The 220,238-nt window shown below is 54.1% G+C and overlaps 15 protein-coding genes across 30 annotated transcripts; 5 read left to right on the top strand and 10 right to left on the bottom strand.

Annotated features, from left to right (window-relative positions):
• Positions 1-832: 832 nt before the first annotated feature.
• On the bottom strand, positions 833-8,128 carry LOC121072362 (motor neuron and pancreas homeobox protein 1-like). The gene is made up of 3 exons (XM_040561884.1): positions 7,529-8,128; positions 2,250-2,410; positions 833-1,961 (listed from the first exon to the last, which is right to left on the bottom strand). Exons 1-3 carry the CDS (start codon positions 7,953-7,955, stop codon positions 1,644-1,646), a joined length of 906 nt encoding a protein of 301 aa, XP_040417818.1. The 5' UTR covers positions 7,956-8,128; the 3' UTR covers positions 833-1,643.
• Positions 8,129-16,694: 8,566 nt separating this feature from the next.
• Positions 16,695-25,156, bottom strand: IHH (Indian hedgehog signaling molecule). The gene is made up of 3 exons (XM_040561883.1): positions 24,854-25,156; positions 20,367-20,628; positions 16,695-17,406 (listed from the first exon to the last, which is right to left on the bottom strand). Exons 1-3 carry the CDS (start codon positions 25,154-25,156, stop codon positions 16,745-16,747), a joined length of 1,227 nt encoding a protein of 408 aa, XP_040417817.1. The 3' UTR covers positions 16,695-16,744.
• Positions 25,157-29,824: 4,668 nt separating this feature from the next.
• NHEJ1 (non-homologous end joining factor 1) lies at positions 29,825-63,624 on the bottom strand. 2 transcript variants are annotated; one of them, XM_040561155.1, is made up of 8 exons: positions 63,520-63,624; positions 63,040-63,225; positions 62,391-62,600; positions 61,523-61,661; positions 60,598-60,656; positions 30,938-31,055; positions 30,609-30,712; positions 29,825-30,259 (listed from the first exon to the last, which is right to left on the bottom strand). In XM_040561155.1, the coding sequence occupies exons 2-8, from the start codon at positions 63,223-63,225 to the stop codon at positions 30,179-30,181; spliced, it is 897 nt and encodes a 298-aa protein (XP_040417089.1). In that variant the 5' UTR covers positions 63,520-63,624; the 3' UTR covers positions 29,825-30,178. The 2 variants fall into 2 exon arrangements, with proteins under 2 accessions (XP_040417089.1, XP_040417090.1); XM_040561156.1 differs by lacking the exons at positions 29,825-30,259; positions 30,609-30,712; positions 30,938-31,055 and adding an exon at positions 52,058-52,376.
• A 41-nt stretch (positions 63,625-63,665) lies between these two features.
• Positions 63,666-67,653, bottom strand: SLC23A3 (solute carrier family 23 member 3; the record flags this gene model as incomplete). Its single annotated transcript, XM_040561580.1, has 10 exons — positions 63,666-64,771; positions 64,924-65,019; positions 65,167-65,334; positions 65,418-65,523; positions 65,659-65,906; positions 65,980-66,127; positions 66,461-66,584; positions 66,729-66,910; positions 67,158-67,231; positions 67,566-67,653. Coding segments are annotated over 10 exons (1,572 nt in total), but the record flags the coding sequence as incomplete, so codon positions are not given.
• A 1,745-nt stretch (positions 67,654-69,398) lies between these two features.
• Positions 69,399-74,440, bottom strand: CNPPD1 (cyclin Pas1/PHO80 domain containing 1). Its single transcript, XM_040561154.1, has 8 exons — positions 74,297-74,440; positions 73,978-74,080; positions 71,872-71,953; positions 71,441-71,561; positions 71,227-71,355; positions 70,992-71,053; positions 70,705-70,822; positions 69,399-70,566 (listed from the first exon to the last, which is right to left on the bottom strand). The coding sequence occupies exons 1-8, from the start codon at positions 74,363-74,365 to the stop codon at positions 69,910-69,912; spliced, it is 1,341 nt and encodes a 446-aa protein (XP_040417088.1). The 5' UTR covers positions 74,366-74,440; the 3' UTR covers positions 69,399-69,909.
• A 172-nt stretch (positions 74,441-74,612) lies between these two features.
• Positions 74,613-87,998, top strand: RETREG2 (reticulophagy regulator family member 2). The gene is made up of 9 exons (XM_040561153.1): positions 74,613-74,851; positions 77,000-77,106; positions 81,370-81,400; positions 82,140-82,275; positions 83,631-83,715; positions 84,497-84,634; positions 84,973-85,067; positions 85,986-86,121; positions 86,539-87,998. Exons 1-9 carry the CDS (start codon positions 74,628-74,630, stop codon positions 87,273-87,275), a joined length of 1,689 nt encoding a protein of 562 aa, XP_040417087.1. The 5' UTR covers positions 74,613-74,627; the 3' UTR covers positions 87,276-87,998.
• A 543-nt stretch (positions 87,999-88,541) lies between these two features.
• On the top strand, positions 88,542-91,825 carry ZFAND2B (zinc finger AN1-type containing 2B). 2 transcript variants are annotated; one of them, XM_040561157.1, is made up of 9 exons: positions 88,542-88,688; positions 88,814-88,908; positions 89,131-89,262; positions 89,662-89,813; positions 90,073-90,168; positions 90,294-90,360; positions 90,458-90,534; positions 90,843-90,921; positions 91,081-91,825. In XM_040561157.1, the coding sequence occupies exons 1-9, from the start codon at positions 88,634-88,636 to the stop codon at positions 91,117-91,119; spliced, it is 792 nt and encodes a 263-aa protein (XP_040417091.1). In that variant the 5' UTR covers positions 88,542-88,633; the 3' UTR covers positions 91,120-91,825. The 2 variants fall into 2 exon arrangements, with proteins under 2 accessions (XP_040417091.1, XP_040417092.1); XM_040561158.1 differs by having other exon boundaries at positions 90,300-90,360.
• A 349-nt stretch (positions 91,826-92,174) lies between these two features.
• Positions 92,175-98,044, bottom strand: ABCB6 (ATP binding cassette subfamily B member 6 (Langereis blood group)). Its single transcript, XM_040561152.1, has 20 exons — positions 97,987-98,044; positions 97,127-97,658; positions 96,717-96,854; positions 96,320-96,509; positions 95,702-95,794; positions 95,391-95,583; positions 95,192-95,313; positions 95,002-95,111; positions 94,852-94,917; positions 94,616-94,741; positions 94,460-94,536; positions 94,314-94,377; positions 94,142-94,227; positions 93,986-94,043; positions 93,715-93,819; positions 93,428-93,602; positions 93,161-93,273; positions 92,962-93,056; positions 92,588-92,656; positions 92,175-92,488 (listed from the first exon to the last, which is right to left on the bottom strand). The coding sequence occupies exons 2-20, from the start codon at positions 97,640-97,642 to the stop codon at positions 92,359-92,361; spliced, it is 2,526 nt and encodes an 841-aa protein (XP_040417086.1). The 5' UTR covers positions 97,643-97,658; positions 97,987-98,044; the 3' UTR covers positions 92,175-92,358.
• Positions 98,045-98,666: 622 nt separating this feature from the next.
• On the bottom strand, positions 98,667-108,320 carry ATG9A (autophagy related 9A). The gene is made up of 14 exons (XM_040561151.1): positions 108,142-108,320; positions 107,863-107,906; positions 107,312-107,376; positions 106,837-106,998; positions 106,592-106,733; positions 104,894-105,642; positions 104,353-104,506; positions 103,994-104,173; positions 102,931-103,176; positions 102,408-102,628; positions 101,740-101,857; positions 101,344-101,566; positions 101,058-101,200; positions 98,667-100,948 (listed from the first exon to the last, which is right to left on the bottom strand). Exons 1-14 carry the CDS (start codon positions 108,242-108,244, stop codon positions 100,943-100,945), a joined length of 2,556 nt encoding a protein of 851 aa, XP_040417085.1. The 5' UTR covers positions 108,245-108,320; the 3' UTR covers positions 98,667-100,942.
• A 124-nt stretch (positions 108,321-108,444) lies between these two features.
• Positions 108,445-114,842, top strand: ANKZF1 (ankyrin repeat and zinc finger peptidyl tRNA hydrolase 1). The gene is given in 16 exon segments (XM_040561160.1): positions 108,445-108,610; positions 108,721-108,839; positions 108,952-109,054; positions 109,443-109,627; positions 109,899-110,014; positions 110,321-110,474; positions 110,701-110,872; positions 110,875-110,922; positions 111,104-111,205; positions 111,385-111,564; positions 111,639-111,752; positions 112,332-112,605; positions 112,965-113,076; positions 113,198-113,365; positions 113,475-113,545; positions 114,248-114,842. Coding segments are annotated over 16 exon segments (2,139 nt in total). The 5' UTR covers positions 108,445-108,510; the 3' UTR covers positions 114,369-114,842.
• A 1,997-nt stretch (positions 114,843-116,839) lies between these two features.
• On the bottom strand, positions 116,840-136,659 carry LOC121072046 (protein mono-ADP-ribosyltransferase PARP14-like). Its single transcript, XM_040561159.1, is given in 20 exon segments — positions 116,840-117,597; positions 117,791-117,965; positions 119,217-119,362; positions 120,598-121,191; positions 121,291-121,497; positions 122,416-122,583; positions 123,500-123,562; positions 124,078-124,227; positions 125,139-125,217; positions 126,235-126,456; positions 126,729-126,965; positions 128,443-129,180; positions 129,182-130,698; positions 131,583-131,819; positions 133,353-133,640; positions 134,576-134,770; positions 135,516-135,590; positions 136,074-136,122; positions 136,213-136,319; positions 136,412-136,659. Coding segments are annotated over 20 exon segments (5,724 nt in total). The 5' UTR covers positions 136,599-136,659; the 3' UTR covers positions 116,840-117,307.
• Positions 136,660-143,402: 6,743 nt separating this feature from the next.
• Positions 143,403-159,195, top strand: PARP9 (poly(ADP-ribose) polymerase family member 9). 8 transcript variants are annotated; one of them, XM_040561165.1, is made up of 12 exons: positions 143,403-144,952; positions 146,044-146,273; positions 146,401-146,425; positions 147,218-147,255; positions 149,285-150,111; positions 151,349-151,576; positions 151,659-151,877; positions 152,543-152,618; positions 154,518-154,892; positions 155,716-155,864; positions 156,892-157,066; positions 158,297-159,195. In XM_040561165.1, exons 2-12 carry the CDS (start codon positions 146,126-146,128, stop codon positions 158,584-158,586), a joined length of 2,550 nt encoding a protein of 849 aa, XP_040417099.1. In that variant the 5' UTR covers positions 143,403-144,952; positions 146,044-146,125; the 3' UTR covers positions 158,587-159,195. The 8 variants fall into 8 exon arrangements, with proteins under 8 accessions (XP_040417099.1, XP_040417106.1, XP_040417101.1 ...); XM_040561170.1 differs by lacking the exons at positions 143,403-144,952; positions 146,044-146,273; positions 146,401-146,425 and adding exons at positions 146,785-147,022; positions 148,824-148,909; XM_040561172.1 differs by lacking the exons at positions 143,403-144,952; positions 146,044-146,273 and having other exon boundaries at positions 146,420-146,425; positions 147,231-147,255.
• Positions 159,196-160,400: 1,205 nt separating this feature from the next.
• Positions 160,401-166,618, bottom strand: FAIM (Fas apoptotic inhibitory molecule). Of its 3 annotated transcripts, none has more exons than XM_040561177.1 (5): positions 166,504-166,618; positions 163,997-164,132; positions 163,398-163,626; positions 162,042-162,091; positions 160,401-161,153 (listed from the first exon to the last, which is right to left on the bottom strand). In XM_040561177.1, the coding sequence occupies exons 2-5, from the start codon at positions 164,105-164,107 to the stop codon at positions 161,004-161,006; spliced, it is 540 nt and encodes a 179-aa protein (XP_040417111.1). In that variant the 5' UTR covers positions 164,108-164,132; positions 166,504-166,618; the 3' UTR covers positions 160,401-161,003. The 3 variants fall into 3 exon arrangements, with proteins under 3 accessions (XP_040417111.1, XP_040417110.1, XP_040417109.1); XM_040561176.1 differs by lacking the exon at positions 166,504-166,618 and adding an exon at positions 166,377-166,462; XM_040561175.1 differs by lacking the exon at positions 166,504-166,618 and adding an exon at positions 164,763-164,785.
• Positions 166,619-166,629: 11 nt separating this feature from the next.
• On the top strand, positions 166,630-178,343 carry CEP70 (centrosomal protein 70). Of its 3 annotated transcripts, XM_040561173.1 has the most exons (16): positions 166,630-166,768; positions 167,254-167,353; positions 167,510-167,633; positions 167,958-168,138; positions 168,459-168,628; positions 169,818-169,877; positions 170,555-170,654; positions 171,049-171,137; positions 171,758-171,832; positions 172,950-173,052; positions 173,702-173,872; positions 174,516-174,662; positions 175,198-175,366; positions 176,697-176,811; positions 177,669-177,748; positions 178,136-178,343. In XM_040561173.1, exons 1-16 carry the CDS (start codon positions 166,760-166,762, stop codon positions 178,195-178,197), a joined length of 1,755 nt encoding a protein of 584 aa, XP_040417107.1. In that variant the 5' UTR covers positions 166,630-166,759; the 3' UTR covers positions 178,198-178,343. The 3 variants fall into 3 exon arrangements, 2 of the variants coding, with proteins under 2 accessions (XP_040417107.1, XP_040417108.1); XM_040561174.1 differs by lacking the exon at positions 167,254-167,353 and having other exon boundaries at positions 166,671-166,768; XR_005820953.1 differs by lacking the exons at positions 177,669-177,748; positions 178,136-178,343 and having other exon boundaries at positions 166,662-166,768; positions 175,115-175,366.
• Positions 178,344-179,494: 1,151 nt separating this feature from the next.
• ESYT3 (extended synaptotagmin 3) lies at positions 179,495-214,900 on the bottom strand. 3 transcript variants are annotated; one of them, XM_040561164.1, is made up of 23 exons: positions 214,688-214,900; positions 205,249-205,290; positions 204,264-204,398; positions 203,641-203,717; positions 197,476-197,542; positions 196,760-196,849; positions 195,622-195,677; positions 193,433-193,553; positions 192,202-192,375; positions 191,550-191,632; positions 190,532-190,580; positions 189,806-189,895; positions 189,103-189,165; positions 188,937-189,005; positions 187,657-187,722; positions 186,794-186,880; positions 185,805-185,954; positions 184,818-185,260; positions 183,548-183,637; positions 182,827-182,958; positions 181,216-181,321; positions 180,579-180,628; positions 179,495-179,724 (listed from the first exon to the last, which is right to left on the bottom strand). In XM_040561164.1, exons 3-23 carry the CDS (start codon positions 204,360-204,362, stop codon positions 179,688-179,690), a joined length of 2,199 nt encoding a protein of 732 aa, XP_040417098.1. In that variant the 5' UTR covers positions 204,363-204,398; positions 205,249-205,290; positions 214,688-214,900; the 3' UTR covers positions 179,495-179,687. The 3 variants fall into 3 exon arrangements, with proteins under 3 accessions (XP_040417098.1, XP_040417095.1, XP_040417097.1); XM_040561161.1 differs by lacking the exon at positions 214,688-214,900 and adding an exon at positions 210,716-211,094; XM_040561163.1 differs by lacking the exons at positions 179,495-179,724; positions 214,688-214,900 and adding exons at positions 179,806-179,999; positions 210,716-211,095.
• Between the last annotated feature and the right edge of the window lie 5,338 nt (positions 214,901-220,238).

The raw sequence follows: 220,238 nt of genomic DNA on the forward strand, positions 1-220,238 counted from the left end.
ACCAGTCCCGTGGGGCAGCACCACCACCGTGGTGGGTCACCCCTACATCCTCTCACAATGTCCCTCGAGGTGCGGGAGACCCTCGCGTCCCCGGTGGGGACACCCAGACAGCCCCCCGGGGGCGTTAGCGGCAGCGTGGCGCAGAGCAGGGCTGGCAGGAGGAGATGCAGCTTTAATGGCATTTGTCTGCCTTTACAACGTGAGTCATCCGGCTAAGCAGCCGTAAATCAGCACCCCAACTCCTCCGGCATCCATCGCGTCCCCTCCTCCGTCCCCCCCAGCGCTGGACGAGTGCCTGGCTCCTGCAGAAAGAGCCCCATAAATAACAGCCACAAAACAAACCCTCCTGCGGCCACAGAGGGCCTGCGCGCGGCAGGCGCGAGACGAACGCCTCCCATCCATCACTTTAATGGTTGTACTCTGGAAATTAAACCTGTCAGGGCCCGTCAAGGTGAACGGTTTCAAGTCTGTGACATCCCCTCAGCTCCCCTCCTCCTCCCTGATTTTCCCTTTCCCTCGCTGCCCCTGCCACCCTTGCGGCCCCCAGCTCGCCCCCTCCCCACGGTGCCCACCTCCACCCACGTCCCTCCGTGCTCCCCTGGGCAGTTTTGGGGTCCAGACACCCCCCAAGGGGTCCCGCCATGCCCGGGGCTGTGCTGCCTGGGGACAGGGGACCCGAGCATCAGGGATGCCTGGCACCCAGGTCAGGCACCCAGGGGAAGATGCTAAGCTGCCAGCAGCCGCTGCGGGTCACTGTCCCCCTGTGTAGGACTTATCCAACACCCACCTGCCTGTCCGGTCCCACGCTCCCCTCTCCCTTCATCTCCTTCCCTGCCCATCCCTCTGTCCCAGCCGTGCCTCTCCACACGCATCCCCGTCCCCTCTGTCCCCAAGCCCATGGTGTTCTGGCACAGCCCTGAGGGGTGACAGTAGGACATGGGGTAGGGGCAGCCCAGCCCAGCCTGCCCCGCTCCTGCAGCCCCGTAATGGGATGGGGTGGCACAGCAAACTGGTCCCTGTGCCTGCACTGCCATCACAGCATCCCCAGGGGAAGCCCGGAAAGGGTGCAGAAACCTTGGGAAATTTGCATATATAGATAGAGGGAAGTATATATATATATACACATGCACACACACACATATATAATATATAGGGTCTCTCAGGACCCTCCAGCATCCTAAGGACCAGGGGAGCCTGCTCACTTTTGGGTCACGGCCTAAGCCCAGAGCTGCTGGGGAGGCGGCAGGGGGTGGCTGTTGTCACCCCACTACTAGGGGCTGATCTGAGCCCGGCACAGCCCCCCCAGGGAAGCTATAGCCACAGGAGGGGGCACACATCCTGAGCACCCCCCTTCTCCCCCCTGGTGCCCCAGGTAGGGCAGCATGGGGGCACTGGTAGGGCAGAGCCCCTGTCCCCTAAGGAAGAGCACAGGCATCCGGATAACAGCTTTATAGGGGCAGGGTGTGGGGACTCCCCCAGATACACACAGAGGAATAATTACGAGTTAAATAGGATCCAAACACATATAAGTTAAAGTGGGGGGCAGGCTCCCCGCGGCCCCCCTGCCCCTCACGGGCACAGTCTGTGGCTGCCAGCAAAGAGGCCCCCGATGCCTCAGCCCGGCCCCTCTCCCCGGACGCGGTTCACAAGACGGAGCCCATCTTCCTCTCCGTGGTGCCCAGCTCGTCATCCTCCTCTTCCTCATCCTCCTCGCCCCCCGAGCAGGAGGAGTCGGGGCCGTAGCCCAGCTCGGCGGTGCTGCGGTGCAGGAAGCCCGAGCCGGGGCTGCGCCCCACAAACTCGGGGCCCTCGCCCACCTGTCCCTGGGGCTCGCTGGGCAGCAGCTTCTCGCAGGCTTTGCCGAGCCCCCGCAGCTTCTCAGCCTCCGCCGTGGCCCCCTGCTCCTTGGCTTTGCGGCTCCGCTTCCACTTCATCCGGCGGTTCTGGAACCAGATCTTCACCTGCCCACGAAGAGAGAACCCGTGACACCGGGGCCACGGGCACCCAGCCCCATGCAGTTGTGCCCCCAGTGCCCCATCCAGTCCCCACTCCCCCCGCTGCCTTCCCTGCAGCACAGACCTGCCCCCCCCAGGCTCCCATTTTTGCAGGCATCCTGTGGTCATCCCTGCCAGGAGGCTGGGGAAGGACTCACAGCTCCAAGCGAGGGGCAACAGCATCACCCCAAATTCCCACCCCCATATCCCCAGGAGCTGCCGGTGCCCCCCTCCGCGCCCCCAGGACCAAGGTACCTGTGTTTCGGTGAGCATCAGCGACGTGGCCACCTCGAAGCGCTTGGGCCTGGACAGGTACTTGTTGAGCTTGAACTGGTTCTCCAGCTCCAGGAGCTGCTGGCTGGTGAAGGCCGTGCGGGGCCGGCGGCACTTCCCCATCAAGCCGGCCTGCGGGGTGGCTGCGGGACAGACAGCGGGATGGGGTCGGGGAGCAGCGGGGCCAGGGGCACCCCCTCGGCGAGCCCGGCGTGAGGAGGAAGGCGAGCGCCTCTTCCATCGCCTCCCGCCCCAATAATGGCTTTATTGCCCGGCTGATACCGACCGGCGAGATACGTTATCAGGCCTCGGTGTGCAACTGGGATCAGTCCTGTGACTGGAATTAAAGCTCCTTTTATTGCCGGGACACGCAGGTGTCTGCCCAACTGCCGAGGGCTGCGGCGCAGGGCTCCGCGCGCCCCGCGCAGGGCTGATAGCTCGCCCTCGGCCCCGAGCAGGAGGCTGGGGAACAAAGGGGCCTTTGAGAGGCCGGCTGGGGTGGCTCCTGCGCCGTGTTTGATCCCTGCTTATCTCCTCTCCGCTCGCTTTATTGTACCCCCCCGCCAGGGTTCGGCTTTTACTGCTTCTCCCAGCACCGCAGCGGCAATCAAACCCAGAGGTTCGCAGCTGGGAGGAAAGGGCCGGAGCGGTGCAGGGGGGCATTAACGGGAAAGGTCCTTGGCACATCACCCCTGCCACAAAGTCCTCGCCATGTCCCACGGCACTGCTGCAGAGCCCTGATTCTCCCTCCAGCTCGTCGGCAACCCAGGCACCAGCTCAGAAAATTCCTGCCCGGCTGGACACAGGGACAGAGACACACGTGGGACAGAGCGAGACAGAGCCCCACAGCCCCACGTGGGTTCGGGACGGGGCAGAGCTGTCAGAGGGGGATCCATCTCCAAAATGCCTCTGCTTCCTCAGCAGGTGGCCAGCAGCACCCGGCCGAGCGTGGCACATGAGGGTCACCGCGGCTCGTCCTCCTTGTGGGGCACGGGGCCACGTTATCTCCTCAGATTCCAGCTTTGATCCCGACCTGCCCATCTCCCGAGGTGTCCACCGAGCCCTTCACAAACACAGCGGTGACGCACGGCGCAGGAATTTATGAAGGGGGCATTAACTGAGCGCCATCCAGGTTTGATCCCGGGTACCTGGATGCTGGGTGGGACAGGTCAAACAGGCAGAGGTGGGGCTGGGCTGGGGCTCTGCAAACTCCTTGTGTGATGAGCAGGGGTGGACACGACCCCTCCTGCATCCACACCCACGGTACCAGATCCACCTCGCAGCCTCTGGCCATTTAAACAAGGGACTGATTAGAGGGATGCTGTGCCGATGGCTCTGACATGCACCCAGGGCAATATTTTCATCTAAAAAGTGTTAGATGAAAGACAGCTCAGCTCTGCAGCGGTCTGGGCTGTGGATGGTCTGTGCAAACCAGCAGAGACACGGGATGGAACAGATCCAAGCAGGGCCCCTTCTGCTAAGGAAAGGGGGACTGGCTTCTCCCACCTCAACATGGAGAGCCTTGAGCTCAACCCCGAGCCTGTGCCATGGGGCAGCGGATCCTGGCTCTGGGGAAAACAGAAATCCTCCAGACGAAAGGCTCCTCTGTGCTGCCTCCTGCAAGGCCAGATGTGGGGAGGGCGGAGGCACAGAAATGAGCCCTGACCCCGAAAGCAGGGGGAGTTCTGTCTGCTCGGGTTCAGGGGATGCTGACAGGCAGCTTGCTTTAGCAGCACCCCCAAAAAGGGACTCGCTCTCCACAAGACACTGAGGACAGGTTGGTCAGGCAAGAAAAGGAAGAGCAGAAATTTTGCCCAAATCCAGACAAATCTAAATGGGATGTAGACCAAACGACTACCAACACAGGTGACTGGCCACTGGAGCACAATCCCTCTGGCCAGGTTGTCCACCTCAGTGTCTCCAATTCGGGCTCGGCACAACGGTGCCCGTCACAGACCGTGACCTTCTAGAAGCCCCCAACTCCTCCTGCCCCAGTCCCGGCCAAACCAAAAGCCACCACCACCAGCACGGGGATTCTGAGGGTAGGAGGTATGTTCCAGCTTGCCGTGCAGAGGGGAAATGCCTGTCCTAACCGTGTGCCTGGTGGAACCTTCCCCTGCCCTGTGGCACGGACAGCACCCCCCCAGGGCTCACCTCTCTCAGTTCCCTGTCAGCCGAGCTGTGAACACTTCTCCATCACCGCCACCACCCCACAAAAAGAGCAACCCGTCAGGAAGGCTCTCCCCCTTACCCAGCTCCTGCCTCAGCACCATGCCTTTGCTTGACAAAGGGTTTCCTACCTACCCGTACATCTCCTGCGGGATCACAGCTCATCTCGGTATCCCTTCAGCCTGGCCATGCCCCTCTGATGGGTTCCTGGCATTTGGCTGCAAAAATCAGTGAATATATTGGCTGGCCTGGAGCTGAGAAAGCCCCCGACTCTGTGGCCAGGAGCTGTACAGGACAGCTGCCTCCCGGATAATTAGGTAAAGCTTATAAAGAATTATTAGCTTATTCGATACAGTTCTGTCTACTTGATAACGAACCTAATCCAAGGTTGATATTAACCCACTTGGTTTTAATTCGGTTTGTTTAGCTATAGCTCACTTGGCTTTGTGGGCTAGCAGATAAAGGAGAGGAAATTAGCACCCCGCCCCCACTGGAGGTGTTTCTGCAGATGTCAGGGCTGGCAGGAGGAGAGGTGGTCCACGGCCAGGGGTCTGCCAGCAGCCCTGACTGCTCTCCATGGGACAGTGTGTGTAAGGGACCTTCCTAAATCTTCCACCCCCTGGTTTCCTCCATCAGCAGGCTCCTGCCTGCTCTTTGCCAGCTGTTTCCCAGCCCGTGCTTCCTGCCGATGCCAGACCACTGCACACACGGGAGCCTCGGAAGGCACCAGCCAGGAGCAGTCCCTGCAGCCCCTAGAAAGGTCCCCAGAAAGGAACCACGTGTTCCTCCCGAGAGCCTTGCCATGTCTCCCAACCCGCAGCTGTGCATCACCACGCTCTGCTCCTACAAATGTCTGCCAGGCAGGTCTCTGCTCTCAGCTCCCAGCACCCTGCTGCATTTCCACGCCGCCAGCCAGGGCAAATAAATCACAGCTCCCATCAATACCGATGCGCGCAGCACCCCGGTGCCAAACGCTCTCCCCGAGCAGTTCAGGAGGGCAGCCACCTGCTCACAGCGAGTCCGAGCCCCCAGGACAAGGACCCGGGCTGGGAGCAGAGGAGCCCAGGTGGCTGCGGCGAGGACATGCCTGCTCCTTGGACCTTCCCCGCCTGCCCTCTCACTCTGCATTGCAGCAGAGGCACACGGGTGGTGGCTGCGGCTCCGCAGAGGCAGATGGCGAGGAAGGCACCCGTGTATACGGCAGTGGGAGCGCTTTTCGGAGCAGAACCAGCACCCAGCCCCAGCCCTGCTCCGTGCAGGTGCCCACTGTCTCAAGCCACCCCCCAGCACCCTGCCTTCCCCTACAACAAGGGCAGGTGAGAGCAGAGCAACTGTGTGCCGTGCCTCCCCGCAGATCCTGCTGCTTCGCTTCAGGGGCTGTCCCTCTCCTTCCAACACCCTGACCATTCCCCAGAGACCAGACCACGCCGTGCCTGCAAAACATCTCTACACTTGAAGCCAGAGAAGGAATTCATGATTTGGCTCTAGAATCTCCCACGAATACATCGCAAGGGTGACCTCCCTCTGGGGTGCTCCAGAACAAGCACTGGGAGGCTTTCAGATGTGTCTCCCCCAGGTATCTGCCCAGTGCTACCCGAGAGCTAAACATGAGCAGCACCAGCAGCACAGAAACTTGTGCTCACACACTCTGGAAACCTCATCCAGGCAAGTCTGTCTGTCCATCCAACTGGGCTGGGTGATGGGACGGGGAAACACAGACCACAGGCAGCCCAAGAACCCTGTGCCAACAGCGGGAGGCTCCTGCCCAGCTCACCATCCTCTTCACGGGGGTGAGGAAGGGCTGTGCAGGCAGCATGCCCTAGGCAGGACGCAGATGTCCCCTCCTGTCCCTGCATACCCTCACCACAGTCCCCATCCCCACACAACAGCCAGCACGTTGGGGCAAAATCTAGCAAGTGGCAGTGGTGACTACAAGGAGAAGTCAACCTGCTTTTGAATCTTGCAGCAAGCCCACAAGAGGAAGAGCTGGAGACACCCTCGAGAACCCAAACGATCCCAAGGGACTGGAACAAGAGCCTGGAGATGAATGAGCTGGTGCAGAACGAGGGCCAGGGCCTGATGGCAGAGCCTACACAGCAGCGAGAACAAGAGGACACAAGGACCGAGGGAGCAGGATCCCCTGCAAAGGGCTCCCCAGAACTGGGACCAAGCACCTTTTGACCAGGATATGGACTGGGGCAGTGGTCACTGTGCTTGAAAAATCTACAGCCCTGGCAGTTCTTGCCACATCCTCGTTACACCTCCTTGCGTCTGCCTTGGCTCTCCCAGCTCTCTAGGTCCCAACCCACCAACACTTGGGTCAGCAGCCGCTTTTCCTCCCCTGAGCTACCCCCGTTGGGACACAAACCTGTCCACGTTACCCCAGCCAGAAGCCAAGCCTGGAGGAATACTCTGCACCCTGAGGTGCCATCACCACTTTGCAGCTGGACCCAAAACCCACAGCCCCGGGGAGAGCCGGGGAAAAAGGAGAGCAGCCGAGGGAGGGGGACAGCCCCTTTCCCTTTCCCTTCAGCCTGTCCAGGTGTAACTTAACGAGGGAGCAAAGAAGGGGCTGATTTATGTTAATTCTCCATTTGTGCGTTATTATTCGTTTCCAGCGGCCCGGGGCGCTTCTGATTCGTTTCCCGGTGCCGGTCCCGCTCCCCGTTTCTTTCTTTTCGTTTCCTTCCCGCGGCGGCGGCGCGCAACGAGCCCGCGGCGGCCGTGCGGTGCCGGCGGCTGGGGGGGGGGGTGCGGGCAGAGACCCCCCCGGGAGCACCTCTGCCCTACCGGCCCCGGGGCCGGCACCCCCCCTCCGTGCCGCCCTACAGCCCCGGGCCGGGGGAGGGCAGGCGGCGGGGCCAGATCTCCCCCCCCCGCACCCCGGGACTCCGCTCAGGGGTCTCAGCGCTGGGGGCGTGACCCCGCAAAGGGCCCCCCGCAATGGGGAGCGGGGCCGGGCAACAGCAAAAACCCCGCAATAGGGCCGGCCCCGAGGGCTCCCGACCTCCGACGGGGCGGCCCCGGCGAGCCTCAGCCCCCCAGCCCCAGCCCCGAGGTGTGTGTGGGGGGGGCGGTCCCGGATCCCTTACCGTGGAAGTCGGAGAGCCTCGGCACCAGCATCCCGGCTCGGATCCAGTGCTCCAGCGGCAAGGAGCCGGCCACGGCCGCCTTCAGGTGCTCCGCGCCGGGCGGCGGCAGGTGGGGGAAGCCGGTGTAGGCGAAAGCGGGGTGCTGGCCCCCCAGGGCCGGGAGCGGGTACACGGCGGGGGGGTAGAGGGCCGGCAGGGCGCCGAGCCCGGGGCCGGGGAGATGCAGCAAGCCGGGCTTGGGGACGAAGCCGGCCGGGCCGAGGGGCGCAGAGACCTGGGGAGCCCTCGGCGAGGGGGTGTCGGTGCGCCCGGGGGGGCCGGGGCTCCCCGCGGGGCTGAGCCCCGGCGGAGATGCGCTCCTCGGCGGCTCTTCAGCCAGGAGCGCCTCGATGCTGAAGTTTTGGGATTTCTCCATGGGTTTGTGCATGGCGGGCCCCCCACCCCCGGCACGGCACGGCACGGCTCGCCTGCCAGGGCAGCGCCCGGCCGGGCAGCCCCGGGCCAGCCCCGGTACCGGCGGGCATCCACCCGCGGGGCCCCGCTCCGCTCCGCGGGGCTGCCCTCGGGGGCAGCCCTCCTCTCCTCTCCGCTCCTCCTCCTCCCGGGCACTCGCTCTCCCGTCGCCACCGGGGGGGCTTTTTTAACCCCCCCTCCACCTGCCCCAGCTCCCCATTGGCTCCGAGCGGGCCCCCCGCCCCGCCGGCCCGGCCTCCCTCCCCGCGGGCCTCCAGCCTCCGGTGTCCTCAGCCTCCGGCACGGCGCTGCGGGACCCCGTGGGGCCCGATCCGGAGGCTTCTGCGCCTCCCCGGCCTCGTAACCCGGCCCAGCTCCGTGCCCAGGGGGTCCCCAGGCCGCAGGGCTCGCAGCGCTGACCCACAGCCGGGCCCGGTTTCCTCGGTGGGGAAACAGAGGCTGCAGAGGACATGGATCTGCTCAGATAGGGCGAGACCGGACAGGCTTCAGTGGCATGAACCCCCAGCCCTGAGGGGCTCTGCCCTGGGCACCTCAGGGCTGGGAAGGCAGGAGAAGTGCTCCATGTCCCCCTGCCATTTCCCATTGCACCCCTCTGGGACACGGAGATCCGTGGACCTGAGCTGGCTCCACAGAGCGTCCACCTCCCTGCATCACCGACACCCATCCAAGATGCCAACAGGGCAGGCAGGGAGATTTTTACTCATTTGCCCAGGCTTTGCTTATCCAGGCAAGCCACAGCTTGAAAAGCACCACCAGGAACAGAGAGGAGAGCCTCAGCTGTTCTGCGAGATGTGGGTGAGCTGGAGCAGAGCTACCGTAGCTCCACTGCCAGCGGCCTTTGGGAAGAAGCAGAGCATCTGGGAGCAGGTCTGTACCTGTCTGTGTCAGGGTCCCACCTTTTGTCATGCTGATGCAACGAGACAAGCCTCTGGTTGTGCCCAGCAATGGGTCCTGCTCTTTGGAAGGCAAGTGAGGCAGCTGCTACAGCTCTGCTTAAGGATTATCAGAGCTAGAGAGAGCTCCCATCCCTGTATTTCCTTCCCCTTCACCATTTCTATCCTTGCTGGATTCCCTGAGATTTTAGGGCAAGAGTCCCCAGTATCCTGCCTCCCACAAAGGCTCCGAGCAGACGCTCAGGGAAGAGAAAGGCAGGAGCACACACGGGACTTTCCCCAGCCTCCTCTGCCCGGCAGCCCCAGGGGCTTCTCTTCCGCAAGCCCATCCAGCCTGGCCTGGAGCCCACTGAGCTCCCTGCACCCGCAGCACCGAGGTCCAAAGGTCCCCCGTGGGAGATAACTTCCTCCTTCCTTTGCCTGAGCTTACTGGGGCCTGAGCCCCAAATCTTTGTATGGGAACAGACACACAACAGCCCTTCTCCAGCTGCCTCCCCAGGAGGACAGGAATCAGCCCCACGGCCAGCCCAGGGCTAGATTGCACAGAAGGGAATTTGGGGTGGGAACGGAGCAGCCTGGCTGCCGGGCAGAGGGGAGAGCTGCAACAGGTATCCCGGGAACCAAGGGCGCAAGAGAGGTAGGACGACTCTTCTGTAGGTCAACAGCAAGCAAGGCCATTCACTTCCCAATAACAAGAGAAATCTGGGATGAAAATAGGGGGAGATCCCTCCTCCAGGCGAGCCAAACCCAGAAGCTGGGGCCCTGCAAGAGACGTGCCTGGGGCAGGAGCACCCAGCGGGCAGGGACAGGAGCAGAGCCCAGGAGAGCCGCCCCGGGAGGTGGCCAGCAGAAGGGGCGGGATGCGGGCGGTGATAGATGCCAGGGTGCTGATGAGTTCACAGTCTTCGGGGTCATTAATCAGATCAGAGCTGGATTAAGGTGTCCGAGGTCTGATTAGCTTCATTTCCCGCCTCAGGAAGGAGGGAACTTGCTTTCCCATCCATCAGGGTCCTCCGCTGACAGCTCACCTGGTTGCTAACTAGATCTGAGGATTGCAATAAGCGAGCGTGGCTGTGGCCTGGTCCCTTACCTCTGCCCATTGCAGAAGGGTCTGCACACAAGAGATACACAACCCCGAGCATCAGCCGAAGGCCACGGCCCCCGGGATATCAGCCAGAGAGAGCCTGACCCCATGGCCCAGGCATGCAAGGGCACTGCAGGCTCGCATCCTTCCCCAGCCACCTGCCAGCGGTGCCTCAGCTCTCAGACATGAGCCGTGGAGGGGGACAGGTAGCATTTGGGAGCACAGTTCAGTTTTACAGCCCTGCCGTTTCCTCGCTGTCACCTTGGGCAGCAACGTAACACCCCTCAGCAAACCCGACTGCCCCAAGATCAAAGCCCAGGGTGCCGAGGAAAACACACACCCCGATAAAAAACCGCCGACTGGAAGCAGACTCTCGCTTTCCCAGGATCAGGTCCTTATCCCAGGCTTCAGACAAAGACAAGACCCGTGCTGAGGCTGTTTTAATCTCCAATTAACCCATAATTTTGGCCAGTCATAGACCGTGGTTTAACACCAAGCCGTTACGGTGGGTTTGGGCGGCGGCAGGCACGGATTTCTACCATCTTGCTCCCACCAAGGCTTGAGCTTCTAAGTCTTGCAGGAGCTTCCCTGTCCCCAGGAGGCTTGCTAAGGATTAACTGCTCCTCCAGCCAGGGCTTTCTGCCTTTGGAAATGACTTCCCCAGATTTTTGGAGCCCTAACCATCACCCGCAGCGCTGCAGCCCTTCCCCTGCCCCTCGCAGGCCACCCCTATCTCCGGGCTCTGGGAAGCCGCAGGAGGCTGGTGGGGAAGGTAAATAAACTGCCAGCCCTGGGGTGATTTGTGGCAAAATGAACAGCCCCGAAGTCACCTGCGGGTGGCCCGGTGAGATAATGGCTCCTAATCAGCCCCACAGCGGTGGGAGCCGGGCTTTGCGGGGTCAGACCTGGCACGGCCAGCCCGGTGTCCCAGGCTGCTTGGTGGCCATCCTCTCCGCAGAAGGCACCGATGCGGCTGTCCGCACAGCCCAGCGCTCCCCAAACCCCTTGAGGTGTCTCCCAGCGATGGCAGGAACAAGTGCCAGGAGTGCCACCAAAGCCACCTGCACGCCAGCTCCCAGGCTGGGCCGTGTGCCTCTGTCCCTGCCTGCACCCCCTTCTGCTTGGGGTCTGCCTGCTCCTGCCCATCCCGGGGGGCTCCGAGCCAGCTGCAGGCTGCCCGGGGCTTCTCCAGGCCGTGCCATCAGCAGGCAGAGCTCTGCCCTAAGGGACAGGGAGATCCCCACGTCTCCATCCCCCAGCACTGCACGGGCTCGGTGGGGAGCTCCGCAGCCCCCTGCTCACCGCATCCAGCCTCCACGATCCCCCCACGGCGCTGAGCCCAGGTACCTGCCCCAAGCGAAGGGGTTAACAGGGAGAGCAAACACTGCGGCAGTCCCTCCCAGACAGGCCTCCTGCAGGGATTTCTGAGCTGCTGTTTATTTAGGCAAGCGATTCCTCAAATAAGCAGCCCCATCTCTGATGGGACGTGGCAAGGCTGAGCAGAAAAACGTGTTAGCAGCTCCCCTCCTGGAGCAGGGGGATGGCAAACGGGTGCAGGAAGGGCTGCTCGGAGCAGAACGAGCCAGAGGAAGCAATAGGATCCCAAAACCCACAGCAGCCACCCAGAGATCCCCTCCTTCTGGTGCGCCAAACAAGCTCTAGCAGGACCTGGGCTCTGCCTCGTTGCCCATCCTTACCCCAGGCTTTGGCTTTTTGGAGAAAAGGCTAAACAGGTGTCGTATCCGGCAGCCTGGCATCACTTAAAGAGGGATGGGATGCACAGCCCATTGGGAACACCCTCCTGGTACACCCCTGTGTCCTCGCTCCCAGCACCGTGCCCCAGCACATCACACCCCGTGCCCACAGCCCTACTCTCCCCCCCTACCACCCCCAGCAAAGGGCACTGGGGCACCCCACACCCCTGATTTGTCCCATCAGCTCCAGGACATTCAGCTCCCATTTGGCTTCGCAGGGTCCTGAGCTGCTCCCCCAGAGGGGAGGGAAGTCGAGGCTGGGCCCTGGGTGCGGGGTGACCCCCGGCACAGCCTCACCTCCTGCTAATGGGCTTTCCATGGAGTCAGCTCCCAGCCTGCTCCCAGGGTGACTGGATAAATCAGCTGCTCCTCCCAGGACCTTGGGCTCTAATTAATGTCAGCTCATTAACGAGATAACGGCCATTTATTACCCTGTCTCCCTGGCTGCTGATTAACCCTTTCCCAAGGCAGGGGGTGGCGATGGCATGGGATGGCAGGAGCTGGGGACGTCCCTGCAGTGACACCCAGGGGTGCCTCGGGAGGACGGGGGGACAGGCGGAAGGACAGGCAGGGCTTCTAGGGCTGAGCGAGGAAAGGATGGGACAGGGTTTGTGCGGGTGGGTGTGTGGCAGAGTTTTCCTCCCTTTGGCACAGAAAAGGGGTCCATGGATTACAGCCAAGACCCTCGTGTCCTCACCTCTAGATGCAAAAGCAGCCCCGGCTCCGTCTCCCCTGGCACTGCCGCCCCACCGGCCCTACAGAGCAGTGGGGCAGGGTGATCTGCCCTGGGGAAGGGGGTGCCAAGGGGGCTGGGGAGGGCATGGTACCCCCTCCCAGGGGGCTCATGCTCTCGTTACATCAATCACGGTGCGCTGTGGCTCCCTATTAGCGGGAGCAGCGGCTGGTTAATCAGGCTGAGGGCTTCGGCTCGTTAAGCTGACACCTCCGCTGCGAGAGTGAGACATGGGGGCACGCGAGGTGCCACTTATTTATTTTCTTCCTTTCCCAGGGAATATATTAAACAAATTAAATTCCTGGAGTGTTGGGTCAGCACCGATCGCTCTGCGCCTGTGCCCGGCACAGCCACGGGGAGGGTCTGCCGCAGAGCCCGGCCCCCCCCAGCCCCTCGCGATGAGGCACAGCCCCCATTTCCCTCCCCATTCCCCTTCCCTGGGTGCTGGGAGGAGATCTTGAAGGGAATGCAGACCGTGGCTTGGTACAGAAGCTCCTCGGTGCTGCTGTCAGCTGTAGCCCTGGCACTTATTTGTGGGGGCTGGTGGCAGGGTGGCACCGCGAGGCCACTCCGTGGCTCAGCCCGCTGGAAGGCAGTGAGCGTCTTCTCCGTAGCAGCTGAGAGTCTCCATCCCAGGACACTAAGTACGGGGGATTTAGGAGAACACCGTGCACCCCCAAAAGTGCTTTCATGCCTTAACAGCGCTGGCGTTGACCTCAACCTGTGTGGAGCCATGAGAACAAGGCTCTTTACCGAAACAGCCCCCGCTTCAGGACCAGCCACCCCTTCAAAACCGAATGTTGGCCCTGCTCAGATGCCCCAAGGGTTCGTGAGCCATTTCCTCGCCGCTGGCTGCCGCACCCCACCCTGGGGCTGGCCGTGCTTCAGCCCTGCTCCAGGTCTCTTTGGGACGACAACCGTGGGTGGGGGACTTGCCCCAGGTGAACCATTTGTTGATTTATTGGCCGTTCGCAGCTCTTTCCTCTGCCACCACCACTTCCCTCCCCATCCTCGCAGCAAAGCTGGCGGCAGCCTGTCCCGCTCTGCTGTCCCGTCCCACCCCCGGCCCTTTTCGGCAGCCTCTTCCCCTCACAGATCCCAGTCCCTTCCGCTTAACCGCAGTCCTCCCAGCACCTCCTCGGTTCAGGAGCAGACCCACCTTCCGCTGGTGGAAGGGTGACTCCCTGGAGGTTAGCGACGAATTAGAAATAATTTAATTTACCTCCCCGTTCGGGCGCTTTGATGAGCTGAAAGGCCCCTTGTCAGGCGGCGAATCCATCTTCCTCCAGCCTTACATCAAATTTCATTCCCTAATTAGAAACTCCTGCCCCGGAGCGTGCTGCCCCCCGCCCCGGCCGCCCCGTCTCCCCACCAGCACCATTAGGAAAATAAATCGTTCCATTAGCCGCATTGTTGTGGCTGGGGGGCCCCCGCCGCCGGGAGTTATTGGAGCAGGAGGGAGGGCGGGGGATGCAGAGGGATGATTTATTAAGGAAAAGGGCCCTGATTAGATCCTTCCTCGTCCCTCGTGAGCACATACTCGCACACCCCGTCCCCGGGCACCCCGCAGCCTCTGGCAGGAGGTGACTGAGGGATGGCAGCGGGGTTCCCGGGGCCGTATCCTGCAACTGTCCGGCCCCCCAGGCAGCGCTGGGACCCTGCACGAGGTAACGTCAGTGCCTGCTGCCCTGGGGGACCGCCAGCATCACCCCCTGGTGCTGCCACCCCATAGCCGGGGTTGTGCGGGCGCTGCGACGGCAGAAGGCCGGGGGGCGAGGGACAGACGGGAGAGGCGGGGACGGGGCTGGGGTCCCCCCTTGTTAACAAGGCCGGGCCCTGTAACCTTTACAAGGCGCTGAATGGGAGGTGGGAACCTCTCCTCCCCTGATTTGGGGCCGGGCGGGGGTCTAGGCTTGGATTTTAGGGAGGGGGGACGCCCGCTGCCCCAGATGGGAGCATGTGTGGGGCTTCTCCCGCCGCCACATGCCCTCCCTCTCCCTCCCGCCCACCATTCACATGGTAATGGGGACAAATTGATGGAGGGACATCCATTGTGGTACCCCCTCGTCAGCCCGGCCCTTCTGCCGGCCACCCACCAGCATCCCTATCCATCACCACCTCGGGGTGGGACAGGACGGGACGGGATGGGGGCCCCGGTGGGACCCCCGCCAGGATCACTGTGCTTTCCATGGAGCTCTATGGGGGAGCTGACAGGGCTTCAGGAGGGCAAAGAGCCCAAAATCTTATTTACGGGTCCTTCCTCTTCATGCCCTGGGGGCAGCCCAGAGCCAGCACCCCACACTTCACCCGCTTCCACCCCAAAGCAGGCCGCAGTGCCCTGCAGCAGCCTCCTAACGGGGCAGAGATCGTTTCCCCCATGCCCACAGATACCCTAAAACCCTGAGCCTGGGGACGACCCCAACACCACGGGACATCCCCGAAGGGCACAACCGGTGCTGCTGGGGGGGTGCCTGCCCCCGTCAGCTGGGCTGGTGCTGAGCTGCGAGGGGGCACGGCCGGAGCATCCCCTCTGGAGCGGAGCCCCCGCCTCGGGCTCCCCCCGGCCGCGGCACCGCTGGCAGCCCGATGGAAATTTCACTCCATAAAGCGGCTCTCCAAGGCCTGACCCCGCGGGCCCCCCCCCCCCGCCCACCCCCCCCCGGGACCAATTTGTCCTTCTCTGTAATAAGAACCTAATTAAATTAGCCCAGCCGCCTCGCCGAGCCCTTAAATTAGCCGCGGTGAGGAGGGCCCTCGCTGACAGCCCGCGGCCGGATTGCTCCGCGCTCGCCGTGCTTTGGGGTCTGGGGAAAGACCCCGGTGGGACCCCGCTCCCAGCCCCGCTGTGGGACAGGGACGGGGAGGCTTGGGGATGGGGCAGGGGTGCACGGGGAGGCTGCGTGGGGCACAGGGGTGTGGGGTGGGCTGGAGGGGGGACGGGGCTGGCTCGGGGTGGGGGGGCAGAGCTGGAGGTTGTTAGCACCAAGCCGATGTGGAGAACCCCATGTGCCACTTGGAGGGGGGGGGGGGTCCATCCCCAGGGGAGCACTGGGGTAACGGGCGCTGCGGTGACGGGGAGCCACCCGGGACTGGCTCTCAGCTTGCTCTGCCCTAAGCTGGGGGCTGCAGGTTGAAGGCGATGCCCACCCCCCCCACACCCCCCCCCCGAGGCTGGGTCCCCCCACAGCAGAGCTCGGAGCACCCTCCTGGGAGATGACAGATTTATTGGGCCGTGTCCCCGACCAGGAAAGGTACATCCAGTGAAGAGACAAAAATACACTTGCCGACTCGTGCTCTCTCGCTTTGCCCTGGACAGCAATCACCATAAAAACTGTGCTTTAAAATAATCTTTAAATAATTTCTGCTTTTCATTAAAATAATAATTAAAAAAAAAATAATAAATCCCCACCCCCCCACCCCCAAACAAAGAGCTCGCCCGCCCCTCCCGTTCCCACCTTCCCCCGCACGCGCCCGCGATGCCTCCCGGCTATGGTACATACAAAGAGCAGATAAATAAATAAAGGCGCGTGATGCTGCGGGGGGGGGGGGGAGGGGGGCGCCGGTCACAGCCCCCCGGCCCCCTCACCACCTCCACTGCCGGGGAGGCCGAGGCTCTAACTGGGATTTTGGGGGATTTTTTGGGGCGCTGGCCAGACCCCCAGCCCGGGTGAGCAGCAATGAGATACCCTGAGGGTTTGGGGTGCCGGGGGGGGGGGCGGGAGGTCAGGCCAGGCAGGGCTCTGCTCCAGCATCTGGGGGGGTTTCTGAGCTTTGGGGTGCAAACGGTGTGGATTTGGGATGGGGCAGCTTGGGTCACGCTGCCCAGCCTTCTGCACCGGCAGCACCCGTGCCACCGAGTCCCGGGTCTCGTGCCAGAGCTGTGCCAGCCCCAGGGGGAATGGCACGCCCCCCCCCCCCCCCCCCAGCACCCCAGGACCCCCTTCCCAAATCCTCCCCGCGGGGTCCAGCCGGGCTGTAGCTGCCAGGAGCTCCCTCCTTTGCCCCCTAGCCCCTCCGGGCCCTGCTCCCCCTCGTCTGCCAGACCTCCGCCGTTAGCTAACCCTGCACACGCACACGCACGTCACACGCACACACACACATAGCAGCATGTGGATCCCGCCGGGGGCGCCCCCCACCAGCAAGGGGGCGAGGAGGGGGTCGCGGAGGAGGCGTGCGGGGGAGCCCCCCCTCTGCCCCCCTCCGCCGGGGGCACGTCCCCGTGCCGCCCCCCCCCCCCCCGAGAGCCGCCCCGCGGCCACCTCCTCCGCCAGCACACCCTCAGCTCTCCACCCGGGGCACCCCCAGCGGGTGGAAGCTGTCGGGGGGCAGCAGCAGCCTGCCCAGGCGGTAGAGCAGCCCCGAGTACCAGTGCACGCCGTCCCCCTGCGCCCCCGGCCACCCCACCAGGCCGTGGTAGAGCCGGAGCGGCCAGAAAGCCAGCTGGGCCAGCTGGTGCTCCTGCACCAGGGCGAAGCACGAGGCCACCACGTCGTCCACCACCAGCGTCCCGTGGCTCGTCAGCGGGGCGTAAGCCCCCACGTCCGTCCGGCCCCGCACCCCCACCACCTCGGCGGGCTGCAAGCCCCCCGAGCCCGACGCCACCAGCACGAAGTGTCCGGGGCGCACGCGGCTGGCAAAGGTGGGGCGGAAGCGGGCGGCGGGCGCCGAGGCGTTCTCGGCCACGAAGAGCAGGTGGGTGGGCGTCAGGGCCAGGCGCCGGGGGGGCTCCCGCGTCTCGATGACGTGGAAGGCGGTGAGGGCGCGGGGTTCCTTGTCCAGGAAGGCCAGGAAGTCACTGTAGGTGGGACGGCCAGCCCCGTCCATCGCCAGCACCCGCTGGCCTGGCCGCAGCGCCCACAGCGGCGTCCGGGCGCCGTTCTCCAGCGTCGCCAGCGCCCGGCCGGGGAAGCAGCCGCCCGTCTTCGCAGCAGCCGAGTGCTCTGCGCAGGGAGAGAGAGGAGAGGAGGGTTACCCGTCTGCGAGACCCCCAGCATCTCCCCTGTGACATGCAGAGACCCCGTGCTGCCCGGCTTTGCCCTCTGCGCGGGCATCGCCACCCTGCGTGGCTCCCCTGCGCACAATCCTGGGGTCCCCCCCCCCCGTGCCATTTGGGGGGGGTTGCTGTGTGTGCCAGCACCCGCTTCTCACTGTGGTGCCAGGGCACTGTGACCGCTCTGCAAAGCACGGTCCCCAAACCTGCCTGGCCCAGGGAGCAGCCAGTGCAAAGTGCAGCCCCGGTGCAAAGCGCAGGGTGAACACCCCTTGGGCGCGGGGGCACCCGAAGTTTGAAGAGCGGGTGCAGAGCCCCGTGCTGGTGGCAGGCAGAGAAGCAGAGTGCGTGGCCGCTCCCTGGGTGCCAGGGCGCTCCCTGCCTGCCCGTGCCCTGCAGTGCAGCACCCACGGCACCACCAGGGAGAATACAACACGGAACGGCGGCAGGGTGCAGCGCCCAGCACCGCAGCTCGCCCCCACCCCTTGCTGCAGCCTCCTCCTCCCCCTGCCTGCCCGCTCGCCCCGCGCTCCCTGCACCAAAGCCCTCTCTCAGCAGCAGGGACGTGTCAAAACCCCCGGCCAGCATCAGGGAAAAGCCACCAGGCTGCTGGGCAGGGCTGCGCCGGCAGCAATCACAAGGTAAAGCACCCGAACACCTGGGGACATGTCCCCTGGGGCGGTGGCACAGGGGGACTGCCCCTCTCCAGGTGAAACAAGTCACCGGGTGTCCCCAGCGCCCAGGGTACATCCAGCCAGGTGCTGGCACTGGCAGGGGATCCCCGGCTTCCCAAGGAGCGATGCTCAGCCCCCCAGCAGCCCCGGCTCCCCCAAGGCACAGCCAGCCCTGTCCTAGGGTCTGTTTGATGCCCTCCCACTGCCTGCCAGGGACATCTCGCTTAGGCTCCAGCTCCTGGCCCTGCACGGTCCCAGCCTCGAGCTCCCAGCCCCTGGGGCCCTCTCCCAGGTCCCCACCTAACCCCTCAGCCTCCCCCCCAGGTCGCACTGCCCCCCCATCCCTCCCCAGCCTCGGGCAGAGCCAGATCCCAGCCCCCAGGCCCATGAAGAGAGGCATCCATCTCTGGGACAGAATCCTTTTATTGCTCAGACGAGGTGCAGCGTCCGCCCCGTGCCTGCTCCCCAGCAAGGGACAGGTCCCAAATCCTGCACCCCACGTCCCCAGGCAGGCGTCAGAGCCACGGGGTTCGGGCTGGCAGGAGGGCAAGGGGGCACCTGGCAGAAGCAGGGGCACAGGCACCGGGCATGGAGGGGTGTGCGGGTGCAGGGGGGACCCGACGAGACGCAATACATACAACAGGCCACGAGGCCATCCGTACAAAAATAAAAGCCATTTACTAAGAGGCAGGGGCAGCCCGGCTGCCCTCTGTACACAGCTCTGGAGGGGGCCAGGATGGGCACCCCACAGGCTCCACCACACACCCCACGGCTTTGGGGATAAATCTGGGGGACCCGGAGCCCCGGGGAGCCGCTGTGAGCCACGAGGCTCTGGCCAGCCTCCAGAAGCCCTCCAGGGTCTCAGGGCCCCGCTCGGCTGCCTGGGCCGTGGCGTTTGTCTTCGGTCAGTCCAGGGGAGCATCCTGGCCTTCAAGAGCCTTGGTCCTTCTCCGGGGGCACAGCCCCACTCCTCCGGCCAGCCCCAAGGCACTGGGGTCACGGTCCTCGCTTCGGAGCCCGGCCCCGTTTCTCCGGCCAGCCCCGCCGGGCACCGGGAGCCCTGGTCCTTGGCCCACGCTTTGTCCCTCTTCTCCGGGGGTGCGTCGCTCCCTCTCTGCGCCGCGGTCGCCCCACGTCCATCGCGGGCCGGAGATGCGCCCGTCCTGGCATCGGCACGGGGGAGCGGGTCAGCGCGGGGGGCCAGCCTGGCGTCTGGGGGTGTCGGGCCGCTGGCTGCGGGCTAGGGCAGCAGGACAGGCAGAGTGCGGTGGGAGCCGAGCGTGGGGACCCCCCGCAGCGCCCGGGCGAAGCGCGGGGACGAGGGGCACCGAGCGGCACCGCTGCGGCAGCCCCCGGCCACCGCGGCTCCTCGGGCGTGGGTGTGCGCGCGGCCGGGGGGGGGGGGGGGGGGGGGGGCCCACCGTGACCGTGGGCAGGCCGGGCTTGTGTGGCACCGCCGAGGCTCTTTCCACGCGTGGGCCCGGCCCTTTTGCGCCAAGGCCCCAAGGCGTGGGGTTGGCCGCGCGTCCCCGCCGTGCGTGTGCCGCTGCTGCCCTCTGCCGCACGCCCGCAGCGCCGCCGGCACCGGGCTTGCAGCCGGGAAGGGACCCGGGGGGGACTCTGGGGGCCTCGGGCACAGCTTCCCCATCACCACCCCCCTCAGCCGGGGGGGGGGCCCTTGCACCCCATAAAATCCACCTCGGAAACCCCTTTCGGCACCGTACGGGAGAAGCGAGCGACAGCAGCGACCGCAGCACCCGGCCCCGGCCGGCTTCCCGCAGCTCCCGCTGCCCCCAGCACCCCCCCGGCCCTGCTCCCCGGCACGGAGCTGACCCCAGAGCACCCTGCCCTGTCCCTGCCTCGGTGTCCCTGTCCCTGCCTGGGTGTCCCTGTCCCTGCTGCACGATGCCCTGGTGGCCGCAGGAGACCCCGGATGGGGGCTAAGGGACTGCAAGGGCAGGGGGGACAGGAAAAGGGGGCGCGGGGTGGGAAAAGGAGGCGGGTGGAGATGGGGGGGTCAGCAGACAGCTCTGATGGCGAATTTGCCCCACGGCACTGCTCCCACAGGGGTGTGACTCGCTCCCTGCCCCGCTGCCTGCCCCAGATAGGGAAATCGGGCTGCGGGAGCCAGCACCCCCCCCAGGAGCCCCCCCCTCAGCCAGCAGCCAGGCTCCCACGGCACGTTGCAACAGGGGGGCCGTCCCCCAGCCCCGCTCACCGTCCCCCCCAGCCTTACCTGACTTGACGGAGCAGTGGATGTGCGCCTTGGACTCGTAGTAGACCCAGTCGAAGCCGGCCTCCACGGCCAGGCGAGCCAGCATGCCGTACTTGTTGCGGTCCCTGTCCGAGGTGGTGATGTCCACGGCTCGGCCCTCGTAATGCAGCGACTCCTCCGAGTGGTGGCCGTCCTCGTCCCAGCCCTCCGTCACCCGCAGCTTCACCCCCGGCCACTGGTTCATGACGGAGATGGCCAGGGAGTTCAGGCGGTCCTTGCAGCGCTGCGGGGCAGAGGGGCAGAGTCAGGAAAAGCTTTTGGGATGGGGGATTTGCCCTCCTGGTTCGCAGGTTGCGCCCCACCGTGCTTCCGCGAAGCCAAGGGACAGAGAAAAGCAGCTGACAAGGAAAGCCCGGGGGACCACAGCAGGTCCCAAAGCCCCAGGGCTGCCACAGAGGTCACACGAGCGAGCTGAGTCCTGCCTCGTCCTGCCCTGCCAGGGTTTCTCACCCCAAAGCACAACCCAAGGATGCCAGCCCTGGATGCCTGGGCGCCCCGGCCACTTCCCCCAGAACAACATCTCCATCCACAGCTGCAGCTCCAGACCTGCTCCGGCCTTGCATCAGCCCCTTGTGCACCTGACTCGCAAGTCCAGCCCGCACTGCTGGCCCCTTCCCTGGCTGCAAAGGGGATGGAGGACAGAAAAGGTGGAAAGAAAGTGATATTCATGGCGTTGAGGAGCTCCTTGACAGCACTGGGTGAGCAAGGCTGGGACTGCCCGGCCAGGAAGAGCTGATGGGGGGAACAGGAGAGCCTGCTCCTGAAACCAGAGAGGGGGACGGAGCCGTTAAGGTCCCATACGGGGCAAGTCCTGGGAAACATTAAACGAAAGAACCGGGCAGCAGGCTAAAAGCAGACACCGCGGGGGATGTTTTCGTGCTGTCACTGCTGAGCTGGAACTCCGTGCCGCAGGACGTCACGGTGGCAGCGACACAAGCGGGTCATGAGACAGAGAGCATGAACCAAGGCTATAAAACCTGGTGCTGGGTCCAACCCCTGGCTCAGAAAGGCCCTAGCACCGCTCCTGCGGGGAGCTGCCCACAACACGTGGGCCCTCACCCTGTCCCCCATCACCAGCTCCTGCCCCGGGGGAGGTGGGTGCTGCTGCTCCTGGGGAACCCCGCTTGCTCTTGGCATGGTCCAGGCCCCAGGAAGGGCAGTGCCAGGCAGGTCTTTGCCCCACATGGGGCGGAGGAGCGCCTCTGCCCTCGTCTCATGGCTCCTTGGGTGTGGGGAGATAAGCCGGGAAGGTGTTGGACAAACAGTGCCCAGGAGAGGGGAGGAGGAGGGAGGGGAGCGACTTTTGTCCTCACCAAACACCACCGTGGTGCCACTCTGCGCATGGCACAAGGAGCTCCCAAGGCTCCTTCCTGCTGGCAGAGAGGGGGCTTGGGGCTGGGGGCTCCCCTGCGGAGGCAGGCAGCGAGCCCCCAGCACCCCACTGCATCCCCTGCACGGTCTCCGCTCCAGGTGTCCCCTCGCCACCCCGCTCCGGTTCCCCCTTGCGCCCTCACCGCCGACCCCCCCTTCCTCCGGGTGCTCCCTGCGGGGCAAAGCCCCCGCACGCCCCCCGAGACCCTCCAACCTCTGCCCCCTGGTGGGGCACACCGCCTGCCACCAGCCCCTGGGGACAGGCCAGCCTGTCCTAGCGGGAGACAGCTGTGCCACCCTTGTCCCCAGAAGTGCCACCTCCAGCGGGACCCCTGTTCCCCGGGCTGTCAGGGTCCCCGCAGCACCCAGCACCGGCCGTGCCTGTGCCTTTGGCGGCCAGCAGGTGTCAGGGCACGGGCAGGGACCGGCAGCGAGCAGGTACGGAGGGCAGGGACCGGGCGGGGATGAGCAGTGACAAGCAGCGGTGGGCGAGGGCGGGCAGGTGGCGATGCGCAGGGAGCGGGCAGCGACGGGGGGCGGCGCAAGAAGCCTCCGGTCTCCTCTCCGGCCTCATCCAGGAGGCTGCGGTCCCCAGCGCGCAGCCTAGGGGGGCTAAAACATCCCTGGGGACCAGGGAAGGGCCGGGATGTCCAAGCTGAAAACCCGAGAGACAGGCAGACAGCGGGGTTTGGGGGGAAGGTGCGTGGTGGCAGCGTGTGAGGGAGGGCACAGCCCGTCGCTGTCGTGTCACGGGTGGCCGGACACCTCCATGCCACACCTAAAGGCTCTGCACTGTCCCACGGCAGGGGGTGTCACCCTTTTGGGAAGGCAGCAGGTCTGGAGGAAGGGCACAGCGCCAAGAGGACACGGCCGCCGGGGACCCTGGGACACTCAGGTGGGACCACAGCCTCACACCGGGGCTGTGGGTGGGATGCGATTGCTCGCAGCCGCGACCCCATGCCCAAAGCGTGGCCAGGAGAAGAAGAAGGATCGCACTACACCTGTCCCCAGGTGGAGTTTCTCCCAGAGGGAGCCAAGATCCTCTCCTGAGGTCCCCAAGAGCGATTTGTCACCGCCGTGAGGACGGTCGCCGCACCGGTGTCTGCAAGGGGTGATGGCTGGGGTAGGGACACCGTGGGGGCAGGGGGCCTGGGACATTCCTGGGCCAGGCTGCCGCGGAGAGGTGAGGCAGGCTCTGCCTCCAGCCTTATCTCAGCACCTCCGAGTGGGACCAGCGAGAGCAAACACACTGGAATTCTTGAGGAAGATGAAACGATAAAGGGAAGGCGGGCAGAGAGCAGCACTACCCACCCCCCCAAGCAGGCGGCATCGTCAGGCTGCCTGGGACACCCAGACCCTTGGACTTGGGGAAAGAAAACAGGTTTGAAGTGAGTCAACAGCAGTAAAAGCCAAGGCACTGGGGGAAGGGACAAGGAGCCGGGTCAATGGCCTTTCCCAGCCCATAGCTACGCGGGGCACGGTGCCAAAGCTCCCATGCCTGGGGGCATCTCCCACAGCCAGGGGCCAAGGGACGAGCCCGGAGGGCTGTGGGATGAAAGCGAGCTGCCAGAAGTCGTGCCAGGCAGCGGGGACAGTCCTCTGCCCGGCTGCCCCAGGCACCACGGTGCCCGTCCGTGCACGGACGTGCAGTGGCAGGGACCATGCAGGGCTGAGAGCCCTCACTTGGGCAGCGCACGTAACCTTCGAGAAGACCCAGGGAGTTCCAGGTGCCCTGCCAGCAAGGCAGCAGGGAGGAGGGGGCTGGCAGGTGGGACACGGAGCCTGGGACATGGTCCTGGGGGGGGGGGGGGGCAGGGGCACTGCCTGGGGCAGGACAGGCGGTGGGAGCAGTCTCATAGGCAAACACAGTCAGAGGTGCTCTCCTGCCTCTAATCCAAGCCATGCGATGTCACTCGTTCAGCATAGCTCACTCTTCCTCAGCATCCCAGGAGCCGTTCTGCATCAGGAGACGCAGGCTCCCGTGACCAGCAGTCACGACTTGTGCAGCTCACGGGGGGCTGGATTCAGCCCCTCTGCTGCAGCCCCCGGTCTGAAAACCGCCCCGTGCCACAGCGTCTGCCCTCAGGGACCTGCCCCTTGGGGCACATGAGGTTACAGAGCTGCCAAGCCGGCACCCAAGCCACTTCTCTCCTTGTTACCAACACCTCGGGCAGAGTCCACGGCCAGAGCCCCGCTTGGCTCCTGCCACCAGGAGCTCACCCACCCGCCTGCCAGCCCCCGACCAGGGGGTGCAGTGGGCAGCGGGCAGCCCCGGCTCCCCCCCGCCTCCCCCAGGAGCTCGCTCGGGCTGTAACCCGGTGCTGAAGCTGGTGGCCGGGTTTCTTAGCAAGGCCGTGCGGCTCCTTATCTGCATTCCTGAAACCCTCAGGCATTCTCCTGGCAATATTAAAACACAGAGTAACCTTCGTCCAGCATCACCCCCGCCACCCGCTGCCGTCCTCTGTCCCCCGTGCCCCTCCTTCCCCTGGCCCAGGACACTTGCAGGCTGTCTTCAGCAGGGCGTTTGCACCGACAGCTTCTCCCCTTCCCCAGACACTGCCAGCCGGGGGCTGCCCCCTGCCAGGCTCCCCGCACCATCCCACCCGGGGGGCGCGGGAGAAGCGGGGGCACCGCCGCACGGGGGCTCGGCACCGGCGCGGGACGAGGCCAGCAAGGTGCTCCTGGAGCTCCTCCGCGTGCCCCCTTCCTCCTGCGGGCTCAGCTCTGCCCTCCGCTACGCGGAGCAGAAGGGCAAGGGCAGGCAGGGCGCAGCGGGGCAGGGTTGCTGCCCCACCGGGGAGCGCCGCGTCCCGGCGCCGCCGGCCGGAGGCACGGCGCGGCAGCGTGCTGCGACCGCGGGGACGGCGGGACGCGGGCTGGGGCCAGCCGGGCAGGGCGCTGCCACCTCGGGGGACGGACGGGGTGCCCGGCGAGCCGAGGCGGGGTGCTGCTCCCGAGCTCCCCGTCCCGTCCGTGCCGCACCGGGGCACCCGGCCGGGCACCGGCGGCGGCGGAGCGGGGCCGCAGGTGCCCGGCGCAGGGGAGGGGGGGAGAAGGGAGCGGCGGCGGGGCCGTACCTGGGTCATGAGCCGGTCGGCGCCGGTGTTCTCCTCGTCCTTGAAGATGATGTCGGGGTTGTAGTTGGGCGTGAGCTCCTTGAAGCGCTCCGAGTTGCGCGCGATCTTGCCCTCGTAGCGGCCGCTGGCCCCCAGCGTCTTCTCGGGCACGTTGGGGCTGAACTGCTTGTAGGCGAGGGGGATCAGCTTGCGGGGCGGCCGGCGGCGGCTGCCCACCACCCTGCCCGGCCCGCAGCCGCGCACGGCCGGCGCCAGCAGCAGCGCGCACCCGCTCAGCAGCAGCAGCAGCCGCGCCGGCTTCATGGCGCGCCCGGCGGCCCCGGGGCGGCCCGGGGGACCGGCGGCTCCGGGGGCTCCGGGGGCCCCGTTAGGCTCGCCCGCCGCTCCCTCCGCCCGCCCCGGGGCTCCCCATGCGGGGCGCAGCCGGCGGGCAGGTGCCGGTGCCGGTGGCGGGGCCGGTGGCGGGGCCGGTGGCGGTGGCGGCGGCGGTGGCGGTGCCTTGCGGTGGCGAGGAGCGGGTGCCCGGCGCGGGTGCGCTCCGGCTGCCCGGTGTCGGTGTCGGCCCGCTCTGAGCTGCCGTGGCCCGGCGGCGGCAATAAATAGCGAAGGGCCGTTTGTTTTGGCAGGAGAGCGGCCGCTTGCGGGGCGCGGGGCTCGGCGCTGCCCGGAGCCCCCCGCGGTTTGCGCCCTGGCGGTCAGCGCGGCGGGGCTGGAGCAGGAGAGCGGAGCCGCCGCTGCCTCCGCTCCCCGGGCAGGAGTGAGAGGGGAAATTGAAGAGATCCGGGACCGGGAACCGCCAGGACCGCACCCTGCCCGTGTCCCAGCCTCCCTGCGCCCTCCCTCCCTCTCCTCCTCCCCGCGGAACCTGCCCCGGGCCGCCCGCAGCCTCCTCCCCCCGGCCGAGCCCCGGGGCCCGCAGCCCACCCCGCCGGGCCGCCCGCCGCCACCTGCCCCCCGGGGCCGCCCCGGGACGCTCCCGGCCCGCCAAGCCCCCCCCCCCCCCCCCCACCTCGCACCCCCTTTTTTTCCCCGGCCGCCCCCCCCGGGTGCTCCCCCGGCGCGGCGTGGGCACGGGGTGGCACCCCCGGGGCTCCGGCCCCCGCCGCGCCGCCTGCTCGCCAGGGGCCCGGGCCTGCGGGCGGGGATCAAACAGAGCAGGGAGGCAGCTGGTTGAAATTTAACCACAATATTCTCGCTCCCCATTGTTTCCAGGGAGGCCCGATATTTCCACAACAGGATTATGGCATCTGATTAACTCGCTGAGACAACAATGAGGGGCTGGGATGGGCTTCCCCTTCTAGCTGCCAAAAGGGGAAAGTAAATACAACACCCTGATTTCAGGAGCGAGGCTTCGCGGGGCCCCCCCCCGGTTCTCCCCCAGCTGTGCGCTGGGGAGGGGTCCGGCAGGGCTCTGCGCGCACCCCGCTGGTTCCCCGGGACCTCCCCAGGTGAGGCGGTGACCTCGGGACACCCCTGCACACGCAGCCCTCGGGGGGATGCCCCCTCACCACGGTGCCCTTTGGTGGGCACGGGGCATGGGGAGCTCCAAGGGGTACCCGGGAAGGCCAGGCTGGAGCGGCCCGGCCAGCAGCCCGGCTCTGCCCGCAGGTCTGCGCTGGCCTCATCGGCACCGAGAGATCCGGGTAAGAGGGATGCAGCCGGCAGCACCCATGTGCTTGGGATGCTGCTGCCCAACGGCCCCAAAGGACCATTTCCCTTGTGGGAGCAAAGCTGGCCGGAGGTTTCTCCATCTGGGTTTTGTACTCGGTAGCCACGCAGCCAGAAGCTGTGCCCAGAGCTCTGCGAAGCCCTGCCACTGCGTGGGACGGCGTGGCTGTCCTGCTGCTGCACCCGCACGTGACGGAGCGAGAGGGGCTGGCCAGCAGCCCCCAGCCACAACACTTGCACATCTCAGCCGACTCTTCCAGCAGAGCATCCTAAGGCAGCCAACAGGCAGAGCAGAGACCTGTCCCAGCACCACTCCCCAGCCCCGCCTCTGCCTTCCCTGGGGCTGCAGCAAGGGCACAGCCCTCGGTGCATCGCAGGCACGGGAGAAGCAGAGCCTGGCTTAAGTCTGCAAGGTCCCCTGGGCTGCTTTGCACTCCCACGAGGAGCGAGCCCAGCTCCCCGCCGTGCTCATCGCTGCCACGAGGAGCGGGGAACGGGAGTGTTTGGGGCAGCGCTGAGGGTGCAGCACATCACCAGGGAGAAGTGTCCTACGGCTCCCAGCGACCCGAACCCAGACCCGAAGGAGCGCTGCAGCCTGCGACACACAGCGTGCATGTCACACGTGCCTGTCCCCCCCCCCCCGCAGCCCCAGGGTGACAGCAGCCTGGCTCTGCCCTCGCCGGTACCCTCTCCCCACAGGGACGCAGGGCTGTTTCTTCCAGACCTGACACAGCCGAAGTCAGACGGGGAGCTGACTTGGGTTGCAACCACGGCTCCTGCCCATGCAGGGGCCCCAGCATCCCGCACCAGCTCTGGCCGTGGTGAGCAGTGACAGCCTGGCTGCAGAGCCCGCTGTGTCCCCGCGCAGCAGGGACTGGCAGGGCTCCTGCGTGGGGACACCCGAAATCACTCCTGCCCATTGACACCTGCTGCTGATGAAGGGCAGCCCCCCCGGTCCTGCCCCAGCCCTTGGGTGGGTCACAGAGGTGGCACTGTGCTGGGGACGCTGCAAGCTCTCTGCAACACCTTCCAGAGGAGCCAAAGCGAGCTGTGAGCTCAGCACCGCCCACAGCACCATATTCCCGATGCCAGCCCGTGTCCCTGCTGGGCAAAGCCTGCTGGCACATGGGGCCAAGCGGGACGGGACCCCCAGGCATGGTGAGGGGGGGACCTTGCACGGGGCTGCTGGCTGATCGGGGTCTGTCTAACCAGGGCTGTCAGTAAGAAGGAGCATTGGCAGCCGCAGCACTGGGGCACAGGGAGGAATCACCTTCCAGCAGAGGTGGGAGGGCTGCGGGCTCCATCCCCGTATCCCACAGCACCTCCGGCATCACCCAGCCACTCTCAGACACCACCGGGACGCACGGTCCCCACGCGCTGCTCCCGGCTGCGTCCTCACCTTGCCCAAGCCCCTCTCTCCCTGACCCACAAAGGCCCCCATCCCCAGACCCCTCTCCCCCCGACCCACAAAGCCCCATCCCCGCATCCCTCAGGCCCCGGGGCTGCCCCAAGGCCCCGCAGGGCTGCCCGGAGCCGGGTGCTGCGCAGGGCAGGCGCGGAGCCGGGCGCTGCAGTCAGTCTAGGTGGTGCTATTTCTCTATTTTTGCACCGGACGGGTTTGGGATTTTCCTCTCCCTATTCGCTGCCTTGGTCGTCTTCTTCTCCTCTCTCTCTCCCTCTTTTTTTTTTTTTTTTTTTCTTTTCCTTTTCTAAAAATACTTGACAGCGATTGAAAGGTCCCTTTAATCGAGGCCACAGAGCCCTTATTAAGGGCACGGGTCGGGGTGCTGGGCCGTGCCCGGCATAACGGCTTCATTAAACCCTGCGAAAACTAATATTTATGGAATCAAATTTATGGAGGCCGAGGCCGAACTTGTGGCCTTTAATGTGTGTCGGGAGCTCAAATCCAGCCGGCTCCAGGGAGGAGGGGGTGGGGACAGGGCAGGAGACCCCAGCGGGACGGGGATGGGACAATGAGCGGTGACACTCCCCGGAGCCGGCGGCAACCTGGGCCAGGCAGGCACCGGCGGGCTCCACGCCGGAGCCACAGGGGCTGGGGTCCCTGCCCTGCCCTGGCTGGGGGCTGGGGGGCATCAGCAGAGCCCTTTTTCCCCGCTGACAGCTCCGATCTCCTGCTTTTGCCCACCCTCATCCCCGCTCCTGCAGCCCATCCCTCCCGTTCCCCGGGGGGAGCGGGGCAGGATCTGTCCCTGCAGCAGGTCCTTGCCCCAAGCCCCAGACCAAGGGTTGTCCCAAGGGGGGGCAGCTCCTGGGTGCTGTTTTGCCCGTGTAAGATGCTGGCAGATAGCAGAAGGCAGGACACAAGGCAGCTACGGCTGTCGGCACAAGCTCCCCATCCCGCGGCTTCCCCTTCCCACCACCCACCCTGCCCCGCACGCTGCTCCCTCGGAGAGGAAATATAAAAACCTCTCGCCCTGGGACCGGCCGGCTGCGGCCCTGCAAAGGCCCTTTCATTCCCCTTCCACAGACACGGGGGCTGCTCCGGATGTTTTTGTTTCCCCCTCGCCGTCCGTGAGAGCAGGCAGCGAGGCTGTGGCCAGCCTAGCCCCGGGGAGCCGGGGGCGGGCAGGGGCAGGGGTCCCTGCGGTGCGCGGTGCTGCCCAGCCCCGCTGGCTATTTTGGGACCTGCTTGGGCACAGGAGTGGCATCCCAGCTCCAAAGGAAGCAGGTGGACACAAGGGCTGGAAGAGGATAGGAAAGGTTAGAGGGTGGGTGGGTGGGTGGGTGGGTGGGTGGATGGATGGATGGATGGATGGATGGGTGGATGGGTGGATGGGTGGGGTATGGAGGGGCAGAGGTGGTGCTTTGTGTCCAGAGAGCATCCGTGACCTGCTCCAGGGCTGCTCCCAGGCCTGGAAGCTTTCAGTGCTTGGTTGTCCCCTGCCCCTTGGAGGCCGGAGCATGGATTAACCCCACGCGCCTGCCCACTGACCCTGGGGGAGCTGCTGGAAGGGCTGCGCCTGGCTCCTGGCACACGGTGTGTCCCCTGCTTGGGACAAGGGGAAAGTGGGCTCCTGCCCCATGCTTTGCCCTCAGGACTCAGCAATCTCCTTCACGAGCACCCACCCCATACCCTGCTGGTCAGGGTGAGGCTCAGCAGGGGCTGGGAGCTGCCGTTCTGCCCCACAGCCCTGAGTTCCCGTCTGCCCCTCACCATCCAGAGCCACCGCAAGCCCCCGGGACGATGGGACCAGCCTGAGGGACCCAGCTGCACGGGGGGCCGCACGCCTGTCTGGGCACTGCTGGCTGAGGGAGGACAGAGCAGGAGGAGGGGACACGTCACCCGGACACAGCCCTTTAACGCGAACCAGCACGGGAGCAGGGTGCGTTGTCTCCTAGCCCAAACCCGTGCCCTGCTGGAGCCCCGCAGCATCCCTGCTGGCATCCACACGGCAGCAGCCCTCCCGCTCCCCTCATGTCCAATGTGGGCAGCCTGGGAGCTGCACCCCGGGAGAGGCACCGAAAAGTGTCCCGAGACATCAGCGAGGGGACGAGGTGCCCACGTCCCCGTCTGGAGGCAGCTCGGGAGCAAGGAACGGCCCAGGCAGCGTCCCTGGGGAGGTGCGGACGAGGCGGAGGATGCGCCGTGCTCTGCTCTGCCTCTCTCAGATGTTCTCGCGTGGTGGCAGCGACCTTTCAGCCGAAGAGCCCCTTCGCTTTCTTCGGCTTGGCCTTGGCCACGGGCAGCCGGGGCTTCTGCACCGGGGAGGAGGTCAGCTGGGAGCAGAGGGGAGGCAGCGTCAGTGCCCCGCGGGGGTTCCCACGGGATGGGTGCGCGTGTGCAAGCAGTGACACCCCCCCCCCCACCATGTGGTGGACGTGCACCATCACACACACGTGTGCAACAAGCCCACACGCTCCCCAACCAGGCTGCAGGGGGTAGGACGTGGTGGGAAGCGAGCTGAGCCCCCCAGCGTGTCCTGGACGGGCACGGGGCTGGGATGCACGGTGTGGGGGGCGAAGGCTGGGTGCTGGGGCCAGGAGGAGCACACAGCGTCTGGCTCCCTCTCCCTGCCAGCCTCGGAAGGCCCTGTCACGGCCAGGCTGCTCCTAGCGCTGTGCTCACCGTGGCTCCCTCGCTCGCAGACGCTGTTTCGTCCTCCGGGGACTGCGGTGGCGGGTCGGGGTGCCCTGAGGTTTCTGCAGCGGGTGCCGGGCCCTCGGTGTCCTCTGGTACCAGGAGCAAAGAGATGCAGTTTGGGGTTGAGATGAGGGAGCACGTGGCAGCGCCCAAACCCACACCGGCAACAAGGGGAGCTCGGCCCAAAGCAAAGGGGGACACGTGCAAGGGGCGGGCTGCCCCCACCCAGGTCCCCGCTCCCATTCTCCGGGGATGGGGGCTCGCCCAAAGGGTGCCCCACGCGCCCCTCCACCTCACATCCAGGAGCTCCTCACCCGAGTGGTGCCGTTTCCGAGCCTGCTTGGCCTCCTGCAGCGTCACCGCCGTGTAGAGCTGCTGCAGGGCCGAGGCGAACGCCTGCCCGGCCCCCGCACCGCAGATCTGGGGCAGGCTCTGCGGGACAGAGCGGGGACACCGTCACCATCCACCAGCGCCGGGATTGGGAAACGACCCGCCAGGAGCCGGATCCTGCCGAGCACACACTCATGCGCACACACGCACACACACACCTGCTCAGCCCACCGGCAGCTTTCCCGTTAGGAGGAGGACAGCACAGCCGCTGCCTGCAAGCCATTCATGAAACGCCGGCGAGAAGATCGCACGGGAAGGGCTGCGGCTTCCCCAGCAGGAGCAGCGCAGAGGATAAGCCGATAAGGAGCACAAGCCTTGGGCACGGGCAGGACCCCCGGGCACGTGGTGGGGACGGGGAGCTCCTGCCTCACCACGGCCATCTCCTACACGTGCGGCACAAGCCGCCCCGGTGGCCCCAGCAGCTGCCCCAGCGCAGGCAGGGGATGGTGATGGAGGTGTGGTGGGTGCCCGGTTTGCTCCCCGGCTGCCCGAGCAGCTCCTGGTGCTGCGCACACATTTTCTTGACGCACTCGCCCCATCTCTTCTCAGCCTCCCGTCACCCTGGGGATGCTGCTGGTCCCAGGCAGGGGCACAGCAGGGGAAGCAGTGGGGCAGGTGCATGGGGGGAAGGGGCTGCAGGGAGCGTTGAGGGATGCAAGCAAGCGGGTGCACGAACAGGGATGGGGAAGCGCCTGTGCGCACCGGAGGGAGGGCTCGGGGGAGGGATGTGCACGGGCAGCTGTGCGTGTGTGCAGGTGAGCGAGTGTGTGTGCACGGGGCTGCGTGCGCAGCTGGACTCGCGTGCTGGTGAGTGTGGTTAGTGGTGCACGTGTGGTTGGTTGTGTGTGTGTGTGTGTGTGTGTGTGTGTGTGTCAAAGGTCTGGCACTAATCTCTGCTCGGCTCCACACCCAGACAGCAGGAGAACAAAGTGTAACAGATAAGGCCGGTTCCTCTCCCGGCCAGGGGAGCGGGGAGGGGATGGGGACGCTCAGACCCACTCAAGGCCAGAGTCCAAAGCGTGGGCCCGGCTTCCCAAGGGCAGAAAGGGCAGGCTGAGACCCCCCGGTGCTCCCTGCCGGGCAGGGAGCTGATGCCAGTGCTGGTGGCCAGAAAGGCACCTTCCCCGCAGGTCTCAGCCCTCCTGCTGGAAGCAGAGGCATGAAAAACGCTCAGCTGCAGGACACGCACGCCGCTGGGGTCTGCTTTTTGGCCAACCTCTCCGCAGGACCTCCTGTGGCCCTGCCCACTGCCACAGGAGGGAGCGATGCTCTGGTCCGAGCGCCCTGCCAGCAGCCCTGGGATTGCCAGCCAGAGGGCAAACCTCCTGATTCTGCTTTGCCCAGCCTCCGAGCTGCGAGCAGCACAAGGTGCCAGGGAGGAGGAGGGATGCTGAGCACCTCGGACACCCCTGGGATGCGCCAGCCCTGATGGCTCAGCCCCGCGGTGCCAGGCTTGCACCCGAGGTTGCAAAAGCAGCGCCCGATGCTGGGAAGGCGACTGCACTTCAAAGGCAGCAGAGGGGCTGGCATCGGGTGGCCGACACAGCCCAGATCAAAGGCAGGAGTCATAATTCAGAGAAAAGCAAACAGCAGCTCCCAGGAAAAGCCGGGACCGGCGGCGGAGCGAGCAAAGTGTACCAGATAGCACCGCGCGGGTCAGTGCCCCCGGGCACCGCTGCTCACAGCGTGTCCCCACCGCCGAAGGGTCCCCGGGGGGAAACGGGGCCGCAGGTGCAGGGCACCCCCTGCCCATGCCTCCGGGAAGGGCCCAGCTCCGGATGCAGCTGCCACAAGCCCGGGGTGGAATCTGGGAGCCACCGGCCGGCTCTGAGCCAGCGGGCTGCCGGAGCTCGCCCACGCGGCGCAGACCCCAAGGGAAATGGGTTTGCAACCGGGGCTGGAAGCGTTTCCCTGCAAAGCCCTGCCTCGGCAGGGAGCAGAGCGTGCTGTGCCAGCCACCGGCCGCCTGATGGCCCCGGAGGCTGAGAGGGACAAGGAGGTGTCCCCAGAGGTGGGGGACAAGCCCTGGGGATGGGCGCGTGCCCTCCCTCCTTGCCCCGCAGCCCCAGAGCATCCCTGGACCAAACCCTGCTGCAGCCAACTTGTTGTCCCCGCTGCGACTTCAGCCCTGGCTGCCGGTGCCTTGTTTTCCTCTGATCACTTGTCTGCGGGATAAACACAACGCCCGAGGCCCGGGAAGAGGCAGGAGCAGGGTGCTGGGAGGCGGGGGGGTGCCTGCAGGGTTTCCCCCCGCAGCGATACCCGGGGAGCTGGCGGGGGGCACGGCGGCGGACCGACCTCTGGTCGTGTTATGACTACCTGGCCGCAAGGCCGAGCGCCGTGCCCGGTATCAGGAGCGACTCAAGGCTGCGACACCGGCACGGGAGGCTCGGCAGCACACGCTGAACCGCGATTAGCCCAGCCGGGGGGGCTGCCCCAGGAAGGGGAGGCTGGTGCCGGGGCTGGGATGTGCGTCGGGCTGCACTCCTCGGCACGGTGTGGGGCAGCTCACGGGGAGATGAAACCCAGCCTTGCACGGTGCCCCCATCCCAGGGCTCTGCTGTGGGGAGGTGGTGGGGAGAGGTGGAAGCAGCAGGCAGGGTGCCAAATCCATCCCCAGCCATCCAGCGTGGCCAAGGGGCTCACGTCACCCAGCCCAGCACCGTGCCCCCGGCGCAGGAGCATCGCCGTCCCCTGGCACGGGGCTGCAGGCTGGCTGGGCCCCCGCGCCGGTGCCAAGCACCAGAGTCTAAATCGGTCGTGCTCAAAGCCGGGGACTGACCCTTTCATTATCACACCAGACGTTCGAAGCGGTTACCAACATTCTTTGCTCCCAGCCCCACATTCCTATTTTTTAATATATTTTTAACTGGAAAACAGAGCGAACGGGGCCTGTTTGGAAATTACAGCCTGGCTGCTGTGGCTTGTATGTCAGATCTGCCCACATTCCCGTGGCCAGCCTCAGCACATGCTCCGCAGGGGCACACTTAATAATTCCTGCCGGGGCTGGGAGCCAAGGGGTGTGGGCCGGGGGGGGGGGGGTGGGGGCACGGCTTCCCCGGGCTGGCCCCGCCAGCGGTGCCGTGGAGCAGTGGTCCGGGAGCAGCACGCTGGCTCTCCGGTGATGGGCACGGCTGCTTCGGCCTCGCTGGCACGGGCAGGGGCTGGTGATGCTGCAGCAGCCTGTGGAGGGCAGGGGGATGGCTCCATGGCCGGGGCGTCGCTGTGCCTGGTGGCCACGCTGCTGTCACCCTCCCCTGCCGCAGGCTTTGTGCGCTCCCGTGGCGCGCTGGGCATCGCTGCCCGTGGTCCTCCCAGCGCCCCGCAGACCGGGCAGGGATCCACCCTGGGATCCAGCCTGGGATCCACAGAGATGAGCACCGAGCTGTGCTAGCTGCTTGAACAGCCTATACCAATGGCAAGGGATCCCGCCCGTGGGAGGACACAGCTGGAGGGGGGGGAGTTGTGCTGGGATCATGGGCAGGGAAAGGGGCAGCTCATCCCCCTGGGATGCAGCAAGCCTGGGCTCCTGTCCCTGTGGGGTTGTCACCCTCTCCAATGGGGCAGAGCTTCCCCAAAGCACCCCGAGCTGCCCCACACTAGACGCTGACACCCTTTCCACCTCAAGCCCTCCTCCCCACCTCAGACCCACCTGCACCCACCCACCCCAGCCTGCAGCACGCCCCGGGCACCGCACAGCCCAGCAGAGGACATCTGAGGGACCTGCCCGAGGGCTGACCCCGCAGCCCCCAGCACCTCGTGCCATGCCCGCCCCTGGGGGACGGGGAGCAGCAGCCAGCAGCGATGCTGGCGCCGGGCGCTGCGAGTCGTCCCGCGGCGCAGGCAGGGGCAGGATGGCCAGGGCTTCCCAGGCACGGAGCCAGCGCCGCGCACACCTGGCAGGAAGCGGCTGTGCCGGCTGGGGAAGGCAGCCCGGAGCTGCCGAGAGGTGACGGGGTCACCCCGGGGAAGAGCGGGCGGCGAAGCCGGGGCAGCCCGACAGCACAGCCCGGCCCGGCACAGCCCGGCACGGCCCCGCGCTCCTCCCGGCTCTGCTCGGGCCCTGCTGCGGGTGATGTTTTCCTTTCCCCCGATTTTCGCTGGCCTTTCCAGCGAGCAAATGTCAGGCGCATAAAGAGCGGCACTGTGAGCGGAAGATGGAGCGAGAATGCCTGCCCGCGTCCCTCCGTAAGTGCCGGCTCACACTTCATCAAGGCAGCCTTTGCAAGCGAGGCACCCGCTTAACAACCGGCGGTCTATGCTGGCCGGCGACCGCAGCAGCCCGCCGCTCAATACCCTTTTCTTTCTCCCCTTGTGCTGCTTTCACGGCTTGGGTTACAGCCTTTCTCGCAGACGCTGTGCGCAGGGGGCTCCGCATTGTGCCGCCTCCGCGCTGGGGCGGCCGCGGGGATGCTGGGGGTCCTGCCCCTGCCCTGCCCTCCCGCTGCTCTTCCAGCTCCCAGGGACAAACGCGGGAGAGAGGAGGGCTGGCGGCAGCGCAGGCGTAGGACATAGGCATTGGCATCCTCCCCAAGCAGCACGATGCTCCGGTCCCCGCGGGCACGGCTCGGAGAGGAGCCATGCTGCGCTCCACGGGCACCCAGCCCGTGAGTTGGGTGCTGGCTTGGCAAAGAGGCACCTAAATCAGGTCCTGGCAAGGCAGGAGGACTTGGGAGGACTCGATGCAGGAGGCATGGAGACCTGCTGGCCAGCCCCCCGCCCCAGCCCAGCATCCCAGGTTTTCCCAGGGCACAGCTCAGGGACCCCTCTCTGCCAGGGATCCGGGCGGCTCGTGCCAGCTCGTTACCGTAGGGTTGCTCAACAAAGGTGGACACATCACCCGGGCTTATTATTGTAGGGTTCCTCTGCAAAGCATGCCAGCTCATGCCGGTTTATTATTGTCTGTCCAGGAAAGCTGGACACATTGCGCCGGTTTGTTATTGTAGGGTTTCTCAGGAAGGCTGGCCAGCTCATCCTGCCTTGTTATTGCTCAGGGCACGCGGGGGGCTGGCCAGGAAACTTCCTGCAAAGTGGGGTGATGGAAACGGAGCCACACCTGATGAATCACATGGGTGCCACACGGCGATAAGGGACAGCGGCGGGTGGGATCCTGCACCCCAGCTCCACCCGGCAAAGACAGGCCATGCATTCACGGCAAGAAACACTCACAGCTCCCCTGGGGCCACGAGGCTGGCCAAGGAGTTGGGAGCACGGGGCAGGGGGAGCACAACCACAGCTTGGTGCCAGCGGCAGGGGGACGAGCAGAGCAGCCCCTGGACCTCTTGGAAAGCAAAGCCTGGGGGTGGCGAGGGGGACCGAAGGGGACCTTGCACCCAGCGTGGCCCCAAACTCAGTGCGCAGGGGATTAGTTGTGATAACAAGGCTCGGAGCGGAAGCAGCCCGGGGCTGAGCCAAGCGAGATTAGGGGCTTTGGGGGGAATCTGGGCGCGTTCAGGACCAGGCTGAGCTGCAGGCAGGGGCCGCCCTGCCCCGGTGGCTTCGCAGTTCCTCCCAGGTGCGGGCGCACCCGGCCGGAGGGGCAGCCCATGGGGACGTCCCCTGGGGACGCTGCCCTGTCCTCACCCGAAACCGCAGCAGGAAACGCAGGGGGAGCAGCAGGGCTAATCCCCCGGGCTGACTCAGGCGTCTCACCGGGCACACAGGGCCGGCAGGACTGGGTCTGGCGTGCCCCGGCAGCCCTGGCACCGCTGCTGGCACCGCCGCTGAGTCACTGCCACTTCCCCCTGCCTGGCGGCAGCCTCAATTTCCTCTTTGCAGCCAGCAGCGTGCCCGGCACGGCACCACGGTGCCCGGGGGACGAAGGGGGCAGGTGTCCCCTCCAGACAGGCGTCCCTTCTGGATGGTGACCACCTGGGGCTGGTAGCCGGTGCCCCTACAGGTGGGGACAGTGCCCACGCGTCCCCGTGGGCAGTGCCGAGCCGTGCAGGTGCCCAGGTGTCCCCGCGGTGCCCAGGTGTCCCACGGGCAGTGCCCAGCTGCTCAGCGCAGATGTTGGGCCCCGGCCAGGCAGCAGGATTGAGTGTCGGGCTTGCTCTCCGCGCAGCGGCAGCGGCAGGAGGCCAGGCTGCCCGGCGAGCACACAGCCCCTTCATTCATGGCAAAAAATAGCCCCCCGGGGTGTGGTCCGGCCTGGAAAAGCCCCCTCCAGCCCCGGCCAGCCCATGTTTATTCAGCGAGGGGGACGCGCTGCCCTCCCCCTGCCCGCCGGCCCCGCGTGCCGTCTCCGTGCCAGAGCGGCCGTTCTTGGACGCGGTTCCCCGGGTCCCCCGCTGGCCAAAACACACAGGCCGGGCCGGGGGGGGTGGGGGGGGCAAACCCCTAAAAAGCACCGGGTTTGTCTCCGGGAGGAGCAGCCCCCGGTGATGTCATGAGAGTTTGCGAGCGGCCACATGAAAGGGACTCGCTGCCCAGGAAATCCACGGGCCCGCGCTCCGCCAGACAAGCCGGCGATTCTTCACTGGGCCGGGAAGGAAACCTCCGGGAGCCCGAGCCAAGCCCGCCTTTGCCCCGGGGACAGAGCCTGCCCCCTGCCCCACAGCCCTCGGGGACCCCAGCCCTGCTCCGCAGTCCCCCCGTACCCAAATCTCAGCCCCACAAACCCCAGCATCCCAACCCCTGCTCCCAAATCCCCCTGGGTACCAACCCCTGTCCTGCAGTCCCCAGAGCACCGAAACTCACCCCATGGCCTCCCAGCATCCCAATCTCTCACACATAGTCCCTGGGGACCCCATGCCCTGCCCCACGGAGGCCAGACCCTCCCTCTCCTCTGGCCTGGGGGACTGCACCCCCGTTTCCGTGCCGGGAGCATCCATCAAGCTGGGAGCAGAGGGTGATTTAGGGCTAGGCAGTGCTGTTGGCAGACAACGGGGATGCAGCAGGGCAGGGGATTCTCTTTCGGGAGGGATTACACCAAGGACAGCTGGGAACACACAGACACAGACTCCCCAAGAGCCGGCCAGGATCTCGACCCGCTGCGGCGGGCACCGCAGACACGGGCTCTGAAACCGAATCTGCTGCCAATCCCCTCCCCATTTCCCAGAGGCGCAGGTCCCCGGACAGGCAGGGGAGGCTCTGCCTTCCTCCTCCTCCTCCTCCCCATGTGGGACAACCCCTGGTTCCGCACCCCACATCTCAGCCCCCTGGTCCACCACCGTGGACCCCACACCACATGGCTGGGCCATCTTGGAGAAGGCTGTGGGGCATCTCCATCCTGCCAGTGCCCACATCCAGCCTCCGTCCCCCCAGCTCTGCAGCACCGTGCCCACGGAGGGGACAGGGCCAGCGGGGAGGTGACAGCAGCCCCCGGTCAGCGGCAGGCTCGTGGGGCTGTTCCCTCTCCCCACCAGGACCAGGGGGTGATGTTTGCTCCCTCTGTAGCTCTGTAGAGGGGGGCTCAGGCTCTGGGGCTGTCAATCAGGCACCACTCGCCACAGCTAAAAATGCACTCTCAGCAGGAAAGCAAAATAAAAACATCAAACAAAACAGAGAGGTGAAAAATTCCCTGACATTTCTCTCCTGCGAGTCCCCAGGGCCAGCAGAGAGGCGAGAGCCCCCGGAGTTTGTCAAGCAAACACTTTCACACCCTGGGCCGCGCTCGGCACGCTGCCGCTGGAATGCCAAATATATATTTAAGCTCTGCTCATCAAAGGAGCCTGTTCGGAGTCGGTCTCGGGCAACGTGCATGTGGGTTTGGCCCGGAGCGAAAACCAGGGATGCTGAGAACATTTCTCGGGGCCGGGAGACGGCGCGCACGCGGGAGATAAATGCCAGCCTCCAAGGCCGCGCGGCTGTAAGGTCGCGGGCTGGGCACGAGATACCTGCCCGCTCGCAGCGCTCGCCCTTATCAGCTCGTGTCGCACAACGGGGTGGGGATGTTTAGGCTGGAGGGAGGCCAGCAGCAGCCCTGCATTCCAGCCCGCCGTAAACTTAGTCAAAGCTGCAGGAGCCCAGCCAACAACGCCAGGGTCCAGGGAGACGAGCAGGAAGCGACGCTGGGAGAGGACGGGGCTGCGGGGACACGGCGCGAGGGCGGAGGGGAAAGGCGGGCTGCCCGGGGTCTAGATACGTGTTGTGGGGGGGTGACAAGTGTCCTCGGCCCCTGCGGGCAGGCCGCCCTCCGCTACCTTCCTTGAGCATCCCCTCGATTTGCTGCAGGCGGCCCGGGGACCTGTGCTGGTCCTGCCGCGCACCGGACAGAGCTCCAGCCCTGCCAGTGCTGGGCTGGGCTTTCCCATCCCCGTCATCGCTCCAGCCAGAAGCAAAGGGCTCTCAGCCTAAATCTTGCCCCTAATCCCAGCTGACAGAGCCGCAGGTCGGGGTCTGGCCGGGAGCAGGGGAGATCATTGCCCCAAGCGAGCCCGGCACGCCGGTGCTGTGAAATCACGCATTACGCGCCTGTCGCCCGCGGCAGGAGCAGACCGTCAGGCTGCCGGCACCGCTCTGGTTACTGGGGGCCATCCCGGCCGGGGGGAGCTGACCCTGCGCAGCCGTGCCCCCCGCCCGGGTTCATCCCCAGGTGAGAGGAGGGAGCGCGGGGCTGCGGGTTGGGTTTCAGGCACCTGCTGCTAATAAAACAGCCTGTCAGGGCACCTTCGCCCTCCGGGAGAGGGACGGGGTCCCGGCGGGGCTGTCGGGGGGCACAGAGGGCTTGGGGAGCTGCGAGCTGGGTCCCCGAGTACGTCCCCACCCTCTGAGTGCTGTCGGGCATTTAAACTCCTCTTAGCGACCAGGGGACCCAAACTTTCATCCGCGGGACAGCAGCATCCTTCTGCTGCGGAATCCTCGCGACGCATGAAAGGAGCGAGGAGGAAATCACACCCACCCCGGCATCAGGCCTGGAGCGCTGCCAGCCTTTCTTCCTCCTGCCGCGCGGACGTTTCCTCCCTGCTCCTCTCTCCCGGCTTGTCCCGGTGCCCGGGACTGCCGAGGCTCCGTGCTTTCTGTTCACATCCCTGCTTTCCCTTCACATCCCTGCTCTCCGGCCCCTGCCCGCTCCGCGCGCCGCTCTCTGTGCTCCGCATTGCCTTGCCCCTGCCACCTCCGGACAGCAAAACCATGCTGTTTGGCCATATATATACATATTTTAAAAGCCTCGCCATTTTCAGCTCTATTTTTCTACACTGATTTTGTTCAATGCAGCGTTATTTGGCAGCAGCAGCACTGTGAAACAGGGCCGTGGTGAGCATCCAGGGCGCCTGCTTGCAGCTCCCCGTGCTTGGGTGACTCTCCCAGCCGTCACCACCTTCCAGTCTAATAACGGGTTTATCTTTAACCTTATCCTTAACGTGCTACACTATTTACTATCTCCTACGAAGTGCCAGGCTAGAAAGTCCTCCTCCATAGCTTAAAGCCCCACCTTCCCCATGGCCCTGATCTTTGCCAGCCTCCAAGACAGCTGGGCAAGGCAAAGGTCCCCCCAAATCCCATGAGCCGAGGCTGGGAGAGAACCTCTCCGAACGCCTCAAAACTCAAAATACGGCTCCAGAAGTGGATGCCTGCACATCCACGGCCCCAGCCCGAGCAGGAGAGCAGGAATCAATTACAGGGCTGGCAAAGGCAGGGCTGCTCCGGGGCTGGCGAGCGGCACCGGCCCCCGCGGTGGCGGCACGATGCTGGCGCGCACGTGGCACCGCACCGGGGGCTGCCCGCGGGCCCCGTGCCTCCGGGCTGAGCGCTGCCCACCTCCCCACCGGCACACCCTGCAGCCCCCCCAGGAGAGCAGATGTGCAAATGGCTGGTGGGGAAGATGCATGGGAACCACTTGAAAGCCCTGGTATGAACGCGCTGGTAAACCAGGGCCACTCCTCTGCTCCTCCGGCTCCGCGCGTTATTTATAGTGCTCCGGGTGCCCACCCCGGGGGAGTTCAATCTCTGGGGTGCAAATTCTGCCAAGCCAGCTGTCCTCTCTGCCTTGGAGCTCCCAGGAGCCGCGGCAAGGTCTGCAAAGTGCCCCAGACCCAGCTAGGAGCTAGGGTGCTCCCGGGAGGGCTCTCCCTGCTGCCCCTGGGACCCAGCCGGGGGCCCGCGGCACGGCCACAGCAGCTTGCACGGGGGGGCTGCTGCCTTGCTCCAGCCAGCCTGCACGCAGCACACCTGGCCAGGCAGCACACCCAGCAGGAACACATGGACACGCTCCACCACAGTGCCCTGGAGAGAGGTGCAGGGGCTCCCGGCATCTCCCGAGGGCTGGGGGTGAGGATGCTCCCGCAGCCACGCGTGCCCCCGCCGCTGATCAGGAGCAGGTGGCTGCTGCTGGCGCTCCCCCAGCCAGGGGCTAAATTTATTCCACGAGTCTGTGGGCACCGAGGGGACACGGGGGTCCAGCAGCCCGCCCCGCACGCGGTGCACATCCCAGCACCCGACACCGGTGACGGGAACAGAGCCCTTCCGGACCGTCTCCTCGGCACCCGCGAGTCCTGATTACTGGCCCCAAAGCGGACCCAAGTCCTTCCTCCCCCGACCACAGAGGGGAAAGTTTCCAAATTAAAAACCTAAAACTGGCAACAAGGTGCCCATGGCAGGAACCTCTTAAACTGGCCATTAAAGTTTATAAGTTAGACGGGCACCAGGAGCGCGCGGCGGAGCTGCAGGAAAACAGCCGCCCCTCCTTGGGCAGCCTAACCACGGCTGTCCCCAAAGCCACAGGGCTGACGTCAGGGCATGAGCTCACCTCCGTCACCCACCGCCTGGCCGGCCCCAGCCCCGTGTTTACCCCTGCCCGTCCCCGCCGCTGTCCCTCGCAGCCCGCTCTCCCTTTGAGGTTGGCAGCCCCGGGGCCTGGCGAGGAAGAGGAAAAGAGCAGAAAGGAGGAAACCAAACCTCAGCGCCCACAAGGCGGGCTGCAAAACACGGAGCCCCAGCAGCTCCCTCCCGGCCCTGCTGCCTCTCCCGGCCACGTCCCCCCTTTCCTGCCCCAAAACCGCCCTGGCCCTGAAAAAGAGGCGACCTCGAGGGGACGTGGGTGCGCAGCCCTCACCCCACCTGCAGCTCGCACAGCCTGCCCGGCTCTCCTCGGGGGCCAGGGCTGTTACCCTCCCATTCTCCCGCTGCAATGCGCTCTGTGCCCTCAGTGAGATGGGCCGAGGGTGGGTGTCGGAGCCAGGCAGCGTCCCCTCCTGCCCCAGGGTGCTGGGATGCACCGCGGGGCTGCGAGGCGAGGGGGGGAGACGCACAGCCTTTCCCCAAGCCCTGCTGGTCCTAGCTGGGGACATGCGAAGAGCTTTGTGGCACCAGGTTTTGGCTAGAAGGGCAGGAACACAAGCTCCCTGCTCGGGCACACAGGACAGCGCCATTCCCCTCTCCCTGCCACCACCAGGGCACTCTGCCTCTAGACCTCTCCATGCTCCCTGCACGGCCAGGTGGAAGTGCAGCCAGAGGGGGACGAAACCCAGCCGGCAGCGATACTGGCAGAGCCCTGGGAGAAACACCACGGCTTTTTTTTTTGGAGCCAGGGGCCAGTGCTGGGACCCTGAGCCCTGTGCGAAGCCAGTGCCGGCCTGACCGACGTGCTCAGCTCAGGGCTGCACGCTGCCAGAAAATGGGCGAGAGCCACAAAAGCCACAGGGGCCCACGAGGGGACGGCGAGGGAAAGGCCAGGGGCCGCGCGGCTGCCCGGCTGCACCAAGCCTGCGGCACTGGTCAGGGCAGGCTGGGAAGCCACCGTCCCCATCTGCTGCCGTTCCGAGCCACACGGGGCACATTTTGCCTGCCGCCACCTCCAGCAGAGGTCTGTGGGTTGCATTTATAGCCCTGGCCACAGACCCTGTCCCCACAGTGCCCGCGTGCTCTGCACCGCACGGTGCTGCCCCTGCATCCCCCAGCCCGGAGCATCGCGGGGAGCCGCCGCTGCCACCTCTCCGGGCGCCGTGAGCGGGTGCACGCACGCACGCACGCCCCTTGCACGCCACTTGCGTGCCTCCCCGCCAGCATCGATCCACGGGGAAGCACACAAGGAAAACACACACACGCACACACACACACAAACAGGGCAGCCTCTGCAAACAACTGCTTGTTAAGTTAAAATTAAACTCTGCACAAATATTGACCTTTGGAGGGGACACAAACTCTGCCGATATATTTACCAGCTTTATAAATGGGCCTGACCACAGTGCCCTATATGCCGAGCTGGAGGAGACGAGGGCTGCCGAGGTACCCAGACCATGTCCCCCGCATCGTGGGGCTCTGCCCGGGGGCTGCCCCATCTCTCAGTGGGCTGTGCAGGGTGGCAGAGTCCTCCCTGCGACGGTGACTTTGGCACCAGGCATTGAGGTGCCCGCAGGAGCCAGCTCGGTGGCCCCAGCAGCTATGGGGCCAGCGGGGTGCTGGAGCAGAGCTGCCCCTGCCCAGTGTGCAGCTGGAAAGCAGAGCCACGGCTGGGCTTTGAGCCCCCGGGAAGGAAGCCGGGGAGCTGAGAAATGAGGGGTAGGGATAGAAATGGCACGTGGAGAAGGGACGGCACTGCGCTGCGGTGGGGACTCGCATCTCGTGAACCCCCCAGAGCTCTGGAAGGGGCCCGCACGCCCAGCTCAGCACACGGGGGGATGGCACCGGGACTGGGAAGGGACCTGGGGCAAGGTCTGCCCCCAGGGATGGATGAAGCAGCTTGGCGAGGAGAAGAAGCAAACTCTTCTGATAGGCGTAGGGCCAAGCGCAGGAGGCCAGCTGGAAGATACAGTGGGCTTTGCAGCCCGAGGGTACAAACGGGGTGCACGCAGGTCTCCTCTAGGACCCACCTTTGTCAGCAGGAGGCAACACCACCCCTCGGTGATGTTACACTGTTCGGGAGCCTTTGAAAAACCACCGAGTGCCAAGAGCTGCAATTGCACAACCGGGCAGTGAAGGTGACAGCACGATAAAGGACACGGAGAGCAACCCCAGCCACACGGCGCACGGCTCAGGGAGAAATCCCTGGGGTAACACAAGGGGAAGGCCCAGCCTGGGGCTGGGCAGCAGGGAGAAGGACCCTGCACACCCCGAGGAGCCCGGGACGAGGGCAGGGTGCCCGTGGTGCAGCCGGGTGGGGATTGCTCGAGCCCCCAGCGGCCGCCTGGTCCCCGGCCCCCGGGGACAGGTAGAGGGAGGGGAGAGCACGGCACATGCAGCAGGGGATGCCCGAGCTCCAGCTCTCGGAAATACTGAATAGAGTCTTATTCAGGCTGATGTAAAACACTGTTAAAACACACAAAAATCCTTTGAGTAATGGGCGAGCGGGAAAGAGGCATCTATAATTAACAGTAACTGTTCGAGACGGTCGCTGCCCAGAGACGTGTACTGTGCAAAACCACTTGAAAAGGCCCCATCTGAAAGGCGAAGCCTGGGGTTTTTCAAGAAGCCCGTCATGTAACGATCCTGGCCCTTCCAAAATAATTCTGCCATATTAAAAAAACCCAAAACCTCAGCTTAATCGCCCTGCAGCGCTGGGACTGGAGAGCTCTGAGGAGAGGGGAAGGGAAGCGCAACCGGCTTCCAATTAGAGCCTCGTTAGAAAGGAAAGCTGGGGAGCTATTAGGGAGCGGGCCAGGGGCGAGCCCTGCCGAGCTGAGCTGAGCTGAGCTGGCTGCTCCCGGCGGTGGGAGGGATGTCCCCACACACAGCCCTGCCCCTCGTCCCCCTCGGTGGGCACAGCGGGACCCCAAGGGTCTGAGCAGAAGGACGAGAGGTGGGCGCACTTGTCGAAGCCCCCCGGGACATCCTGGTCCTGCGGGGGGGATTTGGGGATGCTCGTGGAGCCACCAGGAGCTCTGGGATGGGAGAAGGGGGAGCTGGGGCTGCAGCCGGAGAGGGGATGGGAAATGGGGTCTGGGGGCTTTGCTGCCTCCCAGAGCCCGGCCAGCTTGGCGCGGGTGCCTGCAGCACAGGTTCGGCCGCAGCATCCTCTCGCTTCATCAGCTGGGGCTCTAATTGCCCCCGGCGGTCCTGCCTTTTGGGGCAGGCACCGGGCACCCGCTCGGCGGCTGCAGCCTGGCCCCGGGGCCGGGCGGGAGGCACGCTGCCCGGAGCAGCCTCCCCTTCCCATCCCACGGCCTGGGACCCATCCAACACAAAGTTAATTTCTAACCATGGGTAACCACCAATGCCCGAGCGGGGATGATTTATCCCCTATCTGCCTGGGTCGGATTTATGAGCCACACATCCCCTAGGCTGCGATAAAGGCCATGTCTGTGCTCCTCGGCCCCCCCCCCCCACGCCCATAGCCCCTCCGTGCGGACTCGCCGCCCCCCCCCCCCCCATTTACAAGCCTTCCCCCGGTGCGGAAACCTGACAGCCCGCAGAAGAACAGTAAACAGCACAGAAAATAACACACGCTGGAGGCCAAGCAGAGACGCGCCGGCCGGGGAAGCCACAAATGGTTCCTGCTTTCGGGACCTGCTCAAGAAAACAGAGTGGGACGGACCCTGGGCTCCCGGCAGCTTTGGGAAGGGGCGAGGGGAGCTGCTATTAATAGGAGAGGCAGGGCGCTGCTCCCAGGCAGAGCTGGGCTGGACGATGCTATGGCTGTGCCCGGGATGGCCGTGCGGTGAGGACAGGTCCCCGTGGCACCAGCCGGAGGCAGCGGGCATCTCCCCGCAAAGAGGGACTCACCCACGTGGCGGAAAATTCCTCAGCACAGCGTGAAGCGGGGGGGAATCGGGGCCCAAAAGCAGGGCCTGGTGCTGCCACTTTTACCCGTGCCATGCGGCACCGGGCAGGGGGTGCCAAGCGAGGGCTCATCCCTGCTGCAACTCGCCCCAGTCCGTCCCCCCCCCGGCAGCCCAAAGCGGGGATGCCCCAGCTTTGTGTTTTTGGCCATAGCCAGCCCCAAGCAGCCACCCTCCAGCTGGACAGGGGGCAAGGACTGGGCAGCACGACAGTCCCCGGGCTGCGTGGGACGAGGCAGAGCCCAGAGGATGGAGGGATGAGGCTGTGGGCAGCACCGCGGCTCTCGGGGCAGGATGCTGCCAGCACTCTGCCGTCCCCGAGCCCTCTGCCGCGCTGATAGCGGCAGCCCCGGCGAGGGAGAGAAGAGAGCCTTGTTCTGGGGCCAAGACTAAGGCGATTCAGTGCTCCGCTCCCCTGAGGTTTCTCGGGTGAAACCTGGCTCTGTAATGGCTGTGTCTGTAAAACGTATGGAAATGCCCATAAAACCTCTATCGAATGCTATATGGATATATATGGATGTATGAAATGAAGGGCACGGGGGGGAATTGGGGCAGGCTGGCTCCCTGCGAGCCGTAAACACGCCCTGGCGAGAGGCAGAGAGGGCAGCAGCCCCGGGAGCTGTGCAGACAGGCCGGCGCTGCCCGGAGCCAGGGGAAGGGCACCGTGGCTCCAGCTGGAGCACGGCTCCGTGGGGCACGGCCACCTGCACCACGGGGTGCCACCAGGGCACGGGGACCTCGCTGCGGGGCAGCGCGGGGACAGAGCCCCTTGCCAGGACTCTCCAGCACCCCGGACCCTCGCTGAAGGGTAGGGGGCAGGAGACTTGGGGACAGGCTCTGGGGAGACCCCAGCGGGGTGAAGAAGAGCAAGTGGTCTGCAGGCGGGGAGATGCACAACGGGCTCCACGGTGGGGAGAACAGGCCAGAGCAGCACCACTCAAAGGTTTTGGGGTTGAAACGCTGGGGAAGGGGTGCTCGAGGAGGGTGTGGTGACAAGGGCTGGGTGCTAGGGGTGGAATTTAAGCTCATTCCTGGAGAGCTTTGCTTGCGCTGAGCCACGTGGGAGCCGCTGGCACCCGCCCCACGGGGATGCTGCTGCTCCTCCTTCGGGCCGCTCAGCATCTGCTGGGACAAGGCGCGTGGCAACGCCCGCAGCCAGCCCTTGGCACGAGCCCAGCACGCAGCTGGCAAAATCCAGCTGATAGCAAGGGAAGCAACCCCAGATCTGGTCGCCCTGGGCTATCTCGGTGCAGCTCTGCCCTACACCAGCCTGTTCAGCTCCGGGGGCATCCCGCTGCAGCCCCAAAGCACGGAGGTGGCAGCTTGTGAATGGGGAAACCGAGCTGTATCCAGCTCTGCAGCGAGGGGATCACCCAAATACCTTGGAGAAACAGCAGCCCACAGTGTTATCGATGCCTGAGAGCCACCAGGGATGCAGGAACCCATATGTCCCTTTGGGGATGCCCCATCCCAAGGGGAACTGTCGGCACACGAAGATGGCACGGCACCAGTTAGAGCAAGCAACTTCTAGTTTTAGTCCAAGGGCACCCGCACCAAATGCAAAGCACATGTGCAACCCCAGATGGGCAGAGCTCGAGAGGTGTGCCCACAGCACGAGGAGCTGTCGGGGTCTCTGCTCGGCATTTATGGCCTCCCCAGCTAGCAGAGCCCCGCTGCCACCAGCATCCTGCTGTAGGAAGCTGCCGTGAGCCAGGTGAGACCCTACGACCCTATACAGCCGATTCGCCTTTTCCTACAACCCCATGACTCCGAGAGCTGGGGTTGATACAAAAACACCAAATATCAACAGGCTTTGCAGCAAGATCATAAATAAACAAGGCAAACAGCGACCCTTGCCAAGGATTAAGCAATAAATCATGAGAGCAGCTGAGCCGTGGCAGGCTGCTGTCACTGCTGATGTTTGCTCCCTGCACAGCACCGGGCAGCACCCAGCTGGCCCCGCTCCTTCCTCCCTTGCCCCAGCAGAGGCCGGGAGCCGGACTCCACAGCCAGCCCTCCGCAAGCCCCATCAAAACTCCTCGCAGCCTTCCTAAAGAAGAAAACAGGCCCAGAACCCCCAGATTTGGGACTTAACGCTGCTCATCGACCCTGATTCATTCAGCTGAGCACGGAGGGACCTGTGAGCCCTTTGAGCCCTCGTGCAGCCGGGAAGCCCCGGGCAGGAACCGGCCCCAGGCACGTCCCTGCTCCAAACCCACACCGACGGGGGACAGGCAGTGTCTCAGGGGACAAGGACTGATGCTCAGTGATGGGGGAAAGCTCCTCGGTCGCTCCACCCCACATCCCCACCGCATGGCAGCTGCAAAGTGGCTCTGTCTGTGCTGCTGATGGGGACAAAGCGCCTCCGCGAGGCACGGCGCTGGCATCCGCCCTGCTGCCCGGGAGCATCCCCGCCACGGAGGCTGCAGCTAGGGCGAAGCAGCAGTGTGATTCAGGGGCTGCAGTGCCTGGGACGCAGAGATGCAGCGCACAGATGCAGAGATGAAGCACGTGGATGCAGATGCAGCGCACGGCTGCGGAGATGCAGCGCACGGATGCAGCGATGCAGCACACGGATGCAGAGATGCAGCACACGGCTGCGGAGATGCAGCGCACGGATGCAGCGATGCAGCGCACGGATGCGGAGATGCAGCGCGCAGGTGTCAATGCAGCACACGGATGCAGAGAGGCAGCGCAGGGATGCAGACGCCACGCCGCAGCCCCACGCAGGCAGGCTCTGCAGGCCACCAGCCTTGTGCTAGCCGACGGCAGGGCGCCATCTGCCGCGTCTCTGCCACATGCACCGCGCGTCCCCAGAGCCAGCGGCGGTGCCCTGAGCCCTGCTGCATTGCACGGGGTGGACGCTGCATGGATGGATGCAGAGCTCCTGCAGCTCGGGGAGCATCGGCCACCTCCCCGCAGCTCGCTGGCGCCCAGGACACCCGCTTCCCAGCAGCATGATGAGGACACAAATGCCACCAGTCTGCCTCCTTCGGGCTCCAAGCCCCCAGCTCCCGGCTGGGGGTGCCACGGGCCACCTGTGGCCCCCTGGCCAGGCCGGTGGCCCCGGTGGCAGCCCTGGTCACAACGCAGCGGTCCCTGGGCACGGCAGCAGGCTCCTGCGCCCAGCTGGTGCAGCGCGAGGTCACACCCAGGCCTGTGAACCCCGGGCAGGCACAGGAGGAACCTTCTAGTAGCACAATTACTATATTATGTAGCACTAATAAAAAAAAAAAAAAGGGGGGGGGGAGGGGGATGGGGAGGGCTTGAAGTTTTCTTAGTGCCACATAGTAAAGTATTTATAGAAATCCAGGCGTGAATGGGCCGCTCACAGGCCACACTCCTCCTCGGCGTCAGGATCTCCAGGAATTATTCTGTGCAGTCACATTGTTGTATTCACCCAGAGATTGAGTTTAATTACAGACACGCGGGCGAACAGGCTGTCAGTGTTCCAGCCTCGCCGGCAAAAGGGCGACTGAGCTCCCTTTAATGGACGCATTTTTAAAAAGACCCAGGGTTGAAATAGCAGCGGGGGGAGGAGGGCAGGGGGGGCTGCAGGGACAGGGGGGGACGAGGGGCTCTGGAAGAGGCACGGGGAGAGAGTGGGGATGAAGGGGACAGGGCTGGGATGACGGGGAGAGGACAGGGCGGCGGGCACGGGGCAGGATGCGGGGCCGGAGCATCCGCTGAGAGCGGGGTGGCTGATCCCTTTGGAGACCCAGAGGAGCTTCCCGAAGAAAAAAAGGGGTTGGGGAGGGCTCCCAACTTATTACAGAGCAGGGTATAAACAGAACAAATAAATATAGAGCTGCTTTATTACAAGGCTGGCCAGCTCTGGTGGCTGGCTGATTACAGGGCAGGCTGCTCCAGCGCTACCCGAGCCCAGACCTCAATAAAGGCCAGATTGGAGCTGCCTTTTGCCCGTTTACAAGCTCGGCGCGCTCCCGCCGTGCCGCTCAGCTCCTGCGCGCCGCCGGCTGCCCCCGCGCCCGATGGCAGGGTGAAGGGACGCAGCAGCGGGGGAGAACCAAAGTTTAAACAAATAGTGAGTAAGCGACGAGCAGGGCAGGCGGGATCGGCGGCCTCGCAGACGAGCACTAAAAATACAGCTTATTTTCCAAAGGAGCCTGCGACGCCCAAAATTGGCGATCGAAAAAAAAAAAAAAAAAAAGGAGTAAAAAAGCCGTAAGAATTACAGATCCATCGCGGGGGCGGGGGGAAAGACCCAAGAACAAGGAAAGAAAAACACCCTGATGAGTAAGACGCACGCGTGACGTACACAAACACACCGAGATGGAAAGGCGTGAGCCTCCTGCGCACGCGGGCGCACGCACGCGCGGGCAGCGGCACACGTGCGGGGCCGGTCCTCGGCGGGGATGGACGCTGCCAGCCCTGCTCAGCTCTGCTCTGCTCTTTTCCTCCGGGGCCGAGGGCACTAACCTCCATGCACACACCTCTTCCCAGGGCTCAAAGGGCGCTTTGTCTCCCCACCCGGGCTCCCAAGCCACCGGCGCAGCCCCAAGGGCTCCCGCGACCACCTCGGTGCTGAATCCCTGGCCCCGGCGTGCCCACAGCTGATGAGGGAGGGACGGAGAGCAGCACGTCCGTGGGGCTGCGGGCCGGGAGGCTTCAAAGGAGCTGATTTAGTATTGTTCCACCTGCCCTGAAACGGGCGCTTGAGCGAGGGATGGAGGTTGCCTAGGGTCACCCTGGCGCTGAACAGAGCCCTTATAGGACGGGGAAGGAGAAAGGGGCTGCTTTGGGATGAGGTGGTTCCCCTGGGCACGGCTTGGTGGGACCGCTGCAGTCCCACATGTCACCCCGACCACCAAGGCCCCCGCGGTGCCTTGGCCCCGGCTCACGAATTTGGGAGAAAAGGCAGAGCTGGCAGGGAAAGCAGGCGCTGCTCCCAGCTCTTTGGTGGTTTGCAAGGCTCCCCTCCCCAGAAGCATCACGGCGGTCCTCAGGGACCCCAGCCCCACGCCCTGCCCAGCAGCACAGCTCGGCTGCAGCACTCTGAGTGCCTCCAGCCAGCCCTCTCCCCACGACACCGCCCCCCCCCCAAAAATACACCCCAAGGAGACGGGATGGAGCCTGATCCCAACCTCGCGGGGTTGACAGGGGCAGCGGGGAAGCTGCACGGGGCAAAGCAAGAGGCAGCAGAGCCCCACATCTCCTACGGGGTGGCAACCCCCGTGCACACCAAGGCACCTGCCACCCCTGTGCCTCTTCTGCCCTTCCACCGCCGCTGCCCTCCGCCTTCACCTGCGCTGACGGCGGTGCCCGGGGCTATAGCAGGGCGGCGGTGCCCGGGGCTATAGCAGGGCGAGCCCGGGGCATCCGGGGCCATCACGGCACCCCCCCCCTGCTGCCCCCCCGCCCCAAGAGCGGAAAACATCCCCCCGCGAAGGGCAGCTAACGCGGAAGCTGTTCGCATCCCGTAGCGCGAGCCCGGCGGGTGAGGAGCAGGGCAGCTCCCGGGTCGCCGGGTTATCGGATGATAACAAGGCAGCACAGCCCGAGCACGCGACTTCCAGCAATGCAAGGCTGCTTCCTTTGTTTTGGGAAAACAAGAGGGGGGACAGACCTTCTCTGGCACGTTCTTGCCCGACCTGAAGCTGCCCCCCACTTGCACCGGCTCCCACGGCGGCCGTCCCCTCTGCCCCCATCCCAGCGCGGCGGCTGGAGGAGGAGGGGGACGGGGCCAGCCTTCGTCCTTTCCACCTTTCCCACTGCCCGTGCTGAGGCTCGGGGAGGCCGGGACAGTCACAGGGGACCCTACCAGCATGGGGTTATCTCACCCCAATCCCAAATGCAGGGTGAGCCCCTTACCAGCACAGGGAGCGGGACAGGGCACGGGGACCCTCTCCGTCCCCACGGCCGTACCCCTCGCTCCCCAGACAGCTCGATGGGGGTGTGGGAGCCCCCCCCCCCCCCCCCCCCCCCCCTTCCCCAGCGGAGGAGGAGGAAACATAATAAGAAAAATAAAATTTATAAGCCAGGCGGTAATTACAGCGTGGCTACAAAAGGCTGCCTCCTCAGGGCCATCATTATGTGGCTAAATTTAACGCCCCGCGTCCCAGGGCTCTGAGCATCCACACAGACGCCGGCTCCTGCTACCTTCCCTCCGTGCCGGCCAGGGCAGCACAGCTGAACGGCAGCCAAGAAAGCCATAAAGCAGGTCAGAATTTTTTTAATAGTCTATTTACCAAGATGCTGTTTTTACTGCCGAGGTTTCTCTCGTTTTATCTCTGGCATTTTTTTTTTTTTTTCCCTTCTCTCTCTCTCTTTTTCCCCTGACTCCTGAACAGACTGGGCTGTATTTGCTGTTTTAGGTTCCTCTCTCTCACTTGCTCTGAATACTATTTCAGAACTCTAATTTTATACGGCAAGTCCCTTTTTTTTTTTCTTTCCTTTTTTTTTTTTTTTTTGGTAAATATTTGCCATGACTAAGCCAGGACACATCCCGTTTAAAAGGCTCCCATCCCACAAAACATCAGCCCTTTAATGACATGAATCTCATTAGCTCTCCCCATGAAAAGAGGTATAGAAAGGGAGCATCCCTCAGCCCCTCTGAGTTCCTGTATCTGCACAGACGTATATTTAGCCATGTGTAGGGTACAGTCACAGAAGGGGACAGTCTGGGCACACGCACACCACCCCATTCAGACAGAGGGACCGAAAGCGGGGGCCCCTGGGGCAGGCTCTGTGGCCAGTGGGTTTTGGGATATCCGTCTGTCTGGGATGGGGCTGGGAAGGCTCTGGGCCCCGCAGAGGCTGAGCCGGGCCCTGGGAGCCCATGGCCAGGCACAGGGGAGCCTCAGAGCCCCTCCAAGCTGGGCTCTGGGCACCTCTGGGGGCCCTTCTGCATGCCCGGGGGGCAGGCAGAGCCCAGCCCGGGCTGAGAGCAGAGCCCAGGTCCTCATCCCATGGGCCAAGTCTGGCAGCAAGCTGTAGATGTTGCAGCAAGCAGAGCTCCCAAGAGCTTGGGCTCTTCCAGCCTTCCTCCCAGCACACGCAGCCTCGATCTTAATCCGAGCCCCCATCCATACCAGCATCCTCAGGTGGCGGTCCTGTCCACCCCGCTGCCCCTTGGGCGTCTGCGCCTCTACACGGGCACGGTCACCTCTACTTCAGCATGGTCATTCCTTCCTCAGCACGGCCAGCCCTTCCTCAGGGTGGTCATCCCTCCCTCAGCATGGCCAGCCCTTCTTCGTCATTGTCATCCCTCCCTCAGCATGGTCACGCTTCCTTTTGGCTCATGCTCTTGACGGCTGCCTGGTGCCGGAGGGTGAACCCCCAGGAGGTGCCCACGGCTGACTTCTCCCCCGCAGAGTCTGAAGTCAAAAGACATAGCTGGAGACATCCATGGCGAAGAACGGAGATGTCCATGGAAGAGAGTGGAGGCCTTCATGGAAAGGAATTTGCTCTCTCTTTCCCAAGGCTCTGCTTTCTCCCCATTTCTAGCTCTCCCAGGTTACGGCGCTACTCCTCCCTGCCATGCCAGTGTCGGGTGAGTGTCCCAGCATGGTCTCCACCTCCTGAGCCATCCCCACCAGACCGGGTGTGCGAGCTGTGCAAACACATCTCTGAGCCCCACAGCTGGGCTCTTACCTCCCTGTGGGTGCTCCTCTGCATTTTGGGGGAGATAAGCGAGAGGAAAAACCCCCGGAGGGCTGCAGAGAGCAGCGCCGGGCAGCGGCCGGCTTCGCTGCAGGTACCGCGGCGATGCTGCAGCACCCGCTTCCCGGCCCAGAAATAAACCAACTGCAATTTCACTTTCCCCTCGTTTTCCTTCAGATTGACCTAAAGATTTGGTTTAGGCATTGCCAACATCACCAAACACAGCCGAGCCCCACAGCCGAACGGTAACAGAGCCACACCGGCTGCGCACTTTGGGGTCCTCTCCTCCCCACGGGGCCACGTCCCCAAGCTTCTCCACGACCCGGAGCACTGGAAGAGCCAAGACACACGGGGAGAGTCCCACCTGCCCGAGCACACGGCTCCCAGAGCCGGGGCTTTCTGGAAAAGCACAGCCGTGCCGAGCGTGGAGCTGCACCGGGCTGGAGCACATGTGCCGGGAAGGGCTCCGCGCTGCCCCCCCCCTGCACACGGCAGCCAACATTAATTCATTAACAGTCCCATTAACACCCAGCTGTGGTTTCCCCCCAAACTCAGGCAGGGACCCGCTCCCCTGTGACAGCTGCTGACAGGCCAAGTTTCCACGTTCAGCCCTTCTGGAGTTCTGTATAAAAATAAGTGGTGCTTTTTTAAAAAGGAAAACTGTATTTCCCCTCTACGCACACCCGCACGCGCGCGCACACGTGCAGAGCTCACGGCAGGAATTTGCTCAAATTTCCCCCACCCACAAACACATCTCCTTTGGCTGGAGACCAAACGTGGGCATTCTGAGCCCAAAATATCCCTTTTTTCAGCACCCAGGACGCAAGAAGCTGGCGTTAGCCTGAGCAGGGCCAAATAGCGCTCCCGCTCCCCGCCACCCCCGGCATTGCCAGGCTTTGCCGTGCCACACAGGGCCTGATCCTGCCCCACCAGCCTGCGCCAGCCTCTGCACCCTTCCCGTTGTCACCCCCAGGGTGGGAAGCCCTCCGGGTTGTGGCTTTTGGCCGGGGCCTCATCCAGCACCCCCAGCAAGGCAGCTGCCGGCGCTTTCCAAGGAGATGCCCTCACGGGCTGTGCGCATCGTGTTTGGTACCCAGTTTTGGCACCCAGTTGCTATTTTCTCCTTTCCTGCTTCTCATCATCCCCCCAGGCACCCGTGAGCACCCGCCGCTCCAGCGCTTCCCAAGGAGATGCCCAGACGAGCACCCGCTGCCTATTTTCCCCTTTGTTCATCCTCATCTTTCCCAGACAGCCGTGAGCACCAGGTGATGCTCAGGGGGCAACCCCGGCCCCTCCAGGAGCCCTGGACCACGCGGTGCTTCCAAAGAGCCCAAATCCGTGCCGTAACTCACCCGGCTGCACCCCGGGCACACCACTGGGGTACTGGGGGAACTGGAGCCGGCCACTGGGAAATCATGGGACGGACACCTCCATGAAACACAGCCCCGGGCTGTGATCAGAGCAATGGGCGTGCTACCTCGGGTTTGCTGCTAGAAGGGCAGCTCCAGCTCCCCAGAGAGGGCAGGGCAAGGGCCATATATCTCCCAAATACCTGGCTGCTAGCAAAACGCCCCGCATCCCTTTGATACAGAGGTGTTGGGCTCGCCAAGAGCCCTATAACTCCTCGTGCCTTTAAATAGCAAAGCTCACAAACGCCCCATAGGGCCCGGTGTCTATAAGTTGTCTATATATTTGTGTACACACATACACACAACACACAGAGATTTATTCGTGTTTTCAGAGCGGTTCAGGAGACATTCCAGGACGAAATTCCAGCCAGCGCTGGAGCCAAGAACATCAGTCGCCCCGGCGCACGCTGCCCCCTCTGCCTGCGCACACACTAAATACGGAAAGGGAGAGGTATAAATAGGCAGAGAAATACATGAATGGCCCTGTTTCCTCATACAGATAAATAGTACACAAAGGTCCGAGCCGAGAGGGAGCAGGCAGCCTCAGGAATGCTATGGCTTTGCTGGGGCGTGCGCCCTTGGGGGCAGGATGTGCCCCTAGGTGCACAACGGCCCCGGCTGCTGCTGGATGGAGCCTGGCTGGCACCACCAGCACAGAGCACGGGGGCAGCGGAGCAGCTCCCGAAATGCCAAAAAAAATTTTGAAAAAAAAAAAAAGCTGTTTGTGAACGCGAGAGGGGAAGGGCTGCAGCTGCAGGGGGTGGGGGAGCTGGGGACGGGCCCAGGCCCGTGCAGGGACACCGCGAGGGCGTGAGGATGGCAGGAGCCTGGCAAGCACCCGGGTGTGAAATCTGGCAGCCCGTGCTGGGTGCAGCTGGGGGGCAGGCGGCACCAGCACCGCTCCTCTGCCCTGCCCCTGGCCATCGTGGCCAGCAGGGACGGGACCGCCCCGGTCCAGACCCCATCACCGGGGATGGAGGAGCCGCCACGTGCCTCGCCGACACACAGCAGTTCCTTTAGAGCCCCGTCAAAGTCCACCTTGTTCTCCTCCCCAGATGGTCCTTTGCTGCCACATCCTGAGCTGCAGGGCTGGGAACGGCGCTGCCACGACTGAGCTCCAGCCGGCACAGAGCAGAGGAGCAGGCGATGCCCACGCGGCGTCCCCCCGCCAGCAGCCCCCTTCTTTTCCCTCCTCTGCCCCTAACGCAGCCGTGGTGAGCTCAGCCCGGCGAGGCTGGGATGCGGGGCCGGGAGCTGCCCCCAGCACGTGGCAGCGGGGCCGGGGGCTGCCGGGGCGGGGGGCTCACCCCTGACAAGGCGTTGCAGTCGCTCCGCTTTCCGGAGGGGGAAGGGGCTCTCCCCCTTCAATGCCGCCGTTTGAGCTGAGGCCTGGCAGGGGCTCAAACCACCGCTCGCTGACACGAGATCAATCATCCCCCGCGCGGTCGGTGCCCACGCAGGGGCTGGGGCCGCTGCCACACCGGAGGGGCTTTCGGCCCTGCTGCCAGCCCGCCCGTGGCACCCCTCTGCCTGGTTGCGGTGACACACGGCACGGCACGATGGCACGCAGTGGCATTGCGTTGCGTGGCGAAGCACGGGACGGCACGACGGAGCATCATACGGCACTTCACAGCGTGCCATAACACGGTGCAGAGCAGATGAGGAAGACTCCAAAATGCAAAGGAGGGTTCCTGCCCGTGCCACGCTGCTGCACATCCAAGGCCCGCGCCGTGCCCCAGGGAAGGTGGCCACAGCGCTGCTGGCCTGACCCTCCGCCCCCAAACAAGCCACCAGGTGATGCCCATCCCCGGGGCCGGACGGGCAGATGGAGCAATCGGCCTGGCCCCAGCCCCGCTGCGGGGGGGGGTTTGCTCCTTGCCCACAGTCTGGGCTCTATTTCGGGCAGCCTGCTGCCCCGGGGCGCCCGTTGCCAGGCTGGTTTTAGCAGCGTGCAGCTCCACTGACTCACCGCTTGTGTAAGCGGGTTGTGGTTGCCGGCGGCAGCCCAGAAAGCGCGCCCTGGCCGCGGCCCCCCTCACCTGATTATGCCTAAGCAAATAAATAAATAAAGCCGCACCGTCGCCCGCCGCGTGCCTCCGCGGCAAACACGTGGGGAGGGCCCGGTGCCCACGCAGCGGCCGGCCCCCAGGCAGCACTGGGCACCCGCACTCGCCCCAAAATGCTGCCCTGCCCGCCGCCTGGGGATGGGTGCACTGCGCTGACCCCGGCCCCTGCACTGGGAGATGGGATGCTGCGCTCCGCCCCGTGCACGCGTCGGTGCCGGCATGCACACTCGCGCTTTTGCACAATGATGAGCGCCGTGCCGAGGCTTGGCTGCACGTGTTGGCTTGCTCGCTCATCCAAGCATCCCAAGAGCCAGCCCCATGCTCCCAGCTCTGCTCCGAGCCCAGCCTGCGTGGCTTTTGCAGTGCTCGTCCCTGCTAATGCAGAGCTGTGGCCACCAGCCCCTTCCCAGTCCCATGCAGAACCCCGTGCCCTGCACCACGCGTGCGAGCCCCGGCCCCGCGCCCCACATCGTGCCCACGCCGCCGGCCTCGCTCTAGCCCGGTGGCAGCTGCAGAGCCACAGCTACCTTGCGCTAATTAAAACCATTCCTCGTCGGAAGGAGCCAAAAGGCCGCTTCCTCCTCCGCCGCCCCACCGCACGGGGCCGGCGTGGGTTTGCGGGATGGATGCCGTCCCCGCCCTGCCCACCGCGCGGCCCACCGCTGCCGTCACCCGCGGGCAGACGGCGGCTGCTCCTCTCCCCGGGCTTATTTTTAGCTCCCGTTAAAAGGGAGAGGCAGCGCGGTGCGGGCAGGCAGAGCGCAGGCAGGTGCCGGGCTGCACCCGGCGGCACCGGGCAGGAGGGAGCCGGTGGCCCCGGTGGGCACCCACCCGCCCCGGCTGCCTCCCACCTGCCCCTGCGCCCCTGTCCCCTGCGGGATGGGGACGGGCACCCGGCCCACCCCGGTCCCGGGAGGGAACAATGAGAGGGGCGCTGACCCCCGAGCTCCCTGACGTCAGCCCCGCCGCCCCGCCAGCCCCAGCCCGGGGCTCCCGCTCGCCCTCGGCCACGCTGGAAGCCGGTGTTTGTTTGTCTTCCTCTCCAGCGTTGCTTGTTTTGATGGCACATCCTCCTCCTCGCCGGGCCAGGCCGACCCGTGAACCTTCCACGTCCTGTTTGCCGGGGCCCTGCGCTGCAAGCCAAGTGCACGGGGCGGCCGGAGGTGCGGAGCATCCACCCCGGCGCGCACCGGCCACGGGAGATAAAAATACACAGGGTGAAGCATCCTGGGGCGAGGGGGCTATATTTGAACTGATCGTATCTGCGAGTTCATCCCAGAGGTTTCGATTTGCCGCATGGCCGGGCCAAAGCAGCCGACACAACCCTCGTCACCGCGGGCACAGTCCCCGATGTACCTGTCCCTGTCCTGCCCTGCACACGGTGGTGGCAGACCCCCTGCCGCTGACCCCTCTCAGAGGTGGACCACGGACAGGCATCACCTGGGTCCCAGAACTCCTACGGGAGGAAAATTCCCCTGCTAAATCCTGCACGACCGAATGCTGGAGCCTGGAGACGTGCTGGGGAACCCGTGCTACTCCTGGGCATCCCGTGCTGCCCCGAGGGATCTGCAGCTCACAGGGATATCCAGGGACAATTTGGCCTGGACCTGCCGGGCCCTGTGCTGCTGGGAGGCGCTGAGCCCTCTCCGGCTACCTGCCCTTCCCCTCCCGCACGAGTCCCCGGGCTTGCCAATAAAAGCTGCCGGCTTTGCCTCGCCTCGCGCGCGGCCGCCGCTCTCCCTCCAGCACTGCCTGAGCCCAGGCAGCTGCTCAGAAGTGAACCCTTGCCAAAAAACTGCGTGTGTGAAAGCGTCGTTTCCTAAACATATAAATATTCCCAGGGCTTTGCTGGAAAACTCCCCGCGATCAGTTCAAACTCCCTGGACGGGAGAGCGATGGCAGGCCCCGTGAAAGGGCATGTGGAAGGCGAGCGGGAGGGCCCCCGGCGCAGGGCCTTTCCTCTCCACGGTGGGGATGCGACCTCGGTCTGGGAAGCGGAGCCTTCCCGAGCTGCGAGCGAAGCAGCAGAGCCCGATCCTGCATCCCACCAGCCCTGCGCCCCGCCACTCGTTGCTCCCGTCGTCGAACATCTGCAGCTTGCATGGCGGGGAGGGAAGGGCTGGGAGGACGAGCGGAGCTCTCCGTCTGACCTCCTGGCCGCTGGCGTCTAACCACACGCACCCCAATACCGTGCCCAGCATCTTGGTTTTCTTCCCAGCGGGCTCCCGGCCCGCTTTTGGAGACATCAAGAAATGGAGACGCAACCGCTGCCCTTGGGAGCGCGTCCCAGTCGCTAATCGCCCTCGGAAGCAAAACCATGTGCCTGCGTCCTCGCTGGAAATTGCCTGGCTCCGGCTCGCAGCCCCTGGCTCGCCTCCTGCTGCTCTTCGCCAGATTAAAGGGAGCCCTTCGCTAACCAGCGTTTTCTCCTTGTAAAGACCCTCACGCACTGCAGTCAGGGCGCCTCTCAATTTTCCTGCTGATAAGCTCGACGGAGCTCTTCCCTTCCAAGTCCCCCAGTGCCGGGCTCTCCCTCCAGCCCTCAGCTCATTCCTGCGACTCCGTGCTCGTTGTCCGGCGTCTTTTTTAAGACCCAGGCACGGGAGGCGGTGGCAGCCTTCCCAGCGCCCCGCTCAGACGGACCCCTGCCCCTCCAGCCCCTCTTGCTGCTCCTTTTTGCAGCTTGCAAATCGAGTACAAAATCGCGCGGTGCCCCTGAAACACCTGCCCATTTCGCAGAGCTAATTAGATCGTCTAACCTCCTCTTCCACGGCAGCTCCACGTTCCCTGAGACGAGCCCCCCAGCACCACCAAGCGCCCCCTCCCATGCCCAGCACCCTCCCAGCTCCTGGAGGGCTCCGAGCTTCGAGCCCAATTTCATCTTTAGCAGATGTCGTTCATCCGTCCCCTGGACAAAGACACGCTTCATCATCCCCCGATGCCGGCACGGCCGCCCGCATCCTTCCAGCGCCAGCACGGGAACATTTACCGAGCACTTCTACCATGTCTGCTTCAGTATCCATCATCTCACCACCTCCAGCTACTAATAGGCTTATCCCTTCCCCGGACTTTGGGGTTTTCTCCTAATGCACTAAATAAAACCCCTTCCTCCTGTCCTTCGCCATGATTTCTCCCCGATGTCTTTAGCTTCTGTTATCCATTTTCTACACTTCATAATTTCTAATTTATATTGATTGCTATCTACTCCCGCTCTCCCATTTGTTATAAACTGCTCTTTTATTTCTAATTGCTACCTTCACTTCACCGCTGAACCAGAACGGGCTTTCGGCCAGCGCTGCCCTCTTTCTTGATTGTGGAATTGTGGCTTTTTGTGGCTTCTGAGATTCTTCTGAAAGAGCTCACAATTTTCATTCACATTTTTCTATCTAAATGTTTCCTCCTAGCTGATTTCACTCATAATTTCCCCCTGCTTTGGGAAATTAGCCCTTTCAAAGCACGAAGGATATAAATTACTGTTTAGGAATGTCCTTTCTTTGCCCAGGGTGAATGTAATCTGGTCGTGATCATCGGTCCCTAGGCAACCTCCGAGTTTCAGTCCAGCAATGAATTCATCTCTATCCATCATAACCAGGGGGAAGCGAAAGTTGCCTGTGCTGGATGCAGTGCCTCTCGTGTAAGAGTGGGACCGTCTCTAATTTTTAGAAGCTCTGCAGGTAGCTGGCTGTGCAAGACCAGCGAGCGCTGCCCCTCTCCAGCCGAGTCCAGCCTCCCCCAGGTGCTCCCCGTCCAGCCCGGCACAGCACGCACTGGGGCTGCTGGTGCCGACTCCCCACGACGCCTCGGCCAGAGGACGGCCACCGCTCCTTACCCCGGCCATGAAGGTCTGCAGAAACGCCGCCTCCTGGAAGGGCTCTGTCCGCAGGCGGTCTGCAAGGGAGAGCGGGGATCAGCCCGGGCAGGGCTGGCCAGACCTCCCAGCCCACCTTCACCTTCCCCTGCCCACGGGGACCCCCTTCGAGCTGCTCCTCCATAGCAGCCCTGCAGCCCCAGAGGCTGGTTTCTGCCCTGGCAGGAGGTGGTGATCATATTTTGGTGCCTTCTCCCAGCTTCTGGAGCAGGACAGGGCCAAACCACTGTTATACCTCACTCTGCCTCATTCAGAGCATCAGTTTTACCCCGTCACTGCAAAGATGCTGTCTGGAGAAGCACCTGGCCAGCTTTGCTCAGCAAAGGGACAAGAGAGACAGGAGAGGCCACCCGCCCACCAGCATCACTGGGGCAGCTCCAGTGCACCCGGCTACCCTCGGGGATGGGGGGCACCTGGGGGGTGGCAGGACCTGACCCACGTCCTACAGGAGGGGGGCTTCTGCCTGCCCATCCCCACTGGCCGCACGGGGCTGTGCGCTGGACGGGGGCCCACGCACACAGCTGTGCTTCCAGCAGCGCGGAGCCGGGAGCCTCTGGTTGCTCTCCAGGAGCTGCTGCCTGCGGGAAGGAGCCTGACTCTGCTCCAGGGCCAGCCCCCGCTGGCATCAGCGCAGGCTCCTGGGGAGCAGCCAGGTGCTCTCAGCAAAGCGGAGAGCCCCTTGGCGACTCCCCAAGTCCTCCGGCTACCGGTCAAGGGCCGCTCCTCCCCGCGCTCTCCCCAGGGGCTGCTCCCCAGCCTCCTGGCTACCGTCTTGCTGCCGGAGCGGCTGGAGATGAAACACAAGCCCGGCTGGGTGATAGCCAGGGGGAGCAGAGCATGCCAGCTCGCGGCTCGCTCCTCGCTTGGCCCGGGTGTCCCTCCTCACCTCTGCTCAGGGCAGCCCCGCTCTCCCTGTAGTCCTCGATCTCAGCGTCCTTCTGAAGCAGCAGGGAGCTCAGCTCCTGCACCTGGTACTGCAGCGCCAGGCTCATCCGAATCAGGGGCCGCACGAGGTGGCGGGACACCTAGGGGGGTCCAAAGGCGTGAGAAGGGAGGCAGGAGGCTGCGGGACACGTCCCTCCATCCCAGCCCCATGGCCCTCCATCCCCAGCTTCACGGCTGGGGGCTGCAGCAGGGGAAGAGCCCAGTGCGGACAGGGTGCTGTGGCAATGCTCCACATACCCCTTGGGATGCAGCAGGAGGCAGAAAGCCCCCTTATGTGTCCCCTAGCCCTCAGCAGGCCCTCCCCACAGCTCTGCGCACCCCGAGCCACGTTCCTACACGGGAAACAGGCAACGCTGGGTGAAAAACCAGGACTCGAGATGTCACACTGCAGCTGGAGGGAGAGGAGAAACCCTCCCGAGGAGGTGAGACCAAAGGCAGAAGGGGGTCCCCCGCTAGGGCTCAGGCAGGCTGCAGCCCCCCATTGCAGCCCACCTCCACCCAGACCCCACAGCCGCCCCCTGCCCACGTCCCCCGTCCCGGGAGCCCGGCGGAGCCCAGGTTTTGGCCGCGGGGCCGGAGCCAGGCGCGTTACGGTGGGTGCCGGGCGCCCTCTGGTGCGCGCAGGGCGCACGGCCCCGGGGGGCCCGGAGCCCTCCCGGGGATGGGTCCCGGGTCTGCAGGCTCGGTCCCGGTCACCCTGGGCTGCAGCCCGGTGGGGTGCGCCCAGGGGGGCCCGGCTCTCCTGCTGGGGCACCAGCAAGCGGAGCTGGCACCGGGCACCTTCCCAAAGCCCCCGCAGGTCATCTCACCATCTCCACGGGCGCGGGGCAGCAGTGGAAGTCCCAGTAGAAGGGCAGGCCCGAGAGCTCGCTCTTCACCCGCAGGCTGAGCCCGCCGGCGGTGCGCTGGCAGGAGAAGGAGGTGGCGGAGTCGGGCTGCCCGGCCAGCAAGGGGGACATGAGGTTGGCCAAGCGGTGCAGGAAGGAGGAGACGTGGGCCGTCAGCCGCTTGTTCAGCTCCTGGGGAAAGGCAAGGCGAGGTGTTCAGTGGGGCCCTGGAGAGCTGAACCCTGGAAAACCCCGAGGTCCGGGTGGTGGGCAGGGTGCGGTGGTCCCCCGCTAGCACGACTCCCCGCACGCCACCACGTGCCGCAGGCTGGCTGGGAGCCGAGGCAGCCTTGTCTTGACCTCCTGCTGGAGTCGGGAAAGCTGCTTCCCATCCAGCCCACAAGTGAAACGAGCGTGCGGGGCATGCACAACAGCCCGGCCGTTCTGCAAGGAGGAGGGTGCTGGGCCGGGCAGGGGGGCAGTGCCGGGGCGCAGCCGCGCAGGGCCTGCCCCGGGTGTGTGCACCTCAGACCTGCAGGACCCGAGGGCTGTTGTGCCAGCAAGCAGTTTGTGCTGAGCTGTCAGCTGGTGTGAGGAGGAAAGGAGGTCCCTGGCCTTCCCAGACACTCACCTTGGACCTTTGCCCCACGGCCTCCGCGTCGGCACTCTCGCACCAGACGCTGCTGAGGTCGGAGAGCAGCAGGACGTAGCCAGTATCCCCGAAGCAAGCTTTGGCAATCAAAGCGGACTCGCCAAAGCAAACAGAAGCCCAGGGCTGGGTCAGGAGCCTGCTCTCCAGCTCCTCGGAGCTCTCCATCTGCAAGAGATCAAACAGGTCTCTGCCTCACCCCCAGCCCACTCCGTGGGGTGGCCTCGCAGGGACCCTCGGTCCCTGCCACCCCCTCCGCGATGCCAGCCCCCTTCCCCGCAGCCCGGGGACACGCAGCTCAGCTGGAGCAGGCATTTCAGGGAGCGGGGTGCAGGCAGCTCCCAGCCCAGCTCAGCACAAGCACCCCTGCAGCTCACAGCACCCTGCTCTGCCTGGGGGGAACGGGTGCCCTGGGGGGTTTTGGGGCACCGGGCGGCACCGGCGCTCCGCGGGTGCCATTACCCGAGGAGAAGAGGAGCAGGCAGCCCAGAGCCGTGGGGAGACGGCTTTGCAGAGCCGAGCGAGGCCGGGCCGGAGGCGAGGGGCAGACTACGGCTCCCAGCATGCTGCTCTCTTCCGCGCCGCGAGCGGCCGGTGCACGCCGGGACGCGTAGTGCCACGCTTGTCACCGGCACGGGAAAACGGGCACGGCTCGCCGCTTCCCCAGGACGGTCAGGGCCTGGCCGCGTGGCCGTGGGAGAGGAGAGGGGCCCGTGGCAGCTTGTCCCTCTCCGGCAGCCCCCCTGACGCTGTGCAAAGAGCTGTGGAGTGCAGCCGCGCTTTGGCTTGCGCTGCTGCTGCTAAGGAAGGGCTTGGTGTGGGTGGCTGGGCTCCGGGTGCATGGGGCGGGGGGGGGGGGCTCCGTCCCTCGCCCAGCAGAGCCAGGCGGCGGACGCCGCGCTCTTGGCTGCATGGCCAAGTTTGGGAGCAGGCTGGGTGGTGTGGGAGATGAGCAGCAAAACCCTGTGCCCCCCCCCTCAACACCAGATCCCAGCGCCCTGGCACGGGTACACGAGGGGCAATGCCTCGCCCCGGGCGTTGCTCCCTGCCTTACAAGGTGCTAGCAGGAAGGCAGAGGCTGGGCTCCACGGCCCCTTTGGGGCTGCCCAAAGCACCGAGCCCTTCCCCAGCAGCATCCGTAGGGTGACAGCATCCACGGGGTGAAGATGGAGCCCTGGCTGGAAAGGAAACCCCCAGGGCAAAGTTGGTTGAAGGTTTTTATAGCTCCCTAACAAAGCAGGGAGATGAGGTCTGTGACGGGAGTGTGAAAGTGCGGGTCTCTCCTGAGGCTTCAGAAATTGAGTGGAGAGGCTTTCGAGCTGCCTTGGAGGGACGGCTCAGGTCCCCCCACGAGGTGTGTCCCCCCCCACCCCGGGTCAGGCCCCCGTGTGCCATGCAAGCGTCTCCGCCTGGCCTGGCTCTCTGTCCTGCGCCTCCCCGGTGCCGGGCTTCAGGAGCAGCCGTGTCCCTTCCCCTGCGGCAACAATCCCCTCCTCGGCCGCACGGCAGCCATCCTCTTCATCTTCCTCCTCCTCCTCCTTCTCCTCTTCCTCCTCCTCCTCGCGCCCCGGGCAGAGGAAGCAGCAGGGGAAGGCTTTGCAGGAGGGCAGCAGCCTGCTCAGCCCGGCGGGCAGCCCGTACACGGGGCTGGCTTCGCCCCTCTCTCCATCGCCAGCCCCGCCTTTCTGCGGCAGCCCTCGCTCCTCCGGGGTTCCTGCAAGCAGGGCGATGGGAGCCCTTCCCCGCTGCGCCCTCCCTGCCCATCCCCGTCCTGGCAGTGCTCGGAGGCAGGGGGGGGCACCCGGGGACCGGCCCCCGGAGCAGGTATCAGGGGGGCACGCTGCGGCACCCAGAGCATCCCCTCACCTGAGACCGTGTTCTCCAGGAAGAAGGACAAGAAGCCGGTTATAAAGACAGGAACCGTGAGCAGGGAGAGGAAGAGGAGGTCCAGGGGCGCCCAGCCTGGAGGGACACGGCCAGAATGACCCGGGACATCCCATCGCAGCAGCAGGGAAGGGACAGGAGAGGTCATAGAGCCCTGGGGATGTGCGGCTGCCATCCCCCGGGGCTGAGGCTTTGCCATCCCTGGGGAACCCCCCCCCCCAGTACCTGTGGCCAAGCGTGCCGGAGCCGCGCCGAGCCACCGCGGCACCAGCAGGGCCATGAACATGGTGAAGCCGACGATGAAGATGTTCCTCCCGGAGTCGATGTCGGCGTACTGGAAGTAGGAGATCCCCGTGCCCACGGCCACAGCGTAGGTGACGCAGAGCACCCCACCTGCGCGGGGCAGGGGTCAGGCAGGATTGGGATGTGGGAACACCCTGGCGCCCTGTAGGGCAGCGGGAGGAGGGGACGCGTACCGTGCACCGCCAGCGGGATGCGGGTGAGGAGCCCCGCCAGCCGCGGGGACATGCCCAGCGCCACGCACGCCAGCGCGCTGACCTGCACCGAGAGGCGAGAGCCGTCCTGGCGCCGAGGAGGGAGGGTGAGGGTGGGGAGCACCGCCCTGCCATACACCTCCCCTTCCATCCTGGGGGCCGGATGGGGGTGCGGCAGCGACAGACCCCCTCCATCCCCTTCTCTGTTGCCCCCTATCCCTACCTGCGTGAGGCCGCCGGCGCAGGCGTTGGCGATGCTGGCGGCCGTGCCCCCCGCGGCGCCCAGCAGCCCGGCCAGGAGGCTGCCCAGCCCCTCGGCGCACAGCCCCCGGTTGCAGGCGTGTTGGGGCGGCCGGGGGGCCCGCAGCAGCCTCCCGCAGAGCACGTAGCAGCCCGCCGAGTTCACGCTGCAGCCGACGGCCATGGCGATGCCCACCGCCAGCGCCCGGGGGGTGAGCAGCGGCCACTCGCCTGCGGCGGAGGAGAGGGGACAGGTGACATTGCCGAGGTGCAACGGCCTCACCCAGCCCGGCTGCCATCCCACCTGAATAGGGCAGCTGGAGCCAAGGGGGGTGAAAGGTGCCGTTGGCCCAGGGAAAGCGTGCTGTGGCCGGGTCCAGCGAGTCCCAGGGGACGCGGAGGTGCTGGAGGATGGCACAGACGATGCAGACGGCAGCGAAGGGGAGCAGGACCTGCAAGGCAGCAAGGAGAGGCTGAGCAGGGGGCCCCCTCCTCCCCTGCTCACCCTGGCCATCCCCCGGCTTGCTGTGCCCCAGACAAGAGGCCGCTGCCCCATCGCCTCTCCCAAGGAGCTGTGCCACATCCCCCCTCGCCCCCCCGCAGGAAGCATCCCAGGCTCTGCTGCTCCAGCACAAGACCCCAAAAACTGCACCAGGGCTTCCCACTCCCTGCCTTCGCCCCCCGCACCCCGTTCTGCTCCGGGGCCACTGGGTCCCACCCAGCCCTTATGGGATCAGAAAGGAGCCTGCGCACGGAGAGAGGAGCAGGGCTGCAAGCGGCGGTACCGAGAGCGTGCGCAGGGTGGGGACGGACGGCTCCACGGAGCCCCCCGGGGCACGGGGCCAGGCGCAGAAGGGCAGGCGGCAGGACCCCAGGTGCTGGGAGAAGGTGACGGTGAGGAGCATGAGCCTAGGAAAAGGAGCACAGGTCACGATGCAGTGCCACGGAGACGGGGCCCCGAATGCGTGCCTTGCACCACGGGGACGCCCCGTTCCCGTGGTGAAGGGAAGCGCCCGGGGCTGCCCGTCGGGGCGGCCCCCCGGGCTGACGTACAGCAGCGCTACCCCCCAGCTCGCGGAGCAGAGGAAGGCGGCCTCCTTGTAGGCGGACAGCCCGATGATGGAGAGGCTGGGGGCCAGCACCATGGGCCCGCAGCGCCGCGCTGCCCAGCCACACACGCCCGACATCCCCAGAGCCAGCCGGGTCAGCCCGGACACCACCACGGCTCCGGAGACCTGCGGGGGGAAGGACGAGACCCGTGGGGGAGGATACGTGGAGAGCACTCCCAGTCCCTCCCAGTCACCCCAGTAAGCCCACACGTTCCCTGTGCTCCAGCCCCGCTTACTCCCAGTGTAGGGGAACCCACGTGCAGCTTTGCCCCCCTATTCACAGCAACCCCGTGGCAGGGCTGGGAAAGGGGCTGGGGTGACAGGCAGGAACTGGGGTGCAGGGGGAGCAGGATGGGTTCCCGGCAGCACCCACCTCTCGCAGCGAGGCGGCCTGGCTCCCTGTGACGGCGCAGCGCGGGGCAGGGCACGCGATGGCCACAGCCGTGCCTGGAAGGGAATTTAGGAGGGATGCGAGGTGTGGGGGCACTGGGAGCCCGCCCGGCACGAAGCTTGCGGAGCACCAGGCCCAAGAGCGCGCAGCACGGCGGCTGCTGGCTGGGGAAGGGCCAGCACAGCATCCCCGTCCCCGCAAACCCGTACCCTGGGAAGGTGGCTCCAGGCCCCCCAGTCTTGCATTTGTGGCCCCAAACAGGTTGTGGATGTAATTAGGGGGGAGTAGCCCAGGGTGCTTGCCCGGCTGGTGGCACGATGTCACTGCGGTGCCCTGGGCACAGACACGGCCCTACAAGGTGCGGGGAGAAGGCCCCGGGGCTGCACTCACCGTTCCTGTCCGTGCGGGACAGGTGGGAGCTCAGCACCACGGCAGGGACCAGGTACTCGAACGATGGGATTTGAACCAGCGGCAGCCTGGGGAGGGGGATGGCAAGGGCACGTCAGGGAGGGAAGAGGGGCTTTGGGGGTCTCCCCAAATGCCGGGTGCCGGAGGAGCGAGGGATGGGAGCGGGAGGAGGCTAGAAGCCCCTGTCCCAAACGTGCCACGGCACATCCCAAGACGTGCGTCCCACATCTCCCCCAGCCTCGGCTGCGCAGAGCCGTGCCCTGCCCTGGCATCACCCCGCGGGCGAGGGCTGCGTCCCACTCTCCCCCGTTTTCTCACCGGCTCCCCAGGGAGGTCTGCAGCAGCGCGGAGACGCCGCAGGCGAAGAGGCTGCGTGCCAGCAGCTCGCTGGCGGCCGGGGCGCGGGGCTGCCCCTCGGGCAGGGCGGGCAGCAGGAGCAGGTGGAAGGTGCAGAGCAGGGAGGCCTGCACGGCGAGGTGCTGCGTGGGGAAGCGGATGGGTGGCCGTGACACCCCGTGCCACAGCACCCGGCGTGGGCGCGCAGCCTGCCCGGCTGTCCCCTCTCCTCCCAGCACGCCGGGACCAGATCCCCCAGCAATCTGGGTGCGGCAGGACCCTCGTCCTGCCACCTGCGGGGATCCCAGCCCTCTGCCATCACCCCGTCTCTCCCGGCTGCTCGCTGCAGTCCCCCCTCACCTGCAGGCCCAAGCAGCAGCTCAGCACCCGGGAGCACATCTTCAGCGGGGAGCAGGCCGCGAGAGCAGGGCTCCCGGCACCAGTCGCTCGGTGGCGGCCCCCATTCATGCTGCTGCCGCCCCCCGCTGCTGCCACCCACCTTGTGGGGCAGGGTCCCACCCCCCGAGGACTCCACGCAGCCCCTACGGGGCTGAACTTCCACCTCCTGCGGGAGCTGCCCCGGGGGTTAGCCATTAACCCGAGTTGGTGAGTAACCTGCCCTCGCGGCCAGGAATGCAAGTGTCACGCTGGGATGGGACCGCAAGGGCCGGGTGACAGCCACCCGCGGGCAGGACACCGGACGCGGCTGCAGTGCCAGCTGCCCGCGTCTCGCTCAGGCCCCCCGTGTCCGCCCCCGCCTCCGGCAGCGATCGCGCAGGGGCTGTGCCACAGCACGGCCTCTTCCTTCACACCCTCGGAGCATCCCCAAGAGCATCCTCCAGCCCCAGCCCGCCCTGCCCGTGCCGTCCCTCCCAGCACAGCGTTCCCGGCCCTCCTGCTCTGGCCCTTCTTTGCCATCACGCCCTGGGGGCCTGTTAAAATCCGCACGGGCACCCCCAGCTTCTACTGTCCCCCTCCCTGGGCCCCCGGGAAAGTCTCTGATGCGCGTCCACCGCACGCCCCGTGCTCCCAGGAGGGCACCGAATCCCCGGGGGCGGGAGGGCTCCGCGGGCAGCAGGAGCAGGGGACGCCCGTGTTTCGGCACGGGGCAGCGACCACGACAGTGACGGGCGCACAGCAAGAACTACTTTTATTGGAAGAGACTGGCATCTACAAAAGAGTGAAAAAAGAGGTGTAAAATCCACAGTAAAAAGAAGGGGCGCGACGAGCCGGGCTGCTCGGCAGGCAGGTGCCGTCTCCCCGCCCCGAGGAGCAGTCAGGCGCCGCCGCTCGCAGCCGCGGGCAGCTGGGATTCGGGATGGGGGCGCGGCGCACCCCGCTTGCCAAGCGGCCCCCGGCACAGGACAAAGCTCAGCCCCACCGCACCTCCGAGCCCAGCAGGGCGCGTCCTTTACCTGGGGCGCAGCCGTGGGGGGGCCGCCTCTCGGTGTGACCCCTGCCCCCCCCCCCCCCGAGAAGCGGCCCGGCAGCCCCAACAGGAGAGCTGCTGCGGCCAGCCAGGCGTAGGGCTGCTCGCTTCCCCCTCCTTCTTGCCCCCTCTCCCCCTCACCTCCTCCCAGAGCGCTCCGTGCCCTCACCGGGGTCACCGCCCCGACCCCTCCACCCCGCGCGCGCGGCCCCAGCATCCCACGTGCCGCACACCAACCTCTGCCCAGCACCGCCGAGGGCCTCCCGCCCGCTATAGGAAGAGGTAAGGACGCCCCTTCGCCACATCCCAGCCCAAGGGCACCCCGCTCCTACCCTCCGGCACCCCAGCTCCGCCCCATCCCGTCCCAACAGCCCCAACGCTCTGCAGCACCCAAAGTGAAGGACGCCCCTGCCCTGGGCGGGGGACACGCGAATGCCGGTTTGGAATTAAGGCGGGGGGACGCCGGCCCCGCGCAGCCCCAGGGCTCGGGGAGCCCAGAAGTGCAAGGAAGTGAGTTGTGCCACGCTAGGAGGGGAGGGGGAGGGGGGCCGCCCTGCGCTCCTAGCTGGGAAAAATGAAGCTCTTGATTCTGCCGAGATCCAGGGCTGTGTGCAAGGAGCACTGCCTCAGCCCCGGGGGGTCCAGCCAGTCCTCGCGGCTGGGGGCCGCAGCCCACGCAGGGCCCGCAGCAGCCGAGCAGGAGCGGCAGCGCAGCGCCGGAGGGGCCGGCAGCGCGGCAAGTCCGAAGGGGCCGGGCCGGCGGGGGGCTGCGGCAGAGGCGGTGCGGTTGGATCTCTCACAGGCGCCGGGTACTTTGCGCAGAGGGGCTTGCGGAGGGCTCCGGCGCGGGGCTAGGTCGGGTGCTTCCGCGTAGGACAGAGCCGTCATCACGCCGCCCCACAGGTAGAGCGCGGTGGCCGTGACGCCGCCCCGCCGCGGCTCCTCGGCCGTCTCGTTCTCCCCCAGGCAGCGGGTGCCGCCGCCGCCGCCGCCGCCGCCTGGGGGGACGTCGTCGGGCAGCTGGGGCCGGGGCTGCTCCCGCTCGGGGTTTGGGGCCGGCCGGGCGGCCAGCTGGCAGCCGCCCCCCACGGGGAACGGCGCGGGGCGGAGGGCCGCGGGGCCGGCGCTCCTCGCGCACGCAGCCCGGTGCACAACGGCGGCGGAGGCGTAGAGAGCCGCGAAGCCGGTCAGGTACACCACGCCCAGGAGGCAGGCCAGCTGCAGGGAGGCCGAGGGTTAGCCCAGAGCCCCCAACGGCTAAAACCAAACTGCAGAGTTGAAAAGAAGGTCCCGCCCCAGACCCATCGCTTCCCGGGCCCCACGCTCTTGCGAGCGGCTGCTCCCCCGCGCCCCTACCTTCAGCACGTGCTGGTAGAACTGGCCCAACGCTTGCTGCCACACGGACTGCTCCATGAGGACGCACAGATCCGTGTAGGTGAACCAGCCGCGCCACATGCCCTGCTTCTCTGCCACGCTGCCGGGGAAAAAAAGGGAACGGACGGAGGTGGCACGGATCCTTCCTTACTGAAGGAGCTTCGGCCCAGGTGGGCTTGGAGAAGACCCCGCCCAAGGCACCGCGGCTGCGGAAGGGAGCTGCAGAGCCTACCGCGGGCTCGGAGCCAGGGGCTCAGGGCTACACCTACCGTCCTTCCAGCCAGCTCAGCACTTCAAACAGCTCCCGGGGGTCTGTGTAGAGGCTCCAGTCCTGCGGGGGCAGCAGCGACAGGTCAGCGCAGTCAGACCAGGCCGCCCAGCACCCGGACACATCCTCCTCCGGCCCCTCGTGGGGCTGAGGGAGAAGCAGAAACCCAGGCTCCGCTCGACACCCCCTTCCCCCTCTCCGCGAAACCGAGGGGACACGGCGACGGCCGCACTTACGATGGCACTCAGGAAGTTCATCTCCAGCGTGTTCATGGTCTGGACGTCCACCTTCCCTGCTGCCCCCCACTCGTCGTTGAACACCTCCTCCTCCTCCCCCTCGTCGTACAGGTACTTGCTAGCAACCATCTAAAAACGGCGCAAAGGACGGGATTTCAGTCCGCTCCCGCAGGCCTCCCTCCAACCCACTGACACCCCGGCCCACGCCGCTCACCATGGAGATCAGGAAGAGGTCTGAAGACGAGATCTGCTGGAGGTATTCAGGGTTCCGGTGCCGGAGTCGCTCAATATAAACCAGTGCCAGCATCATGGAGCAGGGCGAGATGCAAGCTTCCCTGTGGGGACAAGGCAGGACCCGTCCCAAAAGTTATTTACAGGCTGCAGAGGTCCCAGCCACCGTGGCACAACTCCACTGCTCCCTCCCCACGTAGCTGCACGGGGAGGCGCAGCACACAGGCAGTTAACAGCGCACGTGGCTGCGGCACGTCCCAACCTTGCCCGCTCCGTGCCAGCTGCCCTCAGCTGCAGCAAAAGTACAAGAAGCGTGTAAGCACAGAGCCGGTGCCGGCCCCAGAAGCAGGTCCCGGTGAAACCAGAGCTCCCAGCGCTGCCACGGGACAGCGAGGGACAGGTTTTGCTTCTTACCGAGACACGTGAGACACGTATTTCTTCTGGAGTCTGCGGATAGGGCTGGGAGCCACTTTCTGCAGCAGCTCCACGGCGATATCTAGGACAGAGAAACAGCACAGAGGGTTAGCCCCACATGGCTCAGCCCACCTGCACCCCTCCCCATTTCCCCCCACAAGCCCGTCGAGTCTCAGGGGTTCCTTTACGACGCATCCGCGAGTGCAAGGGGACTACCAGGGCACGGAAGCGGGGCTGTGGTGTACCTGCACGCCCAGCCGCCTCCTGTTTGCCACGTGAGAGCTCGCTCCAGGCGGGACGGCGTGCTTTAGGCACGCCTCATTTCCCGTGTGGCTTCGCGGGTACCAATCAGCCAAGACCGAAGGCCGTGACAGCGAACAGGCTCCTGCGGGAGCCGGCTCCCCGCGCGCAGCCAGGACTGGCGGCTCTGCGCCAAGGATCCACGGAGGGCAGGTGCGCGGCAGCGTCACCACGCACGTTTCCGTGCCTCAGCCCCTCGTGCTCTCCACAACAGGGACTCCGCACGGCCTCCCCTCGCCGCGGCTCCTCCTCTCAGCCTGTTTTGCCCCGCTCGCGGCCGTGCCTCAGCGCTCCGGCACCGAAAAGGCCGGAGATTGACGGCTGCTGGCAGACGGCGGCAGCAGCTCCCGTCTGGCTTCCCGCTGCGACGGGACCAGCTGGGAGCAGCCCTAGCAGCACCACGGGCTGCTGCTTGGCAGGGAGCGTCTCTGACAGGCAGCTCCAGCTCCGTTCTGCTGCCGAGAACGGCCGGGAACAGAGCTCCTTCCGGCAGCCTGGCATTTCCAGCTCCCAGGGGAAGCACCACACCACGCCTCTCCTTTCTGTACCGCTCCGGCAGCTGAGAGAATGGCTGCGGGCCCGCGGCAATCACCGAGCACAAAACCACGGGGCTGAAAGGGACCTTCCCGGGTCGGTCAAGCCCCGCGACTGCTGGCAGCCACCGCCAAGCAGACACAGCTCCAACCCCGACGTCAGCAGCTCCCTGCCGTAGAAGTGTCATGCCCCAGAGAGCAGCTGAGCGCTGCCCCATCCCACAGCCATAGCACGCTGAGGGAGATTATGCTTTTTGTCTTTTCCAGAAGCAAAAAAAATTCACCTTTCTACCCCTTTCTCCTCACGCAGCATCCCCCTGCAGCTGGCCTCCAGTGCTGCAGACCTTTCCTAGCCCATCCTGCTCGTCTGGGCTCTCCCCAGGATTGCTCCTACCTCACTTAAAGAGCTGTGCCATAAACTCCCCATGCAGCAGCAGCACAGCTGTACCACGACAGACCCAGTACCCCCACGTCCTGCTTTTTGACAGCAGCTAGCAGAGGACGGCTGTAAGCCCGCCTTGATATTCCCCGCACGTCTTCCCCACCCGCAGCTGCCGGAGCTGAGGCATTCCCTGGGCTAGAGGCGGTCTTGAGAGGTAACAGCCCTTAACACAGCCTTCCGAGAACGCGCCCTTTGAACTTCCGACACTGGCAGCGTCCGTGGAGTAGTCCCGTCCTGCACCGGGGCATGAAGTCAGCCCCGGGGAAGGGCCTCGCGCCCTTGTGGCGCTGCCTGTGTCAGCCACCGTGACTCCCGGCAGCGCCCACGCAGCTGACAGAAACAGCAACGCGACCCCACTGCAAAACTGCTCTAGCAAACCACTGCTTCCCCTCGACGGCCCCTCTCCCCCATCACCTGAGCCTCAACCCAGCAGCACCCTTCTGCTCCCTCAATCACTCCTGGAGCAACAGGAGGAAAGCCAACCACACAGCAGGCGCTCCTCATCCCTCTGCTGCCCCGATATTTTGGGGAGCGCGAGGACTTGTTGAAGGGACAGGGATTAGGGACAGGGACGCAGCCCTCATTGCCGAGCAACCCGAAGGACTCTGCAAGCCAGCGAGCTGCCAAACGCGCAGCAGCGGGCTGGACAGAGCAATAAAACAGACAACGAGGGCTGTGAGGCCCTGGCACCCTTCCTGCTGTGCTGCCAGCAGCGAGGAGGCCGGCCGGGGGGGGGGGGATTTGGCACAGGGGAGGAAGCGGGTGCCTGTTGTTCCCGGCCCCTGGGCTACCTCCAGGCCTGCTGGCTCTGCACTCCCGCCCTGCGCTCACCCGCCACGGGGCTGGAGAGGTTGTCCAGGCCGCAGTCCTTATCCCAGCCATAGTAGAGCCGCTTGCGCACCCTCTCGCTCAGCTGCTGGTGCCGGGGCAGGAACTGGAAGAGAAAAAAAGAGACGAGAAAGCTGAGGTAAAGCCTCGAGAAGAGAAACGTGAAGGGGAAGAGAGACGTGAGGCGAACACAAACGTGAGGCGAACACAAACGTGAGGCGAACGCCCCCCCCCGAAGCCTACATCACCGGGCGGACACCCCCGCCCCTGTGAGGGGCCCAGGGCCCCGCAGGGCTCCCGGTGTCCCGCCGTGAGGCCTCACCGTGAACTCCTGGAAGCCGCTGAGGGAGAAGGCGCCCTCCTCGTCCAGCAGCAGCCCGCCCAGCTCCATCCCGGGCCCTCACCCCGCCGCCGCCGCCGCCTCCTCCCTTCCCCTTCCCCTTCCGCCCCCACCGCGCCTGCGCACACGGCTCCGCGCCGCCGCTCGCACGGCGCACGCGCACCCCCCCCCTCCCCATCCCACCCGCCGCCGCCGCCGCCGCCGCCGCCGCCGTTACCGGGGCTGCGCATGCGCGCGGCGCCAGCGGCCGCCGGTCCCGGTGAGGCGGCGCCGCCCGGTCCCGCCGCCCGCCCGCCGCTGCCCCCCCGCAGCCATGGCGAGCGCCCGGGCCGACGAGGGGCAGGAAGCGGCGGCGGCGGCGGCCGAGGAGGAGGAGGAGGAGGAAGCGGCGGCGGCGGCGGCGGCGCGCTTGGCGGCGGCGCTGCGGCAGCGGCTGCGGGGCTGGGAGGCGGCGCTGGCGGCGGCGCAGCGGCTGCTGGTGTGGGAGAGGCCGCTGCACAGCCTGCTCACCGCCGCCGCGCTCGGAGGGGGCCTCTGGTGAGCGGGGGCGGCGGGGGGCACCGGGACACCACGGGGACGGGACCGGGACACCCGTGGGTACTCCCGGGGCACCCCCGAATACCGTCAGGGCACCCCCGATACCCCTAGGACCCCCCCCCGACACCCCCGGTTTACCCCTGGATACCCCCGGGGCACCCCCTGATACCCCCGGGACACCCCCGGATATCTCCGGGACCCCCCCAGTTACCCCCGGGACCCCCCCCCAGACACCCCCAGGGCACCCCCTGATATCCCCAGGTACCCCCGGGGCACCCACCGCGACCCCCCCTGATACCCCCGGGACCCCCCTGGCTACCCCCCAGACACCCCAGGATAGCCCCGGGGCACCCCCCGGTATCCCCGGGTACCCCCCGGCCACCCCTGGATACCCCCAAGGCACCCCCGGGGCATCCCCGGATACCCCACCCGGGGCACCCCGCAGGCCCGTTTCTGTTTCAATTCGGTCTTTATTTTTAAAATTAATCGCTTATTTTTGCTTCGTTTCGCCCCCAAACGGTGCTTTGGAAGCGCAGGCGGTGTTGCCCGTCCACCCCGCCGCACGGATGGAGGCAGCCGGGATGAGGCTGCGGAGGGGGAGGACGGCTCATCCCGCTCCTCGGTGGGACCCCCGTGAAAACGGGCACGGCCGGCCCGGGAAGGAGCCGGGGCTGGCTGCGGGGGAGGCAGGCGGGGGGGGCAGGACCCGAGGCCGGAGCTGGAGGGCTGTGCGGGGCTGCTCCTGCTCTGCCCCCCCCCCCCCTCATCCGTACGGTTTTCTGGTGCTGAACCGGTGCCGGGCGGCCGGAAGGAGGGAGCGGAGGCTTTGAAGTTAGCAGGAGGGGGGAGACGAGCGCCCTGAGACCGCAGGGTCGGTCAACAGCGATGGCTGAAGGGCTGGGCCAAAGGGTTGGGAGAGAAATCCGGACTCCCAAAATAGGCGACGGCGGAGAGAGGTTTAAAAATCGTGGATGGGGAGGAATTATTTCCAGTCCCGGGGAGGATTCGGCCGGCGTCCTTCATCTGAAATCCATAAACAAAGAGGGACAGGAGGAAGTTCTTTCCGGAGCTGACGTGGTAGGCTACAGAACTGCCGTCCCATGAGAAAGGACGAAAACTCGGCTGTTCGGGTCACGGCGTGTCGCCGCCGGACAGCGTGTGGGTGTCCTCGGTGGGACGCGTGGCCCTGAGCCCCCTGCGGCTGGCCGTGGCTTCTTGTGGAGCGCAGCCCTTGGCGCACTGCACGTGCTCTCCAGTTCTTGGTGTGCTCGGTGGTAGTTTCAGACGTGTGCTCGCTGGAGAGGGGGAAGGCGAAGTAGTGGAGCTGCCCTTCCCTCCCAGAGAGGAGCTCTTGTTGCTGGACGGAGGGCGAAGGCGTTTCCCCGGTGGTTGTTTCTGGGGTGACTTCAAAGCAGCTCGGTGCCGGAGGGAAGTGCCGGCGTTCTCCTCGGAGAAAAGGGGGAATGCAGACGGCCACCTGGGACCTCCGCCGCTGAATTTGTGAAGTTAGATGTCACAGATACGTTATAAAAGTGGGGACGTGGGCTCTTTGGGATCGCGTGGCTGCGTGAGTGCTGTGTGAGCTGGTGCTGGGCTCGAGCCAACGTGTTGGTGAGGGCCGTGAAAGGTTTTACGATAAGAGTCAAGTGAGCGACTAAGCCAGTTAAGTGCTGGGCTCCGAATAAACAGGGAGAGGCTCGTGGTGGAAGAGCGGGCCCCTCGGAGCAGGTGCAGGGGCTGCTTTGGCGCTACCTGGGGGCGGCGCTGGGCCTGGCGAGGAGAAACGGGCCGCGGGTTTCCAGAAGAGAGGCCGATTCTCAGCCAGCCTTCTGCAGCGCCTGCCACGGCGGTTCGTATTTACGTTATCTGGAGCCTCCACCTTGAGGATTTGGAGGGACTCGTACTAGTACAAGGGTTTTACAACTGGAGGAGGAGCTCGGCAGCAGGGGAGGAGAGTGCTGGGAGATGGCAGGCAGGCAGGCAGCTGTCTGGTCGTGGGCAAAGGCGCCATTTGACAGCGCCCGGGGGCGGGGGGGTGATACAGCGCTCGCTGCGTCGCTCCGCGGCGGTCGGATGTGTCTGCTCGGCCCTGCGCTGAGCCGGATCTGCTCGCTTCCCCCTGCTAACCATTTCTCGTTTGATTTCTAGGTTGTTTTCCTCCACTTCCCTGAGACCCCTCTTTCTCCTCAGCATGTCCCTCCTTGGCATCCTCTTGCTGGAGAGGTGGAAGCCCAGGTTCTTGTTTGACTTCTCAGGTAGGTAATGGAGCTAGCGACGCAGTTCTCGTGGCCGCAGCCGGCCCTTTCCTGGCTCTCCTGGAGCCCTGTTCGTGCTGTAACCGCAGGCTTTGCCGCTGCTGCCTCTCGCCTGTTTGTGTCAGAGTACCAGCAGGTACCCCCCGGGCAAGCCTTTGCCTGTGGAAAGCAGCGTGCCGAGCCCTCGAGGACTGACAGAATTGCTCGCAGCGCTGCGAGTAGTTCCTGGCGAGCATGACTAAGGGCGCCCAGGCTAGCGTGTCGGGGAGGCCGGTGACAGGGATGATGCAGTGTTTCTGCTGCATCCTTCCTCTCCTGCAGGTGTCACGGAGAACGAGCGTGTCAGCCCTGAGCTGGGGGAAGGAAACGGAGGGGTTGAATTACGCTGGTGCTAGTTAAGTGCCGCGTGGGCTCGCGCCCTAGAAGAGGCAGAGCCGCTGAGAGCCGCTTCCCCTGGCGGCAGGTAGCAGAGCGGGCGGTGAGGTCCGGGACAGTCGGCGTATTGTGCTGCGCTGCGCGGCACCTGGCCTCCAGCTAATCAGGGAGCCCAGTCTGGCTTATCTCCCCCTTTTATTGAAGGGTCTTTGCCAACATCGGGCACAAAAGCAACGAGAGGAGTAGTCTCAGAGCGATGATGGGCACGGAAGGCTGCTGTCTGCTTGGAGTGCCTCCTTCACTGGAGTTTATTTTTAAACAACTGGACTTAGACCTGCCTACTGCTGCTGTTCAAAGGCAGCTTGGGGCCCTCCATCCTTGCCCCTCTGCTCTGGGGAGGGTTTCTGAATGAAAGCCCCTCTATATGCGTGTTTGTAAGGTGCCCTTTATTTGACCTAGAAGGGTACTGACTTAAAGGGTGCTTTCACAGAAGTCCTGATAAGATTAGGTACGTTTCAGCTGTAGTCTCAAAACTGTTTGCTTTGTGTGGTTGAGGTAACTAGGCAGCCAAACTGGAATGGCCAATTTAATTTCCTGCTTATTCACATTGTTTTTTTAAGGGAATAGTTTAAAGCCAACCCAAAACATCTCGCTTGAAACGTGGCCAGAAATGCAAAGGCTTGGTGTCCAGTACAGAATGGTGTTATTGAGGCAGGTAGGGGTAGAATCACTCCAGAAAGCACCAGGCCTGTAAAAGTTGTGCTGTCACAGAGGGAATAGGAAATCCGTACTGAAATCCGTTCGTGGGATACAGGGCGGCGAGGAATGGAAACAACAACAAACCAAAAACAACAAAGGCACAAAAAAAAAAAATCAACGCACAAAGCCAGGAGTTCCACCAGGAGTTCCTGTGACACCAGCTCTGTAAGAAGTCAGTGCACATCCTGCTGAGCTGCTCCTCAGTGGTGCTCTTCCCTACGTTTCACTCCCTTCTGGCTCCTTGCTGCTTCCCAGCTGCTGAAAGCAAAGAACGGGGACGCCTTTCTGGCGTACCTGGCTAGGTCACGGCCCCAGTTTCGACAGAGTCCACTAGGCCACGTTTCCCCAGCCTCCACAAGGAAGGAGCAGTGTTCTGCGTTCCTGAGGGGCCTCCTGTGGAATTGACCCTGCTAAATACTTAGGGGTTTTTGTGTGACTCCCGCTGGAGCAGGGCTGTAGCGTTGTGGCTTTTCCTCCTCAGCGCTTCCTGTAAGCCTTTCCAGGAGCATTTTGGAAGTAGGTCAGTACCACACCTTGAAGACCTGGCACGTATATACACAAACCTCAGCTTGTGGCAGTTTTGCATGTCTCGGGTGACTGCTTATAACATCACTTCTGAAGGAATGCTAAAACCTCAGCATATATTTTGCAGTTACTCACGCTTTGTGATCGGGGGCACGCTAATAGCACTGAGATGCACAACCTTTACAGGTCCTGTCGGACAGGACTGCATATTTTCAGCCTGAATGCAGGGTATTTCCTCCATATGTAGTCACCGCCGTGTGGGGTTCCACCTAAATATTGTGCAGGGACTTGGGAAGCAACTCCTGTTTTCTCCTGAGATAGCTATCAAGCAGGGATGGTTTTCATAGCCTTGTTGTTCAGCAGCTGTGGTTCAGTGAGAGTTTAGCGTAGAAGAGCTCCAGCGATGGCTGCGTTGCAGTTGAATGCTGGTACTCCTTAAAAAGGGCCCCTGCTTTCTAGCTAAAGTGTACGCACGGATGAAGAATGCTGCCTGGGGAAGCGTTGAAAACCTGTGAGAGCCAAGGAATCCATCGGCGACGATTTGTCGGTACCACCGTGTAACTTAAACTCCTGCGTGGCTGGCTGCTCTCTCCCAGCGGAGTCTGGTGTGTGTCAAGCGGTTCGTATTAATCCGCAGCCCGCTGCGAGATGCTGACAGCAAGGTTTCAGCCGGGCATTGACGGGGGGAGGCCAGCTGGGCGTTCTGCTCGCTGGCCTGATCGTACTGCGGCTAGGCGGTGTTGCAGCACGGGTTGGAGTTAAGCCTTACCTAAGCAAGCTCCGGATTTGTGGTGGTTGTAGTGTTCCTCCAGCTGGGCAGCGGGCAGGTTACGCTCTTGCAGGAAGCAAGGTGCTGCCGGCTTTAATGACAGGGAGGTTAAATCGCGTGAGCGCTCTGCAGCCCGCTGAAACGCTCTGCAGCTCCCCAAAGTCTCTCTGAAGCCTTCGGAAGCGGTTGAGAACCGTTTCGCTCCCTCTGCTGGCATATTTTGGATGGCTCGGACTAAGGCAGGCGGTGTGAGAGGAGGGGAGCTCTGTGCCACCCTGCTCGCTGTGTGCCCGTCCAGCGGGGAGCGGCGAGCATCCCCGCGCCTCGTTCGGTAGCTGGTACAACCGGCGTAGCCAGCGGTCGCAGCTGGGCCGATGCCAAATGTAATTTCTTCGGTGCTTTATTGCAGATGAAAGATGAGGCTTTGAGATACGGCTGGATCGCTGCGCGCTGCCGTTAAGCAGCTTTAGACTCCCGCGCGCAATAACAGAGCACAGCAGCGGCGGTTGCGAGAGAGAAGCAAGTGCCCCATAGGGGTGCAGCTGCGTCCATGAGGCTCTTTTCTCACGCAGAGGCCATAAGCCTGCCGTGAGCAGTGCTTTTTGGCTGCCTGGGCAGCCACGCCGGGCAGTCACGGGCAGGGGAGCGGCTGGGCAGCCCGGGCTGAGGGCGGTTGAGTCCCTCTTGTCAGGCCCGATTACTGGAAATCTGGGTCACGCTCTCAAAGAATTGCCTCCTCCCCTCTGCGGATGGCCTCCCGCTCCACTGCACTGGTGCAGTGCCTGCGGCGATAGGAGGAGTCCGGCATACTTGGCCCGGCGTCCTCCGCCTTGGGAAAATGGTGACGGGGCCGCTTTCCGTGGGGAAGTCGCTGCCGCTCTCGGGCCTGTCGCCTGCTGATGGCTCCAGGGAGGCTCCAAAGCCCTTTTTGCTCACGTCGCGTTTTTAAGCCCTTGTTGTGTGGACCTTGAGAGGCCTTCACAACATCACCGAGGCCTTGTCGTGGGGATCCTCATAAAGATTCTGCTGCTGGAAGAACTCTGGGCCCTGTACATCCTTAGACGCTCGTCGTCAGGACACCCAAATCCACAGGCAGCCAGGCTCGTGAGTCCCAGTTGTCACAGAAATATTTGGGATTTTTTTTCCCCTGTACATCTAGAAGCAGAGCATAATCACGTGTGACCTCTGCCATTGAAGCACCGCTCCTCCCTTCAGCGCTGCGTGGAGCCCCTGTTTGATCGTTGCTGGGCTGGACGCAGAGAGGAATGGGAGAAGCTTTCTTATCCAGACTTAGCAGGGTAGTTTTATCCGTGCCTTGCTGGCACAGAGGGCTGTCAGGAGACAAAAGAGCCCTAAAATTAGATAATTATGCACGAGGCTGCTATTTGGTACTTAATTCCACGGGAAAGGGCAGAGGCAGCAGGGAGATCTCTGGCATTTGTACGCAGCATCCTGCCAGGGACTGCGGTCTGGTCAGAGGGAAAGGCAGCTCCGCGTGGGGCTCCGGGGAGGGAGCTGACATGCTGCCCAGCTCAGGGATGGTGCTGGCAGTCCTGTGTGGATGACAAGGGCTGGGCAGCTGCAGTTGTCTTCAGGGATGGCTCCGCATCCCAAGGGGACGGCGCTGCCCAGGCGTGTGGGGCTTCAGACTTCACTGAAGCCTTCCGCGGTGCAAACTCCAAGCCAGTGATTCCTGCTTGCTTGAGAGCACGGAGAAGGTCCCCAGGGTGCGTCCCTGGCTAAAGGCGATACGTTGCCAGCTGTGCTCTGCTCGAGTGGTAAAAATGTCAGGTTTTATTTTTCACTTGGCTGACCGATCTCTGTTCTCCCTACAGCACAGCCATCGGAGGAGCCAGGAGGGGACAGGTAAGCTCAGTAATGCGCTCCTTGGTGAAAGGGGAGAGTGGAGATGCCTTAACTCAGTGCGGTGATCTCACCTGCCCTCTTTGCTGTTGTCAGTAGACTGCATGGCTCCTTCTGTGAGACCTTGGTAGTGGTTTCTCCCGCGCTGGCGGCTGGTTAGCAGCTCAGGAGCCACGGTTGGAGACTCGGGGGAAAGTTAATGTTCTCGAAGTAGCAATAAAGCTCAGGTGCTTCTGATGTTAGGACCTCTCAGGTTTCTTTCCTGGATCTATCCTGGACTGTTTTAAGAATCCTCCAGAGAGAAGGAAATCCCTGAGACTGACTTTTGCAGGCTCTGAGTGCTGCCTGTGGCAGCGTAGCTTGCAGCCCGTGCTTGGCCGCGGTTCCGGGTCTGAGCACTGCACTTCCCTCACCTCGGACTTGGTGCCAGAGAAGGCCACGTAACTGGTTCCACCTCCAGCGCTTCCGTCTGTGTGGCTTGGAGCAAAAACTGCTGTGCATCTTGGGCCTGTGGCATGGGAGTGCTGTGGCATGGTGTCTGCTGCTTGGCTCAGCTGCCTCTTGGCTCTCTTCCTGGGTAAAAGCAAAACGCGTACAAATCAAGCGTCTTCCAGAGTTCAGCTGCAGATGCAGTCGGTATTGCCAAGCCTCGGGTAGGGCTCTCCACTTCCCTGTGCAGCTGTACCCCCAAACCGAGCAGATCGTGTTCAAAGGTTGTCTTCTTGCTCTTGTCTGTCTCTAGTGAGGGGGTGACTTCAGGGGCACAGCCTCACCTGCTCAGTGTCCCTGAGCTGTGCCACTGCCTGGCAGAGAGCTGGGTCACCTTCAGGCTGTACCTGCAGGAACTGCTACAGTACAAGAGGCAAAATCCTGCCAAGGTAAGCTGGAGATACCTACTCTTCTGTGCAGGGGCTTTTCTTTCCATTGCCTAGGAGGTGGAGGAATGTCAAATCAATGTTTTTACAATTGCTATCCCTGCTTAACGTTTGCTGTTCCTTCCTTTCAGACTCTGTGCCACGGGAAGCTTAAATAACGAGTAATTGGCTTCCAGTGTTTGTAAACTGGAGCAGAACTCAGTGCCTTCTGTGAATGGCTAACTAGACTTATTTTTATTTCTTAGTGTGCAAAGAAAGCTCTTAGGCTGGGAGTAGGAGGAAGAAAGGGGAGCCTCCAGGCTCTGCCCCTCTCGTAGGCTCCACTCAACCCTTTAAGCTGGTCCTGCCTACTTGGCAGACTGTAGCTAGCCCAGCCCACACGCAGCAGTGCTCCCGAGTGCATGGAAACTTGTCATGAGCCACGATGGCTGTGACGTGCCGTTTGGAAAAGGTTTGTAGACAAGAGTTACCTTAGCACAAAAATAGGACAGCTGAGCCACGAGGATTATGTCGAATTGCTGGGGTGCAGTGCGCCAGGAGTGGGTTTTTGTCTCTGTTGATTGCTCTGCTGTTAAAACGCTGTCCCAACGACAGCTGGTAGGGGACTGCGACCGTAGGAAGCAAAGCCCTTAGAGGGCCCTAGCTTTTGTAGGGCCTCTCCGTTATGAACAAACCTCTTTATTGCTGGATGTAGCCAGGATCTTAACCCGTACCCTGGCGTGCAGGGTGCCTGTTCTCCCTTCTCCCCGTCCCCAGGAGAATGCAGGACAAGCCGGCGGGGCTGCGCCATTATGCTTCCACTTTTTCCAGAGGAGGAAGAGCCTGGCCCGGTGGGAGTGTGGGTTCTGCCGCTGCTTTTGCCAGCTGGTTTATTGCATAGCAGTGGCACGTCATCTGGTGACTTCGTAACAGCTTTCCGGCTCCGTCAGGGCAGCACGGGCTTTTCTGAAAATGCTGAACTCTGCAGAGGAGATGTGCTCTAAAATGCCAGTTTGTGATATCCCACCCTAGCCTCGAGGAACACCGTTTAGTTCAGAAAGAAGCGTCCAATAAAGTTTTGAATCATTTTACTGGGGTCTCGGGTTACCTTGGTCTTTCTGTGCTTGAACCTCTAACGCTTACAGCTTAACCCAACCAGCCTGTCCGAGTTGTGACAACCAGCGTTTGAATGTGCTCAGTGCAAGGCTGGGCAAGAGAACAAACAGTTTTAACTGCTTTTGGCAGGGGCAGGAGGGGAGGGCTGGTGTGCTGACTTTGTAAGGAGCATCCCTCTCTTTGCTCTAGCTGGGTTTCCTGCACGGGTTGCGCAGATGTATCTCTGCCTCTTGTCACTTCTCTTTGTTCCTCTCTTCCTTCAGTTCTGCATGAGTGTCTGTTCAGGCTGCCTGATTCTGGCTGTAGTTGGACACTATGTTCCAGGCATAATGATCTCCTACATCATTTGTGAGTATAAGCAGCTCTCCCTTGTGACTTAAGCTGAAACATGACCTAACTGTGCTGTTGATTCTCTGGTAGAAACGTCCGTGTGGTTTTCTCGCGGGCATCTGCGCTAGATGACAAATCGATACAAGCAGGGAGCTCTGGGAAGTCTCGCTGTAGGTGTGTGCATGCAGTACAATTGCAAAGGCAGGAGAGGGAGCCACCATTAAAACATTGCTTTCCTCTTCTTCTACCCACGGGGCTGTGCTGGTGAGGTCCTGGAGAAGCAGAAAGCCGCAGTTTCTCATTCCCTAGAGTGGGCAGATCCATATCGAGAGTTTTTAAAGAAACTGCATGCTTAGCAAATAAGGCTTTTTTAACTGCATTGTGATTCCCTGCTAACTCTGAAGATGGTTCAGGTGCTCTGCTGCTAGCGCATCTATATACGAGCTCTGTGCTGCTCCCCTTCTAAAGGTTTCAGTGATTTTCGGTTGTAAATGCCCCATTTCAGGGCCTTTGTTGCACGTTTGGGCTGAGCCACAGTGGCTGAAGTGGAGGGCTTGTGCTTCACCTCAACAAAAATCTGTATCGCAACATGAAGGAGGACAGGGATTGGTTAAGGAAACCTGTCTGATTAAGCTGCTTTGGAATGAGTAAGAATAGCCAAGGGTGAGGGTTTTAGGCAGTCAGATGGAAAGCAGATCCCATTCAGCTGCGCTTCCCGCGATGCAGAGTTGCTGGCGCCCCGTGAATTTGCTGCGTTGTGCTTGGTCTGTTTCACACTCCCTGCGTCCTGTGTTTGCAGTGCTCAGCATTCTTCTCTGGCCGTTGGTGGTCTATCACGAGCTGATCCAGAGGATGTACACGCGATTGGAGCCTGTCCTGATGAAACTGGACTACAGCATGAAGGCAGAGACGCTGCACCACAAGCATGAGAAGAAGAGTAAGGACTCACCTTCCCTCTGACTCCTCCTGGCACTGTGCTCCCAGGGTGGAGCCCTAGCAAAGGGACAAGGGGAGAGCGTGTCCGGCCAACAGTTTGTGTTGAAAGGCTACAATAGAGCAGGGGAAAACAGGCTGAAACTTGAGGGTCTGGGGGAGAGTAACTGGGCGGGTAAGTGCCTGTTGTCCTGGGAACAGCAAACTAGAGCAGCAAATTTTAATTGTTTCTAGGAACTCTTAGGTTCTGGGAAACCCGCATGGTTTTACAGAGAAGTAGTGGGTGAGTGATGTATAAAAAATTCTTTCAGTCTCATGGAAAGCCTTTCTTCTTTTCCTCAGAGCGCCAAGGGAAGAGTGAGCCTGCAGCAGGTGATGAGCCAACGGCAGAGACGGAGAGCGAGAGTGAGGCAGAGCTGTCGGGCTTCTCCCCAGTGGTAAGAGCACAGCAGAGCTATGCAGGAACCAGCCCCCCCTCTCTGGGCTGGTGCAGGTTGAGGACCAAGGTGTGGTCCGACTGCAGCCACAATATTAAACAGCAGAGCAACAAGTCACTTGAAGAATCCCGAGGGAGAAGGCTGCTGGCCTGATGAAGGGCACTGTCTCCAATCCGGGTGTTGAGAATTTAGTGTCCCGGGGCTGGTGAGGCAGGTTGGGGGGAGCAATGCTCCAGGCACCTGCAGACCTGCAGAATTGCCTTGATGCTTATGCTTCACGCTCGGAGAAGACAGAAGTCTCCTGAACAAATCAGCTGCCCTGTGCCATGTGCAGGAGGCTTCCCTTCTGCTCACCACTAGAAAAAGAAGATGAGCAGTGCTGGAGCAGTCTTACGCAGTCCCCTGCTCTCAACTCAGACTGGGTGGGACCCTTCTATGCATGCACCACAGAAATGGGCCCAGTGTCTGCCTTTGCAGGAGTTCTGGGCATGGAGCTGGGGCTGCGAGGTGGGAAGCTTTAGCTTCCAAAGGAATGCAGATACTTGAACCACTGCTACATGTAGAAGACTTCTTTGGGCCTAGTGTGAAAGTAAGAGGGAAGGGGTATTTTGCTCTTTGGCGTTGTCATGAGAAGGATTGAAGCTTTCTGATACTCCTGCAGGATGATCCCATCTTGTTCTGGCTCTTTCAGGCTCTTCACTGAGAGCAGGCAAAGCTTCAGGCAATGAATTACTGCGGGAAAGCCAGTGATTTAAGATTGACCTTCGCTGGCAATGCAGTGAGCGCTTTGCCCAGATCCCTCCTGCTATCATACTGTCCCCGCGCAGAGTCTTTCCAGCAAAAGCCTTCCGCCTGGAAGCTCTGGTTTGCACTGGTAGTCACACATGCAGGAACTTGTCCCTCTTTCATCCCATGCAGGTGGATGTGAAGAAAACTGCCCTGGCACTGTCGATCACAGATTCTGAGCTCTCTGATGAGGAGGCTTCCATCCTGGAGAGCGGGGGCTTTTCTGTCTCAAGGGCTACCACCCCACAGCTGACGGATGTTTCTGAAGGTATATGACGGGACATTTTGCTGCCTCCCTTCCCCTGGGTGTCCTGTCCCACAACAACTGTTCCTCTGAATGGGAGGACAGGGAGAGAACCCAGCTATTTGCAGGGGGATTTCCCTGAGCCCCTGGGTTTTAGTGGAGTGCTCTAGATGCAGTGTGAGGCGGGGAAGCTGGTCTTCCCTCGGCACAGAGCACGTAGAACAGACTGAAAAAAGAGAACGCTGTAGGTGAGTTGTGCCACTAGGAGAAGGGAGTAACTGCAGACGCCTTCCTGCTGTGCTCCCAGAGCTGGGAGAAGGCTTAAAAACAAGCAAGCCCTAATGCGTCAGCTGGGAGAAGGTAGATGGGAGATGTCAGTGCTCTGGGTCAAGACAAGGTGACCCGTGCCTTAATGCTGATGTTAATGCTGGTGCCTTCCAGACCTGGATCAGCAGAGTCTGCACAGTGAGCCAGAGGAGTCGTTTTCCAAGGACCTGGCAGAGTTTCCCTCCGTGGAAGAATATCATTCCAGAGATCTGGGACCACAGAGCGATGAAGATGCATTTGGTGTGCCTCTGGGTCCCGAGCTTGCCCACGCTGCCCGTGAGCTGGACTCGGCAGAGAAGGAGGCTGCGGACTCCGACCTCTCCATCCTTCGCCTCGCGTCTCCTCTCCATTTTGTAAATACGCACTTCAACGGGAGCGGGCAAGTGGCAGGAGGCAACGCGGAGCCAGAGACTGTCCCTGCGCCGGGCCTGGGCATCTGCATTGACACGCTGAGCGAGGAGATCGTCACCACTGCCATTACCACGGCGGTGCAGAACACCCTCTCTGCCCTGCTGCGGTCCTCGGAGGCCAGCGAGGGGCCCTCCATCTCTGAGTTCCTCCCCACTGAGCCCGAAGAGAAACTGAGCTTCCAAGCACAGCTGTCAGAGACCGAAGCGGTGGAGACGGAGACAGCAGCTTCACCGGAGGACGAGGAGGAAGCGGAAGACTTTGAGCTACTGGATCAGAGGGAGCTGGAGCAAATGGATGTAGAGCTGGGGCTTGGGGAGGAGCAGGAAGCTCAAGAGTCTCCCGCTGCTCCGGCTCCGGCTTCCCCCTCTCCCACACTCGCTGAGCTGCCAAAGCAAGGAGACGAGGAGGAGGCAGTGATGACAGCAGCGTCTATGTCTTAGGTCTTCTTCACGCGTCCCCTTTATCTCCATCGTCACTGGAAAGAAGGAAGAGCTCACGTGGCGAACGCGCAGCGGGTTTTAGATGTTTGTGTTGACGGGGATGGAAACGCGTCAGTGTTAATGTGCTGTGTCTGGAATAACGAATCCCTTCCATCCTTCTAGAGCCCGGCCTTCGCTGGCTGAGCGGGAGACGCCCCTGCCCCGCGGCTGGGGAGGAGCCGGCTCCTAGAAGCCTTACGCCACAATCGAAACACCAACCCCAGCAAACGCTTCCTAGTAATGGTGCAGTATTTTGGTCTGTCTTCTGTTTGTCTTTCGTTTTGCACGCAGAGTACCGAGCTAGCTGTAGCTGCTGCTAATACCCAAATCCCCGGTAGGACATATGCAATCTTATTTTATTGGGTTTTTAAATGGCTAAAAGTGTAAATAATTTTAACTCCCATTGGTTTAGTTTGGGGGGAGGGATGGGGAGCACCGTCAGACACGGCTCTCAGGGGCTAGGGGAGGGCAAGGGGTCTTCGGAGGGCAGGGCGGAGCAGCAAGGGGACGGAAGCAGCTGGGCGCTGTGGAGCGGAGAGACCCCTTCTGCAACCTGTTGGCATCTTTCGTATCACTGCTGGAGCACGGCGTCGGGCGATACCTGGCTTTCCCTGTCTGATTTGAGTTGTGCTACTGGGTGGCTGTGGAGTTTTTGCAATCAATGAAATTCACTCCTGGCCCCGTTCCGTGCTGCAGTTTCTTCCTGCCGCCGCCCCCCTCGTGCGTCCCTCCTGTCCCAGGCCCCTCACCCTGCTGGCTGGCCAAGCTCCCTTTACCTCCGCAGCCCTTCCTTGCTGGGTCGGCCACCTCGGCACGGCACCTGAAGACTGGGAAGCGCCCCGAAGAGATGCCGGGAGCTCGGTTACGAGGGAGAGGATGGGAGCTTTGGGGCTGGGGCGGAATGAATGGGGGGGGGGGGCAGGGGAAGGGAGGGGGAAGGAAGGGGGACGGGGGGGGGGGAACCCCCCGATATTTAAAGCAAGAAGAAGCCCTCTCCATGGGGCAAAACCCCTCCGGCTGCGGATTGGGGATGGGTTGGGGATGCTCGGCACTTCGACCCCCAGCCTGGGCAGGACCCCCACCCCCCCCCACCCCCCTCCGGCGGGGTCTGGGGGCTGCAGGGGGGGGGGGGGGTGCCCAGCGGTACCCTCTGCGGCAGCCTGGCGGGGTGGTGGTGGAGGGTGACCGACGGCAGGAGGAGGAGGACACCGGCGGGACACGGGCAGGACCCCGCGGGGCCGCCCCGTGACCGCGCGGGGGTGGCGCCGGGCGCGTCCCCGCCCCGCGTGACGCCGGCACGGAAACGGCTCGGGGCCGCCATGGAGTTCCCGGAGCTGGGGGAGCACTGCTCCTGGGCCCCCTGCCAGCGCCTGGGTGAGGGCCGGGGAGGGAAGGAGGGACGGAGGGGAAGGGGAGGGGGGGGGGGGGCACGGGGCCGGGGGGGGGGGGGGGGGAAGCGGTGCCGGCTGAGCGTCCCCGTGCCTCGCCCCCCGCCCCAGATTTCCTGCCCCTCAAGTGCGACGCCTGCCAGCAGATCTTCTGCACCGACCACGTCGCCTACGCCCAGCACGCCTGCACCTCCGCCTACAAGAAGGTGAGCACGAAGGGAGGTGTCCTTCCTTCCCCACCCCCACCCCCCCCCCCATGGACCAGAGGAACACCCGGAGGGCTGCGGGGCTGTGCCCAGCTCCCCCCCGCCCCCCCCCCCCCCCGCCCCCGACACCCCGCTGGAGCCCCGCAAACCTGGGGCGAGCCGGCGGGACGTGCCCGCCCGCGGCTTCGTGGCCCCGACGCCTTTTTTTCGCCCTGCCCGCAGGACGTGCAGGTCCCCGTGTGCCCGCTCTGCAACACGCCGGTGCCCGTGAGGCGAGGGGAGATGCCCGACGTGGTGGTGGGCGAGCACATCGACCGCCACTGCAAGGCCGACCCCGCGCAGCGCAAGCGCAAGGTGGGAGCCCGAGGGCGGGAGGGGTCGGAGGGCTTCGTGGGGTGATTTCGGGGCTGGGATAGCCCTGGGGGGCAGCACGGCATCCGCGTGGGGCTGGAGGAAAGGCAGGACGGGTGTGGGAAGCAGCTCGCTGCTGCTCGAGGCGCGGGTGGCAATTTGCTGCCCTTCTCGCCAGGGAGAGCCAGCCCCGGTGCTGCCGTGGGGCTCTGCGAGGCTCCTGGTGCTGTTCCGTGCTCACAGCGACCCTTGTCCGTACGGACCGAAGCGTTAGCGCACGCTAACAAAGTGCCTGTGGAAAGCCCCTAGCGGGAGACAGGCCCCAGAGCCCCCAAAAAGCGGCACCGATGGCGAGGGACAGCCCCGTGCGTCCCTCCTCACCGCCGCCACCGCTGCTTGCAGATCTTCACCAACAAGTGCTTGAAGCCCGGCTGCAAGCAGAAGGAGATGATGAAGGTGATCTGCGAGCAGTGCCACAGGAACTACTGCCTGAAGCACCGGCACCCCCTGGACCACGACTGCGGCGGGGCTGGGCACTCGCTCTCCAAAGCTGGGTGAGGGCCTGGGGACGGCAGGGCTGGTGGGGTGACAGAGAAGAAACCAAGTTCCTCCTGCCCCCGGCCCCTTCTCTGGGACTGCTGCGTGCTCGCACCCCATGTCCTGTAGCTAAATACCCACCACCAGGGATGGTTGGGAGGAAGAGGATGCCGGGGAGGTCTCTCACTCACCCGGCGTCCTCGCCCTGGGTGCTCAGCGCCCAGGGGTGCCCCGTGATGGCGGAGCGCTCGCTCACAGGCCCGCTCTCTGCCCTAGACACGCCGCGCTCGCTAGGGCCCAGGCGTCCTCCTCCAAAGCAGTGACCACGCCAAGCAGTGGAGCTGCCCGGCCCGCAGACAGCCCCTCCGCCAGGTAGGTCCGGTGGCAACCCCACTCGGCGTTGGCTCCCCGTGGGACGCAGGAGCTGCTCCCCGCTCCCTGTGGCCGCCCGTGCCGGCGCTCCCCTGACGGTGACCCAGCTTCTCCCCTGCCTGCAGAGGCAGAGCAGCCGCGTCCCAGACCCCCAGCACCTCCCCGCCGGCTGCCGTGCTGCAGAACGGACTGGTGAGTGGGCTGGCCTGGGCTTTTGGGGGGGTTCCTGCTCCCTGTGCTGGCGGCAGGGGCAGAGCGCGGCTGCTGACGGGGGGGGGCTTTGTTTCAGAGCGAGGAGGAAGCGCTGCAGCGGGCTCTGGAGCTGTCCCTGGCGGAGTCAGCACAGGGCTCGGCGCAGCCGCCCAGGTACGGCCGGGGACGCGCGGTGCCAGACCCTGAGTCACGGGGCCGGGGGGGGAGGGATGGTGACGATGGCCCTGCGTGGCCGGGGGGGGGGGGGGGGCACAGGGACGAGTCCAGAGCCGTCGCTGAGCTGTGCTCTGTGCCACGGGTGCTGGGGGGGGGGGGGGGGGGGGGGCGGCGAGGGGCAGCACGGGGGGGGACGCGCTCGTGACCGCTTGTCAGCGATGAGCACGGCGAGTCCTGGGGCACGCCGCTTGGTGCTGCCCCCCGGGGGGGGGCACGAGGCCCACGCTGCTCCGCTGCCCCCACAGCACGCAGGAGGAGGAGGACCTGGCGCTGGCCCAGGCGCTGTCGGCAAGCGAAGCTGAGTACCAGCAGCTGCAGCGGCAGGTGAGCGGGGCCGATCCTGGGACCCCCCCCACCCCCCCCACCCCCCCCCCCACCCCTCCAGGTTCTGCTCCTGGGGGCTCGAGCCCTGCCCGTGCCCCTTGCAGGCCGGGGGAAGACGCCCGTCCTGCCTCCCTCACCCCGCGCTCCTTCCCCTCCCAGGCGCACGGCTCGAAGCCGTCCAACTGCAGCATGTCGTAGGCGGCATCCTGCTGGGGCACGAGGGACAGACAGCCGTGGCCTCCCCCGGCGATGCCGTCAGGGCATCCTGGACATCCTGGCACCATCTCATCTCCCCGGGGACATGGCCAGGCACCATCTCATCTCCCCGGGGGCTGTCGGCCAGCCACCAAACGCACACGGACATCTCAGCCCCGCGTGCAGGGGGTGCGGCAAACCCCTGGTGCTCCCGCGGGGGGTGCAGGCTGGGGGCAAGCCCGAGCACACGCTGGCTGAAGCGAGCAGCGGTGCACGGAGGGTGCTGAGCCCGCAGCTGGTGTCCTGTCACCGCTGGGGATGTGGGGAGAGGGCAGGGCTGGCCTGGGGGGGGTGCTTCCCCCCTTCTCCAGCCATGCTGCAGGTCATCCCCTCTTCGGGAGCAGCAGCACGCAGCTAGGGTTGGAGCACAGCACCCTCCTTCCCTGCGGGCAGGAGCTGATCCCCGGGCTGGGGTCGTGTCCTGCCAGCCTCCTGGGGGAGGTCGGTGCTGCCCCGTGCTGCTTTCTTGCCGGCTCTCTCAGGTTTCCCTGCTGGACCTGCTCCTGCCCGTGCGGATGTGCCTGGTTCTGCGGGGCTGGGCACCTGGCAGCGGCGCCTCCCCGGGCTGGAGCTGGGTTGGGGGTGGGCTGGAGGAGTGCTGAAACGTGTCAAAGTGCTGCTTGGGAGAAAATAAAGGCATAGCACAAGGTGCAGAGTGGCTGTGCGGGAGCAGCGGGTTGGTGCCGGGGCTGCTGGCTCACAGCTGTGAGCTGGGGGGGGGGGGCGGGTTGAATGGGGGCACAAGGAGGGGGTGGCAGCACGGGGGGGACAAAGCGGGCACCGGCTGCACTGCTCCTTGCTTCCTTTGGCAGCGAGCAGCCCTTGGTGCTGGCGGGATGGGGACAGGGACAGGCTGCTGGACTGAGCCCCGTGGCAGAGCTGCTGGTGACCCCCGGGCACAGGCGGTGCACCCCCCGTCCCCGTCCCTGCCCGCAGCGCAGCCCCCTGCCCCGGGGGGGCCCTGCAGGCACCCTGCCCAGAGCACGCAGGCACGGAGCTGGGAGGGACCTGGTTTAAGGAGCTACACAACAGCAAACCAAACGGGTACAAACGCAGCGGAGTGTCCAAGCCAGTCCCTGCCGCTCCTGGCGCGCACACGGAGCCGCAGCTGGCAGCGGGGTCCCCCGGCACCACGGGTGCCCGAGCCCTGGTTCGGAGTCACAGCGGAGCCCCCGGCCGTGCTCACGGCCCCTTCTTGCCACCGGGGGGCTTCTCGGTGCGCCGCTCCTTGCTCTCGCCCTCGTCCCCAGCCTGCTGCTGCTGCAGCCACATGCTGGCGTACACGCCGCCCTTCTGCAGCAGCTCCTCGTGCCTGCGGGGACAGCGGGGGGGCTGCAGGCTCCCGAGCTGGCCCCAGAGCCGGGGTCCCCGTGGGCAGGCGGCGCCGAGCCCCTCCGGCCCCCTCGCTCACCTCCCACGCTCTGCAATCCGCCCGTCCTTGAGCACCAGGATCTGGTCTGCGCCCACCACGGTGGAGAGCCTGCGGGGAGAGGCAGGGCCTTGCTGCAGCAGGGCTCGATCTGGCAAAAAGGGGCTTGCACGGCGCGAGGAGCTGCTGTCCCGGGGGGGGGGCGAGGAAAGTCCCTGCTCCTCCTGAGCCAGCCCAAGGGCCCTTGGTGATGCCCCAAGCTGGCCAGGAAAGGCATCCGAGCCCCGGGAAGCGCCGCTCCGGAGGATGCCGCGGCACGGCTGCGGGGCTTGCCCTTCCCCGTGCCCTCCAAAATCCTGCCACCCCACTGCAGGAGGGCTTTGCGAGCTGGATCAGCCCCTTCCGCCCGTCCCTACCTGTGTGCCACGACGATGCTGGTGCGGTGGGCGCAGACCTTGGCCAGGGAGGCCTGGATGTTCCTCTCGGTCTCCGTGTCCAGCGCGGAGGTGGCCTGGGGGAGAGGGAGGTGGCTATGGGAGGCAGCCCGCCGCAGAGGGGCTGCTGCAGGGCACGGCTGGGAAAAAGGGCGGGGGGGGGGGGGGGCTTTGCCATTACCACGTCCAGCAGGATGATGCGGGGGCCCTTCAGGATGGTGCGTGCGATGGCCACGCGCTGCTTCTCCCCCCCGCTCAGCTTCAGCCCCCGCTCCCCCACCTGGGTGTTGTACCCTGCAGGCACAAGGGCAGGAATGAACTGCGCTGGGCCCCTCCGAGACAGGGACGGGACCCAGAGGGACGGCAGGGAGAGGCAAAGCACGGCCAGCAGCGCCCACCCCGTGAGCTGCAAGGGCGTGGAAGCGGGGAAGGGGCTGCGGGGTCTCACCGTCGGGGAAGGAAAGGATGCGGTCGTGGATGTCAGCAGCCCGGGCTGCCTCCTGCACCTCCTCGTCGGTGGCCAGGACCCGCCCGTAGCGGATGTTGTTGGCGATGGTGTCGTTGAAGAGCACCGTGTCCTGGGGCACCACCCCGATGTGAGTGCGCAGCGACGCCTGCTTCACCTGGGGAGGTTGTGGGGGGGGGGCGGTGAGGGCTCAGCCAGACCCCCCCCCCGTGCCCCTCTGCCCCCTTCCCACCCTGCCCTCAGCCCTGCAGTGCTCAGAGGGACCTCACCTGGGAGATGTCCTGCCCGTCGATGCGGATGCAGCCACCCCGCACGTCGTAGAAGCGGAAGAGCAGGCGGATGATGGTGCTCTTCCCTGAGCCCGAAGGTCCCACCTGCGCTCAAAGGATTTGGGGACACCAGAGACAACCCCCCCCCCCCCCGCTGCTGGACACAAGGGGCTGAGCGAGGAAGGACTGTCCCGGTTTGAGGCCAGTCCTTCACACCCCATCCCTGCCACCCCCTCGTCCCCCCATCCCACACCCACGGTCCTGCTCTCACCAGGGCCAGGGTCTGCCCAGGCATCACGGAGAAGGAGACGTCCTGCAGGATTTCCTTCCTGGGAGAGGGAGCAGGGTTCAGGGCCACCTCCCGTACCCCACGTCCCCGTGCCAGGTCCCATTGCTGGACTCATCCCCCCTGCCCAGCACCCCGTACCCATCCACGTAGCTGAAGTGCACGTTCTCAAACTCGATGCGCCCGGCCTCCAGGCGCAGGTCTCCGGCGTTCACCGCGTCCTTCACCTGCCATGCAGAGAGCCCTGGCCTCAGCGCCAGCCTCAGCACCAGGGGCCGTGCCAGGGAGCGGGCTCAGGAAGGGGGCCCCCCACCTCCTGCTCCTCGTGGAAGAGCTCGAACATGTTCTCCATGTCCACGAAGGAGTTCTGGATCATCCTGGAAGGGGGGCAAAGAGCAGAGGGAAGGGTTTGGGGAGCACACCGTGACCCAGGCGCTCCCGGGGATGGGGCAGCACTACCTGTAGTAGGTCCCGAACCAGTTGAGCGGTGTGTAGAGCTGGATGATGTAGGTGCCGAAGAGGACAAAGTCCCCCACCTGGAAGGGCCGGGGGAAGACGTGCCCGTCACCCCCAGCAGCAGGACCCCTCCCCAGGCAGGGGCGGCCCCAGCCTCACCTGCAGCTTGTTCTCGGTGACAAAGTAGGCGCAGAGCAGCGACCCCGCCAGCAGCCCCAGGCCGATGACCAGGTTCTGGGTCTGGTTGAGGAGGCCCAGCGAGGCGCTGACCTTCCACTCGGACAGCTGCAAGAGGCGAGGTCGTCTGTGAGCCCCTCCGAACCACGGCAAAGCCCCGCCAGCTGCCCGCAAGGCCCGGCTCCTTCCCCTCCAACCCGGTGCTGAGCGCCCCGTACCTGGTACTTGACGATGGCATCGTTGAAGCGGTTCACCTCGTAGCTCTCGGCGTTGTAGTACTTCACCTGCGGGACGCAGAGCCGGGCTCAGCACCCTGCCCAGCGCCGGGCGGGGATGCTCGGCGCCCACCCTCGCCCCTCCGCCGTCACCGTCTCGAAGTTGAGGAGCGAGTCCACGGCGCGGGACTTGGCCTCGTTGTCCCGCGTGTTCATGTCCCGCCGGTACTTGGTCCTCCACTCGGTGATGAAGATGGTCAGAGCTGCGGTGGGAAGGGGCTGTGTCGGTGGTGGGTGCCCGCAGCCCCGGCAGCTCAGCACCCCACTTCCCGACCGCGCTCACTCAGGTAGAGGCTCATGCACACGAAGATGATGAGGCCGAACCAGGCGCTGAAGACGGAGGTGAAATAAACGATGCCGATGACGATGTCCGTGACGGTGGGGACGATGCTGAAGACGATGTAGCTGCGGGGGACAGGGGGAACATCGCACCAGGCCAGTCGGCGGGGGGAGCCCAGCCACTGCCGCGGGCCCGCTCTGACCTGAGCAGGCTGTTGATGCTGCTGGTGCCGCGGTCCACGCTGCGCAGGACCTCGCCGGTGCGGCGGCCCAGGTGCCAGCGCAGGGACAAGCCGTGCAGGTGGGCGAAGAGCTGCACCTGCACCTGCCGGTTGGTGAACTGCTGCACCCACACCCACAGGAAGGTGCGCAGGTTGCTCACGAAGCCGGTGGAGCCTGCGGGGGGCCAACGGGGAGGTTGGCGGGGATCGGGTCCCCCCGCGGTGTCCCCAGCCAGGGGAACGTGCCCCACGCCATCCCTCCCCAGCACCCCGTCCTTTCCCCGGGTCCTTACCAGCACCTCCGCCCTGCAGGAACTTCAGCCCCACGTAGATGCAGACGGTCCAGGCCAGGGTGTGCCAGGGAGCACCCTCCGTCAGCTCGTTCACTGGGGAGATGGTGGCACGTGTCGGGGCAGGGAGCACCGCTGGGTGCCCCACGGGAACCAGCCGCAGCACCCAGCTCCAGCCCCAGGACCCTGCTCCTGCCAGGTCCCTGCACCCTCCCAGGTCACTTGTGTCCCCCCTTGGTCACTTGTGTCCCCCCCAGCATTTGGCGAAGCAGCGGGCAGCCGTCCTGAAATGCAGCATCCCCTGGGGTGTGCCAGAGGAGCAGTGTGATGGCCGAGGTGGGGACTCAAAGGACGTCACACCTTCGGGATGTGGCAGCAAGCACATCTCTGGGCACAGCGTCCTGGGGCTGGGCAGCCAGCACAGGCAGGAGAGGAGCACTGGGAAAAGCCCCAGAGAAATTCCTCTGCCCCCTGCCACCCAGCAGGACACGGGGGGCTCATTCCCAGAGCATGCAGGCTCTCAGGGGCCAACCGCAGCCCCCCAGCCTTGGCTCTCCCAGGCCTCCTCGCTGTAGGGACAGGGTGTCCCTGAGCCAGGACAACCATCCCCGGGCACCTCACCGATGTTCTTGTAGTAGATGGGGACGAAGACGTTGATGGCCCGCTCCAGGCCCATGAGCGCCATGCAGAAGAGCACCAGCCCCTGCAGCAGGCGGTTGCCTTTAGGCCACATGTACTGCGCCAGCAGCCGCAGCTTCCTCCGAAAATCCTTCCAAGTGGAGGTGCTCCTGCCCGCGTCCTGCAGCAGCGGCTGGGGGAGCGCAGAGAGAGAGGGGTCACCGGCAACAAAACCAGCCCCAACCTCCTGGGGTCCCCGCTCCGTCCTGCCAGCACGCAGGGAGCTCACACGGCCCTAAGCCACGCTCCCCCCAGCTCCTGAAGATGCCAGTCTCGGGGGAGGCGGGTCTCCGTTCTGTTCTCAGCCTCTTCCCCAGCAGAGAGGTGCCCTGGGACTCACCTGGCTGTTCTCCACGTCCCGCTCCTCCTCGTTCACCAGCAGCATGTAGGGCTTGTGGGGCAGCCCCGGCGCCTTCATGCCCAGGACGAAGAGCAGGAACGTGCAGATGTAACGCAGCAGCCAGAGGGCGAACTGCACCTGGGTGGAGAAGGCTCAGCGCCGCAGTCTGCCCTCAGCACAGCCCGGCCGGATTCGAGACGGGCGTGAGCTGAGAGAGGTGAGGACCAGGGGCGGAGAGGAGCAGGAGCAAGGGCTGAGGTGTGCGGGTGCAATGTGGAAGCGTGCACGCCCTGGGCGTGAAGCAGCCACGTGCCAGGAGTGTGTCGGTGCCGTGCACGACACCCGCCCCCAGCACCGTGCCGCTGCAGCCCCCCAGCGAGGTGCCCCGGCCCCCTTCCCTGCCCACCTACCTTCTGGTCGGTGTCCTCCAGCGCCCACCACCACAGCGGGCTCCTCCAGCACACCAGCGTCAGGTTCTCGGCAGCGAAGGCCAGCGCCCAGAAGAGGAGGAGGACGGTGCCGTGGCCCCGTGTGCGGTCGTGTGCCAGCACCCGCGTGTGCTCCAGCTGCAGGAGGGCCACGGCGCAGCCCCAGCTGAGGGCCCAGAGGCAGGCGTGCAGCACCATGTACCCGTAGAGCCTCCCGGGGCCCCCCACTTGCCACAGCAGCCCCCCGAAGGGCTGCAGGGCCAGCAGCAGGGACAGCAGGACCTGGCCGCGGTAGAGGGGCGAGCGAGGGATGTATTTGGGCTCCATGGCGCGGCCGAAGCGGACGTAGCAGGCGTACTGCAGGGCGCCCAGCAGCAGGCAGACGCTGAGCAGCACGGCGGGCACCAGCGTGAAGAAGAAGCAGGGCTGGAAGCCCTGCTGCACCCACGCCTGCGCCACCGAGCTGTTGCCCTCGCAGTAGCCCCCCAGCAGCGCCATCCTCGCCGCTCGGGGGCTGCGGAGAGACGGGGAGCGGGGGTCTCAGGGGGGGGGCACGCGGGGTGCGGACGGATGCCGCGAGGGACCCGCGGGGGGGGCACGCGGCGGGGGGGGGGGGGGGGACCAGCGGTGTGCCCGGGGCTGGACGGAGCCCCAGCAGGGCTGGCGACGCCGGGGTGCCCCAGGGGACGACAGCCGGGCTGTGGCCACGCTGTGCCGCCCCCCGCCCCACGCCGTGCCCGCTCCCGGCCTCCCGCTGCAAGCCCGCGACCCCCGCCCTGCCCCCCCCCCCCCCCCCCCCCCCCCGAGCAGCCGCCGCCGCCCCCCGGCCCGGCCCCGTTCACCTGCCCCCGGCCCCGCCGCCTCCCGGTGTCCCTCCCGGTGCCGCTGCCTCCGCCAGGCCCTGGCGCCGCCTCGCCGCCGCTCCCCGCCCCGCCGGGCCCGGCCCTCCCCTCGCCTTCCCTCCCTTCTTCCCCTCCCCTCGCCCCGGCCTCCCCCTTATCGCCGCGGGCAGCCCGGCCCTGGGGCCGCAGATAGCCCCCGGGCAGAGGTCGGGCAGGACGGGGCGCGGCGCTCCCCCCGGCGCAGATGGGGATAGATATAAATAAATAAATTTATATTTAGCTCCTTCCAGCCGCCGCCTGGCCCCCGGCCCGCTCGGGCTGGCAGGGAGCCGCTGCGTGCCCCGCGCTTGTTGGCTCCCGCGGGAGGCCCCGCACACCTCCAGGCTCCCCGTGGCCCCTGTCACCCCAAAAGCACCCCACAAAGGGACCCCAGCCCGGGCCAGCTCAGGCCGCCTCGCCCCACTGCCGCCCAGCATCCCCCATAGGGAATCGCCGGTCCCTGGGCAAAACAAACCCTGGTGCTCCTGCCACAGGGGGCTGACCCCCCCGTTGCAGCCCCCTTGCTGTCACGGCAGGGTGACAGGGACTCTCCGCCAGCCCCCTGTGGACCGCCTCGCCACCTCCCCCATCCGCACTGGCTCGTGCGGCATCCTCAGGGTGCGAACAGAGACACGGAGGCGGCTGATACACCCCGTCTTTATTCGACGGCTAGACAGCTGTACAGCGAGGGCGCGGGGCCGCGACGCCGCGCTCCCCGGGCATCCCCGTGCCCACGGGGCTGAGGAAGAGTGGCTCGCCATGCACACGGGACACTGACGACACAAGCACAACATGCGGCGAGGACTCCTGGCCGGCCTCTCCCTCCCGCTGGCCCAGGGAAAGGCACGGACTTTCCCCCCCTGCCCCAAAGACGCAGCCAGCCTCCACCTGCCCAGCCTAGAAACCAGCAGCAACCATGCCAGGAAACCCAGACGCGGCGTCCCACAGCCCTCAGGGCTGGGCTTGCCTTCAAGGACATCCGTGCTCAGCCTTCCTCCAGAAGCTCAGCCTGTGAAATCCCTGCCGGCCCAGCCACCAGCTGCCGCGGGCTCAAAGGGCCACCCCCGGGGCAGGGAACGTCACCTCCGTGCCCAGAGGGAGCCCAGGCGGCACGGGCAGCAGCTGGAAAGCTTGGGTTGGCGAGAACCACCCCTCGTTGCTCCCTAGCTTGGCGGGGATCACCATCACTCACAGGTCCCAGGGGTGCAGGGAAGCCCAGGGTTCAAGGAGGAGCCCCGCTCGCCGCCTCCGCCCTGTCCTCAGCAGCGCGAGCAGCAGCTGGCTCAGCACCCTGCGCCTGGCCTGGGCTCAAAGGGCACGGGGCAATAACCTGGCAGGGGAAGAAAGGTCACCCCGTGCGCCCCAGGGATGGGAGAGGAGGGCCCGCAGCGCTGGTGCCGGGCATGGCAAAAGCGAGGCAGCCCTGCCGGAGGCGAGGGGAGCGAGGGAGGGTGGAAGCAAAGCCTGGCAGGGGGGAGCCGAGATGCAGATCCTCACAAGCTGCCACTGGAAGAGAGGCAAGGGAAACCAGAATGATCTCGGGAAGGCCTTGGCCAAGGTCACGCTGCACAGCCAGGATCCTGATTCCCTCCTCCACCCCCCCAGGGCTAGGCTAGGGTTTGCCTCTCCCTTCTAGGTCCAGGGCACCCCTTCTTTCCACCCGAGGCACTAGCCAGCTGCTTTGCATGTGGTCTCCAAAGCAGCTGAAGCCACGTTGCAAGCAAAAGGATTGCCTCGGGAAGGAAGGAAGGAGCCAGGAGCCCCTGGGGGAGATGCGAGACACACTGAAGCCTTTGTTTGGGCAAGAGGGAAGGCCGGATACCACAGAAATGGCCGCATCAGGAAAACAGACCCATCGCAGAGCGGGCGTAGGGGGGAAAGGAATCGATACACAGAGCACAAGACCTCCGCCGTGGGCTCCGAGCAGGGTGCGTGCACTCCCGGGTAACACCGGGCTGCACCACGCCAGGGGCTCTTTGGCACTGCGACAGGGCCTGTGAGCAGCCCACATCCCACGGGCGCTGTGCAGGGCAGAAGGTGCCACCCTAGCCCCAGGACAGGGCAGGGAAGGACAGCAGAGAGCCAGGACTGCCACCCCAAGGTCCCCTCCTTGTGTGCCTGCGCCAGGGCAGCTGTCACGGGAGCCGGGGAGGAGCTGCAGCATCCCCGCACCCCGGAGCTGTTCCCACCAGCTCTAGACCCCGGCCCGACACGCACAGCAGCAGCTGGGGGCATCCTGCCGCAGGGTGCTGGGGCAGCACAAGTCTGTGCACAGAGACGGGCGGGTGACTGCCCCGCTGCTGTCCTGCTCCAGCCGCAGGGGTGCGACATTGGTCCTCTCTGGGAGGGGGGAACGCGGCGCCGGGCACCTCCCCGGGCTGCAGGCAGGGCAGGTGTGGTGCCAGCACCGCTGCAGGCTGCGCTAGACCCCTTCGACAGCTCCTGCTGCAGTCAGCCATCCCCAGGGGACACCAGCTCCCTGCCTTCGTTTCGGAGGCAGCTCCCAGCTCCCCGTGGACGGCTGGAGCTGGGGCCTTCTCCCGTCTCTGCCAACAGCAGCCGCTGCCGCCACCTCCACGCCCGTCACTGCTAGTCCCGTCCCGTCTGCTGTCACAGGCTCTGCAGCGATCCTCCGGCACAGACGACACAGATGTGAACACAGACACAGGTATGTACTCACACACGCATTCACCCCACAAGAGTCAGAGTGGCGTTGGCTTGACACACGGCTGGACACAAGGCGCCACCGCAAAGCCGCTGGCCCGGCAGTTTTGTCTCTTCGGCAATTGATGGCAACAGAATGGAGCCCACGACCACCCTGTCCCCTCGGGACAGGAGAAGAACCAGGCTGACGCCACATCCTGCTGCCCAGGCGGCCCCCAGTCTGCATCCCCCACGAGATCCCCAGTCTACAAGGCTATACCTGCAAGACAGAGAAGGGACGTGGCCCTTGTTGGGACCCGCTGCCGGCACCCCCACCTGGCGTCCAGGTGCACGTTGCCCCTCTCAGCCGCAGCAGCCTTCACCCCTACCTTGTGGATCTGCGGTGGAAGCTCATCCTCCGAGCTCTCCTCTGGCACGGGCTCTGGGTGCCTCGCTGCCTGCCCGTCCTCAGCCCAGCCTCCTAGCGGGAGGCGGGAGAAGTGTGACGGGGCTCTGTGCACTGTGCCTGGGTCTGCAGGAGAGGCGAGGAGGGAGATTAGCTAGCTGGGGGACTGTCAGTCTTCTGGGGCAAGCAGGTCGCTCGTGCCAATCCGCACAGGACACTGGTTGTGGGACTTTGGCCTGGAGCTCAGCCCCCCGCTCTGGCTCTCGTACCTGTGATGCCACCGTAGCGCCGCTGGAAGCCAGTCTGCAGCGTGGACGTCTCCTCGGCAGGCTGCCGCGGCGAGGAGAAGGGGTAGCTGGCAGAGCGAGGGATGGGGACAGGGGCACCCCGCTGAGCATCCAGCTCCTCGTGGGTGCTCTCCCCGCTCTCGTCGCTCTCCCGCCGGTGCCAAGTGTGCCGCTCTGGCTCCAGCTGGGCGTGCTGCTTGTGCAGCTGCAGGGCCAAGACACGAGCAGGTCAACTACGTGGGGAGAGCCCAAATGCCCCCATGCGCCCTCTTCCCAGCAACGCACCTCCGCTCGCTCCAACCCCCCAAGGCAGGACGCCCCAGTCCTGCCGGCCCTGGGCCCGCACCCCTCTGGCCAGCCCAGCTTCAGGCTGCTCACCTCGTGCATGTAGAGCGCGTGGAGACTCATCTCAGTGGAGGCATACTCTGAGAGAATCATGCTCTGCAGCTGACCCTCCCAGGCACTGCTCCCCGAGCTCACGGTCCTCGCATCAGCACTGCCACGGGAAACACGAGTGATGTTTGCTGCCCAGGTGGCCCCCATCACCCCCCAGACCCCCCTCTGCTCTAACACCGGGCTCACAGACATCCGCTCCCGTGCTGGATACGAACAGGACCTCTGCAGCATCCCCCCAAGTCCCCTGCTCCAGGAACACCATCACACTGTGCCACTGTGCTAGGGCACAGAGCTCATCAGCTTCTGACTGCCAGAGCGAGCAGCATTCAGCACCAGGGCACGCCCTATTCCATCGTACCCTGCATCCCCAGGAAGGGATGCTCAGAGCTGCCTCTTCCCCACCAGGGGTTTCTCAACACTGTGGTCCCTACAGGAGAACACCAGAGCCCCAACGCCGCCTCTCGGGGACAACATAAGCACCTGGGCCTAACTCTCCTTGTGAAGATGGCCCTTGCTGTCCCAAGCTACAAGCGCACACAGCGACCACGCACCTAGGACAAGAAGGGGTAACGGGATTTGCAAGGTCTGGCTTGGTCTTACCACCCCGTTCCAGCCCGCAGCTGGCAGCCAAGGCTGCCACACGCCCTTACCCAGAGGCCGTCATGGCACTGGCGCCCCGAGGCTGGGCGCCCTCTCCGTCCCTTCCTGCCGTCTGGAAGCCACTGGGGGGCTGCTGGGCAGACTGGAGCGGGGAGAAGGAGCGCAGGGCCGAGGCCACTTCGGAGAGGTGGCGAGAAGCCTGTCCATCACGGCCCATGTGGAAGCCCAGCGCCGAGGAGCCCGCTATCACATTGGCAATCAGGCTGTGAGGCTGCAGAGTCAAAACGTAGAGAGAATCACTGCCCTGCGCAGACCTGGAGGCCTGATCCCCACCACCGAGAACTGACGACAGCACTCTTTAGCCCCTTCTCCCACCTCACAGGGCCCCCAACACCCAGCTGCCCTTCCCTAGAGAGCCTGAAGCAGTCCCAATGAGTGCTGATCCACCACGTTCACATCTCTGGCTACAGCACAGCCAAGGGCAAAATTTGCCCAGACGGTCTGATTATTACAGCTTGTCAGCACGCAGCAAGCACCCTAAGAACGCCCCACGTCCCCCCCCATCCTGGGCACCTCCGACTCTGACTGCAGGGACTGGATGGAGCTGAAGAGGGCGTTTTCGGGGAGCACAGCCTGCTGGGCCAGTGCCACGCTGCTGTCGCGGTGCACCCGCTCCTTGAGGAAGCCGATGAAGGCCGTGCTCTCGCGGGGTGGCTGCCACTTGGGGTTGGTGATGGCGAAGTGCATGAGGGACAGCTCCGTCTTGCCATCCTCCGCCTGCTGGTAAATGGAGGCCTCCGTCTTTCCTGCTGACATCCACTGTGGAGCACAGAGAGATAACGAGGGTCAGGATCTGCTTTATACCCGTGCCAAGCCCAGGAATCCCGCAGCCGGTCTGGGCAAAGCACGCAGCAACCAGCACAAGCTGGGCCACGGCTCCGTGCAGAAGGCAAGCGCTGTACCAAAAGCCCTGTGTTAGTTCAGCCCTTGCAGCTCACCTTCCACCTCCATCCCAGAATATACAAGGGAACTAGAGAGATGAGGGCCAGTCACAAAAAACAGAGCTCCAACCCGCAGCAAGAGCGACTACAGCCAACAAATAACTTCTTAAAAGCTGCCTGCCACAGCGAGACCACCCCTCCCTAGCTCCTGTCCCTTTCGCTAGCGAGTCCTTCCTGATGAGTAACCTACATTCCCAGGCACAGCAAACAGACCGATCCTCTTTCACTCCAGCGCAGGTTTTGTACAAAGGGAAACCATCTCCCATCTCCCCTAGGCTCCTTGTCTCCTGGGCAAAAGCAGCCCAGCTTTTAAAAATCAGTTCTCACACTTTGTAGATGTCCAAGTATCCCTGTTCCTCTCTCATGAGGACACAGGACTCCTAGCCGTGCAGACAGACAAGGACGCAAAGAAATGGCAAAGCCTGGTTCACAAAACATCAGGTTAATAGTCACAGCTGGGCCACAGGAGCCTTCTGGGGCTGGGGACCTGTGCTGGCAAACCCAGACCCAGAGGCATATGCAGGCAGCCAGGCCGCGGGCTGCCAAGAGCGGTGATTTACAGCCTTTTCTGCGCCTAAAGGACCAGATATGATGCGCGGGGCCCACACTGCTCTCCCGCCGCCCGCGGGACCTACCGCCGGGTGGCCATGCTGGCGCACGTCCATCTGGGCGAAGGAGCAGGTGTCGCCCACACCCACCACCTCCACGGTGAAGTTGCGGAAAAAGTCGACGATGTCCAAGGACTTGGGCCGCAGGCAGACGATGAGGATCAGGGGGGTAATGATGGGGCTCAGGAGCTCCTCCAGGATGAAGACCTGAGCACAAAGACGACGGGCTCAGCACGAGGTTGAGGATGTCAAGAAACCTGCCAGCCCCAAAGCCAGCTCCAGCCCGTCTTCTGGGGCGGGGCGTCTCTGAGAAAGCTGCCTCCACCCTCTGCCAGCCCAGGGATGGGAGAGAGTTTCCATCCCAGCCCCTCGCGTGCCAGGCTCACCGCTTTGTACTGGAAGAGCTGGGCAAACTCGTCCCTGGTCTCATAGCGGTGGGCATTGCCCTGCCAGTGGTCAGGCATGTAGTGGATGTGCGCCAGGATGACTCGCAGCAGCTGCTCTGGGCAAAACACCAGGTGCTGGTCGGGGATGAAGGACCTGCAGGGCAGGAAAACGTCAGCATTCCTGGAAGACCTCGTCCTGGGACGGCAGGGCGACCGGCCCACATCGCAGCTTCACCTGTGGCCTTTACTCCAACCCAAACCCGCCTGCCAGCCCAGCCCTGGGATGTCACTGTCCAGCTCCAGCAACACCCCCACATCATCACATCATCCCTGAAGGCACCGCCACAGCCACTGCATCCAAGTTCCCCCTTCTCCTGCCTGCCCCACTCTTGACTCCCCAGCCGTGCCCTCCACTCACACAGACTCACGTCCACCTGTAACCTAGGAGTGCACCAAAACGCACGGGGTCAGCCTCGCTGCTCCCCACCGTGCCGCCAGCAGCAGCCCTGCCCAGCACGGGGGCAGCGGGGACCCACCTCACCTGCACACCGTGATGCCCACCCCGAGCAGGGTGACCGTGGTCAGGACGTGCTCGACAGCCAGCACGTCTTCGTCGTAGATGGTGAGAGCGATGAGCACCGCCAGGATGGAGCCAGCAAAGAAGGCCACGTTCTTGGCCACGATGGTGAGGAGCGGGGAGATGAAGCAGTTCATGTACTTGGAAGCTGGCTTGTAGCCTTTGCTGAGGCGCGAGTGCAGTTCGTGGTCCAGCTCGTTGAAGTGACGGAGGTAACAGCGGCCGTAGAGAGACCAGCAGCGGGCACCCAGGCTGCCCGGCTCCCGCTTCAGGATCTCCGTGTAGCTGAAGAAGGCGTAGAGGATCTGCCAGATGAGGATGAGAGGGCAGAGGAGGAAGTTGGCGATGCCAATCCAGAGGATGCGAGTGCTGAGCTTCTCGGCCAGCTCCAGGCGGTTCCCAGCCCGCTTGTACTCGGCCTTCAGGCTCCACTCGTTCTCGAAGAGAGAGCCAGGCCCCCAGAAGAAGATGAGCTCGAAGTTGTACTTGAGCCCCCGCGTGTAGAAGACGGTGTCTCCCAGCAGGGGCAGGCGGAAGCGGATGGGCAGCAGCGACTTGTTCACCATGGCCACCATGTAGTTCTTGAAGCGGAGGATGCGGTGGTAGATGTCCAGCTCTGTCAGCTCCTTCTTGTGGATGCAGATCTGGTGCTCCTTCTGGATCTGCACGATGCGGGCCTGCACCTCCTGCCAGGTGTAGTAGGGCAGGTTGGACTGGAAGGGGAAAGCAGCGAGGTTAGGGGCAGGCTGCGCCCGCTCAAACAGCGGGTCCCAGCGCACACCTCGGGGCATGGATGAGCCACGTGCAACATCCTGGCATCAGGCACCTCTTCCTGCACTGCTTCAGCCTGCAGCAGTGAGCAAACCTCAGGCCTTGCCCCAGTGCCCTTTCCCCCTCGCTTAGTGGAGGTGGCTGTTTTCCAGCCACTCACGCACCAGCTGCCTGGGAGGCAGGAACACAGGCCCAGTGTCATGTGGGTCCTCCCAGAGCTCACAGTCCTGTGTTTGGAGTCAGCAGCAAGGCACAGACAGGGAAAGGGACTCAACCAGCATCCCAGAGGGAGCCTGTGAAAAAGCTGGGGACAACCCAAGCCTCGTGGCTCCACCTCATCTTTCTCAAGACACGATCTCTCCTCAAAACATGTGCACACACCCTTCAATGTTGTCTGTCAGAGCAAGGACTCTGGACAAGGATGTACGTGCAAGCCTCAAAGCCCAGGTTTGACACACTGATCAGGGTGTCTTCAGCAACTAAGTAGCTCCAGGCCCCAGTTTGCCCATCAGTAAACAAGGAAGCTGATGCCCTCTACTTCCCAAGGAGGTCTGAGAATACCCTCACTTATGTCTCTTCTGCTGAAAGGCATCGCAGAAATGGCCATCACAGAAGAATAAACATACTGGGTGGCAGATGGCAGAAGCTTGTGCCAACACAGAGAGGCAGGCCGGGCAGAGGGGTTAACAGGCGGTAAGCTGGCTGCTGGAGAAGAAGCTGGAAGGGGAGCCATGCAGTCACGTAGACTGGGATGAAGCAGAGGGACAAGAGCTCAGCACAAGTCTCCTGAAGAAGCTGACCACAGAGAGGAGTGAAGGTGAGCTGATTCTCACCACGTGCCTCCCACTTCCCTCAACGGCACCACATGCTGCCCCTGTCCCACCTACTTACCATGGGGATTCTGAGGGCATTGATGTAGAAAGAGTGAATCTCCCAGTAGCAGCAAATATTGTAAATAAATTTGACAAGCCGGTGGATCCAGAAAACTCCAGCTATCACCAGGATGCAGATGAGGAAGCTGTTTGCCTGGATTCTGCAAGCAGGAAGAGCACAGAGTGGGAGTCGAGCCCAGGGAAGGAGATCTTAGTACCTGAAAAAGCAAGAGCAGTGGCCAACGTGCCCTTGCCAGCGCCTACCTTGCACTGCAGACATTTGGAGGCAGGAAGGCATCTGGCAGAGTCACCTTAATGGGCTCACTTGGATGCTGGCTGTGATTTACTGCCTTGTTGGCAAAGAGGATGTCATAATCAACACAGCTGATAAGAAAGGTGGTGAACGCCACCACGAAGATGAACTGCCTGTGGAGAAAGGGAGAAGCCATGAGGGAATCACACTTCTGCCCCCGCAAAACGTGAAGCAGGCAGGACACAGGGTCACACGTCACAGAGATGCAGGGTCACGCACTCCCACAGCCATGGCAGCAGGAAAGCTCACAGGCAACAGTTCCCCAAAATGAACCGAAGGTTTCGGCATGTATAACTCTATCGAGGGGTGGACAAGATGACCGTAAAGGGGATCCTCCTGCCCACCCAACTGCGGGAGCTCAGCAGGCTCCTGTAACTATTCCCCAGCAGCTATTACAGTCCAAACAGAGGGGCAGCCTGCACTTACATGAGCTCAAAGATCTCCCCGATGAGCATGCAGGTGAAGCCATTCTTCTGATGCAGGTTATAGACGTGAACGCTACAGTCAAGGAAAACAGTCTGGAGACCCCTTCCCTCAGACAAAGGACGGAGAGGCTGCTGTCCCACGGGCAACCACAGGCCCTCAGCCAAATCTTGCTCCATCACCTACAGGCCTCCCAGACCTCCTCAGCAGGGAGCTGGTTCCCTACTGGCACGGAAACACACGCTGCCGTGCTAAAGCTCCCCTTAGACAACAAGACCGGCCCCAATCCAAACCCCTTCTTCCCCCACCCAGCTCTCAGAGAAGGATTATGTCCCAGCACACGGCACAAACTCAGCTGGCCCTCAGGAAAGCTCTCAGGTGCGGGATAACGCAGGGACAGGCAAAAACGCATCGAACACCCACAGACGCAGGGGGTCTGCCACCCCACAGCCCCTGTGGAGCCACGGGGCGTCCTGGGGGACGGGGCAGCCCCCACCCCAGCTCCAAGCCACGCCAAGCCAAGCGTTCTGTCACCACGGGCTGGGAAAGGATATCCGAGAGAAGAAGAGGTTCAGGTTCTCTATGTGGTGCCACGGAGCTGAGGGGAGAGAGACACGGTGAGAGAGCAAACCGGCACAGCCCCGGTCCCCCCTGACCCCAAACCCCTACCCCCGGTCCCCCCCCTGGCCCCCAGCAGCCCCACAGCCTCCCAACCCCGGTCCCCTTGACCCCACAGCAGCCCCACAGCCGCCCATCCCCGTTCTCCCCGGCTCCAAACCCCCACCCCCGGTCCCCCCGGTCCCCCCCCGGCGCCCCCGGTCCCCCCGGCTCACACTTGGCTCCCTCAGGGACGTGCACCAGGAGGTCTCCGCCGCCGGGCGGGGACTCCGTGGAGGAGCTCTCCAGCCGCTGGTACTGCGTCTCCAGCTGGGCCATGGCCGGGACCTCCCCCCCCCCCTCCGCCACCACCACCGGCCCCCTCCCCGGGCCCGCCCCGCGACTGACGGCCGCTCCGACCAGTGGATGGCGGCGGCGGCGGGGCTGAGCCCGGCGGCGGCCGGTAGGGGAGGAGAAGGATGTGACGGAGCGGGGCGGCGCCGCCGGCGGAGCGGGGCGGAGGCCGGGGCTTAGCGTGGCTGTCAGCGGCGGGGGGGACCCCGGAGGGACCGTCCCGGGAGGGTCCCGGGGGGGGTCCCGGGGGGATGGCGGCGCCCCGCAGCCGCTCCGTTTTCCTCGCGGCCCAGGACGCCGCGCTCCTGCACGGGCTGTCCCTCGTCACCCGCTTCGCCGCGGCAGGGCACGGTGCGTGGGGCTCCCTGCGGGGGTCCCCGGTGTCCTGCTCCTGCCTGGCAGCCCGTAAAAGGTCCCGGAGCCCCTGGAGGCGCCGCACAGCCCCTTTGTGGTTCTTTCAGGGCAAGCTGCTGCCAGCCCCGGCGAGGAGAAGGGCGGCGGGGTGCCCGAGGTGCCCGAGGTCCCCGAGGGGATGTGGTGCTCAGCCTGCGCCCAGCGCTTCGGCAGCCGGGAGGAGCAGGTGAGGGGGGTCCGAGCACCCCGCGGGGCTGGTGGGTCGTGTCAGGTCTCTGGTGCGGGTGGTTGCTGCAGAGCACCGGGACCCTGCCGGCTGACCCCTCTTTTCTCTGCAGATCGAGCACTACCGTCTCGACTGGCACCGCTTCAACCTGAAGCAGCGGCTCCTGGGGCGCCGGACGCTGCCGATGGAGGTGTTTGAGGAGAAAACCACCACTGGTAAGGAATGGAGATGCCCCCAGCAGGGCCCAGAGCCCATCAGTGGCCTCTCTGGGGCCGTTCTGCCCAGGGACGAAGCTTTTAGCTCGCTGTGCTTGTTCACAGCTCTACTGTGCTGTCTTCAGGGGGCTTCTGGGGGCCCAGCACTGCTCCTGAGCCCTGCCGACTTGTCATGGCCAGGAGGTGGTCTGCCTGAGCCCCTGCTGGTGCATATCTGGGGGTCCAGAGCCCCAGACGCCTATTTCCCCTGCCCACAGCCTCCTTGTGATATGTAGGGTATTGCACAAGACACGTTAGGGCTGTGGGCAGGTCCTTAGAGCCAAGGTTTTGGGGAGGCTGTTTGTTAATCTTTGTCTGGCTCAGCTGTCCTATTTTCTTTTCCTTGCAGGTGATATTTCCAGCATCTCAGGGTCTGATTCAGAGAGCTCTGATGCAAGCAGCGAGTCAGAACTGCAGCCCCCTGCCAGCAGCAGCCCCGGGACCCCCCGGCTGCCCCGCTCCCACAAGGTGCTGCTCCGCAACGCAAGCGGACAGCTCATCTCTGCCTACCGCTGCGTGCTGAGCACTGGGAAGGCAAGTCACAGTCCTGCTTGTTGGGAGAGGGAACGGAGAGAAGAGGGGGAGCACTGGGGCGTGGATACCTGCCTGAAAGTCCCTGGTGTCCCTTTATGGGAGGGGTGGGTTCTGGTGCCAGGTCAGAGCCCCAGGCTTGCTGTAGACGAGATGCTCCCAGGAGTGTGTCTGGGGTTATGCATGTACCAGCAGGGGGACTGGCCTCTGTCCTGGGGGACAGCAGGGGACAGCAAGGTGATCCCATAGGTGCTAGCAGGAGTGTCTGTCTCAGGGTGGCAGTGAGGAGCCAGAGGAGTTGACAGCATCACTGCAGAGCCTCAGCACAAACACGTGCTGGGTTGTGCTGATGATGGGTGGCGGGCACTTCGCAGGAGCTGTGTTCCGGGGGTGAGTACAGGGGTACAGGGCTGGGGTTGCCCCTCTGGACAGAGACAAGTGGGTCCGGGTGTTGAAGGGCCCTTCCCTGAAGGCCAGCACCTCCTTACTCCTCCATCACAGTGCTTACCACACCCTGGGCACCAGCAGCTCCTCCTCTTCTCTCGAGGGCTGGCTAACCCCAGTTGCACTGCAGGAGAAATGTTAATCTTTGGGGCCCCAGGGGGAAAACAACTAATCTTCCAGGGTCCCAGGGAGCATCAGCTCTCCTCTTCTCTGTGCACAGATCCCATTGCTTATTTCTGCCCCTCTCTGCAGCCCCCAGGTGCAGGAACACAAGACCTTCCACCGCTACACGGTGCGAGCCCGGCGGGGCACAGCCCAGAGCCTCCGGGATGCCCAGACCCCAGGGTCAGCACCCAGGTCGGCCGGAGCCTCCCTGCGGCGTTACAACGAGGCCGCGCTGCTCAAGGTGGGGAAGGATTGCAGCCCTGAGCTTTTGGCGGAGAGAGGTGGTCGTGGCCAGCTCTGTGTGAGGGTGCCGTGCCACTGCCGGAGGTCGTGTGTGGGCTGTGAGCTCCACAAGGGGGGTCAGGGCCCAACTGGGGCTTCTCTGTCCTGGGTTTGTGCCTGTTCCAGAGCTGCCTATGCCCACGCTGCGTGCTTACGACCCCACGGTGCCTCCCCTTCCTACACAGGACATTCAGGACCTGCTGACAGCCTGGGCACATCACCTGAAGGAGGCTCAGCGCATCTTTCTCCGGGCCCCCCGTCACAACCGGGCGCTGCTCTTTGGCGGCAGGAACCCCCCGCTCAGCCAGGGCGACCCCCGCATCTGCCACATCCCCCTCAGCACCCGCAGGGCCACCCTGCGGAGGTGCTGCGAGTTCACACCGCGCTGGCCAGCCTGCAGGTGTACGGTGAGTCGGCCCGGCCCCGGTGGTCAGAGCAGCTGGGGTGCTGTGGTCCCTCGTGTGACCCCGTGTGCGTTACGGGGTGCTGCCCCGCGGGGTGGAGGTGCCAGCTCTCCTGCCCTCTGTCCCCGTGGACACGGGGTGCACCCTGTCCCTGGGCAATGACAGGAGCACCCTTACTGCCCAGGGAAGGACACGCCACTGGAGGACATCGTCGGGTCCCCCCGGAAAGGGTGGCAGAAGCGGCAGCGGACAGCCGAAACGGATCCCCTGCAAAAGGACGCAAGTGGTGAGTTGAGCTACAAAGGGTGACGTGGCTCTGAGCAAGCAGGGGAGTCTGGTGTTAGGGCCAACGGGTTTGCATCCCTGCAACGGGTCCTCTGCGGATAGTGGCCTTGTGCTGGGCAGAAGGGGAAGGTGTGCCTGGCTGGGAGTCCCAAATGATTCGTGCTCTGTGTTGGTCTTCAGGCCTTGTCCTTTCACCCCCCTCAGCCCCAGAGGATGAGGAAGAAGAGGAGGGAGAGAGCCCCGCAGGGGAACTGGAGACTGTGGAAGTGACTCTGGGGACCTTAGACCTCCGGGAGTTCGAAATGATGCCCAAGCAAAACCGCAAACGGAGGAAGAAGAGGAACAAGAAAGTGGAGAATGGTGAGGGGGGAGAACTGTGCCTGGGGTGCAGGCTGGGCTGTGGCCCTTTCCCTCACCACTCTCTCCCTGTGCAGGGCCCCACGCTGAAGAGACGGGATGCTCTGATACCCAGGGTGGGCAGCCAGGCCCGGAGCTGGTGGGAGAGCTGCAGGAAGAGGCTGGGGCTGAGCCCTTTCCCTGGGCTGGAGGTGAGTGGGGTCTGGAGCTGGGCACCTGCCCCGTGTGCTGGGGCCTTTGCGGCAGCACAAAGAACAAGTTGTTGTGCTGGGTGCCGGGGTGGCTGTAGTGCAGCCACATGCCTTTGAGTGAGCAGAGCAGCAATCATCCCAGCAGAAACAACACGGCTTGGATGGGATTTGAGAGCAGCAGGTGTCCGTACTGTGACAGCAGGCCTGAGATGTTGCAGGTCAGCAGCTGGCCAGTCCCCTGCAGAGAGTACAAGCTGATGGGAGAAGGGAAAGTACCCAGGGACACCAGGTCCATTCCCCTGGTTCCTGCTTTGTGAGGCAGGCAGCACCTGGCTAAGTCAGGTGTATGGGGTCGGGGTAGGTCTCATCTCAGCAGAGAGCATGGCTGCTGTCAACATCGCCGTGGTGCCCTGTCACAGATGCTGAAGGTGCGGAGATCCTGCAGTGCCCAAATCCAGCTATCGGGATGATACATTAAACAGCACTGTGTTGGTTTTCTGGTCAGACCTGAGCACTGCTCTACCCTGGCAGCCAAACGGCCCTGTAGCATCAGACTCCTCTCCTGTTCCTCCCTCACAGGAGACCCGCAGACCCAGCTCCGCGATACCCTGTTCACAGCCTGCAAGACAGGGGATGTGGGGACACTACAGCACCTCCTAGGTGTGCCAGAGAACAGGGGCCCCCTGGAGGACAGCAAGGACAGGGAGGATGCGCAGCACCTGGATCTGCCTCGCTCCTTGCTCAACCAGCCCTTGGACGAGCACGGCTTCACCCTGCTTCACGTGGCCGCGCGTGCGGGGAAGGCTGAGGCTGTGCGCCTGCTGCTGGAAGCAGGGGCCGACCCTGCGCTCAGGTATGGCCGCAGGGCACCCAGCGGTCGATGGGCACAGCCCCTGCTGGGGGAGCACAGCTACTCCTGTCTCTGCCACTAGAGGCTGATGCCAGCCTTGTCGTCCAGCCAGGACGTCTGGGTTTATTTCTAGGCAGCTCAGAGGGCTGGGCTAAAATTGGCCTTTGCGGTGTGTTTTGAGATGAAAGGAGGAGAGGATGGGGGAAGACTGTGGTGTAGGGACATGCAGCCTTCCCCGTCTTGGCTGCGAGACGCTGGCCTGCTGTACCCGTTGGACACCTTCAGCGAGTCGCTGTACTCACAGGCCAGTGAGCAATAGGCAAGGAGATCGCAGGGCTGAGCTGCTCTCCCTGATTTTGCAGAGACCGTCAGGAGAGGACCCCCTACTGTGTCTCTGCTGACAAACCGACCCGCAACACCTTCCGCAAATTCATGGTGGACCATCCAGACAAGTACGACTATAGCCGTGCCAAGGTGCGTGCCTGTCCTCCCCCTCTGGGGGACCCAGAGCAAAGTGTCCTGTTCTTACCCACTCGTGCTTTTGCTCCCGGCTCCGTGGGAGCTGCTGACTTGCCCCAACCCGTGCTGTCCTCAGGTGCCAGGGCCCCTGACCCTGGAGATGGAGGCCAAAAAGCTGGAGAAAAAGCGGGCACAGAAAGCCCAGCGGAAGCAGAGGGAGCAGGCGCAGCGGGAGGAGCGGCAGCGCTGGGAGCAGGAGGAGGGGGAGAAGCAGCGGTTTGCAGCCCTGTCCGACAGGGAGAAGGTGATGCCTGGCACAGGGAAGGGGATCCAGCCTGGATGGGGCTGTGCTGATGCTGTGGGGTCCAACGCAGCGGCTCTTGCGGGTCTGACCTATCTTCTCTGCTCCCCAGAGGGCCCTGGCTGCTGAGCGGAGGCTGGCTGAACAGAAGCAGGACGGTGGCACAACAATTTCCAACATCAGGTAACGGCCCAGGCAGCTTGGATGCCATGAGGTGGCAGGAGGAGGGTGGTTGCTGTCAGTCCTGGCCAGACATGCTCCCTCCAACCAGGCCCTGGCCCTTGCTTTTAGTATGATGTTAGTCATCACTGCAGACAAATTCCCCCTGTCAGCACAGCCGTGCCCTGCCCTTTTTGTTCCAGTTCCTATTTCCAGTCTAAAGCTATTCCTGTCCACTCTATTCCCAGTAGTGTTTTTATAAAAGCTCTCTCACTTTCTTCCCCTGCCCCCTAAAATATTTTATAGAAGACAGCTCGGTCTACTTGCAGCCAGCTCTCTGGCAAGCCAGGCCCCCGGCCTCCCTTCTGCCTCTCTCTCACCCCACCTGCACTGTCCCTTCCCTTTGCCACCCCATCGGCTTGTGGGCAGCCAACCTTGCACGTGCTGATGTGGGGGGGGGAGGGCTTAACAACCCCATAGGGGGCCAAATTCCACCGTGTTCAGCCTGCCTTGAGGTACCTTGTGGTATTTCCACAGAGCATTTCCTCTGCGGAGCATGCCCTGGCCAGGCCGCTAGGTAAACCCTGTGCCTGAGCACGCTGGCGCTGTAGGACTGCTCCTTCACGTCTCAGTCCCTAGTTCAGCCACTAAACGTACCTCATCTGTCCCCCTCCTGTTCTTGCAAGCATCCCCTTCACTCAGGGCCACCTCTGCTCTTTCCTGCAGTCGCTGCTGGCACTGCGGGGAGTCCCTGCTGGGCCGGATTCCCTTCCACTACCTCGACTTCTCCTTCTGTTCCACGGCCTGCCTGCAAACCCACCGGCGGGCCCGGGCTGGCCACACGTAAGGCTGGGCCAGCTGCCGTCTGCCAAGGACCAAGGTGGTGGAAACACAGCTGAGCACTGGCGTTGCACCGAAGGAGAGCCATGGAGCGGTGCCGGTCAGGGCCTGAGCTGGTCGCGTCACGCTGCAGCAGCTATGGCAGGAGTGGGCACTGCAGCGTGAGTGTTGCTCAAGGTGGGGACTAGGGGGACGTTACGGCAGGGAGGCCTGGCTGGGTTGGTGCACAGGGTCAGTGCTCTTTTGGGGCCTGGCCCCAGCCGGGCAGTTTTGCTGCCTGCTTTTCTCATGGCTACCTTGCAGCTGCTGCCTGTGGCCAGAGGACGGATGGGGTCCTGAGCCCTCGTGCCTGTAGGCACCCCCTAGGCTGTGCTTTATTTACCCTTCCCTGTCCTAAATGCCACTGGATCTTGGCTGTATCATGTTGTCAGTAACTACCTCTTCTGCCTGCATTGTCAATAAAGAGGTGCCTTGAACCCTGTGTGTGTGTGTGAGGGAAACTATTTGGGTTGTGTTGTGGGATTAATGCAAAACACCCTGAGTCTGGGCTCCCTCCTCCCTTGTGCAGACCCTGTCTGGCCTCAGAGGGCAAGGTGGTCAGGGCTGTGCCTGCCCATGTTCTCCAGGAGCACATCCAGCACATCCCCTGTCCTGCTGGTCATACGCAGCATGGTCTGCCCATCCCGCTCCAGCATCCCCTGGTACTCCTGCAGACACAGGGTCAGTGCTGCCTTCCCCGCACCCCAGTCCCACCACCCCAAATGCTGCCAGCACAGCATCCCCCTGCCTTCTCCCCCCAAAGCCAGCCCAGGGCTGCCTGCTGCCCCCAGGGGAACATAAATGGGCCAGAGGGGTGCCCCTCAGGGGCTCAGTGGGGCTCTCAGCCTGTCCCTAAGGGCCTGGCCCAGCACGTCCCTCCCCAGAGGCACCCCACCTTCTGCAGCATCACGTAGCTGTGGTCACAGATGCCGTGGGGAGGAGCGCTCAGCGGGGCTGGGGCTGGGACATCGTGGGGCAGCTGTGTGTGGTACAGCACAAAGCCAGGGGCCTGCAGGGCAGCACAGAAAGGGAAATGGGGCTGCGGGGCCGGGGCTCACCGTCTCCCACTCAGCACAGATATAGGGCCCCGGCCACAGGATCACCAGGAGCCCCAGCTCCTTTGTGAGGTCCAGGAAGGTTTCCACGTCCCGGTCCCCAGCAAGTCATACACCCCTGGCAGCAGTTTAGGGTAGTTCCAGGGCACGTAGCTGGGGTGAGATGGGGATGGCAACTGGGGCGCACTGGGGGAGCCCAGCTGTGTGTTGTGCCCGGCAGGGGAGTCCCAGGGGGTGTCCCCCATTTTGGAAGTTCTAATAGACTTCCTCTTAGCAATTCTGCCAGCATCATCCCCTGCTCGTGGCTCTGCTCTCTGTAGACATGATCTGTCTATGTCACTCAAAGCTTTACTGGAATAAGAGGATGTGATAATCTAGTTCTTTACATAGGCTTAGATGCTCTCTTCTTGAGAAATGTCTTTTCCTTCACCCATTAGATATTGGACAAATAACACATTAACTGATTAAATACTAGCTGATGTGACACAACGCATAAGACAGATGGATGTGCAGTAGGCACTGAGAAAGCATTCCAACAAACTCCCTGCCGTGCTTGAACCCCTTCAGAAAGGTCAGAAACATTGCAACATACCTGAACACTTTCATCTTCAACCGCTTTCCCAGCACCTTCCAGAATTGCTTTAGAGACACCTTAAATGAGAAGAGGCATATGATTCTTCTGTTACTCCTGTTAAAGCCCTATCTAAGGCAGAACTGGATACCACTTACTCTCTCATTTCTGGTAACAGTACAGGTTACCTGATGAATTCAGCAGAGCCAAGAACTGTTAAAAAGGCGGAGGTGCTGCAGCACTCTGCTTTCTCAGTAGACCTCACGCCACCTGATGCTGTCAGAAGTGTTTTTTTATTCTATCAATATGCTACAGAGATTATATTGCTCTGCTTCCCCCCCGCCCCCAGTGAAACTCTGAACTTTGACTTGGTTAATGATTACCTCTTTGAAATAACCTATTTCCTCAAGCCTTATCAAAAAGGCCTTAAACCAAACTAACAAACACACAAACAAACCTCCCCTCCCCTCTTCCAACACACACACCCCTTGCCTTTCTTTGCCCTGTTCTTTTCTCCTTAAGATCACAGGAAGGGCACTACAGGTAGTGTACAAGAGCAGGAACACCTTCCTTATGCTTATTTTCATGGCTCTCTTAGGCTATACCTAATTAATTTGGGTATTAACTAATTGCAGAAGGGGTTGGGTGAGGTTTACAGAACCTCTTACTGACATGCCCGGGAGGGCTATCGTATTAAAGTCAAGCACCAGCCTATTAGAGAATTCAATCCCCAAGTAGCTGCCTGTAAGTGAACTTTTGAAAACCAATGCTAAATATCTTGAGAGATTGTTTAGACAAACACAAGCCATTAACTACAATTAGTTCCTTTATTGAAATCCACAGTAAATGACAGCAATACAATTTATGATATCTTCTCATACTCTATCAGAAATGCAACACCATGCAGTCACTGGTTGAGAGAATGTCTCTTTCAATTCCCCAACAGCACTACCCACTCTTTATTGCAACTAGGATGGCCAGAATGCTGCAGGGAAAGGCCAAGATAGCATAAAGGGGGTGGACACGTGTAGGATTTCTACTGAAAACTACTGCTAGGTTACATGTCAAACTGAACTCCTGTTAGATACGTTCAACTGCTGGAAAAAAAGTAGTCTATGGCAGTGCTATCAAAAATTGCCAAAGGTTGCTTAAATATAAACAAGCTTTAAGAAATTAATTTGATAAAACTACTTGTTTTCACTGATCTATATATATGTATTTAATGTGCAGGACAGATTCATAAAATGAAGAGACATACAAACTTTGCTGCAATCAAACTGCTCATCTAGTGAAAGTGATAAGGTATTCTGGGTAAGCCTGAATGTCATTAAAAATGATAAACATGGATGGATTGTTTACGTTATCAGTTGAACTATCAAACAGATCCACGGAGTTGCTAGCACTTTTTGGTCTTGGAGTAATTGATCCTCTTGTCCCTTGAGAATATTCTCCAACAAGTACTCGAGCCACATACATGTACTTCTTTCCATCCACGTCTGGTTTAGAATAGGTGTCCTGGGCAGAATAGCTGGCATTAACAGCAAAGTAAGTTCCATTTCCAAAGTTTGCAGCTACAGTCAGGAAAAAAAAATGTATTTCATTAATAACAATCACTTATCCGCCAAGAGATTCACAGGCTCTAATGATGCCAATAGGGAGATTTAACAAAACAAAACACTTTGCATACAAGGTAGGACTACAAAGAGGACATGAGTTATTCCTAGCCCTATTCAGGGAAATGAGCAGTTTTGAAATTCACATTACCGTGCATTCCAGCATAGCTCCGATTAAATCCAGTGTTGTTAATTAAGCTTAATGACTCCTTACTTGTCCCATGAAACAAAATCTTCTCATTATCTCCATTGACATTTTTCTCAGCCATTTGACGCTTTTTTATTTGGTAGGCCTTCCACAAAAATGAGTTCTGTATCCTTTCAATCTGCGAAGTTTGAAAATAAGACGTTTTAAAAATAAGACTTTTTTTTTTAGCTTGTCCTCATAAAAAGCATCATTGTATCAACGATTCAGTGTTCCAAGATTCTACTCCTAGCTACAACACCTGTAGGCTACATTATAAAATAAGTTAGGCACATCACTCCAGATTTCAGCACTACAGACAACAGAACCCAGCCCAAAACGCAACAGGGAAATAACATGGGATAGTTTTGTGTATGACCCAGAAACTTGCAAAACACCTACCTGCCAAGCACATGTGGGTTAAGGCAGAAAATGCTCTGCTCTACTATAGCAAAAGTGATCTAATGAAACTTTAGAGGCAATTGCTTAAGACTCGCTCCAAATACCTTAACTTGATGCAACATCAAATTGATTCTGATTAAAATTGGTAAAACAGACGGTATTACTGCCACTAATCTCTTTGGAGAAACGTCCTGAATAATCTCTCGTGCAACTTGACCGCTGAGTAGTTGACGCCTATGTAAGTGACACTTACATGCAGAATTATGTAGCCTTGCCGCTTCAGGAGTGGCTAATGCTTGAAGCTAATAGTTTGACTGCAAAAAATTTACTGGATACCGACATAATATCAAAACCGGCTTCATACAATCAAGCCAGCTCAAATCAGGGGTACCCTCTTGAAGATTAACACACTGGCACACAGTCTGGCACATGCTCCTATGCTACCAGAAGCGAACAGTCAGTAGTGCTGAAACAGGAAGTGTTTTAGGAAGAGTATTTGTGTAGACCTAAGCAATAACAGCTTTCATTAGCACATTGCTTTTCACTTGTTTCTGGGTAAGTAATCCCCTCTGCTTGCTGTTCTGACACTTGAATAAGGAGAAGAGTGAAATGCATACTAGCTACATGAACAGAGAGCATACACACAGGCACTTCCATTAAAATCACCCTACTTGACATGTTTTCAAGCATCGTAAGTCTTGGTGTCAGAAACAGCTTCTTCTTGAGAGTGGAGATATTTTGCAACAGATTTGAAGGTCATAAACATCACATTAAATACCTGTGCAGGTACTTAAAGTTTTGTGCATCCTCTTCAGACAATTAATTAAAAACATAAGTCAATTAGGAAAGCAGATAAAACTGTGTCTGTTTCTTTTCCCATAGAGTCTTGTCCCACAAGTCCTAACAGAATTTATTTTTCCACTGTTTACTAGTCGCTATTCATGAGTTGTTATCAAAGTATTTATGCTTAGAAACGATGACATGCTTTTACCTTTTCAATTTTTAGAGACCGAGTGGTCTTCAGAAACCTTTCTGCCACCTCTTTGTATTCCTTTGTTTCTGGTTTTAGTTCCACGACCTTGAGTTGCTGGTTTTGCATATCATCCCACGTTTCAGGGAGCACTGTGGTTTCTTGATCTGCAGGAGAAACACAATCGATTACCCAAATCCCCTACTTAACGAGAAATATGCTCTGCTACAACCCCCTCTGAAAACTTGTACACCTAGCTTACCACTAGTGCCTGTTGGCTTTTGCCACCCAAGAGTATTTCTTTTAAAACCAACCAACCAAAGGAGTAGGGCGTTTCAGTTCCCAGGTTGTCATTGCATTGGCAGTTGATGTGCCTGAATGGGTAGCTCCTAGACGAACCTGTTCTCCTTCACAACTGAAGAGGAACCATTTGCAGCATCTTTTACCAGTAGCCTTCCATGCAAAACAAGTTTTCAAGGACATGGGTCAAATTCAAAAATACTGAGTACTTAAAGGGTTTGGGAATGGGCACAACACATCAATCAATCACATCAATCAATCCATTCTTTAATTGCTTTCTGCCCACATTAGGAAGGAAACAGGTACTGATAATTCTCAACTAGGAGCAAAACATCTGAACAAGGGAGATTTTAAGAAAATACTGTCTGTAAGGCAGAATTCTTCCCCTCTATCATTTCATGAGAGGCCTAGTACTGAGCTCTGTTGTCAAACACTAACGTTGATGCATACACTAAGAACATCCAGCACATTAGGTTCCATCAAATGAAGAGGGCCTCATCCTTTCAAGAGTGACATTTTTTGGTAATAAAACAAAAATAAATAGATATTTGAAAGAACGTGCAGGCTGAATTATTAAGGCACTGGGAATTGGATGGCTACTTAAACCTGTCAACTTTCATTTTCAAGTGTTGAATGGAAAATAAATTGTTCCTGTTAAAATTAAAAATATGCCGCTGGAAAACTGCGTGACAGCAAGATGAGGAAAAGTAACCCACTGGGAAAAGTCCTGTATGGACGAGACAGAGTGTGCACGAGAGAGCTCCTTGTAATGTAAATGTCTGAAAGTAAATAGAGAGGACAGATCTCAAAACAGAAATGAACTAGCTCAGATCTAGAATGAAAACTGCTACAAGCATATCTAATTATTGCTAGTCAGCCTGTTAAGAAACTCTGAAGGCATTATCTGTATTTCTAACAGTTTTAAATAACTGCATGATTCTTTTATTTTCATTTCCCACTAATTCCTATCTACATTCTCCAGAAGCTGACCCGCACAAAGCTCCTAGCAGTATTTTACATATTCTTATTTCTTTCTCTTACTAGGCTAGACGCAACCTGGTTTCATGTTTGAGTATCAACCTGTCAACATGCTTTTACTTACCTTCAGATTTATTAATACGCATAATGGGTTTACGTTGTCCTTGGTCATCTATAGCATATTTATCAGCTATGTTCACTGTGTATTTTTTCTTTTGAATCATGACTGAAATCTCTTTCTTCTTTTCTTCAAAAGCATTTTCCAAGTGCATATTTGTCAGCCTGTCAAATGGCACATAGGAATCGTTTTCTAAATATTTCCACTCAATTAAGTTTTTTAAAAGTTCCGCTTTGATCTCTTCCTGTTTAGCAGCTTTTACCCTGTGGATCATGTCTTGAATACTTGAATAAGCAAACCAGACGTCTTTACTAACTCCTGAAATTTGAATAATGTTGCTTGTCAAGTGAAGAGCAATATTTCGACTTTTCTGTAGGTCACACAGTTCCTCATGCTCTGCTTCACCAAAATCCAAGATAGAGTCATCCTTGATTTCTGTGTGAAACTGTTCCTTTAAAATTGCACTTTTCAACCAGGCTTCTGTTTCTTCCACTTGTTTTTTGTTTTCACCACAAATCTGAACAACAGCCTGATCAATTTTCTTTTCCAAAACTGCTTTGTGTTTTCCCTTTGGGGACTGTTTCTCAGAGTTCAGGAGTGCTACATTGAAATATACAAATACTGTAATTAGTACCAGCTGAGAATGGTTAACATTAAAGATTGATCTATAACCTCTATTTAAGAGTGACATCTACTTACATGCTAACTTGGAAAAAAACGATTTGGATTTAGTTTTACCAGGACTTCCTCTTTTCTTCATGCTTGTATGGAACACACTCAGCAGATGTGGCTGAAAGATGACAACTTTAATAGTTTTCACAGATGGAGCAGTGTTACTCCTTGCAAAGTCAATTACTGCATTCATCATCTCATCAGCTGCTACATCTGGAGAACGGCCTGCCTGACCTGGAACAAGTTATAAATATTTTGCCTTTAAAAACAATTAATAACTTACAGCAGACTAAAAGATCTTTAAAAGAACAGTTATGATCATACCCACAATCACTTATATCACAAATGACTCACAAGTAACTTTGGGCTGGCAATTTAAAAAAGGTTTCAATCTATCAGGAAGAGGAAGTTCAAGACCATCTTTCCAGCAAGGGAAAAAATGGAAGTTTACTATTATTGACATGGCAACTGATAAGGTTATGATGCAGATGTTGTGGCTTGGCTACCTGAAAGGCCAGAGAGCTGACACTCAATAGGCCAGCAGGCAACTCTTTGCTCCAAGAACAGGTCTATTTTTATTCATGCAAGAGGTCCATTCATGCATGAGGTCCTACAGTAAAAGGATGCAGAACTGGGGATTTTTACTGAACTAACTGAAAACAACATGAAACAAAAAAGGACAATCTGCCACTTTTGATAGGTTCACATTCCATCTGTATCAGCCCCACGTGTGCATCAGCTAGAAGGAATTCTATCGTCTATGGGTTTCACCAATGGAGAATTAGTTCCCTGGGCATTCTCTGATGAGCTGCCCACGCATATCAGGCTGCTGTGACAAATATTTATGGTTCTCCATAAAAGTATAGACGTACCGTTGAACCCCTGTTAGCAAGGGATCAGCTAAGGAAGCATCAGCTCTAGATCACTCATACTTTTCGTGTATGAGCAGACTGCAGAGTGAAGCTTTAAGACTTCCTAAGATTCCAGTGACGGTTTTAACGTCTGAATGCTCTTGTTCTTGGCTATTTTTTTTTGGTTTGTTTGTTTTTAAAAACAAACAACAACCCTTCCAGACAAATCAAACTCATCGCTTGAGTCATGAGATCAACAGAATCGCACGCACTGAACCTGTTCAAAAAGGGAGACACAAACCTGTTCCAATCGCTGGGAAGGTGACAGAGGCATACTGCTGGATTTCACACTCCCGAAGCACTTTGGAGACTTGCATCTTGATGTTATCTTGGCCAACAACATGAATTATTTTTTTGCATGGCAGGCTTCCTGCTTGGGTGGTTATATAACCATTGTTAGGTTGCAAGGCTGAAACAAGAAGGAGAAAGTAAACAATCAACAATTATCTACAATGTAAATGTGTACCAATCCTCATTAGGAGGAAATGAACGATGACAAAGGATAAGAAAATAAACGATGACAAAGCCCCAGGATAAGCTTCAAGTATCCTTCCACATGCGATCAAGCTCCCTCTCTTTATTTTTACTTTCTAGGATTCACTTTATATTTAAGAAACACTTGCCTTGTTAGGCAAATAAGTTTTGTGTGCCTTTATTTGTCAAACTTGCTCTGCAGATGCAAAGAACTTCACACAGACTAGGTACTATACTCAGTATTTACACAAAGAAGCGTGCCACCTACCCTCAGGCTGCCTAGCCTGAATTTTCCTCTTGGTCTGCACAACAGGGGTTTAACTCCCATCTCCTCCATGTAATTTTTGCTTTGGTTGGTCTTCTGAGTGGACCTCCACACCAGACTCTTTCCTACTTCCCTTATTTTGCAGGCTTTCAAACCACATACTTTTTCATCCTTACTCCCCATTCACTGGGTTTGCTGTTCACTAGCTGAATTTGGTCCACAAATAAATGCCTCTTCTGAGGCAAGAACCCAAATTCACTATTTTTCCCTCTTGGTCACACAGAGGATATGGTAGTGGGTTGCTAGTGAAGACAACAGTAAACATATTTTCTCACTCAGGGAAGAGGAAAGAAGCTGCAGGTAGAGAGTTGCTCCCAATGAGGTATGACTTCCTCTATTAGCAATTCTGCCAGCATCATCCCCTGCTCGTGGCTCTGCTCTCTGTAGACTTGATTTGTCTATGTCACTCAAAGCTTTATTGGAATAAGAAGATGTGACAGTAGATCTAGTTCTTTACATACGCTTTCCAACAAACTCCCTGCCATGCTTGAACCCCTTCAGAAAGGTCAGAAACATTGCAACATACCTAGTTGAGCACATTCATCTTCAACTGCTTGCCCAGCACCTTCCAGAATTGCTTTAGAGACACCTTAAATGAGAAGAGGCATATGATTCTTCTGTTACTCCTGTTAAAGCCCTATCTAAGGCAGAACTGGACACCACTTACTCTCTCATTTCTGATAACAGTACAGGTTATAACTGAGAAGCATTGTTGTCTAAAAGTTAGGCTTATGCTTTTCAACTCAAAATGTCTAGAGTACCAAAAAGCTTCACTGTGATCAAAACCTCAGTGAGGTTAGTCTTCTCCTTTAGTCCAAAGGATGTTCTATAAAAAGATTCTATTGAAATATTAACGTTATTAGTTTCAATTTTCTGCAAGTCTTTAGCATGTTATCCTGTAGCACGGAACAACGAAGTTTCAGACACTTCCTAATAGGACCTTTGTACCCTAAGAAGCAAAACTGAAACCAGGCTGTGAAACAAGAAGTTTTGAAACGTTGACAAAAAAAAAGTAAAAAGAAAAAGAAACCACGCTCCCTGCTCTCCTTATTCAGCCCTTCCAACCACAAGTACTGTTTTCACATGTAATACCAACAAAAGTACCTGCTTTGAGGCTGAAACTTTGGTTTGTTATGTTTACAATGACGTCTCCCTTTTCCTTGGTAATATCACCAGCAGCCACCTGGAACACGATGGAGCCAATTGTCATTTCATACACATCCTGTGCTGGGGTTGAAACGGGACCAAAGAAAGCTGCAGGAAAGAGATACAGACACTGAGCAGAAGGGAGCGATGAGGTAAAAGCCAGGGGACTTGTTCAAGGGTACAATCCTTACAGACCACGATTTGGCTCCAGACTCTGCCTGTGAAGACAACTGCCTGCATTGTTAACTGAAAATCATTCCTTCTCATGGGAGTCTTAGATCAGCCTTCACCTACTCCCATCATTGCTATCTATGCTGAGAGAGCAGAAAAAACATATTTCATTGCACACCTGAGACTCTTCTTTGCAGCATCTTACTATATAAGCCTTTGCAAAACATGGAAGTATTTCAGCAACAAACTTTTCAAGTCTCACTCTTTTGCTTCTGTCACACAGAGTGTTCAGGCAAGTTCTCTACTATATGACAGGAACTTTTTACCTATGCATTACTTGTAAAAACTTGACTGAGTTTCCAACATATGCTCCTTTACTATGCTCTGCAGTCTGATTGGACTGGATAGCACGAAAGAAGTTTCAGGTTGGTTTTGCTATTGATCTGAACGTAAAAGATTTGAGAGTTTCCAAAGAGGCCCCTATAAGACACATCAACAGGAACTCACCAGCCTTCCCAGGACATGAGGAGACTGCTGCAGCAAAAGGAAGAAGCCTCACTTGTGCCTTCTGCTATCCTTATTGTAGGGGCACTTTATCCAGATAATGAATCCCAAGTACGTTTTTCCTTAGCATCTCTGACACTGTTTCAGCTATCACAGACACTCATCCTGAAAACACTATATGCAGCTTTTACAGCAGTCACTTTGACTGCTGCTTGGCTTTTGGGAATGACATACTCACCAATATCTAAATACCTATAATGAATACATTCTCTGGAATATTTAAGAGCAAAATAAATAAATAAAACAAGCCACCATGGACACAACTTCTTTAAGAAAAACATTACCTGTGGCTTGACTAGTCTCATCTGGAACAGTCTTGTCTACACTATTCCCATATCGGTTCTGAAATTCGTCTGAAAATTCCTAGGGAAGGAAATTACAGTCAACTGCTGTAGAAGTTTAAGTAACACAGTAGAAACAAGGGCTTGAAAAATAAATTTAAAAAGACATTTAGAAAGAGCTCAATGCAAATTACTTCATATCATCTGCCACAATGCTGACGGCAAGTCTTGACACACTGTTGCTCTCAGAGAGCAAGGTTATTCTACGCAAGCAACAGACAGAATTGATAAACAACTAAGTCAAAGCCCTAGTTACCATTCCAGAGCAATACATCAACAAATGGCATCCTTACATCGAGGGACTAATTTACACTCTAACTCAGGTCTTGCAGCTAATTCCATTCTTCTCTATGCACAATAACTCAGGCTTTGGCACAGTAGCCTTCAAGTTCAGCCTTTGAAAAAGCGTTAGATACTGCACTAAGTGGCAGAACTCATCAGATACCGAAACATTTACTTGGACATTACTTCACAATGTGACTGCTCTCTTTTGAAAGACTGATGTGTTAAATGAGCAACTTGAGCACAGACATCGAAAATCTACACTAATGTGATACTGAAGAAAGAGGGATGCAGAACACTGGTATGTTTTCTACTGGAGAAGTTTACCTGCACACAGTCCTAGCATAATTATTCTTCCTGAAAGACATTAGTTAAACCCATGGAAATCACCCCTTTTTCCCCCCAGAGTGAAGACACCTATGCAGAAGCTGCAGCAAATTTGCACGTAGGCGAGCCCTATGTGACTTCACAAGATAAAGAGTAATTACACTTTTATCTGTATTACTGCCAAGGTATAGAAAGGACAGCAAACAAGCAGGGCTGTTCAAGACAAGCAGGTGACTATCAGGAGAAGCACCATGAAGAGAACTTCCACTATAGGGTAGAGAGACTGTCAGCAAACTGTGCTCTTCTTTATTCTTTGAGTATGAGAACAAGCAGCCTGAAGATTCTTTGGAGAACATCAGATAGCCAAGTGTCGTCAGACAGACCCAAATAAAACAGCATGTAATAGAGAGAGAAAAACATGGTAACTCACCTGAATATTATCTTTGTCTTTTGGATGCAACAGAAAGTGAACCTCCTTAAGAGAATTTACTTTCTTTTTACTACTGAATTCAAACACTTTGTCAAACAGCAATTTAGCAACAACAGACCTTGGGAATCCCAAGTTCCCTGTCCCAATTGCTGGGAAAGTAATTGACGTTAAAAACTGTTTCTCAGCGTTCTGCAGGCATTCTGTGATGATGTTGCCCAAGACCTGCAAAGCACAATTAGTTTTTTCAGTTACTGAAAGACATTTTTTGCAGAATATGCAATTTAGCACTTTCCCTTTTTGCTATCTCTTGGTATTAAACTACAGCGATTACATACATCAAAAGGAATGTATTAGACAACAAGGGATGAGCCACACAGCTAGAAAAAAGAATAATCCAAACTCACTCACTTCCCCCATTTCAAAGGAGAGGTTGCATTAAATCCGCTACAAAGCCCAGTCAAATTAAGAGTTTAGGCAAATAAAAACTCTTATACCGTCTTTGGAGATGCAGTTCCCTGTGACCATCCAGGTACGACAGCGTGAAATACAAATTTGCAATCTAGATTGCAACCTTTTGTTGTGAACACAGATCCTTCATCAGCTGTTTTTTGCAGGCCCTCTCCACGTAAGTGGTCCTGAAGCATTGACCCTGCCTTGCTTAGCAAAGCTTTGCCAAGTGGCCCATTATTAAGCTGTAGATCTTTGGCAACACTGACGACAACAGCGTCTGTCTGAAAGACACACAAGCAAAAACTCCAGCTCTTAAGTATCAAGTTAAAAAGTTTTACATTGATTAATTAAATACAGCCTGTCTGCTGATTTACAAGGAAAAAGTTTTGGGGCAGCAATTGGAATGAACAAAGCTTTGGAATAAAACAGAAAAGTTGTGCTCAGTTCTAATACCATGAGCGTGCCTGAAACCGTATAACAGATGAGTTAACAGTGAAATTTGTTTCAACCTGACAAGAAAAAAATAGAATCAGTAGACCAAGAATGCGGAACTCTACCTCCATTTGAAAAACATTCATGCAAGCTTAGTCTCTATGAGACTCACAGACCGGAAGACTACATTCAAGTTGCCCTCGTCCCAGCATCACAGAGGTAATGCAGGACAAAGCTCCAGCTCAACCCCTGTGTCTGCTGAGCCTGGAGCACAGCTGACGTGACTGTTCGGTGCAAAGAAGGAGAAGCTGAGAAAGAACAAGACTGGAGGAAACGTAAGGAAAAAGAGAAGTGAGAAAAGCACTCATTTAGAAGGGAGAGAAATAGAAAAGGCATCGTGTCAAGCACTGTGTTCAGGTCTTCAGGAAAGACCTCTATATGTATTTTAAAATATTTATTCTGCTCTGGACAACTGGAGGAGCTGTATGCACAAGCTGTGGGATGCATCCGCTCCTGAAAGGATCAGCTGGCCGCTGCAGAGAGGATTCTGCAAGAAGCTGCTTCCAGCATGGGTGATGCCAGTAGAGTAGCTCCCAGGCCACCTAACAGCACTTCAATGCTGGAAGTAACTGGATGAGTAGCAAAGTTAGCTCTCCACGGGGAAAGCAACAGCAGCCGTACACAGCACACCAGCCTTCACCAGCGCCATAGTGGGCAGCAGTTTCCCAGATCAATATCCTACAGACACAGGGCAAGCCTGGCTGGCTCTGGGCAGAGGGCTCAGTACAGGCACAGGATCAGATGTGCCTGGCTGCGCTGCCTCGGGGACACGATGGATCCGAGAGCAGCCAAGCCACTTGTCAGGGTATTCCTGTTAACCAGCGCTGAGCACCCCGTTTTGTTTCTGTGCAAGCACCATCTCTTTACTGCATTCCTGCAATCGGCACTTCCAGGAAGGTCAGTGCTGCATGCAGGTGGCTCCTACACAGCAAGGTAGGGTCAGGAGTAGCCCAGAATCATTTCTGCTGACCCCAGTTGTTTCTACAAAACTATACTGCTCCACACCACAGGATCCCCTGTGTCTCTGTTAGCAGATGAGGGAACACAGTGCTACACAGCCATCTCTATCACAAACGACAGTCATCTTAACAGCGATTAATATCTGCAGTGATAGATGATTCCAATAACACATCAAGCATGTTATGTTGCTAATTACAGATGATGGACTAAGGGTTTTTTTTTTTGTTTTGTTCTCCCCTCCCTCCCATATTTTAAAACATGCTTTACTTCAAACTGGACAAACAGCCTATCACTTAAAATACTTACTGTAGCATCTTCAATGCTTCCTTTTTTCAGCATGATGCTAAGACCTTCCTCAGTTGTTACCGATGCGAAGCTCATGTCGGTCTGAGTTTTCCTTTTGGTAGGCTGACGAACTGTCTTGGTCTGATGCGCTGATCTGGAAGAAGGTTCATAATCCGAAAACACTTTTTTCAGTGCCTCGGTGAAAGCCTGAACCTTATCCGCTGTGATATCCACAAGATGAATCTCCTTCAAGCTGCTTTCTCCCCTGAACTCTTCCAAGGTTTCCTTGATGGATGACACAATTGTATCTGCACACTTCTGCAGCGGGAAGCCAAAGATCCCTCCACTAACAGAAGGGAAAGCTATAGAACGATGATTGTATGTTTCAGCTAGTCGTAGGCTCTTTTTAACTGCCTCTTTCAATAAATACACACACTTTCCTGCTTCATCCCTACTCCACCGGGGCCCAACAGCATGAATGATGTTTTTGCAGGGGAGTTTCCCAGCACCTGTGATAACTGCACGCCCGGGCTGCACTCGGCCATAATTCCTCACCAGCTCATTACACCTCGTTTGCAGCTCTGGACCACCTGCTTGTAGCAGCGCCTCAGCAAGGCCTCCGATGTGTTTCAGGTCTTCGTTTGATGCGTTCACCACAACATCAACATGATGAGTGCACAAGTTAGCTTGATAAACCGCTATTGAAACTCCGCCCACGGTCACCTGCATATGGGGCTTGCCTACATCACTGTGTTTTTTGTTGTTCTTCCTGATGTTCTTCTGGCTCTTCTTCCAGCTTGATTAGACAGTTAAACTCTTGCTTCAAACAGGCAACAAAAAAGTGTTCTCTTTCTTTGAAATACGACTTTGCTCCTGGCTCATTAATTACCACACGCTTATAATGCAGGCTGGACAGAATTTGCTCAACTAGGGTGGCTCCCTTCAGCACTTCTCTTCTTGGCCCACTCAAGGATATAACTCTGCGTTTCTCCAGCACGCCAAAGTCAACTTTCACACCTTTATTCTTTAAGTCATCCCAAACTGAGGTCTTCTCTTTCTCAAAGTACATTATGACTACAGTGGGCTTTCCTCCGATGACCTTTTCTATTTGTGTGTTTTCATCTATGAAGCCAAAGAGTTCCTCAAAGGCTTTTGCTACTGCTTGAGAACAACCAGCAACAACGATCTCACTCCCTATCTTAGTGACCACTACAGCTTCATTGGAGCAGTTCTGCTGGGTGAGCATTTTCCATTCCTTCTTCTCAAGGACTGACTCATCCTCCAAAGCAATGCTTTTATAGTCCAGTTCCTTCTTTATTTCTTCCTCTGCTTTTAGGAGAGTTTCAGCACCATTCCCTTTCAAGATGACAGCATCTGTGTCAAGCTCATAAAAGGCACTGATTTGTTTTGACATAAACAGACTCTGTGACAGGGTTTCGTTATCAACACTTTGTAAAAACTGGAAAATGTAAGGATGGATACTAATGGTTTTCTTTGCCATTTTATGCACGTTAACCAATATTTCCCCTTTGACTTTATAAACTTCCTCAGGCACTCCATACAGGTTAATTAGCTTCTGTGTACTATCGTAAGTTATATGCAGAGCTGGGAATTCCGTGTGAATTTTTTCTTCAAGACCAGTACTCTGTAAAATTGCAAAGTCCCCTGGATTTAGCAACAGTATTTCTTCAGTTCTTTGCTTTTGTCTTTCAATTTCTCTGGTGGCTTTTTCTATGAGCAACTTCAGTTCCTGTTCAACATCCTTTAGAACATCTTTGTCACCTACTAGGACAAGGAAATCCTTGGAAACACCTGCGATTAACAAAAGTTCATCGTGGACAAAGCTGTTTTTAATGGCTTCCCACACCTCTGCACTTACTTGATATTTAATTGCTACATACTTTGATATGCTACGTGAAAATGCTGTGGAAACTGTTTCATTCCATGTCCTGATCAATCGAGCCACTGATCTCTTTGACTCAGACAAAGCAGCTGAAGATAACTTCAAGATAACTTCTGGTTCTGCACAACTGGGTTTAGGCCATGTTATCTCACAGTTATAATTTGCCAGTTCAGAACTTATCGCCTCAGTTAGGCCATTTTTTCTCCATAAGAACTGACAGATATAGGGATCCAGTGGCACTGTAACTGGATCTGGCATCTTTATTGGCGGCCCTTCCTTTCCGTATAGAGCTGTTCCCAGTGACAAGTAGTAAGGATAGACAGAGATTGGTGTTTTGTTGAGTAAATGCTGCTTTGCCAAGACATTGTTTACATCTAAAACAAACAAAACAGACAAAAAAAATTAACGTTAGCACCTAAAACCACGGAACTTTGAAAAATAATGAAGCAACAGTTAACAAAAAGTTTACTACATATTAATGTTTATATGTAAGAAGAGTCTTACACGAGTTTTCCTACCTTCCCAGATAAAAATAATTCCAAATTATTGAAGAGTTACCAGTTTTAAATGACAAAAACTAAACTAGGAAGAGCCAGTTAAGAACCAACAATGTCCACCTCCAGGAGGAAGTAAGTAGAGCACAGGGCTGTTTTTGTCCCCATCTGTTATGCTCTACTCAAAGTGGCCAACTCAGTAGTTGTCTGGGCTATTACTCAGTAGTATCAAATCACAGATACTTTTTTTGGGGGGGGAAAATGGAGGAGCTATCTTCTTCCACTTCCCTTAGCTCTCCTCTTCTCTGCAGCTCCTCCACCTTCCCCCTTCTCCTCCACCTTCCACAGAAGCTCATGTTTCTGGCACTGGCTGGACAAGCCACATAACTTGTTGTCTAGCCAAAAAAAAGTCCAATAAATTGTCCTCAGATGAGGCAGACAGCACAAACTGCCACTGGGCAACTGGTGATGAAGGCTCTGCACTGTGTGGGCTGTGTTTTCCTCAAATGAATTTAAACTGTAAGCTGAACTCTGTAAGGGGAGAGACCTGGGTGAAAAACAAACTGCATAAGAAGAAGAGCTCTATACATCATGCCCAGCTGGTCCAAAACTTTAGTTTGCACTTCTGGTTGGCAGCGATCTGCTTACAAAGCAGCAGATCTGCCATTTTATGAGGGCAAAGTCGCTATTCCTTCAGAAAATCTGCATTTTGATTGTTAAGGGAGAGGACTGCAAGAAATAAGGTTTTTGCATTTCTGCATTACCTTTATGGTCACTGAACGTAATGATAGCTGCTCCTTCGTCATGCAGTTGCTGAACATCCACGACTTGTGCACCTCCATTCTTTTTGCTTTCAAAGTAGACAGTTATGTAGTCACTGGGTGTGTTAGGTGGTATATTTTCAGCCCTAACACTTTTTGTTAAGTCAAGGCAACGTGCAGTAATATTTTGTTTCTTTACTCTTTGGCTTTGGTTTAGCTTCTTAACGATTTCCTCTGTATCTAGAACGAGAAGGGAGGAAAGAAACAAGATCAAACCAGTAGCTCATTCTCTGCTCTGACGTGAGCAGACTATCACCGTATGCACTGACCACAGCACTGAATTATGAAGCATCTGTCAAAATGGTGGTGCCCACAAAGCTAACTTGTTTCCACACACTCAGCTTCTGTCACCTATTCCTCACCAGAAGGCTGACTGCAATTATTGGGGTACAATGACTGCAGACAGAATTCATCACTAGTTTTCCTAGTGAGGAGCACTTGGTCTCTTTAACCCCAAAAGAAAATAAGATCAGGTTCATTTATACACAATTAATCAGACAGAAGTCGAGAGTTTAAATTCAGATTCTTTCAGTTTTATGATAAATACGTCCTATTATTTTGGCCCTTCCCCACCCTGCTATCACCATGGTAAGAGACAGACAAGTCACTTTTAGGTGCGCGTTTGCCTGACAGACCTGTTTTTTAAGGATCTACTTATTTCCTCCAGGCTACACCAAAAATCTGGGACCAGACCACAATGAGAGGCAAATTCTATCCAACTTCTACAGTAGAAAACTCCATGCCTTGTCAAAGCTTAAAAGCTTATTTGGTTTAGTTATACCACCGACTAATCCCTTCACAACTTTAAAATTTCTGAACAACTCCATTCTTATATATTATCAGTATTACAACCGTTCCCACAAGGTTGATTTAAACTGGCATGTAACTTGTTTTCATCACATTCTACCTTCTAAAGAGACTTCCAGCTTTTCCTCCACAGAAGAAACAGTTCTCTCTGCTTTCCCGTTCTCCCTCCTCAGCCAAACTCAAGCGCATGTGAAATCACCTTGTCCCTAAGTGTGCTCAAGCACAGCAGCACTGACAGAATGCTGCAGCCAGTTTCCTGCTGTCAGTTTAATTCAGTTCCCCTGGAAATGAAGCTTTGTTTTCCCTACATCATCAGTTATGGCACTGGCTTACACCACTTACTGTTGCCCCTGTCCTGGGATGGGATTTGTTAACAGTATCACCCAGTCCATCCAGCCCAGTATCCCGTCTCCTACAACAGCCACAGCAGGTATCTCAACAGCTGTAAGATGCTGCTGCTTCCTTAAGTCTCTACCAACCTCCAACTATTTCTTAGTACAGAAGATTTCCCAAGCATGATGCAGTCTATTTAATAACCATAAAAGGCTCTGTTCTAAGCAGTTCTTCCATTTTCCCTTAAACCCATGCAAACTTATTACACGTAGCACCTTTTGGGAAGCAGAACCTTTACCATTGATCTATTTTAAGACCCACCATATACTTTTGTTGCTTTCATATAGTTTATTTTTAGCCCTACCCATTCTGTTCACTCTTCTCATTTACACTGGCCTTTATACCTTACAGATAAAAGGTATCATTGACATTCCTAGAGCCACTACTCATTTAAAATGATGCAGGATCAGATTTTTCCTTAAGCCAATGACAAAATATTCTTCATTTCCCACTCCCTCCCACTAACAGAAAAGTAGCTCGTGAGAGAAATCTGCAACCTGGACTTCTCCTTACCTGTACTTTCAGTAAAAGCAACTACAGCAGCCTGTATTTCAGGTATCATTTCCACACTGAAGTCCCCGTCTTCCTCTGACAAGCCACTGATGTTCTCTACCAGCATAATTAGCACGTAATTTTTTATTGTCTCCTGCACATTTTCAAGCACAACTAAGGGGGAATGCAGGGATGCTTCAGAGTTTTCCACTCGGAACGGCTCCTGGGTAGTGTCCACTTGCCAAGGCTTCACGAACAGATTGATCTTCTTCACTGAGTGATGTTCCCTTTGCAAGACTTCTTGGGCATCTAGTTCCACATGGAAACAAACAAGAAAGGTGTGATTTTCATCTTCCTCCCTTCTCCCAAGAGCCGATCAATATTGTAAAGCTATACTCTAAAGTCTGGCCAGCCGTATTTTCCTCATACGAAGAAAAGAAGAAACAGAAACAAGGCCAAAAAAAGGAGGGGAGAAGTTATTTTTGAGCGCTACCTCCTTCCTACTACTGTCCTCAAGTGCAAAAAAAACTGTTTTCTACGTATCTGTTTTAGATATAATAGCAAATAAAGAAAGGGGTTTTCATCCTGCTTATCTGTGCATTTAACAGATATGACTATTTCTTCTGCAGAAACAGTTTCGTCTTTTTGTACATGTCCTTCACTTGCTAACAAGTAGTCAACACTACTTTAGCCTGGAGCAAAGCATAGGAAAACTACAGATAAATTGAGACTACTTTAAACTTTTTTTTTTTTTTCTGTTGTAAACAGAGGCAAGCATTCACCTCTGTCTTATAAATACCTGGAATTTACTGCCTCTTTTCTTCCCAATCTCCCAAACCCTGGCAACTGAAATTAATAAGTAAATACTTTTTCTTTTCTTTCATATGATCTGCAATTAACTTATGCACTATGCTTTATCCTGTCTCCTGAGCAAGAACTAAAGCTGACTTGTTCTGCAGTGCTCCTGACATGAGCTTTCCTGTATTGTTCTCTGTAAGCCTTGATCTAGCACTTGGGACAGGTCTAGAGAACCACTTCTTTCCTTGCAGGTTATTACAAACACTGTCAGAAACCCGCATCTAAATTGGACAGACAGGTACAACTACTGCTTTTACATCCTGTCACTCTCCAGAATAATACGACATTTCTATCATAGCAATGCCCACAAAGAAATCCATCACCAGCAAAGGTCTGTTTTTAAAAGGGAGCATTATTAATATAACAGCCATAAGATACAATCATACCTTCCTTATCATGAAAGGTGATGATCATTAGCTGATCCTTTCTGACCCAGGACTTGATGGGCCCCCCACCAGACTTCTTTTTATTTTCAAAGTACATTTCCACAACTTCGTCTTCTATTTCTTCCCCAGGGGCAGTGGTTACTACTATGACAGAATTCCTAGAGTCCGTTTCTGCTTGCAGATTCGCACATGTTTCTAAAATGAAAGATCACACCCTGATGCCTTAGGCAAAAATTAAGAGAACAAATAACCAGTCATTCAGTTTTGTTACACAACATCCTTTGAAGCCCAAACAAAACCAGCGTATCACTACTGTGAGTTTTCCTACCAACATATGAGGAGAAAAGGCTTCCATTTGTCCCTGGTAGGGACAGCAAAATAACGGCTATGACAGCTTCTTCAAAATCCACAGCGAGGAGAACCATCACTCTTCTGCCCATGCTTTCTCCCCATCGGCAGTTCCCACCATGGCTGCGGGTCACCATGGCTCTATACCTGCAGGCTGCCACAGGGTACACAGCCGATGACGTTCTGCCACCGGTCGCCTAGGTGGGATGAGAGGCCTTATGCTGCCTCACGGGTGGGGATGGTGGCGGCTGGAAAGGTCTGGGCAGCGACGTCCTTACCCTGAAAGGGTCAGCATCCACTGCGCGCTTCCTGAGGAGCTGAACTTTCTGAGATAGTCAGTGAAGTAGGAGAGTTTCTTAAAGAGACTCAAATATATATATTTTTTCCTTTGTGTGAGTCCCTTTAGGAAGTCATCATCTTGGGAGAAGAACATCTATGTATCTTTATCTTTTAGCCTAAGACAATGATTTCTGCACTAGATTAGACAAACACCAGCAGCCATCCAGGTGACCGGGGCACTGCTGCAGCATACAGGTCAATGAAAACCCTCGAGGCAAGAACACGCTGGTCTTTTGATAAGTGGCATCCTTACCTGTTTTCTCCTGCTGAAGGCACACAGAAGCATCCTCATTCTTGCAGGTGGGAAGAGACGTGCAGGGTTCATTAACTAGAGATAAATGACACCACTCTCAGCCTCTGCGCACGCAGCCACAGCTACGGTGCTGCTGAACGTGGGACCTGCAAGACGACCCTCCTCCGGAGGGAAGCGCCTTGGAAAACCAGGTGCTTAGGTCGGGTTTTTCTGACTCCCGGTGAGCTCCCTACCTGCTGTTTGCTTTAAAACACCAAGGGACGCAGCCAAACGAGAAGATATAAATGGGAACAGACATCAGACCCTCACCCCCGCCCCGCGCATTACTCCACGAAGGAGCGTTTCCCGTGCGGAGGTGGGCGTGCTGCCGGGTAAGCTCCAGCCTGGAGGAGTTGATCTCGGCCAGAACCGCAACCAAGCACGCAGGGAGCGCCAGTCCCTTCCACCTACGCCTGGCGAGGAGCTAAAGGTTCGGGGCAGCGCTTTGTGACTGCAACTCCCTTCCAAACACGAACCGGGTCGGGGGGGGGGGGGGCACAAAGCACGGTGGGCGCTTACCCCCGCGGCGTCCCGCAGCTCTCCCTGGCTCCTTGGCCGGGCCCGGCTCCTGAAGGCGGAACGAGAGGTTGGGGGGGGGGGCGGGGGAGGCAGCGGCTGCAGCCCCCCCGGGTGTCCCCCCCCCATGGTCCCACCTCACCTGCGGCAAGCCGCCGTCCGCCGGGGGCTCGGTGACGAGCAGCGACAGCCTCCCCCGGGACCCAAGGTCCAGCTCATGTCCCTGCCGGTCGAGCACCCGCTGCCTCACTGCCAACACGACAGGAGATGGTGAGGTGGGGAGGGGGGGAGGAGAGGCGGCCGCCATCGCATCCCCACCGCCCCTCAGGACCCCCCCTCACCGTCGGGGCGGGCGAAGCAGACGAGGAGGTGGCCGGGCCCATCCCGCAGCTCGCACTCGCCGCCGCCCGAGCGCTTGTGGCTCTGGAAGTAGAGGAGCAGCTTCTTGCGCAGGGCGGCCGGCGGCTCGCCCGCGCCCCAGTCGCCGCGCACCAGCAGCGGGAAGGCGGCCGCCCGCGGCCCCGACATGGCCGCCCCGCAGCCCCGTCCCGTCCCTCGGCCCCGTCGCCGTCGCCTCCCTCGGCCCCACCGCTTTCGGTTTCATTTCTCCGGCGAGGAAACGCCGCCGGGCCCGGCTCCGCCCCGCCGCCGGCGAGGGGACGGGACGAGACGGCCCTGAGGAGAAGGGCGGCTCCCGGCCCCTCCTCGCCGCACGGAGGGGGTGCGGGGAGCCCAGAGCCGCCGCCGCCGCTCGGTGGCTGAGCTTGTAACGGGGATGGGGTACGGTAGGTTTTCCTCCTTCTGCGAAGTAAAATCCCCTGCTTCCGTAACTCTGCCTCGGACAGACTGCTAACCCCGTGCCAGGCGGCAGCGGCCTCTCCTCCTCCTGACCCACACACGACACCCATAGATTCACAGAATCATTAGGGTTGGAAGAGACCTCCAAGACCATCTGGTCCAACCACCACCCTGCTACCAATGTCACCCACTAAACCCTAAGCACCACGTCCAACCTTTCCTTAAACGCCCCCAGGGACAGTGGCACCACCAGCTCCCTGGGCAACCCGTCCCAATGCCTGACTGCTCTTTCTGAGAAGAAATGTCTCCTAATTTCCATCCTGAACTTCCCCTGGCGCAACCTGAGGCCATTCCCTCTAGTCCTATCACTGGTTACCTGTGAGAAGAGGCCGACCCCCAGCTCCCCACAGCTTCCTTTCGGACAGTTGCAGAGAGCCATAAGGCCTCCCCTGAGCCTCCTCTTCTCCAGACCAAACACCCCCAGCTCCCTCAGCCGCTCCTCACAGGACTTGTGTTCCACGTCCTTCACCAGCTTCGTTGCCCTTCTCTGGACACACTCCAGGGCCTCGATGTCCTTGTAGTGAGGGGCCCAAAGCTAAACACAGTACTCAAGCTGCAGCACCCAGTCACAGAGCTTACAGTTTTTAACCGCAAGCTCCTTGCTGTGTATTTTACTGTTGTGCCCAAATATGAGGCACTGAAACAGCGGGTAGGGAATGGAAACACGTTTCCCCTAACGTCACTGAGAATACATCTAGGAAGTGGCTAAAAACCAAATGTCCTTAAATATGACAAACACAGATGGATGTCAGATACATATAGGTATTGTCAGACACACTGCTGAGCGGACCCCATAGGAATTCCCTTGTCTCTCGGTGGGCAAATAATCTTTTGTTTCCTAGAATGCTGCTCTCTCAACAGGTAGCCGGGGTACATGTTCTCCTCCCTGGCCGGAGGCCAGGCAAAATATCTGACTAAATCAGATAGATTTATTCCTCAACTGTACAGGTATGATTAGAAGATAAAGGTCTTGTGCAGCTCTAATTACAGGATAAAGGCTTGGCAACTTTCCCTGACAGCTGGCAGGGCTCTTACTCCTCTGTTGGCCATCAGCCCGCAACACTTTGCCATAGATAAAATGGAGGCAGGTGAATTTTCAGACAGGGGTCTAAAATTGATGAACTGGCTTACTGGGCTCGAAAGTGAAAAGACGGACCTAATGAAGAAACTGGGGAGATTTGATCTTCACAGCTGGTTTCAGTGTGCAGATCCACATGAAAACACGGTCATTTAGAAGCAACTGGTATATTGGTATCGTAGGGCACAGAAAATGGAGAAAGCTTGCAACAGCATTAAATGTGAAACTAAATACAGCAAAACAAAACACAGTGGGAAAGTCATCTCAGCTCACATGGGAACCAAACTGTGCCCACTGCTAGGAAATCTGAAATTCATGGTGGTAAAGTAGTGCTGCCTATTAACCATGGAAGGAATTTACTTTTTAAAAAGAGCATGTGTGGGGTCCAAATCACTTTGGAGAGGTTGCTGGGAAACTCCCAAATCAAAAAGATTACAGAAATGTATGTCTCTAAAACAGGAGGAAAAACTTGTACAGAAGAATGCAAAAATGATCAGGTGATAACTATATATTTTATTTATTATATGTAATAGCTTACACAAATAGTTTAACTCACTACAATTAGGGTACATCAAGTGAAACCTATTTGTTTTCTACCACCACAGAGGTAATTGGCAGGCTATTCGGACAGCTCAAAGTAGTGACAAAGTATCTTTATACTAACATTTAAATCGTATTGGAAGTGATGGGAAGTATGATGTTACATGCAAAACTGACTTAAAAGCAGTATTTAAGCTTAAATACAATGAAAGGCATGGAGCCAGGAACTCATTACCAGAGATGACCACAAACAGTTTCTGTTTGTCCCAACCAGACCTTGAGCATTCAGCATTTCTGGACACAGGTGAAAACATAGCAGCATCCACAAAACCTATCACACAACATTATCCATGCCAATTTCACGTTTAAAACCCAAACCATTAATGCCATTTCTACCCTGAAAAGGAAAAGAAGCAAAAGATCATGGCCATATACAGCCGATACTGTAACAGCTGCATAAAAATCCTCCAGCACACAGGTTACATGATGCTATCCATGATGACTGATATAAAAACATGGAGCAGAAGTATTTGGTCAAAGAAAAGCTAGTAATGGATTTGCCACTTTGGAGGTCAGACTGAAGACTTGTAGGAAATAGTACAGACAAGATTCATCGGTAAAATGAGAATAAGATACACAAACTGCTATTTGACAAATGCTAGTACAGATGCTGCACTCACGAGATCCAAATTCTGCAAAGAGGAAAACGTATAGGGAAGCATTGTTCACAGAAGCAAATAACGCATGAAAACAACATATATCTTTTGATCAGAAAAGATTACTTGTCTTAGCTGACTGTGAAATACAAGTGATTTAAGTATAGCAGTTGAACAAACTAACTTCTTTCTTCTTAGAGCCTGATTAGTGACTTAACTGCTGCATGTTCAGTTACTACACTTAAAAGATGCCAGCTGGTAAGTTTCTCTATTCAATTCCTCTTGCTTTCAATTCTGATCGAACCCGCTTCAGATAATCAGGATCAGGGTAACCAAAACTAGAAGAAGAAGAAAAGACTTGTTTGGGATACTTGTGCAAAGCAGCACTTGACAGTTCTACAGAACCTTCACATCATAATCTCTTAAAATACTTTACAAATTTTATGCACACACTTCTCACCCTATCGAGAAGGCAGGCCTTGCAAATTATAGGGCACTCGGATATGCATCTTTCTAAAAAACAGACCAGAAGTGTCTCCAAGTGAGCATTAAAACACAAAGGTAATAGCACCTTTGAATTTTAAGTAGCATGTCACCAAAAGGGTATACATAGCAAGTGATAAGAAGGGAGAGCATCCAGCAAAGTGGGGGATAAACCATAATTGATACTTTTTGCTCTTTTATGATCCTGGTCCAGGAGGGAGTATGTAACTCCAGGCACAGATCTTTAGAGCTTGTGGGAAGACGCCTGACCCTGAGAGGCTTCAACAAGCTTAAAATGACTGCTCCAAGCCTCCTTCCCAACTCTCAGATAGAGCCTGAGAAGTGAAAGCAAAATAGTTTTGTTCTCTGTAGCACAACATGATTAGAGCTCTGTCAAGCAAGTTTGCATGTTACTACAAAATTAACCAGTATTTAACCAAGATGTTGACTATTGTACATGTAAGCTGTGCGTGTTCTTGTTTTTTTTTTTTTCCAAATGTTTTAAACAAACCTAGATATATTTCATATATATAAAACCTCGGGTGACAAAAAGAATAGAAACAAAATGAAAAATAAACCCAGCATCCAATTCTTCTATATTCTGAGCTTTGACAGCATTATTTTTGTTTATCTAGTTAGAAGCATTTTGTTTCACTTGCTAGTTTTCTAACCAAGGTGTCTCTATAAAACATGACTTCCAAAGGCTAGGATTTTATACCTTAAACAAACAAACAAAACAAATATGAAGACTGTACGATTGACAGGAAAAGGCAAGAGAAAATGCAAGCTATTCTTTTCTACCTTGTAGGTCCTATTGTAGTACTAGCCTGTACCAGCCACACACTATTTAGCACCAAAACTTACTGGTCACATCAGTTTCTAGTGGCAATATTCAAAACACCAAAGCCTCTCACTGATGAATGATTCCGTCAATATTCGTCTCCAAGAAAAGGTCAAAGACAGGAGGACTTAAAGGCAGAAAGTGTCATCAAAAAACGGTTCTTCCTGAGACATGCGTGAGGGGTGCAGGATTGTTTAATCTAGTTTATTTCATTCTAGAGACAATTCATTCCTGGGCTTTCATATTACTCACTGTGACGACTGCCACATTCAACAGACAGCTGTGCTCCGAAGTCTGTTTTCAGAGGCAACAGCATTAAAATAACCCAGAAGCATCATATTTTTATTTACAAAGTGATTCTCTTGGAAAGATTCAAAATTTCCTGGGAACACAGGAGAACACCGGGGAGGGCTGTAACTGCCTGCGTGACTGAGAATGCGTTGGAGGCTGGTTTGTAAGTGCAGCAACCTTGACCAGCCTGTGCTGTGCTGTGCACAAGCCTTGGCCACAAAATTAACTTAGCCAGCTAATTGTAACAGAGGAGCCTGCAGGCATACTCCCACTTGTTACCAGCAACTACACCACCTGCGTGTCCTTGCCTTTATCTAGAAGTGCAGCAAGATTTCATGTGAACATCCTTTCTGTTTTACAGCAGAAGTGCTCAACAGAGTTGCCTTCTTGTAAGAAAATCCTGTCATGGCTTGAAAGACCAAAATATCATCCCAGCTCTGGATGGGGGCTGTGTGGTGTGCCGTGCCCTGACTAGAGGCCCAGTCAGTGCTGCACAACTCAGAGCTGTGAAATTTGTTTGGTGAAATTTGCACAATTGTTGAAGTGGACATGGAACGAGGGGTATGGCCTGATGGCAAGACTTCTTTGTCGGTCCCAGCCCTCCCATCACTGCTACGCTACGCTTATTCTCACAGTCAGTATTTGTTTTACTTGTCATCTTTCTTGTAGAGTTATTTACAGCGACTGCGTATAAATACATTGAAAAATAACAATTTTTCAAGTAGCACCAAACAGCTTACTGATATAATCTGTAATTAGGCACGCCTTTAAGAAAGGACAACTGTATGTGCCTCGAGGGGTGGAAGGTCGTGATCCTGACCAGAAGGCCATTACAGATTGAGGAATTACTGATCCACGTACCAGTGCTGCACGTACAGCACAGCCTTCAGTTTCTGTTGTGCCATGCGCGTCCCTTGGCCGCAGGACAACCTCAGCCAGCAAACCGTAACAGAGGCAGCTCCCACTCAGAACCAGCGATTACACCACCTGCGTGGCCTTGCTTTTACCCAGCAGTGCAGCAAGACGTTCTCAAGAAATGCTGAAGAGAGTTGTTTTCTTCTAAGAAAACCCTGTTATAGCTCTAATGGCTAAAATGGGGCAAGCCTTTCTAGGGACAGAGCCTGCGTGGTGTGCTGTGCCCTGATCAGAAGCCTCCTCGATGCTGCACATCTCAGGGTTTCAAGTATTTAAAGGGGCATGACCTTATCTATACTACCATCTTTCTTTACGCTGTTAATTCCAAGTAGAATTTCAAATGATACTTTACAGAGTCTGAGTGCCTTTCTTTCTGCTGTCGTACTGGACCAGCACCTCCTGGTAACAGCTGGTAGCAGAAGAGGCTGAGATCAGGAGCCAAGCCTCTCAAGAGATTGTCGTCCTGTCCTGCAAATAGTTTCTAATCATAGCAGGTATTAGCTGATTAAGTACCTCACACAACTGACTGGCGAATGAGTGGCCTAAGGGGCAACAGAAGAGAAAACGCATCCTTGTTCCAACTGTCAAAATTGTCTCTGCGATGCACTATTGTTGCTGCACGCAGTGCTGCCTGTGCTTTTCCTATCGCCATTTGCACTAGCAGCACTCAAAGGCCACGAAGGTGGTGCAAGTCTGAAGCCACAGAACCTTCCACAATCACTTTGTTAGTAACAAACCAGGTCAGACGCATCAGATTTGCCTGTGGCTTGCAATACAATGAAAAATCTGAAAGCTCTAACGTGGAAGGTATACAGGGTAGCCATCCTGCCGCATCTGACTAGCATTATAATTACTTAAAGAGAAGACTACTTACTTTGTAGGTCCACCATACACGGAGGTTTTGTGGTGAATATCATTCCATGTGATAACACCTCGTAAACCAGTAGTGCGTGACTGCCCCACTGTGAAAATCAATTTTTGTCGAAAGGCTCTTCTGAGGAGCTGCAGAATTTCTTGCCCTTCCTTATTATTAGGTAAATACGCTGTCCGAGAAATCGCATGATAAGGTTCCCCTGGGTTTGGATGATCTTTCTGTTTTGGAGAAAAACAAAACGAAAAGGCATCGTGTTACCATCAATTCTTTGAAAGTGTGGAAATCATACTTCCCAGCTTTCGCAGTGCATTTTATCTCTCTTTGATCCATTCAGAAGGACACAGCATGACTGATTTTAAATGTTTTTTTTCTCATTATACAATTTCTTTCATATACGTTTCATTCTCATTTACTTTTCATCACTCATGCATCCATCCCATCGCTATTGTTGTTATTTTTCTCCTCTTTGATTTCCCAAATACTTGTCACCCCACCCCTGACTTCTTCATTCATCCCATTTGCATTCCTAGTCATGACTCCAAACACGGAGCACAAGCTGGTTTCTCAGCTGGAAAACTTAGAAGCCAACCTGCTCTTCAGTTTTGTCAATCGTTGTCATTTGCTAAGAGAATGTCTCAGAAAAGCCTCATTAAACATACCAGATTCTACTTACATGATACCGCTCCACAGATTTGTAGAGAACAAATAAAAAAGATGGAAAAGTACAGAATTTTACACTCAACATTGGCTTTGCTGGGGGGAAAGTGTATTTTAGGGACCTTTAAATATACTTACAGTTTGAATCCCGCCTTTCATATCATAGTGAATCACAATAGTACCACAAGTGGGATATCCAGGAAGACATGAAGAAACAAATTGAACTGACATTTCTCCCTCTGGTTGATTTCCTTGCATGAGCCCGTAGACGGTATTACAAACAGGACAAGTTTGCTTGTAAGTCATGGCCTTTTTGATGCAACCTTTGCAAAATGCATGCTTGCACTTTGTCAGTATTTCTTTATCATTCATTCTCTCCATGCAAATAGGACATACACCATCGGTGTCTTCTTCTGTCTTTGCCTTAGCCTGCTCTTTGGAAGAAAAACTACTCTTTTGCCTGTCACCGTATTTCTTCTCAGACACTCCTGTAGCTTCTTGGTTGCTGAGTGGTGTCCTGGTTTTAGTTTCTGCACAGCCTCCAGCATTAAGAAGCTTCATAATGTGCTTTTCAGCAGCATCTAGATGGTTTGGTAAACCATATAAAATTAATTTGTCTTCCTTCTTCTTAAGTTTTACGTGCAGGTTTTCCAATTGTTTTCCATCAAGCATATTTAATCTTTTTTCCTGATATTCTGAAAGTTTACAACTGATGAGTTTTTCTCTTAACATTGCAAAGGCATTCTGAAATGCATTGATGAAAGTTTCAGTAGCATGTGAAAACCTATCAGAAATTTTGGTCCTAGGCCTAAATATTATGAGCATCTTCTGGCTATCTGAACTGTGTTTCTTTTCCATTACAGTATCAAAATTTTCTTTAATGTCCTCAATTTCTTTTCTTAATACTGTTTCCAACAGATTGAACACAGAAGCATCAACTGCAACTTCGTTCCTGTAGGTATACAATTCACATGATATATCCACATTCTTTTCAGTTTGGCTGTTCTGCGTTTCCTCTGCTAGAAATTTTTTGGCATTCAAAATTTCATTTGTTGGACCACGGAGGAGCAATTGATTCTCTTCCTTTTTGGCAAGAAGATTACTAAACCTATTATTTAATTTCATTATTGTCTCATTTAACTGGTAACTGTTTGTTACGGAAACTTTTTCCTGTTTCACATCTTTGATATTTTTCTGAAAAGCACTGGTAAAAAAATCCTTAGCTTTTTGTATTGATGCAGAACTTTTATTAGAAGTGAAGCACACTGATGTGTTCCCATTGTTACAGTCTTTACTTCTTACATGCACCCCAAAACATTCATACAGTTCTTCAATTTGATCTTTGCAGATATGACAGAAATATTCATAGAGAGCTGATGGAACTGTAAGCTCATTCGCTGACGGCACTGTAAGCTCATTCATTTCTTCATTTTTCAGACCATTTCCATCCTCTAAACCATTCTTACTCCCAGTATGTGACAAATCATGGTGTTGGTCATAGCCTGCAAGGATATCTTTAAAGTAATGATAAGCTTTTTCAATATCTGTGTAATCTCCTGTTAATTTCTCATAGCCGTCGATATCAGGATTTCTTTCTCTTTTTAGGTTTGGACATATAAGAGCAATTTTCTCCCTTTGCTGTTCAGTGAACATACTGGTATTCAATATCGCAGATACTGTAAGAAAAATCTAAAGAGAAGACAAGAAGATATTATTTTTTTTCCCTAAGGTTCTCAGCTTGGTGCTTCTATAGTTTGAGTAATGAAAATCTTGACACAATTCCGTAGGCCAGATTAGCATAGAGAAATTTGCACAGTGTTTCTTTTATGTCATGTATACAGACACTACATCTAAGTAAAGCAATCTGCTTCTAAATCAGCAGAAAAACTGAAGTTTGTTAATGTCATCAGTTTTACAGGAACAAAGAACAAGGAACTTTGCTACTTAGTTTGAGAGGCAACACATTTCAACAGCACAAACGTTATATTATATTGTTCTTTTTTATTACATTAGACTTTCCAGTCATTTTCACTCCTTAAAAAAAAAAAATCCAAAAGAAATGCTTCAGTAACTCAGGATTAAGGCACAAAGCAGGATTCTGAACAAACATGTTCACATCTCTACTTTGCACAGAAAGAAGGATAAGAGAATTTGCATTAAACTGCTACAGATATCAAATGACCATTAAGTCAGCACATGCTATACCCCAGAGCTGCATCTATGCTACGATGCAGAACAAGACAAGCTCTCTGGGCCAGGTGTCAATGTCTCAGTAGAGCAGCATCAGCATCATGTAAGACATAGACTGGCCCTACAGTTTATACCATGCCCCTAACGCACAGTTGGGACTTTTCCGCATGACTTCTAGTTCAAAGTGTCGGAAATGTCCCATCAGAGCAGATTTTTGTAAGATTGAGGTATAGGATGGAAGTAATCAGAGCTGTCTGAGAGAGCAAAACATGCTGAAGTAGCGTTGGTGGTCTGTGTATCAGGAAGAGATCCAAACCTCATGCAATTCTTCCAACTTTTGGCAACAGTCTTTGGTGCATGCTACCCCCTGAAACCTGCCATGGCACCGTTTATGGAGCAGCAGTGCCAAAACCATCAAAAGTTGCTCTCTACTCCAGTTTTATTGACTAAGATAGCACGACTAACATCTGTGTGGTATGAAACACCGAAGTGTGACAGGAAGCAGCACTGTTTGGCCTTTCCCAAAGGAGTCACAGGACTACAAGCAGGGCAGGCTGTGATGTTGCTTTATACACCTCTTTCTAGCCTACCTTTTTGGTCACGACTTCTGCTGCGGTGCCTTGCTGGCCTTCAGCCGCCTGCATTTCCCCGGGCCCCTGTGGCGGTGGGGAGATGTGGTATGGCTGGGAGCAGCTGGTGGAGGCTTGTGATGTCGACTGGCCCCCACTCAGGCCCCCTTTCTCGGGCTGGATGCTGATCTTCAGGCACTTGGCACCCATTTCCACGACATGGTCTGTGCGGGACTCCACGCTCTTCTTATCTGCGGGCAGAGGGACGTTTGGGCAACGAACCCCGTGTGGCCGCGGGGACCCCTCGCCCGCCCACCCCGGCACAGCGGGCACAAGATGGTGCCCGGGGGCGGCCATTTCACGCCCCCCAGCCCCTACCTCGCTCCCGCTGGAAGTACACCAGGTAGGTGCCGGGCTCTGGGCCCGCCTGCAGCTCGCACTCGCCGCCCCCTGAGCGCTTCCCTGACTGGAAGTAGCTCTGGAGCTTCAGCTTCGCCTTCTCGCCGTCGTCGGGCGCCGGGCTCAGCTTCACCAGCAGCGGCGCCGCCGCCATGGTGCCCGCTGCCGGCTTTCGCTTTCGCTTCCCGCTCCGCCGCTCGGGGCCGCCCTTCCCCGGCTCTGAGGTGCTGGGGAGCCGCCGCCGCCTCCGGGGCCGGGACCGGAGCCAGGGGAGCCAAGGGAGCGGGGCCGGGACCAGGACCGGGCGCTGCCGCTGAGCGACCCCGGGGCGCAGCCGGGACCGCCGCGACTTGAGGTAAAAGCGAGGCGCGGCAGCCGCCTCCCGGCCGTCTTCTCCCGTCCCGGGCCTAAAAAGCGGGCGGCGGCAGCCCCGGCCCCGTTTCCAGCGCCGGGAGCCTGAGGAGAGCTTCCCCGGCGGGCTCGCCAAGGAAGTGCTGGGCAAGTGCTTCTGTTCCCTGGGCAAGTAACGCTGTCTCTGGACTCGGGAAGAGCTGAAGTTGGCTTCTTGTCACCCACAGCTCTCAGCTTGTGCTAGGCAAAGGTGTGGATGCTTCAGCTGCAGCGGGCCGCTCGCTATAAGTTCATCTCTGACCAGCGTTTTAGATTTTAGGAGGCTTCCTATATTTTTTTTGTAAAGCTGGTGGTGCTGGTTTGGCTTGTAACAGAACTGTTTCTGCAAGAACCCAGTGCATTCAATAGTAATGTGTGTTTTCTCTTTCCTGTTTTTACAATAAAGTTATCGGTCACAGACCCCAGAAGACACTCAGAGTTCAGGTAAGCCTCGTGCTTAGCCATCTGGAAAGTGTATTCCTGCATTTCATTTGAAACTGCAGCTATAGCCAGCAGGCTGGAAAACTTTGGCATGGGACAGCTAAAAGCAATCCTAAATGTATAAATAGGCCATAGCTGTGAGTCAACATTACTGTTCATTACTTCAACAGGATTTGCTTCCATCTCTTTCATCAAGCAGAGCTCGGAAGTGCCCTGATGAATCGGTGTGCATGCTGTTAAACTATTTTTACAAGTAGCATACTCCAATGAAAGTTTAATTAAACTCATACAAATTGATTTACGCTAATTGAAATTGCTACTGCATGTAGTTCTGTTGACACCTGCAATCAGGAGACTATATAGCCCTAGGAACAACATAAACACTTACCCACTCTGTTACATTAATTTTGTTTCCTAAAAAAAGTGGTTTAAAAAGCCCTTCTGAATTCTTAAGTTTCTACCAAAGAAAGAACTTGCTCTTGGGATGTAAGTGCAGACCACTTGATGACAGAATGAACAGGCTGACAAGTCTTCCTCTGGCAGCGTGGCTGTGGGTCAGAGACTCTGCAAGGGCCTGAGGTGCTGTACAGACCCTTGGACCTTATTGTAAATCAGTAACAAAATGCCACGAATGCCCTGAAGATGGCAGAGAAGGCCAGCCTTCAAAACAAGCTCAGAGGGGAGAAGTGTTTTCTGCTTTTGCAGGCGTTTTGAAGCCTTGATTATGGCAAGGCTTTTCTCATTTGCTTTTTCAGCTGGAGTCTTAGTGATAAATGCAGCACAGTGGCACTGCAGACAGTTAGTAAAGCCCTGTGATGTCTGTTTCAAAGATGTTTCTCTCACACTTGTCTGGTCCTTTCTCCTCACCATTTATTTGTGACCCATTCAGTCATGCTGCTGCATCTGTCTTTAATGTAGATACTTTAAATAAGCTTAAGTTTTGTGGGTTTTTTTTGGTTGGTTGGTTTTGTTTTTTAATTCAGATTATGCTACTGAATTATTTAAGAATATGTCCCTGACGGTGGTTGTGCTAGCCTAATGGTGGGAATAATAGGCAGTAGGAAAGAAATAGAGAACAAGTAGCAAGAGGAGACATATCTTAACCAGACTTAATTCTTGGTTAAACAGTAAAGCAAATCTAAACCATCAGGTCACCATGGGCTCAGTGGTATTGTTATTGTCATCTTTCAGTGCCTCTGGAGGAAGGATAGGGAAAGAAAAGCAGTAAGTCACTTCCAAGGAAAAGGTATTTGCGCAAGGGACCTACTGGTAATCCCTCCACTGAGAGGATTCTGGCGGCTGAACAAAAAAAGCAAGCTGTTTGGGGGCTCAGGCTGTATTTCACCAGGGCTTGCTATTGCCAGGTTAGAAGAAGGAACAACGAAGACAGGGAGCTTCAGGGGATGGAGGGTGCGTGGTCTGTCTGAGGACAGTGATCAGCAGCTGGCTGCTCTCCTGTCCACCTGTATTCAGTTATGGGATGGGGGCTGCCTGTTGGTTGAGAAGTGTAACTGGAAGCATTGACAGACCTACAGGAAACAGCAGACAGCATAATGCTGATTGTTTTTCAGAATCCAGATGTGTTGAGCTGACAGAGTGCAGCTGAGCTTTCACTTTCCTGAAACTTACACTGCTGTGATTTGTAAGGGATGAGAAGGTCTTGAGGAATTGTGGAGCTACTAGATGGGGTGGCTGGTTTGGACAGAATAGTGAACAAAACTACTCCCAGGAAAGGAGTTAGTGCCCAACTGGAGTTTACTTCATAGTTTTCTCCAAAGCATATTAATGCAATCCCTCCCATAAGACAAGGTCATCAGTCTGTGTATTTTCACACAAAGCCTTGATTTCTTTGCTTAGTTGTGCTTACTAAGCCTCTGAAAAAGGGAGAGAAAAGATGAGACTATAACAAAAAATATTAGTAAGCAGTGAGAGTAAGGTGAAATTCGGAGGTCTAAAACACACACACACATATATATATAAAAGTTTTGTCAGTGGTTTCTTGGATTTCACTTTATATTATTCTGTATCCTAGAGCCAAGAATGGATGAGGACAGCTTGACGATCCCCATCAACAAAGATGCTTATGAAGTTCTTAAGAAAAGAGAGCAGTGCCTAAGTAACCTCATTGACAAAAAGTTTGCTTGTACATTCACTTTTGAAAGTGTAAAATCCACTGCTGAAGTATACAGAACAATACTAAAGCAGGGAATTCGCATATCAGTTTGTAAGGATGATCTTACAAAACACAAAGCCGATGCTTTGGTGAATGCAGCCAATGAATACCTAGGACATGAAGGAGGCCTTGCTTTTGCTCTTTCAAGTGCTGGAGGGCCAGAAATAAAAGAGGAAAGCAGTATTTATATTAAAAAATACGGAAAGCTCGCAGCTGGCAAAATAGCAGTGACAGGTGGAGGGAAGCTTCCATGTAAGAAAATTATTCATGCAGTTGGTCCAAGGTGGTTCATGCCTGAAAAGGCAGAATGTTGTGTCCTGCTTGAGGAAGCTATTGTGAATGTCCTGAAATACGCTAATGCTCCAGAAAATGGTATAAAGTCTGTGGCTATTCCAGCAGTGAGTTCAGGTATTTTTGGCTTCCCACTCAATTTGTGTGCTCAAGTGATTGTAATGGCTATAAAGGGATTTTTTAAGACAAGTCTACCAGGAAGTCTCAAGGAAGTCCGTCTGGTGAACATTTGTGAGAAAACAGTAGCAGAAATGAAAAAGGCCTGTGAAAAGTTTCTGGGTGATAGCAGTTCGCTTCAGGAAACTGCTCCAGCTTTGCCAAGCCATCCTGTACCTGTCATCATAGTTGGAAACTCTCGTGTGTGTATCTTAAGAGGACACATTGAAGAGCAAAAGGTAAGTCCATCCTGCAATATATTGAACGTGGAGTTGCCTCCGAGTCTCTACGGGCTTTGGAGTCCAAGAGTACAGAACACATTGTACTGGTCCACAAAATAGCTGTCTCCTCATCTTGATGAAAATTCATGAAAGATAAATAAGCTATATCTGCAAGGAGCTAGTTTTTTAAATGGGTTAGAAAGCTTTTATTTCTTTTTTTTTTGTATACATGCTACTATGGGATAATAGTAAGCAGCTAAACATTGGATGATTAATAATAATATATCTTTTATGTTTTCTCTTTTTATTGTAACATCATAGGAGTTCACATTTTATCATGCATTCCCTAGAAGTCTACTCTTTGCCTTGTCTTTTTTCCTATAATTTATATCGTCATAGCTGTCAGCTGAAAATAACTTAAACAGTTGGTGTGCGCCTTACCTTTCAGTGGTGCGTTAAAATTGAATCGTTTAACATTTTTCATTAGAAAACCTGACATAAAATATGTGAGCTTAGTCATAGTATTCCAACAGAGCTGTTGGACTGAAAGCTTTATCACAAGAAAGGCATTTGCTTTTAGCAAATACTGTACCTTAAAAAATTTCAAAGCTACTAGGATAATATGCTCCAAAGTCTTGCATTTTTGGATAATCTCCATCAATAAACATTAGCATAGTTACTGCTGTTGCCAGTGTTCTGTAAACACATCGTTAGCATTTTACATATTTAATTTGAAATATATCAGACCTGTGATGGGGATGTGCTGTTTCCACAGGAAACAGAAGCAACCATAGCTTTGCAGTTCCTCAGCGTGCACTGACCCCAGTGGTTTGTCTACCAGTGCTGGCTACGCTTAAGCTGTGAGCATCGGTGTGAGAGGGGGTAACAGACGTAGCCATAGCTCTCTCCTGCTCAGAGATAGCGGGCTGCAGATTTGCGTTTGATGAGGTGCCTGTGGATCACTTCTATGGCTGCAGTAATAACTATGTTGACCACGGTCAGATGAATTGAACAAGTCTTATGCACACTATTGGCTTCTGAATAAAAAAAATATCTTTGCTGCTGCTAGCAGGTGTATGCTTTGATGTGTTCCGTCACTGTGCTTAGCAGTAGTGAGAGAACCTTTCAAACAGCTGATCTGCTGCAGCTGGGATTTTTTCAAGGAACTGTTCCTGGAAAGAATGCTCTCTGTAGTAGCAAAACTTGCAAGGACAAAACTCAAGGTATACTGAAACTTTGAACTCTTTTCTTCCAGACTGTAGCCATTGTTAGCTCCATGTCTTCGGATGGCGAGTTTTACTCTTCATTTTCATCACCAGTGATGCAGAAAGCAGGTCCAGCTCTTCAAGAGGAACTTCGGTCTCAGCTTCGGCATTCTTCATATTACAAGGAGCTCATAATAACAAAAGGGTATAACCTACCCTGCGAGCATGTACTGCACGTTGTATGGCAACAATATAGACACGTGGTGTTACTGTGTGAGGTGATGATCGGTTAAACTGGGTTTTAATTGAAGATTTTCATGTTGAGTGATGCGAGGACTAAAACACTTCTTTTTCCTGCAGCAATTAAAAGCAGCAGTTACCAAATGCTTGTGTTACATTCAGGATCTGAAACGCCCCTCAGTTTCTTTTCCGGCAAAGGGGATTTGGTCAATAATGCTGCCTGAGGAGACAGTGGCGGAGATCATGATAGAAGAGGTTTCAAATTTTGCCAGGAAATACCCTGAGAAGATGTTAGATGTGCAGTTTGTCCTTTGCCCAGATGACAGTGCTTCCTATCAGGTAATAAATTTGTTGTTAGCTACCAGTAAGGTGAACCCAAAATAACTGTAAAAAAAATACTTCTATAGCTGACTACAAGTTAAAATAATTTGAATTCCATACTACTTACAGTATTGGTGAGTGGCAGTTTTCCCTATCAAACTATTTGTCTTTCATCAACGGGTATTAATCTTTACAAATCTTTATTTTTTCTTCACTAATCCAAAAGTCTTCACCCTGTGATCTGATAGCAATTTACCAGATGCCAAATCCACTGCCTAGCAGAGCAGTGCTTCTGAGGCTTTCCAAGTGAGATCATGAAGAGGAGCTTTGGGGTAAAGGCAGGGAGATAGCTTTAAAACTTAGTAAAGATTCGTCAACATTAAATTGCAAGTAATGGACACCTTCATCTACTGAGTTTCGCATGTGCCACAGCCACAAGGTATTGGGAAAGGTGCTATTCGATGTGTAAGGTGTCTTACCTTAGGAGACTTAGAAGAGGAGAAATGCATTTGATAGCCAGGAATAAAATTTTGGCAAAAGCTGATAAATAATCTGTTAACATGCTATCAGAATTTGTTGAGTAATTAGAACTGTAAACTGCTTACCGAACAGAGTTTTGAAGAGACTAATTGCATGTTTGATAACAGAGGTTACAAACTGCTCCTAAACTTTTCTCTTTCAAGGCTTTCCAGAGAAAACTTAATTCAGTAGCAAGAAAAGAGGAAGAAAAGATGTATAACTATGGAAGCAATCATCCGAGTAAGTAATGAACAGAAGGGGCATTGCGAGTGAATTAGCGGTCCAGGTTTGAGGATCTGAAATCACATTCCTTTAAACATAACTTTGTATTTGTGTATGTGTCGTGGGCAAAGGCAAAAATGCAGGAGAACTTTGCTTGTTGTTAGGTCTAGTGTTCGGTAAACCCTAAAAGGGGTGTAATGATCAAGGGAGAAGGTTACGCTTATTCTGAAACTGTATTTTCTAAAAGTTATGTGAGGACTTACTAGATTAATAATTTAGTCTGCTTTTTACTATTATTAGGTTACTATACAAATGAACTACAAGTGCTACAAGAACTACAAGTTAACTCCTCAAACTGCAGTGTTTTGTCTTCTGAAGTTAGATTCAAGATGGGAGATAATTACGTTCAAAATGATGTTTCCTTAGATTTGAAGTTTCCTTAAATTTGAAGAACCTATCTGTGATAGTTACATATTTTCTTCAAAGTAGTCATTTTTCATCACAGTTTCCACCATGCCAGGAACCCAGTGCATATCATAAAAATTGAATGAGGGATGTTGTTTCAAAGGTGTTTACCAAGCTAGACACAAATTTGTAGATGGCTACCGTCAGCCTGCATCTCAAGCTGCATCTCTAAGCGATGACTGCCGCTCCTTCCTGCTCTGACAGATACTTTCAGTTACGTGTGGGCAGGCTTGATTCGGCGTCTCCTCTCCGTGTTTGCAGGGATTCATGTAGAGGATATGAAAGTATCTGAGGTGGACACCTTAAAGTAGTGATTGTCAGGTCTGCTGAGTCTGACTACGTTTCATGGATTTGCTTGGGATCTGTTTGTTACACATACTCATATTTTTTTAGTTATTTTGAGAGCAAGCATAGCCAAAATGGTATTGCTAAGACAGCTTTAAATGGAAGGTTTTCTATGGCTTTTTACCAGTCTCCTCCTTTTGGGGTTTTAGCATTGGAAACCATTTGTTTTTATAGATTTTTCCAGATTTTTTTCTTTTCCCAGATATTTACTTCTGGCTAAATTTAAAAAGAAATGCAATAAAATGTAAGCTGGCCCTTGTTGCCTACGTTTTAGGCAGCACATATAACTGCGTTCCACACCTTCATTGTGTTAAGCAAATGTGATAAAACTCAGCGCCGAGAAGCACGTCCTTTGTCTTATTGCTACTGGGTTCCATCATAGTTTAACTTTTGGCTGGGACCTTGCTGGCAGGCAGGGGAGTTGATGACTACACATGATGGAGCTTATGGCCGTATTTTCAGTTCAGGGAAGTGAAGTTGTTCCCTTAGGCTTGGGAATAGTTATATATTTTCAGGGTACAAGTCACCGATGTGCCAAGCCTATGCAGAGAAGCCCTAAATAATAACTAACGTGATTATATCCACTGTAGGAAAAGTTTGAAAAGAGAAAACATGCTGTTACTTGAAATGTAACCGTGTAGGATATGCATGAATAAAATATATAATGACACTGATTTACTTCCTGCTTAGAAAAAATCTAAAATGTATCAGATAACTTTGTTTTCCAGAGCAAAATGTCAGAAGGATATGTTGTCTTTGTTAATTTTGGCATTACTTGTCCGTTTCGCTTACAAGATTTGCCATTTTGACATTGGTAGGAACGAAACTAGATGCTCCCTTAGAAAATTTTTAAACAACGAAAAATGACAGTCAGTGCCAAACTTACTGGAAATCATTTAGAGGAAGACACAACAAATCTACATGTGCTTTTTTTTTTGTTTTTGTTTTTCCTGTAACAGTTCTGGTATCTAATCTCCTTTTTTGAGTGTATCAGAATAGTGGAATGTTTTTTGCACTGCATGTCTTGGTTTATATATAGGAGTTTGCAACAGTACTTGAAAGTTTGTCACTCTTGCAATGCGCTTACATACACCATTTGTGTTCCAGGTACAGAGTCAGACAGTCAAAGCATAAAGAAGACTCCCAATAACAAACCGGCTATCGAACTTAAGGGGAGCACGCATATTGCACTGAAAGCAGCAGAATTGTGGGTCCAACGCATAGTACAAGCTCAGGAGAGTCGCTGTGCCAGTATTGAAAACAACTTCATCTTTAGCCTTGGTAAAAAGGAGTTTGCAGAACTATCTCGAGAGCAGCATTCTAGCGTGCGTGTATCAGAAAAAGTGAGAGGTGGGAAAGCGAGCCTGGAATTTCATGGCCCCCCTGACGCTGTGATTGATGCAGTGCTTGCAACTGAGAAATTGCTGCTTCGTATGCAAGAGAAGACTACAGCCAAACAAGAGGAACTACTGCAGTTAATGGGTGCGTAAAGTACATAAATGATTAAGTAAATAAGCACATAAAGAGGGTCAAGTATGAAGCAACATATACCTGGGCATTGCTGAGAGCGGACAGATGTATATTCAGTGCACACATTGACTGAACATTGCTTTAATTACTGATATTTCTGTACTGCTGTCGTAGGAGCCCTTGAAAGACCATTTGTTAGCTTACTGCCTTCAGTCACTCGCTTGGCAGTGTTCCCAGCAGGGCACGGTTTCTCCAGGGCCTGGCCGTCGCTGCACAGCCAGCCGTCATGCTGGCTTCCTTCAGAACAGCTTAACTTTAAAGCCTGACCACGGGAGACTTACAAAATTCACGCTTAATTAACACGTACTTCTGCTGAGCTCTTTTGCTAGCTACAGCTGTACCACTGGGCTGCATGCTTGACTTTCATTAACAGTCGATAGAATTAGTGGAATTACAAAAAGCTACCGAGTGATCCATTTTTCCTTGTGTTTGTACAGTAATTTAATAGAGATACCACTGTATGAAAATTTGGCTGTAGAGAGATGTAATGGAAAAGATATGTTATTTTTGATTCTCTTTTTCTGTTTCTTTTTTCTTAATAAACACAGAGAAATAGTATGAATATATATATATATATATATATATATATACACATATATATATATATATACACACACATATATAAAATTTCCTCTCGATATGAGCCTCCGACATTGCTTTGGAGACTATATTCTTTGTTCTTAACTAAACTACCAAAACAATGCATCAGATCCTTCTTTTCCTTTGCTTCATATATTATCATATATAAAAATTTTACTTCCTTATTTGTTTCCAGGCCAACCAAAAGCAGATCAGCTTTCAGAAGGACACCTTCACAAGACAAATGCTACTAAATGCTTCCAGATTTCACAGGTAGAACCACACCTTCAGGAGTTTAAGGACAGACAGAAACAATTTGAAAAGGCTGGGCTTCATGTTCTTAAGGTAAAGAGGGTATTCATGGCAAAATTAAATCTCAATAATATATTTGAAGTAACTTGTTTAATATATGCTTTAAAAACTTGAACTATTTCAATATATTGCCGTTAAAATTAAGATCAACTTGGCCTAATCCTTAAAATAGATGTAGTTGTATTCCCTATAAAAAGTATTTTGAACATACTGCAAATAATCACTGAAAAAATGCATGGTTAAGTTTTGAGAAGTCCTTTTAGCTGTTCTGTATGTTCTATCTCATATTCCATGCTTCAGATGTTCCTCAAAAGGACTGTAGAGAAATATGAGATTGGAATGTTACATAAGTACAGTATTCCAGGACACCTTAATGCAGTATCTCTGTTTTCTTCTTGTGATCTTGACATCAAAAATCAGCAATTGAATTTGGCAGAGTTATGATTTAATGAGTAGTTTCCTGAAGTTGGGATCTTGCTTGATTATGACTGCTTTACTTAATGGAAGGAGCATGAGGTTGTGCAACACAGGGAAGTATGTAAATTTGTAAACAGTTGTCTAATGATAACAGCAGGTAACTGGAAAGCAGACTGCCAGAAGCCTAACTGCCTTTCAACATGAGAAAAGTATTCAACATTGAAATAATAGCAAGTAGCAACCAGGTGAAAGCAAGTTCTTTTTGATCTGCGGAACTAATTAATTTGTTGAGTCTCAATTTACATCAGCTGTAAAGTTCTGATCAATGAGAGCTGAGGTTCTCCGTGCCTGCCGGGACACTTGCAGTTGTTTACAAGATTAGGCTGTAAGCACCCACAAAGCTTATTTTCACGTATAGTTGATACCCAGTCTGCTCAGCACAACGTAACTTCAGGAAATCAGTACAGTAAGATACATTCCCGCTGATTTCAGTGAGAGGCATTGGATGACGGCATGGCTGCTACGTGGTCAGTGCATATAACTTAAATCTAAAGTTCTTACGTTGAAGAACGTAGCCTGACCAAGAGCTCTTATGCATGTCATGGATACCGCTCTGTTTGCTTACACTAGACTTATGTTACAGATTGAAAAAATCCGTAATCCTCTCCTGTCTGCTGCGTTCCAACAAATGAAAAAAAATATAGAAGAAAAAGGAGGTTCCTCCAACGTATCCCACAAGTTGTATCAACGTGTTCCTGCAGAGTTCTGTACCTTGGTATGCCAGACAGGATTTCATAGAATATATTCTCCACCAGCAGGTAATGTAACTTGCTATGGCACCTTTGATCAAAATGAACAGTGACTTACTGTTGAATTTGGATTGAAATCAGAAAGAATGGCTGTTTTACACAAGAAATGCTTCTTACTAGTCTTATGAGCTTCTTTTTTTATATATATAGCCAAGATTTTAGTGTTTTCCCTTCCGGATACTGTAGTCAGTAAAGCTCTGGGAGGATAAACTTGGATTCTTGTCTAGCCCAGCCGCTGCTGACAGAACTGTTAATCCACATGTAACACCACGTCCAAGTTTTATTTTGTTGTATCACTCTATAAAGGTCCAAGTCCATGTTTACTTGCTGCAAACAGGCAGTTATCAGCTTGATGCTTTAAAACATGTTCAAAACTATCACTGAATTGAGGCTGGGAGGTACTGCTGAAGGCCTGGTCTGATGCCCTGCCCAAGGCAGGTGCGATCGGAGGAAGCAGGCAGTGACTGAGCAGAGTGCCAGGCAAACTAGAGCAGAGGACACTTAGGAAGAAGTATGTAAAAACACTCAAACAGAAAGCTCGTTGTCATGGTTTGTATGAAATGTTCTAATAGATGGTGTTCAGGATGACTTCAGAAATAGAAAGAATAAGCTTTTAGTGCCTCGCCCTGCAATAGATGAAGGGCAGTAGCACGTGATACTTTGCTTGTCAAATGCAGAACTGGGATTTCAGGCAACTAACTAACTAAATAAACCTGTATTTGCCTTTCCTTATCTATGCAACGAAAATAGCACATATTCACACTTTCGAAGTAATAAATATGAAGCTCTCATTTATTTCTCTGCATTTTTCCACAACAACATAGTAGCATTTTTATGCAGTACTCTCCTTATAAATCCCAAAGCTTTTTTGCAGCTTACATTATTAAAATCTTACCTTCTTTGGTGCATATCAGAATCCTACTACATGGTGACATAAGTTTTTTATATAAATACATTATACCTTCATGTTTCTATTACTGGCTTACCAGTTAAATCAGAATAGTCGTCACTGGAGTAATAGTAAATCACAATGGCCACCAGCTGTCATTGCTTGTAATTTCAACGGGAATTCAGCGCTAGCCTCAAAAGCCACTTAATATGAATTTACTTCCAAGAGGCTGACACACTGAGCAAAAACATTAAATGTAATACTGAATAGAAAAGCAGTCTTTTAGTACTATCACCCCAGAAGAACCAATTGTTAATGACTTTCTTCTTATACTATTTTTTCTTTTCCAGATCAAAGATACGGAGCTGGCATCTACTTTAAAAGGAACCCAAGAAGCCTCATTGAGGATGGAGGGGATTGGGAAAAAGACTCTAAAATGTATGTGTTTGAGGCTGATGTGTTAACAGGCTTATATACTGGAGGCAGGCAGTCTTACATTATACCACCAGCAGTGGAGGGAGATGCCACTAAGATGTATGACAGCTTAGTAGATGATGAAAGCAATCCTGGCATCTTTGTCATTTGCAACAGTGTTCAGGCCCTTCCACATTACTTGTTGACTTGCTCCCAAGTGAATTAGAGGCACGTGGACCTCGGCAGAAACCAGCAGCATCTTGAGTAAGCATTAGTCAGAATGCTAGCTGTGGTGAAGCCCCTCTCAGAACAAAGTCTGGTACTTAGACCTCAAGAGGGTGCTCTACCTAGTAACGTGTTGTGATCAAAGAACCTCTTGACAGCTCTGATATATCTATGAGGACAAGTAAGCTGGTACCTTAAGGAGATCAGAACAATCTGTGAGCTCATCTGTGTATGAAAACAGAATGGAAAGTGTCGTAAAATAGTTCAACATTTATCTTAGTATTCTTAGCATGTGGCTACACACAACCTGTTTGCATTAAGTTGTCTTTTTTACCGCTATACTTTCTTAATCTAAGATATTGCACGTAATAGTGAAACCCAAGACATTGAGGTTGATTTGATTCTTAAATCTTCTTTTGACTGAAATGGACAAATGTATCAGGTGAATGTTGTTTTCCACCTAGGGCTGTGCTGTTAAATACACAGTTATGACAAATATGAAGCAACGCTTCAGGGCTTCAGGATTTCTAACAGTAGTTGCTATTACAGTTTTTGTTAAGAAATTCCAATCATTGTAGATTCCTGTATTCAAAATAAAAATTATGAACGATACTATCAGCTAATGTGTGTTTTTTTTTTTTCCTTATGGTACAGATTTCTCAGTGGCGTTCAATCTCTTTGCAAGGCTACAATGAAAGTAGAGAACTGGTTCAAGTTACAGTTGAAATTGCTCTTCAATAATCTGCCTTTACCGATATCTTTTAGAGATTACAGCATCAACATTGTAGCTAGAGATGTCCATACTGCTGCTGCAGTGACCTCAAGACAGTAAGTGGTAAAACCTAAGAACTATGAGACTCATTTCAATTTAAAAAGGGATACTGTCCAGCTCTCAGGTACTCTAAAACCTTCTGCAGTAAAGCCTGAAATTATGTCTGATATCGGGAGGGTTTAAAACAAATCCATCATCCAAAAGTAAAAGCTACTAGCAGATTTGTACAATCCAAAGCATTTAAAACCACCCTTTACAGCCGCAATTGAACATTTTAACAGGTTGTAACAGTGGTGCAATACATAAATAAGAGCTCAGCTGTCAGTGTCAGGTCTGCTTTTAGGCTGAGGAGTTACCTGCGGTTAAAAACTGTAATTAGCCAGGGAGAAGGGCTTGCATAAAACTATTAAAAATCCAGCGAGATCATCATACAAACAGTGTTTCATCTGCCTGTGAAGCACTGTGCTAACAGAGAGCAGGCTGAACCCTAAAACACAAATGTAATCAGTGTTTAATAACTTTTTTCAAAGGCTTTGTTAATGAATTCCCATCATGTTTATATTGTACCTGGAACTCCCAAGGTAATATTCCCAATGCTAGGAACAGGTCAAAAGCCCCAAACAAAGTAAGTTCTAAAAGCCTAATCCTGAACTCTTAAGGCTGCTGCCAGTGGAGAAATGTTCCTTATGTTTCCTTATTCACACATTACTGCCAGAAAAATAGACAGCTGTAGATTTAAGATTAGACAGCATGGAATAGACTCTTATTCCAGCTTCTTTCAGGAGGTTTCAGTTTTAAAAGAAGTTTCATGGGAGAAAACTTGCTGTTGGCTTTTTTTTTTGTGGTGGTGGTGGGTTTTTTTGGAGAAGCCCAGCACAGAGCTTCTGAACTACTACAAAAACTTCTAACAAGCATCAGTTTTCAAAAAAACCTAGGGATTTTTCTTTTTTGCATAATATATCATCTTTCTTCCTACTCTGGATAAACAACGGTTTTCATAGCACAATACAACTTGAATACAGTTACGCAAGAACTGGTACCAACCTTTAATAACCTTTTTTATTAATTTATGTAAGTATTTTCCTAACAGCATCTGAAAAACACTGGAAGTCAGTTTAATAGGAAAAAGAGTAATTACTGAGAGAACTTTAACAGCTTATTCTAATGCTCAGTATGTGCCTTCTCCCTCCAAATACACGCGTTTAAAGGATTGCATCTTACTGAATATTAAGCTTGCTTTTTATTATAGCAAGGCTTTTTTCCTAGTATGTAATTTCTGCATAAGTTCACCTGCCCTCTCTGCACTTAGTGTCGCGTATTTTCTCTAGATAGCTTTTTTTAAAAAACTGGTAATGTAAGAGCTTGTATACAGTTGTGTTCATCTGGTCCTCAAAAAGACTGATTTCATGTACAGAACCTAGAAACTAAACCCAGCACAAACTAGGTGTGCCAAGTACTACACACAGAACAGTTCAGTTGGAAGGGACCTACAACGATCAGCGAGTCCAACTGCCTGACCACTTCAGGGCTAATCAAAAGGTAAAGCATATTAGTGAGGGCATTATCCAAATGCCTCTTATTCAAATAATTACCACAGTAATCGGAAACTCCTGATCTTAGTCCTACAGCCATCGGTTAAGTAGAGGCTACTCCAAAGCCTCTGGGATTTCTCTGTCATCCACAATAAGAGTATGAATAATTCCTTCCTTTCGTTTTCCACTACTGACAGCCTTAATGTAACAGCTGTGGTCACCAACACTGAAGTGAGTTTCAGTCCCATCTTCTACAAATTCACCCTGGGAGAAAGGAGACAAGAATAAAAACAGACGTGGTATTTCGGTAAGAATAAAAGCTCAGTGCATCAGACTGTTTCCAAGGTCACGACCACTTGTAGCTCCTGTAATTAGAGTAGCCATGGGTAGCTGCTGAAGAATGCTGCAGAATCGCAGATGCAGCTTTGTCAGACTGCCAGTTAAAGATTTGTGTAAATGACAATCAAGATTTCACATAAACAGAAATGGAAAAGTTTGAGTTTGTGAGCCCTGGTGAGAAAGCACATCCTTCGAGGATGGGGAAGCCTAGATAGTGAGAACCATCACAAAATAAAGGCACCAAATGCATGAAGCCTTTTAACGGTTCATCTGCTCTACACATTAATGCTGGTGTGGCAAGAAGATTTTATTTGTTCCAACAAAATTACCTAAGCCCAAAATGTTAGGGACCATCTCTAGATTGACCAAAATCACCAGCCATAAAAGAATACAGGTGTGCAGCTCTCAGTCACCACTACCAAGAGCAGGTCTGGATGAGGTGGTTCTAGAGTCTGTGTCAAACTTGAGTCCCTCCCACTCCCCTGTAAGTGTTCTCCCTAAAAACCCTGGACAACTGACCCAGATTTGTCTAAAAAGTGTAAAGCATTGTTTATCCTTTCATGGATAGACTTTTGGCATCTTAACAGTTAAGTCAGGATATAAAATGTTCTCGGTTATAAAATACAGTGAAGGAAGTTCAGGACAGACAATAGCACACTGTCTATCTCGATGTATGCTCATACTCCCTGTTGCAGTGCCGTGCTCCTCGCTGTGGCTTAGCTAGCACGTTACGGATACGTGCTGTGGCTTGTTTTGGTCAGCTTTGGTTATACAGCCACAGCCTAGGAAAAGCCTTTGGGAATGATCACGTACCGCTGTTTCCATTTTTTTACCGTTGCACCACACGTCCATAGTGTCCTTTTCTGTGAAGGAAAGGAGAACAAAAAGTAAAAAGAACAAGATTCTCCCTCCTCCCCCCACAGACAGGGAGATCTAAGAATTTTAAAAATTTACTGTATGTTACTTTTACTTCCCCAAACAAATTCCTAATTAACCATAGTACCTGAGCTACGACTTTGTTCTAACATCGGACAGATGGGAGGCTCTGCCATCAATGGGCAAACTACTTTTGCTAAGAATACACATTTTTACCTTTCTCTAGCCCTGGCTGTTAACACTGCATTGCTCTCAATATTGTAAGCGATGTTCTGACATTCTTAAACAGAAAAATTTGAAAACAAAAATGAAGTAATTTGTGCTATTTATTTGAGTACTGTTTATTCAATGAAGCTAACATTTTTTCCAGATAGGCTTAAAACCAGCATTATTTAACATCCACAAAATTGTTTGTATTCTCAAAATCCCTTTGAAAACTCGAGTACCACTTTAAATATGAATCTTATTTTCATTTGAAACCGTGTATTTTTACTTTTCCCAGCAGATCCTCCTAAATTATGTTGCTCTAGAATTCACATTACCAACACTGTTGCCCACAGACCGTCAACAGAGAGTTGAATATTGCTTGCCTTTTAAGTAAGTATAGGGAAATTAAAAAGTCTTTGAGGAGACCAGGTTATCTCTGTCATTAAAACTGCCTTTCTTCCCCTCAACATCTTCACCTTGGGGCCGTTCATTCTGTCCTTAGGCTTAGGAAGAAATCAGAGCCCAGTATCTCTTGTATCCAGCAATACCTAAGGGGAAGTTTTCCCACTAGATGCCATGGACAAATTCCTCAGTGGATCCCTCCCACCTGTCTTCTTATAATGTATTTTGGAAAGGGGGGTGAAGGAAAATAAATGTACTGCCCTGCTGCTGAGAAAGTGAAAAAGCATTATCTGAAAATTTTAGATTGAATTTGTATTTAAAAAGTGTTGCAAAAAATAGCATGCCAATTAATTTATCAAAAAATGAAGAGTAACACCGTTATACTTCTTCAGTTAAAGACTCCTTGACTTTGGCTTATGGTTTCTGAAAGGAAAGCATTGTTAACTGGTTACCTAGTTAACAACGGTGCTGCAGAACAGAAAACTAACAGCAGGCTCACACAGACCTGACAAGACTGCTATTTTTGACTGTCATCGGCATCTAATTCTAAAGTTCCAGACCACTCAGGATTTTTCTCTCCGATAGTGCTAGCCATTGAACTATGCTTTCTCTTAATTTTCAGTTATTAAGTGCATACAAGTTTATTTGAAGGCAGCAACATGAAGTTATTCAGTATTTACTTACCTAGAACAATTCTATAGTCTGTACCACCCAAGCTCAGTACCCAAGTATTTGTTGTTTTTGACCTGTTCTCCATATATTTCTTGAGGCTTTTTCCATTGATCTCCAAAGTATATTCATATGCAAAACCACTGACTGCATCAATGTTAATAGTAGCTTTGGTTTTGGCTACTCCGACAGTAAACGTTTCTTTACCCACTAATTTAAACATCCACTCTTTTCGTATTTCCTCCTGTGGAAAAAACAAAATAAAGACCTTGGGTATTAATGGACAAACCTGAAAACATGTTTAAGTATTAACAAAAAATGAACCAGAACTGAGGAAACAGCTCCTCAGTACTTAATATTTTTTAAGAATGCACAAATATGAAGTATTTTCTGAGGACAGAGTGCTTCTGCCCAAGGATGGCAAAGCACTTCATCAATACTCACACCCTAACACTAACTGAAATGATGTAGTTCATTAATTTAGGCAAAGTTAGCCAACTGAATATACCTCACTTGCATGTATTAGTATTTTTTGTTTGTTCAGATGACTTTTGAATGGAAGTGCACTTATATTATCTGTATCTCAGCGAATTTTGAGCACAGAGCAATCTCACCTTGCCATCAACATAGACGACGCGTTTTCCTGAAGTGGTCCCGTGTTCGAATTCAATCTTATGGATACCATCGCTTAAAGCTACTTCCCAAACAGCCACCAGGTCTGTCATCTTCTCCAAGCGGCTGTACCGAGACCTACGGAAACACAACAAAGTAAATTAATTGTCATTGAAGGAGTTCAAATACTGATGACTACAGTTCAAAGTGTCACTGCTTCAGGCAAGTCACCTTTTACAGCTGTGAAATGAGACTTGAAAGACGAAGCTTACACAGTTACTTACATTTTCACATTTTACAAAAATATCACAAAAAACAGGTAAATAAACTCACTTTGACAAACACCATACAAAGACATATATCCGTCTAACCTCTAAAACATCCATTTCAGGTGACAGCATAGCTAAAAAGTTGCACTCAGAACTCAGATGTTCCTGGACAATTACTTCTTGGCAGGTATTAAAAAGCAGTATTTTATTTGGTCTCTGAGAAACTGTTTTAGCCTTCTAAACTTGAAAAATAGTTGGGATGACCAGTTAAGCTATTATAATAATTTACTCTGTTTTAACAAATTTCTCTGTAATCTCTCGTAAGTATTACCTACATCATTTATAGATGCAACTCTGCACACACAAACACACATGGGGAGGAGATCAGGAAAGATATCCCTCCATTTAAATGATTTCTGAAGTTTAGATAGTCATAAGTGACTGCTGGAACGTTGGATATCTTTCCAGAAGCTGTTCATACTCAGTTCTGATATTTTACCTTACTTCATCTTCATAGACAGTAATCTCCTCGCGGGATGCCATAGTAACCAAAACGGCTTTTAATCCAACTAGCAGCAAGAAAAAAAGAAAAGCAGAATAGCAGCAGGAAAGCGCTGAGAACTCATTTTTCCTTGTTTCTCCAGGTAAGGTTATGGTTATTTTTGAAAGTGTCATGAACTGTCATGCACTACCAGAAATATATGTGGTAATGCACTTTTTCCTTTTGGACAAAAAGGCAGATATAAGTATTAATTTACAAAATCAGTATGTGCAATTAACTCTACCTTTGGTAGCACATCACAATTTTGTCACTTCTTTGATGGAAAAATGGTTTGCCTGACTTGCGAGCAAATGCTTTGAAGGAAACAGCTTGACCAGAGCAGGAACTAAAGCCAGACCTCCACACCTCAGTCACAAACAGTAACTAGAGGCTACTGCCACCTCCGGGAACTGAAATAGCAGATGAGAACAACTTCCACCTGCTGGTTTTTCTAAATCATCGCTGAAGTTTTCAACAATCGTTATTAGCAATTCAACTTGGCAATTCTGTCCTAACAGCTACATTAACCACAGATAAATCGCTTGTTTCTTACTTAATGGGTTTTTTTTTGTTTGTTTTTTACAATGACTGTGGTTTTACAACACTGCTGGCTTATTTTTGATTTATTGCTTTTACTAACCAAATCAGTTTGTGTTAAAGCTATCCACGTTAAGAAAAGGACTCAACTATGCTGCTAATCACACAAGCTATAACGAAACTCCCATCGGTTGTCAGGGAATCTTACTTTCACATTTCACAAGCCTAAGAATACCGTAACGGACTTCGAAAGCAAGTTCTTTTGCTCTAACCCAATGTAGTTATTAGTTACCAACAGCTATAATTAAAGTAAGTGACAACTGAATTTTTGATAATTGTACTTTCTAGTGAAAAATTAATTAAGGTTGTAAGCTTTAGGGTTTCTTTTCAGCACAATGGTAAGCATGCCCTTAAAATTAAACCTCCTTAAGTATCTATTTTAAAACATCCTTAACACTGCTGTAGTACTGTTCATGTTTTTGTCAGTAGTGCTAAACGATTCTGTTCGTAAACTGAAAAAAAATGTTTCAATATCATTTACTGTTTTGAATGAAATGAAATGGTACTAAGTAAAGACTGCATCATTCCACGGCATTTCCCGTTGATCAGGTAAGCAGCCCCAAACGGGATGTACTTCTGTATACGCAGGGACTTGGTTTATAAAGCAGAAATAAGGTCTCCATGAGGAATCCACCCAATCCGCTCCTGTGAGGGGCAGCGGGCGATGGTACAGCAGGAGGTATGTGAACCCCTGAGCGCAGGGCTCCCCCACCAGCCACACACATACACACAAAAAATCTCGACCAGCACCTCAAGCACCTCTGATACCATGCCAAGAGCCTGCCCTCATTCTGTAACGCGCTGTACAGAAGGAAAAAATAAGAGTTTATTGCTAAAGGTCTTTCTTTTTCAATTAAACCCTGACAGCCACGTTTCCACAGCTCCTCCAGCAGCCCGTGGCTGATGGCACGGGCTCTTGGCACCTGGATAACGCAGCACGGCAGCGGCCCGGGCCCCGCAGCCGTCCTAACCCACCCCCGGCTGCTGCCCGCCCTGTCCACGACGGTGCCTGAGGGAGGGAAAGACGGACCCGGACCCGGACCCGGACCCGGACCCGAAGCCGTGCTCGGCCCGGTACGGCACGGCATGGCCCCTATCCTACCTCGGCGGGGCTCTGCTCCCTGCTCCGCCCCGCGCCTCAAAATGGCGGCCGCCCGCCTCCCTGTCCTCCCGTCACGGCCGCCGGGCGGGCGAACGGGCGGGACGTTACCCCCGGCCCCGGCACCATCGCCTCAGGAGCCTCCGGAGCCCGCCCTCCATCTCGGCGCCATCCCTCCCAGCTGCCCGACCCCTTCCTTCTCTTCCCTTTCTCTCCGCCGTGACCCCGGTCCTTGCACCCGGAACGGCCGCTCCTCGCCATGGCCGAGGTACCGGGGTGAGCGCGGGCTGTCTCGGCTGCCGGGTGGTGAAAACCAAAAAAATTGAAAATAAAACACAAAGCAAAACGGGTGCACGGCTCCCGAGAAGCCGTGCCCGGCCGGGAGGTAGGGGGTGAGGCAGGGCTGGGCTGGGGCGCTGCAGCTAGGGGAGAGCCCGAGCTTGGGGCCTGGTCTTGTGTTTTTCTAACAGTGATTAAAATAACGTAGATTGTCTGTGTGCAGTTTAGTACTTTTATTTCCCAGTATTTTTTATGGATCTTTTTGGAAAGCGTTGCAAGTCCACCTAGAGCAACTGTGGCTTTTGTGGCTTGGTGTGATGGTGTGTCCGTTTCTTCTTGTGCTTTTGTTGTTGTGTTGGTTTTGGTTTTCATTTGGGGGCATTGGGTATCTTCCACTGTATGCACAACTAGAGGAATAGGAGGCCATGAGCTAATCTTCAGAATTCAGGTTTTTGCCTCTTCTCCCAACTGTAGCAGGAGAAGGCCGAATGGGAAAACTTAAACAAGCTATTAATGCGGCATGGGTTGAGACCAGTGAGTCTTGCTGCCCCCCAAAACAGCAGAAACATATCAGGTAAGGAAACGCCAGTTTTACAAGTTCTTGTATACTAAGCCTGAATTCATAAGGTATTTCTAAAGCCATCACTTCCAGATGGTAGCGGTGATACAGTATCTTCTTCAGTTATTAAAAGCCTTTTGCTAAGAGTTTGCTTATTCTGTATTTTTCCAGATATGATTGTCATAGATACTCAGTCTTCTCTGGGAATAAGGCTTGCATTAACAACATTGGTGGAAGACACCGACCGACACCAGAGGATGATGCAAGGCCTCATGGAGGCTAATCGTAATCTTAGGTGAGATGCGGCGGAAGGAATTTACTCGCTAATGCAGAGCAAAAGCGCTGTCAGTGCCCATGCTCTGCCAGGTGGAGCTCGTCACACCTGAGGCCTGAGACCTTTTCCCTGAGATTTTTGTCCAGCATGTAGCAATGTTGGCCTAGATCTGCTTGAGTTTTTTGTGTTATTTAATCTGCTGCTTTGTCCCACAGCAGCATATTTACTGTATCTGCTGCCGTAGGCTATTACTGGGTGTCATCAGATAACATTTGTCAGTCCTGCGCATCCTTCACTGTATTTAGTGAAATGAGTTTAATTTAAATCAAGGATTTATCTTTTTAGAGATGAGATACGACAGGAACGAGGTCGGGCATCTCGACAAGAACAACGGGCTAATGAGTTGGAAAACGTGGTGAAAAACATTAAATCAAAAATTTGTCAGCTGGAAGATGAGACGATAGCTAAAGTTTGCCAGCAACAGAATCAAGTCAAAGAACTTCAAAAAGATCAGCAGGTCTCACAGGTAATTCACATAGTACTGTCTGAGGACTCAAACTTTTGACTTCTTTTGAAAACACTAGAAATATTTACATAGGTCAAGATAAACGTGAGTCTTGTGTCAGAGTTAGTACATTTATTTATTGGTAAGATTTTACATTTCATGAAGCATTTTCTTATAATAAATTGGAAAAAAATATGAACCCTTTTTCCACTGCCTCTTCAGTATGTCTAAAAAGCGAGTACTAAGCTTCCTTAGGACCAAGTGCTACTTGGGCTAGTAGAGCACCATCTCCAGTGTGCAAATTAGAATAATTTCAGAATGCTCCTCTAATCTCTTCACAGTCAAAATATCAACAGCAACAAGAAAAGCTGCAAGAACAGGAAGAAATTATTGCCCGTTTGCAGAAGGAGCTATGCAAAGCTGGGATGGAGGAGCAGCAGCGTGTTGCCACTCAAACCAAGATGTTTTGCCGGTTTTGCAAAAGAGCTCCCAAGTCGCTTCTAGATCAGCAGTAAGAAATTTTCTTGTATTGGCAAATGATCTGTAGCATTAAATGAAGAAACATATTTTAGAATAACTGTTCTTGATACTTATATGAAGAAAGCTGGATACTTGAGGAGTGCAAGCTGAAATATGAAGCCTTGTAAAGGTACATTAATGCAATAATTTGTTGTTGCATGATAAATGTGAGCTGGATAAATCCATGGCAAAAAGTAAAAATTCTCAGCCACTGCATACGCTAGGTGTCAGCAAAGAGAGAAGAATGATTTACTCTGGAAATTCAGCATCTGCTAGGGTGATTTCATTCTGGGATTTAAGGTTTTAAAATGTAAATTTAAGAAACAGTCTGGGAAAGCAGTCTTTGCAACTGCTAACTGCAGGCATGCTATAAGGGTTCCCAGGTACTTTTTTGCAAGTTCTGAAAATATTCTAAGCATATGTCTCATTGAATAGAATTTCTATCTCTCTACTATAATCAGAGATTAGATAGTTTTTAGGCCTCATTTATCTGTCACTTAGTTGTGCTGGTGTAGCTGGGTCATCCAGGTCTGGCTAGTAACGTTAACGTAGGAAGAATTTCAAAGGGATTGTGTGTGCGCCTCTGACTTTTTCTTGCTGTGCCCTCACTAAATCAGAAAAAGGTTCACTGAATTTGGTTCCCTGGGTTTTCTCACCTGTATCTTCAAAACAGAAAATCACAGAGTGGCTCAAGAGGAATGGCACAGCTGCCCAGTTTTCTGTGGCTTTATTTTCTTGCAACCACTCCTTAGAAAGTGAAGCTCTAGAAATCACTTGAAGTTTCTTTGGAGATGGTTTCTTGGGTTATGTGGGACCCTACGATCTGGTCACTGCAGCCCTAGAACTGAGGAGTGTGCCATGCTGTTAAGCATGCTGGGTACACATAGGCACAAGGTGAGGAAGCTGTCAGAAGGATTTAGCTTTTGTCTTGTCTTGAGTAATTTTAATACTTTGAGTCTAATACAGGGTTAATGTCTCTACGTTTCTTTTTTTTTTTTTGGAAAACTGACTCTTTGATATGAGGGAGAACCTACTGTTTGATGCAGTCACTTCTGAAACACAGTGCAGTTGTGCAAGCTGTCCTCTTCCTATGGGTTGGTTACAGTATCTTTCAGACACGATTTATTTTTCTTTTTTAGAAGATCTGAAAATCATGATAACATTTTTTCCTTTTTTTCCAGGTTTCTTTGTCTAATTGATTACTATGAATCTCAAATTAATCAAATGAAAAAGGAGCTAAGGTAAGTCTCATGTAATGCCTTGTGTTCCAACTGCTCAAAGTTTTCCTTCTGCTTACTGCTCTTAAAACTTGTAAATGTTCTATGTTCCAGATGTTGCTAGCATGTAAGAAATAGCAAGGGACTCTAATGGTCTTGGAAGTTTGGATTCATCCTGGGAATAACTGCCAGTTAGTCTAAGCAGCTGCTAGGTCAGGAGGCCAGTACAGCTAGGAACGTGGTGTATTTAGCCACTTGAGCTGTAAGCCTTTGGTTGGGTTTCCTCTTCCCTTCTTGCACTGGTTTACGGGAAGAACTACTGCATTAGCTGTGCTCCCTCGAATGGGGGGGGGGGTGGAAAAAGGCTCCAGCTTCTTAGCTCCATCGTGGTGCCTGCATGATACAGAGCAACCAGCAGATACCTGAGAGACATTCCTGTAATTTGAGATTATTATCTTGAAAGCTGAAATGGGACTTGCTCGTACTGGAATTTCTCTCGAGGAGTAAGTGTACTCAATTAGTAGATGAAACAGCTTCACAGAGTAAGAGAGAGGAGAGCAGTGGCTCTTAGGGCAAAATTTCTATTCTGATTATTTTTCAGTTTATGGAAGCATTATCATACGTAACTGCTAACTAAACCAACTTAGAGCTTTGAGGTAATTGAATTGCAATAAACTGAGAGAGTTTATTCTTCCTAATAGGCAATATAAAAAAGATGAAGATCATGTACAGAGAGAAGTAAAAAGCAAAGAAGAGTTTTTAAATCTGGATGCTACTCCTAATTATAGAGCACTGCTGACGGTATGGAACTGCTAAGAATAAGTCCATGCAGATCTCTAAATGGTAACCCCTGAAGATCCACACAGAAATAGATGTGTCTTTGATTTCTATCTGCTTGTTCTTGTCTTCATGGTTTGTAAACTCTCTGGGCAGGGTTCACCATCTTAATCTGTTTATGCAAAGATTCAGTGCTATATTGTGAGTCTTTGCTGAGCACTGCAAAGACCTCTTTAATCACAGGTTCTCCACCTGTGGTCTCCTCCAGCAGGCTCTTGATCTTAGTTGGCTATTTCCTCATCCATGCTGCCTTGCTATGTAAGGCAAACGGGAACCTCTCTTAACACATACGTACGTTAAAGTGTTCGAGCTTGTTATTGTGGAATGAGTGAAATAAATAACGCAGTCTATGTTGCAGTCTTTCCAGAATCAGCTCGTTGAAACAAAAGCCAGGAATGAACAGCTTTTGCTTGAAAACGTAAATCTCAGGAAAGATTTGGAAACAAGGTGAGAAAGGATACATATCATCCTTTGTAAAGGCACTTCAGTAGACTTTGTTTTACAAAGACAGAAATTGAAAGCACCAGCAGTTGTAAAAGCATAGCATAGTGTGAAATCTGACTTTAAAAGCAATTTGTAAAAGAATTCATATTCTAATAGGGCGGCAACAATCAACCTGCCCTCCCTACGGGGTTAATAATAACAGCTATTACTGTGCAGTGCATTGTGTTGGACAATTGCATTGATATTTGCACTTTATTTAGCAAAAGCAGTAAAAATGTGCGCGAGTACAGCCTGGGTTTGTGAGCTGGCTGATCCAGAACGCTCACAAAAACGTAGTCTTTCCACTAATAGCATTACTGCTAAGCCTGATTTCCACTTTAAAACCTGCTGGTCAACGTAGAGATGCAGACCGCCTTAGTAAGAAAGCCTGAGCCAGCAGAAGTGGTTTTTGGTGGTGCTCTCTATCTGCATTACAGTTACAGCCACGCAGAAATGCTGTAGAATTTCCTTTCCAGAATGATACGGCACTGGCAGAGCTTTCTTACTTTTTCACTTGGCTGAGTTTTATGGTTGCCTTCAACTGCAAGACGTATAAATAATATGGACCTTTTTCTTTCCAACAGACCTACCGCACAGGAATTAAAACTTTACAAGCACCGAGTGAAGAAACTAGAGAAAATTTTAAAGAAAACTATCCAGTAAGTGTTTTTCTTCAGCAACTTCCATGAATCCTCTGAACTTCTAAAGGCAAAGATACTCTGCAATCTGTAACGTAGAAAACAGCTTGTAAAGCGTGTACCTTATCACCGTTCCCTAGAGCCAGGTTTATGGGCAGCAAACGCTTGTGCATCTCTGAAGACACCCTGTGGATTCAGGAAGTGATGGCGTGGTGCCCAAGTGGGGGCACAGCAGTGCGTCCTTGTGATTTCATTTTGTCTTTTGGGATTTGAGCGCTCCCATAGGCAATATGGGCAGGAGCAAACGGTGGTGTTTGCTGCTTCTGTGAGCTCCAAAGCAAGTTACTGGTTGTGCTGTGGACTGTGAACGAGAGAGTATTATGAGAGTTGGCAAACCGTTGCAGCTACATGAGGTTATGTCCATATTGCCCTTAGAAATTTACTTAGATTTTTTTCTCTTTTTCTTGAACATTGCTAAGAAAATACACTAAAGGTTTTAGACATCTAGTGTTGACAAAGTGTCTTGATCTGGAATTTCACTTAATTGTTTTTGCACATGTATATTGAATGCTACATATTTTTTAGCACGGTATGTAATCTAGAAAAGACATTACTTTAAAAATGTTTGGTTCTTCATTTTACATTGTGTATGTTTAAATGATCTTTTCTCTCATGCATTGGGTATGATTTAGACAGCAGTTTTAGACTGAAATTCGCCTTAGAATTGACAAGAAGGGTAGTGAGTTATATATAGTAAGGCAAGAAAGATGTTCATGCAGAAGTAGATAACTGGGCATACAATTTGACTATTTTGAGTAAAATTCTGGGTTTCAGCTCTAAAGCCACTGTCGAACTTCTAGTAACAACTGCACATCTAGTATTGTCCCCTCTACGTTAGCATGCAGTCTGGTATAACATCAGCCTGGAGACTTAAGATAAATTTCTGATATTTACATTAGCTATTATATTCTTAAGCTAGTTCAGTTTGATGGAATGGTATTGGCAGGCATTATAAAATGGAGACTCCACTTTTTAGGTGTAAGTATATGTGCTACATTCCTGGTTCTTTAATCCAGTTGAATGTTGTATCTCCTGCTAAGGCTCCGTGTGTAACCTGCTGTATGCATTTGGCATGTAGGTCTTCAGGGAGTGGTATCGGAGAAGGAACAGAAGGAAAGAAAGAACCTGAGAGTATTGCAGGAGCGGACCAGCTGCAGGCAGTTAGCCAGCAGTACTTACAGGTATGCAAATTTCGTCTGTACTGTGTGTATCTAGCACTTTCATAATGAAATATAATAAATTAGTTTTGTTTAACTATGTAAACTGAAGCTTGCTATTTCGAATGAAAGAGTTCATGTAAAGCCCTGTACATAACGTGTAATGTTCTGCATATGGCGGTTAATGTGGGCTTAGCGTAAACTACCTGAGAATACAGCAAAAAAGCAGAGACTAGCTTGGTAAACACCAAATCAATGATTTAGTCCATAGCCTTTTTAGGAAAGGGTATCTGATCAAGCTCATGCGTAAATCATATCCTTATGTTATGGTTCTAAAAATGCCTGAGGAGATTGTAGCTTTTATTTCTCCTTGAATAAAGAAAGAGCAAATACAGTCAAACTTAGTAAAATGTAAACTGGAGGTAACAATGTTGCAAGGAGATAAACATCAAATATCTCTCAGTGGGAAATCTTATTTGCATTACTTTCATATATCTTCTAGCTAGCACATTTTAAAGCTTTTGACTCTATTGTATATTGAATGCATCTATAAAATTCATCAATAGTAACTTTTTGGAGATGTTTATGATGTTTAGATGATCATGATTCTAATGGTGAGAGATTTTATTGCTCAAATACAACATTTTATAACAACTTTTTTTTTGTATTGAAGGTGTTGTCCAATATTGATTCTATCATAAGAAGTCCAAGAGCTCCTCCGTTAATATATAGGCGCAGCAAAGGGCCAGTGCAAAATTATGTCAAAGAGAACGGACAGGAATGTGGATTTGAGCACCTTCCGCTCACTATAGAAATGTGGGCAGATCAGCTAATGGCCCTAAAGGTAAGGCACTATCAAGCTTGGCTTTATATGCTTCCTTTAATCTGCTGATGACCCCCTCAGTGCTTCCCTATACATAGGTCTTTTTTGTGTGTGTGCGTAGCCTTTGTTGTTGTCTGACTTGGTATTAAACGGACAGCAGAAAGTTTTAAAAATACACACTACTGTAAAACATAGTAAAGTGAAAAACGTGCAGGCCAGATGTATTCTGCTGTGTATATCACGTAAATGTTTTTGTTCACTGGCTGAGTCCCTAGGACCACATGTAGGCTTTAGAGTTTTTGTATTTGGCACATAAATGATGACGCATCCTCTCTCTCTCCCTTTTGCCTTACCAGAACAGTAACTTTTTGATTTAAATACAATTGAAGTGATCTTGTTTAAAACCAAGCTTTCTGTGACCAGTACTTCTTATTTCACTGAAGCAGTAATATATGACGTATTTTCACTTTCAGAATATCAGTGTTTGTTTTAATTCAAAGAATGTAAACAAGGAACTCTGCTTAAATTCCATGAAAACTAAGACCTTGCTGTTTCTAAAACTGAAATACTTCTGTGTATGAGAAACAGAGGATCAGCCCCTTTCTGTAGTAAAAGCAACCCTAGGCAGTTACTATAATAAGCTGTCCTTCCTCCCTTTTAAAAGGATTTACACAGGTCGTTGAGAAAACTGACTCTGGAACTGGTGCCCTGGCACACCACAGATCCCCAGGAAAACAGAGAATCCATACGAGTTCAAGACCTTCAGTTCATAGTAGATACAGTTTTGGAAGAAATAGAAAACAAGGAAAAGGTAATTGTTACCAGAGTCCTATAAACAAAAATTACGTACTTAAATGCATTCTTTGCATGTTGATTAGACCTGTGCATCTCAAAGCCCTGTGGAGTTTAGGAAATAGCTGAGTGAAGATGTTCAATAGTCAGAGACTATTTTAACATAATGGATAAATTCACCCTGGGGAAGACTGCTTTAATCAAAGTCATATGGCCAATGATGAATTTGCATTGCCCTGTAGTCTTGGGTATTATCCTGTTACGTCTGTTTCTCTCTGTCAGCATTGAGAATACATAAACAGACATAATAAGCAACAGAAAACTTTCAAAAGCATTTTTTTTTTTAAAGGAATATTTTTGGTTTGCTGGATATCTGTGTCTGAAAACCCTCTTCAATATAACTCTTCAGATTTAAGAGTATTTGAAATGCCTTGCTTAATAAGGGAAGTTAACACCTGCTTTTCTTCACAGACTACTTCTAAGAATGTTTATTGGTTTAGAAGAATCCTTGCTAAGCAACAGCACCGACAACTTACTCTTTCTGCTTACTACAGAACAGCCAGACGCCATCCTTACCAGCACTGTATGCAATAATCTCTCACTTCCAGAAGTTGTTTGATGTGAATTCTCTGAATGGCATTTATCCACGAATGAATGAGGTTTACACAAAACTGGGGGAACTGACCAACGCTATGAGAAATCTCCACGAGCTCCTGGAACTAGGTAAAGGCTTACCGCCTGGCTTTTGTTCAGACTATTTCCGAAGGGAAACAGAAGATAGGTGAAAGGCCAGCTCTGTACAGAGGATATGTTGAGCTGCTGAGTAATGAGAAAACTAGGTGTATTCTTCACTGAAACATAAAAACAGGCTGTCAGTTAATTGGGAGTTGGCAAAAACTTGTAAGCCTTTAGGAGCTACTGAGAAATACCAGAGAGGCAGGAGAAGGGAATAACATGAAATTGAAATGTTTTTTTTTTCCCCATAGTTCCGTTTCATGTGCACTCACTTAATAATTCTCCTTGATTATCTTCCACTCTCTACTTGAATAATAAGTTAAGAATGGTGTTGTGTTTTTTTTTGTTTTTTTTTTTAATTATTTTGGAACAGCTGTTACCTATATAACCTTTGCTATATATTTCTCCTCAGTAACTCATTCAAGGGTAAGTATGTCCAGTTCTCAGGAACTTACCTCTAATGCTCCTAAAGTTTTTTGTTTGTTTGCTTGTTTTTGTTTTTTAAAAAACCACTTGTGTTGTTGAATGTTAGGAACTAAGTGCCAGTACTCAGAAGCCTGCAGTAGTTACCTCCAGGTGCCCATTCTCTTCTGGTTTTGTATTTCTGTAGAGCAGCAGCTGTTAATTTTCCCTGAGCTCAGGGGTTTAAAGGCTTGGCTGTGCTGCAGGGTGTACAGCCAGAGGGCAAGGCTCCTGGACTAAGGTCTTCAGAGCTTCAGTCAAAAAGAGCAGCAGGCTTCCTGCCTGCCACCAGCACAGGAGCTGAGGAGGCTTCTCGTCTCCCTAAAAGTCACAAAGCAACGGAGCTCAGCAGATACCTCCTCCACAAATAGTTCTGAAACTGAGTGAGAGAAGGACAAGGAGCCTGTTACCTGTCATCAGGGTAGTCAAGGCAGGTAAAAACAATACCCAAACAAGTTCTGGCTATTCACAAAGTGTGAATGAGCAGGTTCCTGGTTGGCCTAGCCCCCTATAGTGCACTTCTGTCGTGTTACAGGAGCCTAATGAATAACTTCTCTCTGTATAATTTCGGTTGGCTGCTTTCCACTGACAGTGTAGGGAAGACTTCAGGACTATTTCAATTGTGGGAACGGACAGCTCTGACAAGTGCTTAGCTACTAAAGGATTAATGAGAGATTCCCTCATCCCAGTAACATTAGTTTATTTCTGAACATAGGCACTTCGCTTTCTGTGAATGATGAAACTCTTACACCAAGATGGGTGAAAGCTGAATAAAATCTGGGTACTTTTAAGAGTTGAATTACGGCTTATTTTCCTGTTTTGACTGTTACCAGAAACATGAATATTTGTTTTCCAGATAGTTCAGTTCCGCCCACTGTGGTAGTGGATACTGTTGGGAAACTGTGTGACATCATTAACGAGAATGTGACTGAGCAGGTACAGCAGCTGCTGGGGACCCAAGACATTCACAGGTATTTAGGGCTGTTCCATCTGTGACAGTTCTTCAAACATCAAACTTGCTAATTGAGAGACCTGTCTAAGTCTGATACTGAAAGTGACTTTACTTTAGTCACTTGTTTCAAAATCAGGGAGCTGTGACAGTTAAGGACTCAATTACTACTATCCTACATGGAACTGTGTTTCATGAGGAGACACAGCAACTACTGCATGTTGGTGGGGAGCTGAAAGCGTTGCAAGGCTTCAAGTGTAATGCTGACATGTATTAGTTGCTGAGAGAATGTATGCCTCAAACTTCCTACAAGTATGTTGGGAACTGGACGAATCTTATTCTCATCTTCAACAGCTGAGAACATACACGTGGTAACAAATTGTGAGAGCCTGCATTGAGAACGTGCTATGCAAATGTTCAAAAAGATTACTTGCAGCAGTAAATTTGACACAGTTAATAATGTGACAGTACTAACTCCCTCAACCTCTCTATGCTTCTCACAATTCTAACTAGAGATGAGCTGCTTGTAAAATATTCCTTGCCTCCACCTCTGAAGCAGTTACGTCAGCCACCCCCAAGCAGTATATTTAGCATACACGGGGTACTGTTCCCATCCAAAAGTTACATGGTGCTATGTCAGGAGGAAATGAAAGATGTATATAGGGCAGAAATAGTGAAATTAGAGAGAATCTTTTGACAATTAACAGTTGCTGGCTGCAGGTTTCAGAACTTGAGAATGCATTTTTGGTGTAGATGCATTTATATCCTACTAAGTAGCAGTGCTTTCAGCAAGTAATGACACAGTATGGCAAAGCAGCCAACAGAGTGAGCTTAAAATGGTCTTACATCTTTTGATCTGATATTATTTACAAATTTCAGTATAATCAATAAGCTAGAAGAACACGAGTGCTTCTTTCCACCATTTCAAGCTCTCATTCAAGATTTGCTCCGTCTTCTAGGTGAGTAATATTTGCAACAGCTGTAATTATCTTCATGCCAAAGCTTCCTCCTAAGACTTTAAATAGCCAACACCTATTTTGTTTACTCCTGGTGTGCAGCAAAACACAAAGTATGACAAAAGGTGCTAACTTTTGCCTCACTCTCACTCTTTCCTGAGAAAGTGGCTGACATAGGTTTGTTTTCATTGAAAATGGGGCTGATTTACATTCAGTTGCATTACTCATAAACTAATTTTTATCTAAAAACATTAAAAGGTTTGAGGAGTTTATCCCCTGTAGTACTTTTTGCTCACTAGCTGTATTTCTAACATTTAAGCTAGAGTTTTGGCTGTACTTGAAGGTGTTCTATGTACGTGTCTTACCATTTTGCTTTTCATTCTGTTCCAGAGATCAGTAACCTGGATGATATTTTACCTACTGTACAAAACTTGAAATTGGCAGCTAGTTAAGAGTTAGGCTGGTCTGTTCTAGGAAGACTTACGTAACCCTGTAGGGGCCTGTTGATGAATACCATTACAGCTACCTCCAATCTCTGTTACCCTAATGAAGCTTCACACTTTTTTGACATAAATAAAAATTTGGCTTTGCCACTGCATTCCTTCATTTCTCTGAATTCTCGTTTCATGGTCAGTTTAAGAAAAATTTAAATAATGACGAACAACTGGTCTGCTCAGTCCCAGAGAGAGAACCCACAGGCACTGTACTGATCTAGGAAACTGAACCCAGCACAAAACCAGAAAACAAACAAAATCACTGACTGTACCAGCTGCGCTCAAAAGGGTAAGTATGAGGTACAGATGCTCTAACTGCCTTAACAGCGACACTTCCATCATTACCTTGGTTGGTTGGAGAGCTTATTTTAAAAATACTGCTTACCTCTTCAGGTAAGTTTGGGATTTGAGTTAGTGACTATCCTCTTTTCAAGTACTTACATGATTTCAGGCTTCCTGCTTGGTGCTGCAAACAGCTGTTCAGCCAGTGTTGTTTCTGGTTATGGCTTGAGACAGGCTGAACTCATGTAATCTAGCCTGAAAATATTTTAAACCTACTTCAGGTGGTGACTTATGTTTTTTTTGCCTAGCATGCAGTTGAAGTTACCATGTTCATATTCTACAGAAGGGCATAGTTCAGTTTCCTTAAGCAAGACATTTCAAAGTTTATTGTAAACAAACAAATACACCAAGCTTCAAAAAATATTTTGGTATATTTTGCTCCACTATTAATAAAGCTTAGTTTTACAAAACTCTGCTGGTCCTCAGGCAGAATGCTTTACTATCAAGGCTTATGAGATGTTGAAATGTAAGAGAGATGTAACAGAGAACAAAACATGTTAAGGCATCACAAACTAAAACCTTTATGATATCTTGGAAAACTAATCTCCCTGCTTTTGGAAGCTCATAGCAGGTTGTGGCTGTGGTTTTGCATAAGATACTTTTCAGAAGTAGAATATCAATTTTTTAGTTTCTCAAAAACAACTTCTTATAGTCTTAAACAGTTTATTTGAATGGGTCAGATGAAGGATGCTGTTTAAAAATTTATTCTTTTAAAAGTATAATGCTTTCAGATATTGTTAAAACAACATGAATAGGCTCTTGTGGAAATGAAGCTGTGAACAAAGTAATCGCAGATAGCTGGCAATCTTCTCTAGGTACAACGCTTCCTTAAGAGCATATTCATATTTACTAGTTCTTTGGGGGAGATATACCAGAAACAGCAACTATAAATGATTTGTTATTTAGAGAGAAGTAATTTCCACTACTTTTTTTTTTTTTTACATCACGAAGAACTAGTCTCTGAGTAGGATCATTAAATTTACATGTCCTAAGCAGCAGCTGGCTTCAAGTTTGCAGTGACTGTTTTAAAACACTTTAATTACAAAATAGATATATACAGTCAATATAAATTTTAAAAATTAGTAACTTATGTACATGAGAAGAAATCAATTTTTCTTGCGTCTACTTCTTGTCAGCTCATACCTGCAAAACATACAATAAGCAAGCAGTTTAAGGCTTTGACTTTAAGTGGCAATGTTTTATTGCTTGCACTTCATAGGCAGCATGGTGGAGGAGGCTTCAGAGATAGCCTCAAACTTCAGCTCTTTACTGGGAACATTGGATGAGTCAGTTTTCTCCTATTGCCATACGCTTCCGTGAGACGCACACAAGCTGGGCATGGGGAACTTGGTTTTCCTATGCTGCTGCCCACACTAGTGGCAAGCTCCTAGACTACACACACCGCATTCCTTGGTCTCCTTCACTGATGGATAAAGGAGGAAGTGCGGCTGGTATTAACTAGAGACTTAGAAGGAAGAAGCACTGGTTCTCAATCTTTGCCTCAGACCAATACTTAGGGTTGATGTCTGAACCACAATGACCATACAAGCAGAACTGTAAGTGGCTTATTAAAACAGTTTATATAAGTGCTTTGTAATTAACATTTTATCATACATATATATTGCTGATCAGAGTGTTAATTTAGTTAAGATCTTTATCCAAGTTATTTGTTGCAGGTTTACTTTAATAAACGTAATTCTTATGTATCCCAGTGGCTTTTATGTAATTTAAAATATGCTGAAGACTCTGAGAATAATTGACATATAGGCCTCTTATTAAAACCGTTTCACAGGGTAGGGATCACGCTGCTAACCAGCTTAACGTAAACTTTAGATAAAACTATCAGATTAGTTCAAGTTAGTCCTGCATTTGCAGGTAAGCTACAATTGTTGCTCACCAAAACGCACAGCCCTTCTACCACCACCCCAACAACACCACACCAAGTCTGAGCAAAGCCATTAGTGAGGGCATAAAGTGTGAAGTTGAAACAAACTTACCATTGTGCAAACCCTTTGATTAAGTCCTCCTGTGACAAGTCAATCCGCACCTTTAAAAAACATTTTTTAAAAAATTTTATGTATATATTTATTTAATACAAGTTGGTTAGCTAATCTAGCACTCCAAGTCAGTTCCACTTTAAAGGTCTAGGGCTGCAGCCCAGGCTCAAGGGAGACGAGCTTCCTGCATTCCCAAGACACAGGCATCAGCCAGCCTCAGCTCTAAAGCTCAGTTTCTTAATAGCATTTTTTGAAATGGATCTATCGCTGAAGACAGGATTCACAGTTACTGTTCACAGAAGCAAAGCTGTTCACAGAAAACTTCAAGTAGTGTTGGCAACTTCTCTGTTTTAATCTCGTCTTTCTCAGCTTCATGTTTGAACTACTGGAGCTATTCCCCAGGCAGGCAGCAGGGGATCCCAGGAAATGCATTTTTATTTCAGGAGCACTCCCAAAGGAAGCAGGGTGGCAGATCAATCACATGAAACCACGTCAGCTTCCACAGGGATATGGCCTGATATCAGAGAAAAATTTGGCAGGAAGTTGTTTCCAAGTTGCTAGTTCTGCAGTTCAGGATTACAGGAACGTCTCAAACTCTTCAACTCGTAAACAAGCCATGCCACTGGTTTAATCTTACCTTCCCCAACTCCTTTTTTTCTTGTGAAATGAATGGCCTGCTGTTTTTCACTGCAACGTCTAGTGTCCTTTTCTTGACATCTTCCAAAGATTCAAAAAATTCAAACCTAAAAGAAAAATTTGGAAAGAAAAGAAAAGTTTTAAGTCAAAACTTGAAATCCTGTAGGCATCAGTGGCCAAAACACAGCAATTCCAACAGAGAAGGACCGTAGCTTCAGACAATGACCTTTACAGGAAGCGAATCACACCCAAAGTTTGAGAAGGCGTTACAGCCCAGTTGTAAGCCTTGAGAACATTGTTGCCCAACCACAGCATATTTTAGCACAATTTCGAAGGGCTGACTGCAATCCACATGCGAACACAGGTTACTCTCCACGGAACAGAAAAGGTAATTCTATAGTTAGTTTTATTAATACTGTAAACAAATATATATATATATATATATATATATATATATTTCTTCCAAGCCTTACAAAAGACTATGACACTCTGCTGGTCAGACTGTTCACCGTGCCAGTGGGATGAAGGAAAACGTGCGTCCATAATGAAACGCCATTTCCAATCAGTTTTCCCCTTCGTGGAAGATCAGCATATTTTCCATGCAACCTTTATTACTCAGAGGAAATAGCTGAGCCACCCCCCCCAAGTTTACAAAGTAGGTTTATACCACATTAAGAGAAGACAAAGAAAGAAACCTGTGGCAATTAAATTCTTAATGGTGCTGACTCACGGCTCTGGCACACACCAGCAAATGTCAGGTCAATTTTGTCCATGCTAAATCGTTCAGGTTCTGCCCACCCGAATAGTTTTTCCTCAAGTCAGAGTTGTAAAACAGGTAATGTGTTTTGGAGCTAAGTCTTGCTCAACCTATTATAGGTAATTGAGGATGTGCAGGACATGCCAACGGGGGATGAGAAGGGTGCTGCTCCCAACAGCTGCGCTGGCACTAAGTGGAGTACCTGCCAGGGAAGCTCACGAGGACAGGCTGAAGCAAACCCCACAACTGGAGTAACTAGTGTTTGGAGTGCTAATAGGAAACGTTTTAAAGTTTTTTTCTCCATTTCTGACCTACAGACACGCACAGAAAGGACCTAACAATGAAACAAAAAGTTAATTATCCAGGATCACCCAATATTCGTGTATTTTCACGAATTATTTGTACCTTTATCTAAATACTGGACTAACACCGCTTCTCAGACCAGCTCTACTGTGACTGGCTTTGTACAAAACACATTCCTTTACCGGGGCAGCGCTGTGGATGTGGCAACTGGCAAAGAGGTGGCAACGTTTTATCTTGCTTCCACCAGCACTTCGAACTGTCTCTGCAGCGACAGGGCATGGTTAGGGGAGTGTCTGTGAGGAAAGAAGCAAGAGCAGCCTGCATCTGCTAGGATTAGGGAAGGGGGTGGGAGGATGGGACAATACTGTACGTGGAGCAAAGCCAGCCCCAAGGACTTGCAAATCACAGTTAAAGTGCCATTTTTTCCAAAGACCTGCAAATATTCATGATATAATTGTTCAGGTGCACCAGGTGCGTACCTTCTGAGAGCCCTTCCTTTTTATACAGAGATAGTAACTATTTCAGCTGCAATCATGATTAACATTGTCTTACTTTTCATCATATTGGGGGTTCAGAGTTTTTTTCTTAACGGAAGTCTTCTTCCTGCTCGTCCATCTTCTATCTGGAAGCAGGTATATTCGGACATAGGGATCTACCCCACGATTGGAATTGGGTACTAAGTTTCTGTTAAAAGAAATACAGTGTTCACAAGCAAGACACCTTCTCCCCAGGTATGTTTTAATTCCTTGTCTCTCTTAGAATCAGAGCCACCCTTCCTGGATTCATGGGCCAACAGCATTTATCTTTGGAGTTGAAACAAAGAGATTAAAGCCTTAAGGATGTGAAGCTCAAAAAAAAAAAAAATTCACTACTGAATGCGTGGCCAATTACAGGGTTCCTAAATTAACACTTGCAAATTCAGTCACAGACAACAATCCTTGTCACAACGCCTCCTTCAGACATCCCAGGACATGCGTCAGTTGTCGGTGTTCAGAGGAAGTTTTGGACCAAAGTTACAGCATCCCTGCTGCAGCAAGCACAACTGGCTGGCTGCCGTCACAGACCCGCTGCTGACACTGACCAGAGCCGGTGGCTTCCACCTGCCTGTGCTTAGGGAGGCTGTGCAGATTGAGGTCAGCCTACGGCCAGGCATCTCGGCTGGGCAGCTTATGCTCCGCACGGTTCTGCTCCAGCTTTGCTGAACGCCTGACGCAAGCTCAGGGAGCCCTTCCCCTTCCCTTTACAGATAGAGGCGAGCAATTGCCGGCTTTACCTGCAGCCATTCACCAGCACAACGAGACTCTGCCGTATTGAAGCGTAACGCACCGTGAGCTGAATCTCTCCCAGAGGCATTTCAGTCCCGCTGTAAGACAGTTGCACAGGAAAAGCTTTTAAACACAGCTATTTAACAGACCAGATGCACAGACCTAGCAGCACGAAACAGTACATGAGCTCCAGAAGCTGGTGATGCGTTTTTCACTAGAAGCAACTTTCAGGGCACTGTTCCTCTTCCTGGCATCTTACGGTTTACTTTCTAGAAAGCAGCTGGACCCCAGAAACAACACTCTTGTTAGTGCCAGCGCTGCCCAGCCTGACTTCTGATACCTGCCCTAAGACCCAAAGCATATATAGCCAAGAAAACACCTAATTGGCCTGTTGTAGATGGAGCAATGAAGTACAGACCAGCATGTGTTTTGTACATTCTTTGTACACAACTCCTTCAAGGATGCTTGTTTATGTAAAATGGGACCCTTTTTACATCTCAATCTGCATGTTACCAAAGTGGTTTCAAATCCAAGACATTGTTTTAAAATGTTCTAACAATGTCTTATTCTCTAGCTCTGAACGGGACCTCACTTATATGCCGGTATACAAGTATTAAATTGAACAGCTGTAGCTGGGTTTGATGTTCAAGCTGATAACTCTGATGCTCTCTTAATTGAGACAGACCTTCCTTGCTGCTTCTATTCATTAAGAATTCTACTAGCTCCAGTCTGCACCCTTGGAGGGACAGACCCAGCTCTCCACCCCCCCTTTGCAGAGCAGAATACCCACAGCCTGATACTTAACACTACAGGAAGGGCACACACAAGCAAATTTTTCTAGGATAAGTTTCTTCACAGCATCATGAGAGTCTCAAAACCTTAAGCATCCAAAACTTGAAGCAGCCAAATATGCTTATCACAAGTTTCTGTTTGTACAGCAGTGGGACAACGCAGACTCCCAATCTCCTGTTGAAAGGCATCTTCGGTATTAAACCCACGAGTGTTATGGGACCTAGGATATTCTGTATGAGAGCCACTTAAACAGTACAAGACCAACACATGCAGCACCCCTTAGGACAGCCAGAGAAGGACACACATGCACTTTACACTCGATCTGACAGCACCCCTGTAATTGTTTGCGGTTGACTTAGGCCAGTTCTTTGTAAAGTGATTTGAGACTCAAGACTCCAAATGACTCGAACTCAACTTATGCAACAGCAACCTATAAAAACGAAACCTTCTCAAGAGAAGAACAGTTCAGCTGGGAGAACCACCTACTTATGAAGGTCCAGATTGCTGCTACTTAGTTCAAAGCAAGAAGAAGGCAGAGAACCCAGGGAAGTAACGCTGGGTGCAAGCCTCAGTTCCTCCACAATCGGCAACGTAGGCACTACCACTGCTCTGGTATGCAGTGCTGACGACAGGTGATGCTCGGGCTTTTGCTCGCTCTCCGTCTCATTAAGGTCAGCAATAGTTTCACTTGCTACAGGCACTGCTGAACTGTCATTTGTGTCCAGGTTTTCACTGCTGTCCTTTTTTGGCAGGGACTCAAGCACGGCAGTGTCTTTGCTCACAGGAGGTACTTTTGAGACTTCTGGTTTTGGTGGCGAGACAAACTTCTGCTGGTTTCCACCCTTCTCCGTGACATGCACAGGACCTTGCTTCGAGGCATTGCCACCAGCCTTGACGCTCTGTGGATCGGGTTCCTCAACATTCAAGGCCTAAAAATCATGAGGGAGAGAAATGAGCACTGCTCCCAAAACACTGGTGTTCACACCAGCATTACCACCTAGGATGAAATTTCACCACAACACTACTGGTCTTAAAAAGCAGGAAATGCCATTGGAGATGAAGGAGGCCTATGGGACTAGCTATGGCACTGTGTTCCCTTTTCCTCCTGTGTATATATTTAAGTGTCTGAACACCGATCCAGAACACCGTGAGAAAACAATTCCCAAGCATTAGTGTTTCTCACAACCTTGCTGGTTTGATTTCCCAGCTTAGATTTTCTCAGCCCCACTCTTTAACATCATGAAAAGGCTTTTGGCAATGCCACTGCACTAAGTTTTAGGAAGCCTCAGGGGAGAGCTCTCAGCTCCAACGTGCACTTTTAACTGCAGTTAAGGACCTTGTCACACTTCTACCTTCTACTCATCTGTGAAGCAAGGCTGCATTTCTCCTCTCCCACGTTTTATCTCTTTTGCCTGGTTAGAATTGGAAACTTCCACTGGGGAAGTCAGGTGAATATGGCAAAGAACAACTCACCCGCAACACAAGTTTCATCTTAATGAAGCTGTCTGAGCTGGAATGATCCAGCTGAAATCTCTGATCCAGAGTCATGTTTGGGTCCTTAAGTAAGTGGGAGAGACATACCACTGAAGTTCCCAGGGCACTATCCCGATCCTTGTCTTTAATCTAGGAAAAAAAAAGTTGTTTTTATTAAAAGACAAGCTGGAAAGCTGGGAACAGCAAAGAAGGTATTTCAGACAGACCAAAATAAGCTAATTTACTTCAGGACATATTATCAAGAGTAGTTACTTCTGAATAGGTGACGCCAATATTTCAGAAGTATAACAAATTACTATGTTTGAAGTAAAAATCCCATCTCTAACTACACAGAGAAGAAACTGCCCTAGCAGAAAATATAGGCCCTAGAATTTACTTGAATTTCCTTACTTGCCCTGCAGAAAATGTCCTAGGCAGCTAGGATGACAACTGATCTACACCCTCACAATTATTTTATTTTTATTTTTTATAGTAATAGTTTAGCCTTTCTAGCCTCAATATGCCTTCTAAGTTTAAATCCACTCCTGCAGCCCAGAGAACAGCCACAGAACTGGCTGTGGTTTTAATGTAAGGCAGTGAGATACAGGACTTCATAAGGAGCCTAAATACCAAGGTGAAGAGAGACCCTCTGGCTGAGGATTATGAGCACTCTGATTTCCGACAGCAAAATATTCACAGCCTTACTGCATGCAGATCTGTCTAAAACCTCCTTTGCAATTTTCAGCCACAAACGTCCCATGTTTTGCACCAAGATATTAAATATTATATGATCCTAGAGCAAAGGTAGATAACAGCATCACCTAACAGAGAGCTGCCTGTGCAGAAACAGGTGCTCCTTCCACTTTTTAAGTCAGAGGACCCCTGTACATGCAGACGGATACAACCTGCATTGAGATCACATCCACTATGAAGGAGGTGTCTTCCTGTGAATGTACGCTGGCTTTCCAAAGGAAAGGCTTTTCTCTTACCTCAACATGCAGCGACTGGGAATCGGCACTGTGGACAAAGAAGGTGAAAGCCTGGCCCCACGTGGGATCTTTGCTGAAATTGCAGGTCTGCAACAAGAAGATTGTGGCATTTGTATTAGCTTATTCTTTAAGCAGCAAAGAATACTGTGACACAGAGAGGGAATACTGTAACCAGAGAGGGTCACAGTGACCTTCCTGTTTTATTCAGCGATGCTATACCCAAGCTGTAAAAAGAGAGTGAAATTTCCAGGTCAGAAGTGTGCACAAGCAAAGTCTCTGGCAAAACCAGGACAAGCTCTGTGAGGTGTGGAAACGCTGACGAACGAGTCAGGCGAGCTGCAGTTGGCCCCAACCGGTGTTGCCTGGACCAGCAGCCTGCCCCACCTGCAGCAAGGCACTGCTCCCTTCCTCCCACCTCTCCGCCCAGAGAGTCAGCTTCCAGCCCGCAGACGCCCAGAGCCAGCTCCCAAAACTGCAGCAAGCTGGCAGGGAAGGGTAAGAAAGCTAGAGGGGCAGTTTGAGGGGTGTAGAGCTTGTGGGAAGAGTGGGAGGGGACAGCTTCAGTGCCATCCACTTAAAGGATGAAAGAGCACAGAAACCACCCAGGGGGCTCCTTCTGAGGCTGCTTCATAAAACAGTTCCTTCTGCCAGGTGACAGGTACTGGCAGCAAGGGAAAAGGAAAGCTGAAGTCTGTGCTTCCCCATGCTGGTTGGTCCCCGCCTCCTGGCCTCTGCAGTCATCACCATAACCTCAGCTGTTCACACAGCTAGAGTGGTCCTGTCCCCTTCTAGGGGCTACTTGGAGGTGGTCACCCACAAAATAGGTGGTATGTAAAGCAAGCAGAAGAGTCAAACAACCTCACCTTGCTTTTATGAGTCTTGCTTCCTACTGTGAGCAGGACAAAGGAGGAAGGTTCTGTTTCTGTCTTCTGTCATATAATACAAAGAAAAAAAAAACGATTAATAGTTTACAAGAAGCAAAATCAAACCACTACTCTTACTTGAAATACATTGCTGGAAAGCTGGCAATAGTTTTCAGATGACAGACATCTGAAGAGTGCAGCATGCAGGACAGACTCCAGCCGTAACACAACACAGTCTTACCCTCTAGCATCAAAAGCTCACACTTAAGCTAAAGCTCTACATGTTTAGCTCTCAATAAGTAAATATTTGGCAGAAGCTGTGAGGAAACAGATAGCAAAAAGTGTTGAATACACCGTGGGGGAGTCTTCATCATTCCCTGGTGAAATAGGACTCTCAGAATTGGTTTCCTAGGCTCAGAACATGCCATAAAGCAGCTACAAATGAGCCTTTGGTACCAAGTAACAACTCCTTTTCAGAAGTAGTAATACTGAACCCCTCGTACTGTGCCCCTTTGCACTAATGTTACAGATGTTAACGCTGAGGAGTTGGTCTTGAGAAAACAAGAAAAGTGCATACAGTGAAGTCCAGAATTAAGGATTATTGAATGTCATGTGTGTGGTGTAACAGTGCTGGTAACTCATCTAAATTGTAAAGATCACATTTAGGAGGGGAGCTTCTCATTGAAGACAGGCAAGCTTTACCCACTGCTCAGAGCCGTGACTGTGCGTAGCCTGTTAAGAGAACAGGGTGAAAGACATTCTTTCCTACATCCACAATTTGCATCACGGCAGTAAAATCCAGTATTTGAGGTGTAAAACGTAACCATAAGCAAAGGGAGAGGAAGCATGAACAACAGTGTTATTTCTGAATTAAAAATCAGGGGGAAAGAATCTGGCGGTCAGGTCTCCAACGGACAGGAAGGGTGCCACGAACAAGCACAGCCCTCCGCTCCCAGTGGGACAAGCTCCAGCTGGAAGAGCCCTGCAGGAGCAGGAAGGACAGCGTGACTTGCTCTGACGTTTGGAGCCTCTTACTCTCCAAAGCATAAAATAAAGGCGACCCCCCCACACAATCAAATATTTCTGTGCTGCATCCCTCCTTGGACCTCCTAGGCTTGCACTGGGGACGGGGGCTTTCAATCACTGTCTTGAACCAGCGGTCACAGATTTTGACAGTGGAGAAATCACTTCGTTTTAGCAACAGCTACTTTCAGTTGCTATGATACAGCATAAACCAGAAGGTGTTTTTGCAGGCATGGGGGAAGAATACGAAATTTTACCTTGAGGTACTTGTTATTTTTGATCTTCTTTGCTCCACATTCACCATTCGAATACTCAAAGTGGTTTTTCTGAATTAGTAAAAGAGAGTTTAAAAACCATTAATTGGTGGGCTTTAGAAAAAAAAGGGTTAGGAGTGAAGGCTGTCCGCGTGTTGTTCGTACTTACTGGAAGGTTGAAAGCACTGTCCAAGTAGACTATCAGAATTGCTGTAGACAGACCCTTCTTATCCTGTGAAGGCCACGAAAATAAAACAAAACAAAAACAAGGTAGGCATGATCACTCACCAAGGACAACATACAGCACACAAGACAAATTCAGAGTTTCCCTAAGCTAAGCAGCTCTTCACCTTTCTCCTTAAACGTGCAATTTAGAGGAACCAATACCCTACAGCATGATGGTTTCAAGCAGACCAGTAAGAAAAGGCATAAGTCTCTGCCATTTGCTCGCTCTAATGCCCTTCAACCTATTTAGTGCAGAACTGGTCGGATTCCCTGGTGCTGGCTATTTGTCTATGACTAGTACAGGTATACAGACACTGGGGTTCCCGCACATATCACAGATGAAGAGGAAAGAGAAAAATGGTCAAAGAAAGGAACAATGAGAGGCCACTTTGCAGTTGGCCGAACAAAGTTTTGTTGATTTAAGTAAAAAGATCTGCCAGATTTTAGTGGCTCCTGTATTACCAAGGCATGTGGGGCAAGCAAACACCCTTCCTCTCCGGGAGAAACAGGAAAAAAAAATACATCAAAACTTTGTCAGACAAAAATAAACTCCCATGAGTCTGCCGGGGATCCTAATTTTACATGCTCCTTTACTGATCACTGGACAGGGATCAAAGTACCTGAATCCTTTAAGCAAGTATACTCACCTCATGTAGCTTTTCTTGGTCATTTACTAGTGAAAGCCACTCCAGCTTTAAATGCAAGTGCCCACTTGTTGTCTTACTCAAGGGAAACCACTAAATGGAGACAACAAAGCGTAACTTAAGAACTGTGAGGCAGAATAATTTGTACATGTTGCAGACGCTGGGACTTAAGTACAGTAGACAATACAAATTGTACTTTGAGCTTCTTAACTTGAATTTTTGAGACTTAGATTGTAGCATGGCCATCTACTTGGGAACACAAGCCAGAAATGCTGAAAGTAAGATACCGACACACATGCAGTGCACATGGATATCTGCAACCAGCAGCAGCATCAGACAGGCACTCTGGCATTGTTCGCAGTGTTGGGATGCAGGATGAACCACAGTACAATCAGATTATTTCTTCCCTCAGCAATCAGACTGCTTCACAAACTTTATCTGTAGCCTTGAAGAAATATTTGGTACACACAGCATACGTGATATCAACCCACTGCTGGCTCAGCATAACCTCAGGGCTATCTGAGGTTGCCAGCCTGATTGTAAAAATTATTGTGATGGCTACTTCAAGTTTTCTGAGCAAAGAGAACTTCACAAAAAGAAAATATCACAGTGAAAGTGTGCAAGGAAGCTTCAAGCACACAGAAACAACGTAGTAGCATATGGAGAACATGAATGAGTACATATAAACATGCACCACAACCACATTTAAAAATAAGCTGCGATCTTTACCTCATCAACAGTTCTGTCATTCATTATATCCACAAGGCTTATAAGCAAGCTGGAAGACACAAAGCAAACATTTCAGCATATGTTTACACATACGGTGTGTTGCTGATTAGTGGACAAAGGGGAAAGGAAAAAAAAAAAAACAAAACAGAAACCATGGCTACCAAGAAAAAAGCCCTCATGATGTTCCAAACAGCAACTTCTAGATATTACCTGTGTGCATGTGTGGTGGAACAGATACTTCTACACACAGTACCTTCTCCCTCTTGAAATGCTATCAAAACTGAAATATATTCTAAACAAATCTTAAGTAGTGTAGTAACCGCCACCTCTAATGGTGGTTAAGATTCCCTGCAGGAGTCAGGGCCCATTCTCTAACTCATTCAAAGCTAGTTGCACTAGGAACTAATAACTTGATGACAATATTTGGGCAAAGGGAATAGCTTCCTTCAAATTCAAACTTCCTGTATGAACAATCTGGGTGTTCTGTTTCAGAGATCACTGGATCTGAGCAAGGACTGGATTGTTTTGTTTCTTTCTTTCTTTCTTTCTTTTAAATCAAACAAATATGAAGATAACTGGTCCTAAGAAGCAAGATCTGACATGCTCTGTCCGGACGTGATCATGACCATCTCTACCCCTAAGTGCTATTATTGAGAACATCAGTGATGCTGTCCCACTTGAGAAATCCTCGACTTATGAATAAGTGCCCCTTTCTTATCTGTCATCTGATATGAAGAGTGCTGTTTTCTGGCCACCAGTCATTTCAGATCCTTTGCAATTTCTGCATGAAAAATGGATGTTGCATATCACTATAAGGATATTTCTCCATTACAAAACAGCAACAAGACCTTATTAGAAGAATGAGAAAACATTCCAGTTAGACTGCACTTATTAGGACTGAAAATACAGAAGAGAAAAGATCTAACCTCCAGAACCGTTTTCTCAAATCTATTGAGCAGACTTTTCAGAACAGTAGATTCTTTTGAAGAGCAATAAAAAGAAAGTCTCATTGACTTACCTCCCCATGAAGTCATCTTTATCTGGATCTTCATCATATAATTCAACTTCTAAGTCCTGACCAGGCAATTCATGAACAACAAACTGGAGGAGAAAGATGTATTGATTAAAAATAAAAAGCACTCACACGGGTTCACTACTCAGGCTGTGGATAAGAACATGACACTTTACAGCTGCATAACACATTAAGGACATTCCCTGCCGTTTTGTGCCTCATCTTGTAACAAATACAACTGATTATAGATGAAAATATTTTAAAGCCAGTTTGCTTGGTTTTGAATTAAAAGTTAAACCTGTCAAACTGATATCCCTAATAAGTATTGTTCACAAGAAGAGCTAAAGACATCCTATACACAAAGAATACCAATGCTAGAGCAGAATACAGTCGCACAATCAGACTGCTGCACTGATTGATATTTAAAGCAATGCTTTGCGCGTCCTCCAAAAACCCACATATGTAAATCAGATCAACCTGAATGCCATTTCAGGTTTGCAATTTAGATTTGATTTGTTTAGTAGACAGAAATGCCTCATCAATCAAGGAACCAGGAATTCCACTTGCTCCAGTGCAGTCAGCTAAGAGTAGGCCCTCCAAACACAAGGATGTAAACAGCTGTGCATCCTATAGATGGAAAGATGAAAAGATTCAGTACCTCAAATGTCTCATTCCAAACGGGATTAAGATCTCGGGAAACCGTCTTGCTTCGATACTGCACCACGCCAACTCGAAGAAGAGCATATGGGTCAGATTTCCCCCTGATTGCACCAAGAAAATTGTCTTTCTGCACAAGGTTTTCAGCTTCTAGCAGATGAACCCTTATTACTCCCTGGATAGTAAAAAAAAAAAAAAAAAAAAAAAAAAAAAAAAAAAAAAAAAAAAGAGATGAAATTGGTTGTGAAAATGTGATCTTTGGATAATTATAATATGCTACCTCCTAAAACTAGTTATTTCAGGCAACAAGGGTAGTCAGCATGACAGGTTTGCAAAGAAATATATTTTGAGGCATTTCAAATGACAGCTGTGATAAAACAATCACTTTTCTCATCATTTACCTAGAAAAAACCTTAAACAGATACACAATCCAATCTAGACAGTTGGGTAGGAAATAGCCTTCAACTTATTTTAAAATCAGAAACATACATATATATATATACACACACACAGGATCATAAACTGCAGTTAAATTGAGTGTAGGGTCAAGATCAATTCATACTGACTGAAGGAGGAACCAAGTATTCATTGACAGATTCTTATTTTGTTGTGGAGTGGCCATTCAACTTCAATTTGGTGATGCAAGTCTTCAGTAGGAAGCAGCCCTTCGTCATTCATTTATCATTACTCTCATTCATGAATACATTAGGTATTTGACAGAAGGAGACCAGAGATCCAGATGCATCAAACATTTAGGAGGTTGGGGTTGGTTTGGGTTGATTTGTTTTTCAGAACTTTTTTTCTTTAACGAAGAGATGTCATACTCTGAGCTTCCCATTTACACCCCTTCACTGCATTAGTAAAGACATTAAGTAGCCTGACACTTAGTGCTCATGAATTTACTTTCTCTAATTGAAGACCTGTGGTATTCTCAAATGAGACTAACGGCTTAAATTGGTAAACATCTGTGTCTAAACGGACTTCTTATGCCATATACAGGGAGGTAAGTGCCCCCCCTGCACCCCCCCCGAATTAAGAACTACCCAATATTTGCTTTTGTATTCTTGAAATATTGCCTACAAAAAGCCTACAATCCAGGCTGACACAGCTGATGAGAAATGGATGTGCAGGAACCCAACACACTAAGTTTGCGTGCATCTGCATTGCAGCAAATGCACACTCAGTAGAACAACATCCTCACTGAAAAAAAAACAAAACCAAAAAACCCTCACGCGTGGGATAGGGAACCTCAGTTGGGCAATGTTCATGTTCTTCTTCAGAGGCACCGTGATCCTGTTTGGTAGAACCAGCCGTGAAGCAATGTAATCTTGAATCAGCGAGTCTGACATTACACTGCAGGTGAGAAAAAAAACAAACAACCTCAATCTCTACAATCAAATCACCATTTCAGTTAGAATGAAAGAACAAGGCACAGCACAAGAAACAGGAGGCACTGCAAAATGAGCAACACAAACCACCTTCCCCCAAAGAGTCGGGGAAGAAACTCGGGCTTGTGACATATAGCTTAGACCAAAAGGACAGGAGACAATGGTTTAACACCAGAACTGATAACCAAGGACTGATGTGCATCATTGTGGAAAGCTCAGCCATCTCCTAACAATAATTCCAGTCCAACTGAGCTGCTGCAGAGCAGAAGATGAGCACAGACTTTCCAGTCCAATCTAACACTGACTCATTTTTAGCTTTCCAGTTTTAAATCTTTTATTTGGAATTGCCATGTTTGTTTGGCAGGGAAAACTAATTTGATCCGTTTTTCCTGTGCAAGAAGTGTATGGCTATCACAGACCTCCAATATTCTCTGGGTGATTAATGAGAGGATTTCAGCGTGCTACTACAACTCAGAATGAGCAGCAGACAATATTAAGAGAGAGACCTGAGCACACCAAACACCAGGAATTTTTTCATCCTCTTGGTAAATCTAGTGCTTATAAGGCATTTCTCAGGGAAAGGCCATGCAATGAAATTGTCACAGTTCGTGGATGAAGACCGATTCACAAAGAAGGAATTTTTGTAAATCTCCTACTCCCATTGTCAAACCAGGAGTCTGAAAACCCTTGTTCAAACTATTGGCTTTCCTGACAAATTCCTCTGCAGGAATGTCACAAACTGTCCCTTCTCTTCAGTCTTACGGTATACTCAGCTACACGCAGCTTGCACATGAGGACAGATATCTGCATCCAGTATCTTTACTCTCTTAAGTAGGCGAATAAAGAAAAGGAGAGCTCTTACTCAACCTGTATTTCAGCCTGTTCGCAGCACACATGATTTGCTCATGGCTTTCATGTGCTGTGTTGATGAACAAGCAAAGGTTTCTATGTTCAAATCCCTGTGAGAGAACCAGAGAGTGAGCATTTAGGACACCAAATTTGCACTTAATTATATGAGAGGTTGTAGGCTGGAACACCTACATACCTTCTCCCTGCAAGGATTAAGGAAAGCTGCATCAGAAAAGAACAGATTAATTTGTCTGATAAAAACTGGAGCTCTCAGGGCAAACTTCAGGTCTCAAATTAAGTAAAAAACAAAACCAAAAAAAAGAAAGCTTCCTCTCACTTGACATCAAAGGTCTTCAGAGGCCCTTTACTGCATAAACTGACACCTAAAGTAGCCAGCCATTTCCTATGTATCTGCAAAGCATGAGCTGCAGTGGAAGGGAGGGGAGCAGTGGTGTCTGAGTTCATTTTAAAGGGAGAAAGGCAACGGCTGAGTAACCAATGTGTATTTTGTTCTCGTGTGACAGAATTTTCTCATTACACTGAGAAAAAAATGAAAATGTCAATCTCCAGCCTGGAGGAGCAGATTGAAACTTACAGCAGTGAAAAGCAATGAGATTTTCATCCTGCAAGTTTTATGTACAAGATCAACCCAAGAGGCACTGGGGAGCAGCTAGGTTTTCTGAAGAACCTAATGGATGAACGGATTACACAGAACTAGAAGAATATTTCTTCTTTTGAATATGTTGCAGTTTTCTTTATCACGGATTGGATTTCAGTTCATCAGAGGACTGCAACCCTGTGATACTTAACCTTTCTTTTCACTTTAAGGTAAGTAAACATAAGCACAGACTGCCTAGATCTGCTCAACTACCTTTATAAGTAACTAGCACATGAGAAACAGAAGGGCTTGTTTTTCAGTTCATAGTAAATCCCCAAAACTACAGTGGTCTAATTCCACCCTAAATCCCAGGTGCAGTGAAGTGAAAAAGGAATTTTGACATAATGTACGAGCACCCTACTCAAGTGTTTGCAAACTCCACAGCCAGATGTAATGGCACGAGTATCAGTGTAACTCCTTCTACACATCACTCTTGAGAATAACTTTGATGATTACCGGAGAAAGCCTTCCCAGTTCCCAAAGTTTTTTTTAAAAAGGAATAAAGTGAAACAAAACAGACACTTACTTAATTCCTGGGACATCCAGGAGGTTGCTCATGCCTGCCCAGTTGATTTCCAAGTGCTACAACAAGGACAGGGAGAGAAATGATACAGGACCATTAAAATGTATCTCAGGACAAATGTTGAATTTAAAGAGGAAGCAAATCTTTCTGAAACAAAGTTGGCTATTTAAAGAAAGCCAAACCTGCACCAGCAAATGACTGTATTTATACATTAAAATCAACAGCTGATAGCAATTCCCTTATCTATTTTACCTGTCATACCTGAAATTAAGGTATCACTGGGACTTATCCTGCAAGCACAGGAAAATACAGCACTCAGCCCCTAGCAATGCCCCTTGGCAGATGCCCCAGGGTCATGCACAGTAAATCCGGCAGCTCTACCTAGACTGTGAAGTTGTTTCCTCACCTTTCACTTAGGGGTTGGCCTGTGCCCTGAGGCAGGGAAATTTACAAACACCACTGGAATCTGTATTTCTGTTCACATAATAAACAAAGGAGTTTTTCATCTGTTTACATAATGCTGCTACATATAAACTCAAAACTACCTCATTCAATATCAAAAGTGTATGACAGCTAGGACCTCAAGCAGAGTATAACCCAGAATCAAGCAGAGTTGTGTGCTATAACTGTTTTTTTGTTTTGTTTTGTTTTTTTAAAGAAGGCTAGAAGTTTTATCATATTTTATTCAACCACAATTCAACTACAAAGCACTTGTGACCTTAAATAGGCAAGCTTTCAAAGCATGGCCACGACTGAATGGTTCCCAAGATGGCTTCATTTAAAATCCATGACTGGGAAGACTTTAAGTACATCTGCCAGGATCCTTCCAGCAAAGGCCTATGAAATGGCTGCTGTGCTGTCAACATCAGAAATTCCTCCCCTTCTTAGACCAAAGCAAATAATTCTATAGGTGCTACTGCAAGAGAGTAGGGCAAATTCATTCCCATCCTCTTGGAGTTTAAGACGAGCATTTAGCAACCAGGAATCTGCTGTTCAAGTACCCACACTGTTGGGTATTCACAGGTATGCAGTTCGGGTTGCTAGCGACGGACAGCTTGTGTCGCTCGCTGAAGACTGACCCATGCCCTAAGACAGTCCTCGAATCAAGAAGGCTGCAGAGTACAGTTCACTAGCGACTCACCGGTTTCTGCATAAAAAACAAGGTCACCGCTCCGATGAACGGGGCTTCTGTTAGAAGAGGTTCCAGTATCACTCGCAGCGTCCCGTACAGCTGCAAATACAACAGACCAAGGAGAATCAAGTTTGAAGATACTCTCAGGATACGGTTTCAAAACTGAGCTTTTCAGTGATGGAACTAATTTTAAAAATCCTGCTTGAAATCATTTTACTTAGAATTTACTAACAATAACCTCCTCCTCTCTCAAACTATTGCTATTGAGACTGGGCAAGGTTTCCTAAGTTCAAGGAATCTCTACAGTCCTGACTGCCATGTAATGCCATCCCGTTGGTGCTTCTGCGACCTGCCCATTAGCTTTCAGTATTGTAAGGACAGGTTGTTGGTCTAATCTAAAACAGCTTATGAACACCCTAACAGAATTGTTTCTTTTGAAGTTCTCTGCCAACACGCAATTTCTCCAAACTCCAGTGGCAGAAGCTGGCCCTTGTGAGTTCAATGCTCTAGCAACGAACCTGTGTAAGAGTCAAACTAAGAACTTAAATATTACTTTTTAAGGTGCTTTCCAAGAAAGACACCATTTCCCCAGCCAAAACAGATAAAGCCATTCGTCCCAAGACTACTAGTCTTTGGTTTTCCAGTCAAGAGTCTTAACCTGTCCACTGGGACATACTACCTCCTGCCACATGTGGCCTTGAAAAGAACATCAGCACGGCACGCACCTGGACGCCTTTCACTCCAAGATTAAATTTCGATATGTCCATGTGAATCTCACAGTCTCCTGCATAACTGAAAGAAAGTTCTCACGTTACTCCACAGTTTGCAATAGTTTGATGAACAAATTTGGCCTGTACAGAGTATAAAGGAAATGAGTTACATGATTGGCAACTTGACATCACAGGCAGAGGTTAATTTTTAAGCAACTGAAAAGGGAAAGTTGAGCACACGTTGAACAAGAGTACGATCTTCACAACAGAAACCCTGCAGTCAGCTGGGATATTGATTACCCACAAAATGTCAAAGCAACATTTTTCTAGGTTACTTTCCCATTCTTAAGACTGGCAGTTGGCTGGGGCAAGCTTGCTCTTGCTCCCAAGGAGGGGAACAACTGGCTCACTGGAAATTCAAAGTCATGGCAATTGCCCTCTTGCTCCCCTCTCTGTCAAAGACCCGATCCCAGCTGGGTTACAACCCGGTGACCCAACTCCTGAGCTGACGCAGAGCCACACTGTCATCACAGACGGGGCCCTGGATGTTATAGCTCACCCCTGCCACAGCCAAAAAGCCCATCTGAAGGACAAACACATCGCTAAAAATAACCTGGTTTCCTTGAAGCTGAATTAAAAGACTATGGTTTAAGATGAGATCTTGGTCAGTTGCCATGGAGAACATCAGACCTTAAATAAAATGAATGCCAAGTGCGGCACTGTAGCAATTTGGAAACCACCTTAGACTTTTATTAAAGTGCAAACATCACCTTATGCAAAAAACCAATAGCCGCTCCCCTAGGAGCAGAACCCAGCAGATTTGTTGATGCCTCTGGCAGAAAACAATTGAAGGGAGCTAGCAAGTTCCCTTCCAGTCCTCTGAGAAATAGCTCTTTTTGGGTGCAGACACAAACACCCTGCAGGTACCGCAGCACAGTGAGTGTGCTGTGTGCTGTCTGGGTGCATACTTTCACCCCCCAGAGAAAGGAAAAGACAATTCTTTTTTTTTTTTTTTCTGCTCTGACCACAGGTATATGGGCAAATAGCGCAGTAGTTGCTGTTAATTCACACTGTCATTTGCACAGACAGATTCCCCCACCACCATAAAATACCTTGCCAAGAATGTGCAACTCTGTGAATTTGTCTCCATTTCTGCAAGCAAAGTTCCTGCATTTTTGTTTAGAGAGCCGCTTAGCAGAACCTAAGAAGTTCAAAATGCTCAAATTAAAGCCTTTAATGTTAGAGCATTCTCATTTTTTTCCAGTAGCCAACCTCATAGGCTATGCCAACTTGAACACAATCTTCCTTATAAGCTAGTCAGATAATTAAACACACTTATTTTAACATTTACACAATTTTGATATTATCTTACAGTTCATTACACTGAGCGCTAATAGAAGTTTGTCACAATAAAACATCTAAATGAGAAGTCAAAATGAGTCCCTCAATTTGCATTAATTAAGCGAAGAGGATTAATTGCCAGTGTTCAACACAACAAATAATAAGTGTGGTGTTTCAATTTACAATTTTTATGGCTCTCCACAGCCAAAAACTCTTCCCACCCAGCCCTAGACGTCTTCCTTCCCTCGTAAGGCATCAATATGTGCAATCAGGTTTTCGAGTCTGGATGTCAGAGCAGCCTTCACCCCTTTTATCAGAGCCTGAGCCTTTAATCACCCTTAAGTCTGCTTCATACCAGCACCGCTCCCACACCGGAGTGCCTGGAAGGATGCCCTCTGCTCATCAGTTTTACTCCTCATTTCCAGTCCACGTTGCTCCTGCTTTCCTCTGCCCCCTCTGCTCAGCATAACCTCGCTGGGCTCCCCCAGACAGAGCAGCCTGAGCTGTCCTGCTGGGCTTCAAGCCTCGGCACTCACAGGCACGTAGGGCTGAGCCCTTGTGCTGGTATCCCCAGGAGCACGCTTTGCCTACCTGTGAGGGGTGGAAGAAGAACCCGTTTCTCTCCTAAGTCCTGTATTGCGCATGGAGATGTAGATAAGCACACTTACGCCACGGATGAGGACCGGGGAAGCTCGCAGAAGCGCGCTTATCTGCATCTCTTCTGCGCCCAGGTGGAAAAGCTGGGCCCACAGTGTTTGTGATACGAGGACAGCTCGCTGGCGGAAGGCAGGGATGCCACAGGAGCACATACTGACAAGTTTGTGGACCTAGGTCAACGATGAAGCAGTAATGGGCAAATAAGAGAGACAAGAAAGTGTGACCAAGTACCACAAGATATGAAAAAAAAAACCAGACCATGTCTGCCTTTCCCCCCCTGTCTTTGAAGTCAGGCTCCTGACGACAAGTGTTCCTTTTCTGCTCAAAACTGAGAGGCTTCCAAAATGCTTTGTTTCCTGGAAGATCCCACAAGCTCAGTTAGCCTAAACCCCACCAAACCTCCAAGTGTTGTTGAGTGCTTCTTTTGACTACTTTATCCAGTCCTGCACCAGATGACAGAGACCATCTGGATAGAGTTGCAAACTTGCCAGTTACGAAATTCAGGTACTCTTTTTGAAGAGTAAGTTTCAATGCATATTTGTACTTATTTTATAAATAAATAGCCTATTTTTCTATGACATCTCACGCACTGTAAAAGCCATGGAAGAGCAAGGAAATGAACACTCAAAACATCTGCGATAAAAGTTATTATAAGAGTAGTACATCAGATTAACAAAATACGTAGCAGTTGGATTGCAAGACACTCTCCTAGGAGCTAATGGTGCCTTCAGATACTTCAAATCTCTGATGACTAGAGCCAGATGATTACATGGCTTCACAGTAGCTCAGGGAATTGCAGGATTAGTGGGAAGAAAAATGACTACGGGAGGTCAAGTGGCTGCACTTGAGAAGTCTCAATTTTGAATAAGGCGCTTTTGGAGAACATTTCTGGAAAACTTCGATGCTAATTCATCTGGAGAACACAACTGTCAGCTCTCCATGCTCAGGAGGCAGATTCATGACTTAGATCTAGGGCAAACTGGTTAGAGAACCAGGAGCACAGTCAGTTTTTTTTTTTCCTACCTAGAATTTCAGATTTGGGGATTTCAGATCCCAGTTTGTCTGGATCTTGTATTTCATTTAACCACTGCAAGAACCCTGATGTGCCATGTGAGAGCTGTAGATCATCTGTATTTGTGCAGTAAGTGGATACACGGACAGAACAGACAGACACCAGGACTTTCAGACAGATAAATGACAAATTTTATCCGTACAGAAGATCCCAGAGTAAGCAGTGATTATCTCAATGTTTCCGCTCAGTCCTATGAGCCATGACAAAATCAAAACCACTTAATTTACACCAATTGAGATCATTATTTCAGAGACCAAGCACAAGATTTTGCAAGACAACTTAAGTGCTCCTTCCGTGCTACTCACAAGCAATCACCACTGAGCCTTGGTTTGCCTGTCAAAAACTCAGGTGCAGTCTTCTCATCTGGGGCAGCCAAGACTGTAATGACAAAACCATTCCCAGTGCTCTGATGCTAGAGATACGTAAGCTGTTATTAGCAGATTTAATTAAAGCAGCTTCTCAAGTTCCTTTTGGTAACTCCATGTGATGTACTGCATCACTGGCTCTGCTGACGGCTCTTGCCCATACCAATCGGGGACCTCCTCCTGTTCTGCTGCATTTACCGAGTGTGTTGAGATCTCTGGAGGCAGGATGCTGCCTAACGCAGAGGGTTACTCACTGCTGGAGCGGGGCAGAGCAGGAGCGTGGATAACAACATCCATGTGACACAGCAGCTCAGCCTTCCCCGCTGCAGCAACAGCACAGGAGGAGTTTTTGAGCGGGGCTGCGCACAGCGATGAGCCAGCCAACAGGCCAAGCTCACGTGGGTTCACCAGAGGGGAAACTCCCCCCAAATTACGCCCGTAAGCATCAAGGAGTCACGTTAATAACATGCAAATGTGTCAGCTCTTTAATGTCCACTGCACCGTAGCTACATTTCTCCGAAACCTAACCCGAGAGGGAAGTCAGTCCCCATGCCCTCAGAATTGCCAAGTGTGCTACATCGGCACCCACAGCAGGTTACTGCAGCCTCCAGAGCTGGTACGCTGGGGCTCGGCTCTCTGGATGAGTCCAGCCATTTAAATCTCACCTTCACCCTTAGAGGGAACAGGAGAAAGGAAGAGGGGCCAGGTGAGAGTAGAAAGCTCTGCCATTAGTACTACTCAGGACTCTGTACATAACAATGAGGTAGCTGATGTGTAACAAATCAGAGACATCCGGTGAGTTGGTCAGACAGAGGCTCACATCCTGCACTCAGGCGGCAGAACAAGCTCAAGCTTGGCCGAGATTCTGGCTCCAGAAGAGCCAGGAGGAGCCAGTCCCCCTCAGCATCATCACCACAGGTCTGACTGAGAGGATCATCCTCCCTCTCTAGTAAAGTGGGGAAAAAACAGAGGACTCATATTGGTGAGCAGCCACCCGAACCTGACTCACCGGCACACGATGACAGAGGTAGTGCAAAGGGCTGCAGCCTCCCGTTGGGGCAGCTCGAGTCCATCTCCCCTAACCAGCTCTTCTCCCAACACCAGCTGCATTAACACAGACACTCACAACCATTTACGTAGCTAAGAGAGACTGTTTTGTAATGGGAGATTGCCTGGCTCCCGAAAAGTAGAGGGTGCCAATTTGTTTGATTAAAGAAATGGGGGGAAAAAAGTTCCTTTGGCAACCTGGAAAAAAGCAGGTCAATAACCACCACTGCTCACAGATTTGCTTCTCACCATTCCTGCAAGTAGTACACGACCTTCTGCAGCAACTGTACAATGCACACTTGCAGAAACTGATGTTAATTTGCTAATGTAAAAGAAGCTGGGCCTTTAGCACAGCCCAGGAGAAGCCTTCCCCATCAGAGAGACAAAGTAGGCTGAACACTCCTGTGTGAATGCAGAAAACTCCTGGGTTATCTGATAATAGATCAGGTTAAGTTATTGTCAGGAGGAGGAACAGAAGTGAGTGGCCAGTTTGGAGATGCTGCTGGGTCTGCCAAAAGGGCAGGGATGAGGAGGTGGGGGAATCCCTCTGCAGATTACTGTTGTTAACAGACAGTGAAAATGAGTATGTGGGAGAAGCAGCCTGCAGAAGTAGTTTAACAGAGAACAGCAGCAACCTCCCACAGAGCCTTAAAGGTATCGAAATCCTCGATCTCAACGTGGAAAACACAAATGATTTGCCACAGGCCCTAAAACTGGTCTGGCTATTACAAAGAGCACTTTACTGACTGTGCTGAAGCACAACATCGTTGAAAACCGAGCACATTGTCTTGTAGGGAGCACCAGTGCCCTGCCAGGGCTGGGGATGCTGCCACATGAAGCAGCAGGCACAGTCCTGAGCAGCTCTGTGCTGTTGCCAAGACAGCCCATAGTTTCACACTGCTTTTTCCTGGCGCTACCATGAAGAAAAGCCATTTAAACTAGGTGGCCCAAAAACCCACTGCAGAACTACAGCAGCATACAAGTGGTAATTCCCCCAGTAATTCCATTCTCCAGGCAAAACCAGAAGAAAGTTTAGCTCTGTGGTGGCTTCAGTGTTAACAAAACACACAAGTTCATCCAAAACAGCCTGGAATGTATCAAATGTTTTATCTAGTTTTGTTGTTGTTATTGTTAATAGAGCTAGAGGCAATTTTCTGCTAAAAGAACAGCTGTAATCAAAAAAAAATGCTGGGTGGCACAAGGAGCACATAGTGAGTAAAATAAGAGGATTAATCTTAAGGAATTAAAAAAATAGTGCAAGTAGTTCCAGAAGAACTATAGATCTTGGACTGAAGAGGAACCACACGGGGACAAAAGCCAGACCAAGCATCTCCATGCCAGAGAGCTGTCAGAACAGGAAATACAGTTCCAAAACTCAGCTTCTTAGTGCCATGAATGGCAAAACCAACAATTTTATATCCACAACAGCACCGGTAAGCCAGAGCAGGTAACACCTAGACCCGTGCAGGTGACATTGCTCTCCGATGTAAAGGCTGATGCCCAACACCCCACTTCTGCAAATAATAAGGACATCCAGCTGGGGGACAGATTATCTCATATCACTCTGGGCTGATACAAGATAAGCAGCTCCATCTCATGCTGACCTTAGCGGACCATGTGTCCAGTCCAGCATGACAACTCACGCGCAGGTAGGCAGTGAATTAAGAACCACTGACATAGGCAAGGACGGAATGTTACCATATCTGCAGGTCTAGGACAATTTGTCTTCTATCAATTTCTTTGGTGTAGGCTTTTACTCCATTGATTCTAGGGCACTGAAATAAAGACAGACAAGACAGGGCATGGTTAATACCTCCTAAGTTAAGTCCAAGAGAAGAGTCCTACCCACTTCACTCAAGTACTGAAGTTTTCTTTATAGACCCTTCAGAACTGCACATGAAGTATGAGCAAACCATACTTTTTCTCTTGAAAACAAGGCGTGAACAGCCTTGGCTATCCCCAGATATGGGGCTGGTTACAAGCAGCCCATGCTACAAGCCTTAGAGAGCACTGAAAACTCCTGTTGCAAGGGTATAACAGAAAGAAATGTGGGTATGTGGCCCTTTTCCCCATTTCTAGTTCCATATTGACAGTGGCAAGGGACATGTGTGTCTCCCTTATCATCCTTTTTTCATGGTGAAGATGCTCAGGTCACCGTGAGGAGGGACAAAGGAGGCAGCAGTACAGTACCAATACCACTTATTAAACATTCAGAGCTATAAAAGTGCTGAATGTCAGAGTCCCAAGCAAACACTCTCCCCTTTGCATCTGAAGTCTTCAGGACAGACTGAACCGCAAGTGTCGCAAAGCAGTCACCCTACCTTCTCGCCAAAGTGGATCTTGGTAAAGGTGCATGTTTTCAGATGTACGCTCTTTGCTCTGATTTTGGGTTCAAGAACTTCTTTAAACGTTTTTTCCATGATTGTCCCAAAGTACGGCCAGGCCTGTACAAGGACCTAAAGTACAACAAAAGCAAAAACACACTGAAGATTCTTTGTGTAAAATATCTTTAGCTGAGAAACAGACACAGAAAGAACACCTGGCTACTAATGCCCGCCCTTTTAAAATACCAAGTAACATTTGTGCTCTTAAGTCATCGTTACGGAAAGATTCATCTCAGCTCCTCAGAAAAGGAATATGTTTTAGGAACTGAAGGGTGAGTTTTTAACATCACGGCACTTGTTGACTGCTTCTAACCACAGTGGCTGAGCCAGCAAAGCCCAGGGTTAAAGCTTCTGAAGCGCAGTAGTCTCTAATTACTCTCAAGTGTCACAAAATTCCCTGCAGTTAGGTTTATTTAGAGAGGAGAGAGGTGAGCTTTCACTTCCAGAAGAAAGTTTGCTACAGAAGAACAGGACAGTTACTAGATACTAAGTTACACGTTCAGCTGTTCTGCTGTTAAGTCCAGAGTCAGTTCCAGTGAGAGCTTGACTACTCCCGATGGGAGCACCTGGCTCAGAGCTCTCTGGGAACCTCTCTAGCAAGAGGAGACACCACTACTTTTGCTAAAATAATAATACATTCACGCAGACATGCATATGTACACGCACGTGCAATTTTGTTTTGTTTTTAAAATCTCACAAGTGCCGTGGTTAAACCCATCAAACCTTCCCCAGCCAGGCACACGCCTGGCTCTCACCAAAGCCTGTGACAACTCTGTATGCTCCAAGACTTTAACACAGACACTGATACGGTTGTAACTTGTTGTGGTGACGTGATAATTTTCTCAGGCTTGGCCAGTGGAGTTTGTGCTGGGATTCAGCTCAGAGCAGCGGGCCTCACAAACTGGAGTTCAGAGCTCCTCACCTTGTTCAGCCACTCCACTCGCTCGACATCAGGGAAGTGGACCTGGAGGCAGAGAAAAATAAAGTGAGTGCCACATGCAATCCGTTTCGGTATACTGCATCGTATGCAAAAGATACCACAGAGCACAGAACAGGTTTTAGAGTAAGCTGAGATCTCTCTGCCCTCGTACATACATCGTTTATAATTTATTACTGCCTTGAAAAACTGCTAAAATAATAAAAGGCAAAAGAAGACAGGTGTGCTGATGTAGCAGCCTGCCTCTGGGCGCATTTACGTGATTAAAGCAAGAGTCACATCCTGCTCCTGCTGAACAGCAGCATTAGATTCCTAATCCCTCTTGGTCATGCAGTGGGAAGCCCTGAGAACCTGCTTCCCTTCAAGACCACGAGGTGTGCAGGACCTGTTTCCTGTGCTGGCTCATCCCAATCAGGAAATCTGGAAAACAAGAACCTGCTTGGGAAATTCAGCTCATTGGGTGCAGCAGCGCTTCCCCACTAACACTCACACTGTGTCAATGGCTTCGGGGAAAAGCAGCACCGTAGGAGTTTAAGCCTATTAGCATGTACCTGTAACAGTCCAGTGGCTTCACTGCTCAAAGCCTTTTAAGATAAGGACAAATTAAAATAAAACAGTCGCTCCCGCATCACGTTTTCAAATCGGACGTACCAAATGCTGCCAGGAGGTGTACGTGTCCGTAACAAAAGCCCTCCGGTTCCCTAAGTGATGGCTTGTTCCATCGCCAGCACGACAGGTGGATTTGAGGCCGCTCGAGTAACTAATGAAGCACTCAGACCTCACCAAGGGGCTGCTGAGCAAGGAGCCACGATCTCCTTGCTGCAATCCCCCATGAAAGTCTTCTGGGCACGGTATTTTCAGCCGGTGCTCCAGGCTGGCAGAAGGATATTGCACGAGGGAAGGACGGTCCGGCAGCTTCTCGAGACAGGCTCTGCTCAGCTCTCCAAAAGCACTCGAATGTAAAGGGACTCCTTATCCTGGCGCCTAGCCTGATGCGGTGTCGGGGTAGGACAGAGCACTACTTCTGTACGTGAGAGCTGTGAATTACACCCTTCAGTCAGAGGTTTGCTGTTTTGTTTAGCAGCATTCGGAGAGGTGCTCAGAGACATTCGGATGGAACCGACAGTAGCTTGATTTTTTTTCTCTGGCCCGATGTATGATTTCAGAGCCCATTTCCCTTGCTCAAACAATGCTTCAAACGATCTCCGATTATTGCATTAAAAACCAGTGATGTTACCGTATTCTTCAAAAGCAATTTCTTTTGATACTTTAAATAGCAGCTTTGCCATTAAATGGGAAGATGCAGGTTCACTGAAATGCCAGTCTACCCGGCTCTATCCGCATGATAAAGCAGGAACGCAGCACCAGAAGGGACGATCAGCACCGGCACAACGCAGCTGACATTTCACAGGAAGGAGGGTTATGTGAATCGGGGGACCTCCAATCCACCTGCCGGCCTTTCATCTTTCACCAGAGGGCCCTGTGCCAGTACGCATAAATCCTGGGTGCCCTGAAGGCAGCTGCTCCCCAGCTCCAACGTGACTGTCGAGCCCCGCAGCGCTCCACAGCACCCGCAGGACGGTTCTGCATCAGTCCCAGGCAGGGGAGAGCAGGGATGGAAGTGGTTCGGTGAGGGAGAGGTACAGAGGGGAGAGGGGATGTGGTCCAAAAGGAAGGACAGACCAGGACCCAGGGCACCACTCAGGCCACCAGACCCCAAAAACAAACTCACAGCCCACTTGTGAGACCCACCAACATTAAAAGGAGAAGTGCAGCACCATATAAACCCCTAAACTTTGCCAGGATTATTCACTAGAGCCACAGCTGCTAGAGATGTAGCCACAAGAAGAATCCAAGAAGCAAAATCAGTGGATAGGAGCTGGAACAGCACGCAGGAGCATCAGGAAACAGGCAAAACCCATGAGATGGAGGTGGCAGCCAGACCCACCACAACAAAAAGAGGAATAAAACCCACTGTTTGAGCCACAGATGCCCAACCGGACAGCCGGGGGCAACCCCCAAAGCAACCACAGTGAATCACAGATCGCCATGTCACACCTCAGGTCGCTTCAGACCCGAGCTCTGAGCACTGTCCATAGGGCGTTCCAACAACGTGCATGGCCCGCTAGGGTCTACCAGAAGACGAGTTCTGCTCTAGGTCAGCTCGGTGGCACCACCAACCTCTCCTCCTGACCCAATTACTTACTCAAAGAACTTAAATGTACTAATAGTTTCTTGGAAAAAGCACAAAAGACAAAAACGTAACCCAAATCTTCTACAGTTCCATTGGGAGTTCAGACTCAACGCTCACCCCTGTTGCTGGCAGGAGCCCTGGCATCGGGGTTTTGTTCCCAAGTTTGCCATCGGTACAGCACAGACAAGAGAAGCACAAAATAGTTCCTACTAAGCCCAGCACCAGCCACCAAGAGCTGCCAAAGTTCGCATTGTCCCAAAATAAGACATACTCCGTACCCTTGGGCAAATCTCACTATCAAATATCATCTACAAAAGCAGGCATACTTCTTGCCAATATTTCAGGAATGCTGCAGAAATTACTTAGCATCTGAAAAGAGCTTTGAAGATCAAAAACACGAGGTAAGGGGCAATTACTAGCAAGTAAAGGAGAAGTGTAAGTTTCTGCAAGGCTCCGCCCTGCCCCAGAGGAGGCCACACAAATGATCACAGCAACAGCAAAGACCATGTGAGACATGACAGCGCTGATCCATTCAAATACAACACAGGAACGTATCCTTCAGCATCACTGTTGCCTTTTTTTTTTAAAAAAAAAAAAAAAAGGAAACAGGTTTCTTAGCTCCCTGTGCAGGGACAAAAAAAAGAACGTCTGAGGTCTAAAGAAGCCTTTTGCATGACCAAGGAACTGGCAGCCCGAGTTTTAAAAGGACTGCTCTGTACCTCCAATACCAAATTCTCCTGGCATGAGGCGTTTGGCATCAGGAGGGAACCCAGCACATCGCGATGTTCTCACCTGCAAGCTGCTGCAGAAGCAGCACAGAGAAGCCGCCACCACCACCACCACCATCATCACGGAGCCAGAACGGAGGTGGAAGCAGCACTGCCTCTGCTCCAGGCACCGAGTGGTTTTTACAAAAGCCAAGGTAAGTGCTGCCCGGGCTGAAGTCAGACAGCCTCACCTCTCCTAGACATAGATCTGACTCTGCCTGACCCAAGCGGTTTTCCAGCCTGGTTTCCTAGCGCAGCCTGCCCATGTAAGCTGGCACAGGAGCCTCTCCTCCAAGCTCACTGGCGGGTTTCGGCCAAGAGGCTGCTGCTGGATCACAGCCCTGCAGATTCCCTGAAACAGCTGGGTGAGTAGATGAGGTTCCCTCCCGGTGTCCTCACTGAAGGAAAGGCAGAGACACAAACACATCTCCTAAGAACTGGTGCCAGGACTGTGCAGAGCCTGAGCCACGGCTGAAGGAGCCCCTGCGCTGCTGCGTTTAACCAAGTGGTGCAATCAGCCACTGGCCTTAACTCCTCGCTGAAGGGATCCTCCTCATTTCACTCCAGGGCACCTGAGGGGACAACAATTTACCGAGCCCCTAAGACAATGCCATCACTGTACCTCCAGTGCCTTTCCTAGCATTGCACTGCAGCTCCAACCCATGCTCCCACCTGAATTTTATTCCTACTCCCACCCCTGCACATCAGGAGAGAAGAACAGAAGGGACATTTTTAGAGCTGTTCCAATTGAAGGCTCGTGAACACTGGAAGTCAAAAAAGAAAGATAAAAAAAGATGACACCAGAGACAATAAACCAAACAGGCAGCAGGTGAGAAGCAGCCTCCAGGACTGGTACAGGGGAAAAGAAGCAGAAGATCAAGCTGAGGAAGGGAATGGAAAGAAAATTAGAAAGGAAGTTAAAAAACCATCAAGTATACTGTGTAAGCAAACGCCAGCTGATGCTGAACAGAAGTTATGAACATAGGAGAGGAGACGTGGCATTACTGATAAATGTCAGAACTAAAAGCACATGCACCCTGCAGCCCCTTCACCCTCCTGTCCCTGGTCTTGCCTCCCAGCAGGCAGCCCCAAAACATGGTGGTCGGGATCGAGGCCCTGCAGAGCCGACTGATGCTCCCCATGACCACGGGTAAGAGGTGGCTGTGGTGGGATCCCCTCGAACCTTCCCTTCCTGACCAGGAGGCGAAAGGACCCTGATCCCCAGCCTCTCCTCACACTCCTGGGCTCCAGCCCTGACCGTCTTGGTGGGCTCTGCTGGAGCCTCCCCGTTTGGCAAAACCTCCCCTGAGCTCCCAATGCTGAGTAGAGAGCAACAATTCTTCCCCAAGCTGGTACAGAGGGCACTTCCAACCACAAGAACTAAAGACTTGAGATTGTGTTTGTGCGTTGGGGCTGACCCTGGTTTTTTGGTGACAAGTAAGGGAACCAGTTTCTTGTTCCCAGCATCCAGGGAGCTGGAGGATGTCACAGCTCTGCTCCCACAGCACCTGGCCGAGAGCTGACAGCACCACGCTCCTTGCTCCCCCGAGCTGCATTAAACACACTGTCAAGACAAACAGGCAGAAAAACTTCTGCGTCTAGCAGGGGGGAAGAGGAGCGGGGAGCTGTACGAGCTCTGCCGGGAGCGCTGCCCGCCCACCTTTCGCACCGTACCAAGGAGCGCCAAGGGCTGCAGGCTGCGGAGAACAACGGCAACTATCCATCACTGCCTCCACGCAGCGCTCCTCGCAAACGGAGCTCTCTGATAGTCTCTTCCTGACAGGAAAAGCACTTCCCGACCAGCTCCTGGCACGTTTTTAAATGCTAAGCATATGATGGCTAGAAACAAACCCAGACCGCTAATCCTTTCCCATTAGCCAACCGAGGGCACCGAGCAAATAGCCACCGATACAGAAGCAGCAGCACAGCTAGATTTTCAAGTCTCTTCACTTTAAAGCCAGGGATGGCTAGGAACAAACGTGAACAAGCGGAGCGTGGCTGCCCACACCACCAAGAGATGTCTCTTGGAAGGTAAACACCTGTGGCATTTAGTGAGCAGCGTATATTATGTTATAGATTTATTACTATTATCGTTTTAGCAAGCAGAGTGCATCGTGTTATAGACGCATTTATTATTATTTATTTTAAATGACGGTAGGGAGAGGAGGAGGAAACTTTTCGGATGAGGTCTCAAACAAGCATCTCCCCAAACGGGAACAGCCACAAAGCAGTAGCACGCATTCGAAAGGTTTCTCCAGGGCACAGCAGCCCATTTTACAGACACACTCGGAGCCACACGCAGGTTTCCTGACCAAAACCAACTTTGATTTTGGTCCTTGCTTTGCCAGCCAAGACCCAAAAACACGGGAGGCTGCTGTGGGATCCCAGGCACTCCCCCCGGCTGCTCCCCACACGGGACGGCCCCGGCAGCCCCCCGGCACCCACCACCACCACCACGACCACCACCACGACCACCAGCACCACCACTCACCCACGCCGGCAGGTGCCTCGCCGCCAGCCCCCTGCACACCGCCTGCCTCTCATCCTCCAGCAGCGCCGCGGCTGCCGCCAGCCGGTCGCGCTTCCCCCGCCGGTTGCGGCTCCAGCAGAAGCAGAGGGCCAGCCCCAGCAGCACCCAGCTGCCGCTCAGCCCCAGGTACCCCGCCAGGTACACGGGGCCGAGCCACAGCAGCGCCCGGCCGGCGGACGACAGCAGCGCCCGCGGCGGGGCGGCGGCTGAGGGCGCTGAGGCGGCTGAGGGAGCTGTGGCGGCTGAGGCGGGCTCCATGGCGCGCCCCGGCTGCCAGGGGTCGCCCCGGCCGAGTGCGCTGCCTCCACCCGGCGGCGAGAGGAGGGGAAGGGAAAAGAAGGGAAGGGAAGGGAGGGACCCCTCCGTCCCCGCCCCGCAGCTCGGTGCTCGGGGAGCCGGCTGCGGGCCGCCCGGAGCCCGCTGAGGGGGCGGGATGGGCGGCAGGAGCCGCCTGTCGGTGCGGGGCGCCTGCTGCTCCGGAGTCGGGGTGCTTCTCGGTCCCAGTTCCTCTCGTTTTGACGGGGGTACCCGGGGTGTTCACGCTTTGAAAGAATGGGAATTATGCGTTAGGGAGTGCAGAGATATTTGGGAACCACGAGGTGCGCTTGGAGAGGCTTTTCCTCTCAGCAGATAAATACCATACCATTCTGCATATGCCTTAGGAGACACACTGCGATCCTACAGACAGGTCCACGCTGTGCTTTCCACTGCAATTTGCCCTGCATCGGGCAGATGCTACGCTTTGTTCGGTGGATGAGTCGAGAACATCAGTGAATGGTGCCAGCTTTCACCGCGGCCCCTTTTCATTGCAGCCGCACAAGATAACAAACGATGGGCCAGGCTCCAAGAAAAGGACGGTGACCGTGGCTGGGGACAACAGGGTTTGACCCCACTTTTGCCATGGAATTGGTGTTTAATAATGGGTCAGTCAAAAAATCAAACAGTGCTGCAAGTGATCCTCATTCGTACGTTACTCATCGCACATGACTGATCTCAGAGAGAAATCAGTTCAGGCATCTGAAAACATTGGGACTCAAATGCCTCACATTAGACAAACTCATGCGTGAGACATCTATTAACAAATACTTTTGGAAACAACCCCCAAATCTTCCCCTTCTGCAAAATGAGGATGAGTATGTTGTTCTTCCTGGGGGTGTTGCAAAGATAAATCAGCCTAGAGCACGTATAAGTACTTGGTGCAGTGGGCAGTAACTCTCCAGAACCTGGAGGCTGCAAGGCAGACAGTATCAGCAGGTTCAAAATGGGATTAGACAAATTCCCAAACACCAAAGCCCACAAATGTACTCCCTACAGCTGTGGATGCGGGGGAGGCTTCAGGGAAAAGGACGTCAGAAAACGACCAGGCTTATGCTCTCTCCCAAAACAGCAATTCCTATTGCCACCAAGAGCAAGCGGACCAGTGGTCTGACCACAGAGGTGGTCTTCATAAAGACTTCCACTCTTCATAAAAATGAACAGAGACCAAAAACGAACAGGTCTAACAGCTGAAGGAGTATCTGCCTTCTCTGACGTCATACATTAAAAAACATGCAGTGCTGAGTTTATACAATTACATCTATCAGGAGGTATGTTTACATGCAAAAATACACCTGTTTTTGTTCTACCCCTGACCAAAAACTGAGGCTGTCTTGTCATTTATTTTTCCCCACTGCCATTTAGAGCATTGTAAAACATTTTCAGTGTGACATTTCAGCCATGGGGTGAGCGTTCTCACAGTTCACCTGAGCCCCGAAGTCTGACCTTTCAGAAAAATAGAATCCTCTAAATTAAATGGGGGCTTTGAAGACTTAAAAGTTGCTTTTGCTACCAGGAGAAGCTGTAATAAAAGGTAAATCAATCATTTTCGTCCTTCAAGTTACTACTCTTGTACAGTTCGAAATATTTAGCTCAAATTCAGAGAACTACATGCAGTTCAGAAGCACCGACAGGTGGCAGCTTTTTGAGTACTAAAACAGTGGGGCCACAGTGAAATACATAGTGGCTAATTTCATGAATAAATTACTTTTTTGTTGTTTTACTTATTCTTCCCTCAGCTGATCACAAAAAAAAACTAGGTTCAAGTTAAAGCAGAATAAGAGAGCTCTCTGTAGAAATGAAAAGAGCGCTTTCAGTCCTGCAAGATATCCACCAGCTGCTGTTTAGTGAAGGAGATGCTTCCATGAAGGCAGAACTCCATGTTCCATTATGTGCTGTCCCCCAGGACCCAAGCTCAGAAATAACCACGCTTTCTTGGGCACTGTGTGTTCCTTTGCTGCTGACTCTTACCTTGTGAAGAGACAATTCCTTGCTATAACTAAAGAGGTTCTAGGAACTTTAAAAAAATTATACAAAAAGTATAATACTTCTTTAAACTCATACTACTAAAAACTTTAACTGAACAAAAGAAAAAGAGGAGTAAGAGATGAAAAATGGCTTATCAAAACAGGTTTCACAGAAAGCTCAAACTAAGTACTGTGCTCATGAGAATGAGATAAATCAATACTCTGAGACCTCTGTTAACTCTGTTTATGATGGATAGTAGTTACCTTTTAAAGAATAATCGTTTCCTGCTGTTTTCTTAAATGTCAAAGAAAATACTGAATCACCAATCAAGAGGACAACTTAAGACCTTTCCTGTTGAGGAAAGTATGATCTTGACTGTGAGCAGACTGCTTTCAAGCACCAGATTTCTGAACCACTTAAAGCTAGTCTTATTCTTTAGTACAAGGATATTTCACAATGTTTCTCCCCACGTACGCAGGACAGTCATTAAGGTTGTCACCCAAGCTTGTCTAGCTTGACCTCTGATTTAATCTGACTAGCTATCACCACCGTAGTTTATTAGCACTATGATAAATGCATATGTTGTAGCTGATTATGACACAGGGCTTTTACAGAAATTGCAAGGCTTTAAAAATGTATTAGTACTAAATTTGCTGTCTCTCAAGCTGGCCATGGTAACTAAGGCAACCCATTTTAAAGGTGGGGAGTTATGAAAAACCACTGCCAACGCTTTTTCTTTTAACTATAGAGAATATGCAAAGGAATTAATCTGAAAAATCCATGCTGCATACCGGTGTGATATCAGAGGGTTTACTGAAGATGACTTTCTAACTTTTTAACTTTCTTGTGGCTGCAACGCTTGTGACCAGTGTGGAAATTCCCACATTAATGCAACTGAATACTAAAGGTGCACTATGTCTTTTCTCTATGCATCCGCAGCAAAACAGAAAACCTTTATGTAAGGATAAAACCTTATTCCTTGCATTAACAGAATGATTTCTGCACCAAGACATGATTAAAACAGTTTCTCCCTTGTTGTTTAGTTTCCCCTGGGTTCATACTCTCTGTCCATGCACTGTTCATCCTGTCAAGCAAAGCCACAACTGGACTCTGCCCATCACAGGGCAAAAACCCTTGTGGCTGCTACTCCTGTCCGCTCTCGAGCAAAGACTCCTACTGAGTCTGGAGAGTATCTCCCCAGGGAAAGCTGTGGCTCTTCCATTCTGTTAGGTTCTGTTCAGAAATGAAATCTGAGCTGGACAGCTAAAATGAACCCGTGTTACACTGTTTGGTCAGGTATGTTCTGGCTGGAGACAGGGACTTCCCATGGGGGAAATAATCACATGCAGAAGACTGAAAGACAACATCGTTAGTCAGGAATATGTGAAAAGCGGTGCTGGGATTAGACGATGCTTACTTTTAAAGACTGCTTCGCTGTGCTCACTCCCCCATACCGTGCTTTGTGTCTGCCTGGCTCATGGCTTCTCTCTCTGCTTCTGTATAAGGCGCAGTACAGAGAGGCACTGATCAGATGGTACTTTTGGCAATACAGTGAAAGCAGGAAGAGCAATTTATTTCACACATCCACTTGCTGTTGCTACAGAGGGGCCCCTAGTGTGAGGGCAGTGCAGTGGGATGCAGAGTACGTACCCCAGGAGGAAAAAAGTGGCGTGGCACAGCGTCCCTTGTCCAGCCTTGCTCCTACTGCCAGCAGGTCCCACACTGCTCTGACACTGGGAGTTGCAGTGGACGTCCGGCTTAGCAGAATGCCGAGAAAAGCTACGTCTTTTATACACAAATTATATAATTGCACAGATTAGGCACAAGAAAGTGAAAGAATATAAAGCACAATCTACAATTGGATTGGAAAGAAAAAATAAACTTCCCTTAAGTGAAGAGAGCATTTTCCAGTCCTTCCAGAGATGTCCTGTGAGTTGGAGCTGTCACTTTCTTGGTTCTGGTGATGACTCAGATTTTCTCACAAGTCACATCAAAACACTTCTGTGTCATCTTGGAGCCTGCCCTGACCCATAAGCAGTTGCTGCCACCTGCTGAACAGAAAAACTTTTACGCCAGGAAGAAAGGCTACAGCAAACAGAGCTAGAGCAGAAGCTATTCAAGAGTAGTTATGACCTCTGTGCCTATGACTTATCCCTGGATGTTATCACAAGGTGGCTTTGCATCCCATCATTAACGTTAGTATACAAACCAAATTCGGTAGGTAATTTACAATCTCAATTGGATAAAAATAATTTCTCACCTGAAAAGTCAAATCTTGCTGAAATTTGACTGTATTTCGCATATAACAGAATCAGCAGAGAGCTGAAATAAGCCAGGGGAGCTTTAGTTTATTTTTAAAAGTCTTCACAGAGTACAACTTCTATTATTGCACTATACACTTTAATCTCGGCACAGCCAGCTGAATATATTGTTTCTTTTCAAGTTTTCCCTTGTCATAACATAGATTTATTCCTTTTTTTTTTTTCTGTTTGAACAATTGTATCTGCAACAGGATCTGTGAGCACAAGATACAATGTCTACAGCGTAAAAATAGTTCAACACATTTCTTGGAGGATAAAATATTTTATAGATTTTGTTGTGTCAGTTGATGAAAAGCAAGTGAAATACCCCTAGGAAAAATACGTCTCCACATCCTTTTAAATCCTTTTCTACTTTGTCTTGTGAAAAAGCATGCTAGCAGAGGCTACTGACACTGTAAAAATTGCCTTTCAAGTGCACGACAAAGTTACAGAACAACCTTATTAATAATTTATTGTTTAGCCTGTAATCTCTACAGCTTACATTTTGCTGTATTTTAAGTGCTTAAAGACCTTGACTGAGCTCACAGAAACCTCTTCTTTAAGGAATTAGAGTGCTCAACCTTTGCAAAACACATTAAAAGTGTCAAGGAGTGGAGGAAGCTAATTTACGAACCACAGAACTGCTGTCCCAGTTGGTACCTCCCCGTCAATGGTGAAGCCAGAAAAGGGAAACTTCTTGGTTAAGTTTCTTGGAGGGCTATTTCTTGTACAGCTGACACTTTCCACAAGTCCATTTAAAGTGAAGATCTCCCAGAGCTCTATTCGTGCCTTTGGTCTGTATTTAACGGCACGGGACACTGATCAGATTGGGGCCTGCAGAGCAACGACAGGAACAACACATGTGAAACCGTGAGGAACGCCGTTTGCACTTTTGCCTGCCCAGACATCCCTTCATCGTAATGGATCCTGACACAGGAACACCTGCCCGTCGTCTCCCACTTGGAGCGTGCCTGCCAAAGCTGGCACAGGCACAGTTTGCAGCGGCGCAGCCAGGCTGGCGCAGTGCTGGGAACTCAGTCACTCAGAAGCCACTTTCCTAGAGCCAAGTTATTGCCAAGGAGCAATGACAACATCTTGCCTCCCAGCTCCTGCTGAGTTTCTGCTTAGCATGTTTAGCTTTTCCTGAGAAAGGGAAATGTGCACAGCCTGACTGACTGCCTCTGAAGAGCTCCTACCACCTGTTTTTGGGGTGTGCTTTCAGGAAAGAGACGATGCTCTACAATGAAGGTCTGGATTTTGGGAAGTGCTGCCTTCAAAGCTCTAGAAAGGTCAGTGAAAACCTTGTTCATAGCAGAATCAGTGCTGAATCTAATAGCATCCTGAAACCTCCTCGTGCAGGCAGTTCTATACTGTGCTAGGGTTTTGGACTTGAAGACATGCACCGGGTGAATCTTCAGATGAATTTTCTTAGCTCATCATGAGTATCTGCAGCACACAAACAAACTCAAGACTTAAAGGAATTGCCTACTAAGGAAAATTGGATCTCTTTACCCAACACGTCTCTGTTTGCAGCAATGCGTACCCTAAACCTGAAAGAGGTTAGACACAGAATCATTATTTGTTTGGACTCAGGAAAGGCACGTGATGGCATTTAGTGTGTTCTATAAATGCAAAGGGACTGAGAAAAATTTGAGGAAAGATAACTTTGGAGTAAGCTAACACTGCAGCTCACAAACACCAAATCCCCACCAAGAGGACTTGAGATTGCAGTGAGCTTAGCAGATACAGAGCCCACCTCAGCCATTTCACCTCATTCCTGTGACACAGACAGCTGAGTGCTGTGGGCTACATCTGGGCTTTTATTACTGTCCATCCAAAAGGGATGGTAGGTGACATCTCCTCTTTACCATGAGACCCTGACATAAGCATGCTGACAGCCTGTCTTCATCCAACTGTACTGAACTGCACGCTGTAGTTACAAAGCTCTCTCTAGCACTGTGCACACAGAGAAGGGTATCCTGGATCTCATTTTATAAATAGATTTCCCTGTGCATCTGCTCCAGCTCACTGCTTGCAAGTACCAGCCCACTCAGAGTGCAGACCAGTGGCAAAAGGAATATTCATCTCAAGATTACTTTTAAGATCTCGGAAAGTTCAGCAGTCTCTGCAAGATTCTTTCTTTTTAGAAAAACCCACAGCCCAGATGCTATTTCTCCAGCAAGGTGGCATGCTGCATGAGGCCTCCAGGGCATTTTACAACAGCTCTTCCTATAATCATTTAGTGGCCTCTGCTGGCCAGGACTGAGATCCTGGCAACTGGTTAAATGTTAGCAGTCCTGCATCCAGCCAAGAGTTACGTAGGTATTTGACTGGTTACACCAGCAGAGACACCACTACAGCTCTGCATCGACCTGTAAGCACCCCACCTCATGCTAACCATGTGGCTCGTGTCAGTCGCTGACAGCAATGCAATAGTAGGGGCCTTGCAAAATAGCTCAGGTTCTCCAAGTTTTTTCTACGTGACTTTTCTGTGTAGGTGACTGTATCCTTGCAGGAGGCTCCTAAGCTATGTCCTAGATAAAACTCTTCCCAAAAACTTTTTTCATCACCCAAACCTTCTGTAAGTGGTAAAGGTGTGTAATGGGCATAAGTGGTATATCGAGATCAGTACCCCAGGGTAGATGGCGTCCATTATCCATAAGAAGAGAAGTAAATAGAAAAGTAAGTAAATGCTTAGCACTGAGGGATATCAGAGTAAGCGACTAGAAACAGATCATCAGCTGTTGCAAATGATTTTGGCTCCATTACATTTAGTGGAGACAAATTAATACAGAGGAGTTGATTGTCTGACCTGCAGTTCAAGATACACAGCGCTAATGCTATTAAAGCCCATTTCCAAGAGCGGAAACTAGGGTAGAGAAGTTAAACGACTGGCTCACTAATACAATGAGGAATCCTAGCGGGTCTCTGGTTTCCAAGACAATGCTTGCAGTGTGTTTGTGGTCCCAGTCTTATTCAGACAGCGGGAGAGAGTGTTATTCAATCAGGGAAGCTAGCTCTACCTCTGGGGTTGTGCTAACTGGAATTATCATTTCCTGCTCTGGTGCCTACACTTCTAATGTTAAACAAACAAACAAACAAAAAACCAACAAATTACACTGTCAAATAAAAACTGTATTTTCTGCTTTAGGAAAAGGTAGCTGTTGATCTAATCTTGGTGTGTTATGAGTTTGATTTCAGATGGCCAATACTGTTCATTCTCAGAGGACATTCAGTTGTTCCATATGAAATGCAAACAAATGGGTGTTTAGGGAGTAGCATTTCAATGTGACCACTTGGAGTTCCGGAAATCAAATTCACAGGTTTTCACCGTGTACTTGCACTAGAGAAACCCTTTGTCTGGAAAATTAAGTCACATCAACTGCTAGCTTCTGCCACTCTGCTTCTAAAACTTCAGACTCATAATATTCATTTATAACTGTTTTTTACCAGGTAGGTTAAATTTAACACGTGAAATTTAAGGAATAAATCTTTTTTTCCTGAGCAAGTATTTGTCAGTGAGAGATTAAATTCTCCCCCTGGAAGGAGAAGGCACAAGTGCCTGTAGTTTCTCACAAGTGAGGAAGGAAGGAGGGGCACTGGCTGAAACAGGTTCCTTAAACCAGATGTAAAGGGAACATTAGGGAACATTATTAGCAGAAGGGCTGTACTAATTTTTGCACTTTTCACTTTTTGTACAGTGCAATCCTATTGTGAATTTTAGTAGACTCTGAAAGAGCTTGAGACAGTGAAAAGTCAGTAAAGAAATCACCTACCTGCTGTCTGGGAAGTGACAATTTGTATCTCTGTGTCACAGTACACTCTAAGAATGGAACAACTGGGGGAAAGGACTTTGTGTCCCTTGGTCTTGGTGTCCTCAGTTCTGTGGCTCGGAGCTAGCTCTGTTCACCTCCCCCCCTTTATTTTTTGGCACAATGATTAAGATGCCATTTTTTCACCTGGCTAATTTCCCCATTTCAGTGGGCTCTAAGCACCCTAAGGTTCTAACACTAAGACACTGCTCAATGAAGTGGACAAACAAGCAACGGAGGCTTGTACCACTGGTGGACTGTACATGCAAGATGGCAATGTAAGTTAGGAATAAGTCAAACAGGAAAAGCATTATTGGTAAAGAGAAAGGATGGAAAGTCAAGCCTACAAAACCTTCAGCTTTACATGGTGCTGTAGGAATATCACAAAAGAAGGCACTGACTGGGAGTGTGCATGGCTGGGAGCAATCTGCTCTTCCAAGAACAGCAGTTTTATGACAAAGGTGTGAACAGAAGTGCTCCCAAGGAAATAGAAAATATCATTTTGATTACTCAGCACTTCAGCTGAGAAATCTTGCCAAAAAGATTGCAAAAAGCATATGTCCGCTATTTTCCAACCATCAGAAAAATAGGACTGCTTTCCTAGTGTTCTCCCTAACTTAGTGTAAATTCAGCTTTCCAGCTTATCAGGTTTTTCTTCTTACTTTCCCAATGCTCGGAAGTATAAACTCTCTACTGCTGGAAGAATCTTAAGTTACCCTATCCTTACATAGGGATATTCTTCTCTTTGTTATTCTGTGGGTGTTGGTGGTCTACCACTGCAGGAATTCTGTTTGAGACATACAGTCGCTCCATGTTCTTTTCCTTACCTTTCTATCAGTTCCCAGTCTTTTATGGGTTCCTGATTCCAGTAGTTGCTTACAGAAAAGCCTGTTGATACAAAAGAGAGAAAAGTTGATTACTCTATTCTGGGAGAAAACAAAACAAACAAAAACCCTACCTCCTCTTCCTCTCAAAAGAGTTTCTACAAAATTTGGAGTTCCCATATCATAAAGAAAAAAAAGACATCTAGATTGTCTAAAGTTATCTATCTACCCCATCTACCAATAAAATCTGGTGAGATAGGATGCC

The sequence above is a fragment of the Cygnus olor genome, chromosome 6, assembly GCF_009769625.2.
Source record: "Cygnus olor isolate bCygOlo1 chromosome 6, bCygOlo1.pri.v2, whole genome shotgun sequence".
NCBI classification, from domain to species: Eukaryota; Metazoa; Chordata; class Aves; order Anseriformes; family Anatidae; genus Cygnus; species Cygnus olor.

Coding starts and splice junctions, on each gene's coding strand:
- LOC121072362 (XM_040561884.1), bottom strand. CDS start 7,955: ATGCACAAACCCATGGAGAAATCCCAAAACTTCAGCATCGAGGCGCTC. Junction 2,411..7,528: donor GAGGCTCTCCGACTTCCACG/GTAAGGGATCCG, acceptor TCTGTCCCGCAG/CCACCCCGCAGGCCGGCTTG. Junction 1,962..2,249: donor TGATGCTCACCGAAACACAG/GTACCTTGGTCC, acceptor CTTCGTGGGCAG/GTGAAGATCTGGTTCCAGAA.
- IHH (XM_040561883.1), bottom strand. CDS start 25,156: ATGAAGCCGGCGCGGCTGCTGCTGCTGCTGAGCGGGTGCGCGCTGCTG. Junction 20,629..24,853: donor CCGACCGGCTCATGACCCAG/GTACGGCCCCGC, acceptor TCTGCCCCGCAG/CGCTGCAAGGACCGCCTGAA. Junction 17,407..20,366: donor CCACTGCTCCGTCAAGTCAG/GTAAGGCTGGGG, acceptor CTCCCTGCGCAG/AGCACTCGGCTGCTGCGAAG.
- NHEJ1 (XM_040561155.1), bottom strand. CDS start 63,225: ATGGAGAGCTCCGAGGAGCTGGAGAGCAGGCTCCTGACCCAGCCCTGG. Junction 61,662..62,390: donor GCCCCGCGCCCGTGGAGATG/GTGAGATGACCT, acceptor GGACCCCCCTAG/GTGTCCCGCCACCTCGTGCG. Junction 60,657..61,522: donor CGGGGCTGCCCTGAGCAGAG/GTGAGGAGGGAC, acceptor TCTCCCTTGCAG/ACCGCCTGCGGACAGAGCCC.
- CNPPD1 (XM_040561154.1), bottom strand. CDS start 74,365: ATGGAGCTGGGCGGGCTGCTGCTGGACGAGGAGGGCGCCTTCTCCCTC. Junction 71,954..73,977: donor CCTCTCCAGCCCCGTGGCGG/GTGAGCGCAGGG, acceptor TCTCTGTCCTAG/ATATCGCCGTGGAGCTGCTG. Junction 71,562..71,871: donor TACGTGTCTCACGTGTCTCG/GTAAGAAGCAAA, acceptor TTGTCCCCACAG/GGAAGCTTGCATCTCGCCCT.
- RETREG2 (XM_040561153.1), top strand. CDS start 74,628: ATGGCGAGCGCCCGGGCCGACGAGGGGCAGGAAGCGGCGGCGGCGGCG. Junction 77,107..81,369: donor GTTCTTGTTTGACTTCTCAG/GTAGGTAATGGA, acceptor TTCTCCCTACAG/CACAGCCATCGGAGGAGCCA. Junction 83,716..84,496: donor AATGATCTCCTACATCATTT/GTGAGTATAAGC, acceptor CTGTGTTTGCAG/TGCTCAGCATTCTTCTCTGG.
- ZFAND2B (XM_040561157.1), top strand. CDS start 88,634: ATGGAGTTCCCGGAGCTGGGGGAGCACTGCTCCTGGGCCCCCTGCCAG. Junction 88,909..89,130: donor GCACCTCCGCCTACAAGAAG/GTGAGCACGAAG, acceptor CCCTGCCCGCAG/GACGTGCAGGTCCCCGTGTG. Junction 89,263..89,661: donor CCGCGCAGCGCAAGCGCAAG/GTGGGAGCCCGA, acceptor CGCTGCTTGCAG/ATCTTCACCAACAAGTGCTT.
- ABCB6 (XM_040561152.1), bottom strand. CDS start 97,642: ATGGCGCTGCTGGGGGGCTACTGCGAGGGCAACAGCTCGGTGGCGCAG. Junction 93,274..93,427: donor CATCCTTTCCTTCCCCGACG/GTGAGACCCCGC, acceptor TTGTGCCTGCAG/GGTACAACACCCAGGTGGGG. Junction 93,057..93,160: donor GCATCATCCTGCTGGACGTG/GTAATGGCAAAG, acceptor CCTCTCCCCCAG/GCCACCTCCGCGCTGGACAC.
- ATG9A (XM_040561151.1), bottom strand. CDS start 108,244: ATGGCCCAGCTGGAGACGCAGTACCAGCGGCTGGAGAGCTCCTCCACG. Junction 103,177..103,993: donor GCCAGCATGGCCACCCGGCG/GTAGGTCCCGCG, acceptor TGTGCTCCACAG/TGGATGTCAGCAGGAAAGAC. Junction 101,201..101,343: donor GCGCTACGGTGGCATCACAG/GTACGAGAGCCA, acceptor CCTCTCCTGCAG/ACCCAGGCACAGTGCACAGA.
- PARP9 (XM_040561165.1), top strand. CDS start 146,126: ATGTGGTATGGCTGGGAGCAGCTGGTGGAGGCTTGTGATGTCGACTGG. Junction 151,878..152,542: donor ATGACAGTGCTTCCTATCAG/GTAATAAATTTG, acceptor TTCTCTTTCAAG/GCTTTCCAGAGAAAACTTAA. Junction 152,619..154,517: donor CTATGGAAGCAATCATCCGA/GTAAGTAATGAA, acceptor TTTGTGTTCCAG/GTACAGAGTCAGACAGTCAA.
- FAIM (XM_040561177.1), bottom strand. CDS start 164,107: ATGACAGACCTGGTGGCTGTTTGGGAAGTAGCTTTAAGCGATGGTATC. Junction 163,627..163,996: donor TCGTCTATGTTGATGGCAAG/GTGAGATTGCTC, acceptor TTTTTTCCACAG/GAGGAAATACGAAAAGAGTG. Junction 162,092..163,397: donor AGACTATAGAATTGTTCTAG/GTAAGTAAATAC, acceptor TTTCCTTCACAG/AAAAGGACACTATGGACGTG.
- CEP70 (XM_040561173.1), top strand. Junction 167,354..167,509: donor AAACAGCAGAAACATATCAG/GTAAGGAAACGC, acceptor GTATTTTTCCAG/ATATGATTGTCATAGATACT. Junction 174,663..175,197: donor AAATAGAAAACAAGGAAAAG/GTAATTGTTACC, acceptor TGCTTACTACAG/AACAGCCAGACGCCATCCTT.
- ESYT3 (XM_040561161.1), bottom strand. CDS start 211,012: ATGGAGCCCGCCTCAGCCGCCACAGCTCCCTCAGCCGCCTCAGCGCCC. Junction 186,881..187,656: donor GCAAGACTCATAAAAGCAAG/GTGAGGTTGTTT, acceptor TTCTTGTTGCAG/ACCTGCAATTTCAGCAAAGA. Junction 185,261..185,804: donor AGATGAAACTTGTGTTGCGG/GTGAGTTGTTCT, acceptor CATGATTTTTAG/GCCTTGAATGTTGAGGAACC.